This window comes from Lepus europaeus, chromosome 9 (assembly GCF_033115175.1).
Source record: "Lepus europaeus isolate LE1 chromosome 9, mLepTim1.pri, whole genome shotgun sequence".
Lineage (NCBI taxonomy): Eukaryota > Metazoa > Chordata > Mammalia > Lagomorpha > Leporidae > Lepus > Lepus europaeus.
In genome coordinates this window covers 7104055-7314078 of record NC_084835.1, presented here as the reverse complement: position 1 = coordinate 7314078, position 210024 = coordinate 7104055, and the positions used below count along the sequence as shown (strand labels likewise).

Here is a 210024-nt window from a genome sequence, read left to right as displayed (position 1 = left end):
GAGGTAAGCTCAAGGGAGGACTGAGAGAGGGAGCTGGGATGGGTTGGTTTACAAATTCCAAGCTCCTCCATATGGCAAGTGTATTTTAAAAATTATGTATTTATTTGAGAGGCAGAGCAACAGAGAGAGCCTTTTCCATTCACTTGGTCACTCTCCCAATGCCTGCAAAAGCTGGGCCTGGAAGCCTGGAATTCCTATGTGGTCACCCATGTGGGTGGCAGGGATGCAGGAATGTGGGCCGTCTTCTGCTGCTTTCCCAGGTGCATTAGCAGGGAGCTGGATTGGAAGTGGAGCAGCCGGAGCTCACTAGAGCTGTTGGTGCTGTGGGTGGAAACTTAGCCCTCTGTGTCACAATGCCAGCCCTGGGCAGGTGATTTTCCAACACAGAAATGTCTCGTGGGAAGCCCTAGCCCAAGGTATTCACAGGAGAAAGTGAGTCTATAGCTGAAACCATGAGTGTGACTGGAAAACGAACCTTCACTAAGGGCTTAGAAAGATCCAGTGCAGACAGGGAGAAGTCACCCCAACAACAGTTTCTGTGCGGCTCGGAGGGTGCTGTCCAGGACTCGGAGAAGCCCACGTGGGAGGAAGATTTACCGGGAAGACCCTGTGGCTGAGGCTTCGGTCTCCTGGCCAGAAGCTCAGACAGAGTGACCAGAGAGAACCGTCGCGGCAGAAACAGCCAGCGTGCGCTGGAAGACTGAGCCAGTGTGGAGCAAGAGCTGTATGTGTGGACGCCCAGCTTTCTCCCGGCTGGAGTACAGTAGAGAAGCCACTCAGCTGAAGAACCACTGACTTTACTGAAACAGAGCAAGGCCCCGCAGCAGAGCACGGACGCTGCAGGGCTATCCCCAGGTCGAGTCTCACTCAGGAGCTAACAACACAGGCCTCGCCGGGCTTCAGAAGTCCTGCAAACTCCTTAATTTAGTTAGTTGAAAGGCAGAGTGACGGACAGACACACAGACACACACACAGAAAGAGAGAGAGAGATCTTCATCTGCTGGTTCCAAATGTCCACAATAGACAAGGCTGGGCCAGGTAAAAGCCAGGAGCCAGGGACTCCATCTGAGTCTCCCACATGGGTGGCAGCAATCCAGCTATTTGAAGCATCATCTGTTGCCTTCCCGGGTGGATCAGCAGAAACCTGGATGAGAAATGAAGCAGCCACAGTGCCCACCACTGCTTTTGCCCCATTTTGGCACAGAAGTGTGTATAGTAGCTACTCGTTGTGTGCTGTGGTTATGGGGGTGGTGCGGTGAGGCAGATCCTTGTCTCGTTCACAGATCTTTGGGTCTTCAGATGAAAAGGAGCTGTAACTAAGGGGCAGACACCCACAGATGGTGATGAGATTATGGACTGCGAGCTGATATTGTGATGAGACTCCTGGGGGCCTTCGGAGAGGCACAGTCTGTTTTGCATATGGAAGGGACACACATAACTGGGCTGGCTATATGCAGACTATGTAGCAACAAGTGACAGTTCACAGGAATTACCACCACTTTGTACCTCATACTTCTCAGAATTCACAGGCTTGTATGGTGCCCTCCCACCTTGCACCAGGCTCGGCCCATAACCAACAGAACACAGTGGACATGACAGTGTGACTTTTGGGGGTTGGAGGTGCAATGAAAACATTTAAAATTAGTTGTGTTTATGGTTGCACAACTCTGACAATACTAAAAACCTCTGAATTGTCTACTTTAGAAAGATGAATTGTATACTGCATGAATTATTTCTCAATAAAAGCTATTAATAAAAGATAAACTGGGACTGGTGTTATGGTGCACCAGGTTAAGCCATAGCCTGGGACACTGGCATCCCGTATCACAGCACCAGGTTCGAGCACCGGCTGCTCCGCTTCTGATCCAGCTCCCTGCTAAAGCCCTTGGGAAGGCGGCAGAGGATGGCTCAACTACTTAGGCCTCTGACATCTATGTGAGAGACCCAGATGAAGTTCCAGGTTCCTGGCTTCAGCCTGGACCAGCTGTAGCCATTGCAGGAACTTGGGGAGTGGACCAGCAAATGGAAGACTTCTCTCTCTTTCTCTCTGTGACTCTGTCAAATATATAAATAAATCTAAAACAAAGAAACCATAAAACAATGTATGGTGATAAGGGTCAGAAGAGGAATTTTTCTGTGGGGGAGGGGATTATGAGTTGGGAAAAGGGAGAAGGGGACCTCAGGGCACTGGAAACGTCCTGACTTGACTACAGTGGCCGTTATACATGAAATGCACATGAAAACATCAGTGGATATAGCTAAGATTTATTCACTTGAACACAAAGACATTACACTTCAATAAAAATGTAACTCTATGGAAAGGAGATGAAGTGTTGACATATAACATTACATTGAGGAACCCAGAACACCTTATGCTAAGTGCAAGAATCCAGGCATGGAAGATGATGTATTGTGCGATCTCCTTAACAGCAAACAACCAGAACAGCAAATCCACCAGGTCAGCACGGAGATGAGTGAGTGCCGAGGACGGCAAGGCAGCACATGCCAGCAATGAAAGGTGGCAGCTAAGGAAGCTATCTTTTTGGGGTAACAAAAGAGGTCCAGGGGCCAGCGCTGTGGTGCAAGTTAATTCTCTGCCTGCAGTGCCGGCGTCCCAAATGGGCACTTGTTCGAGTCCTGGCTGTTCCTCTTCCAATCCAGTTCTCTGCTGTGGCCTGGGAAAGCAGTGGAAGATGACTCAAGTCCTTGGGCCCCTGCACTTACATGGGAGAACCAGAAGAAGCTCCTGGCTTCAGATTGGCACAGCTCCAGCCATTCCGGCCATTTGGGGAGTTAACCAGCAGATGGAAGACCTTTCTCTCTGTCTCTCCTTCTCACTGTCTGTAACGCTACCTCTCAAATAAATAAATAAAATCTTAGAAAAAACTTAAAAAAAAAGATGTACAAAGGTTATGTTGCAAGATTTTGTGTACAGATTAAACACCACCAAATTATATACTTAAAATGGGGGAAGTAGCCGGCGCCGCGGCTCACTAGGCTAATCCTCCACCTTGCGGCGCCGGCACACCGGGTTCTAGTCCCGGTCGGGGCACCGATCCTGTCCCGGTTGCCCCTCTTCCAGGCCAGCTCTCTGCTGTGGCCAGGGAGTGCAGTGGAGGATGGCCCAAGTCCTTGGGCCCTGCACCCCATGGGAGACCAGGAGAAGCACCTGGCTCCTGCCATTGGATCAGCGCGGTGCGCCGGCTGCAGCGCGCTACCGCGGCGGCCATTGGAGGGTGAACCAACGGCAAAAGGAAGACCTTTCTCTCTGTCTCTCTCTCACTGTCCACTCTGCCTGTCAAAAATAAAAAAAAAGAAAAAAAATGGGGGAAGTCTTTGGTGTGTGAATGATAGCCCAGTGAAAGTTGTTTTAAAAATGAAGACAAAATATGCTTTTCCACAAAAGCAACCAGACAATTAATTGCCAGCCCTCTTTATTCCAGGGAGCTCTCCCAGCTAAAAGAGAGTGATCCTGGGACTCCTACAGGACTCCAGGAGGGCAGGCAGGGCACAGAAAAGGGGCACGTGTGTGGACAGAGAAACAAACATAGACTGTTTACCACAGCAGCAATAAAAGTACCTCCTGGGATTTATAACATACAGTAAAATATGCAACAAAAGTAGCATTAAGAACATGAAAGGCCAGATTTCTGGACACATATAACTTAATAAAATCAAGGCACAAAAACACAGAAAACCAGAATAGATCAAAAACCAAGGCTAACATTGAATCAGTAATAAAGAATCTCCCAAGAAAGAAAAACCCAGGACCAATGGCTTCACTGATGAATTTTATAAAACTTCTAAGAACTAATACAAGTTCTTAAATTATTTAAAACAGGCCGGTGCCGTGGCTCAATAGGCTAATCCTCCGCCTTGCGGCGCCAGCACACCAGGTTCTAGTCCCGGTCGGGGCACTGGATTCTGTCCCGGTTGCCCCTCTTCCAGGCCAGCTCTCTGCTATGGCCCGGGAAGGCAGTGGAGGATGGCCCAAGTGCTTGGGCCCTGCACCCGCATGGGAGACTGGGAGGAGGCACCTGGCTCCTGGCTTCGGATCAGCGCAATGCGCCGGCCGCGGCGGCCATTGGAGGGTGAACCAACGGCAAAAAGGAAGACCTTTCTCTCTGTCTCTCTCTCTGACTGTCCACTCTGCCTGTAAAAAAAATTATTTAAAACAATTGAAATGTAGAGAAGCCTTCCAAATTCATTCTATGAGGCCAGCATTACATTAATTCCAAAATCAGATAAAGACACAACAAAAAAAGACAACTATAGTAAAAACATCCCTGATGAACACAGATGCAAAATACACTAAACAGGGGCCAGTGTTGTGGTGTAGTGGGTAAAGCCACTGTCTGCAGTGCTGGCTTCCCATATGGGCGCTGGTTCGAGTCTCAGCTGCTCCACTTCTGATCCAGCTCTCTGCTATAGCCTGGGAAAGCAGTGGAAGATGGCCCAAGTCCTTGGACCCCTGCACCCATGTAGGAGACCTGGAAGAAGCTCCTGGTTCCTGGCTTTGGATCAGTGCAGCTCAGGCCATTGTGGCCATTTGAGGAGTGAACCAGTGGATGCAAGACCTTCTCTGTCTCTCCTTCTCTCTGTGTAAATTCAACTTTCAATAAATAAATAAATCTTAAAAAAAAAACCTCAACAAAATACTAGCCAATTGCATCCAACAACACATCAAAAAGATCATCCACTCAGACCAAGTAGGATTCATCCCAGAATTGCAGGGATGGACACACAAATCAATAAATGTGATACATCACACACAAAATGAAAGATGAAAACCAAATTATTATCTCAATAGATGAAGAGAAACCATTTGATAAAATACAATATCCTTTCATAATAAAAACCTTAAAACAACTGGGTACAGAAGGCACATACCGGCCGGCGCCACGGCTCACTAGGCTAATCCTCCGCCGGCACAGCGGGTCCTAGTCCCAGTCAGGGCGCCAGATTCTGTCCTGGTTGCTCCTCTTCCAGGCCAACTCTCTGTTGTGGCCAGGGAGTGCAGTGGAGGATGGCCCAGGTGCTTGGGCCCTGCACCCCATGGGAGACCAGGAGAAGCTCCTGGCTCCTGGCTTCAGATCAGCGCGGTGCGCCGGCCGCAGCATGCCAGCCGCAGCAGCCACTGGAGGGTGAACCAATGGTAAAGGAAGACCTTTCTCTCTGTCTCTCTCTCTCACTGTCCACTCTGCCTGTCAAAAAAAATTTTTTTAATTAAAAAAAAAAAGAAAAAAAAAAAGAAGGCACATACCTTCACCTAATAAAGGCGACACGTGACAAACCCACGGGTGCATCATACTGAACAGGGAAACGCTGGAGGCCTTTCTGCTAAGTTCCGGAAGCAGACGATGATGTCCACATTCACCACTATTATTCAATACAGTTCTAAAAGTTTTAGCCAAGCCATTAGGCAAGAAAGTAAATCAGAGGGATACAAATTGGAAAGGAAGAAGTCAAATTATCTGTGTTTATAGATGACTTGATCCTTTATATAAGGGAAACAAAAGAACTGATAAGAGAATTGAACAAAGTTACAGGATATAAATTCAACACACAAAAATCAATAGCATCCTTATATAACCATGATGTTCTGGCCGAGAAAGAATGTATACGATCAGCCCCATTTACAATAGCTACGAAAATTTTAAATACCTTTGGACAAGTTTAGGCAATGATGTGAGAGATCCCTAATGATGAAAATTACAGGGGATGGCCCTGTGGCTCACTTGGCTAATCTTCCGCCTGCAGCGCCGGCATCCCATATGGGTGCAGGGTTCTAGTCCCAGTTGCTCCTCTTCCAGGCCAGCTCTCTGCTATGGTCCGGGAGAGCAGTGGAGGATGGCCCAAGAGCTTGGGCCCTGCACCCACAAGGGAGACCAGGAGGAGGCGCCTGGCTTCTGGCTTCAGATCGGTGCAGCACTGGCCATGGTGGCCATTTGGGGAACGAACTAACAGAAGGAAGACCTTTCTCTCTGTCTCTCTCTCTCTCACACACACTATTTATAACTCTACCTGTCAAATAAAAATAAATTAAAAATTTTAAAAAAAGAAAAGAAAACTACAGAACACTGGGACCGGCCTTGCCATGAGGTGCCTGCACTGCCAGCGTCCAACCTGGGTGCTAGCTGGAACCCCTGCTTCTCCACTTCCAACCCGGCTCCCTGCCAAGGCACCTGGCTAATGCGTCTGGGAAAGCAGTGGAAAATGGCCAAAATACTTGGGCTCCTAAACCCAGATGGGAGACATGGATTAAGCTCCAGGCTCCTGGCTTTGGTCTGGCCCAGCCATGGCCATTGCAGCCATTTTGGGAGTGAACCAGCAGATGGAAGAATTTTCTCTCTCTGCCTCGACCTCTCCCTCTCTATAACTCTGCCTTTCAAATAAATAAATTAAATATTTAAATTAAATAAATTAATATTTAAAAATGAAAATTACAGAACATTAATGAAAGAAGCAGAAGAAGACACACACACACAAAAGAAAAAATCTTCCATGTTCATGAATTGGAAGAGTTAATATACTATCTAAAGCAATTTAAACATCCAATGCAATTTTGAAGAAAATTCTAAGGGCATTCTTCGTGGAAACAAAAAATCCTAACTTCATGTGGAAACACAAAGACTCAAACAGCCAAAGAAATCTTAAGCACAATGGGGCCAGCGCTGTGGTGCAGTGGGTTAACGTCCTGGCCCATATGGGCATCAGTTCAAGACTTGGCTCTCCACTTCCTATCCAACTTTCTGCTGTGGCCTGGGAAAGCAGTAGAAGATGGCCCAAGTCCTTGGGCACCTGCACCCGTGTGGGAGACCCGGAAGAAGCTCCTGGCTCCTGGCTTTGGATCTGCACAGCTTCGGCCATTGCAGCCAGTTGGGGAGTGAACCATCGGATGGAAGACCTCTCTCTCTCTCTGCCTCTCCTCTTTCTCTGTGTAACTCTGTCTTTCAAATAAATAAATAAATCTTTAAAAAACAAACAAAAAATAAACACAAAGCTGGAGGCATCATAACAGATATTCAAGACATATTATAGGACTGTTATAATCAAAACAGCCTGGTACTGGTAAAAAATCGGTATGTGGACCAATGGAATAGACTAGAAACTTCAGAAATTAACACACATATTTACAATAAACTCATCTTTGACAAATGAGCTAAATTCATTCCCTGGAGAAAGGGCAGTCTTCAACAAGTGATGTTGGGAAAGCTGGATTTCTACCTAAAGAAGTCTGAAACAAGAACCCTGTCTCACACCCTATAAAAACATCAACTGACAATGGATCAATGATCCAAACGTAAGACCTAAAACCATCAGACTACTAGAGGAAAACAGAGGGGAAATGCTGCCAGACATTCGCCTAGTCAAAGACTTCATGAGTAAGACCCCAAAATCACAGGCAATACAAGCAAAAACAAACAGGATTACATTCAGATAACAAGCTTCTGCAAAGCGAAAGAAACAGTTAACAAAGTGATAAGGCAACTGACAGAATAGGAGAAAATACCTGCCAACCAGGCATCTGATAAATGATTAATATCCAGAACAGATAAGGACGTCAAGAAAATCAACCAAAGCAAAACAAAACAATCCAGTTAAGAAATGGGCAAATGGGCTTGCACGGTGGTGCAGTGAGCTAAGTTGCTCCCTGTGATGCTGGCTCCCAAACAGGAGCCAGCGTGAGTCCCAGCTGCACCACTTCTGATCCAGCTCCCTGCTAATGAATTTGAGAAAGCAGTGGAAGATGGACCCAGTATCTGAGTCCCTGTCTCCTTTGTGGGACACCCGGATGGAATTCACAGCTTCTGTCTTTGGCCTGGTCCAGCCCTAGCTCTTAGGGCCATTTGGGGCATGAACAGATCTCTCTCTCCCTTCCTGTATAACTCTGCCTTTCAAATAAATAAATACATCTTCAAGAAAAAAAGAGAGAAATGGGCAAATATATGCACAGGCATTTTTAAAGGTAAAAATGGTAACAGATGCATAATAAATTCTCAGGATCACTACCCATCACAAAAATGAAAATAAAAACCACATTGAGGCCAGCACTGTGGCTCACTTGGCTAATCCTCTGCCTGCAGCACCAGCACCCCGGGTTCTAGTCCCGGTTGGGGCGCCGGATTCTGTCCCAATTGCTCCTCTTCCAGGCCAGCTCTCTGCTGTGGCCCGGGAAGGCAGTGGAGGATGGCCCAAGTGCTTGGGCCCTGCACCCGCATGGGAGACCAGCAGGAGGCACCTGGCTCCTGGCTTCAGATTGGCGCAGTGCGCTGGCCATAGCGACCATTTTGGGGATGAACCAACGGAAGGAAGACCTTTCTCTCTGACTCTCTCTCTCTCTCTCACTGTCTAACTCTGCCTGTCAAAAAAAAAAAAAAAAACCACATTGAGGTTTCACCTTACCCCAGTGAGGATGGCTATCATACAAAAATCAAAAATAACTAGTACTGGCAAGGATATGGAGAAAAAGTACCCTAATACAGTACTGGTGGGAATGCAAACTGATGCAATCATTGTGGAAAACAGTACGGATATTCTTCAATTAAAGATAGATCTGCATATTACCCAGCTATCCCACTCCTGGGAATATACTCAAACAAAATTAATCAGCACATAAAAGAATTACCTGCACTCCCATGTTTCTAGCAGCTTAATTTAATCACCCTAGATATCCATCAACTGATGACTGGATAAAGGAAATATGGTATATACACAAAATGGACTATTACTCAGATATAAAAAAGAATAAAATCTTGACATTTGCATCAAAATGAATGGAACTGTAGATTATGATAAGTGAAATAAGTCAGCCTTAAAAGCACCATGTTTTCTCCTATTTGTGGAAGTTGGTATAGAATATGAAAGCTGTGCAGATGTCATACCATTTGGTATATCATTATAAACACCGCTCACTGAATTACACCACGGAGATGACAATGGACCCTTCTCTCCTCATCTTATGATCATCGTCATGAATTCTTCACTTAGTGACATTAGTATCTCTGTTTTTAAGAAAAAATTAATTTGATTTAAAAAAGAGTGTGAGAGGGGCTGGCGCTGTGGCACAGTGGGGTAAAGCCCTGGCCTGAAGCACCGGCATCCCATATGGGCGCCAATTCTAGTCCTGGTTTCTCCTCTTCCAATCCAGCTCTCTGCTGTGGCCTAGGAAAGCAGCAGAAGATGGCCCAAGTGCTTGACCCCCTGCACCCAAGTGGGAGACCCGGAAGAAGCAGCTCCTGGCTCCTGGTTTCAGATCAGCGCAGCTCTGGCAGTCACAGCCATCTGGGGAGTAAACCAGCGGATGGAAGAGATCTCTCTCTCTCTACCTTTCTCTGTAACTCTTTCAAATAAATTTTAAAAAAAATCTTTAAAAAAAAAGAGTGTGAGAGAAGTTAAATGAATTAAAGCATCACAAGATTTCTGCATTTTATGGAGAGTTGAAAAGCACAATTTAAAGTAGCTATAAGGGATACGGGTGTGGGCATTGCTGCACAGCAAAGTAAGTGACCGCCCACCTTCTGTATCTGAGTGCTGATTCGAGTCTCAGTTACTCTGCTTCCCATACAGCTCTGGCTAACGCACCTGGGAAGGCAGCAGATGATGGCCCAAGTACTTGGGTCCCTGTCACCCACTTGGGAAACCTGGATGGAGTTCCTGGCTCCTGGCTTTGGCCTGGCTCAGGTCTGGCTGTCTCAGCCATTTGGGGAATAAGCCAGCAGATAGAAGATATCACTCTGTCTGTTTCTCTTTCAATAAGTAAAAATAAACATTTAAAAAATAAAATTACATGTAATAAATCAAGGGTCATATTGTATCTTTACAGTAACTACTAAAAGAAAAGTAAAAGATGGCACAACTCAAAAGTTAATAGGGGGCCAGTGCCTTGGCTCACTTGGTTAATCGTCCACTTGCGGTGCCAGCGTCCCATACGGACGCCGGGTTCTAGTCCCAGTTGCTCCTCTTCCAGTCCAGCTCTCTGCTGTGGCACGGGAGTGCAGTGGAGGATGGCCCAAGTGGTTGAGCTCCTGCACCCGCATGGGGGACCAGGAGGAAGCACCTGGCTCCTGGCTTCAGATCGGCGTAGCTCCAGCTGCAGCGGCCATTTGGGGGTGAACCAACAGAAGGGAGACCTTTTTCTCTATCTCTCTCTCTCACTAACTCTATCAAATAAATTAAAAAAATTTTAAAAACGTTAATAAATAATGGAGGAACATACAAAGTAATTGATGAATGAAATGAAGGTGAGAAAGTAGGAATTAAGCAAAGATAGATATTCCATCTGCTGGTCCACTCTCCAAAAGGCTGTGACCATTAGGGCTAGGCTAGGCTGAAGCCAGGAGCCTGGAACTCCATCCAGGTTTCCCACATGGATGGTAGAGGCCCAAGAACTTAGGCCATCTTCTGCTGCCTTCCTAGGTTCATTAGCAGGGAGCTGGATCAGAAGTCAAACAGCCAGGACTTGAACTGGTGCTCATGTGGGATGCCAGGGTCACAGGCAGTAGCTTAATTCGCTGCACCACAGCACTGACCCTGAGATGACTAATTTTTGAACAGAAGCCAAGTTAAATGAACAGGCAAAGGTCTTTTAAAACAAATGTCATCTATAAGAAAACAGAATCTGAAACCTTATTTCACTCCATATACAAAATTTCATTTAAGTTGACCATACAGCTAAACACACAGCCCAAAATAAGAAAGTTCTGGATGAACAAAGAGAATATATAATGACTTGAGGTAAGTAATGACCTCTTGGGCAGAACATAGAAACCACTAACTATAAAGAAAACTGGGGGAATTGGACTTAGTTTTTGCTCATCAAAACATATCAGTCCAGGCGCAGGCATTTGGCCTAGTTCACACACACACATTACGACTCCTGTACCCCCATCAGAGTGCCTGGTTCGACCCAGGGCTCTGCCTCTGACCCCAGTTTCCTGTTCCTACAGATCCTGGGAGGCAACAGGTGATGGCTCTGCCCCCAAACACTCTGCCATCCACATGGGAGACTTAGACTCAATTCCTGGTTCTTGGCTTTGGCTCTGGTCCCAACCACTCAGGGTCTTTAGGGAGTCGTAATGTGGGTGAGAGTGCACTCTGTCTGTTTATCTGTCTCTGTCTCTCTAATACTACGTCATTACATGAACAGACAAGCTATATATAGACTGGAAAAAATATTTGCAACTCATATATTTGACTACAAAAACTATCTTCAAAAAGTACCCTCAAGTATTATAGTGTAAAAGAATTGATATTCATATTCCATGAGCTTTTTGAAGACCCCAGTATATATTATTTCAAATATTTTTCATTAAAACAAACATAACTCTATTTTCCTACAAACTTTTTGAGGTACCCACAAATATAAAGCATTTCTACAAATCAACACTTAAACAATGAACAACCCAAGTAGAATGGGCAAACAACTGGAGGACACATCACAAAAAGAGAATATAAGAATGGCCAGTATATGTGAAAAGAAAAGAAAAACTGATTCATTTATTTGAAAGGCAGAGTTACAGAGAGGCAGAAGCAGAGAGAGAGAGAGAGAGAGAGAGAGAGAGAGAGAGATCTTCCATCTGCTGGTTCACTTACCAAATGGCTGCAACGGACGAAGCTGAGCTGATCAGAAGTCAGGAGCCAGGAGCTGCTTCTTCTGGGTCTCTCACATGGGTGCAGGGGCCCAAGCACTTGGGTCATTCTCCACTGCTTTCCCAGGCTATTGCAGAGAGCTGGATCAGAAGTAGGGCATCTGGGACTCGAACTGATGCCCATATGGGATGCTGGTATCACAGGCAGTGGCTTTACCTGCTAAGCCAGGACACCGGCCCCAAAAGTTTCTTAACACTTTTCAAGAATTAAAAGCATGGCCAGCGCCTTGGCTCACTAGGCTAATCCTCTGCCTGCGGCGCCAGCACACCAGGTTCTAGTTCCAGTCGGGGTGCCGGATTCTGTCTCGGTCACTCCTCTTCCTGTCCAGCTCTCTGCTGTGGCCCAGGAGTGCAGTGGAGAATGGCCCAAGTCCTTGGGCCCTGCACCCCCATGGGAGACCAGGAGAAGCACCTGGCTCCTGCCTTCGGATCAGCACGGTGCACCGGCCGTGGCGGCCATTGGAGGGTGAACCAACGGCAAAGGAGGACCTTTCTCTCTGTCTCTCTCTCTCACTGTCCACTCTGCCTGTCAAAAAAAAAAAAAAAGATTAAATGCAGAAATCTATGTATTTATTTGAGAAGCAGAGAGACAGGGAGAGCAAGATAGCTCCCATCTGCTGCTGCTTCACCCACCTAGGGCAAGCAACAAACATCCTGGGGCCAAAGCCTGGACGTGGGAACTCAATCCATATCTCCCAGGTAGGGGTAGAAATCCTACTTGAGTCACCACTGCTGCCCCTCACCCAGGTCCACACAGGGAGTTAGAATCAGGAGCAGAGCTGGGACTTGAACCCAGGTCCACAGAGGGAGCAGGAATTCGGAGCAGATACGGGACTTAAACTCAGGTGCTCTGTATGGTATGCAGGCATCCTAACTGGAATGTCTTTTTTTTTTTAATTAGTTTGTATTTATTTGAAATTCATAGTTACACACAGAGGAGGAGAGACTAAGAGAGAGGTCTTGTGCCTGCTGGTTTACTCCCCAAATGCCCATAATGGCTGGGGTTGGGCCAGGCCAAAGCCCGGAGTCAACAGCTTCTTATGGGTTTCCCGCATGGGTACAGGGTCCAAGCACTTGGGCCATCTTCTGCTGCTTGTCAGGTGCATTAGCAGGGAGCCGGACTGGAAGTAGAGCACAGCCAAGTCTCTAATGATGCCCACTGTATTCCAGCATTGTTGGAGGAGGCATACCTGGTATGCTTCAGTGCTGGCCCCCTAGCTGGAATCTCAACCACTAGTCCAAATGGCTGCCCTATTTGCACTTTTATTCCTTATTTTTATTGTTCTAAAAGAGTTATTTATTGACCGGCGCCATGGCTCACTAGTCTAATGGTCCACCTGTGACACTGGCACCCCGGGTTCTAGTCCCAGTTGGGGCATCAGATTCTCTTCCAGGCCAGCTCTCTGCTGTGGCCCGGGAGTGCAGTGGAGGATGGCCCAAGTCCTTGGGCCCTGCACCCGCATGGGAGACCAGGAGAAGCACCTGGCTCCTGCTTTGGATTGGCACAGCGCGCTGGCCGTAGCGGCCATTTGGGGGGGTGAACCAACGGAAAAAGGAAGACCTTTCTCTCTGTCTCTCTCTCACTGTCTAACTCTGCCTGTCAAAAAAAAAGTTATTTATTTTATTTTAAAAGCATACAGAGAAAGAGACAGAGATCTCCTGTATGCTGGTTCACTCCCCAAATGGCTGTAATGACTGGTGCTGGATAGACCTAAAACCAGGATCCAGGAACTTCTTCTGGGTCTCCCACATGGCTTCAGAGGTCCAAGCACTAGGGCCATCCTCCATTGCTTTCTCAGGCACATTAGCAGGGAGTGGGACTAGAAGTGGAGCAGCTGGGACTCGAACCAGCGCTCATATGGGATGCCGGCACTGCAGACAGTGGCTTTACCTGCTACACCACAGCACCAGTCCACCTGTTAACACTTTTAATCAACATCAAAATGAAAAGTAAAACCATGGTGAGATACCATTTCCACTTACTAGAATAGTTAAAAGATTAAAAAAAAAAAAGTCACACCAAATACTGCGAGGGATGTGCAAGTAGCATACTTCCAGACTGCTGGAGGAACGTCAGCAGGTGTGGGCGCGTGGGAGCCCAGTCCATACACTAAGCTTATGCCTCCTCAAGACCAGGAAAGAAAATGTCCACACACAGACTTACTCAAAAACGTTCCTGGCAGCTTTACTGAAATACCTCACGTGGGAAGTAACCAACATCACCAAAAGTGTCGGAGGCCACCCAACAAACCACACGGAGACACGCAGCACTCAGTCAATTCATCACCACGTTTATTGCCTCGTCGCGTTCCAAGCCAAAGTAGGGGGCCCAGCGATGAGGGACTGGAGGCAGTCTCCCTGGGGAAACCCTTCAGTCTCCAGCAGCGAGCACCAAGAAACACAAGGATATATACCCCAGGCCCCATACAGATAACATTCATTATGTGCAATCATGCATAGCACAGGAATGAAACAAGTTTACAAGGTAGCAAAGATCAGGGTACAAGCTCTGCTGATAGAGCAAAGAACATCATACACCTTCATCAGAAGTCACATCCTGCCTGCAGGAATGTGTCTTGTGCCTTCAGAACAATAAGCACAGGATACAGGATTAGATAAGGGACAGCCTCAGCCTGCTGCATCTCATGTCCGGCCAGGGCCACTAGCCCCGACACAAAAGGAGATGGACAGGGCCAGTCCTCGGCACAGCAGGCTAAGTCACTGCCTGTGGCACCGGCATCACATGGGCACCGGTTAGAGTACCAGCTGCTCCATTTCTGATCCAGCTCCATGCTACTGCACCTGGAAAAGCAGAGGAATATGGTCCAAATGCTTGGGTCCCTGCACCCACGTGGGAGACCTGGAAGAAGTTCCTGGCTCCTGGCTTCAGCCTGGCACAGCCACATCTGTGGTGGGCATCTGGGAAGTGAACCTGTCTCTCTCTTTCTCTCGCTCTCTTTGTAACTCTGCCTTTCAAATAAAAATAAAGTAAGTCTTAAAAAACAAAAACAAACAAAAAAAACCTCTTGGGGCCGGTGTTGTGGCCTGCAGAACCAGCATCGCATGTGGGCACCAGCTAAAGTTGCTCCACTTCCAATCCAGCTCTCTGCTGTGGCCTGGGAAGGCACACAAGTTCTTGGGCCCCTGCACCTGTGTGGGAAACCTGGAGGAAGCCCCTGGCTCCTGGCTTCGGATCAGCTCAGCTCCAACCCTTGTGGCCAGTTGGGGAGTGAACCACCAGATGGAAGTCCTCTCTCTCTCTCTCTCTCTGCCTCTCCTTCTCTTTCTGTGTAACTCTGACTTCAAATAAATAAATAAATCTTTAAAATAAAAAAATAAAATCTTTGCTTAAGCTAAAAAAACTCTAAAAAAAGGAGCATGAATAAACAAAATCACACAGTGCAGCACAACCTAATAACAACAAAGAATGAATACTGATACACTCGGCAACATCAAAGAACACCTATTACGTTAAGTGCAAGAAGGCAGGCGTGAGCATGGACTTACTGTAGGGCTCCGTTTACAGGAAATCCAAGGACACATAGCTGATGCACGGTGATGGGTGGGGCCGAAGAGGGAAATTGATCTCAAAAGCCTCCGTTCCATGCTGTGTACAAGAGACACATTCGAAACAGGCAGAAACTGGGCAGGTGAAAACAGCAGGCTAGGAAAGGACACATCACGCCAGGGCCAACCAAGAGCAAGCTGGTGTGGTCTTGTTAATATGAGAAATAAGACAGAAAATGGAGAGGGCATTTCATAGGAATCAGTTTGACAGGAATACAAAACAACACTAAGCCTGGACGCAATAATATAATTTCAAAATCTATCAAAAAAAAGCTGATCACGCTAAAGGAGAAAGAGATAAATCCGCAATTATAGGCTGGGTTTGAACACATTTCTCTCAACAACTGATAGAATAAGCAGGCAAAAATAAATCAGTACACTGCAGAAATGCTATATCACACTATTTTCCAGGTGGACCAAACTGACATTTACAGAACACAACAAGAATACACGTTATTTCCAAGGGCACTGGGCACATTACCAAAACAGCCTGTTGCCCGGGCCATGAAACAAGTCCCAGCAAATTACTGAGAGGCAGAGAAACAGCAACAAACAGACAGAATTCTCATCTGCTGGCTTACTCCCCAAATGCTTGCACTGACCAGGTTTGGCCAGGCTGGAAACGTAATCCATGTCTTCCATGTGGGAGGCAGAGACCCAACTATTGGAGCTATCACCCGCTGCCTCTCAAGGCACACACCCGCAGGAAAGTAAAACAGAGAACAGAGCCGAGTGTCGATACACAGGCTCCGACATGGGATAGACATTCCAATCCATGTCTGAACTGCTATTCCAAACACTGGCCTCTTCATAAGCTTATGTTTTATAAAGACTTCTTGGGACCAGCACTGAGGCACTGCGGGTTAAACCATTATCTCTGCACTGGCAGCCTATGTGTGTGCCAGTTTGAGTCCCAGCTGCTCCACTTCCAATCTAGTTAGCTCTCTCAAACCGTATCTCCCTCTCCGTCACTCTGTCTTTTGAATAAGTAAGTAAATCTTACTTGAAAGCCAGAATGACATAGAGAGAAGTGGAGGATGGGGGGGTACAGAGAGAGAGAGAGAGATCCTCCATCACCCAGCTCACCCCCCAAATGCCCACAGCTACCAGGGCTGGGCCAGGCTGAAGCCAGGGGCTGGGAACTGCTTCTGGACCTCCCACATGGGTGTCAGGACACAAGTGCTTGGGCCGCCTCCTGCTGCTAAGACGCATCAGCAGGAAGCTAGATCAGCAGCAGAGCTGAGCTGTGACACGGAATGAGGACGTTCCAGGCCACAGCATAAACCCCTCGATGTACTTTAAAGGACTACAATTATACACACTGTGACTTGAACAGACTTTTAAATAAAATTTACATTCAGTAAAGTGTGTGTGTGTGTGTGTGTATGCAGGCCCAAGTTTTAACACTGCCAGTGCTGTAGACAGATGCTTAACCTACTACGCCACAGGCTGGCTCCAACTTTGTCCCTTTGAAAACTTGACTAGCTGTGTGTATGTGTTTGTGTGTGTTTGTGGAGGGCAGGGTGGGGGTCCCACTTCCAACCTCTCCATTCTCTTCCAGGGCCCAGTGTCTGACCCTTGGCCAAAATCACTCTTTATTTTCGTTAAATTGGGTAATGTGATCCCACCACTTTTGTCTTCTCTTAAATACTGTTTTGGCCATTGTAGTCCTATTGTCTTTCCATGTAAATTTTAAAACCAGCTTATTTCTGTCTATAAAAATATCAACTGAGTTTTCAATTGGGCTTGCATTAAATCTGTAAGTTAGTTGAAAAGAATTAACTTCTTTGCTATGTTGAGTTTCCCTAGCCACGAACACAGTGTTTTTTAAAACATTTCTTTCTCAGTGTTTTTTAATTTTTGGTACACAGATCCAATGCAAGTACTTCATTTTGAAGAGCTACTGAAATGCTATTGCTTTGTTAACTTCAAATTCTGTTGTCCTGTCTCACAGAATAGAGTGTGCTGAATTGCTATGATGAGGATCAGAATTAAGTGTGGAGGGCTGGGTGTTTGGCCTTGTGGTTCAGACACTACTTGGGACGCCTGCAATCTGTGTCACAGTACCTGGGTTGGCTCTGCTCCAAGTCCAGCTTCCTGTCAGTGTGCACACTGAGAGGAAGCAGGTGATGGCTGAAGTAGCTGGGTCCCTGCTACCCATGGGGAAATCGAGATTGAGTTCCCAGCTCAGCCTCATCCTGGTCCAGCCTGGCAATTTCAGGCACCTGGAAAGTGAACCAGTGGAGGGAGATTTATGTTTGTCTGTCAATCCCTCTGTTTCCCTGTCTTTCAAATAAATTAAATACATAAAATACTTTTTGGAACTGAATGAAAATAAAATAAAAGTATGACATACCGGGGCAAGACACTGGCTATGATGCTTGCATCCCACACTGCAGTACAAGGATTCAACCCCTGATTCCAATTCCTAATTCCAGTTTCCTGTTAATGAGACCAGGAGGAGGTGATGATGGCTAAAATAATTGGTTCCCGACACCCACATGGGAAACCTGGATTGGGTTTCCAGTTCCCAGCTTCACCTCTGCCCAGCCCAGGTTGTTATGGGCATTTGGGGAATGAATCTGCAGTTGGGAACATTCTCTCATTCTGCCTCTCTTTTGCCTCTTGGGTAAATAAGCTTTTTAAAAAATGGCATACCAAGACTTCTGGGATAAAGTCAAGGTGGCGAATAGACGGAAATGTATAGCTTTGAATGATTATATTAGAAAAGAAGAAAGTTTGTAAACATATGACTTACGCTTCCATCTTAAGAGGCCAGTAAGATATACTACATTTATCTGACAAAGACATTGCAGTTCCCTTCAAAAAAGTTAAAGTCTCAAAAAATCCCAAACAAATATTTAGAAATAGAATCCAGTGATATGCAAAAAGGGTACCACATAATGGCAGACTGAGGTTAAATCAAGGAATATGACATTGATTTAGCCACAAATCACCCAGTGTAATTTACCACATTAACAGAAAGTAAAAGGAATAAAATCATTTCAACAGGTACTAAAGAGCAAACATAAAGCTGAATAATTATTCCTGATACAAACTCAGAGAAGTCAGCCTTTGCACATAACTCTCAGCAAACTGGAAATAAAGGGAGGTCTGAATTCCAATACTGAACACATGGAAAAAGCTACAGATAACAGAGGAAGGGGTGAGCTCACACAGTAATGCACTGTGTACACTTCTGCTTCTGCTTAGTGTTAGCAACTTTTTGTACATTCTTTGGGAACTTTAAAATTTTTAGTCTTTTAAAGATTTGCTTATTTGAAAAGCAGAGTGGTAGAGAATGAGATGCACGCACACACACACACAGACACAGAGAGAGAGAGAGCACAAGACAGAGAGATCCTCCATCCACACGTTCACTCCTCCAACAGCTGGGGCTGGGACAGGCTGAAGTCAGGAGGCAGGAACTCTATCCGGGTCTCCCACATGGGTGGCAGGGGCCCAAATACCTGAGTCATTATCTGCTGTCCTCATCGGTGCATTACCAGGGCACTGGATCAGAAACAGAGCAGCCGGGGCTGTCATAGTGGCAGAGCAGGTAAAGCCACTGCCTGCAGTGCCAGCATCCCACATGGGTGCTGGTTTGAGTCCCGGCTGCTCCACTTCCAATCCAGCTCTTTTCTATGGCCTGGGAAAGCAGTAGAGGATGGCCCAAGGACTTGGGACCTTGCATCTGCATGGGAGACCCAGAGGAAGCTCCTGGCTCCTGTCTTTGGACTGGCCCAGCTCTGGCTGTTGAGGCCATTTGGGGAGTGAACCAGCGGATGAAAGACCCTTCTCTCTCTCTGCCTCTGCCTCTCTATAACTCTGCCTTTCAAATAAAATAAATCAATCTTAAAAAAAAAAAAAGTAGAGCAGCCAGGACTCAAATTGGCACTCAATATGGGATGCCAGCGTTGCAGGTGGTGGCTTAATCTGCTACTCACAATGCTGGCTCCCGGGAATTTTCTTAAAAATGTAGATGACCATATTGTCTGTAATTTAAAAGATGATTTAATTAACTTTTCCCAAACTATGTGCCTTTTATTTACTTGCTTGTCTTACTGTAACACAATATTGAATGAAGTTTGTGTGAATGGACATCTTTGCTTTGTTCCCAAAATCAGAATGAAAGCATTTACTCTTTGATCACTAAGTATGATGTTAGCTGTAGGGATATGTGTGTGTGCATGTGTTAGATACTCTTTATCAAGCTGAAGTTCAATGAAGTTGACTTTTTTTTTTTTTTTTTTTTTTTTTTTTACAGGCAGAGTGGACAGTGAGAGAGAGAGACAGAGAGAAAAGTCTTCCTTTGCCGTTGGTTCACCCTCCAATGGCCACCGTGGCCGGCGCATCTCACTGATCCGAAGCCAGGAGCCAGGTACTTCTCCTGGTCTCCCATGGGGTGCAGGACCCAAGCACTTGGGCCATCCTCCACTGCCTTCCTGGGCCACAGCAGAGAGCTGGCCTGGAAGAGGAGCAACCAGGACAGAATCCGGCATCCCGACTGGGACTAGAACCCGGTGTGCCGGCACCGCAGGCGGAGGATTAGCCTACTGAGCTGCGGCGCTGGCCTGAAGTTGACTTCTAAATTATATTGTTTGGGGGCTGACTGTTGAGTGCAGTGGTGAAGACGCCACTGGGGACACTCAGCTCCCACACCCGGCTGTGGGTGGGAGTCCTGCCTGTGCCCCTGATTCCAGCTTCCCGCTAATGCACATTTCAGGAGGCAGCAGATGATGACTAAGTAGTTAGGCCCTACCACCCACAGGGGAGACCCACGCTGAGTTCTGGTCCACTGGCTTCGGCCTGTCCTAGCTCCAGTCAGTGCAGGCATTAGGGAATGAACCAGCACAAAGGAAATCTCTATCTGATTCTATCTCTGTCTTTCAAATAAATAAATGATTTAAAAAATCTCTCTTCTGGGGCCGGTGCCATGGCACAGTAGGTTAATCCTCTGCCTAAGGAGCCAGCATCCCATATGGGCACCGGTTCTAGTCCCGGCGGCTCCTCTTCCAATCCAGCTCTCTGCTGTGACCTGGGAAAGCAGTGAAAGATGGCCCAAGTGTTTGGGGCCCTGCACTCACATGGGAGACCCTGAAGAAGCACCTGGCTCCTGGCTTTGGATCAGTGCAGCTCTGGCTGTTGTGGCCATTTGGGGAGTGAACCAACGGATGGAAGACCTTTCTGTCTCTCCCTCTCACTGTCTGTAACTCTGCTTCTCAAATAAATAAATAAAACCTTAAAAAACCTCATTTGGACACAAATTAACCAATTTACTGGCAGCCGATGCATACTACTGGGGCTAGTAGCACTACCTCTGGAGCCAGGCAGACCTAAGCTCAGACTCTGCCGCATGAGGCCGGTCTTGTGGCACAGTGGGTTAAGCCTCTGCCTGTGCCACTGGCATCCATACAAATGCTGGTTGAGTCCCGGTGGCTTTATTCTGATCCAGCTCCCTGCCAATGTGCCTGGGAAAAGCAACAGAAGACGGCCCAAGCGCCTGGGCCCTGCACCCATGTGGGAGACCAGGATGAAGCTCCTGGCTTCAGCCCGGCCCAGCTGTGGCCAATGCAGCTATCTGGGGAGTAAACCAGTAGATCGACTCTCTGTCCGTATCTATCCCTCTCTGTCACTCTGCCTTTCAAATTAATAAAGCTTAAAGAAAAATACAAAAACACCTCTAAATCCACCTTACTTGTGGCTCTGCACACCTCTAAGCAGAAGTGTGCCCGTGTAAGCTACCTGGCATCTAAACAGATGTACAGACCTGCTACCTCTCCTCCAGCAGGTCAGAGCAGGACGGCTGGACACCCTGCCTCTAAATCTGTTTTCTTATTTGCACAGTGAGGACAGATGATCACTGCCTCCGAGGGGTGCTGAAAGGCCTTAACAGCGTCCTTGCGCAGCTCTTGTCCCTGTGAGAGCCTGCTGTCATTACCCCACTGTTACTGCCAGTGACCCAGCAAAGGCACAACGACCGCACGCCTCGCAGGCTCAGCACTCAGAAGCCTCCTGGCTCCCCTCCTGCATCCCAGCCAGATGTCTCCCAAGGCTTCCTGCAGATGCTCCTCACCGGCCTTCCCTCCACACCTCTTGCCAGGGACAGGTCCGAGCCTCTTTGGTTGTGCAGCTCCCTGGCAAACCTCCCCTCCCCACATCCCTTTCTGGATTGAAAAATCCCATACAGTCCGCCAGGCACTTCTGTTCCCGTGGTGCACAGCTGAGGGACTTCCAGGTGCAGAGCTGTGGTGACTCCTGGCTCCTGGGCAGGGTTCCCAGAACAAAGTCCCCATCTCAGCCATGTTCCAGCTTCCACAACTTGGGGTCTCCAGGGTCCTGAATGGTCAAAAGTTCACATCTCTCCTCGGTGGTGCCTGGCTCTCATGGCCTACAGGGCTAGAGAGTCTCCCAGGCCTCAGCTGTGCCAGGGGACCATCCTTAGCCCCTGCCTTTTAGGATCTACCCCCTCTCCCTGGATAATTTACAGGTGATTCTAGACCTTGGTGGCCAGCCTCAACCTCTGACACCTTTGAGCGGGCTGTCCAGCCTCATGGATGTCGTCCGCATAGCAGAGTGGACACAACTCGACGTGTACATGTGCTCCATCGGGACCTCCCTTCGCAGTTCCCCTTCCAGTCTCCCGTGCTTCAGCAGTCAGAGGCATCTGCTCACAAGCTAGGAACCTAGCAGCTTTCCTCACGTTGTGCCCCTCGTGGGAGAATCGCCTCTCTAACGTGGAGCCTGTCTCCACTCAGGGTCCTGCTGTTTCTAATCAGGACCCCACGCCCACTGCCAGGGACCGTCATGCCCTCTCTCACATCCTCTCAGGCCACACTTTTGCTCTAGTTGTTGCTGTGGCAACCAGCTGCTCTCCATTGTAGCCTGCCAGCATCCTGCTCCAATGAAGTCCAATTTCTTTCACTCTGGGCCCTTTGGTGTTTCTGCCGCTCCATCTGGACACACCTGCTGGGGTTGGGTAGCCATGTCAGCAGGTGCACATCTACAGGTACCTGGAAGTGAACACACCCCTGGCCAACTCTGGCCCAATGGGGGCATGAGAGCTGATGGAACCACTTTTTCTCTTTCCGTTTCTTGAGAAAGACAATTTTGATAACTTCATGACAAACAGCACACAATTCCTCAGGGTTCCCCAACAGAGTCCACTTGCCCATGGCAATCTGCCCACAGGTAACCAGCGCAGCCTGGAGTAGCTCTTTGAGTTTTCTTTCTCCACTTATCTCCTCCAACCTCCCTGTACTCTGCTTCCTAGGATCACCCTCAAAATAAACTACCTGCACCCACCTTTATCACTGCCTGAGTGTGCAGGTGTGGCTCAGTCCACGTGTCCTTTGTGAGGTGTATACTACTTAGGAGTTGTGTGCTGCTGGTAGTAGATACCAGAAATAAGGAACAGTTACTGAACGAGATGGGAGTTTATTTTCTCTCAAACAACCTGACAGAAGCTATCTAGAACCAGCACAGTGATGCCCCACCCCAGAGGGAGACAAACTCCTTTTGTCTTTTTTAGTTGACAGAGTTAGACAGTGAGAGAGACAGAGAGAAAGGTCTTCCTTCCGTTGGTTCACCCCCAAAATGGCCGCTATGGCTGGCGCGCTGCACCAATCTGAAGCCAGGAGCTGGGTACCCCTTCCTGGTCTCCCATGCGGGTGCAGGGCCCAAGCACTTGGGCCATCCTCCACTGCACTCCCAGATCACAGCAGAGAGCTGGACTGGAAGAGGAGCAGCTGGGACTAGAACCCGGCGCCCATATGGAATGCCAGAGCCAAGTGAGCCATGGCGCCAGCCCTCCTTTTGTCTTACACATCTGCCATGCTTCTAAAGTTGCCTCACGGTCTGACACGGGTTCTGGAGGTCCAGTATCACATCTACACTGCAAGGAGCGGGAAGCAGAAGGACAGAAACGGTTTTCCCCACAAACCTAACCAGGGGTTTACACTCATGTTGACTTTCATTCTGTGGATGTGATCCATAGATTCTCACTCGTTTATCAATCTCCATATCCCTGGGATGAACTGCACTTGACCATGATCAATGGCTCTTGGGATGTGTTGCTGGACTTGTTAGTATTTTGCATGTGCTGTTGATTTATCAGTATTTTGTTGAGAATTTTTACATTTATGTTCAGCAGGGATATTGGTCTAAGTTTTTTTTTTTTTTTTTTTGACAGGCAGAGTGGACAGTGAGAGAGAGAGAGAAAGGTCTTCCTTTTTTGCCGTTGGTTCACCCTCCAATGGCCGCCGCGGTTGGCGCGCTGCGGCCGGCGCACCGTGCTGTTCCGATGGCAGGAGCCAGGTGCTTCTCTTGGTCTCCCATGGGGTGCAGGGCCCAAGAACTTGGGCCATCCTCCACTGCACTCCCTGGCCACAGCAGAGAGCTGGCCTGGAAGAGGGGCAACCGGGACAGGATTGGTGCCCCGACCGGGACTAGAACCCAGTGTGCCGGCGCAGCAAGGCGGAGGATTAGCCTAGTGAGCCGCGGCACCGGCCGGTCTATGGTTTTCTTTTTCTTCGTATGTCCTTGTCTGATTTTGGAACACAGGTAATGCTGGTCTCGCAGGAGAGTGCAGAAGGGTTCTCTCCCTTTCAGTTTCTCAGAAAAGTTTGAGAAGATCTGATGTTGGTTCTCCCTTAAAATTCTGGTAGAGTTCACCAGTGAAGCCACCTGGTCCTGGGCTTTTCTTTATTGGAAGACTTTTGATTACTGACTCAGTCTCACTAGTGGTTACTGATCTGCTCAGGTTTCCCATGTCTTCATGGCTCCATTTGATAAGTTATATGTACCCAGAAACACGAGACATTTCCTCTAGGTTTTCCAATGTGTCGTCATATAGATGATCATAACAGCCCCTGATGATGCTCTCTAGTTCTGTATTACCAGTTGTAATATCTCCATTTCCATATTTGAGTCATAGGAGTCTTCTTTTTGTTCATGAGTCTAGCTAAAGGTTTATTGGTTTTAATTACCTTTTCACAAAACCAACTTTCATTTCATTGATCTTTTTGTATTGCTTCTTAGTTTCTATTTTATTTATGTTCTGATCATTGCTATTTCTTCTCTCCTAGTATCTTGGGTTTGGGTAGTTCTTGTTTTTCTAGGTCTTTGACATGCATTCTGAAGTTGTTTATTTGGTATCTTTTTTTTTTTATGTAGGTACTTATTGCTATAAAATTTCCTCAGTAGCACTTTTGTTGTATCCCATAAGGGTTGTATCTTTTGTTTCCATTTTCATTAGTTTCCAGGAATTAAAAAAAATACTTATTATTTGAAAGGCAGAGTTACAGAAAGATCGATCCTCCATCCACTGGCTCAATCTCCAAACAGCTGCAATGGCCAGAGCTAGGCTGATCCAAAGCCAGGAGCCTTGGCCGGCGCCACGGCTCACTAGGCTAATCCTCCACCTGTGGCGCCGGCACCCTGGGTTCTAGTCCCGGTCGGGGTGCCGGATTCTGTCCCGGTTGCTCCTCTTCCAGTCCAGCTCTCTGCTGTGGCCCGGGAGTGCAGTGGAGGATGGCCCAAGTGCTTGGGCTCTGCACCCCATGGGAGACCAGGAGGAAGCACCTGGCTCCTGGCTTCGGATCAGTGCAGCGTGCCAGCCGTAGCGGCCATTTTGGAGTTGAATCAACAGAAGGAAGACCTTTCTCTCTCTCTCTCTCTCACTGTCTAACTCTGCTTGGCAAAAACAAAACAAAACAAAAACAAACAAAAAACAAAGCCAGAAGCCTTCCTCCAGGTCTCCCGTGTGGATGCAGGGATCCAGCCCTTGGGCCATCCCTTGCTGCCCTCCCAGGGCATCAGCAGGGAGCTGGATTGGAAGTGGAACAGTTAGCACTCCAACCAGTGCTCACATGGAATGCTGGTACCACAAGTGACAGCTCTACCCACTACAGTAACCCCAGAATTTTTTTTTAATGATTTATTTAAAAGTCAGAGATACATAAGGAGAGGGAGGGGGAGGGGGAGGGGGGGGAAGGCGAGGGGAGGGAGGGAGGGAGGGAGGGAGGGAGGGAGATCGATCTTCCATCCACTGGCTCATTCCCCAGATGGCCTCAATGTCCAGGGCCATGGTAGGCTACAGCTAGGATCTCCATCTGGGTCTCCCATAGGGGTGCCAGGGCCCAGGTACTTGCGCCATCTTCTGCTGGTTTCTCAGGCACATTAGCAGGGAATTGGATTGGAAGAGGAGCTCCAGGACTTGAATCAGTGCCTATATGGGTGGCCAGCATTGTAGGCAGCAGCTTAACCTGCTACACTACAATGCTGGCCCCTTAGAGAAATTTTTAAGATTATCTCTCTCTCTCTTTTTTTTTTTTGACAGGCAGAGTGGATAGTGAGAGAGAGAGAGACAGAAAGAAAGGTCTTCCTTTTTGCCGTTGGTTCACCCTCCAGTGGCTGCTGCGGCTGGCGCGCTGTGGCAGGCGCATTGTGCTGATCCGAAGCCAGGAGCCAGGTGCTTCTCCTGGTCTCCCATGGGGTGCAGGGCCCAAGCACTTGGGCCATCCTCCACTGCCTTCCCGGGCCACAGCAAAGAGCTGGCCTGGAAGAGGGGCAACCGGGACAGAATCTGGCACCCCGACCGGGACTAGAACCCGGTGTGCCGGCGCTGCAAGGCGGAGGATTAGCCTGTTGAGCCATGGTGCCGGATACTTTTTTTTTTTTTTTAAGATTTATTTATTTATTTGAAAGCCAGAGGCAGAGAGAGTATCTTCCATCTACTGATTCACTCCCCAGATGGCTGCAACAGTCAGAGCTGTGCCGATCTGAAGCCAGGAGTGCTTTCCCAGGCCATAGCAGAGGTCGATTAGAAGCAGAACAGCTGGGACTTGAACTGGCGCCCATATGGGATGCCAGCACTGCAGGCAGCAGCTTTACCTGCTACGCCACAGCACCGGCCCCAAGATTCTCCTTTGACTGCTCATTCAGAAGCATGTTGTTTAGTGTGTATATATTTATATAATTTCTAAAAGGTTTTCTGCTAATGATTTATAGTTTAATTCCATTGTGGTCAGAAAAGATACAGTTATACATTTTTTTTTAATTTGGTGAGACTTGTTTAGTGCTCTAATATGTGATCTCTCCCAGTCAATGTTCTGTGTCGATGAAAAGAATGTGGATTCTGCTGCTTCAAAATGGAACGTTCTGAAAATGTCTGTTAGGTCCAGTTAGTCCACAGTGTAGTTTAATTCTGATCTTTCTTTATTGTTTTTTCACCTGGATTATCTGTCCACGGATGAAAGTGGGTGTTAGAATCCCCAACTACTATTGTATTGGAGCTTATCTCTTCCTTTAGGCCTAGTAAAATTTTTTTTCCATAAAACTGGGTGTACTGGTATCAGGTGCATCTGTATTTTAATCATTGCCATCTTGTTAAATTGATCCCCTCATCATTATACTGTGACTTTGTCTCTATACAGTTTTTGTCTTTTTTTTTTTTTTTGACAGGCAGAGTGGACAGTGAGAGAGAGAGACAGAGAGAAAGGTCTTCCTTTGCCGTTGGTTCACCCCCCAATGGCCGCCGCGGCTTGGGCGCTGCAGCCGGCGCACCGTGCTGATCCAAAGGCAAGAGCCAGGTGCTTATCCTGGTCTCCCATTGGGTGCAGGGCCCAAGCACTTGGGCCATCCTCCACTGTACTCCCTGGCCATAGCAGAGAGCTGGCCTGGAAGAGGGGCAACCGGGACAGAATCCGGCGCCCTGACCGGGACTAGAACCTGGTGTGCCGGCACCACAGGCGGAGGATTAGCCTAGTGAGCCGTGGCGTCAGCCCACTATGGATTCTATTTGCATGCAATCTCTTTTTCTATATTTTTACTTTCACTGTGTAAGGCTTTATTGATGAAGAGCCTTTCTTTTAGGCAGCATGTAGTTGGGTCTTGTTTATTAATTCGTTCAGTCAATCTAAATCTTACCAGGGCAACTTAGTCCATTTACATTCAAGATTATTACTGGTAAGTGATGACTTCGTTCTGTCATTAAAACAAAAAGATGAATTGACTTATTTGAAAGGCAGAGTAACAGAGAGAGAGAGGGAGAGACAGACTGATATCTGTCATCCACTGGTTCATTCTACAAATGGCTGCAATAGCTGAGGCTGGGCTAGGCTGAAACCAGGAGCTGGAATTCCTCTGGGTCTCCCACTTGGGTAGCAGGGGCCCAAGCACTCGGACCATCTTCCACTGCGTTCCTAATGCAGGGAGCTGGACTGGAAGTGGAGCAGCTAGCACTTAAACCAACAGTGATGTGGGATACTGGCCCCAAAGACAGTGACTTAAACTGCTGTACCACAATGCCAGCCTCAGTTCTGATAATACATTTCATTTGAATGGCAGCGAAGGGTGTGAGAGAGAACTCCCATCTGCTGGTTCATTCTTCAAACGCCTGTAATAGTCAGGGATGGGCCAGGCCAGGGCCGGGAACCAGTCTGGTCCGTCCACGTGGGTGCAGGGACCCAACCACTGAAGCCATCAGGAAGTCAGAACCAGGAGCTGAGCTGGGACTCAGACCTGGAACACTGACCGGGCTGCAGCCTCCTGACCTCCCCTTTCTGACCCAGTCTGCCTGAGGGAGGCGGACCCTCGCGGTCCAGGCTGACACTGCGGCAGGTGGCACCTGGGTGTCACAGCCACAGGCCCTGAGGGTCTGGGGGTGCACACCGGGTGCACAGGAGGCCGGCCCGCCATGGCGCAGGGCTCGGCCGGGGGACGGGCACTCGCGGCTTTACCTGGAGCCGGGTCTCCCTGAGCTTCCCCGGGGCAGAGCTCTGCGCAGTCGGCCCTGGGTGCCTGGACGGGGCTGCGGTGTCCTGGGCGCCGGCAGCGGGGCCCCGTGTGGCACCGGCTTTGACAGCGGCAGGCCCGGTCGTGGGTTCAGGTCCAGGGTCTCGGCTTCATGGCCGGGGCCTCGCGCAGGCCGGAGGCGTCTCAGCACCGGAAGCTGGGCGGGAGCGGACAGGTCGGGGACGCGTCACTTCCGGCCTTCTTCTTACACGAGCAGCCGGCGCCGAGGCCTGTCCGCCGGCGCCCTGGGCTCTCCGCCGAGGCCTGTCTGCCGGCGCCCTGGGCTCTCGGGAAGCCGGCCCGGCGTGCGAGCGGCCGTGCAGACCGCAGCCTGTGAGGCGAGCCCGCCCGGCGCGCGGCCGGACCCTCCCGGCGCCATCTTGCTGGACCTCCCGGGCCTCAGGCGACCCCAGCTGAAGCCTGCGGCCCGAGGCGCGGACACCCAGGCCTGTCCGCTCGCTCCAGGGCCCTGGTTCCTCTCCCTGGGCTCTCGGGAGGCCTGCCTGGCGTGCGAGCGGCTGTGCTGACTGCTTTCTCTGAGGTGAGCCCGCCTGGCGCCATCTTGCTGGGCCTCCCGGGCCTCAGGCAACCCCGGACCTGACCGCTCTCTCTGGGGCCCGGGTTCCTCTCCCCGGAGGACTTGGGAACTCGGGGGCGTTCCGTGGGAGCCGTGCGTGCGCTGGCTTTCAAGTAAATTTGTATTTAAAAATATTTATTTACGTGAAAGGCAGAGTTGTAGAAGAAGATGGAGAGACGGATTGTTCCGTCCCCACATGGCTGCAACAGCTGGGTCTGGGCCAGGCCGGAGTCAGGAGCCTGGAACTCCACCTGGGTCTCCCACATGGGTGGCAGGAGCCCAAGCACTTGGCCGTCTTCGGCTGCTTTCCCAGAAGAACTTCCTTCATGACGCTCAAAGACAGCACCGTTGATAGTAAGGGAAGCCCCATCTGCCTCTTGGAGGTCCCCACCTCCAATACAGTCAGTCTGGGGGACCTTCAGACCATGTCCAAACCATAGCAGCCAGTAATGGCAAGTAGCTTTTCCAAGTTTTCAAGTGTTCCAAATTTCATGTGCATGGTACCTCATTCAACCTTAAAAACTCTTGCAGGCAGGAAGATAACATTGTTATTATCATGCCCATTTTACAGGTGAGGATACTGAGGCTTAAAATTAGCAGAAATGATGCACAGACTCAGATGGCCTGATGCCAGTCCATGTGTTTGTAACCAAATCAAAATAACACCAAAAGAAAACAGGCAGTAGAGAAAAATGGAATCCACTCAGGGCTGGCATTGTGGCACAGTGGGTTAATCAGCTGTTTGTGACACTGGCATCATATATCCGGAGTGCCAGTTTGAGTCCTGGCTACACCACTTCTTTTCTTTCTCTCTCTTTTTTTTTAAAGACTTATTTGAATAAATTAGAGAAAATCTTCCACCCACTGGTTCATTTCCAAGATGGCTTCAGTGGCTGGGGCTGGACCAGGCTGAAGCCAGGAGCCAGGAGCTTCTTCTGGGTCTCCTATGTAGGTGGCAGGGGCCCAAGCACTTTGGCACTTGGACCATCTTCAGTTGCTTTTCCCAGGCCATTAGCAGGGAGCTGGATCAGCAGTGGAGCATCCAGGACCTGAACCCCATGTGGGATGCCAGCATCACAAGTGGCGGCTTTACCGGCCCCAGTATACCACTTCTGATTCAGCTTCATGCTACTGTGCCTGGGAAGGCAGCAGAAGATGACTCAAGTACTTGGATCCCTGTTACCCATATGGGAGACCCTGATGGAGTTCGGGCTTCAGTCTGGCCCAGCTGGGTTGTTTCAGGCACTTGGGGAGTGAACTAGCGCATGGAAGATCCCTCTGTGTGTCTCTCTTTGCCTTTCAAATAAACAAGAAAATCTTTTATTAAAAAAATCGAATCACCTCTATGGAATGACTTGTATGGCATGGTAATTAACACTGTGGGCATTGTAGCAAGTTGTGGGAGGACAAGTCTTCACCCTGCCCATTGCTAGAGGTACGGCTTTGGGCAAATCACTTGACCTCAGTCTCCTTAGCTATGAAATGGGCCCTGCTGTGTTAGTTCGCTTGGGTTGCCATAACGAAATACTAGATAGTATGGTTTACACAACAGAAATTTTCTCAGAGGTCCACAGGCAAGAAATCCAAGGTCAAGTGATGTCAAGTTTGGCTTCTTCTGGCTTGTGGACAGCCGTCTTCCTGATGTGTCCCTGCAAGGCCTGTTGTCCCTTGGTCTGTGTCCTAATCTCTTCTTCAGGGACACCAGTTGTGTTCGATTAGGGTCCACCAAAGTGATTTTATTTTCGCTTGACTCACCGCTTTCATGGCCCTGTCTCCAAACAGTGCCACTTTCTGAGGCACTGGCCTTTAGGAACTCAACTTACATAATTTTTGTGGGGGACGCAGTTCAGCCATAACACCACTTCATCAAGTCATTGCAAGACAGAGGAGACAGCACATGTGTGCAGCATGTACCAGGGCTCTGGAATGGAGCAAGAGCTTCTTGACTGTTAGACACAGTGAGCACTGAACTTGGGCTTAACGGTAGCCAGAGAGGTGCAAATCTTTCCCCACTAATCTGTTGGCAGGGAGTGGCCGGCTCTCCGCCTAGCACCATCCTTGCCCAGTGGTCTCCAGGCCCCAGGGGGACCCCCTGACTCTTCCTTTCTGCTCTGGCCCCTTTCGGAGTCAGTGAGATGCTCTTCCTGCAGATAGGTCTCCAGTTTTCTTTCTCTAACGGCCCCTAGTCTTTAAAATGAGGGCATATCCTGTCCCAGCTGCTCAGAGCTCCTCAAGAGCATCTCCAGTACCACTGCTATTTCTGCTCTTGGGATAAAAGTCACTTGTTGTTAATATTTAATGACAATCACTTTTATTTATAGCCTTTTTCAGTTTACAAAGCCCTTCTCTATCCATTATCTCTTTTCATGCTCACAACATCTGTGAGAAGGGCGTTTGTTTTCCCCAGTTTATAAATGAAGAAGTAAGGCGGTCAAGAGCAGCACCAGCGTCCTGGGTCACACAGTTAACCTGCGGCAGCCATGGCCTCTGGCCTTGACCTCCGCTCTGCCTTTTGCCCTTTGCATGGCAGGAGGCACTCACCTACTCAGGTGTTCCTCTGTAATGTAAATAATCCAGCACACCGGCCCCATCTTGCCTTCGGAGGAGGGTAGGCAAGTGACTCAGGACTGTTCTTATTGGAATTGACAAAAACCCATCTCCAGCAGGCTTCAGCCAAACTGGAATGCATTGTCTCACCACATCAGAACAACCTAGAAGCGGGTATGCAGGTATGGATGAGTCCAGGGATCAAACTATGTCATCAGAATTCTCTCTCCATTGCCCAGCCTCCCTCTGTGTTAACCCTGTTCCTCAACAAGCTCTCAGCTTGGGGTGTCCAAGATGGACCCATGAGTTGTAGCTTAAATCTCCCCAGGTCAAGACAGGGAGGGAGGGAGGGAGAGACTCTGTCTTGCAAACTGCCACGAATCATCATTTGTATTCTCAGGCCTGATCACTTGTGCCCTCTGGAGAGTTGTGGGGTGTGTGCATGGGCGTGTGTACCAAATGCAGGACCCCAGAGACTGAAAGGGGATAGGAAGTTCACAGACAAACCCTTGTTGTGTCTGAATGCTGTGGGCGGATCTCTCCTGGGGGCCAGAGGACAACAGCCAGAAACAACCCGGGGGCCCATCTGAACCTGAATGCTGCCCTGAGAGAAGAGTAGTAAGTGACTCCCCCCCGCCCCCCCTTGGGCTGCCTAGTGGCACAGCAGACTAGGAAAAAAGGCACTAATTCGGGACAGAGTAAGCCATAAAGAGTAGGGAGGGGCCAGCGCCATGGCTCAATAGGCTAATCCTCCTAGTGGCGCCGGCACACCGGGTTCTAGTCCTGGTTGGGGCGCCAGATTCTGTCCCGGTTGCCCCTCTTCCAGGCCAGCTCTCTGCTGTGGCCAGGGAGTGCAGTGGAGGATGACCCAGGTGCTTGGGCCCTGTACCCCATGGGAGACCAGGAGAAGCACCTGGCTCCTGGCTTCGGATCAGCACGATGCGCCGGCCGCGGTGCGCCGGCCGCGGAGGCCAATGGAGGATGAACCAACGGCAAAAGGAAGACCTTTCTCTCTGTCGCTCTCTCTCACTGTCCACTCTGCCTGTCCAAAAAAAAAAAAAAAAAAAAAAAAAGAGTAGGGAGGGACTGCAGGCTCAGCAAGGCTCCAAACCAGGAGGCTCTGCAGGAGACTTGGAGCTCTTCATGGACAGCCACTTCTCTGGCCCCTCCTCCCAGAACGTTCCATCTCCCAGGATGCTGTGAGCTCCAGAGGGAAGGGACCGTATCTGTTGGACTCACCGTTTTCTCCTCAGTGCCTAGCCCAGTGTCACTGGCTGGCACATGGCAAGGGCCACTTACACGTCTTGGGTTGGTCAGTGGGATGGACAGGATGGATGCACCTGTCGGGATAAGTCAGCCCCCTTCTCCCACCTCTGTCCCCCAGCTGTCGAGAAGGGGAAGGTGTGGAATAGGCCTGCACAGCCCTTGAACTCAGAAGTGCAGGATCCGTGAGCTCTCCGTAGTCAGGCAGCACTCCTCTAGGAACCAGCAGAAGGAGAGACCAAATTCACGAAGCACCCTGTGCCCAGGCCCTGGGTAAGAGACATCACACGGGTCTGAGGCCCCAAATTGTGGGATTTCATGAACCTATAATTTTTTTTTGGAAACTTGAAACTGAAATAATTATTTTGGCACATTAGGAAAAAAATCCATTAACCATCATCACCATTTTAAAAAAGAAATGGATTTTTACTCTAAGAAAGTACAAAGTACACACACAATCTCAGGAAAAAAAGAGCAGTCCCCTCCTCTCGGAAAATGCGAGGATCAGTCTTTTTTTTTTTTTTTTAAGGTAGTGGTACATTTCCACAGACATCAGTGTGGGGTCCAGTGCTGGGGATTCGCTGACCCACACACACGTGTGCCTCTGAACTGGGCCTGAATCCGCCCAGGCTTCCAATGAGGAGACGGGTGCAGAGGCTGCAAGTGCCAGGTCCCAGGGTGCTCAGCATCACTCCCGGTTTTCCTGGGTTCCAACCCCACCATCATGACAGGTCCTAAGCCAAAGGTGGTTTTGCGGCAGGGAAAGCAACGCCCCCACGTTCTCCACCCAAACCCTGAGCCTCTGATGCTCTGCTCTTTGACACATCTTTGGGCTGTGCCCACTTCTCGCCAGGCTCTGGGCTGGGGGCTGAGGAGAGTGAGGGGAGGGAAGCCAGCGCGTCCCCAGCCCGGTCCTCTCCCAACCCCTGGTACTCACCCTGGCTCCTGCCGCCCAGGCCCAGCGGCTAGCAGCGGCCAAGGAGTTCCTGTTCCAGGTGTCGGCTGCTGGCGGTTTCGGGGGTTCCCTCTCCCTGGGGTGCTGGCAGTTTCCTAGGAGACGGGGAGCCTTCGACGCCTCCAAGACGCAAAGCTCGGGAAGCGCAATGGCGCGACTTCAGGCGCTGAGACAGTGCGGGGTCGGAGGGTGGGGGTGGTAATTCGGGAGTGAGACATCCGATTCCAGCCCCAGCAAGAGGTACCCGAGGGGCGCCTCGCGTTCGCGCGGGATTTGTGGGGACCCACAGCCCCGCGCTCGAACTGGAGGAAGGGTGTCTCCGAAACCGGGGGCTCCAACCGGGGAGAGGGCTTGCTGCCCCTGCTGGCGCACTCAGGGGACCGTGCCTCCTCCATCCTCCGTTGCCAGAACCGGCAGCGCTCCTCCCCCGTGCCGCCCGCTCTGCCTGCCCGCGCGGGCGCGCGCCTCCACCGGGCCGCGCCGGTGCCCGAGTGAGCGCGCCTGGGCGCGGGAACGCGCTCCGGGGAGAACCCGAGCAAGATGGAGGCCGCGCAGAGGCCGCCGCCTGGGCCCAGGCAGCCACTGCTGGGAGCACCGAGCCGCGGCGCCTAGGCCGTGCCAGTCCCGGACCCGCCGCCCCCGCCGGGCCCAGGTTGGTCGCCCCGCACCCTCTCCCCGCGGCCGGGGCCTCCGCGCGCGTCCGGCCTGGGCGCGGGGTAGCGCCCCCCCACCTCGGCCCTACCGGGGCCCGGCTGCTGCCGGGCGTCCCCGGGACGGCCGCTGCCTGCCCCCGGCGGTGGTCCTTGTTCCCTGGGCCTGGGAAGCCCCTCGCCCCAGCCTGGGCCCGCCAATCCCAGGCTTCTTCCTGCCTGCATCCAGCCCTGGCTTCCCAGGCGCACCCCCACCCCCGCCCCGTGCCCAGACCCTGCAGTCAGTTCCTGAACCCTCTCCAGCCTGCTCCTGTTTCCGCAGCTTTGCCCTCCTGGACCCTCCTACCAGCCCCGTTCCCTGCCACGGCCCCAGCATCCCCTTCCTAATCCGCTAGCCCCGGCCCCTGGAGCCCGTCTTCCCCTCATCACAGAAGCGACCACCCCCTCCATAGCCCGTCTCCAGAACCCCAATTCCAGACCCCTACCCCCTTAACCCCAGCCCCCAGCCCCCTTCCGAGCTCCTTGGATGCGGCCCCCCTGCTAATCCTCCAATCCCGCCTGCCCACGGTTCCCTCTGGCCGCTCAATTCCAGCCCCAAGCCCCGCTCCCGGCTCCCGTGTCTCCTTCCCAGCCCCCCCAACTTTCCCATGGCCCCTTCCTAGGCCCCCGCCGGGAGGTCTTCGCCGGTGCCCCCGACGCAGCTCCGACGCCCGCACGACCCCTCCGAGCCCGCCCCGGGCCTCGCGCCCGCGGGCCGGGGACTCAGGCGGCTCTCGCGTGTCCCCAGCCCCCGCCGCCGGCCCCGCCCCCGGCACCATGCTGCCCTCGCAGGAGGCCTCCAAGCTCTACCATGAGCACTACATGCGGAACTCGCGGGCCATCGGCGTGCTCTGGGCCATCTTCACCATCTGCTTCGCCATCATCAACGTGGTGGTCTTCATCCAGCCCTACTGGGTGGGCGACAGCGTGAGCACCCCCAAGCCTGGCTACTTCGGCCTCTTCCACTACTGCGTGGGCAGCGGGCTGGCGGGCCGCGAGCTCACCTGCCGCGGCTCCTTCACCGACTTCAGCACCATCCCGTCCGGCGCCTTCAAGGCCGCCGCCTTCTTCGTGCTGCTCTCCATGGTGCTGATCCTGGGCTGCATCACCTGCTTCGCGCTCTTCTTCTTCTGCAACACCGCCACGGTCTACAAGATTTGCGCCTGGATGCAGCTCTTGGCAGGTAGGGGCGGGGCGGGGGCGGGACCCCCAAGCTCCTTCTTGGAGGGACCACCTGCTGTCCCATGTAAGACCGTCACCTTCTCGATGGGGTCACCAGCAGCCACCGGGGAGGGGATTCAATGAGAGACACCTTGGGGCAGATGCAGAGCCTTAGGGCCGGAGGTTGGGTCTGCATTCCGGGACATGGGTACACTGCATCTGCAGATGGGTTAGCACCGGGCTAGCATATCAAAGGGGCTCTGTGGGCTGTGTAAAGGGTTGCTCTAGGTGTAGTGGTTTCCAGTTGTATTGAAAAAGGGAGAGATGGGCAATTTAGCCATCCAGCTGGGCCTTTTAACACGCTACATTACCAACTTGAGGGCTGCACTTTTTTTTTCTTCTCTGAGGTTTGGTTTTCTCATTTGCAAAGCTTTGTGGAGAGGACTCCAACAGCACAAATGAGAGACTGTATATCATAAACTTTAACACACTCTGATGGGGCTGGGGAGGAGGCTATTGGTGGTGTGTATCCAAGGTTTGAGATGTGGATGATGGACAGGCCTGCCAACATGGTCTCTAGAGGGAAGAGCATACCCCAGGACCTGCTGATTCAGGAAGAGTTCTGGGGATGGGTCTCTGGGCTCCTCTGAGATGTCTGGGGAAGACAGTCGTCATGCCCTGAGAACCTGAGCAGAGTCTTTTGGGAATGAGAAATGCTGAGACAGTTCTCCAGGATCCATTAACATCCCCTGCCTCTGCCCACCTTTCGATCGAAGAAGGATTTACAAGACTCAGCAACTTGGGCATTTGCCTAATTGCAGCAGGGAGGAGAGTTGGGCTGGGGAAAGTGGGGCCAGGGGATGGCAGAAATGGGGGAGGAGGGCTGGCGAAGGCTGGAAAGGTGTTCCAAGTCCTTCAAGGAGAGAAAGAACAGAAAATATGATGATTACGCAGCAAAGAGTTTTTTTTTTAATAAGCAGAACATTCAACAGGTGTTTGCCCCTTCCAACGAGACCCATGGAAGACATGTTCTGTAACCTGCTGATAACCCTGCTCCACGCACTGTAGGAAGTTGGCTTTGGAGCTTTTGAACATCTTCGCTGAGAAGAAACTTCCGTATTTTAAGGGAGAAATGTGATTTTTAGAAGTGATGAGAAGTCATTCAGGACCAAGGGTAGATAGTAAGATGGGTGGGTGAAAGCCGGGGATGATGATCAAGGTGAGAGGCAGGTCCGTGTTCCCAAAGGGCCTTTGCAGATGCATGCAGAAACATTGCCTCATTGGAAGAACTGTCCCAACTCCTAAAATAACCTTTATTTCTGTTTTTTAACTTATAAAAATTTTTAATAAGGAACTTTTAAAAAATATTTATTTACTTATTTTAAAGGCAGTGTGATGGGGGTGGAAGGAGGGAGGAAGGGAAAGAGGGTGGGAGAGAGTGAGAGAGGGTGAGAAAAAGAGAGACAGAGAGAGAGAAGAAATCTTTCTTTAGCTGGTTCACTCTCCAAATGTCCTCAATGACCTGGGCTGGTCCAGGTTGAAGCCAGGAGCCCAGAACTCCATCCAGGTCTTCCACATGGGTGTCAGGGGCCCAAGCATCTGGGCCATCCTCTACTGGTTTCCCAGGCACATTAGCAAGGAGCTGGATCAGAGGTAGAGCAGCCAAGACTCAAACCAGCACTTAAAGTGACTCCAAAGGGGGGGAAAAAAAAAGACAGTGTGTACACAGATATATTCATCTTATATTCAGATTCCAGATCCAGACATCCTAATGGGATTGTTCAAATCCATCTTACTCAAATCAACTTAGATGTGGATCCTTTGAGATCTTTGATGAGAGTGAGGAAGCAGAATTGTAAGCTGTGGGAAGTCTTTCTCTGTATATTTTCTCAGTGGTACCCAGAGAAGTGATGTTGTATATTTCCTTTCTATCTTTCTTCCAAGGGCAAGCAGAAGGACTGTATGCGCAGCCCCTAATTCATACACATTAACTCGGAGTTCACAGATGGGCTGCTGACTGTAGACTTTAAATTCTCTGTAATCCATGTGGGTTTAATCTGGGGGATTTGTTGAGCTGTCCAACATCCGCCATAGGATCCTAGAATTTTGAGGATCTTAGTGATCTACTTCTTCGAAGTCCACCCTGCCCCTCATTTTTAGAAAGGTGGGGGGCTTACTCAAAGTCACAAGGCTAGCAAGGAGCAAATTTGGCCTAATGCTCAATGCCTGTCCCAGGGCACTTTCTCCTGTTTTCCTGCCCCACCCCTGGGGGCCAACGGGCACTTGGCGGAGTCGAGCAGTTAATTCCACTTTGCCCATAGGTATGCGGCTTCTCTGGGTAGTGACTGGCTCACTTTGCTTAATAAAGGCTCACCAGGACAGGGCCCAGGGCACTGAACTATGAATCATGGGTTAAGTGTTCTTGGCCAGCTCTTCCTGTGACTTGCCATACAGTGGTAAGCAGGTCTTGTTTATTTCGGTCTCAGTTTTCTCAACTGTACGATGGAGGACTGGAGGCAGTTAGATCAGTTTATGTAAAGTATCCTGAAAGTTCTCCCTGGCTCCTAGAACAAGTCTTTGAGCAAAACCATTGCATTCCAAAAAGGGAGAGCATCAGAGAAACATGAGCAAAGCTGAGAGCTGGTTTGTGTCTGACAAGACTTAGATGCCTGCCACATGACTCCTGTTCCTGCAAACTTGTGTGAGCGCAGAGCACAAAATCACTAGAAAATTATAAAGATATATGTATCTTTTTATTTCTCATCTGTTCTGTGATCATCCTGGTGCTCGGTACTACAGAACAGAGATATACAAGATTATCATTCCTGCCATCAAGGGTCTTCGGTCTTCCCAACGTAATCCCTGCTCCCAGGAAGCTGGCCATCTAGTCAGGCCACTATATTGGCTGGAGCCTTTCAAAGACAAGTGACAGAAATCCACCCAAAAAACACTTACATAAATTTGAATAAGATAAAAGGAGTTTAAGGCTTATTGCCTCACATATCTGGAAAATCAAGAGTATCGGACTCCAGGCATGGATGCGCCCAGATGCGCATGTGATGCCAGGAAGAACTCCTCTCGCTCTACGTCCTGGTCCTCTGCATGATTCATTTGAAGCCCATTTCACTCCTGAAGGTGACAGGTAGGCTAGAAGCAGCTCTGAATTCACACTGCTTCAGCTCAGCGATGCCTGTGGGGAAGCAATGATTCCCACAGAGTTCCAGGGACGATTCCTATTGGCCCAGCTTTGGTCAAATGTTCATGTCTTAATTACTCACTGTGACTTTGCCCAAGGCCTGAGCCACATGCCCATGCTGGAGAGAAGGGTCAAGTCCCACAAAGGCAAACCTTGTGTGATCCCTGGAACACGAGAACGGTGGGGAAGACAGGTGCAGACAGAAGCTTTCCCCTGACACTAACAGATCCTGGGCACTGGAAACCTAGAGCAACAAAGGGGGCTGTGGCTTAGCCGGGAAGTGAGGCTTGAGTGGGCAGGGTAGTGACAGGTGAGAGGTGTGGGAGACAGTCTGAGCACAGCAGAAGATCGTGGGTGGAGACACAGAGGTGACAAAGCCACATCTGGTATGAGTGTAGCATCCATGTAGGGAAGCAGCAGGGGGAGCGGCCAGGGAAGAATGGCGAGGGGCACAGTATGCTGGGTCAAGGAAATTGGACTTTAATCAGCACGCAGTTGGAAACTGCCAGGACTTTTATTATCATCATTATTATTCGAGAAAAATACTTAACCTTTTCTGAACCTTGACTATGTGCTCAACACTTCACATTGTCAGATCTTACTTCATGCTCACAACAGTCAGTGGAGTAGGTAACCCATTCATAATTTATAGGTGAGACAACTGGGCCTCAAAGAGGAAGAAGTCATTTGCCCAAGGTCATACTAGTGTTCAGTGGTGGAGCCAGGGTTGTAATCTGACGTCTCTGGCTCCAAAGCTCAAGCTTTGAGTGAAAGGATTAATGGTGGGAGCAGCGGCAGGAGGCTTTTTCACAAGAACTGAATGCTGGGTGGAGGCCAGACACACCAATGGGTCTTTGTAGAATTAGGGGTCAGCTTTGGGGCGACTCTCCCCCCTGCTCGTTTTCTCCTAGGAACATCCCATGTGCCAGCTGCCATGCTACACATTTCTGCATCCCCTATGCCATTTCTTCTTCATCTGCTAAAATGACTTGCTCAAAGGTCACGCACTCAGTGAAAGGTGGAGCTGATACTCAGTGTGAGTCCAATGGGCTGAGAATCTGTCTTACCACTGAACTGGAACTGGGAGGAGAATGCACAGATTACAAGTCGGAGCTGTAAGCCCATGTGCGACCTGTTACCTGTGGTCTGGGGGAGGTTAGCCAAGGGGAAGTTCCCAGCAGCAGCAGAGGAGTAAGAGAAGCCTTGGTAGAAGTGGGAGGGGGTACTGTCATAGTAAAGAGTCAGGGTCTTCTTTGGCCGGCGCCGCGGCTCAATAGGCTAATCCTCCACCTGCGGCGCTGGCACACTGGGTTCTAGTCCCGGTCGGGGTGCTGGATTCTGTCCCGGTTGCTCCTCTTCCAGTCCAGCTCTCTGCTGTGGCCCGGGAGTGCAGTGGAGGATGGCCCAAGTGCTTGGGCCCTGCACCCGCATGGGAGACCAGGAGAAGCACCTGGCTCCGGGCTTTGGATCAGCGCTGTGCACCGGCCACAGCGGCCATTTGGGGGGGTGAACCAACGGTAAAAAGGGAGACCTTTCTCTCTCTCTCTCTCACTGTCCACTCTGTCAAAAAAAAAAAAAAAAAAAAAAAAAAAAAAAAAAGAGTCATGGTCTTCGAACTCTTGCTCTGCAGATCCCAGTTGTGTGAGCTAAGTGGATTTGCCTCTCTGTTCCCTGGTGTATGAAATAGGTTACTGTGGTACCTGATTTTGAGGGCTGAGGATGTGAAGTGCTGAGCACCTGTCCTGGTTGTGCTGGCACCACTTAGTCATTGACTGCTGCTGTTCTTGTGATCAGAGAGGCAGCTTATGAGGGGTCCTTGATGCTCAGAGTGTCGACCTGTCTGGAGATCAAAAGGCTTGACAGGTGATAACCACTCCGTGGAAAGGGCCCCACCAGCCAGCTCGTCCAGCTCCCTTGTTTGACAGGTGCAAGAACTGAGTCCGAGAGAGAAGAGACAATTTCCTGGTCACAGTGAGACTTGAACACAGGCCCCTCCTTTTTCTGCCGGAGAGAGATGATTCTGACCATGATTCACTCCATGTTGAGTGCCTACTATACGCCAGGCCCTGGTGCTTGACTCACAGCAGAGAGCAGTGTGTGAGCTGCAGTGGAGGCTGTGGGAACCTGGGGTGGGGAGGTGACAGCTGGTTGGTATGGCGCAGAGGCCAGAGTCTTCATGTCTCTGGATTCACTGGGGCTCTGTGTTCCCGGAACAGCAGTCACAGAAGCTCCCATCACGTAGTTTAGAATGTGCATCCGTGTTCCTCTGACTTCCTGGGATTTTGTTTCCAATTTTTTAAAGATTTATTTATTATTTGAAAGGCAGAGTTACAGAGAGGCAAAGGAGAGAGAGGTCTTCCATCCGCTGGTTCACTCCCCAAATGGCAGCAATGGCTGGAGCTGGGCTGATCTGAAGCCCAGAGCCAGGAGCTTCTTCCAAGTCTCCCACGTGGGTGCAGGGGCCCAAGGACTTGGGCCATCTTCTACTGCTTTCCCAGGCAACAGCAGAGAGCTGGATCAGAAGTGGAGCAGTTGGGACTCGAACCAACGCCCATATGCGATGCTGGGACTGCAGGCGGTGGCTTTACCCCTTAAGCCACAGGGCCGGTCCCTTTGCTTCCAATTTGATTTAGGGTTTTATTCACCCAGTGCACCTTTGTTGGGTGGCTGACACTGCTAAGCAGGGTGAGTGAATCTCTCTGGTTCTTCATTTCTTCCTTCTCTCCTTTCTACCTTTCTTTCCTCCCTTCCGCCACGCCTGCCTCTCTTGCTGCCTTGCACCAACCCTTTACTGGGTCAGGGCCTGTGTTGGGCTGCTAGTGAGGGTCCTTGCTTCGAGAGCAGAAACAAAGCAGATCATGACAGCATGGGATGGCATTGCTATTGAATGACTGAGAGGCCGCTGTGGGCAGTGCCGCATACCATATGGGCACTGGTTCGAGTCCCAGCTGCTCCACTTCCAATCTAGCTTTCTGCTATGACCTGGGAAAGCAGTGAGAGATGGCCCAAGTGCTTGGGCCCCTGCACCCATGTGGGAGACCCAAAGGAAGCTCCTGGTTCCTGGCTTCAGATTGGCTCATCTATGGCAATTGTGGCCACTTGGGGAGTGAACCAGCAGATGGAAGACCGATCTCTCTCTCTCTCTCTCTCTCTGTAACTCTTTTGAATAAAATAAAATAAATATTAAAAAAAATGACAGAGTATTTTGGGGCATGAACGGGACTCTTTGCACCATGACAGACAGACAGGGAAGTCTTGCAGAAGGGGACAGCGTTTGAACTGAGTCTTACAGGATGAGTAGGGAGGCAAGGGGGTGCCAGGCACAGGGGACAGTATGCTCAGCGGCGTGGCGTTCAGAGTACCCTGGTGTGTTGGGGACTACAAGCAGTCAGGACCTGGAGGCAAGACTGAGACCAGGGAGATAGGGTGGGAGCTGGATCGCAGAGTTGTGGCAAGAAGTTGAGACTTAATTTGTAAGCAGTAGACAGTTGTTGAAGGTTTTTTTAAAAAACTGTTTTCTTTTTTTCCCCCAGAATTTTACTGACTTTTTGGAAAGGTTAATATATGCATATGATGCAAAATTCACAAGGTAAAAAGGGTAAGCAGTCAGACGTAAGGATTCTTCCCACCCTCGCCCCCCACCTCTCCTCCCAGAGGCAGCTGCTGTTACCAATGTCTTGAGCACCCTCTTCAAGAAATTCTGTAAATATGCAGGCAACTGCACACAGGTTTCCACATAAATGGTATATTCATTGTCTATGGCTGCACAGCAAAGTACCCCCAAAGCTGGTGACCAAGAGCACCAAGCACTTGTTCTCTACCTCAGGGAGCCACTGCACTTGGAGGGATGCTTAGAGGAGGAACAGCTCTGGCTCAGGGTCTCTCCTGAAGTTGCCCCAAGACTGCAGCTGGGGCTGGAGGGCCCACTTCTAAGCACACCCCCAGAAGCCTCATGAAGGAACAGGCCAGGAGGGAAGAGGGGGAAAGGAAGAAGCGATAGTGCCCACCCCCCATCTTTGGTGACAGTTTTGCTGAGATATAATTCCTAAGTTGTACCACTCATGCACCTGAAGTGCACACCCCACTGGTTTCTAGTGTATTCTTAGTTATGCAACCATCACATCGGTGTTAGGGTATTTCCAACACTTCAAGAAGAACCTCACATCCTTTATCGGCCACCCTCAACTCCTGAGCCCTCACCACCCCCAGATACTTTCTGTATCTCTTGATTAGCCTATTGTATACATTTCACAGGAATAGCATTGTATCATGCATGGTCTTTGGTGATTGACTTACTCCACTCAGGGGATTGCTTTCAACGGTTCAGTGTTGGATTCTTTTTTATGGCTGGATTATGAAGTCCACATTCTGACTAGTTAAGATACCATGGTGTGGACAGATTGCATCTTGTTTGTCCATGCATCAGCTGATCGCACATTTGTGGTGTTCTACCTTTTGACTGCTGTGACTGATGCTGCAAACATTTGTGTACACGTTTTTGTGTGGACACATGGTTTCATTTCTCTAGGACACACATGTAGAGTGTCCTTGCTGGATGAGATAATGACTCTGTTCATCAACACTGCTGTTGTCTGACTTTTCATTTTAACCAACTTACGGGGTGTGGTGTGGCATTTCATCTCAGTTTCGATTCGCGTTTCTCTAACAAGTAGTGATGTGACAATGTGTTCTGCCGTTGTACATCTTCTTTGGATAAACATCTGTTGAGATCCTTTCCCCATTTTACATATAGGTTTTCTTCTTATTATTGGGTTGTAAGGGCACTCTATATACTCTAGATTCAAGTCTCTTATCAGATAGGTGATTTACAAATAGTTCATTCCATTCTGTGGATTGTCTTTTGAAGCAAAAATAAGCTTTAAGTTTATATGGAATTCGATTAACTTACTTTTTTCTTTTGTTGCCTTTGCTTTTGGTGTCATATTTAAGAATCCACTGCCAAATCCAAGGTCACAAACATTTACTTCTGTTTTCTTTAAAAAAAGACTTATTTATTTGAAAGTAAGAGAGAGAGGGATATCTTCCATCTGTTGGTTCACTCCCTAGATGGCCACAATGGCCAGCAGCTTCATCTTGGTCTCCCATGTGGGTGACAGAGGCACAAACACTTGGGCCATCTTCAGCTGCTTTTCTCAGGCCATAGCAGGGAGCCGGATGGGAAGTGGAGCAGCCGTGACTTGAACCAGCAGCAATATGGAATGCCGGTGTTGCAGGTGGTAGCTTTACCTGCTATGCCACCATGCTGGCCCCTCTGTTTTCTGCTTAAGATTTTGTATTGGCCGGCGCCACAGCTCACTTGGCTAATCTTCCGCCTGCAGCCCCGGCACCCCGGGTTCTAGTCCTGGTTGGGGCACTGGATTCTGTCCCGGTTGCTCCTCTTCCAGTCCAGCTCTCTGCTGTGGCCCAGGAAGGCAGTGGAGGATGGCCCAAGTCATTGGGCCCTGCACCTGCGTGGGAGACCAGGAAGAAGCACCTGGCTCCTGGCTTCAGATCGGCACAGCGCACTGGCCACAGCACACCAGCCGTAGTGGCCATTTGGGGGGTGAACCAACAGAAAAGGAAGACCTTTCTCCATGTCTCTCTCTCTCTCTCACTGTCTAACTCTGCCTGTCAAAAAAAAGTATAAATAAAAGTAAAAAGATTTTGTATTTTGCATTCTAATGTTTAGGTATTTGGGCCATTGAGTTAAGTTTTGTATGTGAGGTACTGCACCTACTTCATTCTTTTGCATATGCATATCCACTTGTGCCAGTACTATTTATTGAAAATAAATTAAAGGAAAAAAACGATTGCCCACAGAGATGAATTAATTTCTATACTCTCATCTCTGCTCCACTGATGTAAACCTGAGTATCTACTCTATGGCAGTATCAGACTACTGAATTCAACACTGTTGCTTTGTAGTCAGTTTTGACCAAGAAGCACAATTTCAAAGTTGGAAAGTCTCCCAAATTTGTTCTTTAGTTTTTAGATGTATTTACTTAATTGAAAGTCTGAGAGAGAAAGAGAAAGAGAAAGAGAAAGAGAAAGAGAAAGAGAGAGAGAGAGAGAGAGAGAGAGAGAGAGGATCTTATGTCTACTGGTTTTCTTCCCAGATGGCCAGAACAGCCAGGGGCCAAGGAGCTTCATCCAGGTCTCTTATGTGGGTGGCAGTGGCTTGAGTGCTTGGGCTATCTTGTGCTGCTTTTCCCAGGCTATTAGCAGGAAGCTGCCTCAGAAGTGGAGCAGCCAGGACAAAAACTGGCACCCATATAGGGTGCTGGCATCACAGGTGGCAGCTTTACCCACTACACCACAATGCTAGTCTCTGTTCTTTTTAGACTTTTGTACTGCCTTTTATGTCCTACCTCAGATATCACATGCCATCCCTTTTGGTAAATTCCACCTTTGGAATGGAGTTACCAGAGCCAGCGCTGTGGCTCAGCAGGTTAAAGCCACGGCCTGCAGCAATGGCATCCCATGTGGGCGCCAGTTCGAGTCCTGGCTGTTCCCACTTCCGATCCAGCTCCCAGATAATGCAGCTGGGAAAGGAAAGTGGAGGATGGCCCAAGTCCTTGGGCCCTGATACCTATGTGAGAAACCCGAAAGAAGCTCCTGGCTTTGGTCTGGCTGAGCTCTAGCCATTGCAGCCATTTGGGGAGTGAACCACTGACTGGAAGATCTCTGTCTTTCCTACTCTCTCTTTGTAACTCTGTCAAATAAATAGATAAATCTTAAAAAAAAAAAAAAGAAGAAGAAGAAGAAGAAGAAGAAGAAGGAGGAGGAGGAGGAGGAGGAGGAGGAGGAGGAGGAGGAGGAGGAGGAGGAGAAGAAGGAGAAGAAGGAGAAGAAGGAGAAGAAGGAGAAGAAGGAGAAGAAGGAGAAGAAGGAGAAGGAGAAGGAGAAGGAGAAGGAGAAGGAGAAGGAGAAGGAGAAGGAGGAGGACTAACTCAATCCAGGCCACATTCAAAGGCAGGGGGATTATGCTCCTCCTCCAGGAGTGGGGAGGAGCATCAAAGGGTTTGTGCACATGTTAGCCAGATCTCCAGAGATGGAAACCTTGAAAACACTGGGATCTCTGTATTACTTTTGTTTTTTATTCAACAATACGTCTTAGAAGTTTTTCCATATCAGAGTATAAAGAACCATCTCTTTTGTAACAGCTACATAATAATCTTTTCTTCATCACTCAATTAATAGGCAGGAGCCAGGTGCTTCTCCTGGTCTCCCATGGGGTGCAGGGCCCAAGCACTTGGGCCATCCTCCACTGCACTCCCGGGCCACAGCAGGTGGAACCTTAACCAGCTGTGCCACGATGCCAGCCCCCTGCCTTGCTTTTATTATGAATGAGGCCGAGCACCTTCTATGTTTATTTTTTGTAAACTGTTTTAAAAATAGTTTTATCAAGTTAATCGTATCTTTTGAAGCATGCTCATCTTTGTGATGTGAGTTATAAACATGATTCCCAGGTCATCTTCTGTCTGTGGAGTTTCCTCCAAGGTGAAATTCTTCCTATCATAAAAAAGGTATCAATTCCCTCTTTTACATCTTTAGGGTTTGGTTTGTACCTGGAAAAGCCTTGATGTTGATTTTTTAAAAGATTTTATTTTAGAGGTAGAGTTATAGACGGAGAGGGAGACACATAGAGAGAGATCTTTCATCTGCTGGTTCACTCCCAGGATGGCCACAACGCTTGGCGCTGGGCTAATCCTAAACCAGGAGCCAGGAGCTTCTGGGTTTCCCAAGTGGGTGCACGCCGCTGCTTTCCCAGGTGCACTAGCAGGGAGCTGGATCAGAAGTGGGGCAGCTGGGGTGTGAACTAGAGCCCACATGGGATGCCGAGGTCAAAGGGGGAGGCTTAGCCTACTACACCACAGTGCCGGCCCAAGGTGTTTTTGGTTTTTTGGTGATTGTTTTAAAGTTTTGATTATTTATTTGAATGGCAGAGAGAAAGAGATCTGACATCCACTAGTTCACTCCCCAAATGCCTGCAACGGCTGGGCCAGGCCAGGCTGAACCCAGGAGCCAGGGCCGCTGTCCAGGTCTCCCGTGTGGGCAGCAGGGACCCGAGGACCGGAGCTGTCGTCTGCTGCCTCCCAGGGTGGACACGAGCAGGAAACGGCCTGAAGCCGGTCACTCTGACACGGGACGTGGGCCTCCCGAGTGGTGGCCTAACGCCCATCAGTCCTGCCTCCCGGGCCCAAGTGGGGACGCAGGGCGCCGCCGGCATGCCCGGTTCTGGGGTAGCTAAGACCCATGGCCCGGCCCGGCCCGGGGCGAGAGTGCTGGCTGCCGCACGGCCTGGCACGAGCGAGCACGCGGCCGCCAAGCTGGCCCTGGCGCGAGGGCCTCGCCCCGCCGGCCACATCTGCGGCCGCTGGCCGTGACGTCATCGCTCGGAAAGGCGGGGCGGAGCGAGCAGGCCCGGGGTGTGGCCGTGTCGGGCTCCACGCGGAGCTGGAATTGGGGTGCGGAGCCGCAGAGAGGGGGCTGAGGCCTCGTCCTGCCCGCGGGTGGGCCGAGCGCCGGGGAAGGAGACCCCGAGCTCCGGGAACCAGGCGCCGTCTGAGGAGAAGGGGTTAAAGTCCAGGGCGGGCAAGGAGTCAGGGACTGTGGTCCGCCCCGGCGGGAGCCCGGGAGCAGGTGCAGCCGGGACGCTGGCGTCCCACGGTCCCTCCTCAGCGCCTCCGGCCGGCCCCGCCTCCCAAGGGCTCCACCGGCTCTCCGCAGCGCCCCCCTCAGGACGGCGTCTGTAATCACAGGTTCTCGCAGCGCCCCCCTCAGGACGGCGTCTGTAATCACCGGCTCTCAGCAGCGCCCCCTCAGGACGGCGTCTGTAATCACCGGCTCTCGCAGTGCCCCCCTCAGGACGGTGTCTGTAATCACTGGCTCTCAGCAGCGCCCCCCTCAGGACGGCGTCTGTAATCACCGGCTCTCGCAGTGCCCCCCTCAGGACGGCGTCTGTAATCACAGCGGACGCATTCGCGCCCTGCAGCGCCGAGCCCGCGCAGCGAGGGTCCCGGAGGAGGCGCTGGCTGCACCGCTGCACGGTCGACACAGCAGGGCCACCTCTCCCTGGGGCTTCGGTGAGCCCCCAGTGCCCGCCCCGCAGCTGTGAGCGCCTCAAGGCGGGGACTGGCCTTGTGCAGGGGTCCCAGGGAGAGGCCCGGAGTTCCACAGCATCCAGAGCAACAGCCTGCACGAGGAGGGGTGGAGGACCGACCGGTGGGAGCCTGGAGACCCCGTGTCTATGCGGGGAAATGCAGGTACTTCCTGTCACTCTGTAGACCTGCAGGCCTTGGGCGGTGTCCCCCTCCCACCTTGGCGCCTTTGGTGGAAGGGCCACAGGTTGTTTGTTTGTTTGTTTTTAGGATTTACTTATTTATTTGAGAGCCAGAGTTACAGACACAGAGAGAGGTCTTCCATCTGCCGGTTCACAACCCCAAATGGCCGCAACAGCGTCCTTGGGTCATCCTCCGCTGCTTTCCTAGGCCATTAGCAGGGAACCACAGCAGCCGGGACTCGAACCAGGGTTGCCGGCAGCAACCTTCCACACCACAGCGCTGGCCCCCAACCTCGCGGGGTCCAGCCCTGGCTTCTTGGGTGACTGGGGTACATCATGGTGACCGTGTCGTCTCCTACCTCATGGGGGGCATTCAGGTTCGCTAATTTGTATTATGGTATGTGGCCTTTGTAAAAAGGCAGCTTTTATCGAAGGAGTAAGCACTGAAAAGCATGGCCCCAAGAAGACCACCACACGCACCCGCCAGAGAGAGCGGATCCCAGGTCAGCAGCCCCTCCATTCGCCACCGCCAAGGTCGCGACTCCCCCGACTGCTAACCCCAGGGACTACTCTGTCCTGTTTTGAAACGTGAGGGGCTGGCATGGTGGCCCAGTGGGTTAGGCTGTGGCCCCTGACACCAGCATCCCATAAGAACACCATGCGAGCACCAGTTCAAGTCCTGGCTCCTCTGCTTCTGACCCAGCTCCCTGCTAATGCACCTAGGAAAGCAGAAGTTGGCTCAAGTGCTTGGGCCCTTGACCCACGTGGGAGACCCCAGGTGGACTTCCAGGCTCCTGGCTTTGACCTGGCCCAGGCTTGGCCATTGTGGGCATTTGGGGAGTGAACCGATGGATGGAAGAGAGTCCCCCACCCCCCTCTCACTATGTCTTTCAAATAAATAAATTATGGGAAAAAGGACCTAGAAGACAACTCAGGAGACAATCTAGATGACCTTGGGTCTGGTGATGACTTCAGATACCGCACCGCAGGCACAGCCCACGAACCACATAACTGGAAAGCTGCACTCCAATAAAGTTACAGGTTTCTGCGCTGGGGCCGGCGCTGTGGTGTGGCAGCTTCAGGTCTCTGCCTGAAGTGCCAGCACCCCATATGGGTGCTGGTTTGTGTCCTGGCTGCTCCATTTCTGATCAGCTCCCCGCTGGTGGGTTGGGAAAAGCAGCAAATGATGACTCCTACTACCCCTGGGAGACCTAGATGAAGCTCCTGGCTCCTGGCTTCAGCCTGGCCCAGCACTGGCTCTTGCGGCCATGTGGAGAGGGAACCAGAGGATGGAAGCGCGCGTTCTTTGTAACCTGACTTTCAAAGTAAATAAGTACATCTTTTTGAAAGAACTTTCTACTCTGAGACAGTCTGTCAAGAGAACAAGGAGACAAACCACAGACAGAACATATTCACGGAAGGTGTATCTGATACAGAACCCTTAGAAGTAAAAAACCAGAAAATAACTGGATAGAACTGGGCCCGGGGCAGGCAACTGGAGCAGCAATGAAGATGCTACCCAGGACAGCCTCGTCCCGTATCCAAGTCAAGGGTTTGACTCCTGGCTTCACTTCCTGCTAGTGCTCACTCTGGGAGATGATAATTCAAGCACTTGGGTATACTCCACTCATGCGGGAGACCTGGATTGAGTTCCTGGCTCCTGGCCCAGCCGCAGCTGCTGGAGGCATTTGGGGAGTGGACCAGTGCTTGGACGATCTATTTGTGTCTCTGCCTCTTTGCCTTTCAAGTAAGTACAAAATAAAAAGTTTTTGAAGCACTGGGCCATGACCTTCACAAATGCCTCTGCAAGGAAGATACACAGAAGGCCACGAGCATATGGTCTGGGCAATGCACATCCACACAGCAGCGTGGCTGCACACTTTCTAGAATGACCACAATCTAGAACAGTAACGCCAAGCACGGTCGAGGAGGTGGAGCACCAGGCACGCTCCCCCGGGGCTGGGGGGAGCGCAGACTGGCTGACGCCGCTGCGGAAGACAACTCGGCAGATTCTCACCACACGACACCCACTCCCAAGGCGAGACCCAGCAGCAGTACCCCTTGGTGCTTACCCAGAGGAGCGAAGCACTTGGGTCCACGGGAAACCTGCACGTGGACGTGGACGTGGACAGCAGCCTCGTTTGTGAGATGTCCTTCAGTGGGTGGACGGATAACCAAACCATGGAATCTTCCTGGAGTCTGGAGAGAGATAGGCTATCAAGCTTGGAAAAGGAAGTTTGATGCACACGAAGATACTTCTGAAAGTTCACGGCAAATGGACTCAAAAGAGTTTATTTTGGCACATTTTCTTGAGACTGTCCACGTAAGGGGGTGTCCAGAAAGTTCATGAAAAATGCAATTATGCAAAAATTTGTGCATGGAGTTCACAATTCCTTAGACCAGAGTACCCTTGTCTTCTAAGTCCATTGTCCACAAGCCTTCTGAAGGGTCCTCTGTGACCAGGTTAAAGAAGCCGATTTGAGGCCGGTGCCGTGGCTCAACAGGCTAATCCTCCGCCTTGCAGCGCCAGCACACCGGGTTCTAGTCCTGGTCAGGGCACCGGATCCTGTCCCGGTTGCCCTCCTTCCAGGCCAGCTCTCTGCTGTGGCCCAGGAGTTCAGTGGAGGATGGCCCAAGTCCTTGGGCCCTGCACCCCATGGGAGACCAGGAGAAGCACCTGGCTCCTGGCTTCAGATCAGCGCGGTGCGCCGGCCGTGGCAGCCATTGGAGGGTGAACCAACGACAAAAGGAAGACCTTTCTCTCTGTCTCTCTCACTGTCCACTCTGCCTGTCAAAAAAAAAAAAAAAAAAGCCGATTTGAAAACGGCTACTGCCTTTGTGTGGTTCCAGCTGTGTGACGTCCTGGGAAAGCAAGAGTGGTGGCGACAGGGAGACTGGTGGCTGCCTGGGGGACGCAGGGATGAACAGGCAGAGTGCAGGAGGTTTTAGGCCAGTAACACCACTCTGTGTGACAATGCCATCGTTGGTACGTGCCTTGTACATCTGGCAAAGCGTGCAGAAATGGACAGCCCGCAAAGTAAGCCCGACGGGAGGCCCTGGGTGGTCCTGCAGTGTCAGTGTTGCTTGGTTCCTCCACAGTAACAAAGGTACCAGCCTGCGGAGGGGGATGTTGACCGTGGCGGGAGGCTGTGCTGGGGCAGGGGCAGGGGCAGGGGCAGGGGACCTATGGGGAATCTTTCAAACTTTTTTTCTGTGAACCTAAAATTACTCAGAAAAATAGATGGGCTCATAGCATACACAGTGTTCTGCACCCCGATAGCCTTTTCACTTCTTAAAATATCTTAAAAGATTTTTCCATGGCAACATACACAGTTGGACCCCATCTGTGTCAGTGGCTTTGTAGTATTGCACGGCATGCGCATGCAGTGCTGTTTAAGCAGTTCCTTCTACACTTGCGGTTGTCCTCTGTTGTAAGCACGGTGCTACAGTGAACGCCCTTGTGTGCCTGCAGCAGTGTAGCCATGGGATCCATTTCAGCCAAGGGGTAAGTGCTCGTACCCCAGAACCCCCGAGTCATGGCCACCACTCCAGTTGGTGACACTGACACCGCCATTGGCCTCCTGGCCTTGGGAAATCGGTTTCACCATTCCCATAATCACAAACCCAAGGCCCAGACAGGTGAAGGAACTTCCCCATGACACACAGATACAAGATTTCTTCCCCATGTCTAAAGGCATGGATCCATTATTTTAATAGGACTAAATTTGGCTGCATGTGATAGGAAAATCCCAAATACCTGTAGTTTAGTGACCACCATTCTAGCATCTTATGGAAGGAGAGAGGTGGTCCGTAGTCGGTACGGCAGCTCCCGAAGCTGTTGGTGACTTCCAGCTCTCTGCAGCCCCCATCCTGGGGGAAGCCCCTACCCTCCTTGATGAAGCTGGCTGCTAGCTCCCTGTCCATCCCCTCTGCGTTCCAGGCAGCAGGATGGATGAAGGGGTGAAGCGAAAAGGGACAGCGAGCACGCTCCAGCATCCTTATCAATGTGTTCATCTCAAGGGGTCTTCTTGAAGCCAGCAGCACTTCTGCATGTGTTTTTGCTCATTCAGTCACACTGAGCAGCCTGGGAAGTTGGGAAATGCATCCCTGATTCCCTACAGCCAAGGTCCTAGCTGAAAAGTAGGGGTTCTAGTATAAAGGGAGGAGCAAATAGGGACTCCAGTAAGTAAATCCGTTGTCTGTCGTGGTGAAAGTAAGCTTCCGCCTTCCCTTGGGCAGCCAACGCTACTGTTTCCTTACCACTTGGGAAAAGCCGTGGGTCTTTTTTTTTTTTTTTTTTTTAAAGATTTATTTATTTGAAAGGCAGAGTTAGAGAGAGGCAGAGGCAGTGAGAGAGAGGTCTTCCATCCACTGATTCACTCCCTAAATGGCCAGGGCTCTGCCAGGCCAAAACCAGGAGCCCAGAGCTTCTTCTGGTTCTCCCAGGTGGGTGCAGCCCAAGCACTTTGGCCGTCCCCCACTGCTTTCCCAGGAGCATTAGCAGGGAGCTGGATTGGAAGTGGAACAGCCAGGTTTGGACAAAGCCCATAGAGGGTGCTGGCTTCATAGGCTGAGGCTTAACCTGCTATGCCACAGTACTGGCTCCCAAGTAAAAAAAATAAATAAATAAAAGATTTATTTGAAAGTCAGAGTTACACAGAGACAGAAGCAAAGAGAAAGAGAGAGAGAGAGGTCCTCCATCTGCTGATTCACTCCCCAATTGTCCACAACGGCCGGAGCTGCACCAACCCGAAGCCAGAACTTCTTCCAGGTCTCCCACGTGTGTGCAGGGGCCCAAGGACTAGGGCCATCTTCTACTGCTTTCCCAGGCCATAGCAGAGAGCTGATCGGAAGTGGAGCAGCCGGGACTAGAACCAGTGCCCATATGGGATGCTGGCACTGCAGGCTGCGGTTTTACCCACTATACCACAGTACTGGCTCCCAAGTAAAATTAAAAAAATTTTTTGTGGAGGGACCAGGTTGTGGAGCAGCGGGTTAAATCCCCACCTAAGAAGCTGGCATCCCATTGGTTCAAGTCCTGGCCGCTCTGCTTTCAACGCAGCTCCCTGCTTATGGCCTGGGGAAGCAGGGGAGTTGATTCAAATGTTGGGGCCCCTGCACCCACATGGGTAACTTGGATGGAGGCCGGGGCTCCTGGCTTTGGCGTGGCCCAGCCCTGGCCACTGCAGTCATCTGAGGAGTGACCCAGTGGCTGGAAGATTGATCTCTATCAGTCTGCCTTTCAAATAAAATAAATGTATTTCTAAAAGCTCATGGAAAACTGAATTAAGGAAGCTTATTTTGGTGCACAAATGTTTGAAATCCATGCATAGATTTTTCACCACACACATTCTCTATGAAAATATTGAGGATTTTTTGTGTTTATGGATTTCAACAGTTTTCTGCATCAAAGCAATCTTTTGATTCCATTTCCCTCCTCCTGCGAGACAGCATCAGGCAGCCCGTGGTGAGAACAACCGTCCGTTTCCAGTTCTCCTAACTTCAGGGGAGGCTGTCTGTCGGGGTTAGGGTTGGAGTCCTCTGCGCCTCTCTCGCTAATGGGTCTTGGGCTCGCAGCATGTGACCCTGAAGTATCCAACTAGGTTCTAAGAATGTTATTTTGGTTTCCGATGGTCCCAGCTCTCTTTTCCTTGAAAGTGATTTAAATTTATTTGGTAAGTAAATGCACCTAAGCCTAAAAGTAAAATCAATTTAGACCGCGGTTCGATAGGCTAATCCTGGTTCGCTCCCTAGATGGCCACAATGGCCAGCAGCTTCATCTTGGTCTCCCATGTGGGTGACAGGGGCACAAACACTTGGGCCATCTTCAGCTGCTTTTCTCAGGCCATAGCAGGGAGCCGGATGGGAAGTGGAGCAGCCGTGACTTGAACCAGCAGCAATATGGAATGCCGGTGTTGCAGGTGGTAGCTTTACCTGCTATGCCACCATGCTGCCCTCTCTGTTTTCTGCTAAAGATTTTGCATTGGCCGGCGCCACGGCTCACTTGGCTAATTTCTGCCTGCAGCTCTGGCACTCCGGCTTCTAGTCCTGGTTGGGGCACTGGATTCTGTCCCGGTTGCTCCTCTTCCAGTCCAGCTCTCTGCTGTGGCCCAGGAAGGCAGTGGAGGATGGCCCAAGTCATTGGGCCCTGCACTTGCGTGGGAGACAAGGAAGAAGCACCTGGCTCCTGGCTTCGGATCGGTGCAGCGTGTCGGCCATAGCAGCCATATGGGGGGTGAACCAACGGAAGGAAGACCTTTCTGTCTGTCTCTCTCACTGTCTAACTCTGCCTGTCAAAAAAAAGTCAATCAATTTATAAAACAAAAAACCCCAAATGACTGAAGACGACCTCTGTGGGTTGAAGACATGTCTTCTGCTAGCTCGTTCCCCTCAGCCTGCTGTTTCTCCCTGTGGTCATCACGTCCTTAGTGCTGTCGGTGGTCGCCATCCGACCATCGTCCTTAGTGCTGTCGGTGGTCGCCATCCGACCGTCGTCCTTAGTGCTGTCGGTGGTTGCCATCTGACCGTTGTCCTTAGTCGTCCTTAGTGCTGTTGGTGGTCACCATCTGACTGTTGTCCTGACTGCCTGCAGCAGGCAACGTCAGCAGGCTGTAGCGTGACCAGATGGAGGCGCCGCATCCGAGGGCTCCTCCCTGGCACCGGGCAGCTAGGGCTGGGCTGCTGCATGGGAGCTGCCTCTCTGCCTGCCTGGCAAGTAAACAGATTTTTAACAGTTTACGGAAAATGGAATTAAAATAAGCTGAGTTTGGTGTAAAAAAAGTGAAACCCATGCATAGTTTTTGTTATGATGCTCATTCTTTATGAAAGTTTTGAAGATCCCTCATATACATGCATGGATTTAAAACAATTTTTTTGCCTCAAAATAACCAGTTCATTCCATCTCTGTGGACTTTTTGAAGTCCCATGGTACAAGATGGCATCCATGGCAGTGCCTGGAGGGTGATGGTGCTGCTGGCATCTGGTGAGTGGAGGCCAGGGGAGACATTAAACTCCCACAGTGCACAGGGGAGCTCCAAGAGCAATCCAGCCCAAATGCTGAAGACTCTGAGGATGACAACCCCGTGTCTGTGGCCCTTCAGCCAGCTCAGTATTTCCCAAAGAGGCCTGACCTTGGGATCCAGAGACCCCAGCCTCAGTTCCCCCATCCAACAGATGGGAAGGCTGTGCTGTCTCCTGGTGGTTGAGCCTCCTGGCCGCTCTCCTGTCTGAGGCTCTCCATGCTGATGTCCTTTGCCCTTTCCATGTCTTCTCCTTGTGGAGTCCATCCAGAGTGGCCTCTGGAGCCAGTTAGCCATCATCTGCCATGCGCAGAGAGAGGGCGGCAGAGGGGATGCCTGGCAGAGTCCGGCACCAGCAGCCAGTGTCCCCATGGGAGCACTCAGTGGCCCCACGACTCCTCTTCCGAGTGCAGCTGTGATTTTACTTCTCCCCCGGGCCTCTGCTCCGGAGAGCAGATACTGCATGGTGCCCAGCGCAGAACAGGCTGTGCCCAGTAGGAAGAGAGAGCAGTGGGGAGAGGACAGGGTGAGGGGACTAGATGTGCCAGAGCAGGGAGAGAGAGGAAAGGAACAAGAGAGGGGTGCAGAGGGAGGCTGGAGACAGGTGTGGTCAGGGAACAAGGCTGACCAAAGGGGTGGAGACGAAGATGCAATGGATGCCGGGAAGCAGGGACAGCCAAGGGCTGGGCAGGGAGACATCTCCCTGTGGCTGGATGCGGGTGTGGTTTCCATGGAGACGGGATGCTCCAGGCTGAGCAGAAACAGCTGTGGAACGGGCGCCCCCTGTGGCCGCCGGGGAGAGGAGCTAGGGGCGGCGGTCGCTGCTGGCACTGCTTCTGTCCCCTGCCCCAGGGTCTGGCCAGGAGCTGTGCGGGGGCGGGTGGCTAAGCCTGAGCCCTTGGTCATTAGCACAGGATTCAACCCCAGGGCCCGAGTGACGCACGAGTGCTTGCAGCCCCTTCCTCGGTGTCTGGTGGGGGGTCTGTCAACCTCGCTCTGCTCCTTAGCCACCCTGGCTCTTTCCCACCACAGGAGAGAGGAGCAGGCCAAGCCCAGGGCCCCTTCCCACCATGGGGACAGGTGGACAGTGGGCAGAGCTGACCACACCCCCACTGTGATGAATCCAGATGAAGCGACCCATGGGCTTGGCATGAGGTCAAGGGCTCCTTGGCTCCCATCAGGGCCCTGCAGGGTCTCTGAATACCCAGCAAGCATGCCCGACTCTGGTGGGAGTACCCTGCAGGGCCCGGGGCTGCAGCAGGTGGGCAGACGCAGCTCCTGAGCACCAGGCTCCCTGCTGGCCCCCGAGGCTCCGAGCAGCGTGTGGTGCCCATGTCTCAGCCAATCGCTGAGGAGTGGGCCCTGGCCTCTAGGCTCAGAGCTGGGGCACCACCCAGCTGGGGCTGGGCGCAGGTGCTAAGGAGGAAAGCTGCAAAGCTGCACTGGCTCCCGGCCTCCCTCCGGCCACCTCTGCCTCTCCTGGTCTGAAACCAGCTCCTCCTTATGTCATTATTACTTCATTGTCACAGCTGGCCTGGTAGTAACAGCTAATCTGGGACCTACTGTGCCAAGCACTTCACTTTGCTGCCACCTGTCATCTTCATGTCACCCGATACCACCCTTTCCCCATTTTACAGACAAGAAACAAGCTCAAAAGTCCAGGGGAGCAGCGTGTTAGGTTCAGCTGTTAAGATGCCTTGGCAGGCCTGCGCCACCTGCACTGCCGGCATCCCATGTGGGCACTGGTTCAGGTCCCGGCTGCTCCACTTCCAATCCAGCTCCTTGCTAATGCACCTGGGAAAGGAATGGAAGTTGGCCTAAGTGCTAGGGTCCCCGTCAGCTACATAGGAGTCCTGGATGAAGCTCCTGGCTCTAGTCTAGCCCAGCCCCAGCCGTAGCAGCCCTCCGGGAAGTGAACCAGTGGATCTCTCTCTCTCTCTGTCTCTCTCTCCTTTCCCTCTGTAACTCTGCCTTCTAAATAAATGCATGAATATATTTGGAAAAAAAAAAAAAGATGCCTGGGGACATTTGCAGCCCATATAGAAGTGCCTACCTTGGCTGTTGGGGGCATTTAGGGAGTAAAACAGCAAATGGAAGAATTCTGTCTTTGCATTTCAAATAAAAATTTTAAAAAGCGAAGGACCGTTCTCAAGGTCACACATGTAGGAAACAGCTGAGCTAAGATCTGCTCCCTGGCCTTGCAAACCAGTTTGACAGCGCACCCCTCCCCCCTTACACCAAGCTCCACGGGGCTGCAGTCCCAGCACCTCCCAGCCCCAGGCCTGATCCAGTAGGGCCTTCAATGGGCACCACCTGAGTGAGTGCCTGGCCCATGACCAGCACCACCTGCGAGGCAAGGAAGGCGTGTGTTTCCCATCAGAGACACGGGCAGGCCTGTGGGTTCGGCGTTGGCGAAGCCTCCAGGGACGTGCAGCTGAAAAAGTGGAAGAACTTGGCTGTGCCCCTTCACCCCACTCCCAGTGCCCCCCAAAGTCTGCTGGGGGAAAGACAATGGATTTTCAGCATCTCCTATGAGCAGGCAACAGCACCCAGGGCACATATGTTGAATGAATGAAAATATTAAGAAAAAAAAAAAAAGATTGAGGAGGAAGGGAGGGGGCAATCCTGTCCAGGGGGCTAGAGGGAGCTGAAATGGAGGTGCCTGGGGCTTGTTTTTGGGGACAGGGTCTTGCTCTTTCTCACTTGTCCAAGTGTGGGTTGCCGGGTGGAGCGGGAAGCCTGGGGTCCCGAGGCTCCAGGAAGTCACCAGCGTTCTCTCTGCCCTCCTCACCGCGGCGGCGGCCCTCCCTAGCTCTGTGCCTCGTGCTGGGCTGCATGATCTTCCCCGACGGCTGGGACGCCGAGACCATCCGGGACATGTGTGGGGCCAAGACGGGGAAGTACTCACTTGGGGACTGTTCGGTGCGCTGGGCCTACATCCTGGCCATCATCGGCATCCTCAACGCCCTCATCCTCTCCTTCCTCGCCTTCGTTCTGGGCAACCGGCAAACAGACCTGCCCGCCGAGGAGCTCAAACAGGACAACAAAGGCAAGTGCGGGCCAGCCGGCGGCGGGCGGGCGGGACCTTGGCTGGTACAGGTAGCACACTGATGCAAATTGGGAACACCTCTTTGATGTTATCGCTCACACCTGACTGTGCCCGCAGACCCACGAGGCGGGGTGGGGGTGGGGGGAGGATAAGCCCAGGAGAAAAGCTCGGGAATGCTGGGAGACAGCTGACAGGAACCGGCACCTAGACAGAGACAGAGAGGCTTAGGTGCCTTGCGCACAGGAGCAGTGCATTCCTGGGAACTTGCACCAAGAGGAAAATCCCAAGGTCTGGACACAGGGATCTCTTTTTTAATGAGCTCAAAACCCAGCGGTGTGTTCAAACAACACTTAATTATGGTAGTATTACATGTGTGTGCACGTGTGTTTTTTTAAAGAAATGATAACCCCCAAACACAGGATAGTGGTTATTTGTGGTTGGGCTCAGAGAGCAGGGAGCCGGAGATGGGCGTGCACGCCTCTTCAGGACAGTAGGCTTTGTCGCTGCACATCACGCATCGACTTTTGTCTATATCAAGCGACATTAAAGTCGCATATGGCCAGAGCTCCCGGGTAACCGCTGTACCCGGAGCCTTCCGGTGCCTTTCCACCAAGGATGAGCGAGCAGTCGATTTAACTAGGAGGGTCCAGGCTTTCACAGTTGCTGATGAAGATGGAAGTAAATAGTGTTTCTAAGAAGGTTAGCACAAAGATTATTCAGGGTGGGCTGCGAGTGACCCAGCCCTGGCCAACACGACCTGGTGACTTCCAGGTGAGTGTCCCACAGTGGTCAGGGTCCAACCGGAATTTCTGTGTTCCAGGTGAGCACGCGTTAGCTTGGCTCGCAAAAGTGGGCTCTAGGTGAGTGGGGTGGGGTGGGGGAGTGACCCTCTCACCGGTGGGCTGTGTTTTCAAGAGGGCCTTAATGGGACCAGGAGAGCAGTGTAGGTAAGGAGCTGAGGGTTGCTCCAGGCTGCCCGGGTGGCTAAGACCACGCAGACCCCACGTGCACACCGCCCAGGTCGAGCTGACCTGCCAGGACGGACAGCCCAGCTCCCGCCATGCAGACGGGGCTCGGCAGGTGTTTCCGGTGCGTGCCGAGCAGGCTTCTCCACTGCTACAGCGAGCGTGCACCAGCCTTCCCACGCACATGTGCAAGGCTGCTCTCGGTCCATGCAGAAGTGGAGCTGCACGCTCAAAACCTCAGAGTGCAAGCCGCCGTCCAAGGGGTGGTGCCGGGAGCACACGTGCCTGTCCGCGTGCCCTGGTGTCCGTGTGATGCTCATGGACGCAGCCTTCCCTGAGCTGTCAGCCTGGGCTAACGGGTTCCATCCATGAAGGAGACCATGGGGGCCCCGTGTCAGCCCATTTGGCTGGAGGTGGCCTAGAATGGGGCTGAGCTTGGAAACGACTTCACCTTGAGCCTCAGGTTCCTGCCCCTCGCGGTACAGGGTCTCGGGAACAGCGTCCACTGCCGAGGCTGTCAGGAAGGAGGGCAGAGGGCCCGGCGCGTGGTGCAGGCCTGCCAGCTCCCCTCCAAGCAGGCCTCCAAGGAGGGAGCGAGCCCAGGTTCCCAGTGCAGAACTTGAACCCAGGTCCAAGTGCAGCGCAGGACCCTTCCGGGTGGCTGCTGGGCTAACCTGCTCTTCCCAGAAGCCCCTTCTGATGGAGCTGGGGAGGGGGTGCCTCTGTAGCTTTGGTGGGAGAACAGGGCTTGTGCTGTGATGGCAGCCTACCCAAGTGCAGAGCAGGGGCTGCAGCACGGGGGGCTCAGATGAACTGGGAGCCCCAGACCCCGAGCTGGGAGGGCACACAGCATGCGGCTGCCGTCTGCAGTGTGTCCTGCCTGCCTGGGCGCCCACTCTCCGCCCAGGCCTTGGCTGGCATCGGTTGTCCCTGTGAAGCAGGCTCATCTCCCCACTGCACAGGTGAGGACCTGGGGCTCAGAGAGTCTCCACGGCTGGGGTCCCACAGCCCTGCAGTTCACCGTGTGGCAGGGTGGCCGCCTGACGTTCTCCACTTCTCTCTCTCTCTCTCAGATTTTGTGGGCTCCACAGTAAGCTCCGTGCTGCGGCCAGGGGGTGACGTCTCGGGATGGGGAGTGCTCCCCTGCCCTGTGGCCCACTCCCAGGGGCCCTGAAGGCCAGGATCACAGCCCGGGAATTGACCTGACCTCGGCCTGTCCTGGCTCTGGCCCCCTCGTCCCTCCATTCAAGCTCCCGGGGAAGACTCCATGGCAGACCGGCTTCTCACCTACGGCTTCTGGTTGGAAGAGAGGCTGGAGCCGGGTGCGGCCCGGGGCATGGGAGACGCCCTGGAGAACCTTGGAGGGCCTGGTTCTGGCTCCTGCCTCAGTCTGACCTAAGGGGGCCTGAATCCCACCCCCCAAGACCTGCAAGTACCTCCTCTGCTCTGTAGTCAGGCCTGGAGGCCCCTGCAGGTCCCCAGAGGAAGGGGGTCCTGTGGCTCCAACTCCCAGGTTCCCCGTCTCCTACAGAAATTTATTCCAGACACTGCCCCAGGTGGGCTGGACTCTTTGCTACTTTTTTCTTTTCTTTTCTTTTCTTCTTCTTCTTTTTTTTTTTTTTTTTTTTGCTGATGTTGGTTCCACTGCATCTGCCAACAGAGCTCCAGGTGCCACCAGCCTTCCGGGGGCCACCTGAGCCTGTCCCAGCCTGCTCCCAGCTCTCCCAAAGGAGTGTGTGCTACACCTGGGGAGAGTGCACAGGGCCTGTCTGTCCACTGCAGCCCAGGCCCCGATCGGCCAGAGCCTCAGAACACAGGCTATGGAGCAGCAGGGCAGGCAAAGGGCCAAGCCGGCTGGAGCTTTGGACGCTGCCCCGCCTGGGGCCAGCCTGGCCTCCTGGCTGCCAGGGTGAGTCACTGGCAGACCCTTGTCCCTGGCCGGTTTTGTACGGCACAGAAGTGGCCTCACTGTCAGGGTTGGGTTTTGGGGAGGGGGCCCAATGGTGGGGAACTAGGGCTGCATCACCCCTTCTGCCCCTCTCCTGCCCCCACACCTGGGCATCTGCCAAGGGCAGAGACTCTCTTGCCTCTTTGATACTTTTCTGTGTAACTTGAACTTGCAGGTCACCTCTGAACAGGGTACCCCCTGTCCCCATCCCAGGCCTTGTTATCCCATCCCTGCCCCTGCCTCCTCCTCGCCCACCTCTGGCCTTGCGAACTGCCCAGGGCCTGCAGCCTGATGGGCAGCGCTTGGAGCTGAGGCACGAGTGTGCGTGTGTGCGAGTCCATGCCTGAGTGTGCGAGTGCACATCTCTGTGTGCATGTGTGTGCCAGTGCATGCCTGCTTGTGTGTGTGCGCGTGCTTGAGTGTGTGTGTGAGTGTATGAGTGCCGGAGTGTGTGTGTGAGCACACGAGTGTGAGTGCCACCGGAGACAGATGAGAAGTCGTCTCTCGCCCTCCCCTCCCGCGGTGGGGGGGACGTCCCCCTCCCCCTGGGCCGGAGCGACTGCGTTGGGGGTGGAGTGCCGCATCACCTTGTGCATTCCGCAGCAGAGGCCGAGCCCGCAGCACCGCCCGCTGTCCGCAGGAGCGTGGCGCCCCCTGCAGGCTGCACAGGGACGCGGCTGTCAGTGACCTGGGCCTCAGCCGCAGGGGACAGCAGCTTGAGGGGCATGCACTTGCCAACCTTGTGCTCATTTCCATAGGACTTGGGCCTGAGAATTAGGATTTCCCAGAAAGCCCCGTCTCTGCCCGTGTGCCCCACCTGGGCCCTAACCGGAATCACACGCTGGGTCCCTGTGGGATGTGTCAGACCTGGAAGTTACTAAAGTACTGATGCTCCCTTTCTACTACACTCTGGCCCCTGGCTGGGGCTAGGGGCACCAGAGTCCCTTGTTAAATGGTGGTGGTGAGGGGGACAGGAGTACGCTCCTGGGAGTCAAACCAAAGGCCAGTGCTGGAGGGGAGGGCAGAGGACGGAGTGAGGGGAGGGACCAAGAGCCAGGGCTTAGGAGTGGGGAGGGATGGGGGGAAGGTGGGGAGGGAGGTCAGACACGGGAGGAGAGGACAGAGGAGCCAGAGCGGGCAGCAGGAAGGACGCAGAGCTGGCTGATGGACAGAGAGGACTGGATGCTGGAGTGGCAAGCTGCAGCGCCAGACCAGGGCTCAGGGGGCGAAGACGAGGGCAAGAGGAGGCTGGGCGCTAGGCAGCGGCTGAGTGGCTGAGCGGTGAGCATCCCCCAAGGATGCCTCCTGCCCTGGGGGCCACCTGGCCTGGAGCCCGGCGGCCACAGCCCTGTCGCTTTGTGGAGGATCGGGGTGTGGAAGCCATATCAGAGTGTGCGGGGGACCTGTGTCCAAGTGACAGGAGGAGGGGTCAGTGCTAGGCGGCACACAAGGAGCCTGACCACGTTTCCAGGCCACCATTTCCACTCCAGCTGCTGCCTGGGCAGGGCAGCCTGGAGGTGTGCCAGGGAGTTTGGGGCTGGGAGAGCCCCTCAGGTGAGCTGAAGTCTGCGGGGACCCCAAGGTAATGTTGCAGTAGGGCAGGTGACAGAGCCTGAGCCCCGGCCCCAGGGCCCTGACAGCCCTCCAGAGTGGCCCTGGGAAAGTGGCGTTGGGGCACGCCCTGACCCGAGGCAGGGGAAATGGCTCTGGCCGTGGGGAGGAGCGAAGCAGAGCAACGTCTCCATCGCTGGCCGCAGGAGGATGACTGGAGCGCTCTGCCCGCTTTTCTCACACTTTCGCAGCCACAAGCTGGACGTGGCTCGTTCCCTGGCCCCTGGTGCTGGGCCAGTCCTCTGGGGCCTCTGGCAATGTGAAGATGTTCCTTTCGAGGACGAGCAGCCGTGGAGGGGGTGAGAGTGTTGGGTGGGACCAAGGGGCCTGGGACAGCCGAGAACATGAGCTTCTGGACCGGGCTATGGGGAAGAGCCCCGGCCCCGGGGGACTTGGCCTTGCCCAGCTTCTGGTGTGGACTGACAGGGACCCTTGTGTGGAGAAGCTGTGATCTCTCCCGCACAGGAAGCCTGCAGGCCCCTGCGTGGCTCAGGGCGGGCTTCTGGGAGGGACAAGTTCACTGAGGGGGGCAGCAGGGGGTGCCCACGGGCCCGTCACTAGGATGGCTCGCCTCGCCTAGCCTGTGAGTGAGTTCTGTCTGAGTGTGTCCTGGCTGTTCACCGTCTGATTCGGTAACGTTCATTCTGGTCCTGACCCCTTCTGCTGCTGCTGGATCTGAGCTTCAGTGCAGGTGGAATGACGTTCAAATAAAGAAACTTTCTGTCACCCATGCTGGCTGCTGCTGCTCTGTGACCGGCCTCTGGGGGACCTGGCGACCCCTCCTCTCGGGTCCGGCCTCTGGGGGACCTGGCGACCCCTCCTCTCGGGTCCGGCCTCTGGGGGACCTGGCGACCCCTCCTCTCGTGTCCGGCCTCTGGGGGACCTGGCGACCCCTCCTCTCGGGTCCGGCCTCTGGGGGACCTGGCGACCCCTCCTCTCGGGTCCGGCCTCTGGGGGACCTGGCGACCCCTCCTCTCGGGTCCGGCCTCTGGGGGACCTGGCGACCCCTCCTCTCGTGTCCGGCCTCTGGGGGACCTGGCGACCCCTCCTCTCGTGTCCGGCCTCTGGGGGACCTGGCGACCCCTCCTCTCAGATTTGGCCGCACACATCAAGTGCCGTACTGCCGTGGCATGACAAGAGAGCTTCAAATGTGATCACGTTAGAAAACAGACACTAACAAGACCCTGGCGCAGTCTGGCCATGACGGTTATGGCCCAGTGTTGTCAGGACCCCAGGCTCCCCCACAGCCCTCATGGCTCCAGGTACCTGCTCCATGGTCCACTGGAAGGAGACGTCTGAACCCCCACACGACTGGAAGAAGGGAGGGTGGAACTGCAGGTGCCAACCCAAACTACACTGGGGTCTGCTACCAAGGGGGCTGGATGGGAGAGGGTGTGGGCAGGGGACCACAGCCCACGAGGCTTCGCACGGTCTGCCCATGTGGACCTGGACGACTCACTTCACCTCTGTCAAGACCCTGTGAGTAGGGTCGGCGCTGTGATGTAGTGGGCTAAGCCTCTGCCTGCAGCACCAGCATCCCATGCAGGCCCCAGTTCGAGTCCTGGCAGCTGCTTTTCCCATCTAGCTCTCTGCTATGGCCTGGGATAGCAGTAGAAGATGGCCGAAGTTCTTGGGCCTCTGAGCCTACATGGGAGACCTGGAAGAAGCTCCTGCTCCTGGCTCCTGATCAGCTCAACTCCGGCCGTTAAGGCTATTTAGGAAGTGAACCAGCGGATGGAAGACCTTTCTCCCTCTCTCTGTCTGTAACTCTACCTCTCAAATAAATAAATAAAACATTTCAAAAAACAAACAAACAACCGCAAATGGTAGGGACAGCACAGTGAGGTGGGAAGGGGAGGCGGCAGGCCTGGGGACAGCTCAGTGGGGCATCTGGCACACTGTGAAGTGCCCCTCGTGGTTGCCATGACAACCATTTGTACATTGAGAATTGTCTTTCTTAAAAAAAAAAAAACTTATTTATTTGAAGGCAGAGATATAAAGAGGAGAGAGGTAAGTCATCCACCTGCTGGTTCACTCTTCAAATGGCTACCGCGGCCAACGCGGGGCCAGGCCAAAGCCAAGAGCCAAGAGTTTCTTCCAGGTCTCCCATGTGGGTGCAGGGGCAGGGGAAGATGTGCTGCTTTCCAGGCACATTAGCAAGGAGCTGGACTGGAAGTGGAGCAGCTGACACTTGAACTGGCACCCATATGGGTGCTGGCACTGCACACTGCAGTTCAACCTTCTACGCCACAGCACCGGCCCCAAGGATTGTCTTTCAGCATATTCTGAGCACCTACTGTGTGAGAAGCATTTATACTAGAAAAACACAAAAGCAGACTTTCCCCTAAGTATAAACCTGGCTGAGGAGTTAAACAGTATGCACTGAGGGTCGGGAAAGAGAAGGCAGGGGCTGGCACTGTGCTGTGGCGGGCAGACACTGCCTGCAAACAGCATCAGTGTCCGACATGGGCACCGTTCACGTCCTGGCTGGCTCGACGTCCGCTCCCACTGCCTGCTATGGCCTGGGCAAAGCAGCGGACGATGGCCCAAGTGCTTGGGCCCCTGCCATGCATATGGGGGACCTAGAAGAAGCTGCTGGCTTTGGCCTGCCCTGGCCCCAGGAAGTTAACCAGCAGATAGAAGATTTCTTTCTGACTCTCCCTCTATGACTCTTACAAAATAAATACACCTGAGAGAGAGAGAGAGGCAGGAGACCTAAGTATGTGTGGAGAATGGAAAGCAGGCAGGGCCCAGGGCCCGGTGTGCTGAGCTGACAGCCAGCTCAGGACACAGGTCAGAGGCTGTGGACATGAGACCGGACTTCAGGGCAGTGCAAACTCACAGGATGTGGAGCAGGACTGAGTCACACTATAGAGAGACCTCTCTGCTGGCCTAGAGGCCTGGACTGGAGGGAGACAGAGCCAACAGAGGGGAGGCCAGAAGCCTGGCCTGGGGCAGAGAGAGGCAAGACGGCTGGAGATCAGGTTCAAGTGCCGAGGAACCTGGCAGCTGACTGAGGTGGCACCAGGAACAGTCACAGCTCTTGCTTGGGGCACTGGAAAGATATGTCCTCACAGCAGGGGAGCAAGACGCCCGGCTCAGCCTGACCTGTCTGGACTTCAAGGTGGACGCGGGACACCCTGCTGAGCCAGCTGGAGGTCAGCTGACCTACATCGGCTTGGACGCTCAGGACAAAGTTGGGGTTTGGATGCATCAGCGCATAGCTGGTGGTTGGACTCAGGCACAGACAGAACAGCTCAGGGTGACCATGGAGCATGGAGGGCAGGGGCCTGTGGGAGACTATGAAACGCCACAGCACAAAGGAGAGACACAGGAATGGACGCCCACAGGGGAGAGGACAACGGGAGAACCTCCAGGGCTCGGGGAGGAAGCAACAAGAACCTGCTGTCATAGAAACCAAGGATTTCCCTAGAGTTCAAGGGAAAAGTCACCGAATGGAGCAAAGGGGCTGAACAATGTGTGCACTGGAGAGGGGACCAAGGAGACCAGAGCACCCAGAAGCAAGGTCGTTTACTCTGAGAATAAGGATGTGTTGTGTGGAGGGTTGAGGACAGCACTGAGTTTGGAAGGGTCGCTAAAGGGGCTAGGGATACACTGAAAGCCTAACAAGCGGCTGCCAGGCTGCAATGACAGCGTGGGTAGGAGGCAGGGAGAAGGTAGACCACACCCTGACAGGTGAGCCCAGGAAAGCCAGATTCACCTGCCTTTTTTTTTTTTTTTTTTTTTTGACAGGCAGAGTGGATAGTGAGAGACTGAGAGAAAGGTCTTCCTTTGCCGTTGGTTCACCCTCCAATGGCCACCGTGGCCGGCGCATCTTGCTGATCCGAAGCCAGGAGCCAGGTGCTTCTCCTGGTCTCCCATGCGGGTGCAGGGCCCAAGGACTTGAGCCATCCTCCACTGCCTTCCCGGGCCACAGCAGAGAGCTGGCCTGGAAGAGGGGCAACCGGGACAGAATCCAGCGCCCCAACCGGGACTAGAACCCGGTGTGCCGGCGCCGCAAGGCGGAGGATTAGCCTGTTGAGTCACGGCGCCGGCCCAGATTCACCTGCCTTTGAAATGAGGAGCCTGGAATGGGGCCAGCAGACAGAGAACACAGGGGGACTGAAGGATTCGAGCTCAGCCGAGAGCTGGCAGGGCAGGACCTGGACAGCGGGCCTGGATAGAAGGTTCTGAGGTGACAGCACTCCGCTTAGCATGTCCACCCGAATGTGGGGAAAACGGCTGGAACTGAGGTGGAGGGAAAGACTGGCCAGAGCTGTCCAAGGATCAGAGTGGACAGAAGGGCGGGCATTTGGTGCAGCCACTGCTTGGAACGCTGACACTCCCTCTCGGGGCGTCTGGGTTTGAGTCCTGGCTCTGCTTCCAATTCCAGCTTCCTGCCGGTGCGGAGGGTGGAGCTCCCAGCTCCTGGCTTTGGCATGGCCCAGTTCCAGCCATGACAGGCACTGGGCAAGTGAACCAGGGCATAGCGGCTCTCCATATCTGTCTCCGGACCTTTCAAACACACACATAAGTATTTCCTAAACAGCAACAGCGGTGGAGAGGCTGAGAGGATGCAGTAACTGGAGTAGGAAGTGTTTTAAAAGATTTATTTTTTTGAAAGAGTTACAGAGAGAAAGAGAAGAGGGAGGAGGGAGAGGGGAGAGAGGAGAGAGGAGAGAGACTCTCTTCCATCTGCTGGTTCACTCCCTAAATGGCCACAATGGGCTGAAGCCAGCAGACAGGAGCTGCTTCTTGTTCTCGCACGTGTGCAGTTGCCCAAGCCCTTGGGCCATCCTCCACTCCAGCGTGGGATGCGAGTGTTCCAAGCGGCACACAGACCACCACACCAAACACCGGCCCAGAAGCTGAGTCTGAAGGTGATGTTTGGCCTTGTAAAATGAGTTTGGAAGCATTTCTTCCTCTTCAACCATTTTTTGAAGAGTGTGACAGAAATTCTTCTTTCTTTGAGAAGCAGAGACAGCATCAGGTGGAAATAGCAAGTGCCTGAAGCCAGGAGCTGGGGACTCAGTGCAGGTCTCCCAGGTGGGAGGCAGAACCCAGGGACCTCCCTGACCCACGGCTGTTGCCTCCCAGGATCTGCACTGGCAGAAACAGGTGGGGCACGGGAGTCACAAATGGTGTTCCAACTGCTAGCATACATGCCCACCCCTTTAATTAACTGAGAGAGAAACTGAGATACTCTCTTACAACTCACCAGCATAGCCATCAGGTCCTGGACTTTTTCCTAATGGGAGATTTACATTAATGCTCCAATTTTCCTAATTGTTATTTGCCTGTTTGATTTTCTGCTTCGTTATCCGAACGTGGTAACTTGTTTCTAGGAATTGATTAATTTCTTCTAGGTTATCGGTAGTCTCATGAGCCTTTGCTACGTCTGGAACGTTAGCTCTCAGGTCTCTATTTGATTTGAATATTATTCTTTTTTCTTTTAAAGATTTATTTATTTATTTGAAAGAGTTACACAGAGAGAGGAGAGGCAGAGAGAGAGAGAGAGAGGGAGAGAGGGAGGGAGGGAGAGGGGAAGAGGGGGAAGGAGGGAGAGAGAGAGAGAGGCCTTCCATCCAATGTTTCACTCCCCAATTGGCTGCAATGGCTGGAGCTGTGCAGATCCGAAGCCAGGAGCCAGGAGCTTCTTCTGAGTCTCCCATGTGGGTGCAGGGGCCCAAGGACTTGGGCCATCTTCTACTGCTTTCCCAGGCCATAGCAGAGAGCTGGATGGGAAGTGGAGCAGCTGGGACCAGAACTGGCACTCATATGGGATGCTGGCGCTTCATGCCAGGGTGTTAACCCACTGCGCCGGCTCCCCTTGCCGGCTCCCCTTCTTTTTTCTTAGTCAAGCTAAAGGTTTGTAATTTTGTGTAGCTTCAGAGAAAAAAATTTGTTATTTTCTAGTCTTTATCGATTTATGCTCTTATCTTTGTTTCCTTTTTTGGTCTACTAATTTAAGGTTTCAAAATTTGTTATTTTCTACTTCCTTGAGGTATAAACTGAGACAGGAGGTCCTTACTGCTACAAATTTCTCAGGATGGCTTTTGCAGTCTTGGAACTTTTGGTAGGCTGTGATTCCATGTTCATTTATTTCCAAATATACTGATTACCCTTTTGATTTCTTTGACCCGCTTTCTGTCCAAGAGCATGTGGTTAATTTCCATCTGTCTCTGACTTTTTTTTTGGTCCTGTTACTGATTTTTATTTATTTTTTAAAGATATATTCATTTATTTGAAAGAGTTAGAGAGAGGAGAGGCAGAGAGAGAGAGGTCTTCCATCTGATGGTTCACTCCCCAACTGACTGCAACGGCTGCAGCTGCGCCAATCCAAAGCCGGGAGCCAGGAGCTTTCTCCAGGTCTCCTACATGGGTGTTTTTCATTTTGTCTGAATACCCTCCTATTTTGAAAGTTCAGTTTATCAGGGCTGGTGTTGATGTAGTAGGTTAAGCTGCCCCAGCTCAGGAATCCCATATGGGGCTGGGTCCAGCTCCCTGCTGTGGCTGGGAAAGGAGCAGAGGATGGCCCAAGAGCTTGGGCTGCTGCACCCACCTGGGAGACCCGGAACAAACCCCTGGCTTCGGCCCGGCCCAGCTGTTTGGGGAGTGAATCAATAGTAGGAAAATCTCACTCTCCTTCCTTCTCTAACTCTGCCTTTCAAATAAATAAAAAAGCTTAAAAAAAAAAAAAAAAAGTCTGGTATTGAGGTCTCCCACTATTGCTTTATGGCTGCTACTTATTCTTTTGGATATGTTAATAGAACAATGCTCTGATATTAGGCAAGTATATTGGCTAAATCCTTTTGGTGAATTTTCTCATTATATAATGACCTTATTTGCTTTTTGACTTGGGGGGGGGGGAGCGGGATAGAGAGGGAGGGAGGAATTTTCCATTTACTGTTCCATTCCTCAAACAGCTACAATGTACAATGGCCAGGGATGGGCCAGTCCAAAGCCAGGAGGCAGGAGCTTCCTCCAGGTCTACCATATGGGTGGCAGGGGCTTTAGCACTTAGGCCATCTTCCACTGCTTTCCCAGGCCATTAGCAGGGAGCTAGATGCAAAGTGGAGCACCTGGGACATGAACCGGGGAACATACGGGATGCTGGCATCATAGGCAACAGCTTAACCCAAATGCCACAACGCCAGCACCGATGGTAGTATGTTTTGACTTCTTTATCTTTGGTACTTTTACTTTGTGATTACTGTGAGGATTACATTAAACATGAATTTATTTTAAGCTGCTAACAACTTCAATTGCATATAAAAATTACGCTTGAGCTTTACCCATACTTAGGTTCCTGATATAATTTAATTTTTGCATGCTTCTATTGAGAAACTGTTAGAGTAATATTTATTTTAACCTTTACACTAGATTGATAGTGATTTACCACCACAGCACTGGAATAGATCCTTCCTTTGTAAAGATTTATTTGAAAAGCAAAGTTGAGAGAGAGAGAGAGAGAGAGAGGAGAGAGAGAGTGTTCTTCCATCTGCTGGTTCACTCTCCAAATGGCCACAGGGCAGGAGTAGGGCCAAGCTGAAACCAGGAGCTCCTTTGGGGTCTCCTATGTCCATGCAGGGGCCCAAGCATTTGGGCTGTCTTCTGTTGTTCTTCCCAGGGGCATTAGTAGGGAACTGGGTCGGAAGTGGTACAGCCAGGACTCAAACTGGTGTCCATATGGGATGCCAGTGCCGCAGGCAGAGGCTTAACTCACTACACCACAGTGCCAGCTCCCCTCATTTTATTAGGATAACCCTGATAAAGGACTGTTACCTGAAATATGTGACTCAATCAGGTGTATCTTCTGCAAATATATTTTTCCAATCTGTGACTTGTCTTCTCATTCTTTTGTCTTTTGCAGAACAAAAACCTTAATATTTTAACGAAGTGCAGCTTACCAATTACTTCTTTCAAAAGACTTATTTGAAAGTCACAGTGACAGAAAGGGAGTTACAAAGACAGGCATCTTCCATTGCTGGTTCACTCCCCAAGCAGCTCCAACAGCCATGTCTGTGCCAGGCTGGAAACAAGAGCAAAGAACTTCATTTGGGTCTCCCACGTGGAAGGAAGGGGCCCAAGCACTTGGCCACTTTCTGCTCCTTTCTCCTAGGCACATTACCAGGGAGCTGGATTAGAAGCAGAGTGGTGGGGCCAGAGCTGTGGCATGGTGGGTAGTCTCTGCTTATGGCACTGGCACCCCATATCTCTAACTCTCCCTCTCAAATAAATACATCTTAAAAAAAAAAAAAAAAAGCAGGCCGGCGCCGTGGCTTAACAGGCTAATCCTCCGCCTTGCGGTGCCGGCACACCGGGTTCTAGTCCTGGTTGGAGCGCCGGATTCTATCCCGGTTGCACCTCTTCCAGGCCAGCTCTCTGCTATGGCCTGGGAGGGCAGTGGAGGATGGCCCAAGTGCTTGGGCCCTGCACCCGCATGGGAGACCAGGAGAAGCACCTGGCTCCTGGCTCCGGATCAGCACGATGCGCCGGCCGCAGCGGCCATTGGAGGGTGAACCAACGGCAAAGGAAGACCTTTCTCTCTGTCTCTCTCCTCTCTCACTGTCCACTCTGCCTGTCCAAAAAAAAAAAAAAAAAAAAAAAAAAAGCAGCAGAGTAGCCAGGTCTCAAACTGCCATTCTAACACTGAATGTGGGTGTCCAAGCAGCAGCTTAATGCACTATGCTACAATGCTCATACCTGCGAATGAAATTTTTCAATAAGATTTAATTTAAAAGATACAGTTAGAGAGAGGTCTTCCATCCGCTGGTTCACTCCCCAAATGGCCACAATGGTTGGAGCTGAGCTGATCAGAAGCCACGAGCCAGGAATTTTTTTTTTTTTTACAGGCAGAGTTTGACAGTGAGAGAGAGAGAGAGAGAAAGGTCTTCCTTCCGTTGGTTCACCCCCCAAATGGCTGCTACAGCCAGCGCGCTGTGCTGATCCGAAGCCAGGAGCCAGGTGCCTCCTCCCGGTCTCCCATGCGGGTGCAGGGCCCAAGGACCTGGGCCATCCTCCACTGCACTGCCGGGCCATAGCAGAGAGCTGGACTGGAACAGGAGCAACCGGGACAGAATCCGGCGCCCTGACCGGGACTAGAACCCGGGGTGCTTGCGCCACAGGCGGAGGATTAGCCAAGTGAGCTGCAGCGCTGGCCATAGCCAGGAGATTCTTCCAGGTCTCCCATGTGGGACAGGGGCCAAGTACTTGGGCCATCTTTTACTGCTTTCCCAGCACACTAGTAGGGAGCTAGATTGGAAGTGGAACGGTCAGGACTCAAATCAGCACCCACGTAGGATGCCAGCGCCACAGGCTGAGGCTTCAACACCCACCCTGAGGAACAGCACAGGCTCCCGAATGATTTCTTTCATGGATCATGCACTTGGTGTTGGATCTAGAATGTCATTGTCAAATCCATATTCTGAACATAAAAACATAGTATCTAGATTTTTTTTTTTTTTGACAGGCAGAGTTAGACAGTGAGAGACAGAGACAAAGAGAAAAGTCTTCCTTTTCCATTGGTTCACCCTCCAATGGCTGCTATGGCCGGCGGGCTGCGCTGATCCGAAGCCAGGAGCCAGGTGTTTCCTCCTGGTCTCCCATGCGGTGCAGGTCCCAAGCACTTGGGCCATCCTCCACTGCCTTCCCGGGCCACAGCAGAGAGCTGGACTGGAAGAGGGGCAACCGGGACTAGAACCCGGGGGTGCCAGTGTTGCAGGCAGAGGATTAGCCTAGTGAGCTGTGGTGCTGGCCAGTATCTAGATTTTCTATTATCTTCTAGAAATTCCAAAGTATAACATCCGGGTCTGTTAAAGGTCTAAGTATGCATCCTTTTTTACGTGTGCGGTGGCTGTGGATGTCCAGTTGTTCCAAGAGTATTTTTAAATATATAATCTGTTCTCCGCTGTTCTACTTTTGTTCCCTTACCAACATTCAATCGCTTCTACTTATGTGTGTGTGTGTGTCTCTGGGCTCTGCTGTTTCAGGGATCTAGGTGTTGGCCTTTGACTAGCACTACTTTGTTTTGTTGACTGCGTCCTCACAGAGAATGCTGAAGTCAGAAGTATGAAAACCAGCTGCAGAGGCTGGTGCTGTGGCACAGCGGGTTAAAACCCTGGCCTGCAGAGCCAGAATCCCGCATGGGTGCTAGCTGGAGTCTTGGCTGCTCCTCTTCTAGACCAGCTCTCTGCTATGGCCTGGGAAAGCAGCAGCAGATGGCCCAGGTGCTTGGGCCTCTGCATCCGTGTGGGAGATCTGGGAAAACCTCCTGGCTCCTGATCAGATTAGCTGCGGCCATTTAGGGAGTGAACCAGTGGATGGAAGACCTCTCTCTCTCTCTAGCTCTACCTAACTCTTTCAAATAAACAAATCTTTAAAATCAGTTTCAAGTTCTGCTGTCAAGTTGTCCAAGGTTCCAGGTTTGATGTCGTGAGTGCTCTGGGCGCTTTTATGGGAATTTGTGAGAAACAGCCCAAACTGTGATTTCAGAATCTTTGCCAGGAAACTTCTGAGTGGAGGAGCAGGTAAAAACAATGGCACGATCATCTCCAAGCTTCTCTGTTTCCTTCATCTTAAAAACCCCTGGCAAACCTTTCTCTCTGGTCCTCACAGGTTATGCAGGATGGTTTAAAAGCAGACAGACTACAGCTGGCATGGTGGGGCTGTGGATAAAGCTGCTGACATCCCAAATGGATGCCGGTTTGTGTCCTTGCTAATACCCTGGGAAGAGCCATGGATGAAGCTCCTGGCTCCTCCCTTTGGCCTGCGCCAGCCCTGGGGAGTGAACCAGTGAATAGAAGACCTCTTTCCCTTTCTTTCTTTCAAATAAATGAATACAGAAGCTTTTTAAAAATAAGAAAAGCAGGTGGGCTACTCTATTTGGACAATCATCCTTTTTTCCTTCAGGGCGACCCCTGCTGAACAGAGCCCTGCGCTGGCCAACTAATGGCTTTTTTCAGTTTTAGTGGAGCAGTTTCACATTACCTCCAGTGATTTGTATTTATTCCCTAAACTCAAAATTTTCCAAACCACAGGCTTGGGTTGTCTGCCACTTGATATACCTTCATCTGGTGGCGTACTCCCCAGATGACCAAGCCAAAGCCAGGAGCTGCGAACTCTACTGCGCTCCGATTTCTTGAGGCATCACTGCTGACTCCGAGTTTGCATTATCAAGAAGCTGGGTTCTTGGGAAATGGGCAACTTAACTGGCGTTTCAACTGCTGAATCCAACCCCCCCACCCCCACCCCCCGTTCCCTCCTCTGTCCCAAACTGACTTTTCGAAGAGGATCTGCACACTGTTCCACTTCAAGCAGAATCAAGTTGTGGCCAGCACAGGTTACATAGGTATTCCGGAGGGATCTTTCAATTACATAAGCATTTCTGTTTTGTATTCAAATGGTTATTTTCTAAGCTTCTTAAATATCATCTTGGTCATCTTTGATTCTATTATATGCTTAGTAGAATGTAGTTTACTAAAAGAAAGCAGTATTTGTCAAAACACACCAGAACAAAACTGCGATCCAATCCATCACAAGCCCTGCTCCCTACTGGCACCACAGCCTGATCTCACCTACTTCCCCTTTCCGCTCATCATGACCATTAACGGTGCTTACCTTTTCAATGGCCTTCCCAGCTTTCTGGTCATCTCTTTCCCAACAGGATCCAAACACGAGTAATTAAAAAAAAAAAAAAAAAAAAAGAATTATTTATTTGAAATCCAAGAGTTACACAGAGAGAGGGAGATAGAGAGAAATCTCCCATCCTCTGGTTCATTTTCCAGAGGGTTGCAACAGCTGGGCAGGGCCAGGCCAGAGCCAGAAACCAGGTGCTTCTTCCTGGTCTTCCACGTGGTGGTGGCAGGGGCCCAACCACTTGGGCCATTTTCTGTTGCCTCTCCCTAGGGCATCAGCAGGGAGTTGGACTGGAGATGGAGCAGCCAGAACACAAATCAGCACCCAAATGGGATGCCTGTTGCAGGCAGCAGCTCTACCTGCTATGGCACAACGCCGGCCACAAGAGTAATTTTTAAAAACCGACCAAAGACTGGAGCACTCATTTGCTTAAGTGACTCCTGCCCCGTCCTCAGCACGCAGATTCTTAAACAGTCAAGGCTCTGCAACAGGGACTAGCAAACTATAGCTGATAGGCCAAATGCAGGCTGTCATGTTCCTGCATACGGTTTGATGGGAACCCAGACACATGCTGTCTTTGGCTGTTTCTGCTATGCAGTTAAGACAGAGAGATGTATGGCCTAGCAAGCCTAAAACTTTATAGTACAACCCTTTATACCCAGTGTGCTACCTCCTCTGTCTCACTGGACCTTCTCCCCCCTTTTCTGGCCTAATTCATGCATTCACTGATCTACCTGCCAGGAATCACTGTGCCACAACCAGCTCCATGTCCCTGTGGCCCCAGCTTATGTCACCTCCTCAGAGCCTGCTTCTGACCAGTCCATCCAAGGCAGCTCCCTCAAGCTCTTTAGTCGCGCGTCTGTTAGGAGACAGTTACGTGGTGTGGCCACCTGAAATCTGCACTGGTTTAGTTCTCTCCGTCACCAGAATGTAAAGGCCACGCCAGAACTTGCCCACTCCAACCACACCTCTTTCATCCATGCAAATCCAGCACCAAAAACAAGGCCTGAGGTTCCTTTTGAACGGAAAAGAAAAAGGCCAGTAAATAGTAGCTGAATCATGAAGATTTTAAAGTCCAATTTCTTGGTTGCAGACTTCCTTTAACACTGGCTTGACCACCATCCTAAGAGGCTGAACAAAGATGGATCAGCATTCCTGGTCCGACAATGGCTAAAGCAGGTCCCCAAGAGCATATTCTCTTGAATGTGGGTCCATCTTGCTCTCTTCAGGTAGGGAGAGCATTAGGTACCCAGGCAAGGTAAGTTCATAGACTAGGACAAAGAAGTTCTCAACTTTATGATTATTATGGTTAAGAATTTTATTATCAAAATTATTACATCTCTTGTGAAAGTTCAAATGTTACAGCAAGGTGTAAACACTCCACTTGAGAAAGAAGTGATACTTCTTCCCTTCCAAGAGTTCCCCCCACCCCCCGCCCCCAACCCCCCCAGAGGTCTGGTCTTGACAGCACCCTGCCCACACAGAGTGGCTGGGGTCTCTGCACGTGCCAGGCAGGGTGAGGGCTGCCTGCCCGCTGGCCTCCCCTCTCCAGTCACAGCTGAGAGGAGAATGCAGACCCCAGCCCAGATGGAGAGACATTTACACACATTTTATATCATACACGAAGGAGCCAGCATCCCAGGCAACATGATTTCCATTCCCAATGCTCTCCCAGACTGATGGGTTTGTGGGGGAAACAAAAAAAAGTACTCTGCTGAGGTCTCAGCATTAAGGGGAAAAATAAAAAAAAAAGAAGAAAAAAATCTCCCCTCATTTGAGCAAACACCTGATTTCAATTTTGAGAAGTGAAATTTTGTAACAGTCACACACAAAGAGAGAAGACTGTGCATATGATAGTTGTAGGACAGGATAGAAAAGAAGGGGATGCAAGAGGCTAGGGAAAAAAAAGAGAAAACAAATGAGGGGGAAGGTAGGGGGGAGACTCACAGCATTATCTTGTCCAAAAGAAAAGAAGTAAGGTCCACGCAGCACCAGGGATTACACCTGTCGTATATTCACTACCCTACCATGGTTACAACTGAATACAAAATTAGATAAATAAAAACACGCCGGGTATTACAGTAAACAAGTGAAAGAAATAAGCTGGCAACCGTATGGAATTTAAAAAGATTGTGTACTCCGCCTGGGCCGGCTCCAGGGCTCCTCCAGGGGTGTACAACAGGCACAATGCACTGATGGGGAGAAGCCAGTCTGCTCGCATCTCTCATCCACAACAGTGTCAGGGCTGTGGGTGGCTTGGTGACTCTCACCGGGCCCACAAACCAGGAAACGTGGGGCAGGTCCACACACAATCACAGTCCTGTCGGTGCCACGCCACAGGCCTACCTTCCCACTCTTACCCTGCAGTCACGAGTGCATGCTCCCTAGTCATGGAGGCGGTCCTGCTCAGGGGGCTGTCAACTCCTGATTAATTGGGAGTAGAAAAAATAACATTCAAACAATTTCCGGACCCCTGGAGGTCCTTTCTAACCTAATTTACTGCCCAAAGCTATTAAGTGGCAATGCAGCAGGCCCCTTACTTGCCAGCCCTCTACCTGCTGCATGTGTTACTGAGCTGTGAAGTCGCTTGTGAAAGGAAAAGGACAATCGCCTCAGTATCTCCTCCCGAAGAGTAAGCGCAGACTAGCTAGCTCTTCTCCCGAGAGCCAGGCACCACGAACCCAGACTCGTTCGAAGCACTACTATCCCTGCCTACTTGTTGGTGATTTTAAGACAAAGGTAGAAATAGTATTCTTGGTGGACACACCTTAGCCAGGTACCTGTTTTTGGAATGGTTGTCACAGGGTGAACATTCACATACCTACCTTTTTTCTTAAGTGCATAAAACCCTAACACTACTCAGATGGCTTGGGGCTTTGAGATTGGCTCTTTTCACTTTTTTTTTTTTTTTTCATTTGAAAAGAAAATGTTTTCCTTTTATTTAAAAAGATGTCCTCACTGCACAAGTGACTACAGGCTACAGGCAAGGATGGGAGACAGAGGCTCCAACACAACTCATTGCACTTAGAACCGTAACTAACCGAGACGCCATTTGCTTGTCAACAATGTACCCTCGACAGCAGGGAGAAACTTCTTTGTAGTCTCTGCTTCAGACAAGATTTCCATCTTTCTCCAAGGCCAGAGGCCAGCTGCAACCACAAGTCTTGTTTCTTGTTGACCAGACCCAATCCTCTGGCACTTGGCACCCCTCCCTTCCCCAGCAATACGCCCGGCCCAGGTCCCAGAGGCAGCTGGGAGGAAGCAGCTATGGGCTCACTCAGTTCTGTTTGCCCAAATCCAGAAGCCCTAGGAAAGTCCTGTCTGAGTCTTGACCCCAGACCCCTGCAGTGGCTGGAGTCGGTACTGATGCACACCCCCACTCCCTCGGTGTGGGTAGTGCTGTGAATTGGAAACCGCAGATACCCTGGAGGCCTGGTAGGCAGCGGACTGCCCGGCACTGGGCAGACTGATAGTCCGCAAGTCTGACGGCAATGCTGACCTAGAGTTCTGAGGAAACGAGGTGGAACTCAGAGTTCCTGTGCTGGACTGAGAGACCGAGTCTGAGGGTGGGGAGTCTGAGGGGCCCTGTGGGGCAGGGCTAGCAGCACTCGAAGGACAGCTCCTCCTCGGAAGACTGCTGCCAGTGCTGTTTCCAGAATGCTGCTGGCTGCTGTAATACCCTGGTGTCCCCGTAAATGGGGCCATTGAGTCTGTGGACACAGGGTGGGCGGGGCTGGAATAGGACGTGGAAGAGAGGGAGGACTCTGAAGAGCTTTGAGAGGTGGGGTGTGCAGGTCTCAGTGCAGCAGTTCGGTAACTGTATCCTGGAGACTGGGCAGGGGGTCCTCTGAAGGGGGAGGAGCTGTGCTGAAGGAGGCTTTGGGACTCTGTCCGTGGACTGTCACACTGCAGGAGCTGCAGAGAGATGGAGGAGAGCAGTGAGCAGGGAAAGAAGCCCCTTCCACTGCCCACGCACACGCACAGGACCCTGCTTTGTCCCTTCACCTTTGAAATGATCTGCTCCCTCAGGATCCCACAGGATGTCTGTGGTCACCTCATTTACTCTTCTGGGTGACGTGATTTATTACCTGAGAATGGGCAGATGGCGACTGACTTCTAAGGCCGCTGAAACTATATGCAAAGGCGGCGTGCCAGCTACAAAGGAGGAGCAGGAGCACCAAACACTGGGTCCAGCACACAAGCCCACTCCCAGGGACCAGCAGTTTCTCATCGTACCTGGTAGCTGTATCTGGAAGGGCTGTAAACAGTTGCTCCTTTGGAGAGTGCTGAGCTCAGTGTCTCTGGGCCTTCTCCATCGGCAGGGTCTGGAAATACAAAAAGCAAGTTGGTTTCTGAGAGGAAGTGAGGGAAAGGAAAGCCAGTTCACTCAAGTCACTACTGTCATCACCAACCCACACTGCTCTCTGAGACAGGCTGGGCAAAGGCACCACGCCAGAAGGGCAAGAGGACTGCTTCACTATCTTAATTATGTGCTACGTTTTAGATGCCTGATCTGATTCCAGTCTCCTTCTTTCTCTTCATCCTTCATCTGGGTGGATTTTCAGGACTTTGGAGAGCGAGAGTTACAGAAAGGCATCCCTTGGGAAAAAAGAGCAGACAGAGAGCAAGCAATGCTAGATCTTACAAACGCTGTGGCCCAGAGAGTAAGCCCGAGCTGGAACAATGCTAGATCTTACAAACGCTGTGGCCCAGAGAGTAAGCCCGAGCTGGAACAATGCTAGATCTTACAAACGCTGTGGCCCAGAGAGTAAGCCCGAGCTGGAACAATGCTAGATCTTACCAACGCTGTGGCCCAGAGAGTAAGCCCGAGCTGGAACAATGCTAGATCTTACAAACACTGTGGCCCAGAGAGTAAGCCCGAGCTGGAACCTAAGAGGAGCCCAATGCATCAGAAACAGACTCACTGCTTCCCAGTGTTTGGTGGGAACTGAGGAGAACCTGCCGGGCAGCAGCAGGTCCCGGGCTCACCTGACTCCTTCTCTGCAATGCTACTCTCCCAAGTGGGAGAGGGCTCTCCCTTCTGGGCCACCCTCACACTGCTTCGGAGGACCTTGGGGATGCTCCCTCCTTCTCGAAGTCGTTCTACTGACGTGGGAACCATCCTGTGAAGGCAGCAGGGTACATGATTAAACTACAGGACTCAGGTCTGAAACAAACCAAGATTTTCTCTGAAAACATCCTCTTAAACGTTATTTTCTTCAGGATCTCTGTAAAACCAGGTATTTCCTCTGCCTCAAACTGTCAGGCACAAAAGAAAGAAACACTCCAAACACACAAAACCTCAAAAGAAGTAAAATCAAGGAAGTGGACCAGAGATGATGTCAACTTCTTTGAATTCCCATTTCAACATGCTCAATTTTCTCCTCTGTGACATCATGCGTCTGACACAGAACAAACAGTAAAGGTTCCATTAGAGCCACATCTTGTTTCTCCTAGACTCACTCCTTCAGGTCAAGATCCCTGAGGCTCCCTTGTTTCTTTCGATATTTCTTTTGACACGAGCACCTGCCAGCAGTATTTACTGAGTCCTGTCAGAACGTCTGAGTATTCTGCACATGCTAGGTGGGGCAACATAAACATCTGCTGTTAATTCAAGTGGAGCTGGCTGGAATCCTGACTCACCTTTCACGTGGAATGAGAACAGAGAAGCAGAAGTGTTAGTGCCCAACACATCAAATAGCTCACCAGCAGCTATAATTCTAAGCTGGCCAAACTGTTGCTCGACAGACCTGCTGGTAATTCCTTGCTTCTCCAAAGTACAGGGGTTGTGGCTGACACAATTAAATAAGCTGAACAGGACAGATCGCACTGTCGGCTGGACTCTCAGTGTTCCCACATATTTTAGATAAAACTGGGAATGATCCCAGTAGTATCCCTCCCTCCTGAATTCATTTAGAATGCATTAAACATAAACTTACCATCTACTGCTGATATTCTCTTGAGGTCTGCAGTGAGATGATGAAGTGCCTCTAGAATCAGATGGGCTTACTGCCTCCAAATGGGACATAGATGAATGAGATGGGGAGAATTTTCTGTGAGGGGAAGATGGGGTTCGGGCAGAGGATCCCTGCACACCATGGGTACCAGTGTCAGAAACAGAGTTGCTGCTGCCTGGCCCAGCTCCTGCAGACTTGCTTTTGCTCTGTGCAGAGTCACCTCCCCCAGAATTCTCCTTGGCTTCTTGTTTCCGTTTGCGGTACTCTAGCAGGGACACCTGGAGAGAGAAAGAGAGAGAGTCAGAGAGAGAGAAAAAGAGCAAGAGGGAGACATATAAACATGTCAGTGAACCACTAGCAATGTGGAAAGGGAAGATGGCACCCTGTGAAAAATTAGACAAACCAAGAAAAGAAAGCAGGCACCAACTCTGGCCATTTTTCTCAGGTGTGACAGAGATCACAGCAAAGCTACACGTTTTGAGCAGGTCAGACAATGATATGGGGAAGAGAACAAACTAGGAGAGGTGGGCATTTGGCATAGCACTTGGACATCTGCAACCTGTATCAGTGGGAATGGGCCTGAGCTCTGGTTTTGCTTCTGAGCCTAGCTTCCTGCTGGCATGCACCCTGAGATGCTGCAGGTGATGGCTTGAGTATATGGATCCCCAAAGCCCATGTGGGAGATCCTGGAGTTCTTGGCTTCAGCTTGGCCTAGCCAAGGCTGTTGTAGGCATTTGGGGAGTTAACCAGCAGATGAAAGATCAATCTCTCTCTTTTGAAAGATTTATTCATTTATTTTTTTTATTTGAAAGAGTTACAGAGAGAAGTAGAGAGACAAAGGTCTTCTTCTATCTGCTGGATCACTCCACAAATGGCAGCAATGGCCGGAGCTGGGCTGATCCCAAGCCAAGAGCTAGGAGTTTCTTCCAGTCTCTGTGTAGGTGCAGGGATCCAAGCACTTGAGCTATTCTCCACTGCTTGCCCAGGTGCATCAGCAGGGATCCAGACTGGCAGCGGAGCTGCAGGGTAGGGCTTTAATCCACTGAACCACAGTGCCAGCCCCCTCTCTGCCTTAAAACAGGAGCTGGCAATGTGGTGTAGTGGGTCAAGTCGCTGCCTCCAATGCCATTCAAGTTTCTACCATTCCACTTCAATCCAGCTTGTCAATGTGCGTGGGAAAGCAGTGGAAGATGGTTCCAGTCCTTGGGCACATACATGCATGTAGTAGACCTGGAAGAAGCTCCTGGCCTCGGGCTGGCCCAGGCATGGTCACTGTGGCCATTTGGTGGGTGAACCAGCAGATGGTAGATCTGTCTCTTATCTCTCTGTAAATGTGCCTTTCAAATAAATGCAACAGATTCAAAAGAAACAAACAATCAAAAACCAAAAAACCTCACAAAAGCTTCCTAGGTGATTCGGATGAGTCTCCCTAAGAATCCCTGGAATTAAGTTTTTTAAAGCAAAAAGGAGAGGAGAGAGAAGAAAAAAATTCAAAAAACAAAAACATAGGAGACAAAGGCAATGACCCAAGGCTCTTAAATACGCTCCGTTTTTCTATGCTATAAATAGGAAATCATTACTATTTCTGTCTTACACACAGGGAAACAGTAAAAAAGGAGAAGTCATTTCCAGTCTGTACTATAGCAAGCTGGCTGCAGAAGCCTACACATACTTGGACCCTTCTGCCTCATTCCTTTCTGATTGCTGCCAACCCCTCCCCCTCCCCGTTGCCCAGCACACCCAGTCTGTGCTCACAGCAACTTTGGAACCTATCAGTGTCTTGCCTATTCCCCAACTAAGGTGCAGGCTCCAGTGGGCTAAATACCAAGTCTTTCTGCCTTTTTTAAAAGATTTATTTATTTGAAAGTCAGACTCAGAGAGAGAGAGAGAGAGAGGTCTTCCATCCGATGGTTCACTCCCCAATTGGCTCAACGGCTGGAGCTGTGCCGAACTGAAGCCAGGAGCCAGGAGTATCTCCTGGGTCTCCCAAGTGGGTGCAGGGGCCCAAGGACCTGGGCCATCCTCTACTGCTTTCCCAGGCCATAGCAGAGAGCTGGATTGGAAGAGGAGCAGCTGGGACTTGAACCAGCGCCCATATGGGATGCCAGCACTGCAGACTGCAGCTTTACCTGCTATACCACAGTGCCGGCCTCTTAAAATGTGTTTTAGAGGTGCTTCTGGCTGTGGTGTGTGATGCAGACTCAGGACGTCATGTAAGTTTTTCTTTCTTTCTTGGGCTGGGACTTGGAATATGATCCTGAATTGGATTTAGATCTTGAAAAAGATCAGTTTGGTAACACCCGCATTTTTAATTGTCATTTTGGCTGGCATCTTGACATTTCTGCTTTTTGACTTTTTGTATATAATACATAAATGGTACTAGAAACCCAAAGACTGCCTGTATTTTAGATTCTGACAGCCAATGATTCTCATGCTACAGTCGTAGACACCAAATCAGCTGCTAGTGTTCCACTTCCTTCTATCCCCTTGGGGGTTGCGGTGGAGGCTTCATTTTTTATTTTTGTCTGCATGTAAAATATAAGAAAAATATTTAAAGTAAAGATAAACTTTGTCAGGGGCTGGCACTGTGGGTAAAGCTGCCACCTACAACACTGGCATTCCATTCAGGTGCCAGTTCGAGTTCTGGCTCCTCCACTTCTGGTCCAGCTCCCTGCTAATGGCCTGGGAAAAAGCAGCAGAAGATAGTCCAGGTGCTTGGGCCCCGGCCACCTATGTGGGAAACCTGAAGGAAGCTCCTGGCTCCTGGTTTCAGCCTGGCCCAGCCATGGTCATTTCGGCCATCTGGGGAGTGAACAAGCAGCAGATGAAATCTCTCTCTCCCTCTTTATCTGTAACTCTGCTTCTCAAATAAATTAATAAATGTTTAAAAAAAAAAAAAAGATAAACTTTGTCTCTGCCTTTTCAAAGCATAACTCTGGAATTAAGAAAATAAATAATTCTGGGTAATGTAGTTCATTGAAATGAAAATGTAAAAAGCCACAGGCTACATTTTAATGAAGACGATTTTGCCACTATGTGAGACTGCTCCACACAGGACGTTCAGCATCTCTAGCCTTGCTTAATAAATGCCAGTCACTGAAACAGCCAATGTCCCTCGCTGAGCATCACTGATTTTTTAAAGCACATTCTGGGCTCTAAAGTTGCAACACAACAGCAAGCTCTCTGCGGCATGGCCTATACTTTCCCACCGTTCCCTACACTACACACTGCCTCCTGTGTGCACCATCTGCACGCCTGCTGCCTGCCCAGCCCGACACCCACCTCTGCTCTAACATCATCCCTCTCATTTGTTGGCTGGCAGATGGGAATCATACTTACTGTCTGAGGTTCAGCTAAACAAATAACCTGCTACCTCTTATTCCACCTCCCTACTAAAGGCCTTGCTTGTTCTTCAAGCTCCCCCTGCACAACTGATCAGGTAAAAGCTCACCGCTGCTTGCTGCAGGCTCCAGAGGCAGATTTGAGGTAATACAGCACACGATCTGGAGTCAGAGAGAACTGAGCAGTGTCCTGGCTCAAGCATTTATTAGCTGTGTGACAATGGGCAAGTTACTCAATTTGCCTTGGTTCTGTCACTGGCAAAATAGGAAATTACCCATGTTATAGAAAACACTATGCCTATAAATGGGGATAAGCTAAGTAAGTAATTATTATTTTCTCCTGCTCTCAAGTTCTAATTATCAAGCAGGCATTCAGCAAACTGTAGGCATTTAAATGTGACAAATATATACAAGATGAAGCAAACTGTACGAGACAGTCTGACTTTAACTGGACATGGCAAAGGCTATGTCTCACGTATTTGTGGAAAATGCTGAGCACAGAAGACAAACTGCAAGGTATCTACTGAATCAACTGCTAGCATTCTTCAAAAGAAAGCCTGTGTAACACGTGACACTTACCTTCTTCCTCTGTGGTGGGTTCTGGGGGGTAGAGGGGACTCCTTCACAGGTCCTTTCGACACCAGGAGACATGGATCCACGAGAGAGGTCTTTCATAAAGCCATGTTCGTATCTGCTGGGAAACCCTTCTGCAGGGGAACAATATCCCCCATCCAAATGTAAAGGCTTCCTGTCTCCCACAAGGGGAGAACCTCGATATAATCCATCTGCTCGGGGCATAGCGTTCAAAGGGGAGTAGGCATACATCAAGTTGAACTCTGTCCGAAACCCCTGGTCTGAGTTTCTCCCAAGTGTCTGGTGTCCATCTGCACTCCTGCTTGGGAAGCCAGTTTCAGAAGTGGGTCCGATGGAAGGATGAGGAGCCAGGTCAGGATGACCCGAGTTGAGCAGGGAAGGTCTGTCAGCACAGCTGTTAGTGTTGGAGTCAAGGTATCCCACTTTTGTCAACTCCAGGTCTTTTCGGTGACAAAGCTGAAAGGATAAAAATCAGCGGAGACATGGGGTAGGGGAGAAAGGAAAAAGTCAAAGGGTAGAAAGGAAGGGAGGCAAGAGGGACAGAGGTGAGCAAGGGGAGATAAGAGAGAAAGCTGTTAGCAACTGTAACACTCCCACAGCACATACAGGCCAGATTACTAAGGAATCCAGGCCTTTCCCAAACTGACTTAAAGTCTTTCCAGATGAGACTACTGGAAAGTCAGAATCAGGAACTGGCCAAATGTGACTATTTTGCCTGCTTAGTCCTTCATTATCAGGTTTGCTACATCGTCCTGCACTACATCAGGGACTAGGGCAATAATGAGGGGTTTACCTGAGCCCCATGCACACTATGGAGGTGATACTGGTGTTTTAGGATAACTGGCTTCTGGTGTTAATTCATTTCTAATACTGATGAAAAGAGGGAAGGGAAAAAGGTGGAGCAAAGTAGAAGGAAGATGGAAAAACAAGCATTTAAATTACTGGTTCAGGAAAGGAGACTGGCATCAAGGACATACACCAACCAGTTTTTCATTCAGTTTCCTGTCAAGGGAAGTGTTTCTCACACTACTTTCTGGCCACTCATTTTTTTATCCTCAAATGTATGTCAACCTATTACAAGACACAAGTGCTTACCATTGCAGAGTACCTGAAATAGGGACAAAAATAACCCTAACCTATTGCAAACATTCAAGACACTGCACCACTAGGTCAACTATAGTTCACTCTCCATGAAGAATAGCATAAAAAAAAAAAAAAAAAAAATCAAGAAACCACAGCATGTTGCTCTCCAAATTATGTTATCTAGAATTCTCAACAACCAAGCAGACAGTTTTATTTTGCTAACAAGACAGAGTCAAAACATGAGAAATATCTCTAGGACACTAGCAGAGTACTATCTTTTCCAGTTTCATACTTATCAAAACTCCATTGATTCAGACTTTGGGAAATTGTCACTGGGAAGGGGTGGGATTAAAATACAATTGCTTTCTGAGAGGTAACAAACAAGGTTAACTTTCTCTTCAAGAAGAAAAAGGCTCTGCGTACATTCAGTTAATAATTACTACATTTGTACACATGTTGTAATAAACTCTAGCACTAAAACCTGGATTTGACATCTTCATGGCAGCAAGATTCCTGAGAAAAGCATCCAGTGGGTATCCTAAGAGATACAACGTGCACATCACGTGTATCCCAATCACTGCAGAACGGAGGGCAGCCGCTGACACAGAACCCAAGGACTAACAACTCACTTGCACAACCAGTAAGGAGCTACTGAACATGTGGGAGAGCTGAGAGAGAATGGCTTTCACGTCTTAATCAGCTACTCAATCTATCAACCAAAGCCCAAAATACCTGGCTACAGTTACCAGATCAACCCTGGAATGAGGCATGAATCACTTCCCACTCTTCCACTGTCAGCTGCTCCTTCCTAGATCAGGATAATGAATATCAAAAAGACAGTCCTTACCAGCTTTCAATTCAAACCTTCCTTATTTGCTAACAGACGGACATCCCTTTCTTAAAGAGTTCTATCACACTTTCAGCATCCTTTAAACTGGACTCGTATATTCTATTCTTCTTTAATAAAGCTCTTCAGCCCCTCCCCCGACAAGAAAAACCCCAACACACAAGTATGTGTATACGCGCATGCGCACACACAAAGCTACTTTATCTTCCTCCATCTACACCAACAGTCCTGTATAGCCACAGTCACACAGAGAGAGTCATTCAACTTACTGTGACAGGTCAACCACCCTCCAGCCCATCACCCCACTCACTGGGAGTCCCAGCCCTCCCCACACACTCGGGAACACATTCATGCACACTCACTCTCAGCCTCCAAGTGTGATTGAGATGGTGTGATAACTACCTCGGGTGACAGGGACTCGGGCCTATGCGCAGGGGAACTCTCAGGGGAGGATATGTTCTAGAGGAGGGAAAAGCATCTTGTTATTCATCTACTCCAAGTCAAGAAGCAAAACAAAACAAACAAAAAATAAAAGCAAGCATAGATGTTAGCCACAACTTTTGGGGGGTGGGTGGTAGGTAAGAATGCACAGGGGAAATGTTTAATTGCAGAACTCATCTCAATGGACAGAATGATTTGTTAAAATGCTTCCTGGTTTCTGAAAGCATTTAAGGATAAATTGGTTATATTTCATGCTATAAATAAACATCTCAAGCACCTATCAGGAGACAGAATGGTGAAAATTTCAATTATACTTCTTTGTACTATAAACGAGTTTAAAGTAACCTGTATTATTTGTTACTACAGGGTATCTTACCCCTTACTCCTCAGATTTGTTCTTTAACTCCCATACCTGGCACATCTTTTTCTCCCTGCCACTGTCATTCAGGAGAACATCCTGATATGCTGGGAGTTGACAAGGTTAGGGAGACGGCCAATTCTTTTTAAATGACACTTATGGGAAATGTGACAGATGGAATCCTTAGCTCAGCTAGATGTGGCTCTTGACTAATCTAATTAGATCACAACATCCTTAATGACATTCTCTTGGTTGAAATCCTTTGTACTTGGGGAACACAGCAAAAATTGTGTGCACTTTCTGTGTGTACATTTGAAAGCCTGTGTCTCACAATGGGTTGGACTTTCACCCAAGACAGCATCCCCACAATAAACAGGCCTGAGGAGGGAGCTCCTGCGCAAAGTGCAGGTGGTGGCTGCTGAGTCAAGGATCCAGAGCACCAGAACTGACGTCAAGCACGGCAGGTTCGGCACAACTGTGGCACGGTGGTTAGCCTATGCTGTGGCAGGGAGACAAAGCTGTTTCAGCTACGCAAGCTTTCGGCTGTGTATTTCACTGGTGGAGCAGGGGGGTGGCTGTAGGTCTGTGTCTGTGCGAGAGTGCGAGGTGGAGAAGGGAAGGGTTACTTGGTGCCAAGAGGACAGGGAAGTGTGTCCTCAGAATGCCGTTTTCATTCCTCTTGCCAGAGGCCTCCCTCTTTGCTCTCTTCTCTGCTCCAGCAGTGGACATTTCTCATCATTCTGAACATCCAGTTCCAAAAACACTCTTCTCCAAACTGGCATTTACTTGTGACATCCGTTAGACAATTCTTTGTGTCAAAGTCCATGAAGACACCCTATCCATGCCATGATACAGGGAAGACTATGGCCATTAGAATGGCGGCAAGAAAAGGTTGGGGTGGTGAAGATGCGTTATTTTGAACTGATGACAAAGACTGTATTTCCTCGGATAACTACAACTTCACAAAATGGAACCGAGCATTGGACCTCTAACCAGTTACTGTAACATCTTCCTCTTTTGTTTTTCTAACATGATGCTTGGACTGTGTGTCACTACAATGACCTTTGGTTTCTCTATTTTAATAAAGAAACCTCGAATTTGTACAACAAGTTTCACAATTACTCAAAATACTAAAAAGGACACTGAATGCTGAGCTTGTTTGGACGGTGATTTGCATTCTGATTTGTGTAAATTCACATTTATAATAAAATCCACATTTATAAACTATAGACCTCTGTTCCTATAATCTGCTGCTCTACATGGAAGATGTCTTCTCATGAACTATACAACTATAGTTGCTAACTGAAAAGCTGACAAAGTTAGAGAGACTGGAATCAGCTGTTTTAATATCCAACTAACAAAGAATGACACAAGAAATCTGGTGAAGAGTTAACTCCCCTACAAAAGTCAAATATAACCACCAAAGCTCCCCCAACACCCCCAGCAAAGAGGTTTGCTCCAAAAGTTAACAGGGTCTAGAGTTAGGTAGAGAATCCAGCTGTGCTTTTGAGGGTGCCATTATCCTCTTATAGAGTTAGTCACATAAAAGTCCAGGTATTTTTAATCCTCAGGCTCTCAAGGCTGAGTAGGGAGGATGCAATTGGTTAGAACTCTGACCTTTAACAAAGAACACACGGAGAAGCAAAAACTAGGGGTGGAGCTTGGTATTTAGTCATTAGAACAAATTATTTGAGACGTTAGAGATAGTGACTGTTTCACTACAAATCAAATCAACATGCAACAGGTGAGTTTTTATACACATGGAGTCTATTGAAACCTGTCACCCAAACTTTAATACTAAAATGGTTCAGGATTATGTTTTAAAACACTTACGTTATATATTTCTAACTTCATCCAAAGAATGGATATGTCACATGCGTATTGCTAGCCTCTTGTCTGCTTCTTCCTAACACATGATGACAACCTATCCTGCATTCACCACATGCCACATCCTGAGGCTTCCTAAATCTCTGTTCACTGAGGCCAAAAAGAAAATACCATCAACCCGGCAAAGAACACTCACTCATTTAAAGGTTCAGAAAATGGAGACACAATCTGTTAAACTGAGCACTGAGGCTGGTGTTATTAAAGGTTGTGACAGGCAGCTAAACACCTATTTTCACCAAGGTATCCAGCTGAGATAAAGATGGAGATCCAGGCATGCCCGCTACCTAATGTTATAGAGGCTGATGGATAACATGCGAAAGACCAATGAATGGGGTCTGTGGAAGCAATGTTCCTATTATGGGAAGTACAGGGGCTGTCAAGATGAGAGGCTACCAGGTAACCAGCCACACTGACCTTGAGGTTTCCCATACTCTGCTGAGATGGGGCAGGAAGACAATAAAGAAACATCTGGAATGATACTATATTTGAAATGAAGAAGTCCAAATGGTAGTAACTTTCATATCCAGCACTCCCAACAACCAAACCCAAATCACCTCAAACTGCAGAGGAGTGTTGCAGCGACTAGCAGTAGTGAGGGATGTGACTGGCGAGAACACGAGGCTGTATCCATTCCGACACTCCTCTTCTCCTGGATTAGATGGGCCAGCTGTGGTCAGCTGGGGGCTCTTTGAGCCTGAACTGGGAGGGGGTGGTGTGACTGGAGACAGAGGTCGAAGTAACTTGGTGACATTCTGCTCCATTAGATAGCGAGACTTCCATTTCTTCAATGGGCTCACCAAGTCTGTCAAACACAAAACTTCAATGAAAGCTCAACCAGAATTTAAACATCCGAACGACAGTGGCTTTTCACTGCTCTTTGGCTTCATCTCATTACATTATCTCTTCCAAACAAAACTGCCAAAAGACTCTTCAACAATTACGCTTAAAACAATCCTCAAAACATTATTTCCCAGAGAAACTTCACCTGTGAAGTTTAGAATTGGCTGTGACAATTCTAATGACTGATCCTTGAAACGAAAATTTCTTCCTATTACACTATTTCTGAACATCTTAAATCTTTACCACTTGGCTAAAAATCACCTGCTACTAAAATGCCACATTACGTGGATGGCAGCTGCACATTCTTCTCAACTTTCTCGGTTTTTCTGTGATCCCTTTCAATACTTTGCCTGAGTAACACAGTTACCCGTGATTCTTATCTACAGAAACAACTAAACTGTGGGTGGTTGGTGCAATGGTGAACATGCTACTTGGGACGTGTGCATCCTGTATGTATCCAAGTGCCAGTGTCTGAGTCCTGGCTCCCAGCTTCCTGCCAACGTGCAGCCTCACTTGTAGCAGGTGATGGCTCCAGTAGTTGGGTCCCTGCCACCCATGTCGAAGATCTGGATTGAGTTCTGAGCTCCTGGCCTCAGCTGTTACAGGCATTTGAGGAGTGAAACAGCAGACATTAAGACCTGTACCTATCTCCTTCTGACTTTTCAAATAAATAGGCAAATAAATATTAAGGGTATTTATCTACCAATTACCTATTAGAGGAAAATTCTTGAAACAGGCACATAGTGGGTGGGGTTAATGGTCAAATTTCTGGGAAGTAGAAAATACATAAAGCATATTTAATATTAAATCAGGTTAGTATCAGCATGATCAAGAGAGGTGACCCAAATGCTGTGTTAGTTTAAAAGCCTGCACTGCCAGCATCCCACATGGGTGCCGGTTCTAGTGCCTGCTTTTCCTCTTCTCACCCAGCTCCCTGCTATGGCCTGGGAAAGCAGTAGAAGATGGCCCCAATCCTTGGGCCCGTGAACTCATGTGGGAGACCCGAAAGAAGCTCTTGGCTCCTGACTTTGGATCAGTAAAGCTCTGGCTGTTGCGGATGTTTGGGGAGTAAACCAGCAGGTGGAAGACTTCTCTCTCTCAAATAAATAAAATCTTAAAAAAAAAAAATACGTATGTACTGCTGGATCCAACACTGTAACCTTTAAGTCTGTTGGAAAAATCATGAAGTTCAGTTTAGGAAAGACAGAAAATACAGATGAAAACTGCCAATTGCAAATCAAGACACATGGCATTTATTGATTATGCATTTACTGAGTACTGAAGATACGCTAGTCAGCAGAGGACATGTTTCCTGACCTTATGGACTTTCTGGGCCGCAGTCATCTGCTTGTATTTTCTTTTCTACTTAGTTAATTGCACACAAATTTTCCAATTTTATGTGGTCATCTTATATTACTTTTCAACAAAATCTTTACTCAAGTAATTCAAGATTACAAAAGCAAACATTCATGCATGTAAACATATACACTGGTGTATCTCAAGATCTTTCATCACAGGGCTTTATGAATGCCTTTAATACTCACATTACTCAGTAATTATTTCCACTCAGAAATACATGGTAAAAAATTAACAAACATCCAATATTCTAGTTTTTAATTACTGGCATTAGTACTCTAAAATCCAACCAACACATTTTTAAAATTTTTGCTCTTTTAATTATCTTCCAAAGCCAGTAATTTTATTCTTGCTCAAGTAGTGAGTACCTATGTGGGAGACCCATTTGAAGTCCTGGGCTCTTGGTTTTGTCCTGGGCCAGCTGCAGTACCAGCTGAGGTCTGTGAGGATTGAACTAACACACTGAAGATCTCTGCTTCTCTCTTTTTCAAATAAAACAGAAAAATACAAAATTTATGCTTATTAATTTTGTATTTACTTTTGGGTGAACTGCCTTGCCTGTTGAGGTCCTACCGGGCAGCTATTCTCAATTTTTTAAGTGTTCCTTAAATAATAAAATGGTAATCCTTTGTCAAAAATGTTACAAATATTTTTTTCTAGCTTGTGGTCTGCCTTTTATTTACAGTCATTGTTACACAATGTTTCCTGTTGTATTTAGTCAAATGCATCAATCATTTCCTTTATTTTCAGCTTTTTTTTTAAGCAGGCAGAGTTAGAGAGAGAGAGAGAGAGAGAGAGAGAGAGAGAGAGAGAGAGGTCGGTCTTCCTTCTGTTGGTTCATTCAGCCTCCAAATGGCTATGCTATGGCCAGCGTGCTGCGCTGATCCGAAGGCAGGAGCCAGGTGCTTCCTCCTGGTCTCCCATGCGGGTGCAGGGCCCAAGCATTTGGGCCATCCTCCGCTGCCTTCCCGGGCCACTGCAGATAGCTGGACTGGAAGAGGAGCACAGGGACAGAATCTGGCTCCCCGACCGGGACTAGAACCCGGGGTCACACACCTATTTCTACAGAACAGATACCTAAAAGATAACTTCTAGGTTAAGGATTGTGCCTACTTCCAACGCACATGATAATCTTATCAAATTGCTAGGAGGGATATTATTTTCATTTTTATTGCAAATCATTTCGTAATAGAAGATTAACATCTTTAATTCAGAGAAAACAGATAAAAAAATGGATGATAGTTTGACTAAAAAAAAAAAAAAAAAAGTGAATTCTAAGAACTCTGGAACACCGTGCCAAATGTTCCCGTTGTTGGGGCGTTTCTGACTGCTCTGTTGTTAAGGTGCACCCACCTTCCCACCAGCACCAAACTCCTTCCCACCAGCACCAAACTCCTTCCCACCAGCACCATACTCATGATGAGCACAGCTCATCTTATACTTCCAGGAACTGCCACTACTGTGGGAACTGTGTGAAGAAACAGAGAAAGGAGGTATGTGTGTATATACATATTATTTATTATTTCCATTAATGAATATGGAATTTCTCTCCATTTCCTAAAGCTTCAAACATATTTTACAGGAATGGTTTGTTTCACATATCCAATCAAGGTTATTTTTCTAGGTATGTACTTAGAAAAGTTTGGGAATGGAAAACTTCTTCATAAACTTTCTTAAATTTCAGTTAAGATTCTCCTAGGAATAGGAAAATACTTCAAAAAAGTTTGTGGAAAGTTAAAAAGTTTATTAAAAGTTAAGTTTATTTTGGTGCAAAAAGATTTTGAAATCCATGCATTTTTTTGATAACATGCATTTTCCAAGAACTTTCTGAAGACTCCTCAGATGTGAAGATTTCAAGTTTTATACTAGAATAGACTTAACTAATTCTATTTCTCCACAAGCTTCACTTTTAAACTTTATTAATTAATTAACTTGGGAAGCAGGAAGACACAGAGCAAGCGCCCATCTGCTGGTTCACTCCCTGAATACCTGTAACAAGGGGAGCCAGGAATTCAATCTCACGCGATGAACAGGACCCCCAAGGACTTCACTACCTGCTACTTACAACGGTGTGCATTGCAGGAAGCTGGAACAGGAAGTGCAGCTAAGACTGGAGTTGAAGTACTGCTAGGGATGCAGGTGTCCTACAGCTAGGCTGAACGTCTGAAGTGCCCATATACAGTCCTGCTGTTCACAAACACTGAACATTATGACCCTTCTATGTTAACAGACATGCCCTTTACGTCAACACAATTTTACCCTTCAGAATTCTGAACCTTTACTCTAGTTGCCTACATTTGAGTATTCTAAGTAGACTGGTAACAATTCCTAGGACGGGTCTGAAAACTGCACTGAGAACATTATTCAATCTCATACTAGCCCAGCAGACATTTCTATTTCTGTTTTAGAGATGAGGCTTCGAGTAACATAATTAGTAAAAGGTAGAGGTGGTCGCCAAGTAAGTCTTTTCCCCTCCAAACCAATCTGTCTCCCTTTCCTAACATCTTGGTATTCTTGGACAAACAAAAGAAAATGAACAAATGAAAACAGTTTCTTAGAATGTACACCAACTTTCTGCAATGAGTCAACCATCTTACTACTGCCTGACTTTTTAATTCACCATTTTGCTGCTGTTTATGTTGCTCTTTAAGGGCAGTGTGCATCCTGTCAGAGAGACTACAACTCCATTCTTAACAGGGCATCTAAGAACAAACACATCTTCCCTATATTTTGGCTAGTCAGGACATGAATGATTGACTAATCTCTCTTAACTAAACACATAGATAATACAAACATATGCAGGCAGGTGCATGTGTATCCTGTCAGAGAGACTAAAACTCCATTCTAAACAGGGCGTCTAAGAAAGGTGCACACAACCCATTCGCACACACTTAACTTACACTCTCCCTATGTGATAAAAGCTGCCCACCAATTAATCATAAATAGATGGAAATCCGCTATCAGGATTTTCTATTAATCTTTTGTTAAAAATATTTATTTTTATTTGAAAGGCAGAGTTGCTGCTTCACTCCCCAAAGGACTGCAATTGCTAGGGCTGGGCCAGGCTGAAGCCAGGAGCGGGACTTCATCTGGGTTTCCCACGTGGGGCAGAGGCCCAAGGACTTGGCCATCTTCTACTGCACCTTTCCCAGCTGCATCAGCAGGGAGCTGGACTGGAAACAGACATCTGGGACTCGAACAAGTGCCCATGTGGGATGCCAGCATTGCAGGTGGAGGCTTAAACTGCTGCACAACACCTGCCCCCTTTTCATTAATCTTGTTTGATTAAGTCTCCCTGACCTTGATGAAGAACAAAGTAAAATATTTTAAATAGGAATGGTATCATTTATATCTCTGAAGCTCCACTCTGTAATTTTATTATCCTGAGGTCATATACACGTTCACTCACAAGGCATAATCCAATCTAGATAAGAAGAATACATTAAATCAATAATTAAAATAATGGCAGCAAGCACACTTTCCAAATAAAAGCTTTAAAAACCTCCAAATGTAATTTTAATGTAAAGCAGAAATGACTAGAAGTTTAATTAAATTCAACTTCATAATAATTATACAGCAAGCAGATGAAGAGCAATAATGAAGTGGCTTTTACAAAAATCTGAGCTACCATGATAGCTGTAGCCATACAAGAGCTTTAGCATCCAATTTATTTTGGGATTTTATTTTGATTACTTAAGTTACAAAATTGGTTTAGAAGTGAACTTAGGGAAAACATATAGAACTTTTCCATTAAGCTGATATAGGCAGGAAAAACTTGGGTGAAAAGACTGTCCAAAGTAAGATGGTATCACAAGTTAATGCATTAGAGCTTTCATTTAGAAGCCCTTGAAAGAGTTCACAGTGAAGTCCAATGGACCGATGATTTTTTTCATGGCCATCAAGCCCAGAAGCTCATGGGGACTTTGAACTGGACTTAAAGCCATTATCTTCCGAAGATTTTTCCACTAATTGCAAAGTCATTTTGAAAACAATCATTTGATAATTTCTCATTTATTTCATTCATTCCCTGCTCAACCAAGCCCCACCAACTTAATCATTTAAAGTTGATTCTTTCCTGAATATCAGTGTTTGAGCACTTTCTTGCCCTTCCCCCACCCTTACAAATACACATACAGATTTCCTAAACTTACTACTTTAAATGTATCTAACCTTTTCATAACCATTTCTGCTGTTATCTGAGTACTGTCTAGTTCCTTCTTTGTCGTCCTGGGAAAACTGATCCCTGACTTGAGATCTCTCTCTTCCTCTGTAAAGACAGATGTAAAGTAACTATTTAGAGAACATGCTATTTCTTGTTCATAATAAAAGTAGTAATACTACAGTTTAGCATGTGGACCTGAAACAATCACTGCTCATACAGTCAGAAAAGTTTCAGATACGCACCTGCATTGTCTTTGCAGATGCTAGAAGAGTTACTATTCTCTTTACTTTGGTATAGGTGCTGAGTTCTAGTCTCTTGGGATACAGATGATGTTTGAGTCATTCCTTCCTCCAAGGCTTGTTTTATCCAACGCTAAAATGAGAAAAGAACCAAAGAATTATTAATAATCATTTAAAATTACTTAGTATAACTATTTCAAATGCACTAACCAGGTCATTACGTGCCAACTGGTGAGAGATGCAATCCAACACACTCATTCAGTTCCACAGTCAGGTATTTTATTGCCTTGTATTTCTCTATATCACAACACTTCCCCTTTAATTCTTCTACCAGACAAAACTAAGATTTGGACTACGCATAATGAGATCCCATCAGAAAATCAGAACCAGTAAAATTTTGACTATGACTAAATTTTGCATACAGCTTAGCATGGAACAATGTTTGAGAGATAAGGAAGAAATCGTAGTATCGATCAAGAGAGATTTTGATCATAGAGAATAAAATTAGGTAAAATAAGTGCATAAAAGGAGAATAAAGATCTCTTAACAGTTGTCTGCCCTGTGTGGGGGACACCAGAAGACGTAACAGAAAGGATTCACAGGGAACATTCTGGAGAATAAACAGCTCTTCACTAGAGGTACACAGAGACTTCTAAAAGGTCTGCTCCAAAAACAGAGCGAACTATGGGCCTCCCCCCCCCCCATGAAACACTTTTTGGTTAAGTTCTGTATGATAATGCAAATCACCAAAACAAAGGACTTGCAGAAAAAAAAAAAAAGAATGGGGGGGAGCACCTCTCTAATCAGTCACTTTTTGGGGCAGTGAATACTGGAATCTACATAGATGAGAAATAAATTTGGGTCAGCCAATCAGCCTGCAAAGAGTAGGGTAATAAGAATATGCATTCTGTGGGAGAGAGAAAATTTCTTACCTGTAACTGTATTCTATTCAGATACACAGTTGTAGGTTGCTCACCACTGTATGGCTCTCCTGCTCTGATATAAGACAGATTGAGTTTTGATAAACATCAATTTCTGAGTCACACCCTCCCCCAAATAGGAAGAGCCAAGGTGAATTCTTATTTTTATATTTTTAGGTGACATATATTACAGGTAAGTAAATATTCTCTCACCAAAGAGAACATTCTAATAGATTTCCCTTTTCAAAACTTAGAAAGTATTCCAGGAAAATTCTCCTAAGAAAAATCTTGTATCACATAAATGTCACTGTAAAAACGAGGAGGTAAGAGTGAATGTGTACATAAAAAGGAGATCAACAGTCATCTGAATCAATCAGTACCTCAGAATATGACTAGGTCTCTGAGAAGCCAAAATAAAGCAAGAATGAACTCTCTTACATGCAGAATATTGATGTAAAGATGAACTGTCAGAACCACAAATCCTCAGAGCTTAGAAGAGACCTCAGAGGTTATCTTGTCCCAAGCACTTATTTAACAGATGGGGTAAATTAGGTCTGGGAGGACAAAATGAGTGAAAAATCCTGTTACAGATACCTTCAGTACAAGTTTTTCTTCTCAGAGCAGATGACAGAACTCATTTGGGTTCACTGAGCTTTCCTCTGAGAGAAGTTAATTTTTTATCTTTCCAGTGTCAAGTAGATGTTATCCATAAAAGAATTCACATTCTGGATCTGATGACTACAAAAAGGGAACATAAAACCAGAACAGGGACATTCTGGGAATAAGATGCCACTATGGTTGGCTATCAGGTTAAACACAGCAAATATGGTCAAAATTCATTCCTCTTGGCCGTTATATTTTTTAAAGTTCTTTCAGGACCCATGTAAAAAAGGAACATAAACATTTGTATCTAACAAGTCCCAATTACCCCCATGGGTGATAAATTAATTTTAGACTCCCCTTCCCCACCTGCTCAAGTTCTATTTATAGCCTTAAAGTCATAAAAGTGAGAAGTGTTTTTTAGGAGGCATAATTATTAGAGAGATGTTTCCAATGGTCTCTTAACTGTGAGGAAAGAATAGGGAAGTAATATCAGTTTTGGGTCCAAAAGGCCTGTGTTCAAACTTGACTGTGCCACTTACTAACTGCTTCACTTTGGGCAAGTTAAACCTTACTAAGCAGAGCTTCTAGATCTGTAAATTGAGGCAAATAACCCCAAAGTCACAGGGTTGTCACAAAGATTGAGACAATGTAGGTGAAAAAAAAGGTTCCAGCACAGTGCTGGGCACACAGATCTTAACTAAATTCTAAAGGTCTACTAAAAGATACACAGAGCAATTAACCTCCAGGGTACACAATTAAATCCCAAAGGGCAATGTTTCATTATCAGGTTGGTTTTATAAGAAATCTAGCAGATCCAAGGCCTTACACATATATCTAGAGTAAGTTTAAAGAGAAAGGTGGGGCATCACTAAAAGGCTTGATGCTCACTAATAAATGCTTCTCTTTTAAAATAATTGAAAATCTAAAAGGAGACATATAAAATCAGAAAATGCCTTATAATAATTATGACAATTTACCAACTCGAGATAATATAAATAGTCTGTCAAATACTCCAAGAATCTGGAGACAAATCTAGAAATACAATTATTCAATCTTGTACCATTTTTAACTTAAAAGGCCTTTGCCACCTTTACTCAGAAATGCGACAGTGGGCCTATTAGGAATATGAACTATTCTAACTGATCCCACAGAGGGGTTTTTTCCTTATCTATTTGGTTAATTTATACTCTGAGGGACTTACACAATCTTATTAAATTGTGTTTAATCATGGAAATGTTCTTAGGTCCTCCAGTAGTTGAGTCCTTTCACACATATCTAAAAACAGCTTTTTCATACCCACCCAGGAGAAAGCTGAATGTACCTTCACACTAAGATTCTTTTACATTAATTTTACATTAATGCTGCATTGTGATTTTGTAAAATAATCTTGATGTGCTTACATCAAGCATTAGTGATTTAATCTCAAACAATTCAGACCACAATTTAAACAATTTAAAAATAAATAATATAAACAGTGTTGCTATGATAACTCAATGTCCACTACCTGAAGTTTACCTACTGATTGAGCATGACACATATAGATGCAAGTGCTTAAACAGAGCCTGTGGAACTCAAGACTAAGGAAGGTCAGATACATTTGGAGACTATCACATGGATTTCCATTACACAAGATTCTCTCTCTTGCCAGTGGAGACACAAAGATAAGCTACAGATCCAAGCCCTAAATCACAACCAGGCCCAAAGAGCTCAAATAATGGATTTTCTATTAGATCTGAAGACACAGTACTAAATACATGCTTTTGGTTTTCTCAAGTCTCTCTCTGCTGGTAGGGAAAGCAGATGAGAGCAGAAAGAAACTGAAGAGATAAGCTCACACCATGCACACTCAGACTCCAGTATTAACCTACATTAGGTCAGCTACCTACCAAAACAGGAGACACTACTACCTCGGCAGGCCTTAGGAGAAATCCAGTGCTGTTTTCAGCCAGATACAGAACAAAAGGAAGTAACTTCTTTCATACATATTAAGCCTTTCTCAGCTTGCTCCTCCTTTTGAATACAGACCATACTTACAGCCCTTACAATTTTTAACATGATTCACAAATGCAGTTACAATTCTGAGCTTTCACTCCTAACAAGGGATCAGGCAACGCTAAATCATGAGATCAGCTCTCAGTACTGCACACCAATACCAGAGTTGGTAGCTCTCCAATTACTATGGAAGGTTAATCATAAAGCTAATTACAAGGCAAATGACTTTCCTTCTCAGGTCATCTTTAAGATACAAGATACACTAGTCTTTCAAAGTGAACTGGTGTAAGGAAGTATTCTCAAAGACCCAATGCCCTTTCAGTACTAAGACAAATGTCCTGTAGGAAGGTTTTCCAGAAATGTTCTGTTCTTATTTTTTTTTAAAGATAGTCATCATTATGTGATTCTGATACCTGAAAATCATGTATGTCATTACATTATATGCAATATTTTTTGCAATGATCTCAAGGGCAAATTTATCTTTAGGGATTTCTTCTGCTTCGGAATTGCCCAGCAAGGGACTCAAACCCTTCAGTAAGATGTGCAACCAGGAGCAGATGTTCTGCAATGTGTGCTGCTCACTCAGCAGTTGTGCCCTTCCTTTTTGCCCTCCTCCTCCCCTCCATATCCCATCCTTCACGCCCCCCCTCCCCCCAAGAAATATTTTCTGTTCTTTGGGAAAGATAAAAGCTTTAAGTTTGGAGGAGTCAGGGAAGACGTGCCTGGAGTTGGAGACTTCATCACATCAAATAATCTACATGCAGCATCCTCATGTACGTGATGCCAGTGGAGGAGGACAATGGCAGACACTGAGGAAGGCAGCCTGAATCCAGATCTGAGGATAAGAGAAAAGGGTGTTCCAGGGAACAGACTACCTCAAAGGAAGACCAAATGAAAGGGACTCCTGCACTTCTAGAAAACAGGAATGACATTACAGCTCGGAGGGAGTGACGTGTTCCTTCGAGACACCTTTGGAAAACACACAGGTATTCTGGGTATTAAGAGAGAGCATTCCAAAAACAACTACCAATCACCACTCTACTAGATCCAAAAACACTAAATGGAGAGAGGACAAAGAGGCAGAGAGAGAGGGGGAGAGAGCCTTTTATAGTAGTTTCTATAATCTCAAAGGAATAAACAGTTGTCACTGGTCAAGGAATAGGAATTATGCCAATTACAATAGGAATTTCCCGTTGAACTCCATCAAGTGGTAGTAGTGACTGAATTAATTTGAAACACAATTTGTTCATTTTAAGCTCAGGCAACAGTGTTCTAAAGTATCTGGGGCCCAGTCTCACACAGTATCACAAGTGGACATGTCAGTCAATACCGCAAGAGTACACACAACATATCCCTCCCTACCCACTCGTCAACTGCTGTGTGTTCTCACTCCATGATCTCAAGGGCTCTCAGAAGCAGCAATAGTGAATACTCACAAATTTGAGCATCAAAAATCAAATATACATCCCACCTTAGTACTACTGACTCTCGCTGCATCAGCAGTCATGGCTGAACAACTGACTCAGTATTAACTCACATGGGCAGAGAGGCTATCTAGAAAATTTGTTAGATATATCACAATTTAGGTGTCCTAGGGGAAAAAAAAAAAAAACACCCTCCCGTCCCCAAAACCAAAAAATATCACATAAACAGACATACCTTCTTACAGGAGCTGAACGTGCCGTCAGGCAGAAGGGGCCTCCGACGCCTCTCAGGCATAAAGGGCGAGCCAAAGCGAATGTAGTGTTTAGGGGTGGTGCAAATTAACGGGGAATGAATAAGGCCTGGTAGCATGTTCAGGGTCGTTGCCAGTACAGTTGGGTCCGTGGTGATACGTAAAGGGCACTCAACAGGGCACTCTTGCTTCTCTGCTTTGTCATTCAACCATTCTGTAACTAAATACTATGACAGAGAGAAAGAGAGAGAGACTGTTAGTTAATGCTGCAAATGCAAAAGCCAGAGGCAGCAGTGCTGATCACAAGACAAATCTCTTGTAGAAACTAGGACAGAGGGAGCTGCAGCAGCTGCTGCAGAGTATGAACTGGGCATTCAGAACACAGATAAGCCTCACCCTTCCCAAGTGCACGAAGAGAGGAATAATTTTAGCTATTGATGATCTGAGATCTGCCTTAAAATAAGGAACAAAAGGTAGTAGGATGTCTTCAGTTTTCTGTATCATTTTATATAATAAACACATTTAATCTAATAACATGGAGATTATGTTTTTTCTGGAGACTGACTGCAAGATTTCTCATTTCACTAAGACAGCTTTTGCCTGACCAGATGTAGGAAGCAGATGTATTCATGACTTACCTTTTTGGTTTTAGGGTATTTAGATGCAGCACGGTTGACGTGGGATCCAGTAAGTGATACCAGAGCTGGGTCAGACCCTGTTAACTGCCTATTTTCTCCTGAACTGTCTGTACTTCCAGATTCAGCAGGAGTTACTGCACTGTTATTTCCACCCTCTTCCAGGGTAGCTTGTGACAACTCTGCCTGCTGTGCACTGGCCTGCTTCTGCCGCTTTAATCTTTGGGCTGAACTGGTCCGGTACCGAGAAATTCGGCTCTTCGGTCGGGGCCTGGAAGGCTTTGCTGCAGGTGGTTTGGGGACTGGTTTTTCAGCAGCATTATCCTATGAAAATATCAGAGTTAAACATTACCAAAAATTTATCAGCAAACATTCAATTTTGTATACACTTTTCTTTATTTGAAAAGCAGAGTTAGAGACAAAGAGGTATTCCATCTTCTGGTTCACTCCCAAAGGCCACAACAGCAGGGTTTGGGCCAGGCAGAAGCCAGGAACCAGGAGCCAGGAGCTTCTTCCAGGTCTCCCATGTGGATGCAGGGGCCCAAGGATTCGGGCCTTTCTCCATGCTTTCCCAGGCACACTGGCAGGCAGTGGAATTGGAAGTGGAATAGCTGAAAGTCAAACTAGCATCCACATAGGATGCTGACGCTGCAGGTGTCGGCTTAACCTGCTATACAACGCTGGCCCGTTGCATCTATTTCTAAAAAGTATTATAAAACATTTTATAAAAAATCAGCTATGGGAACCACTTAATGTTAAGGTTATGAGCAGGAAAGAAAATTCTTCCTTGTGTTTGTTTCCCAGATACTGCAGTTTCAGTTTATGGCTGAGATTCACAGCTTGGGTACGGAAGGAAAAGAGGTTTATCCTGTGAACTCTATGAATAGGTATAGGCTATAAAGAAGATACATAAAAGAAACCAAATTAACTTTTATGTACTTGGGGCTGGTGCTGTGGCGCAGCAGGTAAAGCCGCCACCTGTGGTACTGGCATCCCATATGGGCGCTGGTTCGAGTCCCAGCTGCCCCACTTCCAATCCAGTTCTCTGCTATGGCCTGGGAAAGCAGTCCTTGGGCCCTTGCACCCGCGTGGGAGACCAGGAAGAAGCTCCTGGCTTTGGATTGGCACAGCTCCAGCCATGGCAGCCAACTGGAGAGTGAACCAGTGGATGGAAGACCTCTGATTTTCTCTACCTCTCCTGCTCTCTCTGTAAAACTCTTTCAAATAAATAAATCTAAAAAAAAAAAAATCCTTTTATGTACTCACCAGCAACAGAAACAATACCAAATACTAACCTAGTTTAAAGGTTGTCTATTTGTTCAACTTTTGACTTTATATATCTCACTGAATTCCACAAATCAGACAGTGAAAATGTTAAATGGTCTTACTTGTAGTACAGGGCAAAGTTGAAAATACTGATTAAAAAAAGGCAAAAAACAAAGGCAGGAGTCTCCAATCCCTCAAGTCTTTTCTTCCAACTCTTACCCCTGCTTGGGAAGACCTCCGGGTGTTCACACCAACAGTCTGTGAGATGCTTGGGACAGCAATGTTTGAAGCAGGGTTGCTAGCTTCAACTTCAGGAGCTTCAGTTTTTGTCTCTTCTCCCAAAGGAGTCCCCACGACAGTGGCCGTGACCTCTATATCAGAGCTGCTCTGTTCAAAGGGCTGATCTCGCCGTTTCTTTCGCTTTTCTAAGTTTTCAAAAGCATGCATGATGGCTTCAACCTTTCTGTCCTCCCGGGTCTAAAAAGAAAGAACATTAGTAGAGAAAGAAGCTCAACCAAGAGGAGGGGACAGAGTTTTCAGAAGCATTATTAATGTAACAAATAGAAATTCACCAGTAAGATGACACATGAATCTTGGATAATCTAAGAAAAACAATAAAAATATTTCATTTTAAACATGGGGAAGTTATAGAAGAAAGCCAAGCCAAGCCAAGGCTAAACTTTCAAAACAAATCAGCTATTTTTATATAAATGAAAAAGGGTCATAAAATAAGCTTTTCCTTGTATTTCCAAGTTAAAAAATAACCAACTAGGCTCTTAATTTCTCAGTAATATAAACAAAGATGATTGGCTTCAGCATAAAAGACTTTAATCCATAAAACTAAAATGGTTTTTAAAAAAATCAACACTCACATAAACATAAGAAATTCCCAAGTCAGAGTAAAACTGCCCCAACCTATCTTGTTTTTCGCCAGCCAAGTATTGGAGACAAGGTTGTTAGTAAGGGATCTTCAAAAATCACATTTAACTAATAAGTCACTTGTCAGCTACTCTATATGTATGTGTTGGTGTAGGGAAACAAATTTTAAAAGTATAATGATACCTATTTCAAGGCAAAGGCCCAAGTTAATCTCATGTCAAATAAACAAGATGATACAAACAAGAGAAGAGCAGGAGTCAGAAAAGCTACGGGACGTGAGGTGGTACACACCCTCCTGCCGTGAGCTGCACTCTCCTGGTCATCTGCAACCTCTGCTTTCTCTTCTTCTGGCTTTTCTTCTGGATGGTCTATTTCCTTTAAAAGAGAGGTAATATTTAGCTATTCATAAACTCTATTAAAGTCAATCTCTGTTTTATTCTGGTTAGCTTTCTAGAAATAGTTCCTAGCGTTTTAAAACGTTATTCATTGGGGCCAGTGCTGTGGTACAGGCAAAGCCACCACCCGCAGTGCCGGCATCCCATGTGGGCACTGGTTCGAGCCCCAGCTGGTGGACTTCTGATCCAAATCTCTACTTTGACATGGGAAGGCAGTGTAATGTGGTCCAAGTACTTGGGACCCTGCATCCGAGTGGGAGGCCTGGAGGAAGCTCCTGATCGCTGCAGCTCCAGCCGTTGTGGCCAGTTGGGGAGTGAGCCAGCAGATGGAGGACCTCTCTCTCTCTCCTCTCACTGTGTAACTCTGACTTTCAAGTAAATAAATAAATCTTTTTTTTTTAAAAAGAAAGTTATTCATCTGAGGCCACACAGTAAACACTAACGGTAACCCACTCTTCTCTAAACTGAAACCAGGAAAGTGGATGAAAGGATATTCTTGATATTGTAAAAACAGAATGAATGAATGCAAATCCACACATTGAGATAAAGGGCACGATGTGTCACTATAGCTTTTCTACAATAACATGTAGCAACCGGAGATCTCCTCCTTACGCAGGGGACTGACACAACAGCATCGTTACTGACTACAGGAAAGTACCTCATGGTCACTCAACACCGTGGTTTTTTCTGGAACTTCTTGGGGGTGCTGGTCATTCGCCTCCCCTGCAGTCTCACTCTGCTGCTCCATCTCGAGCTCTTTCCGTCGTGCTTTTCTCCGTCTGGTCTCTGCTCCGATGGTAGGCAGGCTTGGAGGAGGTGGGAGGGGCAGCTCTGCAGCATTGGGATTTCTTTTCTGTATAGGGCAGTTCCTGTTTCCTTTGTGACATGCACAGTCCACTTTGTAATTACTGCTCCAAAGAAATAACCAAAAGTACTTGGCTCAGTACGTTCGAAAATCAGTTATAGTATCTACTCTCTTGAAATAGTCCCATAGTAATTTGCTAGGGTAGTGTCTCTGAGCAGGATATTAGTAAGGTATCAGAGACGCCCTATGATGACTTCCCACATTCTGTGTTTCTCTGTATCTCACCAACTCTACTCCTACTTATGGTCAGTGAAAAGGAAGGAAAGCCTCCACAAAATGCGATTCTCCCAACTGCTTTACGCTGTTTAGTAGGCAGTGAATTGGTGACAGTATTAAGGGGTCATACTTGCCGCTGCCTATGACGCTGGCATCCCGTACAAGTGCCACTTTAAGTCCCGGCTGCTCCACTTCTTGAAGTGGTCACACTTCTCTGCCCACCATTGGGCCAAGCCCTCATTGCACCTACTGACTCCCTTTTCATTCATACCTGTTTCATACTTGGGCCAGGAAGATTCTAGCTTGTCTAACAGGATTAGGGAAGAAAAGTCATCTACTTTACAAAACCCATCACATAGATTCACCTATGATTCCCCATCTGTTTCTCTGTATTTTCATATACAGATAGATGGTATGGTTTGCGTTCATGAGAGTGAACCTTTAATCCTCACTCAACTGCTTTTATTAAGGTATAAATGACAAACTATTTACAATGGGAGTGAATTCTTCTTTTTAAATTTTTCCTTTATTTAAACTTTTTCTTTTTGGGAGTGAATCCTTAGAGTCTCAGGCTCTATGGTTCAGGACACAACTGCCCTGTGCCTAGCAACATACATATACTACCTCAACACCAGTATTAAACTTTGTGAAACTTTTTGGCTATTCTGGCTAAGGAGGGATGAAACAAAATATCTTTTCTTAGGGGGCTTGTGAGCATTATCATACATTGTACCTGTATCTTTATAAAGAAAAATCTGATCTTGGAGACAGTGCTCTGGTGCAGCAGATTAACACCCGGGCCTGCAGTGCTGGCATCCCATATGGGTGCCGGTTCAAGACCTGGCTGCTCTACTTCCAATCTAACTCTCTGCTACAGCCTGGGAAAGCAGCGGAAGATGGTCCAAATCCCTGGGCTCCCGAAACTGCATGGGAGACCCTGAAGAAGCTCCTGGCTCCTGGATTCAGACCGGTGCAGCTCTGGCCATTGCAGCCAATTGGGAGTGAACCATTGGATGGAAGAAGACCTCTCTCTCTCTCTCTCTCTGCCTCTCCTGTCTCTGTGTAACTCGAATTTCAAATAAATAAATAAATCTTTAAAAAAGAAAAATCTCATCTTTTCCTTTACAACTTATAAGTCAAACACATTACTCATGAAAAGAATAGGGGCCAGTGCTGTGGCTCAGCGGGTTAGAGCCTTGGAGTGAAGTGCCATCATCCCATATGGACGCTGGTTCTAGTCCTGGCTGCTCCACTTCCAATCCAGCTCTCTCCTATGGCCTAGGAAAGCAGTAGAAGATGGCCCTGCACCCACATGGGAGGCCCGGAAGAAGTTCCTGGCTCCTGGCTTTGGATCGGTGTGCAGCTCTGGCCGTTGCGGCCATCTGGGGAGTGAACCAGTGCATGGAAGACCTCTCTCTCTGCCTCTCCTTTGCTATCTGTGTAACTCTGGCATTCAAAAAAAAAAAAAAAAAAAAAAAAATCTTAAAAAAATATGAAAAGAATAAACTAAGAAGGAAACAGCAAGGAACAAAAGCAGACTCTGAACAGAGTTGAACAGCTTAATATGTAATTCCAAAATCTTACCAGTTACTATACTCATAATCAAATGCTATGGTGACCTCAGCATCCTTGGTGATGGCAGACACAGCATAGATACACAGGTGAATCATCCCATCTGCAATCATGTGTCGCACCTGTACAAAGAAGGCTTATGGTTGGATCTAGCCTAAAGATTACACTTTCTGTAGAAGGAAAAACACCATTTACCCAAATAATTTCTCCTTAGAATTAAGGTAGCCTGGGGCTGGTGCTGAGGTGCTGTGGGTTAACACCCTGGCCTGCAGCGCCGGCATCCCATATGGAATGATTTGAGACCTGGCTGTTCCACTTCCTGTCCAGCTCTCTGCTGTGGCCTGGGAAAGCAGTAGAAGATGGCCCAAGTCCTTGGGCCCCTGCACCCACATGGGAGACCTGGAGGAAGCTCCTGGCTCCAGATTGGCACAGCTCCGGCCGTTGCGGCCATCTAGGGAGTGAACCAGCGGATAGAAGACTTCTCTCTCTCTCTGCTGCTCCTCTGTGTAACTCTGACTTTTTTTTTTTTTTTTTTTTAAAAAAAACCCTTGTGTCGAGGGCTGACTTTCAACATATCGCAGCGAGGGAGCTGCTCTGCTAAGTACGAAACCCCGACCCAAAAGCAGGCCGTCTACGAATGGTTTACTGCCAGGTTCCCCACGAACGTGCGGTGCGTGACAGGCGAGAGGGCGGCCCGACTCTTTCAAGTAAAATAAATCGTAAAAAAAAAAAAAATTAAGGTAGCCTGTTACTTAATATCATCTCAACTGAAATATTATGATACTTTAGAAATGTTAAAATTCAGGGTAAAAAAAAAAATCGCTGCTTTACATCTTAAAGCTGATTCCAGCTCTACCACAGCATTCAGTTTACTTAGCCAGTAAGTCAAGCTCTATGGATTTTCTTGTTTCATCTTACGTGGTGGCATGAATTACGAATTCTAGAAATGTCCTAACTCCATTTTCTGAAATCTAAGACACTGAGATTAAATAGTAAGTAGCTTTGTTGGGCTTAATGACATCTTCTACCACATGCAATTTCTTTAATATAGGCCCCCAACTTCTTATTTAGCCTAGCGCTTTCTCCTGAACAATTTTCACTTTTTCCCATTTCTGCCTTTTCTAAACAAAATCACTCCTTCCACTCATCTTGTCAGTATAAAAAGCATCATTATTATTTTTTTTAATCTCTTGCTATTATCTACAGACCTTTATTTGGGTGAAGTTTTCAGAATGTTTCTTCAGTAAGCTGGTTCTTAGGTGGTTCCATTCAAAGGAAAGTTGTTACAGATATCTTACCTCTGCGTTTGGTGTACATGATCTCCTGATGAACCGAGCATCGTTACCGAAAGTACGGGCATCCACACACATCTCTACGCCATTGAATTTTGAATAGAAGAGCACAAAGGGGTATGGTCTAGGGATATAAATTAAAAATCCTGTAATTCTCAACACAAACAAGAAGGCCACCCCCTCATTTCAAATATGAAGCACATGCTCACAGAAGCAGCAGCAGCCCTCTGCAGTGCTCACACTTGGACAGCATCAAACGCTTGTCTGCTTGATTAAAGAACAAGCACAAAGCAAGGATGCTTGGCTTGGAAAGGCATCGTCACCAGTTTATACACTAAACAATCTGCCGATTTATCTGTACTCCTCTACAGACAGCAGACAACTGTGAGCTTATTTGAGTTACCATCTTTTTCCCAAGGGTATCCTATCAACCAGCCTGATTTTTATAGCAATACTGGTCACTTGAACCCACTTAGCCCTCACTGCTCAACGAATGACGGTCTTACTTTTTGAAGAAATGCCCATTGACCTCAAATTGCTGCCGTAACATGACTTTCCCACGATATTCTATTATGAGAGTGTCCAAAGCCAAATCTCTTGCAGCCCTCAGTATCTTCCGGTGCTTTTGAACACGAGTGACTCTTCCCAGCTGTAACTGAATAAAATCAGAGTATTAACACTGAAACAACAGCAAGAGCAGCTTAACAGACACTGAAAGCATTTCCTAAGAGTGGCAAAGACCCCAAACACTTAAAAATTTTATCTGTATATATTACTGAAGTTGATGATCCGAAAATTTTTAGAATTTGATATAAGCTCAAGTATTCCAGAAAAAAACAAGAAAAAAGATCAAAGTAAAACACACAATTAAGATTTTGGTGGCTCTATGTCTAGTGTAAGATTGAAAGAGAGGCGCCGCTGCTGTGCCACAGCAGATAAAGCCACCGCCTGCAGTTCTGGCATTCCATATGGGTGCTGGTTTGAGACCTGGATGTTTCACTTCCGATCTAGCTCTCTGCTTGGGCCCCTGCACCCACGTGGGAGACCTGGAAGAAGCTCTTGGCTTCTGGCTTCAGAATGGCCCGGCTCTGGCCAATGCAGCCATCTGGGGAGGGAACCAGTGGATTGAAGACCTGTTTCTCTCTCTGCCTCTGACTACCTATAACTCTGACTTTCAAATTAAAAAAAAGAGAGAGAGAACAAGTTTAACTTTCCATAAATCTGACGTAATTCCTATCTAGATTTTATAAAAGTTCCCATTCTAATTCATCCATTTTTGATCAACAAAAACAGCTTAAAAATACACATCCAGATCATTTCCAGTTAACACAACCTGCACTGGATGAAGATGATCAACAGTTAGCTAATTTGTTACTCTAAGGTTTTGTGCGTTCAGAAGAAACAGTAATCCCAACTAATGTCTTCTTGGGTCCTTAAAAATCTCAACTTACAGCCTCTAACCCTTTGGTCCTTACCTGCATTTGGGAACCGATCACTGTATTATTACAGGCCAGTTCAGTCTTATTAATAGTGTCTAAAATAGCAGGTTTGCCCACGAACTCCTTGCTAGAATGTAGGTGTTGTTCAAGGGCGTTCTGTACATCTGCACTGTACTGATTGGTAAAAGCTTCTTCATACTGATCCGTCCATAGTCGTATCCGGTTTTCCCAGCCCTCAGTTGTATTCTCATCTAAATTCTGTGCTTCAGAGGGAGAATTCTGTAGAGAACAAAGGTGAGACACGTTAGTAAGGCCCAAGCATAAAAATATGAGTGGGCATGGATAAAGTCCAGAGAAAAATGTTCACTTGGCAGATGGTGTGGCTTACGAGTAATGGACTGGGAGTCAGGGGATCTGGCTTCTGCCACGGCTTTGTCCCAACAAGCTGTGAGAAGCATCAGCTTGCCCCACTTAGAAAGTAAAAAATTAATCTGGATCACAGTTCAATCCCACCACTTTGATTTTGTGACCACTTTTAAGTCATAAAATCAACTGTGTTCTTATCAAAAGATTGGCAAGTACATCAGAAATTGTGGATTAAAAATGAAGAAAAATATGTCAAATTATCACAGTTAAAATTTCCAACACTTATTGAACATGTCCATTTGTGTGGCAGCCCAACCTGGTTTGTTATACTGTTTTCCAGGAGAATAATTTTGCTTCTGTGTCATTTACTACTTTCATTATACAATGAATACATGTTCACTTAAAATAAACATGTAACTACAATCAATTATAATCTTACCACCTACAGTATCTCTTCTTGTGACTAATTTATAGCCATTTTCAACAATCTGAAAAGGTAAAGTATGGAGAGGGGAGTGGGCAGGAGGAATACAGAAAATTTCCAAGAGGTATTCTGCTATAGTCCTCTAGGAAAACCACTGCCCCCATGATGACAGTACTGAGAGAAGATTATTCTGTCTTACCACCAGCACCCTCAACAGTTTGAGGTACGCATTAGCCAGAGACAAAGCTTATGCCTGACACATGTCTTCCTCTATGATGTTCCAAACCTCAGTGTCATCAGAAAACAACCAGCCAACCACAGCTAATGATGATGTCAAGCTACTGAAGATTAGGAGGAAAAGACACTGTAGTACTTGAAACAAGACATTTGTAGTTACTTGAAAAATCCATGTCCATTTCCAATAACAAGCAAATAAAATTCAATACATTTTCCATGACTAGTGCAGAATACACTAAAGTCTACTGTAATAACTACTTTCACCACTTTTTTTGATCACCACTATTGATTAACTGCTGCCTACCATCCTTTCCCTATGAACAAGGAAGAAAAAAAATTAACACCATAGTTTTCTACGTTTCTCACTAGAGTTCAAAAGAATGAATGCTGATCCAAGAAACACCCAAGGCCAACATACAACTGCATTTCCACCTGCTTGACCTTGTCAGGAGCAGATAAACAAACAAAGAGCGCAAAACCTGAGACTCAAAGGCACTTAAGACTGGGGACTTGGGTGCCCACAGTGTGCCAAGCTCTGAGCGTTCAATGGTGACTGCTGAACTTACGACTTGTTAAAGTTAATGTCTTTTGGAAGCCTTTGCCACCATAACAGCCATGGTTCACCAATCTGTGCTTGCTCACTATCTCATCCTTCAGGTCTTCACTTCTCATAGATTTTGGGCAGTGGATCAACTAGGCAAATTTTGCTCTCAGAAGACTTTTGGTGACATCTGAATGCACTCTGATGATTATAAATAGGTGTGTCTTTCTGTGTTTTCCTGGCACCTAGTGGATAAACATTAGGGAGGCTGCAAAACATCTTACAATGCAAACAGCCTCCATCATAAAGAATTACTTGGTCCAAAATGTTGAAGGTTGAGAAACACTGGTTTAGAGTCTCTAATAGGAAAAGCTCTTGACTTTAAACCCAAATGATAATTCTTGTGGCTCAAGCTTAGATCTTTGGTGGAGTTCTCACTAGTAATTCTGAGCACAAGATTTGTAACTCAACTTAGAATTGAGATAATCACTTGGCAGGCCTCTGATGCCTCAGGGTTCTGAGACCTCTCTCATCTCTTTAATAGGCAGACCCAAGGTGAGGGCTCCCAACTTTAGACAAAATGCTACCTGTAATCCTTGATAACATCATTCATATTGGTGTTTCATACAAATATAATCCTAATAGAGCTTATGCTCACTGAATATTTTAATGTTTGTATCTTTAACTGTCAATAGGAAAGAAACTGGTCTTATACCAATTACACCTTTACAGATATGAATGCTTATAGAATGAAACCAGAGTTTAATTTTAATTAAATGTTCTGAAACATAAGTAGGGATTTGGGAGTATGCTATCCTCTTATGTATACCCAGGTAAAGGAAGATACTAGACAGTATAATCCAATGTGCTTTCAACAAACTGTTTTTATCAACCATTACCGAAAATTGCCTTTAAACCATCACACCTAATTTCTCTATTCTTCAACCTTTTTACAAAATCATACCTCATAAACTCTTATTGGAAAACAAAGCCGCAATAACATCACCTGAGTCTTCTCTACCAAACAGACATGCCAAGAGAAAACAGTAAGTAATTCCACAAAGAGTAATTCCTATCAATAATACAATGTTCCTGCTAATGAGATTTACCCTTTCAACTGGTGATTAAAGCCAACATGGGCTGGGGTGGGTGCACAAGACTTCTTGCCTGCATCATCACCAGGAATACCTCACTCCTGCGGTTGAACCCACTCACAGTGACAGAACACAGTCACCCTCATTTTGTTTGGCAAAAAGTCACTTACCCCCAGAAAAGCGGCGAACAACAACAACAACAACAAAACTCAATAAACAAAGACTGATTTAAAGAAAGTGAAAATATTTCAGAAAATGGCTAAGAAAATCTAACTTTGCAGAAAAGCTCTATAAAAACTGAGTGGCCACAATTACAAACTAACGAAAAGCAGACTCCAAGATTCCCAGACCATCATTGTCAGGAAAGAAGCCGACCAAAATGCAAGACCACAGTGAAGTAAAACACAGCATCAGGGAAGAGTACCCCTTACCTTCATCCGCAAGGACTTCCGGGATCCCTCTCGAAATGCCTATCCCAAAGAGGAAAACAAGTAGAACAAAACAAAACTTGGTACCAAGAATGACAGTTATACCTGAGACTAAAACTAAGGCTTGAACTAGTGTTCTACTTTGTCCCCTTTTCTCTAGGTAACAAATACAATGGGATTCCCCAATTATCAAGAATACAAGGACAATGAACTCTGAGGCTAAGTCAAATACATTCCATTAACAGGGAAGCACATGCATCTCTTAAATCCTACATGCACCCCGGACAGTAAGAGAAAAAGTTCATAAAAACTTTAAGCTGCAGATTTAACAGTTGTGAATTAAGAAGGAAACAAAGACCAATCCCCTTAACAAGGGGTGGGCAAGTCACCTAGGAGCAACAAAGTTGCTATGATGGGGAAGAAAGAACACACAACAGAAGAGCTTTCTCCCAGAGACTTTGCAGTTCAGAATACAGGAAGTAGTAACCATGACAATGAGGAAGGCTAGACCATTCAAGATATTGTTCTTGATTTTTTTTTTTTAAACAACCACAAACAATCCAACGATATGAGGTGGGCATGTAACCATGACAAGAACTTCAGACTGTGCTTTGGGGCTGAGAGGTGGGCAGATATTATAAGGATAGTGGAAGCCTAGACTTGACGCTGTAACACATATGAGCTTGTGCCAGGTATGGGTGGAATTTCATACCTGGGATGGGGGCTGGAACAGAAGAAGCTTAGAGTCACTGCTGATGGTATGATGTGGCTGAAGAAAGGCTGGTTGCTACGTACATAATACCTCGTTTTTACAAGTAGAGCAAAAGTGGCCCCTCAAACATCTGCATCAACCTTCTTACAAAAACGTTGGTGTATTCTTGCTCCAAAATTTGAGCTCTATTTAAGATATTTTTTCACCCTCCATACCTTGATTTTCTTCGTCTTTGGTGCTGCACGGCCCTTTTCTGGACTCTTTTTCCGCTTCTTGGGTTTGGTTCTTCTAACAGTTAAGGTGATACTTGTAGGTGTGTGCTGTGTTGCTGTATACAACACAGTGGAAGGAGAAAGCTCCTCATCCCAGCTTTCTGTTGCACTGCTATCCCCACCTGAAAAAGGGTGGTTTCATAGTTTAGGTACTAAAAGCCTCAAAAACGCACTAAAAGCAGCTTTTTCCTTTGGATATACCCAACATCTGGAAGGGCAGTACTTATATTAATTCTATCACCTGTTAGGATAAACACGTATCTTATGTGTTTATCTCCCATCATTGGCATCAAGCATATAAACCCTACTGCACACCCTATCTATTTTTCCCTTATCTTTAATCCCCACGCTCCAGGGCCTCAAACTCTAGCAATCTGAGACAGGATTATTTAAGGGATCCCTTTTGTTTGTGTGCTTCCAAGAAATATTTCAATTGCTACAAGCCTATAATGTGTTTCCAGACATGTTTAACTCCCAAGAAAAGAACTACCCAGTGGTCTTGAATGGACTCCTCTTTGGTTCTGTGAAAAGAACTGGGAACCATGGAAACTTCAAGGGGGGTTCTTGAGAAGGACAGGATAGTCACAGAATATTTACACATCCGAATGTGGGCCCAACTTGTCCTCCACTCACCTGATATGTTGTCCTGCTTCCGCCGATGAAGTCTAATAACCTTCCCCCTGCTCATTCCCCTAAAGAGGGAAAATAAACTTAAAGTAGTCCTTCCAACAACAGGCAGCACATCATAGCACACATGGGAGAAGTGTCTCTGCATACACTACCCCTCCCTCCCACCTACCAAATGTTTCCAGGATATTAAATTTCATATCAAATTCAATAGCTTTAACATCAATCTCTCATTCCTTGTTGTCAGCAATTCTCACCTAGTGCAGAGAATTCGAGCCAAGGAGCACTAAGGAATCATCTACATTAACAAACACAAGAAAGAATACTTTGAGCTTTTCCCTACTAATGAGAAACCCTATTCCCAGCAACCCAGGCTTGGATTTAGACGGAACAGGATCTTACCTGCACTTGTCACAGCTGAGAAGGAAGCCATCCTGAGAAAGACCACAAGGACACCAGGTAGGAACAGTCTCTCCTTCAGAGTTCGGGCTGTCTCCACAGCGTTCCTCTACGGGCGACGGCAGGCCATTCAGGTCAGAACGAGGGATGATCGTCTGGACAGGGGGAGAAGCAGGAGGTGTCGGAGGAGGAGGGGCTCCGTAATTATGATCCTGAAAATAAGATTTTTTAAATCAACAGTGTCCAAACACTGGCCCCTCTCTCCCCTAAAGTATGGTACATATGGAAAGAAAGAAGAAAGTAGTACCCTTCGTTTTTTGGCTTCAACCAGGAAAGTGATAAAACAAAATGCCAAGGTCAACTGGGACATAAAAACAAGAACAATGATGCAGGGCTAGACGTCCGCTGGAGGCAGGGAAGTGCAAAAGGGGCAACTTCATCATGCTGCATATAAACATTTCAAGAAAGTCACAATGTATAAGAATGGATTACACTCCAGGAAGATCACTGCTCTGGAGAGAAACAAATGCATACTCACAGCATAAGGCAGTCCTCGACACCCATGCCTCTGAGTGGTCCCATAATTATGAGTGGAATACACGCTCTTCTCATTAACTGCTGGACTAGCCTCCACAGATTCAGGGCTGCACAAAGGCGAAAAGCAATGCATGATAGCATAACACCTAATCTTCCCTTAAACTGGCACCTTACTTCCCAGTCTAATCCCTCCGCTTTCCAAAACCAATAGCCACTGAAATAACAGAAAGAACTCAGTGAAACAATCTGATTAACATAACTAAGCCTAAAAATAACAGTAGGAGTGTTACTGAATGTGGATTTGTGTGTAACATGAAGCCAGTATAGGCAGCTATCTCAAGGCAGGCACCTGAGATACAAGGTGTCCCTAATGACGAACATAAACGTACCAGCTGAGCAGGGAGTTTCCCCTAGAGAAGCCACTCTGGGCTGGTTTAGACTCAGAACTATTCTTCTTAATTGGATCTCTTAATACTTCCATGAAACCTCACATGACATTTGCAGTGAGTGAGATGATGAAAGTGCCTTCTGCACTGCCCCAGGGACCAGGCCCTCTTCCATTCACTACCAAGACAGGATACCCTGAAGAAAGTACAGGTAAAAACAATGGCATCTTATATTTATCACACCTCTCATCTTGACGAACCCCCAGACACCTTTCAGATATCAGAGTAATAATTTCTCATCCACCAGAGACATGCAAGCATATCAAGGACACAATTATTTAACAGCTGCATGATAATACCACAGATATTTAAAATAATCAAAACCAAATTGTTACATTAGTCTATTAACAAATAATAGTAGTGGCAACCATTCTGAATCACCGTATTTGGGAGGCGCTTCATAAATCTATATAAATTTAATTAACTTCTGCAACCACTCAATATGGTAAGCAGCATATTTTGACAGAGAGGGAAGTTGAGGTAGTGAGATTACGTGACTTCCCCAAGGTATACACCAACAAAGCCAGGATTTAAAACACCTGCCTGACTCCAAAGCCAATGACCTCTCCACTATGCCCCACATGGAAACCAGGCTAACATTCTACCTAATTTAAAGCAAACTGAGAACTCATTAACCAGGCATAGTGAGTATCTTTTTATATCCTCATTGGATGAAAAATTAACTATTCAAGTGCAATGTAATAGAGAAGTATTGTAAGTACATTCCAGTTTAGAAATGTGATATAAGTTTTTACTTAATAATAAAAAGACAGGTGGCAGGGATAAATATACATTTTTGAGAAAAAAGGATTGTGACTGTTTCCTGGCTAGGTTTGGGGGAATTTTGGAGGAGACAATTAGGGAACAGATTTGATTGATTTGGTAGAACTAAATAATCAATTATCTATATTTTATATTAATCACAACATATTCATAAATTAGAAACTCAAGGACTAGTATAACTCAAACTTAGAGATCGATGAGTCTTTTATGAGTCAAATAATAAGACATTTTTCCTGCTTGAAGATACAGAAATTATATAGTACTTGGCAGGAAGAGTGCAGTTCAACATGGCACAATGTCAGCTGAGAAGTGATATGTATCCAACTCACCCAGTTATATGCTCCAAAACTGTGAGGAGGGATCTTATTAATAACAGCAAAGGTAATTTCTAGGTGAAGAAGAACTTTAGACACAGGAGAGTATTCTCTGTTAGTGAAGTGCATGCATTTTACTACTTAACAGTGTCTGCAGGATGGGAACTGGGCGAGGGGACAGGGAAGGACATCAAGAATGCAGGTCAGTATTCTTGACAAAAAGATGGTCTGAACATGGCCCACTGAGAGGCAATCAACTCTGAATATTAGGAAACAGGTGGAGTTTCCTAAATGAACCGAAGGCATACAAGCATTAATAAAATGAAGATAGAATTTAGTTTCTATGATGGACAGTTAAAACAAAGTAATGAATTTATACGACATAGTGAATTTACTAGGTACATTACTAGATAAATAAGTACATTTCAAAGAGCTGTATATATTTTACATAGGAGATTTTGTACCATTGAACACATAGGGTGAAACATGACAGTTGTTTATTAGGAATGGAATTTTTTGGGAAGTGGGGACAGAAAAAAAAAGTTGTATGAAATAAAAGATGGCCATGGAGATGGAGCTATGTTGGTTATATCTTACCCATCTCCAAACTGGGTAAATATGAACATATGCACTTCATGTGCAAGTCTAGGGAATAAAAATAAAATGTATAGTGTGGAGGTTAACAGGCCATCCCACTGCACAAGACTTTCTAGCTCAAGCACAGCATTTAATAGACTGCTATGCATGCCAAATCTATAATCACCAGATGCTCTGAGGTGGCTACAGGATTTCTCAGAATATTCCTTGCCAAACATGAATTCTTCTCTGTGTTTTGAAATACGGATGGATTAAAAATTTGGAATATCAGGATTGCATCTCTTTATTAGCCAAACATTTTATGCAAATATAATTGCAGCCTTTCTTCTGACTGAACTCTTAAGAGAGGTCGGGCACACCCACAAAAGCCAGAATCACAACAGATAGACTCCAACCTGCTGTGATGCCACCTTTGTAAGAAAGTTGGAAGGGCATAATATTCTTTGTTTCTTGTGTTGTATCTATAAACATATGAAATAAAATGCACACTGCATACTGCTGCCATTTAAAATGAGTTAAGGTCTAGGTCTCTCACTTAGTTGAGTCTGCTGCTTTTAATACCAGGTTTAACCTTTGAGTGCCATACAACAGTGAAATCACACATGCTTCATCATTAATAATTGAACAGAATGGAACTTAATCTAATTATTGACATCCTCTCCCTCTGCAGTAACACTAACAACTGTGTAATGTGTTGGGACCACAGTCTCAGAAATCTATCTGCAGATTAAGGATAACAATGTTGCGGGAAATCCTAGGATAAGCTGGTATTAATTGGGCCTCTGCAGTGAGATGCGTATATTTGTTTCTACAATCACACCTAAATTCCCTAAAAGTATTTATGTGTAGTTATCTCATCCATTCTGGGGTAAATACTAGTTATAAAAATAACTGCCTTGAGTCTTTTTCTTATCCACTAATTCCAGCTCACTGGTTAATCTCTTTGCTGACCATTTCTCACAAATGTTAATGTTGTTTATATAGTTTGTTAGTCAACCCATACAGAAGCAGGTTAGTAGCTGATCATCTTATAAAAACCACTACATAACTGGGCTATCTTATCTACTAACACAAAAAATTTAAGTTATTTGAAGAAACAGCTATGAAACAGTTTTAAAATTTGAAGTTCCAGCTATCCGCATAATTAAATCTGTGTGGCATGCAAAAACAAAAAACCAAAAACAACCCAAAACAAAAAACCCCCCCAACAAACCTCTACAAGAAACACATTCCCCAACCCCACCCACTTCTTTTTTATATAGGAATAAGCTTGAAAGCTGCTTTCAATTCTAGGCTACCCAGAATATTATATACTACTTTATCAGGGTAGCTATATTTTATTTCCTCTTTAAGAAATTTAAAACAGTAAATTACACAAAACAAACACGCATGCCCTTTAATAATATTCTATGTTAAGGAAGAAAAATCACTATTAATCAGGGATGTCATTCCACCCAGAATTCTAGTACAGTTGCTTTGCTTTGCTAAATGGGGAAGAATCCCCAGGGACCATGAAAATGGCAAGAGAAACAGGGGAATTAGAGCAACACCCACCTCACTCAAGAAGTGGCTGTGGGATCAAGAGTCTGAACTGGACCTGAACATATTCAAAACACCAGGATTTTTCCAGCCCAGACCCTAATCCCTGGTACTGCCTGGAATAGACTTGGCTTCTGGGGGTGTGCTGCCCCCTAGGCCCCTTGGGTCTCTTTCGCTGGACTTTCACATCCTGGTGTAGTGCCACTTCGTCTTGAAAGGTAGGGGGCTTCCACTTCCTTTCTGTAAGCAAGGAAGATTGGGTACAAGGGAGGTAAAAGGACAAGAGGGGGAATCTGTGAGCAGGGGGATCTCGGACAACTTAAAAGAGAAGGGGTACAAAAAGCTAAAAATTTCAAAGCTGTGAATAATATATAAAGTTGTATAATGAAGGCCTACCTTCATTGTCATTGGCATTTAAATTCTTCAAGAACTGAGAGTCTATTTTAGGGATTGGGCTTTTCGACAAACTCTGAATTCCTAAAGCTGCTCTTAGCTGAAAAAAAAGTTTGGTACCACTGATTTTGAAGGTCCTCTTTCTAGCTAATGAGTATTATAAAAAACCAGAGGATACTGCTCTCCAAATTTCTACCCCAAATGTCAGAAGGTTTAGGCAACCTGCCCACATTGCAGCCCATTTATTCTAGAACAATGGAAGTACATAGGAAGAGGCCTTCAAGGAAAATCAGTTGGAAAGAACACTTCCTTATCTCCCTCTACCAGAATAATCATTAACTCTACAAAAGCAGGCAATGACACCTACTTTATTTCAATCTCCCCCACCCATCAAAACAAATGAAAATGTAATCATTATGTAATTTTCATTCTTTTAATTATTTACCCAGAAATCTTTCCCTAAAAGCTCTTTTCCTTCCCCATCTAATTCCTTTTTTCCTCCAGTTTCTACGGGGAGAAAATGGAAAGAGCTAATGCCATTTACAGTGGGACAGGCCTTGGTTAAGAATATATTAAATATCTCATTAGCTAGCTCCCCATAAGCAAACTGTCTCCATACCAACTGTTAATGTACCTATCACCCTAGGAAGCAGCACTTACTCTGACCCAGCAGCCATATCTGAGTAGGATGTATCTGGTGTGGTGACTCCCAGAGGGATTGCAATGCTCATGTCGTCCAACACAGCAGAAAGTGGAAATCACGGGGTCCAATTAATGGAGACTGACCACTCTGAGAGTGGGGGTGAGCTGCAGAGCCTCGGCCAACATGTTACGGACATGAGGAATCCTGTCACAAAAATGACAACATCTGGTAACCAGAGAATTCTTTAAACTTACCAGAAATGCTACTGAATATTTTTTTTCTTTCTCTGAACAAGGATTTTAAGGGATATTTACAAAACAGGCATAGGGTAGGCTCTCCAAATTGTCCTGTATTTATTACATACTGTAGTTCATCAATTTTCCACAAAGTGGCAAACTACTCTAACTTCTCTTTTCAAAGAGAAAAATAGTCTGCCCAACTCACTAATAAGCATCTCCAATCTGTTATTACCCATTAAACAAAATTTTCTGGCAGCCTAAGATATTTTTTTATTTATTTTTTATTTATTATCAGAAATATCCTTGTTTAGTTAAAACTCTTTGACAATTCAAGTTTTTTTCCTAGGCCACAAACAAATGGCAGTTTTACCAGTAGTTTTACCTCTTCAAATATGATAAAAGAGACCAATTTGTTGTTTATATTTGACTGGATATAGCTAATTCTTAAATGCCTTCTTTTGCTAGAGACTACTGGTCCTTATTTTAAATTATTTTAACTGTAATTTGAGGGGAAGATGCAATTATCTTAAACTGTAATTATGAGGTAATATCAACAGTGCTAGATATGAATGAAAACGTAAGCTATGGGGAAAGCCAAATATAGGTAGGTACAAAAATACATAAGCAATCTTTGAACCCTCTGTTGAACTCTGCTGTGAACCTACAAATGCCCTAAAAAAAAAAAAAAAAAAAAAAAAGCAAGAAAAAACAACCTATATCAGAGTACAGTTTCATGATAAAGATTTGAGAATTTGTAAAGAAAAGTAGTGAGTGATTTGCTAACAGTAAACAAGTGGAATTTGGGAAGAGAAAGACACACAAACTACCAGAGTTAAAAAGGAAAAATAGGGGGAGCCATGGAGTTACTCATGTTTTATACTGTAGTGCCTGGATTCAATGGCTGGTTCTGGCTTCTGATTCCAGTTTCCTGCTAACACAGACCCTAGGAGACTTCTATCACTGGGATCCTGAAACCTCTAGCTTTGCCTGTTGGCATTTGGGGAGTGAATAACCAGATGGGAATTCTCTGCCGCTCAAATAAAATAAATAAATATATAGTAAATGAACAGATTTGAGAGCATGGTACAAAGAGAAACAGTGTACTATAAATGATTTTACAGTACTGTATTTACCTTAACATAAAAAACCCACTGAAAGGATAAAACAAGAAAGTCAGTGTGATTGCTAAACACCCAGGGCTAATAAAGTTTTTTTTTTTTTTTTAAAAAAAAAAGACTACAAGAATCATGACTGATATACTGCCTCATGATCAGACAAATTAGACAACAGAAAATGCAATTTTAACACTAAAAATGTTAAATGGAATCAAAAGTACACAACATCAATTGAGCCAATCCAGTCAGTTATAATACAGATTTCAAGTACTAGATGGTTTGAAATGCTTCAATCTATTTTGATGGATGAAGCAGATAAATGTAGATAAGAAAACTAATTGTGAATGGAGAGTCAGGCAAGATTTTTAAGAACACATAAAGATAACACTATTTTTGAGTTTTTTTTTTTTTTTTTAAAGAATGCTGGAACAGTTAAAAATCAAACAGTTCTCCCCGGCCATTTAGGCTTTGAAAGAGCTGACTCTCACCCAGTGACCCAGGCTTCTCCAAATGTAAGTGTGGCAATATATCTGTTGCTACCCAAATGTTGACAGCACTGATGACCTGGGGACTAAAACATAGAGCAGGTGCAATCCTCCTTCAATGTGCTTCCTTACAGCTCATAAAAGAGAAGGGGCTGATCCACTTTTCTGCCTTTGGGTCACTCTTACCCATAAAAGATTCTTTTCTCTAACAATTTGTCCAAATGGAGATTTGGTAGTACATCCTCCAAGCCCTTGGGAAACTGATATAAAATCTGCAAATAATAGAACAAAGGTCACTTATCAAATAAACCCAAAAGGCAGTTAAACACTGGAGGTTGCTGGTGATTAACTCTCTAATTTTAACATCACTGCATAATGCAGATTAAAACACATGGGAAGGTGAATCCCCAAACCTCAGAAGCTGCCTCACTGGATAACCACCAAACCATTCCTCATCAGTAAATGGAATCTGAATTACGTGTTCTAATTGTGTAAAAATATTTACTTATTCAAAAGGCAGAATGACAAACATACATTTACCGAGACGGAGAGAGATCTTCTAACTACCAATCATTCCCAACATGGCCACAACAATCAGGGCTAGGCCAGGCTGCAGTCAGGAGCTAGAATCCACCCAGGTCTCCTACACCAATGGTAGGAACTGAAGTACTGAGCCATCACTGCTGCCTTCAGGGTGTATTAGTACAAAGCTGGAATCGAAGTGTGGAGTAGTGGGTACTCAAAGCAACCAGAATCAGCAGACAAAGGATGTGGGCTTGTAAGTGGCAGCAACATGCTGAACCACCATGTGGGTCCATGTGCTGTGTTTTATTTTCAGGAAAGGGCATTTTAAAAAAGTTACTCCCAACAAACCCTCTGTTACAGCCCACTACTATGTGCATGTAAAGATAAAAGACAACATATAAACCCTAAGCCGATAACTGGTATTTTTTCTGACAATAAATTTTTACAAGACATACTGTAAGAGAAAAAGGAAAAGTTAATTTCTGCATTCCCTAAAGAAATTCCAACTCAGCTATTTCAGATGGCTGACAACTTTTAAGAAACATTAAGTAGTTAACTATGAATAACTTTCATAAATTCTTTCATTGTCCCTTTTTCCAGCTTTATATAACCCTTCTCATTTACTTTATTTATTTTGAAAATCAGAGTTACAGAGTGAAGGAGAGGTCTTCCATCTGCTGGTTCATTCCCTAGATGGCTGCAATACCCAGGGATGGTCCAGGCCAAAACCAGGAGCCCCAAGCCTCATCTGGGTCTCCTAGGTGGGCAGAAGGGGCCTAAACATTTGGGCCACCCTCTGCTGCTTTTCCTAGGCCACTAGCAGGGAGCTAGACTAGAAGCAGAACAGCTGGAACTCAAATCAGCATGCCCATATGGGACACTGGCACCATAGGTGGAGGCTTTACCTGTTACACCCGAACACCGGCCTCAACCCTTCTCTTTTGATGAAGGCAATCCTAACAGGTTACCATGGCCATTTCATTCTAAATCATGCTTCATAATATCGAGGCTTCTTAATTCCATTTCTGACAAAAACCTCAAATTTCTCATATAACCCTGAGAATAGCTCCTTCCCTAAACAATTCTTGGAAAAATGTAGTTATTAATGTGTTTACTGTAGAAATTTTTTAAGTTTTTTTTTTTTTTTTTTTTTTTTACTTTAAAGAGTTACAGAGACAGAGGCGGGGGGGGGGGGGGGGAGGAGTCTTCCATCTGTTGGTTCACTCCCCAAAGTGCCGCAATGGCCGGAGCTGAGCTGATCTGAAGCCAGGAGCCTGGAGCTTCTTCCAGGTCTCCCAGATAGGTGCCATCCTTCCCATTGCTTTCCCAGGCCCATCAGCAAGGGAGCTGGATCCAAAGAGGAGCAGCCAGGACTCGAATCAGCTCTCACATGGGATGCTGCCACTGCAGGTCAGGGTTTTAACTTGCTGCACCACAATGCCATACTCTGCATACATCATTTTATAGATGACTTATATCCAAGATTTGTCTTCCTTCTTTGAAAATTTACTTAAATATTTATTTCAAAGAGTTACAGAGAGGAAGGGAGAGAAATAGAGATCTTCCATCTGTTGGTACACTCCCCAGATGACCGCCAACAGCCAGGACTGGGCCAAGACAAAGCCAAGAGTTTCATCCAGGTCTCCCACAGGGTGGCAGGGGTCCAAACACCTGGGCCATCTTCTGCTGCTTTTCTCAGGCCACAAGCAGGGAGTTAGATGGGAAGTGAAGCAGCCACGAACTGTTTCCCATATGCGATGCAGCATCACCTTAACTCACTATGCAGGGTTCCAAATTTATTTAATTGAAAGGCAGAATTACAGTGAGAGACAGATACAAAACAGAAAAGGATCTTCTGGCTTACTCCCCAAATGTTTGCTACCATTGAGGCTGGGCCAGGGTGAATCCAAGAGCCCAGAACTCCACCCAGGTCTCCCATTTGGGTGGCACGGCCACTTGGGCCAACTGCTGCTGGTTTCTCAGTTGCATTAGCAAGGAGCCAGATCAGAAGCAAAGCAGCCAGGACTTGAATGGGTGTTCACATGGGATACTGGCATTGCAGCCAGCAGTTTAATTTACTGAGCCACAACACCTCACAAAATTTTCTTAATAGTTTTATCAACTAAACAACAGACTCCTTGGTATAGTTTACCAAGCCAAGTAGTTAACAGCAGTTTACAACTTCTGTTTGGAGATGCGTCCTCAAGAGATTAAGAATTAACTCTGTCTCTAGGTAGAACAATTTAAAGATAAATTTTCACTGTTACTTTGTCTCTTCCTACCAGAATATAATCTTTTGAGAGGAACAAGGATTTTGGTCTGTTTTATCTACTACTGTAGTTCCTCCAACTCACCAGAATAAAGCCCGACAGAGAAATATCTGCTGAATGAATTATGATCACCACTGTTAACAACATGATTTCAGGTCATTAAAATGCATAAAACCATGAATTAAAAAGATTTATTTGAGCCAGTCACCTTTATATAGACCTCTGATAGGAAGTCCCCCCAAATTATCTGCCAGTAGCTCTGAAGACCTAGAAAAAGTTGAGACATGAATTAGCATGGTAAACTATCGCATTGATGGACACAGATTAGAAGTCTACAGATACATTCACTGAAATTGTTTCATTTATGCATCATGTACTGCCTTTTTTAGCATTCTATGTTCTATCTGATACTACATTTTTGTTCTGTAACCTTCATATCTTGTTCCCCAATAAAATCAGAAACAAAATAAAAAGTGAGGGAGGAAATGTATGAATTAAGAAGTGGTAAATACTATAACACTGACCACTTATTCTCTCCTTCAAATTAGAATTCTTGCCCATTTTCCAAGGGATTCTTTTTTCTGTCTGCTAAGAGGTGCCCCTCTTCTCTACTGAACTCTTCTGACATTTAGAGACATTTCTTTCACTGAATGTTAAATTTACTTGTTAGATAAGTGCCTACTAACAGCTGTTAAATTACAAGTTCATTTTCTTTCTTCTTCCTCATCACAATCCTTTTTATCCTCTTAGCCTATATAACTTACAAAAGTGAGTCAGTTCTATTTCTATTTGTGGTCAATTTCATAATGGAAAATATGCTGAGATGTGCAGCTTTAATTAACTTTCTAGTCTCTAAAAGTAAATGAAAATAGAATACTCAGGAATTTTTGAGGAAAATGTTCACCTTAGTTTCTTAGTTTTCTCCAATGAGTCAAATTTAACATTAGCCACATTAAGTTATCAACACATGGAATGCTAATATATAATAAACATGACAAGCTGTTCATGGAATCCCAGTTGCAAAGTATTAAAGTACGTGAAATTTAAGTTGATGTTTTTGTGGCTTTCCAACTTTTAAAAAACTGGAAAATAAACTATTCTTTAAAAATAACTTTAAAAGAACAAACTAAAAATTTCTAAAAACAGAAGGTACACAAAGGTGCTAGTAAAAGGAAGAAAACCAAGGAAGATTTTATTTTAGCATCAGCAAAAAAGTTAAGTACAAGCATACATACAACAGGAGTAAAATGAATGTAACAGATATTCCATCTGATCAGATTAACCACTAAAATAACAATCTATCAGAATCAACAGGAACACCAATAAGTTGTTGAATTCAGGATCAGAACCAGTCTGTACTCTGTTGTCAGCTACCATGTAACCTTTTGAGGTGTCATCTTTTATAAGCAGTTTCCATGGAAAAGGACGTTAAAGAGAACATGCCAGGAATGATTTATCATTATCCTATCTTTTCAACTGGAATCCGAAACGGTCAGTAGTGTCTGACCATCCTGACGGTCTCTTCCCTATATAAACCGCAAACACCCGAGACTTGTGTGATCTGTTTGGTCACTCTCAAAGAAGACAAACAAAAAGTGTTTTAAGAACAATTCCAAAGATTTCAGAAGAAATTGCATCAGACAGGTGAGCCGGAAGCAGCTGGGAGACAAGAGTTCAATAAACAACCAATCCAATGAAAGAAATTTAGAACAAGCCAGCTTCAGTAATACTGCGAAGAGGCCTGGCAGGAAGAGGAGTGCCAGTGCAGAAAAGAGAACAGGCCTCACATGCTTCAGACAGTCTTTGTACTGACGCTGTGGACCTTGGCCATTCTCCCAGAAATGATGCAATCCTGATGAACAAGATCTGCTGCCAGAGAAACAATTGTTAACAGCCTATGCAGACAGCAGCCCAGCCAAGAAGCCATCTCTGATCAAGACTCACCAGAAACCACCACAATGTTAAATCACTTCTTCAGTTTCATATATTTAGATGCACAAGCCATTTTCTCAAATTGTCTTTTTTCTTTTAATATCTTTGACTTTATAATACCCATCATACATTATTAAATTTTAAATAAAACACTGAGCATTTTTACTTATGAGTATAATTCAAGCATACTGACAATAGATATTTAGACTGAAAATTGACATTTATATTCCTCACTCTCCTAAGAAAACTTTCAGGGAAGTAGTAGCTTCCCTATGTGTGAAAATTACCCTGGAATCTAGCACTCAAAGACTTCAAAACATAAACAGGCATACTCTATGGTTCAGGGACAGAAAAGTTCATTTCACAGATCTCTTTGAAACTATGTAAAATGCAGTATGTTGCATTATTTGTTGTACATTTAAGTTGAATTGTTTAAATACTTCAATTTCTTTTGGATGACTACACAAACAGTAAAAAGGGGGAACAGGAAAATAATATTAAAGGTTTTCTTTTGTGTGATAACTTAAACTTGATTTTCAAATCACAGGACAGTTTAAAAAGCAGTGAGTGTATGGCACTTTACCTCTGTGACCAGCCTGTCTGAGAACTAATGTGTCAACTGTGTGATATGCTTAATCGTCCATTTCCAATCCACACTCAAGTGTCTCAAGTAAAAACACTGCAGGTTTACCAGCTTCTTACCTGGGGAGCAGGAAAAGCATATTAGGAAAACACAGTATGTTTAGGAAACTGGGGCCTATCAATTTGTTTGGTGACCTTGGAAAAACCACTTCACACAGATTAACTCTAAATTTTTTTGAAATAAAATCTTTATTGTGTTTCTTCCTGCTCCAAGTTTTTATGAATTCTTGTAGTGTCACCAGCCAGCTGAGGCAATTTATGTAATGTCTTTAAGTCACAGATTTCTCATCTATACAACAGTCTGCAGCTAATGAGTTTAAGTGATTCTCTGGTCTTTTCAAGAATGTGTAAATAATATGGCTAAAAAATAATTTTTACTCTTCTCCAACAGCCTATATTTCAGTTTTGCTATATTAGATAATGTGGGAACAGGAAACATGGAAAAAAAAAAAAAAAAAAAGGAAAAAAAGAGTTCTTACTGGGAGTTAAGGAGATGAACTGTAAGAATAAAGATGTGACCCGAGATGCAGTGAAAAGCTCATGTAATTGGGGTAGTTTAAGTGATAGAATAGCAAGTTATTGCAGGCAAAGGATCCAGGAATTCAGAGCTGAAGGAGGTAAAGGAAAGAAACACTGGGATAAATGTTAAAACATGCTCAGGGGGCTGGCGCTGTGGTGCAGCAGGTTAACGCTCTGGCCTGAAGCGCCAGCATCCCATATGAGCGCTGACTGGAGTCCCACTTGCTCCACTTCGGATCCAGCTCTCTACTACGGCCTGGGAAAGCAGCGGAAGATGGCCCAAGTCCTTGGGCCCCTGCACCCCCGTGGGAGACCCAGAGGAAGCTCCTGGCAGCTGGAGAGTGAACCAGCAGATGGAAGACCTCTCTCTCCGCCTCTCCAGTCTCTGTGTAACTCTTTTGAATAAATAAATCTTAAAAAAAAAAAAAAACATACTTAGTAATTTACAGTCAAGATAAAAAATTTCCTGTTCTCCCCTCTTCTACAACATCACTTTACCCCCTTGGTTTCTCTGCCTAAATTTTTACTCTTTCTTGGGGTGGAAGCCCTAGAAAATTTATTATCCAAACAGGGTAGGGCTTAGCGTAATAAATTAATGTCTACACAAGCTCTAAGGCTACTAAAATAGGAGGCAAATAAAACCTAACTTAAAGAAAAACCCACTGTGAATCCATACTATGAATTTCTTTCCCGATGAATAATCAATAAAGGCTATTACAAAGTCCCATCATCCTTTAGTAGTACTTGCAGGTAAGATTATGATGGAATTAAATACTATCATCTTAAATTACTTTAAGTTGAAATTGAAGAGAAAAGACTATTTTATTTACAATCTGTTCACAATGATAAACAGATATTTACTGATCAACTAATACTATTCCATGAATCTTTGTAACCTTAGAAACAATTAATTAGAGGGCCAGTGCTGTGGCACAGTGGGTAAAGCCACTGCCTGCAGTACAGGCATCCCATATGGGCACCTGAGTCCTGGCTGCTCCACTTCCAATCCAGCTCTCTGTTATGGCCTGGGAAAGTGGCTGAAGATGGCCCAAGTGCTTGGGCCACTTCACCTGCATGGGTGAGACCCCTGGCTTCTAGCTTCAGATCAGCCCAGCTCCGGCCATTATGGTCATTCGGGAAGTGAACCAGCAGATAGAAGATCATTCTCTCTGCCTCTCCCTCTCTGTAACTCTGCCTTTCAAATAAGTAATAAATAAATCTTCAGAAAAAAATATGAATTAAAAAAATTTACACTTCTAAATATGAAATAACTCTGCCTTTCAAATAAGTAATAAATAAATCTTCAGAAAAAATATGAATTACACTTCTAAATATGAAATAAAAATACCTCCAAACGTATAGTCCTTAAACTAAAGACCTGAAATACTCTTTTAAGACTTAGAAGATTCTGTCATACTGTACTGTGAGGCTCAGGCATCCTTTAGGACCTGCTACCAACCACTCCATTCCACACTCCCATACTTCCACAGCTTCCTCCTCTGTGAATTCAGTTTTCTTATTTATTTATTTATTTATTTATTATTTTTTTTTTGACAGGCAGAGTGGACAGTGAGAGAGAGAGACAGAGAGAAAGGTCTTCCTTTGCTGTTGGTTCACCCTCCAATGGCTGCCGCGGCCGGTGCGCTGCGGCCAGCGCACCGCGCTGATCCGCTGGCAGGAGCCAGGTGCTTCTCCTGGTCTCCCATGGGGTGCAGGGCCCAAGGACCTGGGCCATCCTCCACTGCACTCCCGGGCCATAGCAGAGAGCTGGCCTGGAAGAGGGGCAACCGGGACAGAATCCGGCTCCCCAACCGGGCCTAGAACCTGGTGTGCTGGCGCCGCTAGGTGGAGGATTAGCCTAGTGAGCCGCGGCGCTGGCCCCATGAATTCAGTTTTCATGCTTAAACCTTGAAATGCAAATTACTTTCACTAACTCCAGATGAAGTCAATTATGTACACTAAGAGGCATTAGACCCATTTTATTTTTATTAATTTAGGCAAATTCCTCCACTTTATAAAAACAGTTTTTTTAAAAAAAATTTTTGACAGGCAGAGTTAGAGACAGAGAGAGAGTTAAAGACAGTGAGAGAGAGAGAGAGAGAGAGAGAGAGAGAGAGAGAGAGAGAGAGAAAGGTCTTCCTTCCGTTGGTTCACTCCCCTAATGGTTGCCACGGCCGGGGCCGGCACTGCGCTGATCTGAAGCCAGGAGCTGGGTCTTCCACCCGGTCTCCCATGCGGGTGCAGGGACCCAAACACTTGGGCCATCCTCCACTGCCCTCTCAGGTCACAGCAGAGAGCTGGACTGGAAGAGGAGCAATCAGGATTAGAACCCGGGGTGCTGGAGCAGCAGGGCAGAGGATTAGCCAAGTGAGCCACGGCGCCGGCCAAAAACACAGAGTTTTAAGGTTTAGAGTCTAATTCATCACTTCTTTATAGAAAAAGAAACAGCCACAAAAGTATTAATTTGTAAGCAGTCACACACACAGTGGTGGTGTTTAGAAGAAAATTAAGATTTCAATGTACAGAATCTATTTACTAAAGCAATTATTACTTCCTTTAGATAGCAACATATGAATTACAACTAATCGTCATTTATTAATCATCAAATATTATTGGTGCAACATAAGACAAACAAGTCCAGATTAAAATTCTTGTCTCTGTTGGGAATTAGAAGTATATAGGTCCTTCCATCTTTTTTCTTCATCCATCATTCAACAAACAAGTGAATAAATAACTACTATGTATATAAAAAGTGGTAAAGGTTATTTCAAGATTTTTTTAAATCCAAAGTAGGAGAGGTGGGCAAATTTAAGGTCTGCCTATGTACCAAGTATTACATTTTCACAAGCACTAAAGTGGAGGGGGAGAATCCTATAATGTATCTATCTCTACAAAAGGGAAAACAGTATCCTTTCTCCAAAGACAATTCTAACCCACTGCATAGTTTACCGGTGAAGAGTCTTTTATAGAAACTTATCACTGGGGCTGGCACTGTGGCATAGCAGGTAAAGCCGGTAAAACCGTATGCGCATTAGTTTGAGTCCCAGCTGCTCCATTTCTGATCCAGCTCTGTTATGGCCTAGAAAAGCAGTAAAAGATGGCCCAAGACCTTGTGCCCCTGCACCTGTGTGGGAGACCTGGAAGAAGCTCCTGGCTTCTGGCTTCGGATTGGCCTAGCTCCGATTGTTGCAGCCATCTGGGGAGTGAACCAGCTCTTTCTCTCTCAAATAAATAAATAAATCTCTCTTTAAAAACAAACAAACAAACTTATCACTGATGGATCTCATGCAAAACCCTGAGAAGAATGAAGGCCAATGGGCAGCAAGAATACTCAAAACACACAGAAAAGAACCTGACCATATAAATTCTTTGATTACTTGGCAGATCAGATGGTACCTATACAGAAGGTTCCCCTCCCCTATCAATACAGTCATAGTTGACTTGTTACAAAAATGAAAATTTGTAAAAATACACAAATATTACAAGAACATAGAAAGGAAAAAACAAACTCCCTTTTAATACCTCACTCTCAAAGGTAAAAAGTGATAAATCCTACTGCTAAGTGACTTGCTTTTTCATGTAGCAATGCTCTGGGTATCTTTGTATGAATACTTCCCCTCCTGCAGGAGGCACAGTACTCTATTTGATGGCTCCATCATAATTTCAAAAGCCTTCTGCAGGTTGGGTGTTCAGATTGCAATGCTGCATTCTCCACACCATGTGCACCAACATTTCCTTAGGACAAATTCCTGTAAGTGGAACTGATAGACGGCCTGAGCATATTTATCAGGAAGAATCCGGAAAGTTAAAAAAAAAAAATCTTATATTTCCACCATACTTGAGTTCTGGATTCACATGGCAGGAGGACCAAGTTTGCATAACGTTTGAAACAATTTTAATCCTAATTTCCCTTACAGAGTTTGTTCCCTAGAAGGCTCTGTATTATAGAAGTCCTAACATGAAAATCAAATGCAAATTCTTAACAGTTATGGGATCCAGCTTTAATACTACTGGTGAATAGATGTGCTACTGTTCTCTGAAGTTCTTAGGTATCAGCTGCTTTCTCAGTAAGTTTGCAGTGAGATCTTTAAAATAAAGCCTAGATCAAACAGTACTTCAAAACTACAGTACTGGGGCCGGTGCAGATCAAGTCCTGAATGCTCCAATTCCAGCTCAGCTCCTCTGGCTAATGACTTGGAAAAGCAACAAAACATGGCCCAAGTGCGTGGGCCTCTGCACATTTGTGGCAGACCCGGAAGAACTTCTTGGCTCCTGATCAGCCCAGCTCTGGTCAATTTGGCTATTTGGGGAAGTGAACCAGTGGATGGAAGATCTCTCTCTGTGCCTCTCCCAGAGTAGTCTTAATGCTGTCCCTCGAGATAACTAATTTTTTTTTTTTTTTAAACAGAATGCAAGAAGCTCTAAATTTCTTCTCCCGGTAATGGAAAACAAACTATGTCAACCATCTGTAATCTAGCTGGCATCTCCAGAATTCTGACTGAAAATGCAAGTTAACTAAAAGATCTGGGCCCTTCGTTTTCAAACAAGTCACCCAAACTGTTCTACCAGTTCTGCCTTATGAGTAGAATACAATGCTTCAACTTAAATCACCTTTGGAAAGAAAAGATGCCTACAAACTATGAGGCTTATCTATAATGATTTACTAAAAGATCCAAAATATTGACTTAATGTACCACAGCTACAAATTTATTTGGTATACTCCATCATATTAGATAACCCGCATGGTACAAATCCATGCCCTGGCCAAACAGAAGATATAAACCTCTCCTTTTTTGTGCCGACACTAGTACCGGCCTGGGAGCCTAGATGCAGTTTTTGTTTTTTTTTGCTTTGAAATGTTTCAGATTCTTTTTTAGCAATCCACTTCTCAACACTATTTACCCTCATGATTTCAAAGCAGCACTGTGCCAGTGAACTGGTCTCACCATATCCGGGCTGTCAATTCCCGAATTTACTCCACATTTTTCCATGACGTTAACCTTTCTAGAATATAATAACTTTGATAATTATCATCCCATTATTAGGAGTGTACAATGGCTCTCTTAATGCTTATTGGGTTAATTCAAACTGTTTTGCCTAAATGGAACAAGACAATCTTTGTTAATCAGCCATTAGCCAGTTTTCTTACCTTTAAAATTTTGTTTCATTGATTTATTTGAGAGGCAGAGTGACAGGGAGAGGGAGAGACCTAATTCACTTCCCAGGTGCTTGCACCAGTAGAAGCTGGGCCACAGCTCCGGATTAGGAGCCCAGAACTCACTCTGGATCTCTCATATGGGTAGCAGGCACCTACATACTTGAGCCATCATCTGCTGCCTCCTCAAGTGTCGACTAGCAGAAACACAATCAAGAACAAAGCCGGGACTCAAACCCAGGACTCCCAGTATGGGATGCAGGTATCCCAAGTGGCACCTTAATCACTAGGCAAAAGGTCAATGTCTGTAGTTTGTATCTTAAAAAAAAATTCTTTATTATGAAAATGTCAAACAAACAAAAACCACAGAAAACTCTTGAGTGCCCTACGGGGTACTAACAATCAACTCATAGCCAATATTATTTTAGCTGTAACCTCATCCCTTACCGGGATTATTTTATAGCAAATCCTAAAAGTATCACCTGTGTCTTCAACATGTGTTGAGTGGAGTTGTCCTTTGTTTATCCTACCGATGAATATATAAGAGGGGCTTATGATAACGACAGGTGGTGGTAAAATGGAATCAAAGGCCATCATTCTTTCACAAAATTTCGAATGATTAAAAAGCTTATGCAATACATCAGTTGCTGGATTTGCCGGGTAATGTAAATGTTTCACAGTTAATACAAATATGGCTATTCAAAATGTCTTCATCATTAACATTTCTTAATAAAAATTAATTGCAGGGGGCCCGGCACTGTGGCACAGTGGGTCAATGCCCTGGCCTAAAGCACCTATATGAGTGCCGGTTCGAGTCCAAGCTGCTCCACTTCCAATCTAGCTCTCTGCTATAGCCTGGGAAAGCAGAAGATGGCCCAAGTCCTTGGGCCCCTGCACCCACGTGGGAGACCAGGAAGAAGCTCCTGGCTCCTGGCTTCAGATTGGCGCAGCTCCGGCCATTGTGAACAACTGGGGAGTGAACCATCGGATGAAGACCTCTCTCTCTCCTCTCTCTGTGTAACGCTTTCAAAAAAAAAAAAAAAAAAAAAAAAAAAAAAAAAAAAAATTGCAGAGGCTAATGGCTGTAGCACAGCAGGTAAAGCTGCCACTTGCAGCACCACCATCCCATAGTCCCAGCTGCTCCACTTCCGAACCAGCTCCCTGCTCACGTGCCTGGGAGACCAGCTGCAGATGGACCAAGGGCTTGGGCCCTTGCACCCAAGCTGGGGACCTGGAAGAAGCTCCTGGCTACAGATTGGCCCAGTATGGCCCTTGTGGCCTTTCAAATAAAAAAAAATTTTTTTTTTTTTTTTTTTTGGACAGGCAGAGTGGACAGTGAGAAAGGTCTTCCTTTACCGTTAGTTCATCCTCTAATGGCCACCACGGCCAGCGCACCGCACTGATCCGAAGCCAGGAGCCAGGTGCTTCTCCTGGTCTCCCATGGGGTGCAGGGCCCAAGCACTTGGGCCATCCTCCACTGCCTTCCCGGGCCACAGCAGAGAGCTGGCCTGGAAGAGGGGCAACCGGGACAGAATCCGGCGCCCCAACCGGGACTAGAACCTGGTGTGCCAGCGCCGCAGGCGGAGGATTAGCCTATGAGCCATGGCGCTGGCCTCAAATAAATCTTTAAAAAATTGTAACTAATTATTTTTATGACATCAGTCTGTTTGTACTCAATGAAGTGATACTGGTAACAACGAAACTAATCTCAGAATAACTTGTACTTTTAAAAGGAACAGCAATGTAAGACAATGATCAACCCCCCAAAAAATACTAATATGCATTGGTAAGTTTTGCCTGAACAAGAAATCTACTTCTAATTATTCATATATGAAGTTACCCAGTAAATGAAATATTTGGAGTGGTGAACATTTACTCCCCTGGCAGCCTCTGAGGATAGACATCCCTGTCTAGCTGGTCAGACTGAGAACCCTCAATACACTATCATTCAAAACATTAAAAACATTTAACTTATAGACTGCAAGCATTTTCTCTGGAGATCTTAAAATGAAAAATTATTTTAAAACCTTGACACAGATGCTCATTAATTCTTAAACTAGTTCCAGGATACTAATAAAAAAAGCAGTTTTTAGTTAACGAATATAATTGGCATAAACTGCTCTAAACCTTTTTATAAAAAACAATCACAATACACCATACAGCATTTTTTCAGTTATTATTTCTGTTGGTTTTTCCTGTCATAGTGGAGCTTGCAAAACGCAGAATTCTAGCACTGAACAAAATGGAGCAAAACACAAAGATGCTAGGATTTCCACTTATCTGCTATTTTTCTTTTCTTTCAAATATCTTCTATTTATAAACTTATTTTTTCCTGCATACAATGTTTCCAAATGCTCACCATTATTGTTTTTGAGTACTGTATTTCCTTTTCCAACACTGGGTAACCAATACACACATTCAGAATTTAACAGTACTTCTGCACAGGGGCCTTTCATTTTACATCCTCAAAGATCATCATCTGTTTAGCCAAGACAGCACTAAACAGTGTATACCCGAAAAAAAAACATTAAATGATACTAAAGATGACAAAAACAAAAACAAAAACAAAGACAAAGACCCCTGCCTTAAAAGGGCACCTTTGGGGCCGGCGCTGTGGTGCAGCAGGTGAAGTCACTGCCTCAAGTCCCCGCTGCTCCACTTCCCATCCAGCGCTCTGCTGTGGCCTGGGAAAGCAGAAGATGGCCCAAGTCCATGGGCTCCTGCACCCGCGTGGGAGACCCAGAAGAAGCTCCTGGCTCCAGATCAGCGCAGCTCCAGATGGAAGACCTTTCTCTCTCTCTGCATAACTCTGCCTTTCAAATAAATAAAAAATAAAGGGGGAGGGGTACCCCTTGTATCCTGAGCCAAGCAACCATGAAGTCCTTCTGTACAATCAAGGATATCCTTAAACTCATTTCTGGATTCTAAAAAAATAAAAAATAATTAAAAAAATAATTAAAAGAATCACACAACCAATGGCTCCTCAATGAATTTAAGAGTTCTTAAGAAATCCACTCAGGCCGGCGCCGTGGCTTAACAGTCTAATCCTCCGCCTTGCGGTGCCAGCACACCAGGTTCTAGTCCCGGTCGGGGTGCCGGATTCTATCCCGGTTGCCCCTCTTCCAGGCCAGCTCTCTGCTATGGCCCAAGTCCTTGGGCCCTGCACCCGCATGGGAGACCAGGAGAAGCACCTGGCTCCTGGCTTCGGATCAGCACGATGCGCTGGCCGCAGCAGCCATTGGAGGGTGAACCAATGGCAAAAAGGAAGACCTTTCTCTCTCTCTCTCTCTCTCACTATCCACTCTGCCTGTCAAAAAGAAAAAAAAGAAAAAAAAGAAAGAAAGAAAGAAAGAAAGAAAGAAATTAATTCACTCAGGTTCAGTATTACTTTTCATTTATTAATCCCAACTCCTCTCACATCCGTATATGAAAATAGTAACTGGTGGGCCGGCGCCGTGGCTCAACAGGCTAATCTTCTGCCTAGCGGCGCTGGCACACCGGGTTCTAGTCCCGGTCAGGGCACCGGATTCTGTCCCGGTTGCCCCTCTTCCAGGCCAGCTCTCTGCTGTGGCCAGGGAGTGCAGTAGAGGATGGCCCAGGTCCTTGGGCCCTGCACCCATATGGGAGACCAGGAGAAGCACCTGGCTCTTGGCTTCGGATTGGCCAGCCGTAGCAGGCATTTGAGGGGTGAACCAACGGAAAAGGAAGACTCTTTCTCTCTGTCTGCCTCTCTCTGTCCAACTCTGCCTGTCAAAAAAAAAAAAGAAAGAAAAAAAGAAAAAAAAACAGGCTGGCATTGTGGCACAGTGGGTTCAGTTGCTGTTCCACTTCTGATTTAAGTTCTCTGCTAACGAGCCCAGGAAAACAGCAGAAGATGATCCAAGTACCTGAACCTCTGCCACTAACATGGAAGACCTCGATGGAGTTCTTAGCTCCTGGTTTTGGCCTGGGTCAGCCCTGGCTGTTGTGGTAATCTGGGAAATGAACCACTGGATAAAAGATCTCTTTCTCCTTCTCCTCACCCCACCCCCTTCTCTGTCACTCTGCCTTTTAAATAAATTAGATAAATAAAAAAATCACAAAAAACTGCTTTCACAGTTGAGCTTCAATGTGGTTTGCTGCTTGGCCCCATTCCTCCAGAGGAGCATCTTCCCAGGCTTCAGATTAATTAACTGACTCTAGTATCTGCTGCTTCCTAGGAACTAGTCCTAACGGTACCTGCAGCTCTTAACCCTTTGGGGGTGGTGGCACTGGCCACAGATTTCTCTGATCAAGACTATAAACCTTCTGCCCCAGAAAAACACGAAGACAAAATGTGATGTAAAACTTCAAAGGATTTATAGGCTTCTGCTCTATATCGTATCCTTTCCTGAACTGCCGTCAGTCTGGGACAAAGGTGGTCCAAAGTGACTGAACGGTAGGGTATTCCTGCTCCCCACTAAAGAAGTCAGAGTCAGCAATGGCTTTAGTATACAGAGTGAACACTCCATAAGCACTCAGTCACTTCTTTTCTATCTGTATCCCAGAAAGGTCATGAAATTTTAGGCAAATAATCTTATTAAAAAAAAAAAAAAAAAAAAAGAGAGTACAAATGGGCAGCAGTACCCAAATTCAGGAGGCAAGGAAAAGGTAGACAAGTACACAAGTGCTATGGTAACAATGAAAAGATCTAAGAATTAATTATACAGACTTGCCCCTTGAGTAGTTGTGTGATCACTTTGATTAGGGCTTTTCCTAGCATGGCTAAAAATTAAGTGAGCTAATTTTCACAAAAGAGCCTACCAAGATATCTGGTACACTGCAGGGATCCAATTTTGGTATGCTGGCATACAATATTAGGGAAGAACAGAAGAGTGGCCACAGGGAAGATAATCTAATTTCCTACTTCAAAGACAACTGTATCAAGTAGAGGAGTCTTAGGGTCACTTGGCACTAAGATTTGCTAGTTGCCACAGAATAATCCACATCCTTACCTCAAATATCCTCTTAGTTTTCTTACACAAATGTTGACTAGCATCAATCTGATATTTCCATTTCTTTAAAAACTAAGTTATCTCATAAAATGAGATCTATTGTACATTAAACATACTATTAAATAACCAATTTGATTCCTTAATCTTCTGGTCAGGAATGCTTTGTACAATCTACAATTTCTTTAAGATACAAAGTAATTAAGTATCTATGTAGGTCATTCTATTTTTGTATTGATTGGAAACATCATGTGTTAGTCACGAGAGGAACTGGTCTCTAAGGGCAAGCAGCACTAACAGGGACTGACTGAAACATCTGGTTATGTTTACTACCGTTGTCAGCTTTACCAGGGTGGGGACATTATAGACAAGTCTATGGAAATTTTTATTTTACAATGTAGAAGTTTTTATTATGAAACATTTCAAGCAAGCTTATCAGTACAACTATGTGGTAAAATTCACTGTACACGTTGCCATCCTGTCTCCACAATTATCAATAATCAATCTTATTTTATCTATTACCTCCTTTCTATTCTAAAGCAAACCCCAGAGAACCTAACAATTCATCCACAAATATTTCAGCATGTATCTCTAGAAGATTTTTTAAAAGCATAAAACATGAAATTTTAAAAAAGTTTTATTTATCTGAAAGCCTGACAGATCTTCTGTTTGCTAGTTCACTCTGCAACAGCCAGAGCTGTACCAGGCTGAAGCCAGGAGCCAGGAACTCCATTTGAGCTTCCCTCATGGGTGGAAAGGACCCAAGTACTTAAGCCAAAACCTACTGACTCCCAGGATGCACATTAGCAGGAAGCTGGACTGGAGGTGGAGCAGGGGGCTCCTTGAAACCAGCACTGACATGGAGCGAGGGCATCTTAAGCAGCATCTTTACCACTGCACTGTGCCAAACACCCGCCCTTGTGTGTGCATTTTAGATGGGCATTTTTGGGAGTTAGGGGGGTAATCTCAGTCCATTTTGTTCTTTCCTCTCATTTCCCTAGCTAAAATCTAATCTAAATTCGCTTTTAGCACACCTGAATCTCATTTTCAACATCAAAGTATAAAAACAAACATGAATGAACAAGTGTTACAGCTTTATTTGAAGGCACTTAAAAGGTAGATACCTTAAAATTTCTAGAGTTTAAAAAACTCCCTAACTCCAGCTAGCATACATGGTACCATAAAGCTATTTCAAATAACACAATTTCTAAAAAGGGACACTGAATCCTGAAAAGAATTTGTGTTTTATTAAAGCGCCCGTCTCTATTAAATTTTTAAATGTGATTTTATCTTTACATTAAGCAAATTAGCATTGGCATGTTCATAAAGTAAAAAGCTTCAAACAGGCCGGTGCCGTGGCTCAACAGGCTAATCCTCCGCCTTGCGGCGCCGGCACACCGGGTTCTAGTCCTGATTGGGGCGCCGGATTCTATCCCGGTTGCCCCTCTTCCAGGCCAGCTCTCTGCTATGGCCCGGGAAGGCAGTGGAGGATGGCCCAAGTGCTTGGGCCCTGCACCCGCATGGGAGACCAGGAGAAGCACCTGGCTCCTGGCTTCGGATCAGCACAATGCGCTGGCCACAGCGGCCATTGGAGGGTGAACCAACGGCAAAAAGGAAGACCTTTCTCTCTGTCTCTCTCTCTCACTATCCACTCTGCCTGTAAAAAAAAAAAAAAAAAAAAAAAAAAGCAAGCTTCAAACAAATATTGGCAAGATGCCAATTACTCCTTTGTTAACAAAGTGGGTTCTTTTCACACAATGGAGCCACAAAAATCAGGTGCCCTTAAAGCATACGAATCTTACTTATGCTAAGTAAGTTGCAAATTAAGAGTTTAGAAAATTCATCAAATATGCAAGACAATAATAACTTTCAAAAGAAAATCTAACATCAACGGGTGCTTATTTTGTAGCAGCCATTATTTCTTTAATCACTTTATACACATTAATTCATGTAATGCCCACAACAACTTTATGAGGAGGTACTATCCCTACTCCGCCAAAGAATTAAACTCACCAAATAACATGGCCAAGGCCAGAACAAAACCGCAGAAAGAATCTGAACCCAGATCTATCCAGCTTCTGAACACATTCTCATTAACTATTACTTACCTATCTGACATAAACTGGTTTAATGTTTCTAGTCTGTATCACATATTAGAATGTGATACATTCCTGAAATATGGTGCCTTATAACTAGGAAAGACGAAACAGACTTAGTATTTAAAACCTAGCCCCTTAGGCCGGCACTGTGGCGCAGCAGGTTAAAGACCTGGCCTGAGGCGCTGGCATCCCATATGGGGGCCGGTTCTGGTCCCGGCTGCTCCTCTTCTGGTCCAGCTCTCTGCTGCGGCCTGGGAAAGCAATGGAGGATGGCCCAAGTCCTTGGGCCCCTACACCCCCGTGGGAGACCCAAAAGAAGCTCCTGGCCCCTGGCTTCAAATAGGCGCAGCTCCAGCTGTTGCAGCCATCTGGGGAGTGAACCAGTGGATGGAAAACCTCTGCTCTGTTGCTCTATCTCCACCTCTTTCTGTGGCTCTTTCAAAAAAAAAAAAAAAAACAAAAACAAACAAACAAACAAAAAAAAACCACCTAGCCCATAATGGAAAATTTATAAAATCAATTAACTTAATTTTAAAAGACAAAAAGCAGATGACCTACTTTCTAAGTAACTGACTCAGGTCTAATCTAAGGGTGAACCATTCAAGAAGTGCTACTGAAGGTGTGTGTTTGGCGAAACAGCTGAGACACTCCTAGGGATGCCCGCATCCTGCATCACAGTGCTTGGGTTTCAGCTCTCCATTACAAGTAATAGCACTATCTCAAATGTACCTGAATCTCCAGAGACAAACACAACGTTGTATTTCAAGAGATAATTTTGGGGCTGGTACTACAGTGCAGCAGGTTAACCTGCCACTTGGTACACCACCATCCCATACTGCTGTACTAGCCATTCTGTGCTTCTGATCCAGCTTTCTGCTGATGTGCCTGGGACACAGCTGATGATGGCCCAAGTGCTTGAATTCCTGCCACCTACATGGGAGACTAGGATGGAGTTCGTGGTTTCTGCCTCAGCCTGGCCCAAGTTTGGCTGTTGTAGGCATTCAGGGAGCGAATCAAGGATGTGAGGTCTCTGTCTCTCCTGCCTTTCAAATAAATCTTTAAAAAAAAAGGTGGGGGGGGGCTGCGAAAAAGATAATTTGGGGGCAAGTACTGTGCATACTGGTAGGCTGCAGCAACAGCTCAGGTACTAGGGTTTCCACCATGCACGTAAGTGCCCCAGAATCAAGTACTGGCTAGTCCTAGCTATTCCATTTATTTGGTAAGTGAACCAGTGGATGGGCCATTTCTCTATCTCAAACAAAAAGAGGACCGGCGCTGTGCAGTAATAGGTAAAGCCGCCACCTGCAGTGGCAGGATCCCATACGCGCACCGGTTCAAGTCCCGGCTGCTCCACTTCCGATCCACTCTCTGCTATGGCCTGGGAAAGCAGTAGAAGATGGCCCAAGTTCTTGAGCCCCTGCACCCACGTGGGAGACTCAAAAGAAGCTCCTGGCTCCTGGCTTTGGATCGTCACAGCTCTGACCCTTGTAGCCAATTGGGAAGTGAACCAGCAGATGGAAGACCTCTCTCTCTCTACCTCTCCTTCTCTCTCTATGTAACTCTTTCAAATAAAATAATCAATTCTTAAAAAAAAAAAGAGAGAGAGAGAAACTGAATTTTTACTAGAGATGTTCTTTATCTACAACTATTAACTCTAACAAAGTCTGGTTTCTAAAAATGAGCAGAAGAGTCCATGTTCCTATTCCATGGCATAAAAATGCCAGGCACTGAAAAACATTATGACCAAAGGGGGAGGGCATTTTGAACACTCATGATGAATTTTTCAAGTCTTTTTTTTTAAGATTTATTTGAGAGGCAGTTACAAACGGAGAGAGGGAGAGACAGAAGAGTTGTAGACAGAGAGGGACACCTTCCACCTGCTGGTTCACTCCCCAAATGGTCAGAACGGCTGGAGCTGGGGCAGTGAACCAGGAGCTTCTTCCGGGTCTCCCAAGTGGATTCAGGGGCCCAAGCACCTGAGCCATCTTCCACTGCTTTCTGAGGCACATTAGCAAGGAGCTGGATCGAAGTGGATCAGCCCAGACTCGAACCAGCACCTATATGGAATGTGGCGCCCCCAGCGGAGGCTTAATGAACTACACCACAGCACAGCCTCTCAAGTCTTAACAGGGTGGAAGAGGATAGAAGCTAGATTCTTCCGACACCCAGTTTGTAAATTTTACTTAAAAACCATTTAAGAATTTCACATAATTATAAAAAAAGTAATTCCTAAAAAATCTGAAAGTGCGCTGAAACAAATCCACTTCATTGTATATCAAGCTGGTGGCCTAACTACACAGAACTAACCCAAGTGAACTCAAAAAACTGTAATTGGTCCATGTACTTCTAAAGGGGTATACACCAAGGCAAGAAGTAATGAAAACGCTAAACAAAAACTCACTTTCCAACAATCACACTGTTCTGTCTTCCTAAAACTGTGCTATGGTCCAAGACAAAGAAAAATTACATTGGTATTAGTGGAAAATGGGACTTGGAGGAAGAGGAAAAGGGGCAAAGATTAGATTCTGAAGTTGTAATGAATTTGAAATAAAAGTTACCAAGTCCCTACAACTGAGACTTTCACAGATTGTAAAACAAACATGTCAAATTCCTGAGTAAACAATACTACTACTTCACTGACTATGTTTGGAGGTTGCTAAGTTTCTAAAAGCTCTGTACATAAGGCAGAAAACAACAGCACTTATCTTGCCTTTTATATTCCAATTGTATCTTACAGGAGCCAAAAACTGAGGAGGAATATTCCAGACAATAAATGAAATGATAAAATACCATGACTTCACAAGCAGAAAAAAAGTATTCTTCACCAGGAATTTTGAGTGTTTGAGAATTCCTGAAATCTTACAGATTCTTGCATAGGATATATGAAGTTTGCTCTTTTCCAACTACATTATCTGTTTAAGGCCAATTTTTCTTCATAGTCTTCAACCAAAACAACCTATCACAACAAATTAAATGCAGAAGCAGTTAAAAGAAAGCAGCTATCTTCTTTTAACTCAGATACGAAAGAAATAGGTAAGACAGGATTAGTTAAAAATATATTTATTTCAAGGGCAGAGTGACAGAGAGAGGAGACAGAGAGATCTTCCTCAGCTAGTTAATTTCCCAAATGCCCACAATAGCTAGGGCTGAGCTAAGCCAAAGTCGGGAATCCAGAACTCCATCCTGGTTCCCACAAGGGAAGTAGGGACCCAAGTACATGGACCATCATCTAATGCCTTCCCAGATCCATCAGAAAGAAGCCAGATCAAAAGCAGAGTAGCCAAGACTTCGAACAGGCACTCTGATACAAGATGTGAGCATCTTAAGAGGTGGCTTAGCATGATGCGTTATAATGCCCATCCCAAACAAAATTACTTCAAAAAAACTTGAAATATAGTTATTTTTCATAAACCATGTTATTTATGTTCACAGGTTTATGGCTATTGTTTTAGAATTAATAACTAATTTTTCTCGGCTTTAACTGTTGATCATAAATCTTGATAGATATAATCCACACAAACAAAAGCTCTCTGGAGTGTTCAATTTTTTCAGACCATAAAGTTTGAGACTGGCTAATGTAGGCAATGAATATCAACAGCTGCTTAAAATGGCACAGACAAGAAGACATTATCTAATTTTTTAAAAGACTTTTAAATTATTTGAGATGCAGAGAAGGGAAAAAGGAGTTTCCACCTGCTGTTTCACTTCACTCCCTCACATGCCTACAATGGAAGCAGAAGTGGGAACTCAATCCAGTTCTCCTACATGGGTGGTAGGAACTCAATTGCTTGACCCATCAATACCACCTCTCAGGGTCTCCATTAGCAGGAAGCTGGTGTCTGGAGATGTGGACAGCACTGAAACTCAGGGACTCGGATATGGCACACAACTGTTTAATCACTAGACCAAAGAACAGTGCCAGTTACCTAAATCTGGATGAATGGAGCACAGCACTAGTGCAGTCTGCCTAATAGCTAACTTACATGAAATTTGGAGGAGGGTCTTCTCTTGGTTCCGTCATACTAAATGACAATTTAAGCTTCCAAATCCAGAGTAGGAACTCTATAAAACATTTCTTCAATATCAATAGTATAGCACAAAAATAATGGAAAGAGAACCCATAAAAATTCAAACCTACCAATCAAGTGCAATGTATAGCCCTTATCTTGATCAGTTGGAATATTTAAAATAGTTCAATGAAACCCAAAGTGAAGTCAATTTTTCCTACTCTATATGGAATTTCTCACAATAAAAAAAAAACTGAAAAATTCAAATTTGCATTGCCTTACCACCAACAAAAAGGAAAAAAAAAATGCATTCTAAAAATTGCTCATTTAGCAATGTGAGTTTAGTGAGACCATAAGATAAATCCTGACAGAAGACCCCACAAATCAGAAGAGCTCTATATAGAAAAACTGGGTTGCTAAGTAGTGACTAAGAGTTACACTATCTTCTATAATTAGGGTGAGTATATAATTTATGGTCCAAACTGGGGCATTTTTTGAGAATGTAAGGGGTGCTATCACTAATTATGCTGGGCAGCAGGCATAAACCAGGAGTGTTCCAAGGAAACCAAGACACTCCTATTGACCCTATGTTTAAAAATTACAATTTAAAAAACTACTTTCACAAAAGATATTCAACTCAATCCTTTAGCTAACTATTTTCCATAGATGCACATGATGACTAGTACATGGAGTTAAGAAAAAATGACTTTTTATTCTTCTTGGCTGGACCTAGTTCTGAGTATTTCATGAAGTAGGATAAATCTACTTCTCTTCCCGTTACTGCTCAGAGTACTGCAAACTTTCCAGCCATTTCTTTCCATACTAACTGTTTGATACAGCTTATGAAGAAGGTTACACCTACTCAGAGCTTCCCTTCTTTAAAAACACTCACCTTCCCACTGATTTCACACTCCCTAGCCAGACTCCTACTCAGTTCATGAACTGATACCTTGTTCCTTAGCAACACTTTAAAACGTTAATGGGTGGTGGGTCAGGTTAAGCAAGGAAGAGTGAAGTAAAACCACCTGAGTGAGGTCAGTCAGCCCAAGGTTTCAAACTAAGAGCCTGGAATTGGCTTTATTACCTACTTGTTCTAGGCACAATAGCTACAGTATCTTCTGAGCTCAAAGTATGTTGTTAGCACCATTTTCTCTATTTTGAGCAAACATCTGGTATAGTACTACTTATATAATATGTGACTACCTTTTAAATCTGTGAGTATGTTATACCGCTCTGTTTTTAAATACTGGGTAAACTTTGTCAATAAAGGTAGCCCCAACATGAAATATTTAACAATTTGGTATGTAGACTTTCCAATTTTTACCCTTATCCTAAGGCACTGACATCAACATGTCAAGCCACCCTTACTTTGTTCTATTAATAAGTTATAACAACAAAGTTCCACTTATCATAAAACTAAACTTGTCTATAAAGAACAAATGTATTTTAAAAGGATCTTTTAAATTTTAGACTCCTACATTTTCCCAACATATTTTTAAAAAGGTTTTATTTATTTATTTGAGAGGTAGAGTCACAGAGAGAGGGAGAGACAGAGAAAGGTCTTCCATCTGCTGGTTCACTCCCAAATGGCCCCAACGGCAGGAGCTAATAAGCCCATCTGAAGCCAGGAGCCAGGAGCTTCTGCCGGGTCTCACACAATGGTGCAGGGGCCCAAAGCACTTGGGGCATCTTCTACTACTTTCCCAGGACATAGAGAACTGGTTCGGAAGAGGAGCAGCCAGGACTAGAACCAGCATCCATATGGGATGCCAGTACTGCAGGTGGAGGATTAACCTGCAGCACCACAGCGCCGGCCCCCTCTCTTTTCTAAGGCAATGCATCTAGTATTTTTCAGGCTGTCAACATAAAGACATATTTACTTCTATGGCTATAGCAGCTGGCATCACAGAAATTCAGATAATAAAAATTTATTAATTTGTTTAATAATCTAAAGCTACATTCAGCATGTAATCAATCACACTGCTTCAAAAGTCTGGCTCTATGTTGTTTTAGGGTAAATGCCTGTCTTTAGAACTAAAGTAAAGCTTTTAAAAGATGTACCCCTTTGCTTCTATCCTAAATGCTATTTTAATAAACATTTATTTTTTAAATAACCACATAACTTTCTATTCAGTTTCTCTTATAAAACAAACCAATTCTCAACAGCCCACGTTAAATAAAGGATATTTAATTGCGGAGTCTGACTAATTGCCAACAGGTCCTTCCAGGTTCTCCTTCCTAAGTAAAACCTTCCTTGGATACCAACCATACCCAAACAGTTGATTATTCATTGTAGATCCTCCTCCTTTGTAGAAGCTATGAAAGCAAAAACTGTGTATGTTGTGGCATGCACAGAAGTTAGCAGTGGGAAATTTTCAACATAGGCCAAAGATAATAACAGGGCAAGAATTAAAAAAGAAAAAAACTTACGGAGAGGAACCAGTAACAGAAAAAAAATCCCCTCACACACTACGATGAATAGGCGTGAATATAAAACAATGAGCTGCATCTGCGCATGCATTAAAACTTACACGTCAACATTAAATATGCTAACATGAGAAACTGGAACATCTTAACCAGATTATAATAAGAATTATGAAATAATCGTCTTACTATATTCAGCAGGGCATACACCTTATTAGATTACCGGGTTTTATTTGAGTCTTCACATTTTAGAAGTGGAGAGGGAAAAATTTCAGCATCAGAAAGCAGTAAGAATGAAAGAGTAAAATTTCTTATTTGCTACAGTGGTATTGGATATAGAAGACTTGAAGAACATAAATTATGCAAGTTGAAGAAAGAACTCTGAAGCATGAAAATTTTATATTTAAATAGCTTACTTCACCTTCATTAGATAAGGGGACAATTATTTTTAAGACTAGTTTCAGTCACAGATCTGAGTTACACAAACTAATAATTTCTAAGTCAAATTGCAAATATTATCTATAGAAGGGAGTCTATCTTTAGTCTAGCTAAAATCTATAGTTGCATCTGGTAGTAATCATGACTGTGAACCACCAACGAAAATTAAGTATGCTTAAAATCTTCCTAAGGCTAAGAATATGAAATGGGTTATCAATAAAGCAGAAGACACTAAGTTATAAAATCTGTATCACTAAATACTTTTAATAATAGGCCAAATTAGCTTTGTATTTAAGCACATAATAACAAACTCACAACCTCACTCTAATAATAAAAACCACATTAGCCCATCCAATTTTCCCCCTTTGTCCTAGTTCTTTTTTGCTGGGAAGAGGCGTTGTGGGATAATAATAGCAGGAAATAAGGTGGAGCAGCTGTACAGGCAAGATGAAGATGAGGTACAGTGTTTTCATGTCACCTCCATTCTAGCCTACTGCTGGGAGGGGATCTTACTGAAAATCAGATGAGCTATTCAGAGCCATAACAGCTACCAAAACCTTTGGGATCAAGATGTCATCCCTACTCTCTTTTGCCAGAAACGTTTTAGGGTCTGTAGCAAGAGTCAGATTAAAGGAGCAACAAAAGAGATTTTTAATTTTTTCTAACTATTTGGAAAGACACAAAGGATATTTACTGTAATCCTAGTAATGTGGGTTTTGAAAACTGTTGGGTATGAACACTAGGGCTTGAACTAGATCTAGATGGTTACTATTTTAGTCACACAAATCTACGAAAATAATCCATGTCAATGAATGTATTGAGAAGTAATGGCTATTGTAAATTTCTGTAGCAATTTAAAATATAGGCCACTAAATTCCATGTCACTGCTACTGGAACTATACAGACAGAAAAAAAAAAAAAACTTTTTAACTAGCGATAATGATAATTACTCGAATTTCCTTTTTCAGGTCAAAATACTTTATCTTCTGTAATTGCCAAGATAAAAATAAAATGTTAAATGGGTAACACATCTTTTCGCTACAAAAGGAAATGCAGAAACTTGGTCAACTTTGCTTAACTACTGCAGTATGTATTGAAGGCAGGGTCTTTTTCTGGTTGTCAGGTTAAAATTTCTCTTTGCTAGTCCACAAGCAAAAATTAGCATTCCAGTTCATGCATTAACATTCCAGTACAGGTGGTCCGTCCTTTAAGCAATAGATGTGCTCTTGGAAAACCAAGTTGAAACCAATTTTGCTTTCTGTTTTTTTAAAGAGCATTCTGGCCTTTGATAGTTATTACCCTGAATATATAGACTGTTTTTTAAGATTTTATTTATTTGAGAGGTAGAGTTTCATAGAGAGGGAGGGAGAGAGAGAAAGGTCTTCTACCTGCTGGTTCAGCTCCCCAAATGGCCCCAAGAGCAAGAGCTGAGCCAATCAGTACCCAGGAGCCTCTTCTGGGTCTCCCATGCAGATGCAGGGGCCCAAGCACTTGAGCCATCTTCCACTGCTTTGCCAGGCCAGACACCTGGATTAAAAGAGGAGCAGCTGGGACACAAAAAGGTGCCCACATGGGATATTGGTGCCACAGGTCAAGGCTTACTTAGCCTACTGTCCCTCAGCGCTGGCACCACAAATCAATTATTTCTAAAACCCCAATTCTCTTAAAATATAATAAGAGTGGGAACAGCACTGTGGTGTATTGGTTAAGCCACCACCTGCAGTGCCAGCATTCCATATGGACACTCATTTGAATCCTGGTTGCTCCACTTCCCAATCCAGCTCTCTGTCTCCCTGTAGGAGACTGGGAGGTAGCTCCTGGATCCTGGCTTCAGAACGGCCCAGCTCTGGCTGTTGCAGCCATTTGAGGAGTGAACCATCAGATGGAAGAGCTTCTTTTCTCTCTCTCTCTCTCTCTCTCTCTAATTCTGCCTTTCAAATAAATAAATAAATCTTTAAAAAAAAAAAGTTTAAAAGAATCTCCCCAGACTCTTATAAAATAGGACTGCTTCTACAGTCTAAGTAACTGCTATGTGTTCTATGAATGTAGTTCTCTCTCTGTTTTAAAGAACTTGCATGGAACGTGCATGGTGGGGTGGATGTTTGGGACAGCAAGTAAAGCTGCCATTTGAGACACCTGCATGCCAAGTGGGAATGCTGGTTCAAGTCCTAGTACTCTGCTTCAGATCCAGTTTCCTGCTAACGCATCCAGGGAGGCAGCAGGAGACAGCCCAAGTACTTAGCTGACACCCACATGGGAGACCTAGATGGAGCTCTTGGCTCTTTCAGGCATTTGGGGAGTAGCCCAGTGGATAGAAGCTCTCTCTCTGCCTTTCAAGTAGACAAAAAGAATTTTTTAACGAGAGAAAAAAAAAAAAAAAAAAAAAGAGTGGCATGCATGTACTATTTACTTTTAAAATAATTAAAATATCATCAGGACACTTATCTATTTCATATTTTAATGAAAACCTGAAAAAGGGACCAAAGTTTCAGGGCCAGCGCTGCGGTGTAGTAGCAGGTTAAGCCTCCATGGGTGATGCCAGCATCCCATATTGGTGCTGGTTAGAGTCCTGTCTGCTCCGCTTCTCATCCACCTCCCTGCTAATGGCCTGGGGAAAGCAGTGGAAGATGGCCCAAGTGTCTGAGTCCCTGCTAGGCCAGCACTGGTCACTGTGGCCATCTGGGAATGAACCAACAGATGGAAGAACTCTTTCCCCACATAAAACTGACTTTCATTCTTTAACAACAACAACAACAAAAAAGTTTTGAACTATTTCATGATTTTGGTTTAAAGGGCCTGTTAACACACAGGTCTCTTCCAACTTTGTGATTCATAGTTTAATAATAAGCTGGATACAACTGCCATATTTTTCAGTAGACAGCAGAGCACAAATGTATCAAGCAAGTTGTGCCTAAACTAAAATTTGAGGCTGGGAAGCATATCTGGGGATTGTCAGGTTCTCCAGGAAGCAGGGATGTGGCTAATAATGAAGAATTTTTCTTCAGCAAGCACTGCACATGATGGTAGCTCAACACATGACTGCTGGATGGTGCTTTCCATCTAACTGGAATAAAACTGGAGCTAACAATATACAACTATTTCATAAAAGGAAACTAACTATGTTATATGTTTTGGCCTACTTCCAACCGGAATACACCTACTATGTACTGAAAAATGAGTTTTACTCAGAATGTTCTTGTTCATTCTTAATGAGAATTCAGTTGGCAGACGCTCCAGAACTGGTCTAGTAAAAAAGTTACATGTACTTAGAAAGATGTAATGCATGGGATTTTTTTTTTTTTTAACTTATACAAGGCTTCAAGTTCTTTATTTTTTCTCGAAGAAGAGAATAGGTCTCTACCAGATACTTTGGAATGTACCAAACTTGGGGTTAACAGTATATGGTTGGCAGAAATTCAATGCTGGAATGGGAACTAAAAATGATTTCTTTAATTGTATGCCAAACTGAATAATCTCCCAGGGAAAAGAACCTCCTCCTCTGCCCATCCCCCAACCAACACTGCCTCCCTGCTGTGCAAAGAGCCCTTTGTCCTGCCCTGCACTTATCTAGCTGTTTGGCCATATTGACAGGCCTACTGGAGGCAGAATAAGGGAGTCAGTCTGACATAAGCAGCTGGCAATCTGAAACAAAAATCTTCCTCTTCTACTCAGACCAAATCCTGCTGCAGAGGTCTATGGCTCCTCCCATGCTTCCATCTATTTCTCATCCAGAATAGTAAGGAATTCAGATTTTTCTTCAGTTAGTTAGCAGAAATCAAAACTTGATTCCCCAGATACACACCAAATCTGTATAAATTCCTATAGCAACTTCCCCTTTTTTTTGTTTTTGGGGTGATTCACAACATAGGCCAAATGTATTCCCAGCTCTGGCTGCATTTATAGAACTAACATGACTAGCGAAAAAGATTCTTTATTATTTCAATTTGCCATCAGAACTCTGGGAATCCTCTCACTACAAGGAAAACAGAAGAGAAAGCAGTACGATTGAAGCAACAGACATATACATAAGGCAACACTGGCCGATATAACCTTAGTTATAAAGATACTAAGACATTATTCCAATATACCAATAAGCAGAAAATTTATTTTCCCACATCAAAGATACTGAATGTGACCTAACATTAAATAAGATATTCCCTCAGGTATTCTGTAAACAAAATCAATAAGATGGAAAAACAGTGAGGCAGGATGAGATTACAAATTCCTTACTCACTGAGGACACACATAAAGTAGACACAGCTTCATTGTTCCAGTATCTCACATTCCCTTCAGGAAGCACATTCAGCCAAAGTAAGAGAACTGTCTGAGTGATGCTTCATGACACCCCACCAAGTTCATGGGTATCCTTTACCTAACTGATAAGTGAACACACAACAAAATTATCTTAATATGTATAGACAAGTGAAGGACGTTATATTTTCTCTACCTTTCAGGAGCTTCCTTAAATCCAACCAGAAAAAAAATTGTAATATCAGCTGAACAGTTAAAATGCCACTTAATCACATATTTTGCATTTTTGGCAGTAAGAAATTATACCAATCCCTGTCCATTGTAGGTACAGTACACTTATTTTCTAAGGAGCCCCTCTGGTTTCTAAATTTCAAATGACTACCAGTTCTATTACTAAATATTTTATCTCACACATTTTGCAAAGTCAAAGTTTTACATTTTAAACAAAATATACTTGTCAAAAAAAACAGCTGAAACAATTTTTATAAATGAGATTCACTCTTCAAATTTCAAATTAAACTCACACATTATCAGAATTCAACAAAAGGTCACAAAAAATATTCTACCTTCCATCCAGTAACCACTGACTGTAGGTCTAATGTTTTGCAGGTGATTTCAATATAATGAGTTAAAACAAAAAAGGTATCTGCACTTTGTACTGTATTATTTTTCAACTCACAGGCAAAAATGAAATAGTCACTTTCCTGGAAAAACCAAAGTTAACTTCAGAAAACATAAAAATCTCTGGGTACAAAACAATATCAAAAGATGTAAAAAAGAATTTCAACTATTCTGGCTAGACTTCCATGAAAGGGGCCTGTATGATCCTTCACAAAAATGATTACATGAAAACCAACAGGTTCCAAAAAACCAGGACACGAAAGTGAAAAAGTAATTATTTTATAAGGTAATTTTTATAGCATATAATAATTTAAAACTAGAAAATAATCTTCCTTAAATTGCATCAAACAGCCAGTAGAAGTGAAATCTTAATCCAACACTGTGCCTTCAATGTGACTGTACTAAGAATCAGAACCACCTAAAATATTATGTATTGAAACTTCTGTTTCACTGAGGTCTACTTTAAACACAAGGAAACCAACATGAGCCACAGTTGTGAACTGTTTTTGGTTCCTTGCCATAAATGCCAGTCTTGACACAAACTATAGATGTATGTGGGATTTAAGTAAATTTATACAAAATTGGACACACCAAAACTCTGAGTGAAATAAAGGACACGAAAAGTCTCAAGGGGAAGATAGAACTCACTGGGTATGTTAAGTGTTGTATGTAACTGGTGGTATATTTGGGTGGTGGTCGCCTCTATACTCTACAGACCTCTGCTTAATCGCACATCGTCTTAATGGACAGCTGTTGTTGGGGAGGGGAGACCACAAAAGGGTGTTCACACACTCAGTACACTAAACTAGAGTTATACCATTTCTGCATATTCCTTTTGGTCTGTCTTGTATTTCCCATAGATCACAGCCAAAGATACATCCTTGTGATGTCAGAAAACTATATCCAATACGTATATAATAAATCAAACTTTATAGGGCAAACTCCAAAGAAAATACCTAACCTGGAGAAATCAGTTTATGAATATAGGAATTAAGAGACAAATATTTATATTTGGAGGTCCCTTCAAATATGGCAGGTCACTGTAGAGCTTTGGATTCCAAGTTTAGTAAAATGTCTGGCAAAGTACCTACTCAGTAAGTAAATACAGCCTAATCAATGGGAGGAAAGACAAACAACAACAAATCAAAACTGAGTCAACGATTAAAAATATGAAGGGAAATAAGTCAGTTGCAGGAAAAAATATAAACAGTTCTGGTTTTCAGGCAGGTCCATAAATTCTATTTCAATTATAAATGGGTTCGGAAATTAGAACTCCAGTGGAACTACTAAGAAGAAGAAATCCCAGATTAAAAAAAATTCTACCAAAACAAGACCCAAATCAAACAAAAACGAGTTTTTAACTATGATCCAGTTCCCAGACATTGGTATCCGTAATTGGGTAGAAGGTTAGGAATTGCTAATTCTCATCTCCCCACTAGTAACAGGCAAAGCAGTCCAGCAGGGAAAATTCCCAGGAAACCAAGGTTTCTTCTAGTCCTGAAGCAGCCATCGTGTAAGTGCAGCTCCCTGCAGCCAACAGCATTAATGGACGCTGCACTGCTGTCCTTCCCTGGAGACAGCAGCCAGCACTACTCAAGCTTCTCACGTAGCAACCAGAGCTCCAGAGCCAGCAGCTGCTGCTGCCTTGTATACTCACCCCAGTGATCCAACACAGGAACCACCTTCTGTATACCCCACCCCCACTCCATACACACTTTTTTTTTTTTGGAACCAGGGCTCCATACTAGAAGGGCTGAAATTACCCCTTTTAGAAATAAAAGAATCCTAAGCCCACCTTTTTCAACTAAGGTTTTCTATAAAGAAAAATCAACGTTTCTCAAAATTACAAATATTCATTTAACTAAACCAACAAATTAAGATTAAGCTTCAACATTCAGAAGGCCAATTTTCCAAGCACTCTACAAATTCAAATTTGCAGCTCGAGACAGAGCCTTGTGCCATGTCCTACCAAAGGACAAAATTCATTTTTCTACACATAATGACAGCCTGAGTAAACCTTAAAGACTCTAATCCCATTATGGGACAGAATTTTTGGCTTCAGAAAAGAACTAATGACCCTCCTGAGAAAACTGGAAGAAATCCAAAAACAAATTTTTTTTTTCCCTGTGCCCTCCAAGAGGCCCAGAAACCTCTGATTACGTGAGTAACCTCTGCTGTAGCCCTAGCTCAGATTCCACACATCTAAAATTACCACTCATAACTCCCCTCTCAGTGACCTAAAAACATCAATAATATGAAATTCACCACCAAAAATACTTTTTCCCCTCCACACAGGGCGTACACAGTCTCTTGAGAAGCTGAGAACATTCAAATCGGCTGATTTTCCTTAATCAAAAGCAGAGCTATGCAACACCTGACTAACAAAGAAATGAAAATATGACCTTGGTCACCAACGTGCCATCTAGACACAACTTGCTCAAGTCAAGAAGAAAATCGGCAGGGGCCCTGGGGAACCTTCCCAGTACTCTGAGCACGGGGGACCACCGCAGAGACGAACCCAGGTAGACACAAAGCCGAGTGGAAGCCAGAGCTCTGGCCAAGAAACGAGTTACTGGTGAGCACACTGCACAAGTAACATGAGAAAGCAGAAAATGCAGGTCACACACGCACCCCTGACCCGCACCGGCAGGGCTGGCTGCAGCGCCAGCGAGCGCCCCCGCGGACGACCACTCCGGGCTGAGCGAGAAGTGAGGGGCACGGGCGCCGCAGGCAGGACGGCGCCCGCGAGGGGCTTTCCCAGCACGCAAACTTTCCCTCTCACGCGATGCACCCCGGGCCGCCCGGGCCCGCTCCCTGCCCCCTCTCGCACGCACACGCAGAGGCTTCACGAAGGGTTCGCCTCTCGGCCGCGCAAGCCGCCCTCCACGCCCAAGGCGGGGGACGCGACGCGACCTGGCTCCACTCCAGGCTCGAACCCTACACACTCCACGGGGGCGGGCTCCCGCGCCGGAGGCCACGGGGAGCCCAAGAATGCGAGGTGGGGGTGGCGACGGGGTGGGGGCCGAGGCAGCCATCTGAGCTGCGAGCCTGGGCGCGAGAGCGAGGGGGCCCGGGCCCCCACGGCGGGGGCGCGGGCGGGGGTCGGGAAAGTACGCCTGTGTGTCGGGGCGCGGGGCCGCCCGCGGCCTAGGCGCCGGCCGAGGTCAACGTGGAGCGGGCAGCGCTCAGGCAAGGGGGTGAGAGGCGTGGGGGGAGGGGAGCGCCCCGCCGGGGCAGCGGGGTCGCCTGGACTCCAGAGGGGGCCTCTCCGGCCGGCGGGCAGCGGGGCTACGTGTGCGGGGGCGGCGGGGAGCCGGAAGGGGCAGCATCCTCCTGCAGGGAGCCGGGCCAGGGCCAGGCCCCGCGTCCCGGCGGAGGAGGTGACCCTTCCCTCCCCGGGGGCCCGGCGGGGAGGGTCGGCCTCTCTCCTGTCGGACCCTTACCTTGTCCCAGGCGCTGCCGGGGCCTGGGCCCGGGCTGCGGCGCACGGCACTCCCGGGAGGCAGCAGGATCGAGCTAGGCCCGACGCGGCGCCACGGCGTTTCCTGGCCGGGAAGGGCCCGTACCCGTGAGGTGGGGGTGGGGGGCAAAAAGGCGGAGCGAGCCGAAGGCGGGGAGGGGGAAGGGCCAGGGAGGGAGGGGGCCGGCACTACTGTGTTGGCGGACTGGCGGGACTGGGCTGCGTGAGTCTCAGCGCAGGCGGGCGGCGGCCGCCCCTCCCCCGGCGACGGCGGCGGCGGCAGCGGCGGCGGCAGCGGCGGCGGCGGCGGCGGCAGCTCACTCAGCCCGCTGCCCGAGCGGAAACGCCACTGACCGCACGGGGATTCCCGGCGCCGGCGCCAGGGGCACCCGGGACACGCCCCCTGCCGCCGTGCCATTGGCCGCTCGGCCCGCCGCCCGGCGCTCATTGGCCAGCTCGCCGCCAATCCGCGGGAGCCGCCGGGGCCGCCTAGAGAAGAGGCTGTGCTCTGGGGCTCCGGTTCCTCAGAGAGCTTCGGCTAGGTAGGGGAGCGGAACTCTGGTGGGAGGGCGGCCAGGCGAGCCGGGGGCTTGGGTGGTGGAGGTGCACCGGCCGGTGGCCGGGAGCCGCCTTCCCTCGTGGGACGTCGGGAGTGTAGCGTTTGTTAGGCTGAAAAAGGGAACGGGGCGGTCGGGCGCGGGCAGGACGGAGGCCCGCCTCACGGCAGCCGGAGGGGGAGGGCGAAGGGAGGCGGAAAAGGCTCGACTCCGGACGGAGCCATTGCTCCCGCAGAGGGAGGAGCGCTTCCGGCTCGCCTCTGGCCCCTGATTGGCCGCCTCTCCTCCCGCCGTGTGTGAAAACACAAATGGCGGCTGTTGGTTGGAGCGCGGCGCCTGTCAGTCAGGGCCTCGGGAGTGCGCAGCCGCCGGGCGGCTCTCGCGGTGCCGCCTGGGTGGGGCGGGGAGGTCGGCGGTGGGGAGAGCGGGACGTGCGGGCGCGGCCGGCCTCCGGCGCGGGGGAGGGGAGGGTCAGCGAGAGAGGCTCCCGCGCCGGCGTCCTCCCGCCCTCGCCGCCTTCGGGGGAGTCGGTTTACCCGCCGCCCGCGCGGCCCCCGCGCCTGATTGGCTGCCGAGGCCCGAGCGAGCGGGGCCGGCGTCCCGGGGGCCCAGCGCCGCAGTGTCTGGCCCCTCGCCTCTGCGCAACGTGGCAGGAAGCGCGCGCTGGAGGCGGGGGCGGGCGGCCGGCCGGGCTCCGCCCCGAGCTGCTGCGGGGGCGCCGGCGGTGGGGGCCGGGGCCGGGCCGGGGCGGGGGCGCCTCCCCGAGCGGCCGTCGGGCGGGAGCTGCAGTGGAGGAGGCGGGGAGATGGCCGCACCCAGCTCGGCGCGGGGAGGGCAGTGCCGCAATACCTTTATGGGAGTTCTCTGCTGCCTCCTGTCTTCCAAGGCCCGCCCAGGGCCCAGAAGAATCCCTCCCCTCGCCTGTGGTCTCGTCATCGCCTCCATGTCTAGTCGCCGCTGGTTCGTGGGCGGGATTGTGTGCCACGGCTTCAGGGCGAACGTGGGGGCCTGGGCGTTGTCCTGCTAAGAAGCTGGACAGGTGTAGGGGTGGGCGGGCGGGCCCAGTTTCTGTGTCTTCCCAGGGACTGGCGTGGTGTCGGGGCGTTCGCCCGCGGTTAGTTTTATGCAGCGAGACTGCAGGTTATTACCGAGGATGACCTGGAGGTTTTTCCTGGAAGTAGAGGGAAGGTAGCTTTGTCCCTCGATCACCGGAGGTGTACGCGGACCCCGTTTCAGACGCTGGCTGCGCCGCCAGCGGATCGCACTGTCAGATTAGATCTTAATTGTGAAATTGCAGCCTTGGCTTGGGAACCCAGCGCTTCCCCTGCTTCCACCTTTGATCCCATTCCCATGTGCCGTGCTTGCTGCTCATCCAGTCTGCAGGCCGAGTGCTGGCTTTCTTCTCCCCTGACGGCGGGGAGCCTGGTGAGTCATGGAACCAGACGGATGGGCCCCACCCTCCAGTGCAGCCTCCCTGATGCACTTTGGTGAATTGATCTCACCTTCTCCGCCCGGAGCCTACCCAGGTTCCCGATGACCTTGACTGCGTTCTGGTGAATGTATGGCGCTTGGGGTCCAGCATCCTCTTCCCCACTGGGATTCTTCAGTCCATCCTTATTGCTTTAGAGCGCTCGGTGTGTTCGCCTCCGGTGGGGGTCTCTGCCTCCAGTCGTGATAGGTTTTGAGGAGATGGGAGTCACTGCTGCTGTGTCCTGGTTGGGGTGCCTGAGGCCCCTTGGGAGGCTAGCCTCAACCTTGTATCGGCTTCTAGGTTTGCTGGTGTTTCCCCACCCGAACTCCCAGGACTGATGGTTGACAGGGATCAGGCATTGCCAGCACATCTTTGCAGGGTGTTTCCTTCAGGAATGCTACCCCTCCCTTTCCTTACCTTTCCAGACTTGAGAGCCGAGCTCTGTCCCCCCACGTTCTTGCATTCTATAATCTGCTCTGTGAGCAAGGCTCCCTCATTTAAAGGTCTAGCACCGCTTTCTCTTGATCCTCACCAGCTTGTTTGCTTATCTGGGGTTGGGGTACCTTTTTTCTGCCAAGAGCCATTTGGCTATTTATAACATCATTCATGGGCCATACAAAATTATCAACTTAGAAATTAACCTGCTATAGATTTATTGAACTTAGAATCCTGCCTGCTGTTGCCTTGGCAAGGCCAAACCAAGTGATTCTGAGGGCCTTGCTGGCTGGCTGTTCCCACCCTTGACTTAAATCTTGGCATTATTCAGTTTGTGGCTGATGCTAGCGCAGATGCTCTTTAACTGTTCTGAGCTTCTTGAGGCACAGTTCATGGACTCCTAAGCTCCTAGGACACTGCTTGATGTCTAGCCAATCCTGAGTAAAATGGAGTGAGCAACTACATGTGGATGACTTTATAAGGTCTGGTATTTTATGGGTCTGCAGCAGCTCTTTGTGTGCTTGCTAATGCTGGTTAGTACTGTCCAGTAGAACATTCTGCACTGATGCAAATAGTCTGTCGCTGCTGTCCTACTGTAGCAGCCACTAATTATGTGTATTCTCAAGCTCTGGGAATGTGACTGGTGTTTTAAAGTGCTAAATTACTGATTTTATTTCAGTTATCACTATGGACGGTGTAACTAGCCACAGCTTAACATCGTGAATTGCAGAATTTGGACATTGATAATTTTTCTTCATACCAAGGGGGTAACCCATTTAAATTTTTTCTTTTAACTTTTATTTTGCCTGTTTGTATACTAAACTTTACTTGGCTGAAATCTAAATACAACAGGCCATTCTTAATGATGAAACTTGTTTGGACAACAGTGTGTTGAGAAAGTAAATGTTGATTAGTTTGGATTTCAAGCAGATTTAAGGAGGTGAGATTTCATTAGGCTATGATGAGAGGTGCATAATCAGAAGTCACGGAAGCTTAATTAGGAATAGTCAAATTCTGAAGAAGTACAAATATTGGTGTATTTTAATACCAAATGCTTCTTAAGTATTTTTGTAGCATTTATAAATTTCAGTTAGACATATTGTTAATTTTTATTTACTTGAGAAGCAGAGAGGCGCACACAAGAACTTCCATTTGCTGGTTTATTCCCGAGATGCCTGCTGTGGGTGGAGCCAGGAACTCAAACCTGTTAGTCTCCCATGTGAGTGGCAGGAGCATGGTTACTTAAGCCAGTACCTTTACATTAGGAGGCTGGAGACAAGAGCCAAAGCCAGGAAGTGGGACATGGACGTCTAACCACTAGGCTAAACACACGCCCCTCAAATATTTTTATTCATTTGCATGGCAGAGGGAGAGTGTGACAGAGAGCTTCCATCCTCTGGTTCGCTCCCCAAATGTATGCAACAGCCAGGGCTGGACCAGAGCTCTGTCCTGGTCTCCCATGTGGGTGGAAGTACAGCTTCCTCACCATGTTAGTAGGAAGCTGGATCTGAAGTGTGATGCCCTCTGATACTGCAATTTAACATCTTTGAAAACTAGCCTAACCTGCTTTACCACAATGCCCATGCCTTCAACTGTTTTAAGACTTTTAAAAGTCTGATGGGAAAGACACCCCAAGGACAGAATTCTTCAGAGCTTCAGTGTACAGAGAGCTCTTCAGACAGTTGCCTTTCTGTGTGATGCAGAGTCTCGGTCCCACATCAGAGATGATAAATCCACAGTGTGTGTGGGGAGTCCCCGAGGGGCAAGCCTTAGCAGTCCGCATCTTTTCAGGTGCTGTATCTGTACTGCGGAATAGCTGCAGTGAGGTGCTACGCCTGTTTTCCTGACAGAAATGTTACAACTTCATAAAAACTATGCTGCTTTTTTGGCCTTTAGTTTTTCACCAACTGAAATATTTTCATTTTTCTTCCAAAAACAAGCAGTGGGAGAACATACTGAAAAGCAAGGATTTTGTTTAATTCTTTTTTGAAATTCTCTTTTAAAATACTTTTTAAAAATACTTTAAAAAATACTTTTAAAGTACTCCTAAGTTGCTTTTTTGAACAAGAAAAATTTGTGTGATAGTATGAATCTAAGTTGCATTCCTCAAGGACATGGTGATTTAATTCTTTAGTGTCTAGGCACAGAGCTGGGGGTTTAATAAATGTTGCTTTTGTGAAATTGGTTTGTGAATAGTCGTTTAAACCCACAAAGCATAGAAGGAAGGTTCAGCTCATGGAGGAACTTGGAGTCATACTTAAGTCGCCTGATATTCTATTCATAGATGAAACTCGGGCCTCATGGTCTCAAGGAGCGTGCAGCTTTTTCTTGGGTTTCCTGTTCCAGCCATCACTGTAATCTTCCTGTGCTTGACTTCCTTGAGCTTTTTTGTCTTAAATAAACCAGCTACCTCTGTTTGTGAACTCCTGCATACTGTTTCTTAGAGGACAGAAATTCATTATATTAAACGTTTGTACTTGAATGAACAAGTCAGGGTGCTTTAAAAAAATCTATACATTTGAAAAAAGAGTTACACCAAGAGCGGAGGAGAGGCAGAGAGAGAGGTCTTGGATCTGCTGGTTCACTCCCCAGTTGGCCGCAAGGGTTGGAGCTGCACCAATCAGAAGCCAGAAGCTTTTTCCAGGTCTCTCACGTGGGTGCATGGGCACAGGGACTTGCACTGTCTTCTGCTTTCCCAGGCCATAGCAGAGAGCTGGATCGGAAGTGGAGCAACCGGGACTTGAACTGTTGTATATAAGGATGTCAGTATTGCAGGCAGCAGCTTTACCCACTAAACCACAGTGCTGGCCCTGTACTCTTGTTAAGTTACCAATCCAGGAGTTTGGTACTTGACTGTGCAGGTTGAGAATTCTTGATTTTGTGGGTTACCTAATGGCATGCTAGTTTAGGGACAGACTTCTGCTGAAAAGCTGTCTCCCTTTCTTGATGGAGTGGTAAGAAGCAATTAGCTGTGAGCAGGTATGAAGTCAACACTTGGGGTTGTTTGTTTGTTTGTTTGTTTGTTTTTTGACACCAGGAAATTCTTCCTGCTCTTTTCGAGTATATCTTCATGGTGACTGGAGATACTATTTCTGCCTCTGATTATCCCTCAGTGTCATGACTGTTGGGTAAATCTGTTTCTCACCTTTTTAGTTCATTCCTCACTGGTTTGTTTTGATACGTTAGATTTTGGTTTGCTTAAAAAAATTTGAAGATTTGTTTTTCCTACTGAACACAGAAAAATGTCTTTAAATCATGTACAGAATTAGTTCCTTTATCATCTCATTACATCCACTTCTTGTGTGTGGGTTCTGGTCAACTCAGTCAACAGTTTTCATAGCCTCTCTTTGCTGACCTTTGATTAAAATCTCATTGCAGAGTAAGGACTTACTTTAAGAAACAATAGGGACATTCTAGTATATGATAATATGCAAACATTATTTGGTAACAGAGGTAGGTTAGAAATAATATTTGCTGAGTGCCTTTTGTATAAGAAGTAATGTGCTACTTTAAAAAAATATTTCAGAAGCAGACAGATTTACATCTACTGGTTCACTCCCCCAAGATTCCCCCAACAGCCAGAGCTGGGCCAGGCTAAAGCTACGAACTCTATTCTGGTCTCAAATGTGGGTGGCCATCATCCATCTGCTGGCTTCCCACGTGCACTGGGGAGCTGGCGTGAAGCTGAGCATCCCAGACTCAAACTCTGATACTGGATGACCACTTAACTAGCTGTGCCCACTTTACACAGTGCAAAACTGAAGCTCAGTGAAATCAAGCAACCTTCTCATGGATACACCAACAAATTGAAGGCCAGGTGTTGGAACTCGGGTCTGACAGTTGGTCTTTTTTTGAGGCAGGGGCAGAGAGAGGTGCTTTCCATTCACTGGTTCACACCCCAAATGGCCACAGGAGCCAGAAGCTTTGAGGTATCCCAAGTGGTTGCTGGGGCCCAAGCACTTGTGCCATGTTCTGCTGCTTTCCCAGACACTAGCAGGGAACTGGATTGAAAGTGGGGCAGCTGGGCCTTGACCTAGTGCCTGTATGGGATGCTGGTGCTGCAGATGCAGGCCCCTGCCCGTTGGTCTGACTGACATGTAGTATCATTCTCTGATTGAATGTACACAGCTGCTGGATACAGAAGTTTGAAAGCTGGGACCAGTGAGCACACAGAGTGATCCACACAAAATGAGGTGGCCTGATAGCATTCAGAAACCACGCAACTAAGCAGAATCATCTCAAGAAAGCCTTTGATGGCCTCGCCCGTGCATTTGACTTGTCACAGCTGTAATTAAGGTAGTAATTGTGCAATTCTTTTTTTGTTCCCTATTTTAGGTTACTTGAGCGGGATGACACTTGACTGGCTGTGTCTTTGTTGCCTAAGCACAAGGAGGTCTTCGAGGTCAAGACTTTCCATAATACCAAGATATTTGCCTTTTATCATTTATTCTTAAAAAGTGTGCGCTGAGACTACAAACTGTAATGTTAATGAACAGTACTATGAACTGTACAAGTTATTTCAAAGTCCTGTAGTTTTCCTTGTGCTTCACAAACATGTACTTCTGTAGTGTGTTAGGTATTTTCTCCCAAATTTCCAAATATTAAAGTTTTAGAATTTAGGAACCTTACTCTAAAATAAATTTGTTTTTATTATTTAAGAATGGATCAGGGACTTCAGTAAAATAAACTTACTAAACCAGCATTCACATCATATTTTTAAAACACTGGAAAGCAAGATTGACTTGGGGAGGGAAAGAATTGATAAAAGTGAAAGGTGACTTAGATGATACTAAACTGCCCTTCCTGTGTCTTACGAAGCAGTGTCACTGCTGTTGTGCACTCATTAGGAAACCAATCATTCCAGAGAGCCCTTTTGGAAAGGCACTGATGTATAAAGTGTGACTCTCCTTGAAAGAAAACAGTACAGCTTTTCAGGCTGGAAGTGCAGTGTCAAACAAGAGTTAACTGCAGAAGTCAGCTTGAGAAACACAATAGCTGAGATGTTAAGAATCCTCACAGTTCTTATCCCTGAGGAAAGGCAAGTGGAAAATGACAACGAAACTGGAACTACAGTGGCAGCTTGTGCATTAGAGCATGGCTTGCAGGAGTAGGGATTTGGTGTAGCAGTGAACAGGTTTGTGTGCAGGTGTTAGGGTCTTTAGGAGGGATTCAGAAATGGATGGGTCTACAAACAAGGCTGGACTTTGCTCATGTTTGCCAGGCATATGCACCAACTCATCAAAAACAACTCTTGTATGTGAAAGTTTGGCAATAAACAAGTCCTTAGATGGTATGAGGTAACTTTAGTCTCATAGGTTTATCCCTAACTACATGTGTGCACTAGCTGTGAAAGGGCAACACCAAGTAAAATGGCATCAAACCACAGGAGTCAGTGACAAAAATTGTGGTTATTCAGAATTGGTTCCTGGGCAGAGGAGATGAAGTTGTTAAGGAAGACAGTTGACAGAAGTCAGTGATAAAATCCAGACTCCTTCTTGTATTTCACTATCAAGTCTCTTGAAAACTTCCCAGTTATGATAGGTTGTATTAATGACTATATATGTTATTTTGTAATGAAGCCAGGCATCTTTTTGGAGTATTTACATAACAGTGAACTATCCAAATGACCAATACATGAAAATTCAAGGGGCTGGCGCTGTGGCACAGCAGGTAAAGCCACGGCCTGCAGTGCCAGCATCCCTTATGGGTGCTGGTTTTGAGTCCTACCTTCTATTAAGCTAGACATCTACAAGAACTTCTTGTATAGTACTATGCTAGTTATGTTAACGTAAATCTGTTACTGTAATACTTACATTTCTAGCAAGGTAACAATGTGTTGTCCTCAGTTTTTAAGCAATGTTAAGGGGTCCTGATGTCACCTGATGCTTCAGCTATAATACACAAATACTCAACTGCCTGTTGAATAACTGGATATAGTTAAAAACGACTCCCAGTAGTAAGCCTGCCTAGCTGGCACACTGGGCATGCCCCAGTCAGGAGCATGTCCTAGTGATAAAGATAGGTTGAGTTCTACTGGGGATGTAGAATCCTAGGCAGGGAATTCAGAACTTCGGCTTTATAGAAGCCATAGCATTCTTTCCAGTGAAAATTGCTGCCATAAATGTATGACTAATTCAGTCCTCAACTGATTAGGAAACAGCCCCAGGGCCAAAGAATGACAAGGCAAGCCTGCATGAGTATACATTCTTACATCATATATATGTAAGCATTCCGTTTATAGGCCTATATGGTGCTTCTGAACTTTTACATACCAAGGTACAGTTAAGAATTTTCCCCTCATAATTTTCAAAATTTCACTCAACTTCATCTATGACACCTGACCTGAACTTCTTGGCAAAGGCTCTGCAATGATTATTTTCCTAAGCCTATGTCACAAGTGAACATTAGCACTGAGAGGCTTCATTGTACTTTTACAAACCTCTGAAAACCACCGCCACCAGCACCACTTTGTTTTTTCCCATTCTTTAACTTACCTTGGTCTGCAGGGAGACCTGGGTCCCTATCTGACATAGGCCAAGGTCTATGGTTTTGGGAGTTTCTTGAAAGCCTCATTACCATGTCAAAGGAAGCATAAACAAAAATGTAATCTCGGGCCAGCGCTGTGGTGCATCGGATTAACTTCCTGGCCTGAAGCGCCGCCATCCCATATGGATACCGGTTCAAGTCACAGCTGCTACACTTCCGATCCAGCTCTGCTATGGCCTGGGAAAGCAGCAGAGGATGGTCCAAGTCCTTGGGCCCCTGTACCCAGATGGGAGACCCGGAGGAAGCTCCTGGCTTCGGATTGGCACAGCTCTGGCTGTTGTGGCCAATTGGGGAGTGACCCATCAGATGGAAGACTGACTCCCTCTCTCTCTCTCCTCTCCTCTCCTCTCTCTGTGTTTTTAACTGACTTTCAAATAAATAAATCTTTTAAAAAAAAAGTTCTCTCACAAATCACTACAATGTTAGTCTTGGGAGAGACTGTTTTAGGTTTCTAAAGTCTTGCTTTATTTTACCCCATTAAAAAGATGCATGAGCTTATTACCAAGAATAGACTGTTTGGTATGTAATTCAGCTGTTCCCTGTGTATTCACATGGTTAGATTTTTTTTTCTACATTATTAGATTTTATTCTCCATTCCTGTGGTCCAAGAGGGTAAAAACAACTTGTAGAAGGAAGTGTCATAGCTCATTTCCAGGACTTCTGAATCCTGTTCAAAGCCCATCACCTAGTCCACAAATTGCAGAACTACAGAGTAGGTAGGAAGATGGCAAAAGCACTAAGCTAATATCCAAAAGATATTTTAATTGTTCAGGTATAGAAGGTCCATTCTGAGGCAGGTACTGTGCCAGGCACTTAGCAAACAGTGGTGAACAGAGACATGGTCCTTGCACTTTCTGGTTTGGCAGAAGTTTAAATTTGAGGTTTAAATGGTTTGGTTAGAGGAGGAAAAACTTATGCATAACCCACAAATAATTCAATGGTATATCTGAATAACAGTGAAAATGCAGTCTCGAAGTCTAGAATACAAAACCTTCATAAATGTTTTACTTCCAAGTCATTCTGAACTGTGGGGTAGATCAGAGAGGGAACAAGCTGGGGTTGTTGTCTACGCTGTTCACGTGAATGCTGTCTGAAATGAAGGAGGTACTGTGTCCTTTTATGCCAAATGGAGACACCAACGGGTAGTGTAAGTAGTCCTGTGAAATGACGCAGAAACTAAGTGCAGCCAAATAACCAAACTAAACTCTTTAAGAATATTATAAAGAATTCCACATCAAAACTCAACTGCTCTTTGCCTGTGGAAACACCATTTTACAAGGACCCAATAGGTGCTTATTTCTTTTTCCATAAAATTCTTTGAGGAAAGACTTGCTACAACCGGAAAAGCAAGTAAATCTGAGCACAGATCCAAGAGAAAATAGGAAAAAATGACCTATTTCATGACTCCCAACTGACACGTTTTCATTCAGATACCTCCATTTTTCTCTCCTTTTAAGATATCAACAATAATAAAATAAAATACTCTGACATGAAAAGCAATACACCCTTTGTGTACTGCGACAAAAAAAGTTGTAAAGTACAGCTTGTTTGCCGGTCCTTCACGTACCAATATGTCTGCTGCAACTTACAGACATCCCTTTCATAAATCCGAGTCTTCTGTTTTTGTTCTATGTACTCATCTCAGTAGCAAGTGCATAGTTTAATTTTTAAGGCAGACGGTAAGCTTTTCTATAGGTCTCAAGATGTCTCCTTGTCATGTGGCAAACACTTCACAAAATGTAATAATGATCCATTTTTTGAGGTTCAGGTAAAGAGAACTTGAGCTTTTGAATAGCAAAGCTGCACAGGCAGTAAAGACCTGGCCTGATAGGCTACCTACTAGGTATTCCGCTTGACACAACGGGTAACTGACTATACAACCAGAAAAAAATGGAAACCAAAATTCCAGGACAATTTTATGAGGGTCTTCACTAAACAGCTTTAAAGCATTTTAAGAAAAATACTAATCGCCCAGCTACCCCTTCAAAAGAGCTCCAAGGGAAAGCTCTGCTCCCTCACAAGTTTAAAGTGTAGACTTTTCTTAATCTCATTGTCTTCTCAAAGCAAGTTCTTCAAGTTGACATTTCCAGTGTTGGCAAGTACAAATGCTGTGCAGCACCTTCACTCCACACTACCAAGGGGTTTCTCTCTCTCCATCTTGCTCTGAAGGATGAACAAACGCTTGAGGTGTGCGTTTCAGAAGATAAACTGCAGCATGAAGACCGCCAATGTTCACCCAGACTGTATGTACTTTTCGCCATACATGTCCCATTCCAGATAACGCCTGTGTACACACAAAAAAACATAAATGCAATTAGGCTGACAATCTGCTTGGGAATCAACCACAGATCTTAGGTGCCACTTAAGAGCACTCAGGGAAGACAACCCTAATCCTATGCAAACTAATATCCCCAAGTGCACCTAAAAAGATCTAAAACATCACCTTGGTAAAACATTTTTTGTCCTGAGTAAGTAGTACAGCTCGGCCTGTCCCAGGTCTACAAACACGGCTCATCTCCCGTAGGCAAGCTGGATAAAGGTTCCAGTTTCTCTTCTTAGAGCCCATCCTACAAAAGAAGGTCTGATGAGTTAAGCACTTAATGCAGCAAAACGGCCAGTGCTGTGGTGTGGTGGTTAAAGCCACCGCCTCCAACGTGGGCATCCCATATGGGTGCTGATGTAAGTTCTGGCTGCAGCAGAAGATGGCTCCACTGCTTGGGCCCCTGCATCCACATGGAAGCTCTTAGCTCTTGGGTTCAGCCTGGCCCAGCCCTAGCCATTGCAGACATTTAGGGAGTAAACCAGCAGATGGAAGATCTGTCTCTCCCTCTCTCTTTGCAACTCTGCCTTTCAAATATGTCTTTTTAACAAAATGTAGTGGACGGCGCTGTGGCTCACTAGGCTAATCCTCCGCCTGCAGCACCAGCACCCCAGGTTCTAGTCCCGGTCAGGGCGCTGGATTCTGTCCTGGTTGCTCCTCTTCCAGTTCAGCTCTCTGCTGTGGCCCAAGAGTGCAGTGGAGGATGGCCAAGTCCTTCAGCCCTGCACCCGCATGGGAGACCAGGAGAAGCACCTGGCTCCTGGCTTCGGATCGTCCAGCGTGCCGGCCGCAACGCACTGGCCATAGCGGCCACTTGGAGGGTGAACCAACGGAAAAAGGAAGACCTTTCTCTCTGTCTAACTCTGCCTGTCCAAAAAAAACCTCTAACTCTGTCAAATAAAAAAAATCCTATAAAATGTAGCAAAAGATAGGTATCTAAAAATGTGTATTATGATAAAACTGCATGAATTTTAAAAATATTTTACATGGGAGCCCATGTTGTACAGTGAGTTAAGCTGCTGCCTTTAACACTGGCATCCCATGTGAGTACTGGCTCGAGTCCCAGCTACTCCATTTCCAACCCAGCTTCTTGCTGCTGAGCCTGGGAAAGCAACAGAAAATAGCCCAAGTGCTTGGGCCACACCTATGTGGGATGCTCGGAGGAAGCTCCTGGCTCTTGGCTTTGGCTTGGCCCAGCCACTGGTTCACTATCCAGACGGCTGCCATAGCTAGGGCTGTACCAGTGGCTGGGCCAAGTTGAAGTCAGGAGCTTCTTTTGGGTATCCCACATGGTTGGCAGAGGCACAGCGTGGCTATCCTCTGCTGCTTTCCCTGGGCCACTAGCAGGAAGCTGCCTCGAAGCAGAACAGCCAAAACATGAATTGGCAACCATATGAGATGCCGGCATCTCAGGTGGCAGCTTTTACCTGCTATGAAACAACGCCAGCCCCAAATAAATTTTTAAAAAGAATTATATCAAAATAAGAATTATCTAATACCAAAATTCAGTTTCCATGAACTTTACCTTTGTATATACAGTCTATAAAATAAGGTATTGGTAAATAGTTAAGAATTTTGCATCATAAAAAATGTTTATTTTATTTGAAAGACAGAGGTGGACTGATCTTCCATCCACTGGTTCACTCTGCTAAATTAGTTCAAAGAAAATACTGACAGAAGACAGTGGGTACCAGTAATAATAGGTGTAAGTAAGGCTCATTATAAAAAAAAAACACCATTCGTACCTCTTTCCAAATGGCATATCTGTTACAATAATATCCACAGAGCCAGTTCGCAGGGGCAGATGGCAGATGTCCCACTGAACAGTGTCGATGGGCAAGCCCCAGGAGGGGCTGCTGTGGAAACAAAGGAAAAGCTGCTTAAGTATGCTCTGAAATAGAATATTAAGAAAAAGGTTATTTCTGAGAAGAAACCGCTGTTCCAAAGTAAAATAGGCTAAGAATATTAATGAGAACATCAATAATTTAATCAAATAACCGTAGAAGATAAAAGTTCTGCAGTGACTTAAATGGCATGTCTATAACAATGATGAGGAATTAATGAATAGTGAAGGTTGGTTTTCTAAAGATGTTGGCATCTATTTAATATGTGATTTAACACAGCAAATTTAGGGGAAAATAAGCCTGCAACACAAATAAGTGCAGCAGACAACTTTTCATCAAGCGTGGAGGGAGCTGGCATGACTTGGGATGCCTGCATCCCACACTGCAATGCCTGGGTTCAAGTCCCAGCCCTGCTCCCAATTCCAGCTCCCTGCTAACGAATACTCTGGTAGGCAGCCAGTGGTGGCTCAAAGGGTTGAGTTCCTGCCACCTACTTGGGAGACCAGGATTGAGTTCCCAGTTCTTGGCTTCAGCTATGGCTCAGCCTGGGGCCATTGTGGGCATTTGAGAAGTGAATCAACAGATGGATAAAGCTCTGTCCCTCAAACAGATAAAACAACAAAAACAAAAACACATTGTTTTTAAGATTTACTTACTTATTTGAAAGACAGAGTGGCAAAGGGGGAGGTGGACAGATAGGGATTTTCCACATACTGGTTTGAACTTCAAATACCAGCAACAGCCAAGGCTGGGCCATGCTAAAGACAGGAGGCAGAACACTATCTGGGTCTCCCGTGTGGGTAGCAGGGATCAACCTACCTGGGCCATGATTTGTTGCCTTCTAGGAACATCAGCAGGAAGCTGAATTAGACACAGAGTAGCTGAGACTCAAACCCACAGTCCAGAATGGGAAGCAGGCATCCCAAGCAGCAGCTTCAGCTATAATGCAATTCTAGTCCCTAAACTATTTTTAAAACAAAAACCCAGAGGGAGACATTCGGCACATCTGTTAAGACTGCTGGGGGCCCACATTTTATATCAGAATGCCTGCTGATCCAGCTTCTGCATTCTGGGACGGCAGCAGATGTTGGCTCAAGTGCTGGGGTCCCTGTCACCCATGTAGGAGACCTGGACTGAGTTCTTGGTGCCAGGATTTGGTCTGGCTAAGCCCTAGCTATTGCAGGCATCTGTAGAGGAACCCAGAGGATGGAAGATCAATTCATGCCTGTCTCTCTGCCTTTCAAATAAAAAATGAAAGGATATAAAAAAAATTTACAAAAGCACTAAAGCACTAAATTACAGAAATGAAGATGAAAAAGTTACAGAAGCACATTGGGAAAAATAGAGAACACTGAAAGACAGAAGATTATAAGGTGACACATCTGAAAAAATCAAGTTTAATAAATCAATGCAGTCCTTACAGGAGATCTAAAGAAATACAGATATAGTTGGTTAATATATAGGTAATTTTTTTAAAGATTTATTTATTTTGAAGGTCAGAGTTAGGAGGCAGGGAGGGAGACAGAGGAGAGATCTTCCATTGGCTTGTTCACTCCCCAGATGGTCGCATAGGGCTGAAATCAGGATCTCTATCTGGGTGACTCAAATGGATAGCAGGGGCCCAAACACTTGGGCCATCCTCCATTCCTTTTCTAAGGCCATGAGCAGGGAGTTGGAATAGAACTGGAACAGTAGGGACACAAACTGGCACCCATATGGGATGCTTGCATTGTAAGCAGTGGCCCTACCCACTATGCTACAACTCCAGACCCCAGTAATTATCTTAAGATTAAAAAAATGAGGGGCCGGCGCTGTGGCGCAGTGGGTTAAAGCCCTGGCCTAAAGCGCCAGCATCCCATATGGGCGTCAGTTCTAGTCCTGGCTGTTCTTCTTCTAATCCAGCTCTCTCTTATGTCCTGGGATAGCAGTGGAGGATGGCCAAAGTCCTTGGGCCCCTGCACCTACATGGGAGACCCGGAGGAAGCTCTTGGCTCCTGGCTTTGGATTGGCGCAGCTCCAGCCATTACAGCCATTTGGGGAGTGAACCAATGGATGGAAGACCTCTCTGTTTTTACCTATCTCTGTAACTCTTTCAAATAAATAAAATAAATCTTTAAAAAAAAAAAGATTAAAAAATGAAAAGGAGGGGCCAGTGCTGTGGTGTACCAGGTAAAAGCTGCCACCTGAAGTGCCGGCACCCCATATGTGTGCTGGTTCGAGATCCAGCTGCTACACTTCTGATCCAGCTCTCTGCTATGGCCTGGGAAAGCAGTAGAAGATGGCCCAAGTCCTTAGGGCCCTACACCCCCTTGGTGCTGGCCCCTCTGTTTTCTGCTAAAGATTTTGCATTGGCCGGCGCCACGGCTCACTTGGCTAATTTCTGCCTGCAGCTCTGGCACTCCGGCTTCTAGTCCTGGTTGGGGCACTGGATTCTGTCCCGGTTGCTCCTCTTCCAGTCTAGCTCTCTGCTGTGGCCCAGGAAGGCAGTGGAGGATGGCCCCAGTCCTTGGGCCCTGCACCCGCATGGGAGACCAGGAGAAGCACCTGGCTCCTGGCTTCGGATCAGCGTGATGCGCCGGCCGCAGCGGCCATTGGAGGGTAAACCAACGGCAAAGGAAGACCTTTCTCTCTGTCTCTCTCACTACCCACTCTGCCTGTCAAAAAAAAAAAAAAAAAGAAAGAAAGAAAGGAAGAAAAAGAACAAAGGACACGGCAGAGGAGACCAGAGAAGTTTACAGAGAGGACGCTGGTAAGAAACTGGGCCGAGACACATTTCAACCAACTCTTTCCCAAGTAGCTGGCACTTTTCCACATGGTGAAAGGCTGGCAAAGATGACATCATCAAGTGGAATCTGGAGTAGTGGGCTACTGGAGTAGTGGGCTACAGACTAAGACAGTGCAACAACACACTGGTACACCTCAAAAGGATGGAAAACAAATTTTCTCAGAGGCCAATGTGACTTCCAAACCATGGATTTCAAAGGCACATGGTTTGGGAACAGGGCTCTCACCTGGAACTGATCTGGCTGGTAGGCACCTTGGCCTTGTACTATCTGGCTTTTAGAACTGCAAGGAATAAATTTAAGACAGGGAAAAAAAAACAAGGCATCTGATTGTAGGACCCTGGAGTGTTCTGTCAACAGAAGGGAAGATTGGGGGGTGGGGGGCAGAGGATGTCTAGCCCCTTCAAATATCTGTGTTCAGTCATTGTCGGATGAAGAGGTCAAATTGTTTTTCTTTATGGACCCAAGAAGGAAAATAAAAAGCAATCTGTGGACGACAGTACAGGGAGACATGCAGTTCAATGGAAGGCATGCCTAGCAGTTAGAGCTGTGCCAGAATGAAACTAACAACCTTCAAAGGCAGAGCCCTGTGGCTGTCTGCACACGTTACAAGTTGGATTTCTTATGGTACGTGTACGTATCCCTGGGGTGGCTGCCAGCTCTCTTCTAACTCTGGGATTCTTGTGTAGTGCTGTAACTGTGGAGGTAACTGTGGAAGTAACTGTGGAAAAGCTAAGTGGCTGTAGAGTTCCTATACACTGGGATATTATGCAGTATTTTTAAAAATGGTCTACCTAGGAGGAGGCATTGAAGCACAGTGGTTTGAGCCACTGCATCCCATATGGGCACTGGATCAAGTCCTGGCTGCTCCACTTCTGATCCAGCTCTCTGCTGTGGCCTGGGAAAGCAGTGGAGGATGGCCCAAGTGCTTGGGCCCCTGCACCCATGTGGGAACTCAGAAGAAACTACTGGCTCCTGGCTTCTGCACAGCCCCCTCCAGCTGTTGCGGCCATTTAGGGAGTGATCCAGAGTAGGCAGACTGATCTCTCTCCCTCTCTCTTCTGTGTATCTCTGCCTTTCAAATAGATAAATTTTTTTTTAAAACACAGACTAAGTAAAAACACAAAAAGTGCTTTAAAATTTGGAAAGTAAAGATGAATCCATACTGGGACTATGTGGGGAAAAATATGAATAAGAAAACAAATGAGAACACAAATAAAAAGCTGCTTTAGGTTAAGGAAAGTATACTCAAAGTTTTAAAATAAAAAATATTTTCAATAAACTTAAATGACATCTCATGTTTATTTTGATTATACGGATGTCAGTGAGAAATGGTTAAGTCTAAAAGATGCTACAAAATCTTTATAATTAAATTTTTACCCTTCTTTAATTTGGCTCTTGGTCAGTAAAGATGAGATGTTATTTGCCGCTCTATTCACAGCCAGGGCATTATTGTCACCCGCAATATGGTAACAGTTGGACCACTCGGTAGCCCCCTAAAAGACAAGAGTATATATTAAACCAGAAGCAGCAAACTATTTCAATCAACTGTAATAAGACAATCCAATCCAATCCTTGGCATGCGTCAAGTCTGCTATTTACCTGCCTGGAAATGTTCTCCTGTTATTTCTCTGCCTGCTGAATTCCCAGCAGTCTCTCAAGACCCAGTTCACATGTCAAACTTCTGTGATACCAACCCCAACTGTGCAAGCTATCTCTCAAAGGCTCCTCCAAAAAAGCGCTCTGTACGATCCTGGCCCCCACTGCAGTTCAATTTTTTTTTTTTTAAAGATTGATTAATGTATTTGAAAGTTAGAGTTACACAGAGAGAGAAGGAGAAGCAGAGAAAGAGAGAGAGGTCTTCCATTCGCTGGTTTGCTCTCCAATTGGCTGCAATGGCTGGAGCTGAGCTGATGTGAAGCCAGGTGCCAAGCACTTCCTCTGGGTCTCCCATGCAGGTCCAAAGGCCCAAGGAGTTGGGCCATGTTCCACTGCTTTCCCAGGCTATAGCAGAGAGCTGGATAGGAAGTGGAGCAGCCGGGACTAGAAGTGGTGCCCATATGGGACGCTGGCACTGCAGGCGGCGGCTTTACCTGCTATACCACAGCGCTGGCCTCTGTAGTTCCATTTTTTAACCCTCCCCCTTTTCCTTCTTCTTTTTTTTTAAAGATTTGATTACTGGGCCAGCGCCGTGGCTCACTTGGTTAATCCTCCACCTGCGGCACCAGCATCCCATATGGGCGCCAGGTTCTAGTGCCGTAGCGGCCATTTGGTGGGGGTGAACCAACAAAGGAAGACCTTTCTCTCTCTTTCTCACTGTCTATCTGTTTAAAAAAAAAAAAAAAAAAAAAAGGGGCTGGCACTGTGGCACAGCGGGTTAGAGCCTTGGACTGAAGCGCCAGCATCCCATATGGGCGCCAGTCCCAGTCCTGGCTGCTCCTCTTCCAATCTAGCTCTCTGCTATGGCCTGGGAAAGCAGTAGAAGATGGCCCAGGTCCTTATGCCCCTGCACCCACATGGGAGACCTGGAAGAAGCTCCTGGCTTCGGATCAGCGCAGCTCAGTCTGTTGCAGCCATCTGGGGAGTGAACCAGCGGATGGAAGACCTCTCTCTCTCTCTCTACCTCTCTCTGTAATTCTTTCAAATAAATAAAAATAAAAATAAATAAAGATTTGTTTACTTTTATTAAAGGACAGGCAACAGAGGGAGGGAGGCAGGGAGATCTTCATCCATTGCTTCACTTCCTAAATGCCTACAGCAGTCAGGGTCTGAGGCAGGCTAAGAGCCAGGCGCCAGGAACTCCATCCTGGTCTACTACATGGGTGGCAGAGACCCAAGTACTTGGGCCATCTCCCACTGACTTCCCAGGTGCATTAGCAGGAAGCTGGATCAGAAGCAGAGCAGCAGGAACTTGAACAAGTGCTCCACACGCGGTATGGGCAGGCCAAGTGGAGGCTTCCTCTGCTGCACCATTTTTAATTACCTCTGTGTCTGTCTGCTCACCAGGAGTGGCCCCAGGATAGCCTCGTACTTCATTAAGTTTCTCACCCACCAGTGCCTGGCACAGACAAGGCATTACAGTCCCCAAATAAACATGGTTTAGAAACATTCGCCAGAGACGGACATTTAGTCTAGAAGTTAAGACACCAAAATCCTACATCAGAGTAGCAGGGTTTGATGCCTGGTTCTAGCTCCTGGTGTCAGCATCTGCTACGGCAGACTCCGGGAGGCACACGGCTCCTGCTGTCCACAGTAAGACACAGGGACGACATGCCTAGCTTCCAGTTTGGGCCTGGCTCAGCCTTCCACTGAGGGCATCTGGGGAGTGAACCACTGGATACAAGCTCACCCTCAACCTACTTCTCAAATAAACAAAGAAATTAAATTTAAAAAAATTATCCAAATCAAACTGACCAAACTTGTATTCCTCTGTGGTTGTGAGAGTTTAATCGGATATATTAGATTATCAGAGAATTTCAAAGTAAAATGCAATTTCCTCTTCTGATAAACATTTTTGAGTGACAACTACCATATCCCAGAGAGGATTTTGTAATGTTAAGTAAGTCATGTCGGCAGAAAACGAATACCAGAATGTCACATATGATCTGTGAAAGGATGGGACGTGCTATCCTAGGCCTGACTCAAGTTTGGTGCAGTGACAGTTTCTGACATAAAGCAGAGAAGGCTCTGCCCGATGCACAGGATGAGCGCAAAGCCGTCCCTCTGCTGACAGGAGAACGCTGCTCACCCCAGATATGGCGCTTCCTCCCTGCCTCCTGCCCAGACACTGGGAGGGAGGACATACGCCTGTCTGGAAGCCTGCAATGGCGTCAAACAGAAGAGACGCATGCAATGTGGGGTGAGCGGGCTGCAGAGGCACCTACAGGGTTAGAGGAAGCCTCTCAGAGGATTCTAACTCCCCTACTTTTTTTTTTGTTTTTTTTTTTTTAAGCCTAAAGTACACCACAGAAAACAGAGTGAAAAAGTGAAAAAGGCAGCCAAAAAAAAAAAAAAAAGATTTGCTTTTCAGTTTTGGAAAGATTTGGGTTTGCAGTACTGCTTAAAGAGTATTCTACATAAGTATTTTATACTTTGGTGAAGAAACCTGTACAGTGTACCCTGCCAGTCCTTTTCATAATCTTACTCATTTCAGGGGCTGGAGTTGTAGCAAGGCAGGTTAAGCTACCTCCTGTGCTGTCAGCATCCCATATGAGCATCAGTTCAAGTTCCAGCTGCTCCACAATCCAGCTCCCTGCTAACACGCTGGGGAAAGCAGCAGAACATGGCCCAAGTGGTTGGGCCTCCTCATGTGGGAGACCTAGAAGGAGCTCCAGGCTCCTGGCTCAGCTCTGGCCATTGTGGCCAGTTGGAGAGGAAACCAGCAGATTGGAAGCTCTCTCTCACTAAAGTGTCTCCAAGAAACATATAAATCTTTAGAAGTAAAGTAATCTTGCTCACTGTGATCATAGTTCAGCTTAGGTTTTTCCACACTGGCTCCTCATGTCTCCTTTTACAGAGAAATAGCTCACACCTCTCTTTGGTTCTCTTTTGGCCTCTGTTCTCTGGCTTTGTAGTCTTGTTCTTTTTTTTTTAATTAATTAATTAATTTTTTAATTTATTTGACAGTTGAGAGAGAGAGACAGAGAGAAAGGTCTTCCTTCTGTTGGTTCACTCCCCAGATGGCCGCTACAGCTGCCGCTGCGCCGATCAGAAGTCAGGAGCCAGGTGCTTCCTCCTGGTCTCCCATGCGGGTGCAGGGGCCCAAGCACTTGGGCCACCCTCCACTGCCTTCCTGGGCCACAGCAGAGAGCTGGACTGGAAGAGGAGCAACTGGGACTAGAACCCAGCGCCCATATGGGATGCTGGTGCTGCGGGTGGAGGATTAACCAAGTGAGCCATGGTGCCAGCCCCTGTAGTCTTATTCTTGACATGAGTTTTGCAGACACATCAGGGTCGACTGCTGAACAACATTCCGCTCTGTGCCCAGAACTCATGACCACACCTCGGTTCCCTGTGCAGGGCTCTTCAGCCGGGGTGATTTCTCCACCTGTCTTATAATCAAGTCTGATTTCCTTCATGGTCTTCAACTCCCACATCACAGATGTCCACTTTCTTACTGAAGGATGGATTAATTTTCCCTCTGTGGGTTGCTCTGGGCTTGCTCATCTGTTCAGTTTCTGCCCACTCATGAATCTGGGGAATCCCCCTGCCGTTGGCTCCCATGCAAATAAGGAAGAAGTTTTCAAAAAGTTCATGAAAAATGTATCTTATGAAAAACTATGCATGAAATTAGTATTTTTTTTTTTACCAAAATAAATTTGCCTTTAATTCCATTTTTCCATGACCTTTCTGAAGTACCCTTACTCTTACTCCCTCCTGGAACCTAAGAAGATTAAGAAACATAAAGTCCGCTCACAGAAATGGAAACCACTTCCCCTAGTTTCTACTCTGCCTTCAAGTCTACCAGCCTGTCTGTTAGCAGAGAGGGAACCCACCCCGGGTTCTAACCCTCGGGCTCCCCTGTAACCCAGTGAACTGACCGTGCTGTCTAGCTCTGTGGCACTTGGCTATTTGGCTTGAGTTGTTATTGTTCTTTACCCGCAAGTTGCAACTTCACTGCTGTGATTCTTTTGAAACTCGTGAGTCCACAGCTTCAACCTGGGTGATCACATTATGTCTTATTTGCCCAGCAAGCAACATACTGGATATATCACCTGCTTATCTGACAGCTAACGAAAAGTTATTACCTCTATTGGTATTGCTCCTGTTCCACACATTGGATCGATAATTATATCAGTAGGTTGAGGAGCACATAGCCTGGAAGGAAAAAAAAAAAAAACAGCCTATGAAGAGATTTGAACAAAAGCTGACACTTCCACGATGCCTCCTGAAGCTGGACTGTCACCACTTTATGAAGGTACTAATCTAAAGTCATTTAAAAATTCCAATGTAGGGGCTGGTGTTGTGGCATAGCAGGTTAAGCTGTCCCCTAAAATGTCAGCAGCAAAAGATGGCCCAAGTGGTTGGGCCTCTGCCATCCATGTAGGAGACTGAAATGAAGCTCTGCCTCCTGTCTTTGACCCAGCCAAGTCCTGTCTTTCAAGTACATAATAAATCTTTTTAAAAAATAATTTATAAAAACCCTTAAAACTAAAAAATCCATTTGTAGTTACATGTTGATTCTCTAAATTAGTGCTTGGGAAAAAAAATCATTACGTACAACTAAAGCCCACACTATCATCCAAAATCCCAGTTCACTCCCAGAATGAACTTAGCTTCCAAACCTTTTAAAATACTCACATGTACACTCTCTCATATACACCTTTAGGATAAACCCTTACTGTTATATTAAAAAAAAAAGGGGGGAACATGTCTCAAAGCATTGATCAATATAATTTTACTGGGAATTAAACATTCAGTGTTTCTTTCCTTTTGAATTTTAAAAACTAAAAACATATGATTTTAATTTCTGACATAATCACTTTGGCATCTGGAATTTGATATGTATGAATTCAAGCTCTTCATGCATTATCCCACAAAACTAGCAGATGCCAAATCAGAACTGGAGGCATGGGTTGGCACTGTGGCATAGTGGGTAAAGCCACCACCTGTGACACCAGCACCCCATATGGCACTGGTTCAAAACCTGGCTGCTCCACTTCTGATCCAGCTCCCTGCTAATGTGCCTGGGACATCAGTGGAAACCCACATGGGAGATGTGAAAGAAGCTCCTGATTCCTGCCTTTGGCCTAGCACAGCCCCAGCTGCTGCAGCTACTTAGGGAGTGAACCAGCAGATGGAAGAGCTCTCTCCATGTCTCTTCTTCTGTGTAATTCTTTCAAAAAAAATGTATATATATTAAAAAAAGAACAGAAGGCATTCCAGGCACCCGCACAGGCCACAGGTTTCTATTTCCTTCTGTTGTCCTCAACTTCTCTACCTCCCACTCAAAAAAAATGCTTGGGGATTAATACTGGGTTGTCATCCTAGTACTTGTCCAACTCTCCCTTGCTGTTCCTACCCCTTAACACTTGGGTAGTAGGCAACCCTGTACTCCCTTGTCACTGCTGGTAAGTTGTGGTGAACACTTTACCAAAATTCTGTCAATGAGATCCTCTGTCCAAGAATTTGGAACAAAGAGCTAGAAGCTCTATGCAGTGTGGCTGGTCGTTTGGAACTGGAAATACATAAACAGAGACAAGGGACAACTGTCTGCACAGATGAGCAAAGACAAGAGCAAAAGGCTCTCTAGGGGCTTTCCAAGGTCAGCACCCACTCTTCTTGAGACATAGCTTTGACTTTTTCCGGGGATCCCCCAAGATTGTTCATTATCATTCCAAAAAAACTGCCCCTCTGACCCAGTCATCACTTTTAAATTCTATTGTTTGCACCCAAAATAACTCTCAGTGTGCATCCTGGTTCCAATCGTAATGCCTGGCAGCAGATACTAAATGCCTGCTCTATCAGTGAAGACTCCGAGCTGTTCCTTACCCAAATGGGTCCAGTTTTCTACTGACTGACTGTGTTCCACCTGCGCTGAACTACAACTCTGCAGAGGACCGAGACACTCACTCAACCACCAGGACAGGTCAGGCAATGCAGGCAAAAAGTTCTGCAGACGTTTCTGCATTTCATACTCACTGATAAACTTTTAGAATCACATTAAACCTATTTTGAAGTCTGGAAAACAGAAGCTCAAAGCTGATAAACTTATACAAGTGGTGAGCAGAAGCACCCAATAAGAGGGAGGAGGGAAAATGAGAGAAGATGGGTCCTGTACTATGAAAAGGGGACAGCCCCAGGCTATTCCTGGATTGCTGTGTGTATACAACTTCATTTTTACACACTATGCACCTTTAAAGATCCTGCTTCCACCTGCCTCGCTGCACGTGATGGATCACACAGAGCAACAGTATACCCTGTCTAAACAGAAACACAGCAAATCTAGGAGGTGCATGAAAACTATCATTCTCATTTTAAAGGCAAGAAAATGGAGATGCCGATCAAGTGCTATTTTCAGAATCACAAGGAGTCAATACTGGATTCAAGAGACAGAAATACTTACTCAAACCCAGGCACTGCTTTAATCAGAGCAACACCACCCTCTCACCTGAGCATCCCGTAGGCAAGAGTTGACCTGAGAGTTGTAGGTCCAAAATGTGTTATGTTTCTTCGGTGGAGACTCTCTTCTGTCAGAGCAATGCCCACAAGGACCTCATTGTCATGGATGTTCAAGAGAACCTAGCAAGTTAAACAAGGAAAACTGTTAGGACTGTTCAAGACTTTTTACTTGAGGCTTTTTGCTTGCTTTCTTATGGATGGGTACTTTGCCTTCAGTAAGCTGGACACGTGCAAAGTGTACAGTGCACTGAGTTTTACCCACACAGAAGCCTCCCCTTGGTCTTCCCATTAAAATCCACACAAGAGAATCACTGATCTCACCACTGCCACCATAAATTAGTTTGACCATTTTTTTTTTTGGAACTTCATACAAATGAAAAATCATAGTGTATATTACTGTTTAACTTCTACATCTGTTTATTTATGAAATCTATAAGTTGGCTATATAACCAGATTTCCCCCCAGCATTTATAATGCAAACATATTTTGAAGATTTTTTTTAAAGATTTTATTTATTCGAAAGAGTTACAGAGAGAGGTCTTCCATTCTGATGGTTCACTCCCCAAATGACCTCAACAACCAGAGCTGAAATAATCCAAAGCCAGGAGCCTCTTCCAGGTCTTCTTCGAGGGTGCAGGGGTCCAAGAGCTTAGACCATTTTCTACTGCTTTCCCAGGCCACAGCAGAAAGCTGGGTTGGAAGATGAGCAGCTGGGACTTTACTGGCGCCCATAGGGGATGCTGGTGCTGCAGGCTGGGGTTTTTAACCCACTGTGCCATGGCGCCGGCCCCTATGCTATTTATTTATTTATTTATTTATTTATTTTTGACAGGCAGATTTAGACAGTGAGAGAGACAGACAGAGAGAAAGGTCTTCCTTTACCGTTGGTTCACCCTCCAATAGCCGCTGAGGCCGGCGCATCTCGCTGATCCGAAGCCAGGAGCCAGGTGCTTCTTCTGGTCTCCCATGGGGTGCAGGGCCCAAGCACTTGGGCCATCCTCCACAGCACTCCCGGGCCACAGCAGAGAGCTAGACTGGAAGAGGGGCAGCCAGGACAGAATCTGGCGCCCCGACCGGGACTAGAACCCAGTCTGCCGGCGCCACAGGCAGAGGATTAGCCTATTGAGCCGCGGCACCAGCCGCCCCTATGCTTTTTAAAGACTGTTTAATTTTTTTGAAAGGTAGAGTGACAGAGAAGGAAGGACATAGAGAAAGTGAGAACAAGAGCAAGACAGACAATCTTCTACCTGCTGGTTCACTCCCTAGATTCCTGCAACAACCAAGGCTCAGCCAGGCTGAAGCCATCAATGGAACTCCGTGCAGGTCTCCCACACGCGGGGACCCACATATTCGGGCCATCATCTGCAGCCCTTAACAGGATGCTGAACTGCAAGTGGAGGCACTGGGACTTGAACCAGCACTCCAACATCGGTGCCCCAAGTGGTGGCTTAGAGGTGCCACAACACCCGCCATACAAGTTTATTTATTTATTTATTTTTGACAGGCAGAGTGGACAGTGAGAGAGACAGACAGGGAGAAAGGTCTTCCTTTGCCGTTGGTTCACCCCCTAATGGCCGCCGCGGCCAGCATACTGCGGCCGGCACACCACGCTGATCCGAAGGCAGGAGCCAGGTGCTTATCCTGGTTGCCCATGGGGTGCAGGGCCCAAGCACTTGGGCCATCCTCCACTGCACTCCTGGGCCACAGCAGAGAGCTGGCCTGGAAGAGGGGCAACCGGGATAGAATCCGGCACCCTGACTGGGACTAGAACCAGGTGTGCCAGTGCTGCAAGGTGGAGGATTAAACTATTGAGCTGCGGCGCCAGCCAAATTTTTAAATATACGTATTTTAGGGCTTCCAACCATCAGATGGAAGACCTCTATCTCTCTTAAAAAAACATGTATTTTAAAAATGTTAAACATTTTTTGAAAAAATTTAAAATATACAGATGTGCAACACGACCACTTAGCACAATGAACTCTAAATTATACCTACCAATCAACAATTAACAGTGTGCTTTATCATCTATTGTACTGTTTTATATTTAGGACTTTTAGAAATTTGACTCACTTAAACAATAATGTCTGTGACATAACTGATGTGCTCCCAGTTACAGTTTTCCTAACACACGGTTATTCTGATAAAAAAAAAGTATGTTCTACAACCTTCCACCAAGGATTTCCTCATCATGTTGTTATCAACAACAGAAGCAGCTGACAATTACACAGGACTTCCTACACGCGAGGCAGCGTTCCACACTGCACACACAGGACCTCATCTCATGTTCATGCCCTCCAGGCCAAATGTTATCAGCCCCCTTTAGAGATGAGAAAGCTAAGGCACATAAACATTAGCTCGCTGGCCCGTGGTCATGGAACTCCTAAGCTGGCACTGAATCCCAGGCAGCACAGCTCCAGAACCTGTCCTCTGAACCACCTACTGTGGGACCTGACTGTGCTAGTTCACTTGTTCATTCTCCTGGCAGCTGTGTGAGAAAAATGGGGACTGTTCTGATCTGACGTGTAAAAATATTCCATACGAACGAGTGATGTGCCCAGATCATAGTAGCCCAAAAGTAACAGAAACTGACTTCTTGGTAAAAATGCCAACTGTCTGGCTGGCGCCATGGCTCACTAGGCTAATCCTCCACCTGCGGTGCCAGCACCACGGGTTCTAGTCCCAATCGGGGTGCTGGATTCTGTCCCAGTTGCTCCTCTTCCAGTCCAGCTCTCTGCTGTGGCCTGGGAGTGCAGTGGAGGATGGCCCAAGTGCTTGGGCCCTGCACCCGCATGGGAGACCAGGAGAAGCAGCTGGCTCCTGGCTTCGGATCGGCGCAGCACGCCAGCAGCAATGCACCGGCCATAGCGGCCACTTGGGAGTGAATGGAAAAAGGAAGACCTTTCTCTCTGTCTCTAACTGCCTGTCAAAAAAACAAAAACAAAAACAAAAACAAACAAAAAAAAACAACTGTCAGGGGCCTTTCAGCCTGCCAGAGGTTCAAAGCCTGCCGTTCCTCCTGCCCACGAGTCATTCTCTGATGTAGCACTGAGCTACTAGTAAGCATGCTCAACAGAGGAACCAGGGTTTGGGAAACTAAAGGAATTTAAGAAAGAAGAGCTTGCTCTACAGTAAGTATTAGCACTGAACTGAAGAAGTTGAGGTTTTTGTTTGTTTTTTAAGATTTATTTACTTGGAAGGCAGGGAGAGAAAGAAAGAAGAAGAAAGAGGGAGAGCTAGCTTTCATCCATTGGTTCACTCCCCAAATGGCCCCGACACCCAGGTCTGGGCCAGGCTGAAGCCAAGAGCCAGGAATTCCATCCTGGTCTCCCATATGGATGGCAGGGGTCCAGGACCTCAGGCATCTCTCCTTACCTCTCCAGGCGCATTAGCCGGACGCTGCACCGGAAGTGGAGCAGCTGGGACTCCAACTGGTACTCTGATATGAGATGCCTATCCTGCTAGCTGCAGTTTAACCTGCTGTGCCACAATGCCGGCCATTTTTCACAGTGTTAAGTCATTCATTTTTATTTATTTGAAAGAGAGACAGAGATATCTATTTTCTATGCACTAGTTCACTCTAACAGCAGGGGCTGGGCCAGGAGCCCAGGAGCCAATAGCCAGGAACTCCAACCAGGTCTCCTGGTGGGTAACAGGGACCCAGTACTTGAGCCACCATCTGCTGCCTCCCTAGTGCATCAGTAGGAAGCTGGATGGGAAACGGAGGCAGAGGTGGGACTTGATCCCAAACACTCTAATATGTGATGCAGGGGTCCCAGGTGGCTTAAGCTGCTGGCACAAGCTTTGTTTTAAAAATGTATTGCACTTTTATTAGTAGCAAAACTCCATGACCAAGATACACAAAAGCAATTTATTTCTAGCTGAATATTATAATCTGAAAGTCAGTGTAGTATAGAAACCAGGACTAGATCAGAAATTAGAAAGCCCAAGTCCTGAGCACTTAGAATACAGTAGGCATGATGCAATCCTTTAGATATATATCATCTCATGTAATGTCCACAACATCCTTAAAGGTAAGTACTATTATTGGCTCCACTGGAATACATGCCAGATGATCTGGGCCCAAGATACAGCGCTCTGGCATTCAACCTTGGATCTAGTGCTGTTTCCATAACCCATGCTCTTGTTAACCACACCCTGCTAGCTCTACTGCTCCAGTTTAATTGTCCCCAAGACTGGGTTAGTTTGAAAACTTCATCAACCTATGACAGCCTTCTTGAATCATCCCAGTGAGAGCCTGTGCTCACCTCCACATCAAAGCTGGTCATGTCAGCCTTCCACTTAAAGTATTCTTGAACAGCACCTCCAAAATCCCTCGCAGCCTCATTGGAGGTAAAGCAGTGCTTCTCTCCCGCCCTGTTGCAGGTGACTCTGAACCGCAGCACTGATGCATCCGTTTCTTCTTTCGACCTTTCATCAGTCTCATCTTTGCTAGAAGCCAAATCATCTCCGACCAACGTGGAGATCTCCTCTTTGATGGCTGGGTTTTCATAATAGTCTAAGATTTGTGTCTCTGAAGCACTGCTAGTCAACTCTTTCTTAACATCTCTCTCATCTTTTTTGTCTCCTTGTCCATTATCAGTCTTCCCTTTATTTGAATTCTGATTTGTCTTTTTGCGTTTTGTTTTTTTCTTCTTGAAACTGCTATTCATTTCCCACACTTTTAAAGGGTCTGACCATGACAGTTTCCCAGCCAAGTCTTCAAAGTCCTTTAGAACTTCTTCCTACAAAATACAACAAATGAAAACCATTGATTTCTCACTAAATAAATAATTGACTTAATAAATAAACTTCTACTTTGCTTACAGACTGTACTGACCACTAAAGCCAGGGTGGTGGGGGCCGAACAATAGTAAGTAAAATGCCTACAATCAAGGAAATCCAAATCGCACCAGTCAAGGATGAGATTCACGTAAGTCTCTACAGTAACTCAAGACAGAATGGCAGAGCTGAAGGAAGGCTTCAAGATTAAAATTTAAGCTCTAAGAAACTACTTTCAAGGAGGGGAAGTGGGTGGATGAACGAGGGGAGGAAGGACGACTCTGACTGACTTCCTCTTGGATCTTTTGGATTTTGTGCTGTGCATACATATTTTAAGAAGCAAAATTATTTTAAAAATATTATTTGTTTGAAAGGTAGACTGACAGAGACAGAGATGGAGATAGGGAGGGAAGAGGGGAAGAAGGGAAGAGGGAAAGAGAGGGAGAGAGAGAGGAAGAGAGAGAAACCGATCTTCCATTTACTGGTTCACTCCGCAAATGACTGCAATGGTGAGGACTGGGCCAGGCAGAAACCAGTAGCCTGGAACGCCACCTGAATCTCCCAAATGGGTGGTAGGGGACCAAGCACTTGTGCCATCTTCTACTGCTTTCCCAGGCACATTAACAGGGAGCTGGATCAGAAGAGGAGCAGCCAGATTCAAACCAGCATTCATATGAGATGCCAACAAGTAGGCGGCGGCTTAACCTGCTGCACCACAATGCCGGCTCCAGAAGCAAAATTTTATTGAAAGGGAAAATAAATCCCCTTAAGCAAGTTTGAAAGTAGCAGTGAGAGCTGTTATTTTTAAAAAACTCAATCTAGTGATGCCCCTCTCTTAGTAACAGTCTTTCAGTAGCTTCCCACGGCACAGACAAAATCTCAATTCCTTACAAAACCCACCTGACTCCTGCCTATTTCCCTGCATCATTTCAAGGCCCCTCTGACCCTCATTTCCTGCCTTCCCTTGTAAGCATTTGCATCCTGTGGCCTCTCTCTTATTTCCCAAGGACAATTAAAGGCACAGCCTCTGAGAGCTGTGCTCCACTCACTTCAGTCCTTCCAAGCACTGTCTACCATCCTGAGGCTCTAGGTTTACGGTTTCTACATCAGGGGTCCCCTAGAGGGTACAGTTTCTACATCAGGGGTCCCCCCAGAAGGTGAGCGCATGGTGCAAGGAAAGGACCTCATCTACCGTGACCACAGCTATGAGGCACGAGAACGGTGCTGGTCAGTGTGTGGTAAAATGCGCAGATGGGGAGGACAGAGCTGTCCCACGTGGAGCTGAGAAAGGTAAGTGATTAGGTGAAGGCAAGCACTCAGCTCCTCAGCCACCTTAGCCACAGCTCAGAATTAGCGGCTACCACGCTGCGCACACATTCCCACCAGAAAGTTCTATCACCCAGAACCAGCACAAATGGTGGACACTACGCAAGACCAAACTAGAAAGAAATTAGTGCTGACTGATGGAACTGAGACTTGGAAACAGGAGTGAGTGGAGGCTTTGCTGCTTTTAAAAATGCGAAAAAATTAAAAACTTCAGGATCAGCCAATCTGATTCTGTTTATAAATAATTTTCCTAGAAAGAGCCTCTAGACAACTGGTAGAGTTAAGCCTGTGGAGTAACACCAGGAAAGCCTCTAAGTCCCTTTCTTTCTTCAGAAACTATTATTAAAACAAAACAAAACAAAACAAAAACAAACAAACAAAAAAAACAGGGACATCAATTCCACCTTAATTCAATTGACATGAGACCTGTAATTCTGAACCACAAAGCAGGCAACAAACATAGCCCGGGTGGAAGGGCAGGGAAGAAGAACTGGAAGTGATAAGGGGGCTTCCCTGGGCCTGATGTAGCAGGCAGCAGCAGGAGAGTGAAACAGAGTCTGGACTAGGGATCTCACAGGCATGCTAGGCTGGCAGGAAACAGTCCATCACCGGGTAGAACTGGGGAGACACTCTGCTCTGTGAGTTACTCTGTAGCTGCTGATCCCTTGCAGAAAGAGGAAGGTAAAGGTTAAATGAACTCATTCAATGGCATGGAAATTATAACTCAATAAAGCTGTAAAAAAGAAGAATGCACCCCAAATCCTCTGTACCAAAGAGACTTCTGGCTTGCCTGGAACACCCTCCTGGTTTCTCCCACCATAAGAACCTCGTTTACGGTTTGTTTTGTTTTGCCCAGAAACCTTTTAGTTAAAGAATATAAACTTCATAAACCTCTTATAAATACCAAGCCCAAGAGGAACTACCTCATCATAAGATGAGCAATCATAAAACATCATCAGGACTTAAATGAAAGTCATAAAAGAAAGGCAAATGAACAGAAACACAAACAGCAAAGGAAAGCTCCATCCAGTAACCAGAAAAACTGAGTGAATTTAAAACTGCTATCAAACACAGACATGATACCCACAAACGGAACGAAGGAATACCTTTATAAAACAGGGCACAAAGAGGTGGAGTGAGCCTCAAAAGGAGATGCAGCAGAAACTTGGAAAGTTAAAAAAAATAGTAGGATTCAAAAACAAACAAAAACTGAACCACGCACACATTCTGAAAGCAGCACACAGAGCAGACACTGCCGAAGCACTCAGGGCCACCGTTGTGGTGCAGCGGGTAAAACCGCCGCCTGAGACGCGGCACCCCCCGAGGCGGCCAATGCGTGCCCTGACCACTCCACTTCCGATCTGGCTCCTGCTAACGGCTGGAGAAAAGCAATGGAGGATGGCCCAGGTGCTTTGGTCCCTGCCACCCTTGTGGGAAACCCAGATAAAGTTCCATCTGGGGAGTGAACCAGCAGACAGAAGATCTCATTCTACCTATTTCAAAATAAGTAAGTAAGTCTTAAAAAAAAAAAGATGCTACAAAAGTATAACTAGTTTCCTTAAAGAGATCTAAAATAATGAAATAATAAAATTTTTTCAATAACTCAAGAAAACTTTACAGAAATGTAAGGAGAATCACACATTCTAATATGAAATTCACAAGAAGACACCTTATGGTAAACTTGTTAGATTGTGAATAATAAAAACATCATCTGGGCATCAAGCAAAAATATCGAGAAAGTAACAAATAAGAGGAAAAAAATATAAGAATGGCTTCAGAGTTTTCCATGGCAACATTTAACACTGGTGGATAATCAACACTGCCTACTGTGATCTTAAAGAAGGAAAGCCAAACTCCAAATTTCGTATCTGAACTACTAACCACATAAAAGCTAAAAGAGGCATTGCTGAGGTCATGCCACTTGAGAGAAAAATGGAAAAACTTCAACAAAGGACAAGTAATGCATGTATACCCTATCAAACTTCTGGTCTGAAATGAACACACAGGTAGGCAATGTGAGTGTAAAATGGAAGGTCAGTGTTACAGCCTGGTGAGCAGCTGGCAAAGGGAACGCAGGGAAGACCGGAGGCAACTTCCGCACACTCCAGTCCTGGTCTGCACCCAGAGGGCAGAGCAGAGGGCAAAGCTGAGAAGCAAATGAAGTCTACTTCAGCATGAGTCGGCACCAGAAGACCTAACAAACTGCAAGAGGAAAGGTGGAAAATACACCAATTTCAACACTGCTCTGCTTAGGAATTAAAAAAACTGCAGATCATGGCAATAAAATCAAGTTTTAGTTATCAAGGTAATAGCTAGAACACAAATACAAACCTTCCAAACTGTTAGAAACACATACGTGGAAAAAACGAAGAATATACATTAAAAAAGAAATTTTAAAAAGCAGAATGGGTAACATAAATGTGACAGAAGTAAAATAAACATTTGTGTCGCATCAGTAAATATCAAACACAAAGATGACCCTCAAATTGAAGAGGCACAAGGACATACACAGAATATCCACTGCACCACCGTGACAGCAAAAAGAGTGATTAAAAAAAAAAAAGGAAAAACCTTGATGTCATAAAAATGGGCCGGTTCAACTAGGACAAACCCAGAAAATTCAATGCATGCAGTCAACTTGGGGAGGAATCTGGAATGATCTCCAAGATGCATTTAAAAAACAAAACAAAACAGCACGAAACAGTACGGATGAGATGTTGCCCTCCGTGTAAACAAGTAAACAACACACACACATTCACACAATCTCTCTAGAAGGATGCACGAGAAACTGGTGAGAGCTGTTGCTTCCAGGAAGGCACGGCTTGCACGAGGACACAGGCACAGATACTGCCTTTCCCCTGCACATCCTCTGTCTGCACACGCTTGCCCTAAGTACACGCACCAACTAGCTTTAAAAAAACTATACACAATACAGATTTGTCAGCCTTCTGGTAGAATGGGAGATAATAAATTCATGTTATTATCTGAGTATCTAAAAATAACAGAACTCATTAGAATGCATTCGTTAACAGGCTTTTTCTAAGATAAGGGAAAGTGATATAAAAGACACTAAGTCAACAGAATGAAAACTAAAAGCATATGTTTAAAAGTGAGGCTTTATGGGCATGTTGCAATTTAAGTCCAGAAATTGAAAGGCCTGACAGTTTTTGATGGTCAAGTTTCCCTCTAATCTGTCTTGATCTCAGCTGCTCTTGGGATTTGTGATAGAAGCTTCTTCTGCACTTGCTACAAGGCCGCTCTGGAAAACCAGCTCACACAGAATCATGCCAGTCACTCGATTCACTGCCAAGGAAAGACCCAAATTATCCAAAATAATATAAACACAGGCATTTAACAGATGTTAATAGCGTCTCATTGAGTTAAGAAGCTAGAATTTTAGAAGCACAGTTTTCAAAAAATGCCTGTTAACATTTATTCACATATAGGATTGGCCAACAAAATTTCAAACTATTTAGCACCACAAATTCTCAGAAAATTCACTGTTATTTATTAATTTCACAGACAGGATTCAGTTGGCAGCAACTATCAGAAGTTTGAAAGGTTCAAAACTACACATGTAATTAATAACATTTTCATCTATTTTCAGAGTGAATTCTCTTTGGCTTGGTTTTGCTTTCTAGGCTGTGAGTTCTTATCACTTTGAATGGTTTTTAAATATTGTTTTGGAAACCAACCTGTTCTCAATAAATAAAAATTAGAGAAACAGGCAGCATACAACAACTATCATTCTAAGAAAACAGGGGCCGGCCCTGTGGCATAGCGGGTAAAGCCACCGCCTGCAATGCTGGCAGCCCATATGGGCTGCAGTTCAAGTCCCGGCTGCTCCACTTCCCACCTTGCTCTCTGCTATGGCCTGGGAAAGCAGTAGAAGATGGCCCAAGTTGTTGGGCTCCTGCACCCTGGTGGGAGACCCAAAAGAAACTCCTGGCTCTTGGCTTCTGATCAGCCTAGCTCTGGTCATTGCAGACATTTGGGGAGTGAACCAGAGGATAGAAGACAACTCTCTCTCTCTCTTTCTCTCTACCTCTGCCTCTCTAACTTTCAAGTAAAATAAATAAATCTTAAAAAAAAGTGACAGAGGTCGGCGCCGCGGCTCACTAGGTTAATCATCCGCCTGCGGAGCTGGCACCCCAAGTTCTAGTCCCAGCTGAGGCGCCGAATTCTGCCCAGGTTGCTCCTCTTCCAGTCCAGCTCTCTGCTGTGGCCCGGGAAGGCAGTGGAGGATGGCCCAAGTACTTGGGCCCTGCATCCGCATGGGAGACCAGAAGCACCTGGCTCCTGGCTTCGGATCAGCTCAGTGAGCCATTTGGAGGGTGAACCAACCGAGGGAAGACCTTTCTCTCTGTCTCTCTCACTGTCTAACTCTGCCTGTCAAAAAAAGAAAAGTGACAGAAAAAAGTGTTTAGGCATTTTAGTCTGTAAATTTGACCAAAAATGAACATGGAAAAAAAAATAAAACCTTTGCTGCAATCTATTTTCAACCTTCAGCTTAGGCGGCAGCTGATTATTTAGGACTCACCCGCTAAACACATGTTGGCAACAAAGCTGTTGTCTTAACAACTGAAGAAGTACTGAGATATTATTTTGGCTTCATCTCCACGAGGTCATGAAAGCAAGCAGAGCGGAAGCAGGACGGCGAGGAAGCGTGCCTGCAGCGGTCACAGACGATCTCTTTGCTTCACACTCTGCAGGCAATCTCATTATCAAGCACACGTACATCAGCAACACCGATCTGAGGCTCACAGGTCTTCAAAAACGTCAAACAATGTGCTTCACTCCTTATAAATTTCAATGTTTTCAACACTGATTTATAGAATTTTTTATTGAAAAGAATTATTTTTTATTTGAGAGAGACAGAGAGAGAGGGAGGGAGGGAAGGCACGTATGCACTCCCATCCACGGTTCACTCCCCCCACAAATGCCCTTTCCACAGTGAATCGGGGATACGGGAACTTCAACCTCCAGGCCAAACATTCATGCCTTTCTTTAGCAATGTTTAAAAACAACCTTTGGGACGGAATGCCAGAAAATTTCTAGATTTCACTGTAAAAGCCTCTTACTATCCTCTATTATGAAAAGAAGGGTAACGCTAAAGGATAAATAGAAATTGCGAAGTAGAAATAATCTCGCTGGGGAAGACGGCCAACACCAGCTGCTACGCTGGAAAAGCTCACCTTTGTGCTTTTGAACTGGTAATCCTTGAACTCCTGGACCACCACAAATAAGTTATCGACCGATCTCAGGGAATGAACCTAGGCAGGAAAAAAGTGTGAGAAACAAGGGTTTGAGAAAGCTTCTGAATGAACACAAGCTACCAACAAATAAAAATTAACCACAACGTTTTCAAGAGTCAGTATCTGTGCTCTGTATTCTAAAAATCTCCCATCAGCTGCTGCTCTGCCCCAGAGGAAGCAAGGCCCAGCTGGAAGCAAAGAGGTGAAAGGCTGCACAGGCATGGGAGAGACGGGGGCTGAGACTCTGCCATAAGCCCTCATGGCTGCCTGTGCTCCAGTGCACACACAGTGGAAAAGAGCACGGCTTTCAGCCCCCGCTCTGGGATTAGTAGCTGAGTGAGTCTGAACACATGACTTACTCTTCCCAAGCCAAATGATTAATAAGAACGCCGATCCTCACAAAGCAGCTGAGGGCATTCAGTAAAACACTGACTGGATGCAAAATATTTGCTTACCAGTTCATCCTACAGATACCTAGGCCAGACACTAAGAGCTCAGGGCACACTGCTGAAACACACAGCTTTCAACAACGCCACTGCATGTCGCCTGTGTGGTGGTGAGATGGTAGGTCGCTCACTCTCACCCTTTCACCTTCAACATTTTCTCATCACTTTCGAGCAAGACTTTCTTTCACACAGATTAAAAGAAGAAAAGAACTCTGCTCATGTACTTCATTACAAAAGCCTAAACTTGGGGCCACTGCTGTGGCGTAGCGGGCAAAGTCGCTGCCTGCAGTACTAGAGTCCCATATGGGCGCCAGTTCCAATCCAGCTCTCTGCTGTAGCCTGGGAGAGCAGTGGAAGATGGCCCAAATACTTGGGTCCCTGCTCACGCACAGGAGACCAGAGTAAGCTCCTGGCTCCTGGCTTCGGATCAGCGCATCTCTGGCTGTTGCAGCCAACTGGGGAGTGAACCAGAGGATGGAAGACCTCTCTCTCTCTCTCTGCCTGTGCCTCTCTGTAACTCTGCCTTTCAAGTAAAATAAATTAGTCAAAAAAAGGGCCTAAACTTCAGCCAGAAGTTGAAGTAAACAAACTAAGAGATGTGTAACAGATACGCAGAACTTCTTAATAAGAATTTTTCTGGGGAATTAACTATTGGGGAATGCTAGATCACCTCTGAAAATGTAGTAAAAACCCGGAAATACATAAAATACAACATACTAAACTCAGTAAAACTCACAAATCAGTACCCTTTAGAAAATGCGTAAAACCGGCGCTGTCGCTGTGGCATACCAGGTTAAGCCTCCACCTGCAGTGCCTGCATCCCATATGGGCACTGGTTCAAGTCCTGGCTGCTCTACTTCCAATGCAGCCCCCTGCTAATGCACCTGGGAAAGCAGCAGCAGATGGTCCAAGCACTTGGGCCCCTGAACCGACATAGGAGACCTGGAAGAAACTCCTGGTTCCTGGCTTCATCCTGACCTAGCCCTGGCTGTTGCGGCCATCTGGTGAATGGAATATCTCTTTTTCTCTTTCTTCCCTTCTCTCTCTACCTTTGCCTTTCAAATAAATTAATAAATTTAAAAAAATGCATAAAACTTTAAAATCATATGATTTAGGGCAAAGAAAAGCAAAAAGGGATTCCAAGGAGCAACAAGCATATCATAAAATGACAAATTCAGAAAGCTATTTAAATACTGTTTCCTTCAAACCTGAGCCAGACTTTCCACGGAAATGTCGAAATATATCTTGCCACGGTCTTTGCTGATTCTGCATGCTGAGCCCAGTTTCTCTCTCACTTCATCCGCCGCAGTCTGCTCAAAGCCAGTGGGAACTGTGGCTCCAATTGTGACGTGCAGATGTTCAGACTCACTTTGGAGGCCACCCTCTGTGGCCTGTACAGACCCCTGGCTCTCGTGAAGGTTCATGTCCAGGAGGTGGTTAGTGGCTTCTTCACCGTCAGACATGTTGGCAGTGCTGTCAAGATCCCTACCATCGGTACAGAAAGAAACATCATCACCTCGTATTTCAATTATTAAGAATACATGCTCTGGACGGCAGCAAGAACAACACTGAACTCCATCTGGTCCGCTCGCCTGGTGAATTCCTCATGCCTGTGTTACAGAGCTGAAGAAATGAGGGCACCGGGCCAGGCTGCACAACAGCACGTTATTGCCACACAAGCAACGCAGGCACCACAGCAGAGAAGGTGACACTCAGCACTGCCGCGGCATGCACTGTCCGCTGTGGGCCCCGGTGTGGATAAAAGCCGTCCCACAACCTCCGGAGTCAACAGTAAGAATTTCCGCCGCAGCACATTCGAACACATTTCAGCAGCCGGGCCTCTCAGCTAGCGATTGAGAACGTGGCCTGGAATTCCTGCCTCCACGTTCGTGGGCTGAGTGACCCAAAGCAAGTTAATGCTCCCACGCCTCAAAACAGGAATTAAACAGCTCCTCTTGGGAGCTCCTGGGAGACCTAAGTGTGAGTAGCACAGCACCAGGCCAACGACTAAAATGTAAGACGGCATTTACCTTCCTCCCTGCAGTGAACAGCGGCTCACGAGTTCACAAATGTGAGCTGAGGCTCTCGGGCCCCTACTGAGGTGCCCACCTCGGCCGTCAGGTGTACTCTCTCCCTTACACTTCGTTCCAGAGCCAGGCACTGCGGCAGAGCAGGTAAAGCCACTGCCTCCCATGCCAGCATCCCGTACGGGTGCCGCTTGGAGTCCCGGCTGCTCCACTTCCCATCCGGCTCCCTGCTAACGGCCTGGGAAAAGCGGAGGTCCCTGCCACCCACGTGGGAGACCCGGGTGAGGACTGGCCCAGCCCTGGTGGCCATGGGGCAGTGACCCAGCAGACGGAAAAATTCTCTTCCTCTGTTACTCTCTCAAAACAAATAGATCTTAAAAGCAAAACCAAAAAGCAAACTCTGGTTCACTATTTTTTTTTTTTTTTAAATGAAAAGAGAGGAAGGATGAACCGAACAGCGACGACTTGGTCACCGCAGGCCCGGGAAACGTCTGGACCCCTAAGCCAGTCTGATGCACGCGAGCCCTCGCGAGGTGAGGGTGGCAGGTGCGGAGCAGCACCTCCCGCAGGGTTTGCAAAGCGCTGGGGCTCAGGACAACTTGGGTGGGCGGAGAACACCGACACCGTCCTCGCGGGCCAGGGACATGGACAGGCGACCGGCTCAGGCCAGGTCGCTTCCTGCCCTTCGGCCGCTCCGTCCCCGGGAGGTCCACCTGCGCCTTCTCAACTACAGGGCAGCGTCGGCCGGGGGCGCGCCCCGCCCGAGGGCACAGCGCTCACCAGCGGCGCGGCCTGGAAAGGAACCCACGTCTCCCGATGGCCGCGGTCACGGGAATCCCGGGGCGACGCCCCCACGCCGGGCCGCGGAGGGGCGGCGACACAGGCCCCGCCGGGAAGCGGACGAACCGAGGGCCCGCCTGGCGCCGGCGCCCGCCCCGGCCGCTCCTCCCTCCCCGGCCGAAGGTCCAAGGGCAGCACCCACACCTGCACGCACCGCCGCCCGGTTACCGGCCGCTGGCACAGGCCCTTCGGGCGCTGGAACCCCGCCGGCCCAGCGCGCGCGGGCCAGGCCGCCGGAAGCCGCGTTGCCGACCCCGGAAACGGAAGTGGGGCTGAGGTCACGGCGGCTCCGAGCGAGGGGCGGGCGCCGGGGCTCGGCTGTGGAGAAGGGCGCATGCGCTGGGAGCTCCGTGAGGTGAGGGACGGGGTCGACCGTCGCCTGGCAGTCGTGGCGGGCGTTTCGCTGGCGTCGCCTGGTTGCGACCCCTCAGAAGTTAGGTCTCCGCTTCCCCGGCGCTTGAGGGCAGAGCGGGGTCGTGAGTCCAGCATCCGGGGGCCCAGCTCCGGAGCCAGCGCTGCTCAGACTGCTTCCCGCCCTGTGTCCTGCCCTCGCCGGCTGCGCGCCATTGCTCACTCGATGTTTTCCTTTAACGATCTGTTTATTTGAACACAGAGGGAATCTTCCGTCCGCTGGTTCATTCCCCACATGGCTGCAGTGCCCAGGGCTTGGCCAGGCCCGAGCCAGGAGCGTCTTCGGATCTCCCACGTGGGTGCGGGGACCAAGCCCTCGGCCGCCTTCAGCTGCTTTCCCAGCCCATTATCAGGGAGCTGGATCGGAAGTGGAGCAGCCGGGACCAAAACCAGCGCCCATGTGGGATGCTGGCCACCGGCGGTGGCTTAACCTGTTGAACCACAACGCTGGCCCCAAAGTTTATTTTTAAAAAAGTACTCTTTTTTTTTTTTTTTTTTTACTTGAGCCAACGTGTTGTGCAATGGGTTAAGCCACTGCTTGCGACACCGACATCCCATAGTCAGATCCCGCGTCCTGACTGCTCCCCTTTTGGTCCAGCTTCCTGTTAACTTGCCTGGGATGTGGCAAAGGATGGTTTAAGTACTTGTGCCCCTATCACCCACTTGCAAAGCCAGGATGGAGCTCGTGGCTTCTGGCGTCAGCCTGGTGCAGTCCTGGCACTCGGGGCAGTGAAGGAACAGACGGCAGAGTTGGAGCTCTCTGTCTCTCCCCCTCCCTCTTTTGCTGTCTCTCTGCTTTTCAAATACATAAACACAATTTGAAAGGCAGATAGAACGAGATTTTCCGTCCCCTGGTTGACTCCCCAGATACCTGCCAATAGCCAAGCCTAAGCCAGCAGCCCAGAAGTCAATCCTGGTCTCACGTGGGGGTGGCAGGAATGCAACCACTTGGCCCATCATCTGCTACTGCCCAGGTGAGCGTTAGCAGGAAGCTGGATTGGGAGCAGAGTGACACCCAGGCACTCAAATGGAATGCAGGCTTCCCTCGCAGCATCTTAACCACTGTGGCAAATGCCTACCCTTTAAATTAAGCTAAGTTTTTATGAAAGGAAGCTTTTCCAATGCAACAATAAAATAACGCAATTAAAAGTGGGCCAAGGACTTAAAGAGAGATTTCACCAAAGATGCACAAGTGGCCAGGAAGCACAGGAAAGGATGTTAACATCTCTAGTCCTTAGGTGCAAATGAACCGCGGTGGGGTAGCTATGTGAATAGCTAGACGTAGAAAACAGACTGTTGGGTGTTCTGGTGAGGAGGTGGAATGATGGGCCCCTGCCTTCTATTTCACGGGTGGGAGTGCAGAGTGGCATGACTACACTGGAAGGCAATTTAACCCACTTCAAGAAGTTAAACAGAATCTCCATGTCACCTAGCAAGTCCATTGCTGGGTATATACCCAGGAGAATTGAAAGCAGGTGTTCAAACAGAAACTTGTACACAACTGTGCCTCACTGCATTATTCACATGGTCAAAAGTGGAGCCAATCCAAACACCCGTAAGTGGTGAATGGACAATAACTGCGGTCTGTCCATACAGTGGGTGTTTTTCAGTCTCAGGAAAGAATACAGTTCAGACACATGCTACAATATAAATGAGCTGTGAAACATGATGCCAAGTGGAAAGCCAGACACTACATGTGTGGTTCCATTTATGTGACATGTGCAGAACGGGCAAGTTCATGGAGACAGCAGATCCGTGGCTGCTTTGAGCTGGTGGCAAAGGGAGATGGGGGTCTGCTAGCTAAAGGGAACAGGTTCATTTTGAGGTGACAAGAATGTTCTGGAATTAGTAGTGATGGCTGCACATAATTGGAAATACACCGAGAAACAGTTATACACTTAGACATTTTAAGTGATGAATTTTGTTTTATCTTAACAACAACAACAACAACATGGGTCTCTTGGGAAACTCAGCTGCAGTTTCCCCATCTGCAGAACGGTGCTCCCTCCTAGAGCTGTTGGGAAGGGGAGCCAAGATCAGCACGTTGCCAGGCACGTAAAATAGATGGTGTCCTTAAAATGAGGGCAGGGAGGGTGGGTATTGGGGCATAACGGGTCAAGCTGCTGTTTAGGGTACCTGCATCCCACATCAGACAGGGTGCCAGTTTCAGTCCCTGCTGCTCCCCTTGTGCTCCAGCTTCCTGCTGATGGGCCTGGAAAGGCAGCACATGGTGGTCCAAGTACCTGGATCTCTATCTCCCAGGTATAGAATTTCTGGCTCTTGGCTTTGCCATGGTTCAGCCCTAGCTATTGCAGAAATCAGTAGATGGAAGAACCCTGTCTCTGTTTCTTTCTGTCTCTCCCTCTATCTGTTGCTCTGCCTTTCAAATAAATGAATAAATAAATACATCTTACAAAAACTGAGTGAAATGAAAGCAAAACAGTTATTAAGTTCTGCTCAGACACTGCTTCCTCCAACAGCTTAGTAGGCTTGAACGTAGGGCCCATTCTCTGCTCTTCTTTTTTTGTGGGGTGAAGAGGCAGAGAGTTGGAGTTCACATCCTCTAATTTAGTCCTCAAATGCTTACAATGACCAAGGCCAGACACAGGAGCTGGAAAGGCAATCCAGTTGGGTGGCAGGAACCCAATTACTTGAGCCATTACTTGTGCCTTCCAGGGGCTGCATTAGCAAAAAGCTGGGGTTAGGAGCCAGAACTGGGACTTAAACCCAGGTACCCTGAAAGTGGGATGTGGGCATCTTAACTGCTACAAATGAATGACCACCCTACATTCTCTGTTCTTTAAATTCTCAAGAGCCCAACACTGAGGCCATCACCAGCCACCTCCTAGGCTCATGAGCAGGAAGCTGGACTGGAAACAGAGTAGCCAGGACTCTAACCAGAACTGTGATGTGGGATGCTACTGTGCCAAGCAGTGGTTCATCTTGTTGCACCGTAGCGCCCACGCCGAGCATGTTATGGTTTGAATGCCTTTGGCTTCTGAATTCATGCGGTTCTTTAATGATTCCCAGAGCAATAAGTTAATATTAAGAAGGTGCAAATTCAGTTATGTTTAGGTGGTAGGCCTAGTGGAAGAACCTTAGGTCACTGAGAACATGACCTCAGAAGGCATTTCTCACCAGATATTGGTTATAAAAGCTTGCCTGACAGTTGGGCCCAGCTGCTTTCTCTCTGCTTCCTGGCTAATCATATACTCTTTCCTCCACCTGCACTGTGTGCTCCCTATTTCCACCTGATGCCCTGTGCTGTCCCAGGACCCAGCCAGCAAGAATGCCATCACCAGGTGTCATCACTGATCTTGGACTGTGAATCTCCAAAACCGTGAGCTGAAATAACCCTTCAGTCTTAAGTAGCATTCTCGGGGTGGGGTGGGGGGTGGGGCAGCAGGAGGCCAGGGAGTCTGGGGAGGAGGGAGTGAAGGGAACAGGCGTAAAAGATGAGGTGGGGTGAGCACATTGAATCGGTCCATGTTTACAAATTATTGTGATGTCTGGCAGAGAAGAAGGATCACCCTGGCTGCTGCCTGCAGAGTGGGAGGGGCAGGGGAGGAAGCAGCTTCCCAGGTTTCCACCGTCCAAGTGAGAGATGGCGACGGCTGCGACTGTGTCGGTAGAGGTGGCAGTGATGAGAATTGTCCAGTCTTGAGCTGTCTTTGCTGATGGGGTAAAGAACAGGCCGCTTGAGGGTCAGAGCCAGCAGAATTGCTGGTCCAGAGGAACCAAGTTTTGCGGCTGGGTGGATGGAAGTTGGGCTAAAATGCCATGCGGAGGCAAAAGTAGACACATTTGGTCTTTACGGTCCCGGCTTCTTACAAAGAGGAAAATTTTTTACTGATAGTAAGTAATTGTTTATACCAGAGAGACTCTGATGACTTGCTGTGAAAGTGGGCCCTATCTGGGATGTGCCAGTTCAGGCCACGTAGCACAGTTAGATGCAAACTGAAGCCTCTGATTTCTTTCTAACCAGCAGTAGTGGTTACATCAGGCAGAGGCACACAAGTTAGGAATTCAGTGGCAGTTGTTCCTGTGAACCCGGGTGTCTGTCTGCCCTGCCTGCTCTTAAGGTACAGGAAAGTCACACAGTGCAGCCACTCCCCTGCCCAGCCCTCGCAGGCACAAGGACTGTTAGTCACTTCTCCTTTCAGTTTATGAGGCAGTTACCTCCGTGTCTGTAAATCATATGCTTGTTGTGCCATTTCTTGCTTTTTCCATCTTTGGGTGCTGCCATGGTACTTGAAATTTAGCCCTTTTTATTTATTTATTTATTTGAAAGGCAGAATGACAGACATACAGATAGGGAGAGACAGAGACAGACAGAAAGAGATACCTTTTACTCACTGGTTCAGAAATGGGCTGGGGCCAGGCCAAAACCAGGAGCCAGCAACTCTGTTCGGGTCTCCCATGTGGATAGCAGGGACCTGAGTACTTGGGCCATCTTCCACTGCTTCCCAGGTAGCAGGGAGCTGGATTGGATGTGGAACAGCCGGGACTCAAACAGACATTCCAATATGGGATGTGGGTGGTGGCTCCTCAAATGCTGGTTTTTGTTTTTTGTTTTTTGTTTTTTTGTTTGTTTTGACAGGCAGAGTGGATAGTGAGAGAGACAGAGAGAAAGGTCTTCCTTTTTGCCGTTGGTTCACCCTCCAATGGCCGCTGTGGCTGGCGCACTGCAGCCGGCGCATTGCGCCGAAACCAGGAGCCAGGTGCTTCTCCTGGTCTCCCATGCGGGTGCAGGGCCCAAGCACTTGGGCCATCCTCCACTGCCTTCCCGGGCCATAGCAGAGAGCTGGCCTGGAAGAGGGGCAATTGGGATAGAATCCGGCGCCCCAACCAGGACTAGAACTCGGTGTGCCGGTGCCACAAGGTGGAGGATTAGCCTGTTAAGCCATGGTGCCGGCCAAATGCTGTTCTTAAAGGCCTAGGCCAGATATGGGAAAGATGGAAAATACAAGGAGCATGCACCTGCCTTTGAGGACGGACCCAAACTTGAATCCTGGTGGCGCCATTCTGTGGAAAGTTACCTTTGCTCTCTGCAATGGAGAGAGCCAGGAGCCAGGATCTCCATCTGGGTCTCCCATGTAGGTGGCAGGGACCCAAGTACCTGGACCATCTTCTGCTGCCTTCCCCAGCATATTAGCAGAGTTGGCTCAGAAGTGGAACAACTGGGACTCCAAGCTGCACTCCAGTATGGAATGTCCTCATCTCAAGCTGTAGCCCCAAAGTTTAGCTTCCTGGTTTTCTATTTATTTATTTATTTTCAATTTTTTTCTAAAGATTTCATTTACTTCTTTGAGAGGTAGAGTTACAGACATTGAGAGGAAGAGACAGAGAGAAATGTCTTCCTTCTGTTGGTTCACTTCTCAAATGGCTGCAATGGCTGGAGCTGTGCTGATCTGAAGCCAGGAGCCAGGAGCTTCTTCCCAGTCTCCCACACAGGTGCAGGGGCCCAAGCACTTAGGCCATCTTCTACTGCTTTCCCAGGCCATAGCAGAGAGCTGGATCAGAAGAGGAGCAGCCGGGATTAGAACTAGTGTCCATATGGGACGCTGGCGCCACAGGCGGAGGATTAACCTACTGCGCAAAAATATGGAACGCTTGACGAATTTGCGTGTCATCCTTGTGTAGGGGCCATCCTAATCTTCTTTGTATCATTCCAATTTTAGTATATGTGCTGCTGAAGCGAGCACTTTTTTTTTTTTTTAAACATTTATTTACTTGAAAGTCAGAGTTACACAGAGAGAGAGGGAGAGACAGAAAGAGGAGCTTCCATCTGCTGGTTCACTCCCCAAATAGCTGCAATGGCCAGGATTGGGTCAGGCCAAAGTCAGGAGCCAGGAGATTCTTCTAGATCTCCCATGAGGGTGCCTTCCCCAGGCACATTAGCAGGGAGCTGTATAGGAAGTAGAGCAGCCAGGACTCGGACCAGTGCCCATATGGGATGCCAGCGTCATAGGTGGTGGCTTCACCTGCTGTGCCTCAGTGCCGACCCACGTTTAGTTTCTTAAATTACCACCTTCCTGTTTCTGTCCTCCTTTTCCTGCAGTTACAGTTTGTTTCTCTACATTACATTTACCTTTGTACGTTTAAGTGGTACAGGAGCCATCCTGTTCTGCTGTGTACATACAGCATCTCTTTATCCCCCATACTGTAAGGTGAGGGTTTCCTTAGCACTCCCAGCCTTGCCTGTACCTCCCAGTCTGTTTTGTCACAAGAAGATCCTACCTGGTTGGCTGCATTCCTGTGGGGCTGGATCTGAAAGTAGGGTGTCCTTGTGCCTGCTTCTCACTCCATAAGCTGCTGAAATTACCTCTCCCTAAAGAAAATGTTTTGAGACCTCATTGGGAAATGGGAGATGTGTCTGCGATCCTTTTCATGAAATGATAGCCTAGGAGTCCAGGAACCCTTAACCCAAAGGACTTTAGTCCTGTTGGGTGTTAACAACCTGAGGGGAAAACAATCAGGTTTGGCCCCGCCCTGAACAAACAGAGGTTGGTTTGCTTTTCCCATGCACTTGTGAGCCAAAGCCTATAAAACTTCTTCAGTAACAGAACCCCTGTGAGAGCTCCAGGTGGAATTAGTGACATCACAGTGAGTCTTCAGGAGAATGTTTGTGAACTTTATTGTTCTCCTGAATTACCTACTGATAAGTAGGTTGACTTAACAGCAACTATGCGTTTGGAAAGGAAGTATGTCTCTGTTGTAATTGAGATTGAAGAACAGGTCATCCGCGGGGAGACGGAACACCCCTGCCACCTAGTGGTTACTCATGGTGTGACACTGCAGCATTTTCGAAGAGCAGCAAACAGGACAAATCCAGCAAGCGATTTGACTCAGAAAAACTAGTTCTTTTCCCCTTTGTGTCATCAGAACTAAAAGAACACTGACAAGGGAGGGTGTTGCAGGTGAACAAGAGCAGCCACGAGGTCTCTGGGAGGAAGTGCCGGCTGCGGAGGAAGCAGGAAGTGCAGCAAGCCCAGGCAAGGACAGCGGGGGGGCTGTGGTCCCTGCGGCAGCACCACCTGTCCAAGAGAAGCAGCATCAGAAGCAAGGTTGAGGGTAGTGAAGACAGAGCGCCGCAGGCCCGGGCTCACCGGACAGCAACAGCTGGAGGCCACGGCTCTGGGATTGTGGTACTGCTCCTTTCCCTACAAGCTCAGCAGGCTCCTTGGAACAGCGGCAGTAATCCACATGTATGAGTACAGAGCACATCGGAGTAGTAATCCACATGTATGAGTACAGAGCACATCGGAGTAGTAATCCACATGTATGAGTACAGAGCACATCGGCAGTAGTAATCCACATGTATGAGTACAGAGCACATCGGAGCAGTAATCCACATGTATGAGTACAGAGCACATCGGTAGCAGTAAACCACATGTATGAGTACAGAGCACATCGGTAGTAGTAATCCACATTTTTTTTTATTTTTTATTTTTGACAGGCAGAGTGGACAGTGAGAGAGAGAGACAGAGAGAAAGGTCTTCCTTTGCCGTTGGTTCACCCTCCAATGGCCGCCGCGGTAGGCGCGTTGTGGCCGGCGCACTGCGCTGATCTGATGGCAAGAGCCAGGTGCTTATGCTGGTCTCCCATGGGGTGCAGGGCCCAAGGACTTGGGCCATCCTCCACTGCACTCCTGGGCCACAATAGAGAGCTGGCCTGGAAGAGGGGCAACCGGGACAGGATCGGTGCCCCGACTGGGACTAGAACCCAGTGTGCCGGCGCCGCAAGGCGGAGGATTAGCCTAGTGAGCCGCGGCGCCGGCAGTAATCCACATTTATGAGTACAGAGCACATCGGCAGTAGTAATCCACATTTATGAGTACAGAGCACATCGGCAGTAGTAATCCACATTTATGAGTTCAGAGCACATCGGAGTAGTAATCCACATGTATGAGTACAGAGCACATCGGAGTAGTAATCCACATGTATGAGTACAGAGCACATCGGAGTAGTAATCCACATGTATGAGTACAGAGCACATCGGCAGTAGTAATCCACATGTATGAGTACAGAGCACATCGGTAGTAGTAATCCACATGTATGAGTACAGAGCACATCGGAGTAGTAATCCACATGTATGAGTACAGAGCACATCGGAGTAGTAATCCACATGTATGAGTACAGAGCACATCGGCAGTAGTAATCCACATGTATGAGTACAGAGCACATCGGAGTAGTAATCCACATGTATGAGTACAGAGCACATCGGCAGTAGTAATCCACATGTATGAGTACAGAGCACATCGGAGTAGTAATCCACATGTATGAGTACAGAGCACATCGGAGTAGTAATCCACATGTATGAGTACAGAGCACATCGGTAGTAGTAATCCACATGTATGAGTACAGAGCACATCGGAGTAGTAATCCACATGTATGAGTACAGAGCACATCGGAGTAGTAATCCACATGTATGAGTTCAAAGCACATCGGCAGTAGTAATCCACATGTATGAGTACAGAGCACATCGGAGTAGTAATCCACATGTATGAGTTCAGAGCACATCGGAGTAGTAATCCACATGTATGAGTACAGAGCACATCGGAGTAGTAATCCACATGTATGAGTACAGAGCACATCGGCAGTAGTAATCCACATTTATGAGTACAGAGCACATCGGTAGTAGTAATCCACATGTATGAGTACAGAGCACATCGGAGTAGTAATCCACATGTATGAGTACAGAGCACATCGGTAGTAGTAATCCACATGTATGAGTACAGAGCACATCGGAGTAGTAATCCACATGTATGAGTACAGAGCACATCGGTAGTAGTAATCCACATTTATGAGTACAGAGCACATCGGAGTAGTAATCCACATTTATGAGTTCAGAGCACATCGGAGTAGTAATCCACATGTATGAGTACAGAGCACATCGGAGTAGTAATCCACACTTATGAGTTCAGAGCACATCGGAGTAGTAATCCACATGTATGAGTTCAGAGCACATCGGAGTAGTAATCCACATGTATGAGTACAGAGCACATCGGAGTAGTAATCCACATGTATGAGTTCAGAGCACATCGGAGTAGTAATCCACATGTATGAGTACAGAGCACATCGGAGTAGTAATCCACACGTATGAGTTCAGAGCACATCGGAGTAGTAATCCACATGTATGAGTTCAGAGCACATCGGAGTAGTAATCCACATGTATGAGTACAGAGCACATCGGAGTAGTAATCCACACTTATGAGTTCAGAGCACATCGGAGTAGTAATCCACATGTATGAGTTCAGAGCACATCGGAGTAGTAATCCACATGTATGAGTACAGAGCACATCGGAGTAGTAATCCACATGTATGAGTACAGAGCACATCGGTAGTAATAATCCACACTTATGAGTTCAGAGCACATCGGAGTAGTAATCCACATGTATGAGTACAGAGCACATCGGAGTAGTAATCCACATGTATGAGTACAGAGCACATCGGCAGTAGTAATCCACATGTATGAGTACAGAGCACATCGGAGTAGTAATCCACATGTATGAGTACAGAGCACATCGGAGTAGTAATCCACATGTATGAGTACAGAGCACATCGGAGTAGTAATCCACATGTATGAGTTCAGAGCACATGCAGGCATGCAGGCGTCCACAGCTCCAGGATCCACCCCCGAACCTCAAGTGAGGAAACCAAGATCCAGGAATGCTCCAGTGCCTCATAAAAACGGGGTCATACTTGCATGTCGCCTGTCACAGCCTCCCATGGGTGCCTTTATCTCAAGACCTAATACAGTGTGACCATTCTGTAAGTGTTGTTGTACTGTGTTGTTTAAGGAATAATAACGAGGAAGACGTCTGAACATGTTCAGTGCAGATGGAATTTTTTAAAAAAAGAAAACCATTTTCTGTCTGCGGTTGTTCGCTTTACAAATGTGGAGCCTTCCCTTGTGCAGGCCACTGATACTAGGCCCAGGCAGCACTTCCTGCGTCCTCACAGGCCTGTGGGTGCCGTGTTGATGAACACTAGCTTACAAGCCCTTGTGTTATGATTGCCAGTAAGGATCCCTTCACTTACTCATCTTTTCTTAGGCCCCTTCTTTCATTGGAATAGGCTGGGAGAAGCAAGAATTAGGTGTGTGTATGTACAGTACTTGTTCCAAATATGTCTTTTATTGTTTTAAAAGATTTATTTATTTGGAAGGCATAATGATAGAAAGAGAGAGACAGATTGAGATCTTCCATTTGCTGGGTCCCTTCTCAAATGGCTACAATAGTCATGGGCTGGAAGCCAGGAGCTTCGTCCAGGTCTCCCGTGTGGGTGTCATGGCCCCAAGGACTTGGACCATCTTCTACTGTGTTCCCAGCTGTGTTAGCAGGGAACTGGATCAGAGGCAGAGCAGGCAGGTCTCTAACCTGCACTCCAGAGGCTTAACTTGCTGCACCATAATGGTGGTCCTTACCTCTTTACTAACATAGAATATTGTTGGGTGTTTATTTAGCAAGGCTTTGTTAGAATTTTGAATTGTCACCTCCATTTGAGATACCCTGGAAGACTATTTCTTTAAACTACTTACTGGGCAATTCGTTCTGGTGGGACCTTCCAAGCTTTTGTACTGGTGGGATGGAGGCAGGGACAGACTCATCCTTTTAATCTAGCGTCTCAAGACCCCAGGATGCTGGTGCTTTATCCCAGCCTTCATTCTTCTATCCCCTTCCCTGAAGTCTCTCTGTCCATACGTATCCTTGCCCTTCTCTCCTTCCCTTTCTTGCCTCTTTTCTTTATTGTGATCATTAAGTGAGATCTTCCCTCCTGACAGGTAAGCTCCAAGAAGGAGGGCATGCTCTTTGCTCAGGACAGTGCCCAGCACACAGAAGGAGTACAGTGTGTGTGTGTGTGTGTGTGTGTTGCATACAGTAAGTAATGCATGTGGAGCACTTTGCATGGTGTCCAGCATGGGCTAAGTGATGCTCAGGAGACGCAAGCTGTGCCAGATCAGTTCTGAAACACGAGATTGCTCACATTTCTCTCTTAAAATGTTTGCTTATTTTAGTCTGCTTCCGCTTCTCTGCCTCTGTTCTGTTTCGTCTTCGGTCGTCATTACATACTCTCTGTACTGTCGTCTGCCAGGGCCCCTCATAGGTATTATTTTGCCCTACTTCAGAGGATGTGCAGAGAAAGGGCTCTGGAGCCTTAGTCTTGGGTGAAGTGGGTCTATGTGTGATCCTTACCCAACGTAGGACTGCACACAAAATGCTGATGTTGAGGGGAGCCTAATTCTAGTGCTACTGAATGTCTTAACCAGGAGCCTGGATGGTTGAAAATGACAAGCTTATTAAGTTATGTCCTAACAAATGCCTGACTGCACATGTCTGTGAGCGTGTGGGTGTTTCCATGCCTGCTGGTGAGTAATCAGGCTCCTCTTGGCAGGAGAAATGTGAGCAGAGTCAAGTGGGACTGATTCAGCCTGTTTTCTCTTCTCCTTTCTCTGCACCAAGGAGTGGAAATGTACCATCATGCCGTCCAAAGGTTCTTTCTCAGGCTGGTAGGGTTACAGAATCCTTGCGGAAATGTAAACTGAGATGGTGGAAATCAGGTTTCCAAGGCCCTTCATGGCTTGTCTGGGTAAATCCCATGCATTTTAAAAAGTCTGACTTCCCAGGGCTAGATGGGAGAACAAGAAGCTTCGAACCTGTCACCAGAACCAGTTCACAGCTGTCTCCGTTTCTTGGGGCTGCCGCTCCACCACCTCTTTCCTGCCAGTTGCCATTCAGTCGATCAGGAGTGTTCTGCTCTGCAGGCCGCTGGCTGAGGTCCTTAGGCCCAAGCAGAGCAGCCTCACTCTGGTTCTCAATGCAGCCTTGCTTGGGTTTAGTTTCTTTTTATTTATTTTATTTTTTTTTTTTTTATTTTTGACAGGCAGAGTGGACAGTGAGAGAGAGACAGAGAGAAAGGTCTTCCTTTTGCTGTTGGTTCACCCTCCAATGGCCGCCGCGGTAGGTGCGCTGCGGCCGGCGCACCGTGCTGATCTGATGGCAGGAGCCAGGTGCTTCTCCTGGTCTCCCATGGGGTGCAGGGCCCAAGGACTTGGGCCATCCTCCACTGCACTCCTGGGCCACAATAGAGAGCTGGCCTGGAAGAGGGGCAACCGGGACAGGATCGGTGCCCTGACTGGGACTAGAACCCGGTGTGCCGGCGCCGCAAGGCGGAGGATTAGCCTAGTGAGCCGCAGCGCCGGCGCTTGGGTTTAGTTTCTGCTCACAGGTAGCTCAGGCCTCTTAGCCCTGCTGGAGTTTAACAGAGACCGTGTACGGTCTTCTCCCTACCCATCAGCACCATTTTTTTTTTTTTTAAAGATTTATTTATTTATTTGAAAGGCAAAATTACAGATGGAGAGGAGAGACAGAAAGGTCTTCCATCTGCTGGTTCACTCCCCAAATGGCTGTAACGGCTAGAGCTGTGCCCATCTGAAGCCAGGAGGCAGGAGCTTCTTCCAGGTCTCCCATGTGGGTGCAGGGGCCCAGGTCCTTGGGCCATCTTCCACTGCTTCCCCAGCCATAGCAGAGAGCTGGATTGGAAATGGAGTAGCCAGGACTTGAACTGGTGCCTATATGGGATGCAAGTGCTGCAGACCTGGGCTTTATCCCTATCTATCAGTGCCATGTTTTAAAAATTGAAAGTTGGAAGGAGAAAGAGTCTTTGAGCTTCTCTGTCCTTTCCCTTCAAGGTTTCTTTTAGCTGCTCTGTTCTCATTCCTCTCTTCAAACATCTGATTTGTTAATGGGTGATAATTTTCAAGCCTCTTTACTAATTAGCTCACATAGTATACCTAGTAAATCACTTTAGACTCAGGTAGGGAGATTCTGAGGCACTCACACCATTCATTCTTCTTCTTCTTCTTTTTTTTTTTTTTTTGACAGGCAGAGTGGACAGTGAGAGAGAGAGAGGCAGAGAGAAAGGTCTTCCTTTGCCGTTGGTTCACCCTCCAATGGCTGCCGCGGCTGGCGCGCTGCGGCCAGCGCACCGCGCTGATCCGATGGCAGGAGCCAGGTGCTTATGCTGGTCTCCCATGGGGTGCAGGGCCCAAGCACCTGGGCCATCCTCCACTGCACTCCTGGGCCACAGCAGAGAGCTGGCCTGGAAGAGGGGCAACCGGGACAGAATCTGGCACCCCGACCGGGACTAGAACCCGGTGTGCCGGCGCCGCAAGGTGGAGGATTAGCCTAGTGAGCCGCGGCGCCGGCCCATTCATTCTTCTTTTTAAAGATTTGTTTATTTATTTGAAAGGTACAGTGACAGAGAGGGAAAGACAGTAATCTTCCATCCACTGGTTTACTTCTCAAATACCTGCAATATCTGGGGTTAGGCCAGGCTGAAGCCAGGACTCAGGAACACCATCAGGCCTCCCATGTTGGTAGCAGGAACCCAAGTACTTGGATCATCATCTACTATTTCCCAGGCACATTCGCAGAGAGCTGGATCAGAAGCATAGAGTAGCCCAGACTTGAACCGGCACTCTGATAGGAAATGCAGGCATCTCAGGCACAGCTCAATCCTCTGTGCCTCAATGTCTGCCCCAGACCATTTGTTCTTGGACATCCTTCCTTAATTGGGCCAAAAAAAACCCAGGAAAACTCTTTCATCCATGCTTCTTCCCATGGGGAAAAATTTAGTGGTAGCAAAGGTGACAAAGGAACAAAATAACAATCAAAAATGCAACACCATGGCTCTTATGCATGAATGAAATGAACAAAAATAGAAAAGCAGTGTTATTTGGCACTTGAAATAACACATGCAAGAAGGGCTATAAATGAAACTGAAAACACTATGAAGTATTAAATAAAAAACCTTCCTGAAATTGTGGAAACTCCAGCGACCTCTGTTCTCACATGTGCAGCAGAATGTACATCAATGCCAAAGTTTCTGTGGAAGCCAAAGCTTTGAATAATTGGTACTGCTGCACTGTTTGTTGTTCTGAGTGTGTGTGTGTGTGTGAATATAAAATTTTAATTACAGTTAATAATTAACGAAGGAGGCTATTAAGTACTTAGTAAACATCAAAGTCCCTGACCTTGCATGACACTTGCTCTACTACTTGAAGAAAGAGCTGGCATTTTGTGTTGTTTTTAAATAATTTAATTTATTTAATTTATTTGAAAGGCAGAGAGCAGGAAGAGAGAGAGAGTGAGTATGTCAGAGAATGTCAGAGAGACAAAGAGAGATCTTCCACCCTCTGGTTCACTCCCCGAATACCCACAACAGGCAGGACTGGGCCAGGCCCAAGCCTAGAGACAGAAACTCAATCTGGGTGTCTCCCATATGGGTGGCAGTAACCCGAGTCCTTGAGCCATCACCTGCGCATTAGCAGGAAGCCTGAACAGAGAGCAGAGCTGGGGCTTGAATCCTTGTACTCTAATATGGGATGTGGGCATCCCAGGCAGGGGCTTACCCACGGCACCAAACACTCGTCAGAAGGCTTCCATTTTTATCTCTGCATGCTTCACGTGGAAGGCTCTGGTGGGCCACGGTTGTGCTGGGGAACGCTAGCCTAAATGGCGATGACAGCGTTGCTTCTGAGCCCGTGTGCTCCTCCAGGGCTTTGAATGACAGGCTGATCTGTGCGTTTAAATGACCACGCTACTGGCAGAAGGATGGTCGTCGGATAGTACTATTCTGGAGGAGGATTCGGTAGCAGTGTCAGTCTTGGAGAGGTGCATCCTTATCAGCCTGGAAATTCCACTCCCAAAGAAAAAGTTACAACAAAAGTACATGAAAAAGGTATTTATCACAGTGCGTTTTTTTTTTTTTTTAAATTGGACATTTAGAAAGAAACCTAAAAGCTCCAATAATAAAGATTGTTTCAACAAGTGATGGCGTTTGCATCGAATCAGGTACTGTATTTTCATTATCAGAGATGACAACAAAGAGACTACAGACAGGAAAATTGTTCACCAACACTATTTTTTTTTTTTAACATTTATTTTATTTATTTGGAGGGAGAATTAGAGAAAGGGAGGGGAGGTCTTCCATCTGCTGATTCACTCCTGAAATGACCACAACAGCCCTGGCAACCTGAAGGTTCATCCGGATCTCCAACATGGGTGCAGGGCCCCAAGCACTTTGGCCGTCTTCCACTGCTTTTTCCCAGGCACGTTAGCAGGGTGCTGAATCGAAAGTAGAGCAGCAGGGACTTGAACTGATGCCCGTAGGGGATGACGGCACTGCCGGAAGTGGCCCCATCTGCTATACCACAACACTGGCCCCCACAATACTAATTCTTGAAAGTAGGATCTAGGCCGGCGCTGCGGCTCACTTGGCTAATCCTCCGCCTGTGGTGCCAGCACACCGGGTTCTAGTCCCGGTTAGGGTGCTGGATTCTGTCCTGGTTGCTCCTCTTCCAGTCCAGCTCTCTGCTGTGGCCCGGGAAGGCAGTGGAGGATGGCCCAAGTGCCTGGGCCCTGCACCCGCATGGGAGACCAGGAGGAAGCACCTGGCTCCTGGCTTTGGATCGGCGCAGCGCCGGCCATAGCAGCCATCTGGGGGGGTGAACCAACGGAAGGAAGACCTTTGTCTCTGTTTCTCTCTCACTGTCTAACTCTGCCTGTCAAAAAATAAAAATAAAAAAATTAAAAAAAAAAAAAGAAGGAAGTAGGATCTATCAGAGAACTCATAATGGAATCCTTTCCATCCAAGGGAATATTCATGGAACATGGCTGGCACTGTATATGTGATGCTCAAGGTCTTTTTTTAATTCTCAGTACAATAAGTGCAAATGATTTCTTTGAAAACAAAAAAGCATTTACACACACTTGAAGCAAAGATCACTTTGGTGGCAGTAAGAACATGAGGAATGAGCATGTTGGACGTTCAGGCAAAGACGATGTGAGAGAGAACCAAGGTCCTGGTGGAGCAGAGGGGAAGAAGTGGCTCGTTTCCAGCGTGGTCAGCAGTCCGTGAGAACCCTGAACACACCCCACACCTTCAAGTCCGCAATGGTCTTTGGAACCAACCTGACTCATCCACGTCATTGCAGTTCCATCCCAGACTCACTTAAAGGAACTCCGAGCCAACTCTGAGGGCAGCATTTGGTTTTCTGGCTGGTCTAGCTGAGTCTGTGGAGTGCAGTTCACTGGGACAGAGAATGTAAGAGGAGGCCCGAGGCTGTGGAGGGAGATAATGGATGCAGTTTTGGGCATGTGCAGGTTCAGGAGCTTGTGGGGCCTGTGCAAAGCTGTGGTCTATGTTCAGGGTTCTGGTCAACAGACACAGCATAGGAAATCATCAGTGTACACAGAAGCTTCCAAAAGGTTGTGTGAAACTCCTGTCTTTTAATTCTGTTTTCCACAAAGTTTTTGAAGGCCCTGCACATGGGTGATTGTTAAAAAAGCTTCCCAGCTTTGGTCCCTTGCTTGATTTCCATGGCTCTGGATTAAGTCTAGCAGCTCTGCCCATTGTGCTGACCAGCCCACTGGGAGGGCCTTGATTCTGTTGTTTCTGTGTCCACTGCATACCCTGGGGGAAAACCCCCTTCATTCCAACAGGCACCTGAGACAGTGGAGGATCCAGTTTATTACACCCGTGGGCTCAGCTGGAATCATTTCCCGAGAACTGAGCAACAATCCCAAG

General features: G+C 46.7%; 3 protein-coding genes, 1 long non-coding RNA gene and 1 other non-coding gene across 24 annotated transcripts; 2 read left to right on the top strand and 3 right to left on the bottom strand.

Annotated features, from left to right (window-relative positions):
• The first annotated feature begins 34821 nt into the window (after positions 1 to 34821).
• LHFPL4 (LHFPL tetraspan subfamily member 4) lies at positions 34822 to 61252 on the top strand. Its single transcript, XM_062200067.1, has 3 exons — positions 34822 to 35227; positions 57516 to 57752; positions 59791 to 61252. The coding sequence occupies exons 1-3, from the start codon at positions 34822 to 34824 to the stop codon at positions 59889 to 59891; spliced, it is 744 nt and encodes a 247-aa protein (XP_062056051.1). The 3' UTR covers positions 59892 to 61252.
• Positions 61253 to 75362: 14110 nt separating this feature from the next.
• Positions 75363 to 154471, bottom strand: SETD5 (SET domain containing 5). Of its 16 annotated transcripts, XM_062200363.1 has the most exons (27): positions 154255 to 154470; positions 123962 to 124020; positions 119137 to 119323; positions 118099 to 118323; positions 114794 to 114986; positions 114406 to 114511; positions 113871 to 114079; positions 113475 to 113533; positions 112785 to 112963; positions 111861 to 111899; positions 108804 to 109046; positions 107835 to 107983; positions 107335 to 107452; positions 106049 to 106158; positions 104042 to 104291; positions 103280 to 103363; positions 102329 to 102586; positions 100847 to 101167; positions 100193 to 100435; positions 95022 to 95151; positions 88976 to 89223; positions 86138 to 86194; positions 83791 to 84261; positions 79853 to 80148; positions 78903 to 79036; positions 78150 to 78238; positions 75363 to 77828 (listed from the first exon to the last, which is right to left on the bottom strand). In XM_062200363.1, the coding sequence occupies exons 5-27, from the start codon at positions 114883 to 114885 to the stop codon at positions 77220 to 77222; spliced, it is 4494 nt and encodes a 1497-aa protein (XP_062056347.1). In that variant the 5' UTR covers positions 114886 to 114986; positions 118099 to 118323; positions 119137 to 119323; positions 123962 to 124020; positions 154255 to 154470; the 3' UTR covers positions 75363 to 77219. The 16 variants fall into 16 exon arrangements, with proteins under 16 accessions (XP_062056347.1, XP_062056346.1, XP_062056356.1 ...); XM_062200362.1 differs by having other exon boundaries at positions 114794 to 118323; XM_062200372.1 differs by having other exon boundaries at positions 113871 to 114022; positions 114794 to 118323.
• A 1124-nt stretch (positions 154472 to 155595) lies between these two features.
• On the top strand, positions 155596 to 161362 carry LOC133766737 (uncharacterized). The gene is made up of 2 exons (XR_009866745.1): positions 155596 to 156253; positions 161070 to 161362. It is a non-coding gene; the product is annotated as an uncharacterized LOC133766737 (long non-coding RNA).
• A 3821-nt stretch (positions 161363 to 165183) lies between these two features.
• On the bottom strand, positions 165184 to 193247 carry THUMPD3 (THUMP domain containing 3). 5 transcript variants are annotated; one of them, XM_062200384.1, is made up of 10 exons: positions 193176 to 193247; positions 191363 to 191639; positions 189649 to 189726; positions 182614 to 183090; positions 178338 to 178468; positions 175975 to 176044; positions 171608 to 171723; positions 167346 to 167456; positions 165724 to 165847; positions 165184 to 165564 (listed from the first exon to the last, which is right to left on the bottom strand). In XM_062200384.1, the coding sequence occupies exons 2-10, from the start codon at positions 191615 to 191617 to the stop codon at positions 165412 to 165414; spliced, it is 1515 nt and encodes a 504-aa protein (XP_062056368.1). In that variant the 5' UTR covers positions 191618 to 191639; positions 193176 to 193247; the 3' UTR covers positions 165184 to 165411. The 5 variants fall into 5 exon arrangements, with proteins under 5 accessions (XP_062056368.1, XP_062056367.1, XP_062056366.1 ...); XM_062200383.1 differs by having other exon boundaries at positions 167346 to 167453; positions 193164 to 193224; XM_062200382.1 differs by having other exon boundaries at positions 193164 to 193221.
• Positions 193248 to 199030: 5783 nt separating this feature from the next.
• On the bottom strand, positions 199031 to 199137 carry LOC133767418 (U6 spliceosomal RNA). The gene has a single exon (XR_009866883.1). It is a non-coding gene; the product is annotated as a U6 spliceosomal RNA (small nuclear RNA).
• Positions 199138 to 210024: the final 10887 nt, after the last annotated feature.

Coding starts and splice junctions, on each gene's coding strand:
- LHFPL4 (XM_062200067.1), top strand. CDS start 34,822: ATGCTGCCCTCGCAGGAGGCCTCCAAGCTCTACCATGAGCACTACATG. Junction 35,228..57,515: donor CTGGATGCAGCTCTTGGCAG/GTAGGGGCGGGG, acceptor GGCCCTCCCTAG/CTCTGTGCCTCGTGCTGGGC. Junction 57,753..59,790: donor GCTCAAACAGGACAACAAAG/GCAAGTGCGGGC, acceptor TCTCTCTCTCAG/ATTTTGTGGGCTCCACAGTA.
- SETD5 (XM_062200362.1), bottom strand. CDS start 114,885: ATGGAAGTATTAAGAGATCCAATTAAGAAGAATAGTTCTGAGTCTAAA. Junction 114,512..114,793: donor GGAAACTCCCTGCTCAGCTG/GTACGTTTATGT, acceptor GCCTTTGTGCAG/CCCTGAATCTGTGGAGGCTA. Junction 113,534..113,870: donor CTCAGCTGTGACAAGTGCAG/GTAAGATCCTGT, acceptor TTCCCTCTTTAG/GGGAATGAGCAGGGGGAAGG.
- THUMPD3 (XM_062200386.1), bottom strand. CDS start 192,348: ATGGGAGGCAGTGGCTTTACCTGCTCTGCCGCAGTGCCTGGCTCTGGA. Junction 178,469..182,613: donor TGACCAGCTTTGATGTGGAG/GTGAGCACAGGC, acceptor TTAACTTGCTAG/GTTCTCTTGAACATCCATGA. Junction 167,457..171,607: donor AAGAGCCAAATTAAAGAAGG/GTAAAAATTTAA, acceptor TTGTTTCCACAG/CAGCCCCTCCTGGGGCTTGC.